This window comes from Miniopterus schreibersii (assembly GCF_964146895.1).
Source record: "Miniopterus schreibersii genome assembly, chromosome: 22".
NCBI lineage: Eukaryota > Metazoa > Chordata > Mammalia > Chiroptera > Miniopteridae > Miniopterus > Miniopterus schreibersii.
In genome coordinates, this window is record NC_138124.1 from 2220300 (window position 1) to 2477653 (window position 257354).

General features: G+C 48.3%; 3 protein-coding genes and 1 pseudogene across 16 annotated transcripts; 3 read left to right on the forward strand and 1 right to left on the reverse strand.

Annotated features, from left to right (window-relative positions):
• Positions 1–1718: 1718 nt before the first annotated feature.
• Positions 1719–137620, reverse strand: TJP1 (tight junction protein 1). Of its 11 annotated transcripts, none has more exons than XM_081124512.1 (29): positions 68739–68819; positions 52705–52786; positions 51992–52048; positions 42619–42743; positions 41831–41933; positions 40177–40453; positions 37432–37535; positions 36712–36880; positions 36040–36187; positions 31724–31863; positions 30415–30520; positions 28116–28266; positions 26359–26467; positions 25228–25447; positions 24769–24953; positions 24576–24671; positions 22663–22745; positions 21577–21787; positions 21187–21287; positions 17923–18273; positions 17143–17385; positions 15662–16528; positions 15437–15534; positions 13882–14109; positions 11051–11226; positions 8525–8990; positions 6863–7083; positions 5880–5963; positions 1719–3238 (listed from the first exon to the last, which is right to left on the reverse strand). In XM_081124512.1, exons 2-29 carry the CDS (start codon positions 52768–52770, stop codon positions 3144–3146), a joined length of 5280 nt encoding a protein of 1759 aa, XP_080980638.1. In that variant the 5' UTR covers positions 52771–52786; positions 68739–68819; the 3' UTR covers positions 1719–3143. The 11 variants fall into 11 exon arrangements, with proteins under 11 accessions (XP_080980638.1, XP_080980637.1, XP_080980633.1 ...); XM_081124511.1 differs by having other exon boundaries at positions 5859–5963; XM_081124507.1 differs by having other exon boundaries at positions 5820–5963.
• On the forward strand, positions 82468–113839 carry LOC308550587 (small ribosomal subunit protein eS4 pseudogene; annotated as a pseudogene). Its single transcript has 2 exons — positions 82468–82601; positions 113162–113839. The product of its transcript is annotated as a small ribosomal subunit protein eS4 pseudogene (transcript).
• A 34602-nt stretch (positions 137621–172222) lies between the features above and the next one.
• On the forward strand, positions 172223–196230 carry TARS3 (threonyl-tRNA synthetase 3). Of its 2 annotated transcripts, none has more exons than XM_081124356.1 (19): positions 172223–172561; positions 173238–173303; positions 174200–174390; positions 175437–175560; positions 175919–176040; positions 177692–177809; positions 179148–179212; positions 181062–181140; positions 182464–182610; positions 183801–183899; positions 186795–186961; positions 187498–187660; positions 187836–187973; positions 189768–189845; positions 189930–190030; positions 191722–191823; positions 193077–193149; positions 193829–193943; positions 195483–196230. In XM_081124356.1, the coding sequence occupies exons 1-19, from the start codon at positions 172313–172315 to the stop codon at positions 195629–195631; spliced, it is 2346 nt and encodes a 781-aa protein (XP_080980482.1). In that variant the 5' UTR covers positions 172223–172312; the 3' UTR covers positions 195632–196230. The 2 variants fall into 2 exon arrangements, 1 of the variants encoding a protein (XP_080980482.1); XR_013997906.1 differs by having other exon boundaries at positions 172231–172561; positions 191726–191823.
• Positions 196231–197534: 1304 nt separating this feature from the next.
• TM2D3 (TM2 domain containing 3) lies at positions 197535–206285 on the forward strand. 2 transcript variants are annotated; one of them, XM_081124521.1, is made up of 6 exons: positions 197535–197670; positions 198123–198215; positions 199759–199916; positions 203937–204111; positions 204480–204555; positions 205958–206285. In XM_081124521.1, exons 1-6 carry the CDS (start codon positions 197580–197582, stop codon positions 206121–206123), a joined length of 759 nt encoding a protein of 252 aa, XP_080980647.1. In that variant the 5' UTR covers positions 197535–197579; the 3' UTR covers positions 206124–206285. The 2 variants fall into 2 exon arrangements, with proteins under 2 accessions (XP_080980647.1, XP_080980648.1); XM_081124522.1 differs by lacking the exon at positions 198123–198215 and having other exon boundaries at positions 197553–197670.
• The last annotated feature ends 51069 nt before the right edge of the window (positions 206286–257354 follow it).

Genomic DNA, 257354 nt, shown 5'->3' on the forward strand with positions numbered 1-257354 from the left:
CATAAAAGCCAAATAAAATTACTCCACCTGGGGAGTACTAGGGAGTTCTCCTTAATACAAAATGAAGGTAGGAAATGGCTGGGGTCCCTCAGGGCCTGTGGAGGGGGTCTCCCGGGCACGGAGGATGCTCAGTGCTTCCTGCCACCGGAAGGCTGGCCCGTGAATCCCACTCTGTTCTCAGCAGTGCGACTTTGGTTGCTTTGCTCTCCAACACTTCATTTTTCACCTGGGTTCCAATGGGCTTCATCTGGGCCTCTAGCAGGAAGATAAAACTTTTCACCTAAAATCTGGTTCTAGATCTGAGTCCATCGCTCACCCTGGGGTGGTCTCGACTCTTTTTGGACAGGTGATCCCAGCAGGCCTCCAGCTTCAGAGGCCAGGAGGCTGGGTGGCCCCCTCCAAGGTACGACCTGGGGTTGCGGAGAAGCCCGATCTTCCTTGGATTCCACCAACACATGCCCACATGGTTTCAAGAGACTTCACGGCAGTCGGATGACAGGATTTGGCAGCCCCCAAAGAGCATCTGAAACTTTTTAAGGTCTTGCTTTTTGGAGAAAATCAGTCATCAACTTTTCAAAGGGGTCCTTAGTCACCCCGCAAAGTGCAAGAAGAAAAATTAAGAGAAACACTGCTGCATCCTTTATCATCCAATTGCGTGGGGAACTCCAGTTGCCCAGAGTGACTGGACCCCGAGGACTGCTGAGGGGCGAAGGAAGGTACTTTGGGAAACAGGCCGGTGGTTTCGTATAAAGTCGACATCTACTCACCATGGGAGCCAGCGACCCCACCCTGACGTGTTCATCAGGTGAAACAAAAAGTTATATTCACTCAAACACCTGCACGGGATGTTTACAGCAGCTTTTTTCATATTCTCCGAAACCTGGAGAAAACCCCCAAGTTCTTCGGCTGGGGAATGGGTGAGCTGTGACGTGGTCACAGTGGCAGTGAGCTAGCTACTAATGTCTGCGGCTTCATGAGTGAATTCCATGCTCTGTGCTACAGGAAGGCGGCCAGGCTCAAAGGCAGCTACTGTATGATGCCACCTCTCTGACACCTCGAAGGGGAAACGCTCGGGACAGGAAAGAGAGCTTGCCTGCCAGGGCCTGGGGAGGGCCGAGTGTGAAGGGGCGCAATGGACTTTGGGGGTTGAGGAAACTGTTCCACGTATTAGTTGTGGTAACAGTTGTAATAACACTGTGTGTGTCACAATTTGGAGAAATGTGCAGTAAAAGGAGTACTGTATGTAAATTACCTTAATTTAAAAAACACACAAAATATACTAAATCCACATAGATGCTGACCTTATAGCAACAGCTGGGATGTCAACAGCGGTGGTGCTAAATAAACACGGCAATCGTGAGGGAATAGTTACGGCCGCTAAAAAGGATTTTCTTTCCCCAAATGCAGCAGCACAGGAATAAGCCCATGTAATGTCCTGGGGCCAGGGCAAGATGGGAAACCCTGTATGAACCGGCTCCAGGCAACACAGACGCGCCAACACGCGCGGACTCACAGACGCCGCAGGAAGACGCTCTCCGGCCGCCTGCCTCTCCCGCTCCGTCGCGAGGCCTCGGTGACAGTGCTGCTGGCCCAGCAGGACGCGCTGGACACGGGACACACTCCGCATGCCCCGCAGGCCTCCTGTGGGCAGGACTTCAAAACAGGCTTACAAGGTTGCGCGAAACTAGAAACAGTGGGCAAACAGACCAAACCAGCACTTTATTTTAAAAAGTTTTATTCTGCAGATTTAGAAATTTGAGACTTTTTAATAACCGCAAAAGAAATCCAGTCACACCTAATGATTAACAGAATGTAGTGGTGTGTTATCCAAACGGAAGTCGTGCTGATGTGCCATAATAAATCGTCTATTAGTAAAAAAATACACTTTAGGGCACAGCATTGTATCACAAATTACAGTAGGGATATTTTGCAAGAATTTAATCAAACTAGAGAATTCTGAGTAACTGTATCTTTTAAATGCAGCGCTTAAAAATGTAACAACTCTGTGCATTCTTTTACTTTAAAAAAATGACCTTGTGTGTGTCATAAAAATGCCGCTTTATTGCTGCAGAGGTCGAAGTTCGAGGCTCAAGAGGTACAGGAGAGAATACAAAAGGCTGCCTTAAGAAACGTGGTTTTGTTTATGTATAAAAAAGGTAGAGTTTATAAAAGTTAATTTACAAACCAAGAACAAAAGTGGTATGCACGCGTTATGTACAAGCCTCCTTAAAACATCGGAATCTTCAAATGCGTAGCCCCCCCAAAAAAATCAAGACCACCGCTGCCCCTCGCCAAAAAAATAAAAATAAAAAAAATCCCAAATCACACCGTTATTTTCTTCTGGGTGATCTCATGCTTCTGAGCCCCCCAACCCCCCAATTTCCTCAACCTGGTTCATGATTCAGTATCCAGATGCGCACAAAAGCCGTAAAAACTTAGTCCTACACAGAGAGAACGCCCTAAGAGTTAAAAACAGGAGGGTAAGGCACTCCTGCTGGTTAGTATGTCTGGTGATATGGTTAATTTATAGGTCCAGAGGCCACGGCACCAGCCACCTGCTTTGGTGTCCTTCCCTAAGAAAGTGTTTTCACGTACAATCAGTAATTGTCCTCACTCGACCCCCCACCCCAAAGTGATAAACCCCCTGCTGTACATTTCTGTTAAGTCCACTACACTGGTTATATACTCCAGGTGCATTTTTAAATGTGTGCATATTACCTCATGCATAATAAAATAAAATAAAATGTGTGTGCCAGGCCAGGGCCACAATCGAGTGGGAGCAGTGTACTTTGGAAAGAACAGAACTCAAATGCACCCCTTTACCGGCTGGTATTTTAACGGAAATCAGTATGTGAAGTTAAGCAGTGACCGTGAAAAGTACAGGAATCATCGCGAAGCAAACGTCTTTGAACCTCTCGCCAACGCCAAGTTCTTCTGGCGCAAACACGCAGCTCGCAGCGCGTTTTCTGACCTCGGCTCAGGAGCGCGCTCCCTCATCTTCATCAGTTCAAACAGAACGCTTAATACTACCAGACTGGAGCATCGATTCTAAGGAAAGTATAATACTTGATAGAGTGGTTCCATTTAGATTTAGTTAAGTTTTACCCGGTTCACATTATTTAATCGAGTTCCTATTTTCAGAATTAAAAGTGGTCGATCAGGACAGAAACGCAGTTGGCTCCCACAAGGTAATTGGGATCTCCAGGAAGACACTTGTTTTGCCAGGTTTTAGGATCACCTGTGGAGGAAAAAGACGCCATGTCACCTATAGCTGCTGGCCCTCAGGCTCTGCAACCACAGGCCAACACACATACCTACGTTAGGGTACAATTTCCTTCTATTTCTTTATCAAACTGCACTTACCCCCAGCTCTAAGAGCTAGATGACTAAGTCGAGTTAGTGTGGCGATCACACGCTACGGTATAAAAATGCTGACTCGCTGTATTGTAACCAGGAACTATTATAACTAATATAACACTGTATACAACAACTACGCTTTAAAAACCCTCTACGTGCTACATTTCAATGAAGACCCACTGGAATCTAAGGACTCGACACGGTTTCAGGTTTCTCTTTCAGTATGTTTTCAAACAATGAATAAAAGGCGGGGACCACATGCCTGGGTCACTCCAGTTTGCCGGAGTCCACACAGTTATTGGCAGAGTCCTTCTTTCACTTTCGGAAGTCTGGATAATAATTCTACGGTCAGCCAGTTAAGCTGAGGGTGAGAATGCATTTCTCACACTCAACCACAGGCCAACAATGGAAGCCTGGGCGTCTGGGTGGGGCTCGGGCCCTGGAATGGCCCACAAGCTCGCGGCGATGTGGTACCTGCAGCAGAGCTAAGAGCCCTGGTGGGGGGCTCTGAATGTCTGGAAGGCTGGGATGGCCGCATGTCTCTGGTATCCAAAAGGATACTCGAAGCTGCTGACTTTTGCTTCCCAACAGCATCAGTTCTCAACCAGGAGCTGGGGGCGATGCCTGGAGATGATTCTACCTGTCACTACTGGCACCTAGTGGGTGGAGGCCAGGGAGGCGGCTACATCCCACACAATGCACAGGACAGGCCCAATTACAAAGAATTCTCTGGCCAAAATGTCAACAGTGCCACGGGTGAGAATCCTGCCTCTGGCAGGCTGCACACCACCGAGGCGAGATCTGAGTCACGATTGGCTCAGAGCTTTAGACCAGCATGTTGAGTGATTTCACTTCGCAAGCGCATACGGGCTTATGTGATACTGTAGATAACAAATTCCTTAGGCAATGTAGCTATAACAACCCTTTGGAAGTTAAAAAAACCCTTATCTTTAGGCCCAAGTTTTTTGTTGGGATTAAGTCAGTAGTTACCAAATCTACTCTTGACTTTCTAAACAGAACCTGACAGCAGCAAAGCCTTCTGAAGTCATGCAGGACTCCACACGAAAGGCCCACTTCTCTTCTAGGTGAACACACTCCGACGTGAAACAGCTCCTTCCTGCGTTAATCTCATAGAGTAACTTAAATTTTGTGGCCTAAAACACTGGAGTAACAAATGGAGGACTCACTTATGCTTCATTAAATATGTAGAAATAATCATTATAAACGAGTAACCACAACAGTCAGTCTAAGGACCCTGGTCCTAACTTGGGTTAGAGGACAAGCAGAACTCATCCTACAGCCTGACTTTCAGAATAAATGTTCTAAATGCTGTTTTCTTAATGTTAGTTCATTATAAACGTTATAAAACGTTTCTTTGTGGAAACGTTTCCCTGAGGGAATAGCTTTTATATCAAATGTGTTAAAATTAATTTATTAACTTTTCCCAGAGAAAGTTACTTGTGAAATACATATCTACATATAATTTTTTGTCTTGGGTAGTATTAAAATATTATCCAATAATCTTTACACTGTAAAACTCTGATTTCCTACCACTCCTCCCTGAAACTTCATAATGTCCACCAGATTTACCAAAAATTCAGCAGCAGAACTAGAAGTTCTTATTTTTCTACATCAGGGTCAAGTAAAGTGATCCAAAACTACAAAAAGTTCCAAATGGCAACTGACTAGTCACCGAGGAGGTGAGAAATGTGAAAATGCAAAGGAAGCTGTGCAGCTATGATCTTAAGAAAAAAAGCCACTTAAAAAGTGTGTGCAACAGAAGTTAGAATTTTACACTGGAAAACCATGGCCAAGCGCGGTCACAGCGGAAGGTCTTCTGTCTTTCAAGCTTCTCTGGTATATATACTTTGTAGACTGAAAAACTAAACAGTAACCAAAAATAGAAACGACACAAAGGAATCAAATCATTTCAGTAAGAAGGCGAAAATGCCCGTTATGTAGGACGGTATCAATTCTCTCATTGCATCTTGGACACATTTTTTTAAACTTATTGATTTTTTTAGAGAGGGAGGATGGGAGAGAGAGAGGGAGAGAGAGAGACACTGATCAGCTGTCCCACTCACTCAGACATCACTGGCTGATTCCTGTATGTGCCCTGACCAGGGATCCAGCCTGAAACCTTGGTGTATGGAGACGATGCTCTAACCAACGGAGCTACCCGGCCAGGGCTCACACCTTCATTTTGACAGATGCGATAATTTGGCTGACCACCCAGAAACAGTCAACCTTTGCCAATCATCAGCGTTTAAAAGGCAGAACCTCTCTACCCCTCCCCGGTCACTGGCAGCATCTGCAGCGCACGGGAGTTCGCCACCCTGGCGAGGCCGGCAGGGCCGCAGGACAGAGGCCGAGGTCCGCTGACGGCACGGGGAGCTCCACCGGCCCAGGGTTAATCAATGACAGTCCCCAAGCCCCCAAAGGACAGAGTGAAGACAGCGTACCCGACGAGGAGTCGGATGATTTTAGAGCAAAAGACCAACCGTCAGGAGTCATGGACGCACAGTGTGGCAGGCGCAGCTCCACGGGCTTCAGGAACTTGAGGCCATGGGGCCCGCACATCACTAACGGGCTCAGCAGGGTCTCTCCTGGAGGCGGGGGCGAGAGGTTAGCGGCTGGTGCATCTGCACCACGGCCCTCCTTCCCCGTCCAGTGCTGCCGGGCGAGCTCTCCCCAGCAGCACTGGCTGAGGAACACGCAGCTGAAGCCACACGTGCAGGTCTCATTGTTTCAGCAGTCACTGTATCCCAACGTGTCCCCAAATCATGCCGACACGTCACTAATACACTAATCTTTGAAATCCTGTGTATCTGACACTTCCAGCACATTTTAATTCAAAACAGTCACATCTGAAGGGCTAAACAGCCACAGAGCCGGGGGCCCTGCACGGATCACAGGTTCTCACAGTGTACGGTACATTCACACACACTTTCTGCATGTCACGGACATGTTGTGTTTTTAATGCCACAGACCTGGTTTAAGGGGTTCGCGCAGGGCCGACACGTTAGTGTGAGCAAAGAAACGCGTGCCCAGGGGGAGCCCCGCTCGAAGGCTCTAAGAGAAGCCGTAGCTCTGGCCCCCATGTCATCCTGGGTGATCCGGAAAGACAGGGAGAACAGCAGCACCCTGGCTCCTCAAGGGAGCCCCGAAATACGGACCGTGACGCTGGACAGCGGCACCCCACCCCCTGCTGAGTGTCTGCTAGAGGTGGGCCTGCGGCGGCGAGGCGGACCTGCCCCGAGAGGCTTGTGTCCCCCGGCAGGGGACAGGCACAGAGCAAAGCCTGACTGGGTGCCACCTAACCGGTCTCTAGACACAGACGGGACAAATGACTCAAGACAAGCGTGGAGGGGGCAGCTAAGGCTGCCCGGCAGGTGGGGGAGGGGCGCCCCAAGGCCTGCCGCCTGCCGCTCAGGCGGGACGTGCAGCACCCGGTGGAGGGCCCAGCGTGCCCCCCGGCGCCCCCGAGGCCCGCCCCGGCGCTCACCCTTCTCCTTGTCCAGCGGCGGCAGGATGCTGTTGTCCCTGCAGACCTTGAAGTAGATCTCCTGCTCCATGCCCTCGGGGATGGCGCCCTGCGGGATGATGATGCTGACGCCCGTCTCTATGGAGCTCAGCACCCCGCCGTTGCCGTTGAACACGCCGCGGGCCGTGGCCACCACGGTGTGGCCATCCTCACCGTCGCCCTCGTCCGGCACAGCTGTGGGGCTGAGTTTGGGAGCCGTCGTGAGTCGCCCCGGCGCCCGCGGGCACTCTCGCGACAGGCAACCCCTTAGCATCCCTAAGCTGTTCACCTTGGCAGGCAGGTCCTCGAGGAGAGACCTGACACGCACAGGGCCACCCCGGGGGGTCCTTCCTGGGGAAACCGGTTTCGCCTTTGAAGGGAACCAATCAAGTCGCCTCCGGTTCTGATTTCTGCAACAGGCATACCAGCCCGGGACCCGCCTCACCCGACTACAGGTCCCTGACACTAAGAAATGCGTTTTAACATCCACGAAAGGGGCGTTTTAAAACCGACAGCAGGTCACGGCTGAGCTGGCAGCACTGTTCTTCCTTCCCAGTGATACACGAGACGACGGCGCCTCTTACAACTGGCAGCACCTTGGGCCGCTGCGCTGTCGTCAGGGTTCCAGGGGTGCGCACTTTCCTGCCTGAGCACTCGAGTCGCCGCGCCCTGCTGCCAAAGGCAAGGCCTCCACAGTGCCACGAGGTGACAGAGACCAAGCTACCCCCGGACACAGCAGCTCACTAACAGCAGCAGGGGCAGGAGGGATACATAAGGCACAACGAGGGCTGCGGAGAGGGAGGCCGCCCAGGTCCGAAGTCAAGCTGAGCCAGGGCCCCAAGGGGAGCAGAAAGGTGGGTGGACGAGACAAAAGCAGGTGAAGGCCGGGCAGCTTCGTTCCTGCGTGACCAGGGCACCGGGTGGATGCCAACCCGAGCGAGCTTCTGTCCCCACCCCCTCCCGAGAAGGAGGCAGCTCGTGCCGGTGAGCAGCCGCGGGGCGTCCCGGCCTCGGGCCTGCTGCGAGCGCGTCTGCGCCGGGGGCCTGAGCGTGAGTGGACCTGGGGGCGAGGGGAGCTTCCGTGTGGCCAGCGTGGGGCTGGTCAGCACCATGGAATGACGACAGAGAAGAGAGTCCACCGCTGGGGCTCCTGGTGGGCCTGTCTCTCGTTTGCTCAGAGAGCTGACTCCCTAAAACTTTAAAAATAGCTGCTGTTTTGTAACCACCACGTGGAGCTCATTACACCGTTACTTCTTTTTAACATTACTGCTGAGCAGACAGTGGACAAGGAACACAGACGCCTATGTTTCCGAGGTCACGGGAGCCGCAGCTGTTAAGAGCATGGGCCGGGGTCAACGACCAGGCCTGAATCTAGGTTCCCGCCCCCGCTGTGTGACCTCGGCAAACTGCAATGTCACTCAACTTCATTTCTTAGAGAAACGGGGCTAATGACAAGGCCTGGTGGCCACATGACTGTTAGATTATTTCACCGAATCATCTTGGGTCCCTCGCAGGACCTTCTGCGTGATGGATTCATGGCAATGTTTTGGTCAACAATGTTGAGTTTAAGGTCTAAGTTAAAACTACCCGGTCAAGTCCTCACGCCAGACAACCACAGGGTCGAGAAGGGGGCACAGCTCTTACCTCACGGGGACAGCCTTAGGCACGGCGCTGACGCTGTTCACCTGGTACCTAGGCTTGTCTGCGTGGACGGAGAACGTCTCCACTCCGCTGTCGAACTCGGGAGGCTGTGCTTTCATGAGGGTTTTGGGAGACGTGGGGACCTTTGAAGACACGTCGGGCTTGTGCGCGGATTCGCTTGGCAGGAGGTTGTGACTGAATTTAGGGCTTTCAAACTTGCGCTCAAAGGGCCGCGCAGAACTGGTGTATGGTTTGGGGGTGAACCGATTGTAGGCTGGGGCGACTGTTTTTTGAGTCTGTTCGGTCCCGTTCACAGGAGCTTTATCTGTGAAACTTTTCTGGGCATAGAAGGTGGACTGAGCGGGATCCTCTCGGTTCATTGGTCTGAAAGTTGTTGGTTTATTTTGAGATGGAGGCGGCTCTGGTTTGGATACTAAAGAACTCTGAAAATCCAATGACACTGAATTACCTGATTAAAAAAAAAAAAGCACACAGACAACATTTAAAAAACGTTTTAAAAGGAGGTTTTACAGCCCCTCTCATGTCTCTCCCATCTTAACTAGTCCTAGTTCAGGGTCACCAGTCAGAGGCAGCTCTTAGACACTGGTGCTGTGTGACGCTGAGGGAGGTCACACGGACACATGGTGCTGTTAGTGTGTCCTGCTGCCTTGGAGTCAGGGCCATGCTGCTAAGCGCATGCCCCCAGCGGCTGGCGACTGAGTAACCCCTCTCCAACGTCCATAGCAAATACCAAACAGAATGACAAATTTAGCTAAGTTAAAAAAAAAATGCTAAAAACTCATTGTCAAGAGAAAAGGCACAGTTTGGGAAATGCTGTTACCAATGTGTAACTAGCTGATGAGTTAGGGCCTAAGACCCACAGGGAACACCTCCACCCCCGTAAGAAAGACGCAGCCTGACAGGAAGATGGGCGAAGCCCCCAGGAACCACGCAACAGACACAGCCTCACTGCGAGCGAGGAAAGTGCTAACTCCAAACAAACAAAAACATGAAATTCCATTTCACACCCATGAGGTTAGCAAAACGGATGCCTGGTATCTCCCAGGGTTGACAAGATGTGAAACTGCAGGAATCCCACATACCGCTGGTGGCAGTAAGACAGTGACAAGTGGACTCTATGAGATAACTAAGCAGAAAATGCCACCAACGCTCTTCAAACCCTTTCAGAAAGAGGGAAAGAGGGAGCACGTCCCAGCTCTCTATGAACCCAGCACAATCTCGATACCAAAAGCAGGCAGGGACGTTCCACGAAAAGGAAACTATAAACCCAAATGCCTTGTGAACGTCGTAGTATAATTTATTCCATTAACAGAATAAAGGAGAAAAATCTTACGAGCCCCTTAACACAGGCACCTGACCAAGTGATTTCAGCACATCAGGAACAGAAGGGACCGTCCTAAACGGAATCAAGGCAGCTACGAGAAACCACAACAAACCTACAGCTAGCACTGTGAGGGTGACACTAAATCTTGCCTCCCCAAGACGGGAGGTGCCAGACGTCTGCTCTCCTCGCTTCCACGCGATGTCTCAGTGGAAGGAAAAGAAATTAAAGGCACCCGAAACTGTCTGCACACATGACAGGTGGAAAGAAAGTCCCAACGTGAGGGTGCCTCCGCCTACAACCGCCCCTTGTCTGCTGAGACTCGGCCTGGCATCTGACCCCTGCGTAGGCAACAAAAGAACTGCTTGCAGTGGCCAAATGCCAACAGAAGGATCAATTGTGGTACATTCTGAGGGTAAAATACAGGTTTTTTTGAAAGGGCTAAATAAGAAAAGGGGTGTTGCGAGGTGGAGGGGACAGTTTCCATTTCAGGGAGTTTGATGAAAGGCAGAGATACAGAAGTAGTTTGAAGAGATAGCGGGGTCAAAACAAGGGGCTTTGAACGGCAGAACAGGCGACCTGCGTGCCTGAAGGCAGAGGGCAGGATTCTGTGGGAGGGGACAGACTGACGGAAGAGGCAGAGGGAAAGACGGAGGCAGCAGGCAGCAGGGAGAGGAGCTGGGCCACTGAGGGGCGGCACGGACAAGGGAGGTGAAGGGCGGGACGTGGGGAACAGCAGGGACACAGCCACTGCAATGACGGACGAGCTGTAGGTCGTCCACCTTGCTGAGACTTTGCTACAGGACGCACATGCAAGGGCAACGCGCTCAGGGACACGTATTAGGCGAAACCTGGCATCTTCCCGGAGTCATGTGTAAAGAGGGGATGTCACAATAACGTTTATAAACCGCCATCCAATCCGATCAGACACACCAGTAAACAAACATGACTTCCAGAAACTGAGCTACGTGAATAAAACGGAGTAAAAGATATTTAGGGAAAAGGCTTATCCAATATAAGTCACAGTCAAAAACAGGTGATGTACTTTTGGCAAAATCCTTAGTTTTCACTGTTTTTAGCTTAAAAGTCTTGTGTATTTCTTATGTGAAAAGCCACTTTGCTTAGGAGTGGGAGTGTAATTTCCTAAGTCTTGCTCTTACAGCGGTGCTGCCAGCTGAGCGGCCTACCTTCCCCGTGGGCTCCTTTGGCGTGGGCGTGGGCGTGGGCGTGGAGCGCGGAGCCCGGGCCGGGCGCAGGCTGCGCGTAGAGAGAGGGCGGCGGGGGCGGCGGGGGCGTGGGCTGCCCCGGGTCGTAGCGCTTCTCGAACGCTCTCTCCACAGCGTCAGTGTCCGCAGACTTGCCCCTGTGAAGAAACGAGACAGCGCCACCACCTGAAATGGACTCGCCCGGACAAACAAGCTCTCGTTCTCCAAGTAGCTCCAAGTTTAAAAAAACAAGCTAGAAACTTCACAATTTATTCTTATGAGTGCGGGCAGCTACTCTACCAAAATAGGCAAACCCAGCCATCCACCAGCACGAGAAAGGCAGAGACAGCCCAGATGCCTGAAGAATTTCAGGAACACCCAGAAGATGGCAACCAGAAGGCAGATGAAATTTTGGGTATATTTGTAATATTTCACTGTGTCGTTTACAATTGAGGGAGGTCTTGCAAATATTTTCAAAAATATTCACTGGCCCCAGTCTTCCTTAGATTCACGTCTAATTTCGTCTCTAAGGTGCAATGGCTGCTCCTGGCACGCCCAGAGCGCCACACAAGGTGTCGTCACCAACAGGGGTCAGCCGAGTTTTCTCGTGAAGAGCTGGGCAGTAAATGTTCTTCGGCTTTTTGGGCCATAAGGTCTCAAACACACTATTCAAACTCTGCCCAAAAGCAGCCAGAGACAGTAAGTAAATGAACGTGTGTAGCCGTGTTCCAGTAACACAAGGAACTGACATCTTTTACTTTAAAAAGTGTCCTTGATTTACCAGACCCATTTTTGTTAACAGCCAGAGTAGCAGATACTGCTTAGTTTTACGAGGCCCATTTAAGTCAAATTGTGCCGTGCATGCTTACTTTCTCAGATTGCCAATTGTTACAGGACACAAATGCACACAAAAAGAAACCTCTGAAATAGACCCATAATTGCCACGCTGCCATCTAAACCTGCGCAGAGCCAAGCACACCAGCTTTATGTGCACAAACACCAGACAGGTCGAGGGGACTTGCACAGAAGACTCGTTTTATCACGAGACTGAAGGCTGTGCCGTCAGCGAGCTTCCGCATTTAGACCGAGCACTTGAAGATGGCATTCAAATCTGCAAGTGCACATAATGCCAAGGACACGCGCGGGACACCTGTGCAACAGCCTCACGTCAACGCCGGTCTTACCACTTGACGCTCCTTTTCAAGCAGTCATAGCTAGTGTAAGAGCCAAGAAATCTAGGTGGTGGCCAAGCAAGCGCAATAGAAAAATGAAAGAAAACGGTCAATCTAACTAAGCAATTTGCAGCAAATGAAACTCAAATGTCATTTAAAACATCAATCAAAAGACACGCACCCACCATTTCTAATTTATTCCCTGGCGAAACTTCTTAGACCCAAATGTCTTAGTAAGAGGGTAAAGAGAATCTCTGTGAACTACACCCGCTGGACCCTCCTGACAGGAACTAATGTTTAACAACTTAAGTCGAAATGACCACGAAGGGCCTGCTCTCCTGCCTGAGTGGGGCCGCTGAGGCCCGGCGCTGAGCGCCTCCTCCCGCACCCGGGGCGCCGGGCACCGCCCTATGCCGGGCTGCGGAGCACGAGACACTAGCAGCAGGCCGTCGGCATGCAGAGCCCCAGTGCCCCACGCCTGCATCTCTTAGCAACTGCTTTCTCAGTGGATGAAGATTTAAATGGATGACAGCGGGAAAAGGTTTTAAATCTCCACTTTGAATGATGTCTTAGAAAACAAGTGGCTCATGATGGCTCTTTCATGTGTCCACTTGGCTCGGCTGAAGCAGTCACAGTTCAGTCAAACACTAATGCAGGGACCGCTATGAGGGAATTTTCAGACGTAACGCCTCTGAATCAGTTGAGTTTCATGTTGATTAAAGGGAATTATCTGGATGGGCTCTTTGAAGGGGAACGTGGGCTTCCTGAGCTCAGACTTCCATGCAGCTCTGATCTCATCTTCCGGCCCCAGGGACTTAGGACGTGCTCAGCCAGGTCCCACGAGTGGAAGCAGATTCGTTATAATAAACCCCATCTGCTCTTCACTCCGTGGGCTTGTGTTGCTGAAGCAAAAACCCACGTGCGCTTGTGTGGGTTTACCTCCCACTCTCCCCACCAAGTTCTCTGTCCCTCAGGGTTTGACCAGAGACAGAACCAGCAGGAGACAGGAACCCACACAGGCACATGTGCGTCTGTACCCCAACAAAATCCCCAAGAGACGAGTAAACAGAAGGGAGCAGCACAGAACAGGGACAAGACGACTGGGAGCCAAGTGACTCGGGGGTCAGTGCCAGCTCCGCCTATCATGCCACCCACTGAGCGTGGGTTCCTCAGGTACAATGGGACCAGGAATCTCTAAAGTACCCCCACCTCCAATCATGAAAAAAGACAAGCTCTTTCTCACCCTAAAAACTTCTCTCTATGACCTTCCCCCCGACAATGTTGCCCAACACATCCCTGTTTTTATACTTAAAACAAAACCAAAGAGGGGGGAAAGAACCAGCAGCAACTGTGCTGCACAGAAGGATTTAGAAACTCTTCTGACCCAGTTTATTCTCACCTTTGATTTTAACATCTGCTCCTAATGCAAAAACTCTCCATACCTGCTATCAGTTTAAGAAAAGGAAACACCTCCTAGTGCGAGAAAGTACGACGTGCTGACCCGCTGGAGCCCACAGAAAGCATGTCACACACTCAGCTACCTCCTTTAAGACAGGCTGAGCTTCAGATGACTCCGCTTTAGGCAATCGGGCCTCTACGCGTCACCTTATCCTCAAAGAAGCCTTAGGTGAAATGACTTACTTCGAAGCGTAACTAGACAGGCTCGGCTGATGCTGGGAGTGAACGGGCTTGGCCGGCTCTGGGAGGTGGCCGGCAGGGATGTGGGCAGGAGGCTTGTTCTCAAAACTCCTTCGGTCGAAGTAGGAGAGCTGTTTCCGGTAATATTCTTCATCTTCTTCAGGGTCATAATGATTTGACCGGACGATATCTTCAGGGGGCTTCGGCTGAGGTTTCTGAGGTTCTGGGATCCTGACAACAAACAGCAAACGGGACAGCTTTGTAGGAGTGGGTTGCACACGGAGAGTGGGGCACATGCATCCCTGAGCTGGACCCTCGCTGGCTGCGGTCACTCAGGACCTAGCTGAGCAGCCCGCAGTCAAGATGGACATTTTAACCCCCACGTCTTCACACGCCAGGCTCAAAAGGCAGCCCCCTTCCGGCCCGAGAGCTCTTGAATACGACCTTTTAAGCTTGACAGGTATTTGGTTGGAGGCCTCAGAGCAGGTTAAAAGCAGTTAATTGGAAAGAGGAAAGGAAATGGAACCAATGTAGTGGAAACTACTCCAAGTATATACACTAATGCCAGCGACGAGTAGTAACCGAGAAGACCTGACTTAATATAAGAGCCCTAAAGGACTTTTAAGGACTTTAATCCAGGGTCCAGAAATGACCCTCATACAAGGAAATAGCTCGGTCAAGCCTGAAGTTCCAGAGGGCACAGGAAGCAGAGGGGAGAGTGTATGTTATTAAGCAAATTCACACATCGTGGTTTACGCTCTGCTACGCACACTTTAGAAAGTTTGCATCAAAACCAACCAGCTTCACTAGGTTTTACGGCAACACGAGGGCGAAGCTTCACTTCTTACGAGTTTACTGCACGTAACAGCTCATCTGCCAGTGGCACTGGCTAAGGAGACACCGCAGTTTACATCTTCACGAAGAGCACTACATGTCATTACAGGAAATGGGTACGTTAGCTCCTCTTCAGCACAAGTGCGAATGTGAGCAAGTAAACACATCAGCCACCAGGAAGGCTGTGTTCACGTCCAGCCCGTCCCCGAGGAGCAGCACTGAGGCCACGGCTGCACGCCCAGCTGGCCGGGCGTCCCTCCCGGCTCCGCCAGTCCAGCAAATGCCACCCGCCAGCCTCGGCCCTCACTGCGCCGAGCTGCTCAGCGCGGCCAGCAGGCGGCACGTGCTCGTCGAACGGCTCAGTCACGTCAGCTGCTCCGCGCCTGTTCCCTACCCTCAGAGCTGGGAGTCTGCATGTCTGAAAGGACTCTGAAACTAAAACACATACTACAAGGAGTAGGACTTTAAAATTCTTAATCATTTACTAGAAACATGTATTTCCAAGACACTAGTTTCCTAAAGCTGTAACAAAGACCTGCTATAAAGACATAATCAACACCTTCACTTTCCTTTCCAGGGCCAGCGTTTTACTTAGAAACGCTGGCACTTTCATTCGAGGACCAACAGACCCTCCCCTTCCCTTCTCCCCCTCACACGCTGCAGGCTCGCTCACTACGGGGCCAGTGCCCGGCCAGCTCCCACGAACCCCAGCACGTCCACCCACCTGTACAGTGTCTTGTCGTGGTCACTGAATTGACTCTGAGGAGGAGCTTTGGGACCGACGACGGGAGCGCCTGAAGGTTTAGCTGCTACCTCTGGGGGCTGCAAACATAAGACAAACCCGCCCCAGGAACAGAGCATTACCAAGCAGGCTGCGCGGGTGGAGGGGCTGCGCGGCAGTCAGAACGTGCCTGCGTCCAGGGCAGGGCGGACACGGTTAGGTCTTTACCTTGAAGCCAGTGGTGTGGTTTTCCTCTTTTTTGCTCTCCAAGGACGCAGACCTTTTGTTCTCAAACATCTTCACCCTCGTGAGCACGGACTGCGGCTTCATGGCAGGGTCCTCCTCTTCCTCAGCTGGAGCTGGGGGCGGGGGCAGCGGCTTGGTGCTGGCGGGAGGGGGTTCCGGCTTGTGCTGAGCCGCAGGCACCTGCGGGGGGGCCGCCGCAGCACCGTGCAGAGGCTCGTAAGGGCCTGCTTTCGAGGGGAAGCCCTGCGATGGGACTTGCTCATAACCTCGTGGGTACTGGTCGTAATACTGCTTGGGCTCAGCTGCCTTCGGGCCTGAGGAGTAGGGCTGTGCCTCGGGCCTGTATCTACCATGCACGTCATATCCAGGAGCCGGCGGCTCTTCATGTCGCAGGGTGGAGGGCCTGGGTGGCTGGTCATAGCGGGCTCTGCTGTCATAGGACAGAGGGGCTGGCTCCTCGAACCGTGGGAAGTACCCTCGTTCTGAGGACTCTTCGGGATGCTGCCTGGAGTCCAGGTCTCGAGAGTGCTGATTATCAAAAGGAGGCCGAGGCTGGTAGGGCTGCTTGTCTTCGTAGTAGGACCAGTGCTCCTCGTAGGCAGGGACGCGCTCCTCGTAGCGCACGCGGTGGTCAAAGTTCCGAGAGAACTGGTCTGCGTAGCCCGAGGAGTCGTATCTGTACGCGGGCTGCTCCAGGTCTCTGCTGGCCTGTTTCTCTGCATACTGGGGGTGGTGCTCGAAGCTCAGATTAGGCTCCCTGTCTGGCCTCTGGCCTGGGTGACCCACAGCCGGCTGCTTCAGAACGTGGTTCTGCCTTGTGTCCTCGGGATAGGGGTCCTTTCTATACACCTGCACAACAAAGGCACGGGTAAGTAAGCACACAGGCTTGCTTCTAAGGCTAGGCTATTTAACAGACAAAACTCGATTTAATGTGTGAAAATGGTGTGTTCCACCATTCATGACCAGAGCAGAGAGAGATTAATGGAGAAAGCCAGTCTGAGTGAAAGCGCAAAATTTACAATGCAGGGGCTTTTACATTTTATTTTAGCATGTGCTGAATAAAAAGTGCGTTACAGAGAATTATTCAATTTAGTAAAAAATTAATGCACCGAAATGCTGATTCCCCTTGATTTGGACACTGAAAATAAAAATCATGAAGAAAATTCACAGACACCACAATTTATAAAACATAAAAATGTCTACTATGCAGTAAGAAATTCTGGAGAATATGGAAAACCCCCAAATAATAATAAAAATATTAAGCAAAAATCCCAACGCGAAGGCCTGTTTCCCAATGATCCGTATACACCGGAAGCCATGCAAACTGCAGAAGGGAAATGACTGGTGCTAACGGGCAGCGCTCTGGTGTGTGCCCAGTGACAAAGCGAGGAACACGGCAGGGAAGCCGGGCTGCTGTGTGCAGCGGGGCGGAGAGCAGGGCGTGGACGCTGCAGCGCAGGTACCTGTGGTGGGTCTACATGCGGCGGCAGTGAGGCTCCTTGGTCCCTTAGCAGCAGCGTGTGAGCTGCCTCGGCACTTGGTGCTCGTAAAGGGTCAGCTTGTGGTGCGTGAGAGGCGGGAGGGGCTGGGGCGGGCTCCTCCAGTCTGACATGAGTGAGCTTTACACTGTGATTAACGGCAGAGGTTGATGGTGCTGGGTTTGTTTCAGGCGAAAGGTAAGGGACTGGAGATGAGGCTTCTGCTTTCTGCGAAGTGTTTAAAATATTTTAAGTAGTGTTTCTGTTTACTGCTAATGTCCCACCTGTTTATCGTGGCTGGCAGACATTTTTAGGATGCTGAGTAACAAAACTATGACTTTTGACTACATTAAAAAAAAATGCTGTGTAAGACAAACACACACAGTGCAGAATTAAGTCCTTGATATTCTTGCCCGGCCAGCATGGCTCAGTGGTTGGGCATCGACCTAGGATCCAGGAGATCGAGGTTTGATTCCCGGTCAGGGCACAGGCCCGGGTTGCAGGCTCCTCGATCCCCAGCAGGGGGCATGCAGGAGGCAGCCGATCAATGACTCTCCTCATTGATATTTCTCTCTCTCCCCCCCTCCCTTCCTCTCTCTGAAATCAACTTAAAAAACAAAAAAAAAGGTCCTTGGTATTTTCAACTTGAAATTAAAAATTACTTCTTAATCTGGAGAAAGGACAGAGCACATTCTTTACCTCCACCACCACTCTCAAGTTCGATATGCACCCCTGACTACGACACGTTGAACGCTCGCCGCTTACCTGTTGAGAGGCTGTTTTAAATCCCGGGGAGTCTATTCTATGGACTGGCTGTGGCTGCGCTTGTGGTGTGTAAGGAGGAAAGGGTTGGCTCTCATGATGCATTCCAGAGGAGTCCTCTCTTACGGGCTCAGAGGACCGGGTAATGGCAGACTCTGGGGGAGTCCCAACCTCATCATTAAGAGTTTCATCTAGTTCTTGATCAGTGTAGGCCCCGCCTTCTGTATCTGTGTCTTCATAGTCAGAAGTGTGTCTACTGTCCGTGCTATACATTGAGTATTCGCTACCCGGGGCTGACAGGTAGGACAGCCGATCGTCATGCAAATCAAGGTCATCACTTGTAGCACCGTCCGCCTGGGTCAAATAAAAGTAAATTAAAAATTTTATTCAGTAGTTCCTTAAGAGATGGCCTTTATTTTACAAAGGAGATTGAAAAGGATAGTCTTCTTTGAAGAAATCATGCCTAGTTCTCGAAACTTCTGCTAAAGGAAGGCCAAGAAGATTGTACACGCACACATGCAGACACAGAGCATCCTGAGACCTGAGGGCTTGGATGAGTGAGTGTCGCTGGCCAAGAGGGACAAAGCTGGGCTCTAGGGTCCAGCCCCGAAGACAAGGAAGGCATCCTGGCACCACTCGAGTCCATAAAACCTACTTGGTCACTAGCGTGTCAGCCCCAGGCAAGGTGAAGAGGGAAGTGCTACCCAGCCACGCTCACAGAAGGACATGCGACAGGACACGCACGGAAGAACAGCGGGAAAATCAACGCCACGGTTCCAGCTGAGGAAGCACTTACGCCTTTATAAAGCACAATGGACAATCGTCACCTAGGCACTGGCTGCCTCACTAAGAATTTTCTGTCGTTTTTCAAAGATGTATCACCCAATGGATGGCGAGGGAGGAATCACGCTCTCCTCAGCTAGGAGTTAAGAGCCGAGCGCGTTTCTCGGCGTCTACACTATGTTCTGAGGTGGCCAGAAAGGAAGGAGAAGCATCTGCGGGAGAGGGAAGGAAGGCGCTGCGCCAACAGGCTGGCCCCCGGTACTCATCGGAAACTCGTAAACGGAACGGTCCCTAAAGCTCTTGCCTGGACATGGTGCCCAGTGAGCACGAGCTGAAGGATCTGGAGCCCACAACGCAGACAGTCTTTCTTCCTTCAGCGCGGACCGAAGGAGCAACGTAAGGCTGGAGCCACCGGAACGGGCCTCGGCGCAGCCCCCGCCCGGCTGAGCACCGCCCTCAGCGCTGCCTCCACGGGGAAGACCAGCGTGCCGGCCTCCTGGAGGCTCCGGGTCGCAGCGGAGCCCCGCTGGTCGGGACAGTGAGAATCCGTCACAGCAGCGTCCGTCCCACTGAGTCTCAGTGGCTTCTAAAGTCTGAGCTGCTGCAGAAGAGAAGCCTCCTTGCCGTCTGCCGGGACCTTGAAGAATGCAACCCAGTAGATGGCCAGGGAAATGCTAAGGCCCCGGGAAGAGCAACTTGGAGCTCACAACCCACCTAGTGCTTCACGGCAAGCGGCATGAAGTGCGGGAGTGAGCGAGACCCGCGGGCTGCTGTGGCAGACGACACACGCCTGCCTGTGAAGAGTTTCAGGACGGCCTCTCTCGGTTTAGTACGGAACATACTAGACTCTGATCTTGTACAAAGGATCTCGGCACAGCGGTTAGATCAAAGCAGCTCAGGAAAGTCAACGGGAAAGGAAGTGGTTTTAGGTTAAGAATCTCTTCAGGGGAAATACTCTTGAATGGAAGGGGTGGGAAAAATCACGCTTGATTTCAACTGTAACCAATTTTTGTGGTTTACGAAATGCATTAATCTATCCTGATAATAATTAATCTACTCTCCTCACATAAGAAGTTGGGGGAGTCAGACCTTTATTTTTAAATCCAAGCAAAGAAAGGAAACAATATCACAAGGAGAAATGATAGAAAAGGAAAACTTGAGGATTTAAAAAACCTCTCAGATAGGTAGACAGTATACTCTGCGCATTTACAAGCTAATCTCATTTCAAGAATCACCAGTGCGATTAGCAGTCTCCCTGACAAAGGGCGCTAACAGGCTGTGTTGTCAGAGGATTAGTAAGCAGAGGGCTGTGGTCCTTTGCATCAGAGGCCCCGAGGTGAGTAACAGCAGGTTGCTGCAAAGTGTTGCGGGTTATTTTCCACCCTGATTCACTGCTCAGGTGTGCCAGCTGATATGTGAGTTACTCAAAGTGCTGAGAGATCTCATGTAGGGCCCACCCCTAGAGTGCTGCTGCTGACAAGAGCGGGGGTGCAGATGCTCAGGTAGGTGGGGGCATGGACACTCCCTCTACATGTCGGCGTGTTAGCTGCTGTTCCTGCGAGGCTGCGGTGTTCTGGGCGGGGGCACGGTGCTCCTGAGCATGCAGCATGCAAACTGCCAGAGCCCCTGCACCCACAGCCAGATGGAGGGAGGGCAGCCATGCAGGGCAAACACAACACAACTCAGCCAACGAAGAAATGGAAACAGACATTCTCAATCTTCCTGAGCAACCAAAACGTATTCACACTGTACTGATCGGAAAGTAAAAGACGTTAAAATCAAGAGGTTCTTTCAACTGTACACTTTGAGAAAACTGAACTCTCCCAACAAAACAAACAGACCTTTCCTATTAAAGATTGCTCTAAACCTGGAAGTGAGAGCAGAAATCAGGTATTTTAAAGCTGGCCGTCTGCGTGTATAGAAAATTAAAATTTACAGCCAACAAGGACATGTTGCTTTGTCCAACATTTCATGGTGTGTTACAAGAATGCTAATGGGCGCTGAGCGGAAAAAGTCCCCAGGTAAGAATTTGGGGAAGCGCACTTTTAAGTCTTTAACGTGCTAGGGAGGTGGTGCCCTCTCCGCGGGTGGGTGGTTGACAGGGTGCCCACCCCCGGCTCTGAGTTTCATGGTCCGAGGACAGCATTTTGGGAACTCGTCCAGCCCACCCACTCCCCTCATTTTCACAGGAGGAAACTGAAGCCAGGCTCCAAGTCCTTCCTCAGTCAGGCGGGGCGGAGCCAGAACGCAACCCTGCTCCGTTAGTGGTCACTTAAGAATTCTCTGGAGGGAACGGCACACCACTGGGGTGGCAACTCAATAGCTGAGGACACTGCTGACAAGCCTGCTATCAAAAACCACCTGCACAATCCCCATAGACAAACAGTAAAAACGGAACCAATGAGAGAGCAAAGTAACTCAAAGGCATCTCTGACTAGCTATGTAGTGGAGTGAACAGGCTGAAAACAACAGGAAATGCCTTACCTTCCCCTCAGAGACCCACACCAGCTGGTTCTGCTGCTGCTGAATGGCTTCCTTCAGGGCACCATACCACCCGTCGTTCATTGAATTTAAGTTAATCGTAGCTGAAAGTAAAGGAGTGACACTGTTTTACAGCCAGGACACAGCCCAAAGTCAGATTTCACTGAGCCTGCTGGAGCTCACCCACCACTGCTGAGCCATCTGAAAGACGGCGTTTGAGGGCACCACCGGAAATCTCTATCTGGGCGCTGGGCATTTCCTGCCCGTCAAATGGGACCTGAGCTACAGCAGGAAGCCTCCCGTGCCAAGGTTAGGCGAGCTTCAGCATCGGAACCTGTTTGCCTACGTGCTCCTGCCCAGACACTGAAGCTGAAAGGCCTTGAAAACACTCACTTGTAAAAAGATGGTGGTTATTTTTACGAAGTTTGTGAGACCGCTCGTATAATTTCCTGGCACTCTTCCGAGACTCCGGACACAGCCTCATCCTCATTGTCTTCACACCCTGCTTGGAATCGGGGTTCAGGAATACCACAATGGGGTACCACTGGGCGTAATTCAGACGATCGACTGCATTTGGGGTCACATCTAATAAAGCATGCTTGTCCTGGAGACACGGAGGAAAGAATAAATAAGGGTACACGGCAGTTAGTAAAGAATCCCCACAGAAAAAGCCACAGCCTAGACTGTATCCCAGCGGCAACGGGCCTTCCGCTGCGCTCCGGGGTCTCAGGAGCACGGCAGAAAATCTGCCACCAGCAGTTACATCAATACAATTTCCAGCCCGACTTAAAAAACCAACAAACAACTTTTAACCAGCTCACTTATAAGACACCCCCGTACTTGCCAACTGACAGTACTACCCGTGTCCGGTTAGATCAGCGACTTTCAACCTTTCCCATCCCAAGGCACACAAACTAATTACTAAAATTCTGTGGCACACCAAAAAATATATTTTTTCCCCCTCAGTGGCCAAGAAGAAAAAAAAAGTATTAATTTGGATACCAGATGGCTATTGCTGTGTTGGCTGTCCTTTTTTTATGTGACAATCTAAGGGAAAAGAGGCCAATGTCCCCCAACTAAACAGTCAGGTATTGCATGTTTTAAAGATTCTTGCCGCTCACCAGTTAAAAATCACTGTCTTAGATTACATGTGTAACAATTAAATGTTCCTGACATGATCCTGTAGAGTAAAAACAGATTCCCTACCACAAATATTAAAGTGCAACTAGAACTGTACTAATGCAATGTGAACACAACATATTAATATATTTGAACAGTACATTTTACGGTAATAAAAAAACCATCTTTAGACACATGTAATGCTACTCCCCTGAACCTGGTAATTAACCCTTCAGGACGGTACAGCAATAATAATTGTAGAAAAACGACTTTCTACTTTCAAATGAAGCAGACCTCCTCCCACTCAGAAACACGACACTCACAGCCTGTAACACAACAGGTCAACGCTCCGTGACTCACCTGGTCTATTATCTGCTTTATTGTATGAAGGCGAATGATGCCGGAGCTGCGCTGGTCAGTCCCAGCATCTCGGGGTTCGCTCTCTACTCACGCAGTCAGGACAAAGACAGAGCATCAATTTCCATTGGTTAGATCGACTTTCCCAACCAGCGGGCAGCTGTGGGGCGTCCCGTGTGCCATGGCCTGTCTGGCAGCATCTCTGGCCTCCACCCCCCCTTGCTCCCACGGTGACAACAAAACCATCTCCAGACAGCCAGACGTCCCCAGCGGGGCAGAACTGCCCTGAGAGCCACTGGGGCGGATTGGCGCTTCCCAACGACGCTGGGGTTAGGAGGGGGCGAGGGAGGCACCTGCTCGGGTGTAAGGTTTAATGCCCCCCCCCCAAACCTCAGTAGTCAGGTAGTATTTGGATACAGTTCGTTCCAAAAATCAAAACTAATACTCTACACAATGAACATACCAAAATTTCAAAGGGAATCAGGAAATGGAACTTGAATGAAATTATTTAAGACTCACTTGGCCAAGAGAAATTGTCAAATACAGCAATTGAAAAAGCTAGATTTACAGTATCGAGCTTGCTTCCATTAAAGCCGAGAGAATGAAATGATACATTCTGCGTTTGGTATAAACAAAGTGTTTAAACTTAAAATAATGAGTTTTAATATGCATACTTTTCATGTTTCACAACAATTTTCAATCTATTTTCCTGTTCTAAAAAAAAATTAGCTGTTAGGAAAACACAAAAACATGTACATAGGAATGCTTGTTTTTCTTTGCTAAGGCTCCCATACGGCTTGGCCTGGGGCTACCTCTAACCCTTCCGTGCTGCCGACACAGGAGAAATGGTACCACTTGTGCCACACACTGAGCCAGACTGAGGTGGCCTCTCCTGGCCGCGGCCCCCCCAGCCACTGAGGGCTGAGGTCACACTTGGGCAGGTCCATAACCCACCGGCAACACTGTGACAACAGACTGGGTCCAAGTCCCGGGCTAGCCCTTCCACAGGTCACTCGGGAGCAGGGAGCAGGGGCCGTTCCCTTGTAACTGTGAGACAGCCTGTGCTTTCACACCGCCACCTGGCCCTCCCTCCTGGTGCCCGACCTGCCAACTGCAGCTTGGGTCGACGTCTAACCAAGACCCTCAGGGGTCCGATGTACATGAAGGTCCATGCGAAAAAGCACAGCAACGTTTGTGACTCTGGTGACAAGGTTTTTACATAGAATGCATACAACATAAGTTACCTGTGTTTTTACATATAACTTATGTAAGCCAAAGTGGTCGTAACTAAGTCTGTATATTTAAACCCCCGGAACAGCCACACTAAGTGAAACTGAAAGAATCTGCAGGCAGAATCTATTAAGCATCTAAAGCACTACACCACCCTCAATATTTATACTCTTGCTATAAATGTCTGCAATAATAACTGACAGCACGAACGATGCTCTCATTACCCTTTCTATATATTTGAGTATTTGTTAGCTTAATGACTGCGAGCACAGGGCTGGAACCCGGAAGGGCTGGGTTCAAAGCCCGAGTTTTGTGACTCACTGGCCGGGTGTCATCAGGAAAGGTCAGACTGGAGGCTGGGGGTGGTCCCGCCCATACCACCCTGAGGCTCGGGGTGCTCGACTTCCGCACCAATACTTCCCCATGGGGACTTCGCTGGGATTGAACAAGGCCGTCTGCTAGGCATTTTCTTATAAAGCCCAGAGCCGCATAAACAGCGACTCTTGTTGTTAAAGGCGACTCGGAGAACACGGACACAACCACTGAGGTTTCCCTCCAAGTTAAACACATCGAGTCAAGTACTTACAAAAGGTTTGACTTAAGTGAATGGACCAGACCATCCCTCAGGGGGGTAACTAGTGAAGGAAAACCTCGGCCTCATCCTAACCAGTATTGCGGCCACTTACTTGCAATCTGATAAATATCTGGCTCTTCTCTCGCCAGCTTTTCTCTGGCCACGTCAGCTATCGGTCCGAAGATGGTTACAGGCCTCAGGAATCCAGCTGGGGACAAAGTCAAGGGACAGTAGCACAGTTTACGCTTTTTGCTCAGGCGTGTGGACATTAAAGGGTAGAGGTCAGCCTGTGGGGGATGAACTACCTTCCCGAAGAACGACCCTTTCATAGGCCGGGAACTTCGTCTGGACCGGCTGAGCCGACAAGTCCTCCCTGCTTTTCCGGAGGTTCCTCTTGGAGCTGCGCAGGCCTCGGAACCGCCAGAAGTCCGCACGGTCCCCTCCTGCTGTCTTTGGAAGTGTGTACTGCACACTGGCCAACTGCTCAGCTCTGCCCGGGGGAAGACACAAGTCAAAGGAGGGTTTTTAAAACCACAGAATGAAAAAAGACCCACAGTGAATGAAACGCCCGAGGTCTGGATAGAGCCTCACATGCAGTTTACATCTTAACTGTGACACTAAAATCGAGGAGTTTGTACGAGTAAGGCAATGACAGGTACGGCGACAATGGAAACTAACTCTTTACGTGACCAACATTCCCAGTGGGACTGACACCTTCTGTCGTCGCTACTGAATCTGTCCTGAGACGCAGCCACCATTCGTACCTGTTCTTATTAGGGATGATGCCCCGTTCCACCTCCTTGTGACTCTTGCCGATTCGAATCGCCAGCCACGAGCCCAGCTTCCCGTTGTACAGGGTGTCCACGACACGGAACACCTCGCCTTTGTTGAAACTGAGGCCATAGGGAGACTCCTTCTCGTACTCAAAGTGGGTCCTAATGTAGAAAGAATCTCCTACGTCTGACTCCACGATGCGACGATAAACTAGAAAGAATGAAGACAAAAACGTCATGAGCAGCTAGTGGGATAAGACATCAGCCTGAAGAGAACACAGGACGGGAGGACGCTGTCGGTAACACGAACAACAAACCCAAGTGTCCAGCAGACGCTGAATCCTGACCGCGCGGCCCTGCAGGACAACTGCCTCACCTACGTCACCGTTACCTCAAGAAATGGGACCTCAGCACCTCTGCACTGCAGGCGAGGAAACTGACGCACAAACAGATCAAACAGCTTGTCCAAAGCCACACGAGCTTTCTATTTAAACCAGAGGTGGGGAACCTTTTTTCTGCCAGAGAGATCATTTGGTCTGGCCCTGCGCAGGAGGGACTCGAAATTCGATACATCTAAGAGCTTTTTTCATAGCTAATTTTTAAGCTCATAATTTTGTGTGGCCCACGAATGATGTTATAAATATCCAAATATTTAACCCCGAATGTCAATAGTGCCGAGCCTGAGGAACCCTGTTCTAGATGAAGAGTTTATCTGTTTAACCAGAGAAAATCGGGCATTTTTTAAATTGATGCTAACAAACATCAGAGAGTATTGCCTAGAAAACATCAGCACAAAATTCAGAAGCTGCCCATATGCACTTGTGTGTGGTCCTGACGGCGAATAAATACTGGGACTGCTCTGCCTGCACTGGGGTGGAGGGCACCCCACTTACATGAAACGGTCCTTCAGGGGGCTGCCTGGTCCCGTTACTGTGCTGTGCTAATGGGCACAGGGTCGGGCTGTGAGCCCCTGATGACTTAAACTAAGTCAACCCCCTGTGAGATTAACAAATTCAAACATCCCTTGACTTCTGAGTGACTTATTTAAAAACGAAAATTAAAATCCCTACGTTAGCCCTCAGATTTCTCGGGCCTGCTGTCCCCACCCTGACAGCCTCTCACCGTCCTTCTTTTTCTGGGCCAGAATGGTCACCTCCTCTCCTTTCGGGAGGTCGAGCAGGAAGAGCACGGCTTCCTCTCGTATGATGTTGGTGAAGTCAACGTTGTTTACCTGTAAAATGCATTTCACAAATTACTCTTGGCCGTACTTTAGGGTTACAAAAATATCTATCGTCACAGGAAACAAATATTCTCAGAGTTTGCCTAACTTAAAATATCACAGCTTATTTAAGAGGGAAAATTTTGCTTTACTTTGGAGAAAAGAATATACTGTAATTTAAAACAAGTAAATAAAGTGAGCGAAGGTGTAAATTCATTTAAAGAGTATCCACTGCAAAATCTCACCAATTGGTTTTAGATCAAAAGACTACATCTAATTTCAAATATTTATTATTGGAAAATCCCTGGTTTTACAATTTTAAATGTTAAGTTCTGTGAATGTGCGAAGATCCCTGCTTTACTAGACTTTGTGAAAGAAATGAGAAGGGAATGGGAAGAAAGAGCAACGGGGACGCGCTGTGGCGTCGCTGGAAGAGCACCTGCGCGACTGACGCAGGCTCAGCAGCTGCCCTAAGGACCAACGGGGACGCATCCAGATGTCAGCAGTTGCTGTGCGCTGGGTGACAGGCAGATGTTCTGCTTTTTGTCTTTTGGAAATTTCCCACATTAAAAAAAGAAATTCAACATGCACTACTTTTATGGTCCAAAACAAAAATAAACAAGAAACATTTTTAAAATGACGTGTGCCCAGATTCCCTCAAGTTTAGAGAAATCATTAAAAAAGGCAGGAAAAGAATTTAAGATTCGAGGAGGAGCAGAATGGCAGAGTTGTGGAATCCAAGGAAGAACGCTTTTCAAGAAGGGTAACTTAAGACTTCAAAGCACGGCGAGGAAATAAAGGGGCACCAGGTCCCTGGCTGCTCATGGAAGCTCAGGTTCTCAGTGGTTAAGGTGGAAGCCAGACTATTCAGCTCTGTGACAGCGACGGCCGAAGGGACGCAGGAGGGAAGGCACACGACAGGTGCAAAAGCAAAGGAGAGAAATGAGGCCTTCGGGGAGAGCTGAGGAGCCAGGAGAGGCGACCCCGGGCATGGGCAGGCGGGAGCCTGCAGGCAGGAAGGTGCCAGAATCGAGGAGGCAATGACCACGCCAGGGTGAGTAGAGCACACAGAAACCCACACTTGACAGATCGGAACTTCTGATTAAAGTGGCTCCTCTAACAGGAGTTTGGATATTTGAAAAAGAAGAGAAGAGACAGGTAAAGATGTGCCCATGTTACTGGCCACACTGTGGAAAAGACCATAAAAAGAAACAAGGAAGGAAGGCAGGCCAGCCATCTCCTTGTGCATGAGCCGTCACCCGGGGCGAGGCAGTCCCCGAGGGCCATGGGGACGGCTGGCAAGTTGTGGCTCGTGACAGAAGTCTTGGTAGCCGGAATGTTTAGTTGAACTAAAAGGTGCCTATCACAGGGATCTAGGACTCAGTCTGTCTTGTAGTTTTGTCACCACCAATGACTAAAATGAGACGAAAGCATCACCCATGGTGGTGACGCATCGGTCAGCAAGAGCAAGGGCAGGAATGGGAGGTGACGGGTGCAGCACACCCACGACCTGGTGGGGTCTGTCACCTGAATGCTTAGCTGGTTCGAGGGACGGTGATGTCGGTTACGCGCTACTTAGTTCAACAGGTTTGCCGAGCCGGGTGCCTTTCGCGAGGGTTCTAAGTGCTTCAAACCCCCAGGGGCTGGGGCGCTGACGTACCCTGAGAATTTGGTCACCCTCTTCCAGGCCTTCTTTGGCTGCAGGGCTATCTTCTAGAACGCCAGCTACAAATATTCCGACATCATTGCCACCAGCCAGCCGCAAGCCCACACTATCTCCTTTTCTGAATTTTACCAATTTCATGCTGGGCCTGTTGAAACAAATATCTCATTTGAAACAGTTAAGAGAGGCTTGAAAAGTTAGAGCAACATGCTACAATGAAAACCAAATTCAGAATGAAATAAAGGACCGTCATCTCTGAAATGCCCCACACCACTAATTTACGAATAAAATTTAGTGACAGAATAACAAATCAGATTTAACAGCATTTTCTTTTACTTTCTGATTAACAAAATAAGTTTTAAGATACCCAAATTTAATACGCAAGTACTGATTTACATACTAATTTCTAAGATTACTTTATAATGTAGTGTAGTTACATTATATAATTACTTTATAATGCAATTACTTTATAACACAATGTAAATAACGTTCCCGCCAGTCTCAGGGTCTTGATTCTATAGGTAGGGTGCATTGCATTCCCAGTGGCTAAAACACCCATTTTTTACTAACCCAATTCATACCACAGCACCTCTACTGAACAACTGAGAAGCACTGCTTTATACAGGTGGAAACGGAGCATAAACGACTACGAATTTCCCTAACACCAGGGAGCAGGCACCAGGCTCCACGGCCCATGGCCGGGCTCTGAAACTTGGTGGCTCGTGGACTCTCAGTGGCCACGAAGATCACGTACTCTGCAGCCCCCCTGCATTGAAACAGCCACCTTACAGGCATTCAGCATTCAGCCTCTGCCCCTTCCTCGCTAGAGAGGATGGGGGGAGTCCATGCACGCACAGCCTCCACAGCCCGTGTGATGTCACAACCTGTGGCGCTCCTCAAACCCCAGCCTGGAGGTGGCCTTAGGAGAACGCCGGCAGGAGCAGCGCGTAGTGCAAGCTCCCCGTGGGAATGAATCACACACCACACGCCCAACTACCAACTACCTGCCGGGTTTCCGTACCACACACTCCTCGCCAAGAAGCTCTTCTGCCTATTTTGACATGAGTGTAGAAAAAGTCCCTTTCCTCTTTATTCACCGAGCAACAATGAGCAACCTATCAGACACTAGAATCTAACTGAAAACACACAAATCGAATAAATAAATGAGTTGAGGAAAGGGAAGCTGTCCAGTCCCTTTAAACCGGCTTAGCCTTTAGAACTGACGAGGCCTTCACGGTCGGTTTCCTCGTCTGGACTCACGTTATCTAGACAAAAGCTAAGAGCCTCCTGGTCAGACGAGGTCACTCATTGCCCGCGTTGGTGGCTTGGCGATCACGAAGGGCTGAGTCCCCTGTGAGGTTACCTGACTTTTCCAGCAAGCCCAACAGCTCATCAACAAACTCATCTTCTGAACCAAGTGTGCAGGGAGCTCTCTGAAACATGGCCCCCAAGTCCTTACAACACCAGGCCCCGGGGAACCCTCTTGGAACACTGACCGACCCAGTGAGCCTCCAAGTAAACGTGGTGACTGTCGTCTGCCTTCATGAGTCAAATTTGCTGTTAAAAACCACTGTTCGAAGGCAGCTTCAGGCTCAGTCTCAGTGTCACAACATGTCCCTCTGACCACAGAGGCAACACAAAACTAATTTAATAATCAAGATGGTTTGAAATCTAGTTATAACTTTTAGATCTCGATCCCATTGCCTATAGAATATAAAGTAATAAAAGGTGTAGAATATCAAAAACTTAGAGATGCTAACTATCCTAGAGCGGGCTCTCCACCAGGAGTGACTCTGCTCCCAGGACACATCTGGCAGTGTCTGGAAACACTTTTGGTTGTCACAACTGGAGGGGGGCGGAGGGGTGTGTGCTGTCAGCTAGTGGCAGGGATGCTACTAAACAGGCCACCATGCAAACACGATAAACAGTAATCTGGCCAAAACGCCAACAACCCTGAAATGGAGGAATGCTAATTTTATTTATGTACTTATTTAACACTACGGAATTAGAAATCTTGTGGAAAATCTGATGGTTAAGCAGAAAACAATTTTTTAATTTTTTAATTCACAACCTAAAAACCAGGTAGGAGATAGTGGTGAAAAAAGTAAACATCCAGAAAGTTCCTTTGTTGTTTTCTAATTTGATTCTATCATATAAATAACTTGTAAAACCCCTAATCACAGGATTAATCGTATACACTATTTTAAAAAGTATATGCGATATGGTTTGCAACTGAACTCTCACTTGAATGCTCAGTAATGGATAGAGGAGACGACGCAAGTTTAAATCGCATTACCGGAGAATCCCCTCTTCGTGCGTTGAATTTGGCAGGACACCGTCAGACGGGCTGACAGGTAAATCCACATCTGGTTGTCCAACCTGAGCATACACAGGCTTTGGTTCTAAAAGAAAGAAAATTGAAACGGTGCAGAAATCACTTATTAAAAAGTGGAATAATAATGTAAGCAACCAGTGAAATAACCAAACAAGGAAGTTTGCCAAATATGTAAGTTCAGAGAACCTGATGTGGAAAATGTATAGTACGTGATCAAGTGTGGCGTAATTATGAACTGTAATGTCTTTATTTTTTTTCACTCTAGTAAATTAAATGGCAGAATAGTAAAAATTGCCAAATACACAAATGTTCTTTAGGAACGAACATACATTTTGAAATTCTGAACACTGAAATGCTCAGCATATTTTTTTTCTTTTTTAAAAATATGTTTTTATTGATTTCAGGGAGAGGGAGAGAGAGAGAAACATCAATGATGAGAGTCATTGATCGGCTGCCTCCTGCGCGCCCCCTGCTGGGGATCGAGCCCCTTTATTTTTAAATATCCATCATTCCCGCCCCTAAACAGGTAGAGCAAAAACAAGATCTTATAAAAAGGATTAACAGACATTAGAACCAAAAGCTCCAGGCCTTTCAAGCAAGCAGATCTCTAAACCTTGCTGATTCTTATGTCTGATCTCATACACAGCTCTACAAGGTACACTTAATACAGTGTTTATGAAAACACTTTCAATAAGCAAATAACTTTAACATTTTTTTTCTTAAGCCAATCTAACATTTCTTTTTATTATTTATTTATTACTTTTTTTTTTTTTTCCAGAGAAGGGAAGGGAGGAGGAGAGAGAGAGAAACATTGATGTGAGAGAGACACATTGATTGGTTGCCTCCAGCATGTGCCCCAATCGGGGCTGGGGATCGAGCCTGCAACATGGGCATGTGCCCTTGGCTGGAACTGAACCCGGGACCCTTCAGTTCAAAAGCTGATGCTCTAACCGCTGAACCAAACCGGCTAGGGCTCTGTTTCTTTTCAACAAGCGGTGCTGGAGAACCAACCTTCCTCACTGTGAGTAGCTGTTAACCATGACTAATTCCTATCTAAGAAAAAAATCCACGAATGCCTACTGATCGATGCCAACCTTCACCAATAAGAAAATGCTGAAAGTCAAATACAGAAACATCCAAACACAGGTAGTAATAGTTGTAATAGTAATGATGATGATGATGATGGCAGTCCCTTTTGTCTCCCTTAAATCGCCGTGAATCTTTAATCTGAGGGTAACATTTTCTGGACTTGGTGTCCCGCGAGGCTTACCTGGAAGAGCGGGGGCTTGTTTCTCATTTCTCTCAACTATCGCTTCTTCCACAGTCTTGGGTGTGTGGTCCTCTGCGTGCTTGACAGGGGTCGAGACGGTCCCAGGTTTAGAAACTCTCTCCTCCTCTCTGCTCCGGTGACTAGATGTTCATAAAATGGAAAATGAGCATGCAGACGGCTGTGAAAGCCATTCGTAAGAAATGATCGTTTTTAAAAAACAATGACAAGGGACTTGCTCCAACAGCTCTCAAAATACTATAAAAAACTAGTAATCAGAACTAGAGTGGCACTGCCAGAGCAACCGAGAGAGCAGTGTCACAAACCGAAGACGAAGGAGCGCAGCCACAGCGGCCGCGCCTCCTGCTGGCGAAGTCCCTCCCCTCCTCCCGACAGGGAAGACGAGGCACTTTCCAGGCTTCCATCTTCATGTTCCGTTGACTCTTCCCTGGGGTGTGCGCGAATGTCAACTTACATACACATTAAAGGAGCTGTACGTAAGTAGAAGTCTTTTAGAAAAAACTGGAATGTACAACTTTTAAATTATAGAAGTTCAAAAATGTCAGCCATTGTGTCCATAATGAAATCTCACATACACGTAGTCTGAGACTAAATAGGTACAATTAAACTTTACCCCCAAACTGGTCTAGGCGCCTCAGAATATAATGGCAGGAAATCCTCCCTGCATTCTTTGCTTTAAAAAATGCAACTGATGTATTACAAATACGAGCATTTTAAAGAGAATGAACTAAAGAACGACATAATTTTAACGGTCCTAAGATATTTCTGTTGCTCTGCAACAAGCAGACTAGTTGCTTTGAAAAGATCCAAAAACAAACATTTCAATTAATTTTCTTCTTTCCTATAACTTCAAAGAAACACTTTCTAAACTTAAAATGTGACTGACATTCATGATAACTGCCATCTCGATAACTAAGCATCAACTGTAATATTTTAATCTGAATGTCCTCTCCAGTGACAACCAAACTCTGGATCCATGCAGCGCACGAAACTGCTGCCACTTTCACCTTTGGCTAATTTTCACACCAGACTGTCTAACACCTTTCCCTCCGTAATACAATTATTATGACTTAAATGACATTTCAAGTGATGGGGCTCCCATCACTCTATTACATCCTTAATACGATTAGTATTTGAAAAATCGATGCTCTCTGTAGTGCATTTCTGTTATCTACCAAAAGATGGAGGCACCATTCAAGGACACGTGCAGACCCAGACTGTGCTGTCAACAGGGATGTGAAGAGAGCCACTACAGTTTAAAGTATTCCAGGAGTCACATTAAAACTGTTTCCACACAGGTCCAAGTCTGGGCCCGGAGTGGGCTCTGAAACAATTCTGAAAAAAACACCTCAAGCTAGGAGGAAAATCAGTCTAATCATTCGCTCTACACATATACTGTTTTTTAGCTTAAAAACAAAACTATTTTAACATTCTAGACCAGGGATTGGCAAAACTTTTCGGTATATGGCGCAGTGGGCCATGCCGCCTCTGTTGTAACCTTAATTATGCCAGTGCAGGATGGGTTGCAATGAAACTTTACTTGCAACGCTAGGCAGCAGGTTGTAGTTTGGGGCCCCCGTTCTATTCAACAGTGAGGGTCCGTTGCTCAGCTGATTATAATGAGAAACAAGCTCATGAATTTTTCTCAGAACTCTGCCCACATAACCCTCCCTCCCTAAGAGAAGAACACCACACAGGGGAACATCAGTGGGCCGTGACAAGGGGATGCTCTGTAGATTTCTGTCCCATGAAGGTTAAGTAGCAATTAACCTTACTCCAACCAGCAAGGTCAGAGACTCGAAAAGTCAAGAGTTTTAATCTGGCGCCAATCTCTTATCAACTACACGGCCGGGACACCGCGGCTTAAGGTCACTTCCTCCAGGAGGAAATCTCGGAGATGGTTAAATGCCAGCCCCTACGACAGGCCAGTGAAAGCCTAACTCAAGACACCAGTCCTCCGCGCCCTCCCCACAGCAGCAGCGACCGGTTCACTCCCTGCGACTGTCCTGCGGGCCGCTGCCTTTCAGCCGCGGGAAGGGAGGGCAGGGCCGCAGGGCCACTCTCAAGGCCGCGCGGGAGGCCACCGGCAGCCGGGACCCAGAGCAGTCCCCGCACAGGAGGGCGGTGTTCTCAGCGGGCAACCGCGCATCCTGAAGATACACAAAAACATTCAGGAATCGAGAAAGAGAGTTTTGGCAAGCCAGGCCTCTCTACACACTAAGCTCTGACTGTTCTCAGAGACCAAGTCATTTTTGTATCACTTGTTTCAAAAACAGAATTTAAATGACATTTACATAACAAGGTCAGTTCCACAAACAAGACTAAATAACTAAAAAAAAAGCCGGTATGAAGGTCCTACAGTGTTTGCACACTAGGATTTTACGGTTATAAAATATCCACCCTGTTCCTGAAAATGCAGGGCACCCTCTAACTTAAACCTGCAGGTGTTTGGGTTTTGACACTGACTCTAGGGGAGCAGTGAAACCTTTAAGCCACTGGCACTAGCTTACATCCTGCCTACAGACCAGTTACTGGATTTTTAGGAATTAAATTCTCAGCATGAAACTTGGGAATAGTACGAAGACGCGGTTTTCCTGTGGCTGGAGCACCATCTTTCCTTCAGGACGTGCCACACGTTCTCACCAGAAGTCCCCAGGTTAGAAGATGGCACCAGAAACTCAGACGGGAAAGGAGTCCTCGCCTGTACCTCGGGCGAACTGAGAACAGGGCCCGCGACTCAATATTTTTATTTAAAAATCTCATATAACTGGGTTACCCAAGAGAATACTCGAGATTCCCACGAACAGTAAAGAATCCTAATATATTATGAAAAAAGTTAACCTTTTTTAAAAACCTCTTCAACCTCTAAGTTGAAGTTACAGAAGCCAAGTGTTTAGGAATCGAAATGAAAAAATGCTGAGATCGAAAAGAACTTTCTAAGGTTTAGAATTTGCAAAAACAGTGGTGTCAAGTTTTTGATGAATATATATTTTTTTTTATTAAAAAGGAAAATTATGTCCCGATTGCTTGATGCCAGCGCGGCCCCTGGGTGAGAGCAATGTGTTAAGTGTGGGCTGCTCGCCATCCATCAACAGCATCGGCTCTATCGCTGTGCACGCGGCAGCAACCCCTCCCCGGCAACGTCTCTGCTGTCGGAGGACCGTTAGAATTAATGTATCATCCTGCAGCAGCTCGTAGGAATCAGTTATAAAATAAGCCAGTTTTGCATGTGACATAACTGCTTTTCAAGAAAATCATTACAACCTGAAAATTAATATAACTTATAAATCTAAAATTTGAAATTCAGAGAACATCGGCTTCACAAATACCTAAACACATGAGCTGCTGTGTCACTATGGTTTTCAACAACCTTAAAGAAAAGCTTTCTCCTGGCCGCGTCTCCTGTTTCCTCGTCCTCCCGGCCGCCTCACCCCTCAGAGTGCGCCCCGGGCCGGCTCTCGGCCCTCTCCCCACTGTCGCAGCAATGCTACGCTTCTACGGCCTGAGCTGTCACCTGATGCCCACAGGTCCCGCGTGACCGTCTCTCATCCCAAACTGTTCGGATCTGGACTCAAGTTTTCAAGCGTCTCCAGAGGATCTCCATGTGGATGGTAGTTAAACCACAGGTTAGCTGGCGGCCTACAAAGCCGGGGATGTCCAGGAATTTTACATAAAATGCTACATGCATGTGTACATGAGTGTTTTTCTGGGGATAAGGGTCGTCACATTCTTCAGATTCTCAAACATGCATGTGACCCCAAAGACAATGTAAACTCAAGTCAGGCACACCCTACCAGCACTGCAGACCCTCTGGCATAAACACCAGTGTATTTTTAAAAGGAAAACCAAAGTCCAGGTTATCTGTCTCGAGAAGGACTCCGACTATGGTTAACCTCCCCGAGCAGCAGGCTATGTACGCTCACTAGCACCTTCTAATGCAGGTCAGCAAACTGCGGCTGTGGGCCAACCAGTTTTATAAATAAGGTTTTATCGGAACACAGCTGTGCTTGTTTATTTACATATTGTCTATGTTACTTTTGGGCTACAAAGACAGAGCCGAGAAGTGACAGGAGACTGTATGGTTCACATGCCTAAAATATTTACTATTTGACCTTTTAAGGAAAAGTCTGACTGACCTCTGTTTTTCTAGATAAGAAATATCTAAACTGATAAAGAAAAATAGACATAATCTTGAATAATCAGAAGAAAACCTGTCTCCTAGTGTTCTCTGTAAGCGATGTTAGAAACAAGTACCCAGCACACATGCTACTTAATTCTGGACAGGAGAGGGTGCTTACCTGCCACTGCTGGGCTGCTGTGGCGAGTGTCTGGAATGATCAGATGGCTCCGACCGCTGGTCAGGAGATCGTGACCGGCTGTGGTAGGGCGCCCTGTCATGTGACGGACCAGAATGATCTGATGCCAGCGACTGAATTTCTGAGATGTCTGTTAAATGAAAGGGCACCATTTATTTTCCCATGAAATGAGTATAGTAAAAATCTGAGGTCCTCCAATGATAATGGAGATAAGCTACTAAATAAAATTTCATATAAATGGTTGATTTAAGCAGCAACTTCATCAGCCACTGATCAACAGTGGTGTGCTGTCCACGGAAAAAATACATCCAGTGACAACATGGATGGCCCTTGAGGGTATTATGCTGAGTGAAGAAGTCAGGCAAGGACAGACGCTGTATGATCTCAGCAAACCCCATTACCGTGGTCATCACTTCACAGTGTGTAAACCAATCATCACGCCGTACACCTTACACTTACACACTGATGTATGCTAACTACTTCTCAATAAAACTGGGAAAAATAAAATTAACTACATATACATATTTGTTAATTGTTAGATTTCGAAGGTGGCCGGCTTGTAGAAAATTATTGCACTCGAACACGTCCAATCTTCCTAGCGCTTTACGAAAGAAACTAGGCACTTGAAGGGAACCTGCACACAGCCGTCCTCACCGTCTCGCTCAGAGGCGTTAGCGGAGTGGATGCTGTCGGCGAGGTCGGGGACGTTCAGCAGGGTGGCCCGCTCATCGCGCTGGACTACCATCTTTAGCTTGCCTTTAGACCTCTCGATCAATGTCTTTGCATCTGTCAGTGACATATTTTCAGTCACGGTACCATTTATCTGCAACAGAAAAGAAACTGTAGGTTGAAAGTAAATGACACAAATACAAATGCCAACTTAAGTCTATAGTGAACAAAAATGTCTGCGCCACTCCCTGGCTTGTGGTAAAACCCAAACGTCCCTCACACTGCGCTATATTATCAAAGTCCTCCTCTTTCCTGAAGTAATGAAACCTTTACTACACGGTTACTGTCGGAAAACCCAACCTAGCATCCCCAAAGCCTGTCACTTTCTATTACTTATAAGCAAATTAACAGAATCAGCATTTCAACAACATCCAGAGCAGCTGTCAAAACCACTCATCAAATAAGGAGAGACATATCTCCCCACCAAGTAGCTACGAGCGAATGACAAATTCACAGGGACTAATTTTCTCCAATGGCTCTGTGCCTGAGAAAGCATCAGTGTTGACGCATAAAAACGGACAGTGGCAAACGATCCAGCCCCGCAAACACGGAATTTTAGTGCTGTTTGGGAAACTGTTTCAAATGTGCTCCCACTAGAGCCTGTCTTCTGTTCCCGTTCATCGAAATGGAAGATGAAGAGAGTACCTTTAACACAACATCGCCTTCTTGAATGTTGCCATCTCTTGCTGCCAAACTGTCCTGTGAAATCTCCTTTACAAATATATGGCTGGCCAGTCGAAGACCATATTCTGAAAGAACATATTTAAGTGTCTTTAGTGTAAAGTCCTAAACACTTCAAGAGTTTTAAAACATAATCAGTAACAAGAACTTATGCTTGGTCCCCCTGCAAAGACAGCGTTTCCCTTCATCACCACCAGGCCTGCCCTTCAGTGGAAAGCAGGGCGAGCGCGGGCTCCCCAAGGAGACGCCGCCCCGGGGAGGCCGTTCCTCTCTGACACGTTCTGCTGACACAGCAGCTCTCGGGAGCGGGGTGACTACAGCTCCGCACGGCGCACTGGCTGAGGTCTGAAAAGCCAGGAAAGGCTGACGGATTTAGTGAGGGCCTGTTACCAAGCATATCCTGGTTTTGTTTTCCCCGGGTCCTGGAGCAGAAGTGTTTCTTTCTGACCCCACACACCTGTGGCCCTCGAGAGAGACCCAGGAGCATTAATTAGCACAGGCTACTGGGTATTAGTGCACACGAAGGCTTACAGCCAGCCGGGGGGCTGGGGCTGGAGGAAAATGCACCCCTGTCCTTTCCACAGCCAACCCAGAGTCCAGGAGTGAGGCAAAAGAACTGTATCCGGGGCGAGGGACGCGGGCAGAGCTGAGGAAATTACCAGGAGAGTCCAGAGAGCTGCCCGGGTCTGCAAAGCTGTAGATTTTATTTTTTCTTTAACTAGAACAAGACTTTAACACAATGCCAGGAAAGGGACTGCTCCCAGCTCTGTCAGAGGGAGACAAGGCCTCGTAAGTCTTACTGCATTTAAACAAAACTAAACTAAACCAAGATGGGAAACAGAAAACTTTCTAATGTGAGATAAGTTAATCGAACTGCTATTTGAACTTCCGAAAGTTACATCAGTTACAGTTTAACTTAAGGCAAATATACAGAGTACTCCCAGGCAGGAAAAGCGTTGGGGTGAAAAAGGGACATGACTGTCTGGGGGGTGCAGGCCATCTACTGTGTGCTTTGGAAATGGCTGTCGTCCCATCACAGAAAAATACAGAAGAAATGGCCCATGTTCAAGGTTTAGGTTATAAATGACCAGCGCAGAGGTGACTCCAAAATACTCCTTACAGAGTAACTGATTCATTTACCCCACGCAGTTCCTTGGGTGAGCATGGAAGCAGGGACCAAACGCAACGTGAGAGGCAGTGGCTGGACTCTGGCGACTGACAGTCAGAGGGGACACGGCACCGCCGCGGCAATCACGAGCGCGACGGAGGGTTCAGAGGGGCCGGGCAGGGCTAACGGGCCCACGAGGGCCGTCCTGCGGGCACTGACGCTGAAACTGGGCTAACGCTCAAGTGGAAACACTCACACTGAACCTGAAGGGGGTGTGGATGTGTGTGTGTGTTTGGCGGGGGAGGCAGTAGAGACAGACGGTTAAACACAAATGCACCGAAACACACAAAGGGCAGACCTGACAGGTCTGCTGAAGTCACGCGGGCAGGGAGCTGGGGCTGACAAGTAACCGGGACGCCGCTCCGGGGGGCCTGCAGGCGCTACCTCGTGGGGCTGGATGCGTCCACTCAGGACGTGATGGTGCCCACCACACACACGGGGCAACCATGTGAGATAAATTCAGTAACCTGACTGTGGTGATCATTTCATCACGCACACAATACCCCAAACCATCAGGCTGGACACCGTGAATAAATACAACTTTATGTATTTTTATACCATGTCAATTACACCTCGATAAAGCTGGAAGAAGAGAGGATGGCAGCTTGGACGAGGGTGGGGCAGTGGAGAAAGGCAGAGGGGGCAGTTAGGAGTGGACTTCAGGGAGTCAGGATGGATTAACTGGGCACAGGGGAGTGAGGGGAAAGGAAACACTGGGGGTAACCACCGCGTCATCTGTGAGTGGCGTGAGAAATTGGGTAGATGGAATATATTCAGTGGAATACTTCCTAAGAAACATCAGAAACTGTAAGAGGGAGATGTGAGTTTCGTCTGAGATGGGCTGAGTCTGAGGGACCCACACAGACCTAAGTGGCCGTGCCCAACAGTCAGCTGGGACACGGGACACAGACGCACGGGCGGAGCAGCAAGTTGTGCCACCAGCAGCAGCTGACTAAGGCAGAGCGCCGCGGAGACGGCCTCCCGAGGTTCTGCTAAGTGGAAAATGATTCTAGCGAACGATCAGGCTAAGTGCTCCTCTGCACCTGAGCGGCATCCCCACAGTTGGTTCCTTTCTATCAAAGGTGATGCAGTGGGGGGCAGCTGGGCTTCAGCTTCACATTTTTTACAGAAGACCCGCAATTACAGAGAAATGCCCCTAAGGGCCCTTTCCCTCAACCTCTCCATTTGAAAAAACAGTCTGCCCCTCCCCATGGCTATGCTACTACTAATCCTAACCGCCAAGGAAAACGCTGAGCTTCAACCTGGTGGTGGGCACTTCTTGTTAGCACAATGTGTGTGGCTGTTCTGATCACAACAAGAAATCCAAAATCCAACCATGGACAAATCCAACCAAATGACTCAAGGAGGGGCAACAGGTCGTCTCTGAAGCCTGTCGCGGCAGGAGCTGGCCTACAGCAGAGGACACAGGAGCATGGATGCCAAGGCAGCAGAAGCGAAGACGGGGAGCTGGCGCGACCGCTCTCATTAAACTTGGTGTCGGACTTTCCACGCGAAAATGATAAGCCAGGTGGCAGGGATACCTTCATTTTTCCGGGATTTGACCAACGTGACTTTGGTGGGTTTGGCGGGCTGACTGGAGGCCACAGACCGCCTGTCGGATCGCGGGGACAGACTCCTCTCTCTGCTTGCGCTCCTGTCCCTCGCCCAGCTCTTCTCGCTCCGCCTGCCCGCCAGGGCCCCGCGGCTGCCCCTGTGGTCGTGCGTGTCCTCCTCGTAGCTGTCTTCCTCCTGCTCAGACGCCGGCGCGGGCTCGGGGCGGCTCACGGGCATCTGAACCTTCTTCTTTCTTCGAATGGTCTACAGACAAGAAAGGTCACGAAATAAGCTGGCTGCTTTCAGGTCCCAAGAGAAAGGAAAACTACGTTTTTCTGGTGCCGTAGTAATTAAATTAATTACCAGAAAGATATAATGAATGATTACAACAAATGACTAAGGAATGCATTTCCATAACAGATGGGTTCTCTGCTCTCCTGATAAAACAGGTCTGCTTAAGAACCAACTCTGGAATAGAGGGCCGAAGAAAGGCCTCGCTTTAATTCAGAGACACCTTCTAGGGGTAATAACCACAGGCTTAAAGGAAAATCACTAATTATTGGTGGTTTGAATAAAAAATAGGGAGCTATACTCCACCACCAAAAACATACTGTAGTTGCTACCAAACCACAGCAAGCCTGCACGCCCCAGCTGATTCCTCAACAACGTCGGCATCCATCAGGGCGGAGGCCCACGTGGCCCCGGGGCCCTCGAGGGATCAGCTAGTTCTGCTCCACACCGATGCCCAGCCTCGCGCGTCAGGGCCACTGCCGGCCCCGTCCCGCCTCCACACACACTGCTTTCGGTTCCCCTCTCTCCCCGATTCGGAATTTCCGGTCTACGTGTAAGGTTCTTCTTCGGTTTCTTTCCTCAATGACTCTGTAACTGGTTCAATTTTCCCTGTCCTGAAGCTGGGTATAATTTTAAATACGACTTTTACATTACTACATCCCTTCTGTACCACATCTGCTTAGTTTAACTGTGCTTGGAGGCCAGTGTTCTTTTCCCTTACTTAAAAACAAATTCTCACAGAAACACAAAACAGGAGATTCCACCGATATACTACAACAATACCATTAGATGCACCCTGAGCGACTCTACAGGACAATCTTACCCCTTTCTCTTCACACTCTCACAGTAAGTAGGAAAGGAGCTGATGGTGTGTGTTCAAGGGACAATGGAAAACCTGCCCATTAAACAAACCCTTTAACAAAACAGGGCTAAACAGGGTGGGGAAAGGAGGTTTATGCTTGTACTATTATTTATTACTGTATTGTTTTCCATACTGACAGCTATAAACCTGCTTTTGCCCCACCCTGTATATTTCAGACTATAAGCCAAGACTCAATGTCGCTTGTACCTAAAGAGAAGGAAACTTTAAGCCACAAATAGGTTAAATAACCATTCAACCCCCCCTCCTTTTGCAACTGAAAAAATCCTGCTATCTGAGCTTGAGAAAATAAGCACACCAGTGACGAGACAGCCTGCTCCCCGGGATCAGAAGACACATTCTTACAAAGACGACTAACTTCAGAACAACCGCACGGGTTTCCTTTTCGCAAAGAGGAAGGACACATGCAAACGCCAGAGCATATCAACAACAGAGCTGGCACTGTCCAAGAGGAAAGGCGAGAGACTTACAATTCGCGCCGTCTTCCCGCTCTTCCTCAGCTGCTGAACGGCGAAGGCATGTTCGACATTATCCATGGACACTCCATTAACCATCGCAACACGGTCATTTTCCCTAAGGACAAAAGTCATCAGAACGTCATGTTAGACAAAGACAGGGAAGTTTGTGAAGATATGTTCAAGATGAGGACTTCTAAAAAATATTGTCATTATGGCCTAATTAATCTGTCTGTCTTCAGGCCAATGATAAAATGTCAAACTTTATTTCAGATCTCCCGCACTGCACATTTAGCAAACAGCTAACCACAGAGCACCATTGTTTTAAACAATTAACACAATGTTTCCCAAAGGAGGGAACAGGGACCACAACACACAAAGTAATTTTGGTGGTACAAGTACAGGGCATAAATGATACTATGTCACAGAGCTGGGAAGTTATTCCCCCCTTTTAAAAAAATAAATACTCTGTCTTTCCAGCCTTCCTTTCATCTTTCTGAATCTACTCTTACTTTTTTGCTACTATATCTTTTGCCACTTTTTACCTTGATAATCTTACTCAGGATGAGAGGCTCCCAGAAGCTAGATTCCACCCAAAGCTGAGTACAAGTTTTCCGTCCACGGTCGTTCCTACAGCGACCTTCTATTTAAGGCTGGTATACTCACTTTCCCTTTATGACCGAGATAGGGACAAACGTTTACGCACTGAAGGAGCTTCCTGGGTGGCCACTGCATGAACAGTATGCCAGTGACCCAGGCTGGCGACGTGCTGTGCCACAGCCGCCCAGAGAAGACACACTTACTGCAGCTGCCCCTCGGCAGGTCCTCCCTTCAGCACGTCGGAAATGACGATGGAGGTTTCCCCGCTCTGAAAATGAGGGTTATCTCTCCCGCCGGATATTGCAATTCCAAATCCAAACCCAGGAGCCTAGGTATTAATCACAGTAAAATGTTACTAGTGAGCAAAATAACTCTTCATTACGTCACACTCAGCAAAGCAAAAACATTAAAATGCAAAAATCCCAATCTTCATTCCATCTGTGACCCACTCTCATTCGCTTGTATGGTTACACACAATGGCCTAGCCTGGTATGGGGCGCATGCTCTAATAAACTAAATGGCAGAAGAGAATAGGAAAAACTGCCGATCACATGAACGTTCTTTAAGAACTAAAATGCATTTTGAAATTCTGACACTGAAATTCTGAGTGTATTTCTGATTATCAGAAGGGTTCCTGAGGGCACTGGCAGCACCCCCATGCGATCATCACAAACATGGCAACGAATTCATAGAATGACAGGCTGAATTAGCACACGCACCAGCGCCACGTCATATAATAAAATATCTATGGCTGTGAAAGATCAAACGTCACTTCAATTATGCTACAATCTCTTTGGAAGTAGTATGCTATAATGTTCATGTTATATACGGTAGGAAAAATATATTAAATCTTATCAAACATTTTAAAACATATTTTAAATTTAAAAAATTAAAAAATTCAAAATATTTCCAAGTTATCAAAAAATTACCTAATCTCACAGAAATCCACACCGTCCTAGAAAGGAAATGAAGTATGCAGAGTAATCTAAAGAAATTCCGTTTTCCTGGGGCTCCAGAACCACACCAGAGCGGTGTCTTTCCACGTGTCTGTCTGCAGCGGCGCCCGCGCCCGCCATGGACTGGACATGCGTCATGCCCCTCACTTCCACCCCAAAACCTACTCAAGTGGCAAAGGCAAAAGAAAAGCCCCGTCGGTGTGGCTCGCGGCTGAGCACCGACCCAGGATCCGGGAGCTGGTGGTTTGCCTCTCATGGGGGCACAGGCCGGGTGCAGGCGCCTCGAACCCCAGCAGGGGGTGTGCAGGAGGCAGATCCATGCCCCTCATCACTGGTGCTTCTCTCTCCCTTCCTCTCTCCGAAATCAATAAAGACACTTTTTTTAAAAAAAGGAAAAGAAAAAACTCTGTCCTTAAAAGAGAATAAACAGCAGCAATCTCACTCCTATATCCAAGGAACATGAAAGCACACATCGGTACAAAGTTGTAATTACACCCCTGAGTTCACAGCAGCAGTGTTTCCAACAGCCAAAGGCAGAAACCACCCAAATGCCCACCGACCGACGAATGGACAAACACAACGTGGCGTATGAGTACAATGCAGTGTGATTTGCAATGAAAGAAACGACGCACTGATGCTCCGAAAGAGACGAGCCTTGAGGACCCCGGCTGGGGGAAGGAGCCGACCACGGGGACCCTCAGTGTAACTCAATCCCCGTGCAAGGTCCCACGAGGCCAACGCACAGACACAGCAGCGTGAAACCAGACCACGCCCCATGCACAAAAATTAACTCAAATGGACTGAAGACTTGATCGCAAGCTCTGAAACCATAAAACAGAGGAAAATGTGGGCACCAAGCTCCATGACACTGGTCTTCGAGGTGGGGACAAGCAACTGTGAGACTACTCCTGTGACCCCAACATCTACATGGGAGGAAAGCCATGGGCGTCTGACACTCCCAAGACCTGAGAACCCCAAAACAAGCAGCATTCGCTGGAAAGAATGGCGGGACAACTGTTGGCGCAGGCCAACAGCAGCTGAGCACAGGGGCCTGCAGTGGGGCCCGAGTCCCCTGGAGCAGGGAGACCCCTCAGAGTTGTCAACACTGGCTGCAGGCCCTCCGGGCCCAGGCTCCACAGGAGGTGCTGCTGGCGGGGAATCAAACTGAAGTGGGGCAGGAACAACAGAGACAAAGTAAAGAGAAGGTTCCAGATCGAAGTGTACAAAGGGCACAGAGATAGCAGGTGTCAGAAAGCAGCAGGTATGTTTTGCAGCTCACGCGTGTACGCGCGCGAGGAAACTAAGCCAATTTCTAAGAACTCAAAGAAGCTAGTTTCACATAAAAATAAACAAGGGTATCAGGAGCAAATCCCTTACAAAATTACCGCAGAGAGGAGCAGCAGAACCCCTTCCCTACAGAAAAGGAAAGCACGCCAGAAGGAGAACTCTAAGAGGGCCCCAACTGCTGCCTAATAAACAGACAAGGCAAACAAGATACAACGTATGGTGGGCCCCCGAAAAACTAAACCAAAAGAAGGGAAGAGGGAAAATAGTAAAAACTGTAATTAAAAAAACAGCTTTCCCAATGTTATTTTTTAAATTGAAACCACAGTGCTCAGAGGACACACAGCTCTGTAGACACCTGAGAGTTACCTGAGAATGTCAACTCATAGGGGCCAGCACCAAGCTATATTCAAGTAACACGATTAAATTAAAAAATAGAAGAGATTCTTCGACTTCCAGGAAAAAAGAGCTTATTACGTAGAGAAAAGAAACTTCGATGATATTTGCACAACAACATGTTATGCCAAAGATAATATAAAGATAGTCAAGGGAAACAGTGAGCCAAGGATTTCATGTCCAGTAAAACTGACCTTCAAGTTGAACAGGGAACAGATACACTAAGAAACATGCAAGAAGACAGGGCGACTGTCTTCACGATCCTCCCTGAGGAACCTAACAGAGGGTGACATTGTGACAAAGCCAGAGACACACAGAGAGGCCTGGTGACAGCTTTAAATATACACGTACTTATGGTAAGAAGATTAAGTAAGGATTAGGGTGGAAGAATCACATTACGTAGCAGCTGTGTGATATAGATACACTAAAATCATTTTTCAAATGAGAAGAGGAATGCGAACAGTGTGCATAAAGAAATTTTAATACTGTTTCTGGGAATCAGAATTGATAGTGGCAGAGTTAGTAGGGCTCCGGGCCAATCGTCAGCTCCATACTGGACTTACTGAAAGACCAAGGTGCTTGCTTTCCCGAGGAATTTTCAATAGAAATGCAAAATATTCTATTTTTTCTCATATATCTTTACCCTGCACATTTTTAGGCATGTCAAAAGACACTTGGTTTAGATATGCTCATGAGAACATGTCCACGATAACGTTTATCATTGAGGCGGTGGTTGGGGGTAAAGCAGCGCAGTATGACCTCATTTACTTGCATGTGCACCACAGTTATGGTTGTAGCTTTTGAATGGAGGAGAGAGCATCAAAGACTTTTCCTTTCTCTGTATTTTCTTTCTGAGACCATATGCAGCCCTGGGCAGCAATAACTTGTTTAAATCTTTGCCTGGTGGGGAAACTCAGCGTATGACAAACGAGACACGTGGCTACTGAGCACTGAGAATGTGGCCGGTCTTACCAGAAGAGTGCTGAGCTTGTAACACGTGCCTCGGTTTTGTAAGACGCTATGAAAAAAAAGGAAAGGACATCCATTTCTAAATATCGGTTACATGTTAAAAATGATATTTTGGACATGCTGAATTAAATAAGATCTACTATAAAGTGAATTTCATCCATATTTTCCATTTTCTAATGTGAAGACCAGAGGGCTTTAAACCACGTATGTGCTTTGCACTACCCTGCTGCTGGGCAAGGCTGCTACAGGGGCCTCCTAAGAGTGACTCTGCTGAAAACGGGGCCTCGTAAGCATCAAGCATTAAGGGGATATGAATTAAGGTTTCCCACCCTTAAGAAAATGATGATGCAGCAGGAGGCCGCGGGGTGGGCGACCACCCGAGGGACACCGTCGCCCGCCACGGAGGAGCCGTGGGGAGAGCAGGGTGCCCGCGGCAAGGAGTCCGCGCGTCTGTCTTCTCGGCAGCCCGGAGGCTAACGGAGCTGGGCGCACAGCGGAGCCCACGCTCACGCAGCCCTGAGGACCGAAGGGGGCGTCCAGCTTCTCACACTCTCGGAGGAAGGAAGTCTCCTCTGGGAACGCAGACGGACGCGGCAAGGCAGGGGCATCGTGTGTGACTCTCGACAGCTAACAGGAGAAGCCGCTGCGCTGTCACCTACACAGCATCTTGTCCTTCCAAAGGACAGAGCGAGCGCCACCTCACAGCGCCAGAGGGTACGGACCTGCTCCTGTTCGGCAACACCGGTATCTGTACTCAAGGCTCCCGCCACAGCAACAGTCGCCAATCACCTCCCTCCCTTACCACTATCACCAAAAGCCGCCTGGTCACCTAGGAGGGGCCTTCCCATTCCTCGGTCAATGTTTCTGAAAATGTGATGCCCGAGGCCATGGTCTCCACGCCGGGCGGGAGCCTTTTTAACATGCATGTTGGGGGGCCCATTCCCAACCAAGTGCATCAGAGTCTTGCGTAGGTGGGGATGGCCCCGCTGATTTCTCTTTGTAATAAAACTGAGGTCACTGCTCTACATGAGTGCGCAGAAACTACAGCCCGCAGGCCACGCCCACTAGGTGCCCAGTTTTGTAAATAAAGTTTTATTGGGACACAGCCACACTCATTTGATTACCTACTGTTTATGGCTGCTTTTGCACTACAGCTGCAGAGCTGAGTAGCAGCGAGAGACTCATGGCCGGAAATGCCTAAAATATTACCTGGCTCTTTACAGCCAAGTTGGCTGACGATGCTCTAGCTGAGCTGAATTTTGTTCTGGAGCAATTCCCACCACCAAAGGACTATGATACTTGAAAGTGCTGGTCCGCAGCCTCGGAGAACGAAGTCAAATGGTTATGGTTTGGTGCAAGTCTCTCGGCTCGCGTGGACAGGGTTGTTTTCAAAAACCTTCACAACGCAATTCCTGTGGGGATGGTTGCTGGGGCTTCATTCTGTCAGATACGCTCTTTGATGAGGCCCAGAGGCAACAGAGCTCTGTGATCCCAGCACAACAGTTAATGTGCTTAAAAACCAAAGGATTATGAATGGTCCACTCATCCCATCTCTATGCATCTTCTGATGACATTCTGCTGGGCTGGTACCCTTCTCGTGGCAAAAGGAAACTGGAGCACAGGAAGGAGCCAGCTACAGAAAACACTGCACCGTCTTCTCGACAGGAGTCCTCAGACTTGCCTGGGCTTTCTACCTACTGTGATGGGTAGGTATGGCACCTAACACATTCAGAAACTCAGTTTCTGTTTTCTCAACATTTGGGATCTTTTCCGACTTTACCTAACTAAGCTAATGATCTGTAGTAAATACACTAAGTATTTCCCCACCTGAATTCCTAACAAAGCAAGGCCGAAGAGTAGAAAGGAGAAACATATTTTAGCAAATGTGTCTTATTTTATTTAAAAACTAAGAGGGAAAAACAAATGTAATGTGATAATGCCAAGTTAGAGCTACATTCTCAAAAGAATCATCTGGCTTCTACCTTAAGAAATTATAAAAAGAACTATTTAAACCCAATGTAAGGAGAAGAAAGGAAATACAAAAATAAGAAAAGTCAATTAAAAAGGAAAAAAACAAGATATCAATGAAAACAGAAGCTGGTATTTTGAAAAGATCCATCAAAACTGTTAAACCTCTAGCCAGACAGACCAAGAAATAAGACACAAATTACCAATATCAAAAATAAAAAAAGGGCCTCACTACAGATCCTACAGCAATAAAAGAAGGGACCACTGTTAACAATTTTATGTTCATAAATTAGATGAAAGGGACAAATACTCAAAGATTTAAATGATCAAAACTACCAAAAAAGAAAAAAGTTAACGAAGAAGAAATACATCAGTGAGCAGCCCTATGGAACGTCGAACGAGCCGAGTCAGAGCTACAGGCCTTCCCACCAAGTTCCCACGAGGAAGCTGCAGGGCCAGGGGCGGCTGCGCTGACGACCCCTCCGAGCTCTCGCGGAAGCAGCATCGGCTGCACGGGACCCGCGGAGCGCGGAAGGAAGGGCACGTCCCCACTCCCGCCAGGCCAGCTTTCCCTGGTACCAAACCGGACAAAACTACCAAACAAAAAAGGACTGACCAATATTTTTTGTGAGCACCGAAACAAGTGTCTTCAGAAAGCACTAGCAACCCAATCCAATATATAAATAGATGACAGATCACAATCGAGCGGAGTTTATCTGGGGGACGCAGGCTGCTCAGCGTTCAAAAGGCAAGAAACTGATCACACCAAAGACTAAGAAGGCTCTTATCACAACCTCAATCGATACTTGCAACAGCAGCGGCAAAAACACTGGCAAAATTCAACATCTATTCACGATTTAAGAGAGAAAAAAGAGCCTGCCAGCAAAGTAAGTGTAACAGGGAACTTCCTGAATGTAGGAAGCGGCCCAACGGAAATACAAGGGAACGTCTTTAGCCTGATCAAGGGCATCATCCACACCCTCAGTTACTGCCACACTCAGGGGCGAAAGGCAAAGCTCTCATCTGAGTGAGGAACCGGGCAATGGCGCCCGCTCGCCATGGCTCTCGACAGCATCCTGGGCGTCCCAGCCCACGCAATGAGGCAAGAGAAAGAAAAAACCGCACACACATCAGAAAGGAAGAAATAAAACAGCCTCTACTCACAGACAGCATGACAGTCTACATAGGGAAATACCAAGAACTCTACAAAAATGGTCCTAGGACTAGTAAGTCTAGAAAATGGCAAGTTCACTGTTTTTAAAAAGCAATTTATTTCTACGCACATCAAAAATCGAAATTAAAAAAAAGCACCATCTAGACCAGCACCAGGAACCATGGACTATAACTAGAAATCTAACAAAATGTGCGCAGGACCCGCACACCAAAACAACAAAGCCAATGAAGGGGAAAAAAATAATGGCAAGAGTTTGATCACACTCATAGTCTGGAAGACTCAATACCGCTGAGATGCCAATTCGCCCCAAATTTATCTGTAGATTTAATGCAAACTCAATGAAAATCCCAGCGGATTTTTTTTTACAAACGTATTCTAAAATCTATACCAAAAGGCAAAGGAACTAGAATGACCAAAACAATTTTTCTTAAAGGGTAATCTGGAGGATTCATACTACCTGATTCCTACACTTAACGTAAAGCTACAGTAATCGAGGCAGAAGTAACTGGCAGAAAGGGAGACGCACAGATCAACAGACGAGACCAGGAAAGACCAACCATAAATGGTCACTGATTTTTGACAGAAGAAATTAAGAGGCAGAAAGAAATTAAACTTGTATCCTGAATATAGAAAGAACTCTCAAAACTCAGTAACAATCTCTGTGCACCAAGAGGCACAATCAACAGAATGAAAAAACAATTCATGGAGTAGGAAAAAATATTTGCAAGTCATATATCTGATAAGGGGTTAATATCCAGAAAAGATACAAGAATTCCTACAACTCAACAATTAAAAAATAAATAACCCCATTAAAAAATGGGCAAAGGACTTGAACAGAGGGTAAATTTTATGTTAGGTGTATTTTACCACAATTATAAGAAAACACTCAATAATAAAAAAAGAAACAACCCAATTAAAAATGGGCAAGAGATCTGAACACATTTTACCAAAGATGATACATGGATGTCGAGTAAGTTCATAAGCAGATGCCCAACATCACTAGTCTTTAGAGAATTGAAAACTAAAACCACAGTGACTACACACCTAACTTGTGTGGCTAAAACTAAGAAAACACAAAAACCGAAACAACCCCGATGCCATCAAGTGTTGGTGAAGACGCACAGCAGCTGCGGGACGCACAGGCCAGGCACACCGCAAATCCACTCCTCAGTATTCACCCAAGAGAAAGGAAAAGTCACGTTCGTCCAAAAGCCTGCACGCTGGAGCAGGTTTAGTCACAATCACCCCAAGCTGGAAACGAGCCAAATGTACCGGAACTGGAGAAGGAACACGTGAATCACTCCACGTTCGCACACTGCAATGCCCTGGGCACTAGAAAAAACTGACGACAAAATAGAACAGAGCCACTGAAACAAGCAGCGTCCCGGGGAATCGCACACGCGGGGCCGAGGGTAAGGCACCAGTCTGCAAGGGCTACATGTACACAGCTGAGCTCGCCGGCACGACATTCTGGAAAAGGCTAAATGTCTCCGGACGGGAACAGAAAACACCCCAGCGGTTGCCAAGTGCTGGGCGAGGGGCATGGCCGACCGTGAATGGGCACAAGAGCGCGTTTCAGGGCGAGGGAGCCGCCCTGTATTTTGATTGCAGAGGTGGCTACAGGACCACGTTTGTCAAACTCACAACTGTACAGTGAGCATGAACTTTACTGTATGTAAATCATACCAATGAGAACAATAAAGGTATTCAGAAAATGAATGTAATGGGATAAAGTAACACCAAATTATTCCATCACAACCAGCTAATTCAACAGTCAGAAGGTACGAAGTTACTGCATATGTTTAATCTGACTGAAATACTTTACCCATCAGTACAAACAGAGGCTGTACTTTAGCTTTACAAATTAACCGTTAAGGTTAGTATTATTTAATGATTTCTTTTATCATCATTTAGGGAGGCATTCAAAAGCCCACTCCATCTTATCTGAAATCACTGTTTCTGAATAATTAATTCACCCATTATCTAGTACGTGCAGATTCAAACATGCACGACAGGATCAGGGCAGAGTGCAGAATGTGCTTCCCCCTTTCCGTTTGCCCAGCGGTGGATCCGGCGGGCTGGTAGACGGAGTGCCAAGTACTGCACTGCGACGCGCTCTAACTTTTCTGTTCATTCTCTAAGGGGAGGGGAACAGTCAACTCTCTTCGAGGGAGCACAGGGGGACTCGTGGGAGAGGCTCACTTCGTGTCAGGCACAAACAGGTGCCGTTAGCCAATTTAAACGCGTGGAAACCACAGCTTTGGAAGGGGACTGGGCGGCTTGCCCCTTTCTAGAGGGAAAGGGGGAGACCAGGATTGGAGTGCAGGGCAGACAACGCTCTTCTCCCGCCTAGCTCACTGCTACTTGCTCTGTGCCCATCTGCAACTGCTTAAGCGATAGCTCAGGATCTACATGTTTCCAATCAACAAGTGTCTTTTAAGATTTTATTACCCACACGACCTGGTTTATTTTAAACCCCAAGCCTACAACACATGCATATGTACTCAGGTTGAAGCGGTTTCCAATTTATACAGTGTACAGTCTTTTTTTCTGATCACTCAAGAATTTGAAAATAAATAATCTAATTTCTCCAGTCGGGGATAAAAACAGCAAAAATACCAATAACCACCAGAAGGATATTTGAAAAAGCAATCATTTTCACTCTTGACCTTAATAAAGAATTTATTGCAATTCTAATTTTAACAAAGGAATATAGAAAAGTTTTTCCCCTTTCTTTGGGCTTCCTGACAGCTGGCTTTCCTCTATTGTTTTTGAAAGCTGCCAATATCCTGAGCTGCACACAGATTATTTACTGCAGCACAAACTCACCCTGTGAAGCGTCACTGTGTGCTGTTCCCATATCGCTGTTTCCTCCATCGCTGTGCTCTGGGAAAGCAAAAGAGAAGCAGTCATTTACCTTTTAAGAAAACGACTCCGATAAAGTGAACAAGAACATCGAGCTAACGACTTAGCACATTAAAATTCATACTGTTAATATCGAATACTCTGAAAAAGGGTGTCGTGATTAACCAAGGCTTTTTGGTTTGCTTTTGCCGTAGGAGACAGGAAACTACACACAGGAACTTCCTTTGTTTTTAACTTAATTGGACAGATGCCGTTCAATGTGCATTTCTTGCCAGCAGAGATCAGTATTCCAGCTAATTCTGCAACTTTATACGTCACATGAAATAGAAAATAAAAGTTGGAATAGCATTATTTTAAAATATCTACTGACACATAAGACATTTTAAAGCATTTCTTATGCTATGCAAACAAACGGGTAAGTCAAAGAGATACCTCTGAACCCAACGGTTATAAATATTCGCGTTACAGGAAATTAGATGGGGCCATTTGATAGGTTTGACCAATGGTTGCTTTACTATCACGGTTAAACACGACTGCTCCATCTATAGTTAAGGTTTTACTACAGAACTGTCTTCTCAGGCTTTTTCCTGAAGGAACAAATGGCTTTTCCCGTTTACCACTGTGCATGCACACCACCCAAGGCAGAAAAACTCCAAAAAAACCTCCGCACAAATCACCATAAAATGAGAGATCGCTGCAAGCTCCGATGAAATCCTACTCAAACCACTGTGTAGTTGGTTCATCTACTGTCAAGAAACTCTTACGAGAGGGAAACAAATTAGTATCCACAGGATGAGCACTAAAAAATTCAAAATAAATTCCTTATAAATTGGGTCAATGGCTCTTGGAAGCTTAAAGTAATTCAGTCTCTCTTACCACGTTATGGAATTAGGGTTCCTAAATGTAATACATCTACCTATATACAAATTTTTAAAGGCCTCTGCAGTTAACAAACGGGGAGGGGACTGCTGAGCACGGCATTCTCAGACCACCAACTGTTTCGAAGGCCTGTTTCACAAGTGAGATCTGTTTTTGTCACACCGCTGTCATTAGCATCACGAGAACACGCCCATCGAGGTGCCAGGGGCCCATTTCTCCCTTCCCACAGCAACTTCAATCAGAGACTAAGCTACTTTAGAAAATCAATCCCAACTGATGGACAAAGCGGATCCAGAGACAGAGCGTGGAGCAGACTGAGGGGTCTCAGAGGGAAGGTGGGGAGGGGGAGTGGGTGGGGAGGTTAACCAAAGAACTTATGTGTTTATGAGCATAACCCATGGGCACAGGCACTGGTGTGGGGAGGGCCTGGGGGTGGGACGGATGCGGGGCAGAGGGGATCAATGGGGGGAAAAAGGGGTCATCTGTAATATTCTCAACAATAAAGATAAAGAAACTTAAAAAAAGGAAAGAAAATGAGTCCCTATGGAGAAAGCCTGCAACTAAATTCAAAGCAACTAGATTAACTTTCCTGCAGATGAATGAGGGAGAGAAAGGTCGCTCTGTTCACTCCCGCAGGTAAGAGCTGCCAACGGCACCCGCGTTTTGTTCCAACCTCCCAATCAGCGCAGCCACCCCTCTCAATGCGACCTCTGCCGGGAACCAACCTGTGTTGCGCTTTAACTGACCAGGGCTTATTGTATTAAAAGAAGACTCCTCCATCGACGCGAAGCGACGACGACATGAGTAATTCTGCGCAGCGGTCCGAGTCCTGCTAAAATGCACGCGATCCGCACCCCTGCGCTGCCTGCCAGGCCGCCCGGCGGCTGCCGCCGGGACCGGGACCGGGACCGGGACCGGGACCTGCCGCGGCTCGGGCTCGGGCGCGCGGGCTCCTGCCCTTGGACCCCCGCTTCCAGGAGCGCGGCCCCAGTCCCTGTCCCGTCGGCGCAAACTGCAGGGGCAGCTAACAGGCAGACGCCTGGGGAGCCCGTCTCTGGCGGGCAAGGGCTCACCCTCTCCGGGTGGCTGTAGAGGCCCCTTTTCCATTTTGGGGAGTACTGACCCGTGGGGAGGCCGTCCCCGCCGGGCTACGGAGCAGCGCACACTGCTGGCCCCTCTGCGCAGCACGAGCAGGGGCCGAGGGGCCAGAATGGTGACACCCTCAGCGAAGGGCGTGGGCGCTTTTTTGGCTATTAGGTATTTCATCCTGTGGCTTTCCTTCCCCACTCCCAATCAGAATACAGTGCCAAAGTGTTTTAAACCACACTTACCAAATCCCATCAGAGACGGCAAATATTTTTAAGAAAACCAAATAATATTTTAAAAGATTATTTTGTTTTATTGTTAACTCTAAAAGGTACTTATTCTACTGTCACTAAGGGATGTATACATCAAGGTTAGTGTACAAGCGTCAAGGAGCGTAACGAGAGAGCTTTAAATGGTTTTGTTTGTACAGTATAAGGGGGGAAATACTGAAACAACTCTCAGCATCCCACTAAAAATGTATGTCTTCTTTGAAGGGGTTAGACAATACACATCTCCACTAACTCAATGGCTGCCCCCAAAAGGGTAACACAACACCTCACGTCTCTGTTAAAGCCAAGCACAGCCACGGTAGCTGATTTACCAGACGGGGCCATGCGCCGGAAGGCAGAGAGACTGAGAGAGCCAGAAGGGACAGTGGTCAGGCTCTTGACCATCACGCTAAACCAATTTAATCCAGAATATAAATGAGCTATTATGCCTTGCCAATCCTTATCACACAGAAAAAAATGTATTCCTGGTTTAAACAATGAACCATGTCATCTCTCTTCCCTCTCCAGCCTCTGGTCTCCTCAGCACAGTTCTGCCCACGGCTGTCTGGGCAGCCAGGCAGAGCCTGTGAAGAGCTCGGAAGGCACGGAGGGACGGACAGACGGTGGAGACCTCGATTTCTTACGCAAATACAGTAAAATATAAGAACAGGACTCACGGTTACCTGCTGTAAAATTTTCAACAAAAATAATCATAATAAACTGTTGAAGGGTAGAGGGGAAGGAGCTTCTTACAGCAAATCACTCAGAAGTGAGGCTAAAATTGCTGTGAAACATCTGTGCCAGTAAATGTATTACGCACTATTTTGTGAGCTACATAAAGATAAGGGGGGGTTTCTTTGGAAGAATCTAAGAAACAAGTAGCCTCTGGGGTGCAGAAATGAAAACGGGGGGTGCGAGCCTTCCTTTTTGCACTATGGGTCCTTTCGCAGTGCTTTACCAAGTTCACCTATTACCCGCTCAAATAAGTGACTTGTAAAACTTAGCACCCTTCCTGTAAACTTGCCTGTCGTTTCTCTTATTAAAAAAAAAAAAGCAGAATGCGTAACTGTGTAGCTTGGACAAAGCTCTGGTCACCTCTCGTCTCATTCCCAAAGCATCCAGGCTTGCGGGAAACCATGGGGAAAGCGGGCGTCCGGAATCGCTCCGCAGCATGGCCCCAGCACCACCCCCCCCAGGGGCTCTGAAAAATGCTGTCACACAAAAGTGACCTGGACCACAGACGGGCAGAGCAGAGCCCACACCTGCATTAGACAGGGGGCCTTCGTTGTCCTCACCTATGAAGTTAGGGAACTGGATGACCTGTTCTTAAGTAAGAAGTTCTTCCTGGCTCCAAAATGCTGTCAGACTGCGATTCCAACTGCAGCCCCATCAGAATTCCAAACAGGCCGCACAGTCAGCAACTCCCGCACTGCAACTCACAGCCCGCAGCCCGGGCCACTGGACTCCGAGGTCTCCGGACATGTCTAAGTCAGCACCGATGACCAGAACCCCAATTTCTGAGGCAGCGGAAAGCTGCATTTCAGAATCTCCCAAGAGCCTGTTTGGTTTCTTTGTTCTAAGCTCCAGCTGGCAAGGACACTACTCAGATCACCAACCCCCAGGGGCCTCCTGCCAAAGCTTCGGATCCCAATTCTGGGCAGTTTCACTCTCCTTTCGGGCTGACCACAAGAACTGAACACACAAACGAACCTGTGACTGGAAGAAGGCCAAGTAGAAACCCTTAATGTAACAGAATAAATAAAGCAAGTGCTCTCCAAATACAGAAACATCTTAACTCCTTAACATTACCTAGATACACAGGCAGCCAGTTAGAATTTACCATTCCTACAGCCATAATAATAATATTCATCCATCCATTCATTCATTCAACAAACATCAGATAAACTAAGTGCTGTGGAAGCAAAAATAGGTCCCTCCTCCTTTCTAGGGGCTCAAGGAGGTGGCTTATAACACTATGTAAATGGTGCGTAAGGGGTGTTACCATGGGGGGCAGGGAGGCTCTGCTGCAGCGGCGACCAGAGACCGAGCCCCCACCTGAAAGATAACCAGGAGAAAGGGGGCAAAGCTGTTTCGGGAAGAAGCGCACGCCAGCAGGGCTACTGATGCCGTACGCGGAGCTGGCTTTGACGTGGCTGAAAAGTACATTCGTGGACAAGGGAAGCTGTGCAGGCACCGTCACAACAGGCCCGTGGTGCTGCGGGCTGTCAACCCAACGGGAAAACACCAGGGCGTCTCAGGCAATCAAATGGCACAGTCAGGGCTCCCTGAAGGCGGCTGCGTGGGAACCAGCCAGCAAGTCAAAGTGAAAACCGGGGAGAACAAAGCTGGCTGTTAGGTTTCTGAACTAGGCAACTGAGTGACAAAGCAGGAAGCATCTTACAAGTTCCGTTTAAAACCCTTAATGTAAGGTGCCCGTGGAACCGGCAGCCCGGACACACAGCAGCTGGCAGCTGGGCACAGAGGTCGGAAGGTCCAGACCGAGACCTGGAGTAGGCAAGGATTCAGGAGTAACCAACAGGTAGCACTAAGCCCAAGAGAAAAGATCCAGTTACCGAAGGACCAGCTGACCTGTGGGCTACAGATATTTCAGGGGGGAAAAGGAAGAGCCAGTCTTGAGAAGGCGGAGCCAGCTGGGGTCCAGGAAAAGCGATGGGGCTACAAGACATCACGCACTGTCCGGAGAACACGCTGGAGCGCGGGATGAAAACGGCACCGTAAGAGTAACACTTTCATCCACAGCAGGCCCTCGAAGAACGCCGATTTGTTCAAAGTCGTTTTGTTATAATGCTGATGAGAAAAAACGTGTGTACGTTGGCGGGTTCTCCCCTGCCTGGCGCCTTCAGCTGCTGGGACAGGCTCTGGCAGCCATGGCCCTGAACTGGAATAAAAGAAAATAATTCTCTTATTTTTATTCATCTTTCTTAAATGCACGTAGAGCTCACATTTCTGAATTCTGTTCTCTAATAAAATAAGGCAGGATTCCTTGGAGAAGCGGTTGGTTCCAGGGCTGAGGAAGGGAAAGTACAAACCGAACCTGGAACCTAGTATCATCACATGGTGCCAGAAATTAAGGAACCGCTGATAAAATACGGGGTTTGGACACAGGAACCAACATGAAGGAGCTTCTAATGGCGAAAGCTGGAAAACTGGAGCAACAAGGTGGGGAATGACAGTGTTAGATTTTAACCCATAGACTAAAATACTCACGGGTTCACCGTGATAAAATCAAAACAATAAATGGGAAAGGGACAGCTCTTCCTGACGGAGAAGGGAAAAGGGAAACAATTACCCGTGAGGCAAATCCCACAAACTGCTGCAGGTAAGATCCACCAGCAGATGCTCACGTTAGTGGGTGGAAAGTTTGAGGAGTGACAGGATCAGCACAGCCTCAAATGCTTATCAATGACAGAGGAGAAATACCACCTGAAACAAATGACTGGGGTATAAATGTCATCGATAAGTCCCGTCGACAGCATGAACCCTATGATATGATGCACCAAGGACACAACAGGATTTTTACAGTTTTCTTGCCCCAAATGCATCACCTATTCCAATAACGCAAAAACATCAGGCACCCAACTGAGCCACATCCTACAAAATAACCAATCGTCACTCTTCAGAAGCACATAAGCAGGTCAGGAAATACAGAAGGAAGACCTGAGGATCTGTGACGAGTCAAAGACACCAGAGAGAAGTGACAATTTAATGCAACGTGGGATCCTGAAACAGAGAGCGGGGCACTGGCGCAGTTACTGTCAGGGACGAACGTTTTCCTCTGGCCCTCGAGGGTTCTACGGTTAGTCAGGGGAGTGAGAAGAGAGATATAAGGAAACGAACACTTCTGCAACTTCTCTCTCAGGCTATCATTTATCCAAAATTAGGGTTTTTTAAAAAATCCTTTCAGTTTAAATAATGAAGATGTATGAAAAATCGTGATGCTCCCACAGCTAAGCGCTCAATGAAAAACAGGCCAGATCTGCAGACTCAACAGGCCACGTTTCTTTACCATCAGCCTCCTTTCTTCCCCTTAAATCATACAACTATTTTAAACAAGTCACGCCACAGCTAAGTAAAAAGGTGACAAGCTGTGTGTCAGCTGCTACGCTTCACTCAGGCACTCTCCTCGGCTCAGGGATCTCCTCCTGGCGCCAAGACCCGGCACCTCGAGGCCGAAAACCTTACCACTGAGGCAGCAGCAGCCACAGGTCGGGTTCAGTGAGACAGGAGCAGACGCGCCAGTTTTCATTCAGGCCATTGCGGTATTACAACTTTCGACTTTCCCACGCACAACACAGAAGCAACATCATGTACTTCCACGTAAAACTGGGTTTCTAAAGCAACCTGATAAACCTAACGAACACCGCATTCATATCCAGAATGTACGAAGAATTCCCAGCCCAGCCAGCCAGCCTGACAGAAAAGATGGGCTAAGGGACGGGGGAGGCACACGTCACAGAGGACAGAAATGGCAATAAACATGTGGGAAACGTGCTCGAGTTCATTAGTGAACAGGGCACACAAATTAATAGGAGGGGACCAGAAATGAATTAACTCGAGGGGACTGGAAATCCATTCTTGATCCAGGAAGGACCCAAACCAAGAGGGCTGCTACCAAGGTCACGAGCAGGTTTCCCGGGCTGGCGGCTTCACGGCTCCCTTTCCTTGCAGAAAACAAAGTGCAGCTAGTCCTGGAGACGCACTGGCATCTGCTGGGAGTTTCTAGGCTGAACTTAAGCTGGTCTGTTCCGGGTAAGTGAGACCCAGTAAAAAAGGTGACTCCAGTCTGCGAGGGTGTCAGATGTTAATCAACCACCAGCAGACAAGCTGGTACAAGGGAAAGCGTGGGAGCTGTGAGCAGAGTTCTCACGTGGTTCCTGGGTTCAGGGCAAGGTTCCTGAGGAAAAGAATTGGACAGGTGCTAGGAGGAGGGACGGAGGTGGGGGAGCTTTCCAGGTAGAGAAATCGGCTCGTGCACGAGTCCTAGGGTAGGAACAAGCTTCTCTCGTTCATTCAAATATCTGAGTTTATGATGTGTCAGACGCTGGGTCAGACCATCAGTGTGACTTCTGCTCTCATGGGGCTCATAGTCCAGTGGGAGAACTGGGTGGCCAAAAAATGTCACGACTAAATACATCATCACAGGCTTACGTACATGCGAAAAAAGCACAACGGTGCCACGAGTGGGGCTCAAAGAGGAACCTGGGAGGAAGTGCAGGGCCTGGTAGGAACTGAGGAGGGGACAGCAGTCTGAGAGGGGAGGGCACGGAGGAGAAAGGGGCAGGTGAGGCTGGAGGGGTCGGCAGGGGCCAAGGCACCCAGCAGGAGCTTGGTGACCCTATTATGGATTTTGGTCTTTTACGCCTGAAGGAAATACGAGGCCTAGAAGTTTCAGAATGGGTGTGTGCGCTGGGGCGCAGGGAGACACTAATCAAACTTGGATTTTGAAAAGATCACTTTAGAAAAACCGACTGTAAGAGGGGAGAAGAGGCATGATATTACCTAGGAGGCTATTACAGGAATACAGAGAGATTATTAACCAACTGTAATCGGGGTGTGTGTGTGTGTGTGTGTGTGTGTGTGTGCTGGGGGAGGGGATGTAGGTGGTAAAAAGTACAGATGGAACAAGGGGAAAGATGTGAGATGCTCAGGGGGTAAAAACTGAGCAGAATTTGCTAACCAACCATTCACCATGCTGGATGGATATCCCAACTGAGCGGGTGCACTGGGTTTGGAATGGTCCTTAATCTCTCTTCCCAAATCCATCAGACTAAAGACTGCATCTCGTCTTCAATGCTACTGCAATTTTTAAAAAGTATCCAGGGAGCTTGAGGGTCCTTTCTGAAACCACAGCACGTCTTGCTGGGCTGGGACTCCTAACTTACAGGCTGACATCTGTCCAGTATCAAACAAATATATAAACACACACACAAATTAAATGTTTGTACAAGTGCACACACGCAAACATGATTCCTATATGCCTCTTCTCTGTACTATGATGGGCTTCACGTAAAACGTTTCTGAGCCCTTGCCGCGTTGCTCAGTGGTTAGAGCCTCAGCCCTCAGACTGAAGGGTCCCGGGTTTGATTCCCGCCGAGGGCACGTACCTCAGTTGCAGGCTCCATCCCAGCCCAGTCGGGGTGCCTACGGGAGGCAACCAATCTATGTCTCTCTCTCACAGAGATGTTCTCCCCCCTCCCCACTCTCTCTGAAAAGCAAAGGAAAAAAATATCCTCAGGTGAGGGTTAAAAAACCAACAAAACAAAACAAAACAAAGACTGTTTCTGAAAGATGCAGGTCACACAATAGCTTACGAGGTGCTGGGCACTGTGCCGAGCGAGTGCCCCGCCACCCTGGAGGGTGCTGTCACTATCACCCACGGCATTTCACAGATAACGCAGCTATTAAGGGGCAGACCCAAGACTCAGAGTCCAGAGCCTGAAGTCATAAAGTAATAAAGACCGAGGGTTACTCAATGACAACCTTCCCAGTCCTTTACCTGACTTCTCTGGGCGGGATCTGCTCGCTGACAGGTGCCTCTCCTGACACTCTCCCCTTGCTGGCCTTTCTCTGGGCCACGGCACTGAGGCCACATTCAAATTAAGACCTCCCAGGCATGAAGACAGCACTGAGAGATTCTCACAGGCTGAAAACTCTCCCTATAGTACATATAATCAGCTGGTTTTTATCCAAAAAATTCGAAGCAAATCAAGAAAAAAACCCCCAATAATCCCAAAGAAAAGCAGACAGAAGGCTTGAACAGGCCACAGACGTGAAAAGCTGCTCATCCACTCCAAGAAATTCAAACCACACCGAGGTTACGCTGGAGACCCACTGGAAGGGCGACGGTAAAGTGTCTGATACCAGGACGGGTGCAGGGCACCCGACACGCTTCCCTGAGGGTGAACAGTGCAGGTGGTGCCACCTCTTTGGAGAAGACGCCTCCTCCTAAAACTGGAGCTACATGAAACAATCCAGTAGCGAGGACACCCCTAAAGACATAAATATGAGCAGTGCTCACCAAGGGACACGGGCGGGTGTTCCAGGAAGCATCGTTCTTAACAGCTGAAATTAGGAGATAACCCAACATCCATCAACCATGGTGCAGTCACAACGAAGATGAATGAATTCATACGCAACAGCACATGAATCTTAAAAACAAGGCCAGAATAGTGGCTGCCTCAGGGAGGAAAGGTGTGACTCGGGTCACCATGTATGGGACTTATGGTCAGGACAGTGGCCACCTTACATTCAGCAGGGTAATGTCATCAGGAGAGGCAAGAGGTGGGGCGAGCTTCCGAGAAGCTGGCAATGTTCTAGTCTCTGACCTGGATGGTGTTTACACGGGGGCTCGCTTTATAATAACTCATTAATGTGCATCTGTTTTATATATTTTAAAATAAAAAGGTAGAAAATAATGAAATCAGCTGCCAACATTTAAGTCAAGGTAATTTACATAAATATCTGGGTTTACAACCTGCTTTAAAAAAACTGGCCGGTCTGGCCTGTCTTCCTCCAGCCAGCCGTCAGCTGGAGTTGAGCAACAGCTACTTCCTTCAGACCAGCCCGCGCTCTGACCGCCAAGCACTCTCTCCAGGCTTCCCTGATTCATGCCACTGATCTGGTCGGAGACTCACCCAACGCCATTCCACAGGCATCTCCCGGACACTCCTTTGGAACACAGGAACCTCTAAGCATACACACATATGGATTATGAAACGTATAAGCAGGTGTGCGATTAGCCAGAGTGAGTGACTTTAACCTTGGATTCCTCACCTATAAAACACAGATAATAGTAGGACCTAGCAGAGCTAAGATTAAATGTTACAGGGCCATTATTTATTTTTGACACTCATTTCTCATATTTATAAGTAGAGTGTAAACCCACTTGCCATGGTCGCTGCCTTCTGATTTTATAGGCACTGAAGCACCAAAACATAGGGTGGTGTATGTTTGTTTAAATATTCCAACACTTATTACTGTTAAAAACAGAAACAACCAGTAAGTAAGTCTTCCAGAGTTCCTTACATGACAGCAGAGGAACGATTTCCTACAATTATACTTTGAAAGGTAGACTTGTTTTTAGTTGTTTTTGTCCAAAGCATGTATTCTGCCTGATGGTGGCTTTTATGGGTTTGATCAGAGTCAAATAAATGAATACCTACAAAAATATACTTTATGATGATGGGTTTTAAGAGGGCATTCTAGTCGTAAAATGCCCTCCACACTAAAACTGGCCCTTTGAGTGAACACCAAAAGAGCGCACTGCCTTCCCGCAGCTGCTGGCTCCAGCGACTAGGGAACGTGCTTACCTGCTCCGGCCCTGCCGGAGGGACGCAATGTTCTCCTCCAGGAACCCACAAAAGTCTAATTCCAACTACTTTTTCCCAGCCAATCTGGCCGTAAGCCCTCATACAATGGATTACTAGGAATTTCAGCCACGAACACAATGAGAACTAATGAACTATAGTTGCCCACAGCATCAATCATCTAACACAATGCTGGGCGAAAGCCGCCACACACACCAGCAGCCACGGCCACAGGCGGCACTGCAGAGCTCGGGGAACGCGCAAGCAATGGCGAAGTCACAGAGGAAACTACAACACGGGGGCCGCAGAAAGCGGGGTGGCTGCAGTCCGTGGGGGCAGGCCGTGACCTGGAAACGGCACGCCAGGGGCTCCGGCACTCATCTCCGGCAGCACTCCCCTCGCTGCCGTCTGCCCACAGCACTGAGACCTCCACGAGCAGGGCCTATGCACACCGCCCCCTCTCTCTCCAGCACCTTCAGCGTGTCTGGTACATACCAGGTTTGCAATAAATATCTGCTGGGGAAAAATCCAAATTGTTCCGTATTTCACAGCTTGTTAGACCCTAAACAAACAGGAACAGCCAGCAAACTGTACCTTTTCCACATCAGTCTAGTCAAGGAGTTGTAAGTACGTAAGTGAATTCTAATTACTTTCTAGCTTTAACCGTTTTCTCCTAGTGAGATACTTTTACTAAATACATGGATGTATCTAGATTTAATTAAACTTTTTTTAAAAATTAACACAAAATGCAGAAAATCAACTGTTACAGCAAGCCCAGGCCTTAGATATAATTCCGCCACTTTCCCCAACCAAGAGAGCACCCGAATGCTGTGATGCTGTAAGGCGGCCACAACGGTGCTCGTGTTTATTTTTCAAGAGTAAGCAATGCATATTCCTGGGACCTTAAAAATGAATTATACATTTCACAGCTGATTATTACAGTATACAGCTGAAAACTATAAGCTTCTAAAGAACAGGGATCCAAAACAAAGTGTGCTCAATTCATGTTTGTTGAACTAACCAAAAAATCAGTCATTACCGATACCCTCCTGGATTTTACGATTATGTCCTAAATTAAGAGCGCTAGTCATAAATTTAGTTCAGCCATCGGAAATGGTACAAACCCCAAAGATTACTGGTGACAACTCCAAGAAAGGGAAAACTCTTAAGATAACCAGGAAAAACAATGAACTTTCACTCCCTGGAAATACACACTATTTTTAAAAAAGAAATTTCAGCAAATTAAAATATTTTTTTATTAAACCAGGACTATGCTAACCATGTCCCTAATACCCATATAAAGTAATGTCAGCTCCTGCTGTCACCTCCCTCTGGGCATGACAAACTAGAAGGACGGAGGTCATTCATCAGCCAGCTCACCTCCCAGCATCCTCCTAGTAAGTTAGTTGGTTCTGATATACTAAGTGAAATGTATAAACTCGAACTAATTAGAACTCATCTTTTGATGGGTCCCAAAGTTAAGGGCCATCTGAGACTGATATTTAACTCTCAATATACAACAGGCAGCGTTCTGTTGTTAAACCTCAAACAGTGTGTTTTAGGGTATGGATTTGGCAACAATGGGTTTCTGCTGTTGTAAGGCAGGGCCTCTTGGTATGGCTGGTCTTTCACAGTGAATTATTTCGTCCATTTTTATGATATAAAAGGAAATTCCCTCCCCAGGTACTCACCACACACTTCTCATTATTAAGAATTTATCTGTTTAAGAAGGAATGGAAATAAAGCACCTGGCTAACCCATAAAGGAGGAACCTGAAGCCACTCTTCTTGGCAATAAATAAATTAAGAAGCACTCTAGGTCAGAGACAGCAAAAGGCCTATTTTTATTGCTACCTTACACTGAAAATACTGTTCTGAGATACTTACGCCAACTTTAAATTAAACCTAAAACTCGGTACACTATCCCAATGCCTCTCTCTGCCTAAAAGATTAAAAGAAAACTAATAAGGAGTTTCAAGATTGTCTTTCAAAATTCAGAGATGCAAAAACAAAGCAAGTTCCAGTCAAATATTTCAGAAATAGCATATTAGACATAAATTATCTTTTAATCTTACTTAACATTTGATTAAAAAAAACAAAACCAAACCTCTAGCGATATAAAATAACTTGGCTCAATCTGCTACCTTGTGTCCAGCCACTATGTTCAGCCAGTACTCAATACTGAGTCCGGCAGGCCTAAGTACGCAGGTTTTTCAGTAGATGGAACTTTTATCATGTCAGGGTCACGTCCAGAAACTGAATTACATTTCCAAATTCTGCACCAAAATTCTTATTTTTAAAGCCGTTTTCCTTAGCAGCATGGTGATCTGACTGCCTTGCTTCTACTCAGTTTTATTCTTAGATCTGTACTGAGTTTACATTTGGTCCCTAAATAGAAAAAAGATTAAAGAGCCAGTAAAAGTCAGAGCCAGTGCATTGTTTCCAGGGCTGAAAAAATGAGGGAAACTACTGTAATCTTCTTCCGTCAAACCAAACAGGAAACAGGGCTACACACACTGTATTCCAGCCTCGAGGCCCGAGACTGGCTTCAGCCCCATCACTCGGTATTGTGACGGGGGTGACCCCCTCTATCGCCCACCGACAGCCGACCCTGGGCAGCATGTCGTGCTTGGATATGAAATAAAAGGCTGCAAGTTCCCAACATGAAAACATCAGTATTTGAGACTCACACGGGGGTGGGGTGGGGGGTGGATTCCTTCCTAACAACGTGGCACCATTCGTGCTACTCCAGGGCCTGGGAGGAGAGGCAGGCAGGGTGGGATCTGAGAAGCAGCTGCCCGGCAGGGCTGTCCCGCACCAACCTCGAGCTGCTGAACGCAGCCAGGTTCATCAGCCGGGCACACAAGTTACAGTTGAAGCGTGAAGGTCTAAAATGCCAAACGCTAACACGAAAGGGGAACAGCCTTCTGCCTTACAGGCTATCAAAATATTTCTGTTGAATGATGATTATCGTGTAAACTCAGCAGGTCCAGAGAAATTTACTACAGCAAAGCCCATTCGAGTTGGCAGACAGGATCAAGAGAGTTCTCAGAAGGCACAGGGGGTTTCTAGTTTACCTTTAAGGCAATGAAACAAGTACCCATCGATCAGGAATTAGCAAAATTAGGACTACATTGTAACGGCCACTTGGGACACAATTCCTGTCTATAAAGACTGTGAATTAGTTTTGTTCATTAATTTCGCTAATTTCTAACTTTCAAGTAAGTGTTCAGCTATTAAGAAAAGTCCACTGCATCTAAGTGGTGTAAATAATTTTCATACTAAACTACACTATAATTTTAGGGAGAACCACAGGGGAAAAGGTACTGTCCCTGAGACATGAGAACGTTTAAGCAGCAGAATCTAATAAGCATATGTATAGTGCAATTTTAAATTTCACTGCTTCCCCCAAAGTGACCCCGCCTGAAAATGCAGAAGCCACTGCAACTTCCTTGAGCCACCGTCTGTGATTCATCCAAGGGACACGTTCCTGATAATTATTCATACCCTCTTCTTGCATGATGAACAATTCTTCCACGAGACGGAGAACCACCCTCAAATTCCTGATTTCAGCTTCTGAGTAATTCTGTATCAGGTGCATTAGTAACTGTGTTCACAGACTCAGGTGTAGATCACACATATAAAAACCTTTTCTTTTATTACTTCTTTAGTATGCACAGAGAAGCCCTTTGCAACTCAGGTATGTATTTTTTTAAAGTATACACTTTCTTCTAGTAGTCTATGATTTTTTTTTCCTTTTGGCCCATGGCCTGAGGAAGAAAACTGAGGCTTCATGAATTTAGGTGTTACTTTTATCTGTGTTTCAATCCCCACCCATAAAGTGGGAACTACAGCATGTGCGCACTTCAGGGGGTTACCCTGAGAATTAAATCGGCTCACTCACGGTGAGCCCTGAGAACGATACCTGACGCACATTAAATGCCCATAACCGTGATCACTAAAAGCTCATAAACGCACAGATGTCTCTGGACTCTGGTCCCACCGTCTGTTCCTGAGCTGACAGGCTGCTTGAGACTGCTCTGGATTCATAACACATTAGGTTCCGATTAGGCCTTCTCCCAAAATTCCGAGACCACCCTTCATTTATTTGATCAGATACGCCTTCTCATCAATATATCGAGTTTTCTGTAAGACAACACTGGGATTCTCCTTGAAAGTGTACTATCTTTATACATCAACTCAGGGAAAACTGGTCTAGTCCACAACACTGCCTCTCCCCACTGAGAGGATACTGTCTCATCTCGTTTAGTCAGGTTTTATTTTATGACCTTCTTTAAAATTGAGGTAACTCACCAATAATTGTTATTTTAAATTCCTAGGTACAATGTTTTTGGAGAAAAAAAGTTACTAGTATTTGTCAGAATTTTAAGTGCACGTGCCCTTTGACCCAGAAATGACATTTTAAAGAATCTGACGTGTAGTAACACTTATAAGTACTCAACTGTAGAAACATAATGCTGCTTCCTACAGTAGCAAAATCCTGGGAACTAGTCAGGCAGTGATGAGCCACAGCATGTTCATGGGACAGAAAACTATTCGACCATTACAAAGTACACAGAACCAAAGGTTTTAGATTAGAGACAAGTTCAACAAACGATTATGCTAAAAATAAAAAAAGCAGGCTGCCAAATTAATGTAATTTCTTTTTTTTTAAACTGGGGGTGGGGGAAACAAAACTATCATCTGTAAGGTACTGAGTACAGAGCCTGTCTCTTAGTAAACACTTTTAATCACCTTAAAAAATTAAATGTGACATGAAAACAGATGGTTACTGTTTCAGTCCACCTATCTTTCACGGCCTGCCTTGCTCTATCTACATTTTGTGGTGGCTTCATAACACAGCAGTCAAAAAAATAAGCTTTCAACTCACATCTTACTCAAAAAATATTTAAGAATGCAAATGTCCCTACGATATTTAATTTGTTGACGCTTTGCATTATGGCATAAAACAATCTCAACACCATGATTCTGGATGCGAAGTATTACTCCTAAATCACCTTACTAAGGCAATCCCTTGAAAACTTATTTCTCTCCAGCCTTGAAGTAACCTTTCAAAGGTGTGTCGTCTTGGATATCAAGCGCCGGAGATCACACTTCAGGAACAAAGTGACATTCTCTGCAATTTGGAAACAAAGCCTTTCCTCCGGGGAAAGGAAGCCCCAAAGGAGGGACATACTGCGAGCTTATTTTAAAACCAAAGCAAAAAACTTGCCTCTGTTTAAGTCACTGGGTCAAGTTTCACCTTTAGATTGTTTTTCATCAACATAAAGTCAAAAGATACAAATTAAAACTTTCTTAGACACAGGACAGTCCCTGCAAACCGCAGCGGCTCTCAGGGCCCCATGATACCTGCTCCCAGAGACTAGAAACAAACATTCCCGGCAAAAATAAACACGCAAAACCACGATCTGCCCCAGCCCTCCCAGGCTGCTTGAGTAATAAATTCCGTTTTTGAAAGGGGGAGGTTTTCACTCTTCACGGCTCTGCGCTCCCGAGGAGCAGGTGCTACTTTATGACGGAAAAGACTAACACGCACAAAGGAGAGGATTTCACTGACTTTCGGAAACAAGGTTTCAAAGCCCCGGGAGGCGGCCTGGAAACGGGGAGGAGCGCGCGTCGCTCTGCGGCCCGCAGGGCGGTCCGTCTGCGTTTTTAGTTCATCTCGTCCCCTTGCAGGGGGCTTGGGGCTCCTTTTGAAAGTTTAATTCAAATTAAACTGTTAAAGTGTTAAGGGGAGTGGGTTTTCTGTGGTTTTTTTCCCGGTGCTGCCTTAAATAAATAACGTGGGTGGGGGAGCCCGGGCACCGCGCGTCCCGCCGCGCGTGACCTCAGACCGAAACCGCGCGGTTTCGCCCGCGCCCGCCCCTCCTCGAGCGCGCGGCGGCCGGCGGGGGGGACCCCGCACCCCGCGGCCCGCCCGACGCCGAGTTTCCCGGCGCGGGACCTGTTGCGCGTCCCCGCCCGAGCCGGAGCCCGAGCCGGGACCGGGACCGGGACCGACGCCCGGGGCGATGCACCTGCCCCCGGGCCCCGCGCGCCCCCGCCCCCGCCCGCCGGCGCCCCGGGAGGAGGGCGGGGCCCGCTCGCTCGCTGGGCCGCTCGGGACGCGCGGCGGCCGCGGGGCGCTCACCTTGGCGGCCGCGGCCCTGGCGGACATCTTGTCTCTCGCTCTCCGGCGCCGCGCGCGGCTCCTCGGACCCGGAACTCCGCGCCACCAGCCGCCGGCTCCTCACGCCGCAGCCCCGAGAAACATCTCCCGGGAGCGAGCGCGGCCGGGGCCGGGCCGGGGCCGGGGGCGGGGGCGGCCGGAGAGGCCCGGCCCACGGGGAGGGGACTCAACTCGGACAAAAGTCCGGGGAACGCCCGCCCCGCCCGGGGCTTCTCCGCGGGGCGCGCCCGGCCGGCGCCTCCCTCCGCGTGCGGCCACCCGCCCGGCCTCCCGGCCACGTCGGCCTCGCCCGCTCGCCCCTCGGCGGCCCCGGGGGCCCCGGCCGTCCGCGCAGCCCGCCCGCCGCCGCCTCGGAGGCCGCCTTCTGCGCGCAGCTCCGCCGCCGCGACTCGCGGGAAGGGACGCGGCGTCGCCGGGCTGAACCGGCGCCGGCAACTGCGGGCGGCCACGCAAACCTGCCGGCCCGGCCCGGCCCACTGAGCATGCCCAGCTGGGCGGGGGCGGGGCCTCGGCGGGGCGGGGGCGGGACCACGGCGGGATGGGCGGGGCCGGGCGGGGATGGGGGCGGGGCCTACGCGGGGTGGGGCGGGGCCACGGATGGAATGGGGGCGGGACCACGGCGGGGTGGGCGGGACCTCGGCGGGTGGGGGCGGGGCGAGCGGCCCGGGCCCGCTTCCTGCGGCAGGACGACCCCCGCCGCGGAAGGAAAAGGCCAGTTTCCGAAGCAGCGCGGGGCCGGGGCGTTTCCGCCGGCGCGCGCCTTCCTGTTTGTCGTCGTCCAGGGTCCGGCGGGCACGGCCCCCGAGGAGCAGGCCCCCGCGCGCTCGGTCCCCCGGCCCGCGCGTCCTCCCCGGCCCGCAGCAGGGCCCGGGCCGGGCTGCGCCCCGGCGGCGAGAGGCTTTCCCTGGGCCGCCGGCTCCCACGAGCTCCCTGCAAACCCGCGACCCACCAGCGCCGCAGCCGGGTCGCGGGCACCGGCCGGCAGCCGGAGCAACGCCCGGGAGACCTCGGGTCGCTCCCGTTAGGCCTCAGGACACATGCAAAGCCCCTCTCCCTCCGCCCCAGCTAGCCAGGTCTGAAATGTATCTATATTTTTTGCTTAAAAAATGCTGACACCCTTGGGGTGGTGCAGGGGTCCGGCTGCCCTGCAGCTCTGCACTCAGGTCCCCGGCTCAGCCTGGGCGGAGGCCTGCAGCCCCTCCGTGCAGTGCACCCCGCCGTTCCTCAGACTCCCCGCCACGATGAAATATAAAATACCGATAAAATATACAACACCGAGACACAGGCGAGAAACAGTAAACTGTAAAGCCCTTCACACAGGTCAGTCCTCAGCAACATCCCAGGAGAGCATCCTTGAAGTTCCCCAGGACACAGCCGCAGGGCGCACAAGGCGGGAAAACCGCACAGACCTCAAGCTGTCTGGGGCGGGGTTCTCTTTAGACTCCACGGGCATGGACAGATCAACTTGATCTTCACCGATAAATATCTGTATATCGCACGTAAATATCACATAACCGATAAATATCTGTATATCGCACGTAAATATCGGCGAAGATTTTCAGTGTAAAGGACCATTTTGCAACCGAAGCCCCCTGAACAAGAAAAATGCATCCTGCGGATCCGAGACTTATTCCCCCGCGGCTGCAGAGAAATGGTTAAAATGGCTTTTTTTTTAAAAAAAAAGTCACGTGCATTTTTTGTTTGTTTTTGGACAAAGTATTATTTATTCTTATCAGAATGTGAATAAAATTAGGAGCAAAAGCTATTTTTTTAAATAAATTTGGGAGGTTTTTTTTATTTTATACAACAGTTGTGGAAGGCCTTGCCCGTTATCAGAATAAGATGTACAGTTGGCACAACACGCCTACACCCAGGTATGTGTGTGTGTGTGTGTGTATATATATATATATATATATATATATATATATATATATATGTCTTTAATAGCACCTAACCAGGGGCCTTACCTACAAATGCACTGAAACCTTTCCCTTTTTCTCTTTGTCACTGTCCATCAAGTCTCCTGTATATAATTTAAAGGCTGGGTTACAATGACTTGTCAAAGATCTGATACATTTCGTTACCGTTTTAGTTTATTTTACTTTTGCCATGGTTTAAAAAAATCATAAAATCAAGCGAAAGATTCCACCTTGAGAGTGCTATGATTTAAAAATCACATTAGTAAAAACACTTCAATGAATCACAGCATCCTTTTGAACATTTTCAATGGTATTTATATCTAAATTAAACTGAAGAATGTATGTTTTATGTATCTCCTTTGCTCCAAAGAGACAGAGAAAGTTTGTATCCTTTGTAAAAACGCTGTTGTTAAAAACTAAAAATACCTCTGCATTCCTTTGGTTTATTTTGGGGGAGGTGCTTTCCTAAGAAGGGGTGAGCACAGTCTCAGCTGCCCCTTTAGCAATGAATTTATTCCCTGAACACCAAAAAAATTGTTCAAGTTACACCACAGCCTTATTGCTCGCACATGAAAGTGGCTATAGCGCCTCTGGACTTCTAGCGAGGGAGAAACCCAAGCAAACTTGAGATTCTCATTTAGAGTCTAAAAAGTTTAACCAGGAATCTCTTTCGATTGCACAATTTTATCTTATTTCTGATCATCTCATGCAAACTGAACAGGAAACGAAAAACCACAACACTTACAAAGACAACTTCCTGTGGGATTTTTGGTGTCTGCGGCTCAGAAAGAAAAAAACACCAAGTGTGCAAAATGTTTGCAAGTCTTCGATGGAATCACTTATTAAAACAGCCTGGACCGAATGAAGAATTATATGCACGGCCACATGTTATGTGTTAATGTTTTATATGCTATGTTTCCATTACAGAAAAATATCCTCAGAAAAGCGTGTTTCTGTTATTTCTGGTGTGAGCTCTGAGTTTATGCACAAAATGAAAAAGGGAAGTATAATAACATTGTGAGAGAATGTGAGACCATCGTGATTATGTCCCAGAGAGAATACATATACAAAATACTAGGATTAGGAGAATTTTATCAAAGCATTGTGACAACAACAAAAATAAGCAATCCTAATCTCACTCCTATGCCGTAACTCGGTGTAGTTGGAAATTTAAAATTCTATAAATTGATTCAGAGTTTTCCTCTGCCAGTAAAGTCATATAACATTAAATGAGGAAGATCTTTTTAAGGCACAGACATGCAGAGTATATTTCCAGATCAACTTCTGTCTGTGTATTTATTTACATATATACCAAAAAATGTATATACACTTTGAATAATTATTAATTCCAATGGGTTAAATCTGAAAAGAAAGAAACATGCATTGAGCTATCAGCTCTTAAGTGTGTATACATTTTGGGGGGACTTTTTTGGGGACACCCTGTATATGGGGGGGAGAGAGGGGAGGAGAAATGTGTATGTCTGATATATAGGAATATATGCATTTAAAAAAACAAATGATAGATTACATTTACTATTTTACAATTATTTTTTTCACATAATATTTTTGTCTTGGAGGTTACGTCAACCAGTGAAAATCGACGTCATCATTCAGAAATGACTGGCCAGTAGTATTGCATCATATGCATTCACTGTAGTTCATCTAAGGTGACTGATATTACGATGTTGCAATGAAAATACTTCTGTGTGCCTTTCTTGTGCAACTGTGCACGTATTTCTCTAGGAGAGACAGCCAAAAAGGAATATTTTGGATTGAGGTATGTACTTATTTAAAATAAAAAAATTTAACTAATACTGTCAACTTGCCCTCCAAGAATATCAGATTAACTTACCCTGCCGCCCCCACACATAAACACTTGATAATATTACTCTTTTATATTTTTGCCCATCTGGTAGACAAAAATGATATGCCACAGGGTACAGGTGGACTTTCACAGTTCTAATTATGTTCAAGAACTTTTTTTCCTAAGACTCATCTTTGTGAAAGGACTGCTGTGGGTATTTCTCAGCCTCAAACAGTAAGTGGAGATCAGAAGAAATCTATCAACTTCCATTTAGTTTGGAAACTGTTTTCCCTTCCCAGGTGACAGGCTGTACCAAACCCATGGGATGAGACAGAGAGAGAGAGAGGGAGGGAAAGAGAAATGGGGGGGGGGTGTGGCAGAGAGTCCTTAAAAGAAGCTGATTTTCTTTCTATGATGTTTGTGTTTGTGAAAAAAAAATTATAAAAATGGTCTTTTAAAGCAAAATATAGAAAAGTTAGTTGAACTCCATTTATAAAGTAATAAATACATTTTTCTATTTATGATAATTTTTAAACGGGGAAAAAAGATATACATTTATTTGCAAAAGAAGCATTGGAAAGAAAACTAAACAAATCACAGGAGTTACATTCAGAACGGGGGGAGGACACTGATAATATGAGACTTTTCTAGATTATTCTATGATACAGTTTTGACTTTGGAGACAGAAAAAGGCGTTACATGTTTTTTTTAAAAATAAAGGAAATCAAGGGAAAAGGCAATTTGTAAAACCTGAAAACAAAGCAAGAAAATACACAGTAAGTTGCTGACCTCACATACAGGGTAAAATTATTACCAGTGAGTCCTCCACAAAGTGCTGTGGCTAATCAGTCTTCCTATGAATGTATCCTAAGGAAAATAGCGCTGCAAAGAAATCTTAAATTTCATTCACTGGTCTGTTGGTAATATTACCATTATTACTTTGAAATCGTGATATATGTGTGTGCGCATTAAGTAATATAAACTGCTATAGATTCATTAGTTTTAACTAATATATAATTATTAGCTGTTATAGATAAGTGTCTTAACTAATATATTGATATTAGCATTAACATATAACAATTTATCATGTTAGCATTATTACATTATGTCTATAATAGTTTCAAAGTTACATAAAAATGTAACAATTTAAACTAATAATGCTAATATTACATGTTAGCACATATATACAGTGTATGCTAATAATGCTAATGTTATATGTTTTTACACTAGTAAAAGTTAATACACCAACACATACTAGTGTATGTTAACATTGCTAGGAACCAAGATTTTCCATTTAAGAGAAAAGAAAAAATGTGTAAAAATCAAAGCAGATAAAAGTTTACAATTCTAATTTGTTGAAAAATCAGTAGAAAGATGAAAACAAAACAAGGCACACAAAAAATTCCATACGGATATCTCTGTTTCCTAGCTCCTGCCAGTGAAAAGTGCTCGAAATAATGAAAACTGAACAGCAACCAGCACTTCCAGCTCCCATGTGGTTCCCGCCAGAAACGGAGCAAGAAGTACCCAGGCCTGTCCTGGGGTATCTGGCGCCAGAAAGCAAGGAATTCCTCCAAGATAACACATCAGAGGGAGGCAGAAGTCACCACGGAGTCCCACTGGCCCAAGATGAAACCATCTGAGCCTCAAAAAAAAAAAAAAAATGCAGTTGATTAAAACCCCCTGAACATCTAAAACGCATCAACTCGTAATAGTAACAAAAAAGACAGTTAAGAAAGGAGCCCCCCAAACAACTGAGGCCCGAGGGGCCCGCGCAGAACCCGGGGCCAGCTCCTCGCTCTGCGAGCTGCGGGTGGAAAGGAAAGGATATATTTTGTGTGAACTGCCTTGCAGGCAGGCAGGGATCAATCAACCCATTGATCACCAGCATCACTCAAAGACAAGCAGACGCTCAGACGATGCGTCCGGAAGCACACAGGTCTCTCTGCGAAGGGCGCTGTCCCCAAGGGGGACCGGGAATGGCACCAGCCTGCGGGGCTCACTTCTGTAAACACGCACAGGAGATGCCGGCGGGGGTGAGATGACCCCACAGAGTGTGGGGGGGTTCTAACTGTGGAAATGAGCCCAGTTTTCAAAACAATAAAAAACAAACACACAAGAGAGGAGCAAGTTGGGGCTGCTATGGGCTTTATGGGGCGGCTTCCTTTTCAGTTCTGTCCACTGTAAAAGGGCAGTTTTGAGACGACTGGAGAAGCTGAATTGTGGATTAGATGATATCGAGATGTGAGAATGGCACTGGGGCTACGTAAGGAAGGTAACTATTTCTACAAGATGCACATTGAAACAAACAGAGCTGGGACAGGAAGACACTTGTGATTGGCGTTAAAATACTTCTGCCAGGAGAAAAGCTAAAAAATAGAGGCAATGGATGTAGCCAAATATTGAAGGCTGGTGAATCCAGGGGATGGGTACATGGGAGAATTACTGTATTACTTTGCCTACTTTGGTGTACATTTGCAATTTTTATCATTTAAAAAAAATGAAAACAAATATTCCTGTTGGCAAGGTTAGGCAGATTGTAAGGAACTCAGAAACTCTTGCCATCCTGCTTGGATGTCCTGTTGCAATGCGACATTGCAGCTCTTCTTATCAAGAGATGGAGTCCTTTGCCCGGCTGGTGTGGGTCAGTGGATCGAATGTCATCCACGCACCAAGAGGTCACGGGTTCGATTCCCGGTCAGGGCACAGGCCCGGGTTGTGGGTTCGATCCCCAGCACAGGGTGTGCGGGAGGCAGCCGATCAATGACTCTCATCATTGATGTTTCTCTCTCTCCCTCTCCCTCCCTCTCTCTCAATAAAAACATATTTTTAATAAAAGAACTGGAGTTTTTTTTCTCTCCCATCTCTGGAATCTAAGCAGCAGCGTGACCTGTTTTGGTTAGAGGGCAAATACGACACAAATATGAAAAGTGCTTGGGCCTGGGCCTGCTCTCTCTTGCTGCCATGACCCCAGGGACCCCCTCGGGAAGGAGCCCGGATTAGCCTGCTGAGAGATCACGTGGAAAAGAAACGAAATGCCCTGGCCACAGGTCTGCCAATCCGCAGACACATGAGGAGGAAATTCTAGAGCATCCAGCCCTGGCCAAGCCACAGGCCAGCTGCACTAGCACGAGTGAGCCCAGGCAAGTGGAGCGAAAGGACCACTCAGCTGACCTGAGCCCGAGCTGCTGGCCTGCAAAATCACGAGTGCTTTTCTTTTGCAAAAAAAAAAAAAAAGTTTTTATTGATTTTTAGAGAGAGAGAAATAATGGTCAGCTGCCTCCTGCCCGCCTCCTCCTGAGGACTGGCCGGGAACTGAACTGGGGACCTCTCGGTGCACATGACGCTGCTCGACCAACCGAGCCACACCAGCCAGGGCTCAGGACTGCTTTTTAAGTCTGACAAGGGCAAACTGATACGGGAGCTAAGCCTGTAGGAGTACCATAGACACATGCAAAAGATTAGCTTCTCAGTGGCGTGGGGTACGGCCTGGACTCTGGGGGGCTCTGGATGGGAAAAGGTCCCTGTGGACACTGCTCTCAAGGGACTGGAAGCTGCGGTAGGCCGCGTCCTTTTGTAGGTACAGGAAGGGCTGTGAAGCCAAGTAGTTACTCCACTGATAGAGGCAGGCGTGGGGCACGGCCTCTGCAGACCTGTTTTAAATTCTTATTTCGGTTCTAAAAAGTTCTGGCGCTGCTCTGGCCAACTGTGACAGGTCCCTGGGCTGGCTGGCACATGGCCCTGCCTTTCTTCCCTGAAACCATCCTGCAACCCAGGGAGCCCGGGCACAGAGCACACGCCTCCTGTGGGAGTCAGGCTGAGCCCCCTCCCCTAAGGGCCACAGCTGGGGCTCCCCTAGCGCCCCCACGAGCACATCCGGGACACTTCCCAAGAGGGGAGATTGCGCCCTTGCCCTCTAAGGACAAATCGCATGTCCTGTTGACCTCACTGTTTACCTGCTAATGCCGGAGCCAGGCATCAGCTAGATTAATTAGGGTTTAGACTGCCACGGGGGGAACCTACACAGAAGTCCCTGCACTATGTTTGCTTTAGCCAAGGTATTTCTTTGTTGCTGTTAATCCTACCCAAGGATATTTTTTCCATTGAATTTTAGAGACAGTGGAGGGGGCAGTGGGGGGGGGGGGAGAAAGAGAGAGAGAGAAATATTGATGTGAGGATGGGGTGCCTCCTGCATGAGCCCTGATGGGGGCCGGGGATCAAACCTGCCACCCACGTACGTGCCCTTGGCTGGGATTCGAACCCAAGACCCTTCAGTGCACAGGCTGATGCTCTAACTACTGAGCCAAGGTATTTTTTTCACTAAAAGAAAATATTAGACTTTATATTATGCTGATCGATTTAGCTGAGCCCCACAGCTTTAAAAATAATCCTCCCAAGGACTGTGTAGCTCATTTTAGTCTCATTAGCGAAATACTGTAACCTGCCAAAGAAACGTTCAAGAGTTAAATGTTTCTCCATAACGGGGTATTTACTTGGACATATTTTAAAGTTAAATTGATACTCTAATTTTTGAGGCAAATGGCAATTTTCTGTAAGTTAGAGTTACTGTCTGCACAAATGCCACCCATATTTACATGCAAAGTGATCCCACGTCTCCATTTATCATTTTAAAAGAGCAGTACAATTCTTTGTAAACACATTTTTAAAACACAAGAATCTTGCAAGTAAACGGCCATATTTCATACTGTTTTGAATGAACAAACTCTTACCGAGCTAATGTTGCAAATGCCTTTTGGGCTACGGGTTTGAGATTCACCTTGTTGAACAAGGTTTCACAGCACAGAACGATCATTACGTATAGTATTCGGGGAGGACGGACTTTCAAGCTCAGAAAAACTGGCAGCTTCACCATTGGTGACACTCAACTTGAAGGGGACACGTGAAGACGGGTGACGGGGCTGGAGGATGGGGCGGCAGAACCCAGGACACCCGAGGGCCCCTCGCCTGCGGGAGCATTGTTAAAAAATTTTTTACTGATTGATTGATTTTATAGAGAGAGAGGGAGGAAGGGAGCAAGAGAGAAACATCGATTTGCTGCCCCACTTATTGATCATTCATTGGCTGACTCCTGCATGTGCTCTGACTGGGGTTGAACCTGCAACCTTGGCCTAGCAGGACGATGCTCTAACCACTGCACCACCCGGCCAGGGCCTGGGGGAGCACTTTTGATCTCCTGCCCCTGCCAGTACCTGCCTTCTCGTGGGGTTTTTTTGTGTTTTTTTTTTTGAAAGGGCAACAGAAAGAGCTGAGGAAAAGCCATCAGATTCATTAACACTCTCCCTAACACTAAAATAAATGTTCTCTTTGGTTAACAAATTGTGGACACAGATGGTAAAGGCTTCAAAGAGAACACGAGGAGACAGCGTGGGAAAGGTCTTCTGGGGTGAAGGGTTTCTCATGGGCGCAACAGAAGTGGGGACCCGTGGGGGGCTGGTGGGTGTGTATGGGGGGGCAGGTGGATTAATTATAAGGCCCTTTCTAGCCATAACCTTCAGGCCTCTAAATAGTCAAAAGCTGGAGGTCTTCTGCATCCCTGACACTCTGAGGCCAGTGTGGGATGTGGCTATTTGTAGATATTGCAGATTTGGGGAAGATGCATATTATAAAACTATATGCTTTGTCTCTGGGAAAAGGTCTAATTTAAATGTGATTAATCCTTCCATTAGGGAGTGCACATTACATGAAAATGAAGAGGTGTAGAAAAGCTGGGCGAGTGAAAACCACACAGAAACCCAGCTAAGGGTAAGTGCGTGTGAGGGCGAGTGTGCGTGTGGAAAGGGTGTGGCTTCCTGGCGATTGTGTGGAAACATTTCCACAAAGCCAGACCCATTTCTCTGATATCCTGAAGGCAGCAAGAAACCGGGGCCTAAAATAGAATAAAACGTGATATTCTTACACATATAATCAATGCAAGTCAAATTAAAAAAATGTGGGAAACACCCAAAAGTGTGCGAATCTAAATTCCTTTTTTAGATAAGAGAGAGTCTCTGGCTGGACTGGAGCATTTGCCAGCACAGCCCACTTTCCACTCGTTCATTCCTTTCCCATCTATTTAACACGGATTTACAGGATCTCTTATTCTGTGCCAGAGACAATTTCTTTTAAAAGATGTTTTAGGCTTTTTGGTGTGTTTCTTTTTGCTTGTGTTGATTTTGGAGAGAGAGAGAAACATTGACGCGAGAGAGAAGCACTGACACGCGGCCTCCTGCGAGCACCCGGCTGGGGACTGAACCTGTAACCCGGGCACGTGCCCTGAGCAGGAACTGAACCTGCGACCTTTCGGTGCCCAGGACGATGCCCACCCACTGAGCCACACCGGCCGGGCTCAGGTGTTTTTTTTTAACATCTTACTTCTTTACTCTCACTCCTGCTTGGTGAGGTCTGATGCCATGTCAGGGTTACAAGAATATACTGGGCGTGTGGCACCAGGAGCGGAATGTTCTGCTGCTGAGGGGAAAATACCACCCACGTGGGTCCTACCTCCCACTGCGGTGACAGGTGGAGTAAATAAACACAGGAGCAGGTCGGTGCTTTCCATCCCCACCCACCTCGGGGAACAGCTCCGGCGGGACTTAACCTCTGCTGCTTCCACTACTGTGAAGGGAAATTATTCATAAATGACCAGCTTTTGGAGAGTCAACCCAGGACACAGCAATAATAATATATAAGTAATTATACATGTGCTACTGCTTTAACGTAAAAAATAGGTATGTGCAGCCCAAACACATAGGTATGTGTTTGGCTCACATACCTATGGCCCGTGGATTAAAGGGTCCTGGGTGCGATTCCTGGTCAAGGGCATGTACCCCGGTTGCAGGCTCGGTCCTGGGCCCCAGTCGGGGCATGTGCGGGAGGTGCCTGATCCATGTGTCTCTCTCACATCAATGTTTCTCTCTCTCCCCCCCTCCCTTCCTCTCTCTGAAATCAATAAAAATATTTTTTAAAAATGTATTTTCTCACACATTGTTTACTTAGTCCTGTTACTACTGATGGCCACAATCAACTAGTTCTATTGTTGCTCTGCTGAAATAATAATTGTGTAACAGAAGGGGAAATAATACGGAATAACATATTTTTGGACACACCTTTTTTTTTTTTTTTTTTAAATCCTAACCCGAGGATATTTTTCCCATGGCTTTGCAGAGAGAGAGAGAAACATCAATGATGAGAGTCATTGATCGGCTGCCCCCTGCTGGGGATCAAGGAGCCCACAACCCGGGCCTGTGCCCTGACCGGGAATCGAACCCCGATCTCCTGGATCTTAGGCCGATGCTCAACCGCTGAGCCACACTGGCTGGGCCAACACTATTTTTTAATGTTTCTTTCTAGCTTCTGATAAAACTATTTATCTTTTAAAAAAAATGATTTATTGGACACTTACACGTGTAGGCTTTGTACTGTGTATTTTTAAGATATACAGATATAAGACTTCTTAAAAGAAAACTATAAATCCAACGGGGCTAATTAACTAGATATTACCGCTGTTTAACCACCGCACACACATAAAATAATGACAACACTGTTTCTCTCCGCTCCGTGGCACAGAAGAGTCTTCCTCTGTCTTTGCCTTTTGCAGTAACACTTCTCCGAACCGCCTGCAGCCACCCAGTCCCCCTTCCTTTCCTGATGTGGCGGCGGAACTGAATACAGTCACATGTAACATGCGCTCTGCTCCTCTGAAACCCACCTGACCCTGCTCCGATGCCATGTGGTGACATTAAGCTAAAGATCCCCTCTGAGCAGGGGTGCTTGTCATTCCATTCATTGGCCAGGGAAGGTGTCTGGACTTGGGGGAATTCATTTCCACCGCTCCAAAAATGTGCACCCGCTGGGTGTCCACACGCTTGTCCATTAATGGGTCCGTCTGCACCTACAGAGCAATCACCCAGGCTGTCCACGTCTAAAGCATCCACTGCTCTACACAAGTTTTTACCTTGAGACAATTATTGACTTAGGAGAAGTTGCAGAGAAATGGGCAGGCCGTCCCCTGGCCCCTCCATCCGGCCTCCCCGACGTTAGCTCCTTGCTCGACTCTAGGGCAATGTGGAAGCCAAGACACTGACCCTGGGGTGATCCAAAGGCTGCATTCGGATTTCACCCGTCACACGTGCATTTGTGAGTGTGTGCATGCGTGTGTGCATGTGTGTAGCTCTAGGCGACTTACCACAGTGTAGCCCTGGGCAACCCCCATGACCACCGCCACCAAGATACTCAACGAGGCTCCCTCATGTTCCCTCTTCACAGCCACACCCACCTTCTCCCTCCCTGACCCCTAACCCCCGGGCACTACTAATCCCCTTTCCATCTCTATAATTATATCACCTCACCAGTATGACACAGTTGCGATCCCACAGTGTGTAACCTTTTTGAACTGGCTTTCTCAACTCAGCACAACTTCCTTGAGGCTCATGCGAGTCGCTGCATGTGCCAGTGGCCCCTCCTCTTCGTGGCTCAGTAGTATTCCACTGCCTGGAGTCACCGCCACGTAACCATCACCCACTGGAAGAGTCTGAGTAGGTTCCAGCTGTTGGCTATCATGACTGAAAAACTGCTGTGAATATCTGTGTGCACATCCTGACGATAACTCCTCACTTCCCTGGGATAAATGCCCAAGAATTCAAGTGCTGAGTCCTATCGTAAAGTCATTTTTAGTCTGGGAAGGAGCTGCCAAGCTCTTTCCAGCAGAGCTGCACCATTTTACGTTCCTGCCAGCAACGTGCGAGCCATCCAGAGACTCTGCAGCCTTGTCAGCACTTGGTGTTATCGCCACGTCTCACTTTAGCCATTCTGATAGGTGTGTAGTGATATCTCAGTTTTTGTTTTAAATAATCCCTGACCGCAATCGAACCTGAGACCTTCAGTCCGCAGGCAGGCACTCTGAGCACTGGGCCAAGCAGGGCGATAGCTCACGGTTTTAACGTGCATTTCTCTTCTGTCCAATGATGTCGGACAGCTTTTCATGGGCTTATCTGCCACCTGTATGTCCTGTTCAGTCAAATGTCTGTCTTTTGTTCACTTGCTAATAGGACTTTTATTATGATTAATATTATTATTGAGCTTTGAGAGTTCTTTCTGTAGTCTAGATACAAGGACTTTGTTGGAAATGTGGTTTGGAAATATTTTTTCCCAATCTATAGCTTGTCTTTCCATTCTTTCAACAGGCTTTTTCCCAGAGAAAAGGCCGTTAATTTTAATGAGTTCCAATATATCGATTTTTCCTCCCATGCACTGCATTTCTGGTGTCAAGTCTAAAGGGAGAGCTCTTAGCCCAGTTCTCAGTCCTGGCGATTTTCTCTTATGTTCTTTTCTAGACGGTCTGTAGTTTTACATTTAAGTCTGTCTCTCATTTTAAGACATCGAGTAGACAAGGGAAACCTCTCTTTTGCAGGGAGAACAGTTTTGAAGCCAAGATGCGACTCGAGCTTGTGAGATCTGAGTTCTAGTTTGGTTGAGATAGTCCTGTTGAACGCGGCTGCCCTTTTCTGGTGACGTTTTAAAAACCTGAAGCAGTCATTTCAAAACAATGAGTCATTTTATCACCCTGTGAGCGTTTACCGCAGCCTGAATGCAATATTAGACGACTCAGATAAATCACCGCACACAGAGGCTTCTCACGGCCTCGGCAGAGATCATGAAACAGTTTTGAGGAAAGAGCACAGAAGGGTCCATACTTTTCTCCAAGCTCACCCTCAGTGTATTTCCAAATTGCGGAAGGACACTCCTTTTGTCCCACCCTTTGAAAATATGATTTCACAGCAGGCCAGCATTTTATCATTTCACAGCTGACAACAATGACGTCCCCTTGGAGGCACATGTGCTAAGGAGCCCACCTCCTTCCACTTCAGTAAATTCAAACATCTCATTGGTGTTGTGCGCATTTTGAAGAAACTAAAAACTGACCAGAAACTTGTATTATGAGAACCTCAATGTCGCAGGTAAACCAACCATGATCCCTTTCAAGGGCATCTTGTACGAGGTGCGCCTTTTTGAAACTTTCATGAAAATCTTCATTCAGATCAAGTTGACTGAGCCCCGGCTGGTGTGGCTCAGTTTGTTGGGCATCGCCCAGTGGACCGAAAGGTCGCCGGTTCGATTCCCGGTCTGGGCCCAGGCCCAGGTTGCAGGCTGGAACCCTGGGGTGGGGCATGCAGGAGGCAGCCGATCAAATCCATGTTTCTCTCTCTCCCTCTCGTTTCCTCTCCCTAAAAAAACTCTTTAAAATAAATAAATAAAATCAAGATGATTTGAAATGTCAATTCCTAATCAAAATACTGAATAGCTGGGCAGAACGTGTTTGCTGCCACGATCTATCTGAGGCATCGCTGAACACAGACAGCAGGTGGCTGATAAGATGGCACAGTCAGCTCTGTGTCATGGGGACAGCACATCTAACACCCAGATTTCCCCGTCTGCCCACAGGGCACTTCATCGCAGCCTCCGGCTCAGGAAATGCAACTTGACTGAGGTTCATAGAGCAGCAGGGGAACGAAACTGTGATGCATCCAGGTGGCAATGCCAAGGTCAGTCCAGGGAAGCTGGCTTCCCCTGGGTCTGGGTGTCTTTTTAGGGATGAAAAACCTCTTGATCCATTTAGAAATTCCATTTAGGCCTATCTCAGCCCAAAGCAGTGAGATTCGGTCTCCCTACGAGCTTCCCCACCGCCTTTTCCAGTTCTAACCTCTGATCTGTATGTTATGTATCATGCTCTATTTTGGTCATTGACCTCCCCGAATCAGTTGTATGCATCTTTTTAAAAAATATGTTTTTATTGATTTCAGAGAGAAACGGGGAGAGGGAGAGAGAGAGAGAAACATCAATGGTGAGTCATTGATCGGCTGCCTCCTGCGAGCCCCCTGCTGGGGATCCAGGAGCCCACAACCCGGGCCTGTGCCCTGAGCAGGACTCGAACCCCGACCTCCTGGGTCATGGGTCAACTCTCAACCACTGAGCAGCACCGGCCTGGCAGTTGTATGCATCTTGTACCTGTCATTTAAGTGTCCCAGCCAAATGGCCTTCTTTTCCAGGGAGGTCTGGGCCAGGCTGGCATTGCTATTCTAACAGTTTTCATTTCCATTATCTGAATTCTTAGAAAACATGATCAGAATCCTCACAATGTTAACATTTGAACTCTCTTGGTACAGAGCGCAATCAGGAACCACAGACCACGCCAAAGGTGGATTCTTCACGCTCATGGTGACAACGCCCTTAAGCACACACGGACATCACCTTGCTGGGAGTGACGCAATGACGGATGATACATTTTTGTTGCCTGTGAATCATACATGCCATCAGCGGTCGGGGTGAAAACAGCGACAGTGACTGCAGAGATAATGACCTGAGCAGGGCCCATTCCACGCTAACTCAACAAGGCTCTCAGTCCCTGATTGCAGAGGGTGGGGCGACCTTATGGGTTTTGTTCCTTCCCCCTCCCCCCAACCTTCAGGACCCATCCCCAGAAGCCAGGGCTTTTTGTGTCTCAGGGAGTGGCTTCCGGGGACACAGGCTTGTCAGTGCTCGAATCAGGACACTCCCAGGCAAAGGTCAGCGTGTCACCTTAGTGATCGACCGTCCCGGAGCACCTGCAGGATCGGATGGCCCCTCTCGCCGGCTCCGGCTGGACATTTCCCCGGCTGTGTTCACTGAAAAGGATCAGGGAGAGATGCTTCCGAAAGAGATAAACGGCCCTGTCTCCTCTCCCCCTTTCTCTGCCATGTCCCCACTTTGTTCTCAGCTCAGAAATTAAAAACTACGGCCCTGGCTGATGTGGCTCAGTGGTTAGAGCGCTGGCCTGGGAACCGAAGGGTCTCGGGTTCGATTCCCAGTCTAGCGCAGGTACTTGGGTTGCAGGTTCGATCCCCACCCCTGAGGGGATACAAAACAGGATTAACAAAGAAAGAAAACAGAAGAGCCCACAAAGGGGGAATGTGGCTGCCTAAGGTTGCTGAGAGGTGGGGCAAGCCGGGCAGGCTCCCCACTGGCCTGGAGGGCTGTATCTTTTTTTTTTTTAATCATCACTGGATGATATTCTGTCCATGATATTCTTTTCAGAGAGTGTGGGAGGGAGGGAGGGGGGGAGGGAGAGGGAGAGGGAGGGGGAGAGGGAGAGAGAGGGAGAGAGAGAGAAAGAAACATCGATGTGGCAGACACACCAACTGGTTGCCTTTTACATGCACCCCACATGGGGCTAAGCCTGCAACCGAGGTACGTGCCCTTGGCTGGAATTGAACCCAGGACCCTTCAGTCTGCGGGCTGACGCGCTAACCACTGAGCCAACCGGCCAGGGCTGGAGGGCTGGATCTTAACCTTGATGGTTGGGCGCTGAGCCCAGCATCCCCATGGGGTCTGAGGTTGAGTCTGGCTAGTTCAAGACAAAAAGCTGACCAAGCAGAAGGGTGGGATGGGGGATATTTCAGCCAAAATATTTAACCCACCGCAAATAATTTATACTTGTGTACAAACTATCTGCTGATGGGACAGGATCCTGAACTACTCATTAAAACGGGACCCACCCTCCGGGAGGTATACTTTGCAACACTTAGTTACCATTTAATTGGAGTTACGGTATAAGCAAAATATAAAATGGTTGCATTTCTGTGTATGCTGTAATTTTACTTTCTGGCTAATTCCAGCTTGCTCTGCGTGCAGTGAGTCTGACCGAGCGATGTTCTGTCCTGGGTGAGCTATGAGGTCCTGACCCGTCTCTCAACTTTCCAGCCACAAGTAGCAGGACCAGTGAAACCTCAAGATTTTTAAAAAGTCAAAACACAGCCCTTGTCCTTCACGGATTTTCAAGGCCTGTGAGCCAGTGGGAAAGCGGTATTTGTCACTGAGAAATACAATCGTGAGCATAATTTAAGATATGATTGAGCATCAAATTGGAATTTGTGGTCTCTTATAATATTTTTTGGTTTTGTTTTTTGTTAATCCTTCCGTGAGGATGTTTTTCCATTGCTTTTCAGAGAGAGTGGAGGGGGGTGGGGGAGAAAGAGAGAGAGAGAGAGAGAAACATCGATGCGAGAGAAACATCCGTCGGCTGCCCCTGCATGTGGCCTGACCTGGAATCGAACCAGCGACCTCTGGGTTCCCGGGTCGACGCTCAACCAACTGAGACACAGGGGCCGGGCTTCAACCAGTTTTTAATGTTTTCCTAAGGTCTTACAACGGAACATGAGCATTTCCACAGGTATTTATCGCCCGTCCTATATCTCACTAAAGTGACACTAGCTATAGGAATGTTAAACACACAGGGACAGAGGCAATATTGGTCGGGATGCGCCTCCTTTCTCTCCGTCTCCCCTGAACTTTAAACAGATCCTGGGATCTATCCACAGATGGATTTTCCAGCTAAGTCTAACTGGTCTTGCCTGAAATTCCAGAAGGACAGGAGCCCCAGAGACAGTAGAGGAAACCCAGAAACCGACTGGGACTCTGACGTATCTGTAAGGAGGTGACAATCCAGGCAGGTGACAAGCACACAAAGCTAAAGAGGGAAACTAAAATAAAGACAAAGCACTACATTTGCATGGTAGGCTTCAAGAAAAAAGTACAATAACTGAAGACATTTTTTTTTTTAAGAAAACCATACTACATTAGCACAGTTTCCTTTCTTTTTAGATACTTTTAAAATATTTTTTTATTGATTTCAGAGAGAGGAAGGGGGAGGGAGAGAGAGAGAAACATCAATGATGAGAGTCATTGATCAGCTGCCTCCTGCTCGCCCCCTGCTGGGGATCCAGGAGCCCGCAACCCGGGCCTGTGCCCTGACCGGGAATCGAACCCTGACCTCCTGGTTCATGGGTTGGACCCTCAACCCCTGAGCCACGCCGGCCGGGCCGAAGAGGACTTTTCATTGCTACAGGCAGCCGTGTGGAGCGTGGCCGAGCGCATTTAGGAGGCTTTTGGTCAATAAGAGTTTGTGCTCACATTTGCTGACTTGATCTCGGAGCCCCGATGGAATGAAACACAGGTCAGGTAAACCCGGATGAAAGGGGGCGAGGAGACACAGAGGGAGTAAGAAAACCAGTCCCTTCGCTCAGTCCCGATAAATGTTAAAAAGATAAATTGGAACCATGGCGATTTAAAGAGCCAGGTTCACGAACGTCAGGCCTAGAAAAAGGTATGAGGAGGGGAGAGCAGGGTTGGGGTCACAGAAGAGCATCCGAAAACATATAAATTCCTTACTCAAATAAATGCTTTTTGGAGAAATGAGTAAATATTTTTTAGGCCTTCCTGTGTGCAGAGCCACATGCTATGAAATGCTCCGTGTATTACAGTTGAGTGACACAGGTCTGAACAGCACGAGTCCATTTAAATGCAGATTTTCTCCAACACACAGACAGTGGTTCTCTGCAGCCCCGGATTTCACATCTGCAGCCTCAGTCAGCTGTGGATCAAAACCAGGATTTTCAACCCACCATTGGGAACCCACAAATGCATTGATCTACGCCGCTCCCTAGAAGTGACTTGAGCATCTGAAAATTTTGGTATCTGCAGGGTGTCCTGCGGATATCGAGGGACTGTAGTTAAGTCTGGGGAGAGTCAAAGTTTCCTGTGGATTTTCAACTGCGCAGGGGGCCAGCGAGCCGGCCCTCATGCTGTTCAATGGCCAACTCGACTTAAGGCAGTGACCTTATGGTTTCACACGGTTGGTAAACGGCAGGGATCCAGGAGCAGCTGAGCTGAGTGGCTCTGGCTCCAGGGCTCTCAGAAGTCGCAGTCAAGACGCTGGCCAGGGCTGCTCATCCGAAGGCTCGACAGGGCTGGCGGGTTCCCTAGGAAAGGGGCTCACTCGAGTGGCTGTCGCCCACAGGCCTCAGCTGCTCACCCTAAGGGCGGTTCCCCAGGGCCACCTGAGAGCCCTCAGGCCTTGAGAGACTCCGCTGCGATCTGTAAAATGTTACCCCTGAGGAAACTGGACAAGCTATAGGAGGGATCTCTCTGTACGGATTCTTACAATGAAAAGGCATTCTTAGTATGCAAAATTACAATAAAAATTTTAATTATAAATATACAGGGTGGGGCAAAAGTAGGTTTACAGTTGTGAGTATGCAAAACACAGTTTATTCTTTATTTTTATTGAATGTATTGGGGTGACAGTGGTTAATAAAATTATATAGGTTTCAGGTATAAATTCTATAGCACATCATCTGTATATTGTACTATATGTTCAACACCCAAAGTCAAGTCTCCTTCCGTCACCATTTGGCCCCCCCATACCCTCTTCTACCTGCCCCACCCCCGTTCCCTCTGGTTATCACCACACTGTGGCCTGTGCATAGTTAATTCCTGTATTGTTATTTACTAATTATTGTATTATTTTCCATAAGAACTGTAAACCTACTTTTGCCCCACCCTGTATATAAAGGTCAGATAAAGAGAAATATATACTTTAAAGGGGCTCTATTTTTTCCCCCCACCAGCTTCATATTTAACACAATGGCTGGGCCATAAAAGCTGAATCAGAGGAACCAATACCCCGTGGTGACTTATCCACATACCAAAACTAAAATAAACACCAGTACCTCCTAAAAAAATAAATAAATAAAAAATCAAAGCTCCATAAGATGTACTTTCACAAGAGGACTGAAGGCGCTTGTTTTCCAGATCATGAAAGCGATTTCCTCATATCAAAGCCCAAACCTTCTGGAAGCACAGCCTCTGAGAAAGACTTGCACAGTGTTACTCTGTGTGACGGGATCAGGAAACGACAGGGTGTTCTTTTCATGAGAGAGACACACAACTCAGCGAAGGAGCAACAGTGCACCTGCGCTTCCAGCAGATGGTCGCTGCGCCCTCACTACTTCACCACTAGGTCCCCTGAATCATGCATAAGGAATCTGATCTGTCCCAGGGCTCCGCTCCGTTTATAACACACGGGGAAATGGCAAGACCATTCTCCTGCTCCGCTGTCTGCAAAGCAAAGCAAACAATTGCTTGGAACCTATTGCCAAACTCTAAGTCCATGTGCAAAATATAATGTTCTTCATAGAGAGAAAATACAGAAATACAAAAGATTTGCCCAGCTGGCGTGGCTCAGTGGTTGAGCGTTGACCTAGGATCCAGGAGACCAGGGTTCGATTCCCGGTCAGGGCACAGGCCTGGGTTGTGGGCTCGATCAATGACTCTCTCATCATTGATGTTTCTGTCTCTCTCTCCCTCTCCCTTCCTCTCTCTGAAATCAATAAAAATGTTTATTTAAAAAAAAAGAGATACAAAAAATTTATATACAAGTATCAAAAAGGTATAAATGGGAAAGCACACTGGCAACTGTAGGTGGCTCCTGCAGAAGTATGAAGAGTGGCCCCCAACAAGGTATGTCCACATGCTAATCCCCAACGCCTGTGAATGGGACCTTATTTGGAAAAAGGGTCCTTCCAGATGTAAGTTCAGGATTCTGAGATGACAAGGGCATCCTAGATTATCCCAGCGGGCCCTAAATCCAATGACAAGTGTCCTTGAAAGAGTGAGGCAGAGGGAGGGCTGACAGGGACAGGACAGAAGGGTTGGAGAAGATATAGGCAAAGATTGGAGAGAGGAGGCCACTAGCCAAGGAATGCGGGGGCAGCCACCAAACCTGCAAGAGACAGGAATGGACTCTGCCCCTAGGTCCCCCAGAGCGAGGGCAGCCCTGCCAGAGGCTGGACTTCTGGCCTCCAAACCTGTGGGAATTTGTTACAGCAGCCACAGGAAACCGATACACTCCCTTTACACAGGAATACAACCCACACACCTGCCAATCAAAGCAAAGCATGAAAACCACTCTCCTCTAAATTCACGCTGAAACAGGTCTCAGGACACTAGCTATCCAGAATCGAGCTTATGTAACCACAAGCCCCCCGAAACTAATTTTGAAACCGGAACAAATAAGAAACAACCAAACAGAAAGATACCGAGCAGAGGGGAAAAACCAAAACTTTGAAGCAATTATTTTTTTTAAATATATCTTTCTTGATTTCAGAGAGAGGAAGGGAGAGAGGGAAAGAGAAACATCAATGGTTAGTGACTGATCGGCTGCCGCCCGCACGCCCCCTGCTGGGGATCGAGGAGCCTGCACCCCGGGCCTGTGCCCTGACTGGGAATCGAACTTCGACCTCCTGGATCCTAGTCGATGCTCAACCGCTGAGCCACACTGGCCGGGTGAAGCATTTAATTTTTAATTGTTTTCAAACGGAAATCACCAAAAAATCAAATAAGTAATTCCTTTCATTAATAATGAGGCTAACATGGATGAGTATGACTTAAACTGCTATCTTTACTAGATACCAGAAATACTAGTTTAAAATATAATAAACACTGCATTTACAAAAGTATGAAAATATGAAACCCAGTACCAAGGAATAATTTAAACCAACTATGCATGGACCTATATGCAAACAAAGAAACAAAACATATTTTATTCATTATTATCGATTAAATTTATTTATTCAAGAAGACGTGTATAAGTGGGCCATGCCTCGTTCACTGGGTAAAAGACTAAATACTATAAGATACAAGTTAGTTTTAGGTTTGTTGACAGGTTTGACAATACTTTTTTTCTGTTGTTTATTAATGTTTTCCCCCCATTTTCTATGCTTTCGAACTTATTAGATATTGAGGATATTAATCCCTTTTCTGTCTTATTTACTGCAAATATTTTCTCAGCTCATTTGTCTTTTCTAGTATTAAAATTTTCATATTGTAACATTCAGCAATTTTGAGGGGACTTATTCTATGGCATTTAAAAGGCCTTCTCTGCCCCCCCCCCCCCCACAGTATCTCCACCATTGCCTCCAGATCCGGTCACTTTTCTCTTCTGTGTTCTTATTTGTTGCTTAATTTTTAACATTTTCTTGAAACAGGCCAAGAAAGCCTGAATAAATCTAATTAAAATGGGAATTAATGAATTTAATATCGAATGTCAATATGAAAAAATTGAGAACTTTTTAAAAATTGTAAGTTCATGAACACTTCCAAGATGTTTCACTGTTCATAATCAGTCATCTTCTGGTGACTGCCAATGACAAAGATTTTATGTGTAAATAGTCTATATATAATGACAGTGTTTCAACAGTTATCTTTTTAATATTTTCTGCTCTCAGAGACTTTTGAAGCTTGAAATAAATTTAGAAGCTGGAAAGTCCAAGGGAAAAAGGAAGCAGAGGTTAAATGACTCACCCAAAGTCTTGGTGGGAAAGACAAGACTGGAAACCAGCATCCTTTGACTTCCGTGGTTTGTCACATTTTAAAAATTTTATTTATTTCAGAGAGAGGTAGTGACAGGGAGGGAGAGAGAGAGACAGAAACATCTATTTGCTGCTCCACTTATTTATGTACCGCGGTTGAGTCTTGCATGTGCCCTCACCGGGGACCGAACCCGCAACCGTTCGGGGTATGGGAACTCGCTCCAACCAACTAAGCCACTCCTGCTGGGCAAGATTTTTTTTTGTAATCGGTTGATTTTTTTTCTATAGGTTTTTTAAGATTTATTTTTCAATTATACTTGACATACGACATTATGTCAGTTTCAGGTGCACAACACAGTGATTAGACCTTCACAGGCCTTGGGAGGCCATCAGCGGGTGAGTCTAGCACCCACCTGGCACCATACCGAGCTATTACCATACCATCGACTGTACTCCCTGGGCTGTCCCTTCCGTCCCCGCGACAATTTTTATAACTGGCAATTTGGACTGTTAGATTTCTTTAAGATAAGAATGAAAAATGGTGTCATTTATCCAAAGCCCTACCATTAAGATCAGCTCTAACAACATATCCAAAAGGAATATCAGTTGCTACCATCACAATCTTGTTGATGGGTCTATGCGGACCATCTAAATTAGAAAGCGAACAGTTTTGTCCCTATGTTGAGAATGAAATGAACTTTATGGTTGATTTTAATTTTTACATTTACGCTCAACGAATTTATGTCTCAACAAGGGACTATCTTAGCGGGGCAAGATCAGTTACAAGCACTATTCCAGGGATATTCTGGCCACCAACCGAATGAAGCTTCAGGCACGTGTCTTGCAGGCAGACCGCTCCCTGCAGAGAGAGGTCTCAGGTCCCACCACTGAAGGAGGTCATGATCCTACACCCACATCCAAGTCCTAGCTCCGCGGCCAGCCCCAGATGTTACCATATCCTACGCTCTGACCTCAGGGCGGATGCTCCTTTCTCTCACTGTCCCTGGGAGTCCTGGTCACCTGCTTCAGTGCCATGTGCCCCCTTCCTTCCTGCCTCATGTCACCTGGCCTCTTTCATTCATTTAGCATAACGTTTTCAAGGCTCATCCATGTTGAAGCAGGTACTTCATTCCTTTCTAGGGCTGAAGAATATTCTACTGTATGGACGTACCACAACTTGTGTACCCATTCATCAGGTGATGGGCATTGGGGTTATTAAAAATAATGAAATAATGAAATAATGCTGCTCTGAACACTTACGTACAAGTTTTTATGTGGACATGCTTTCAATTTTCTTATGTATATACCCCTAGGCCTGAAATTGCTGGGTCATATGATAATCCCACGTTTAACATTTTAGGGAACTGCAAACTATTTTTACCCACAGCAGCTGTGCCATTTTACATTCAATGTCTCCATTTTCCAGTCAACACGTGTTACTGTTGCTCCTGAAAATCCCCATCCTAGTGGGTGTGGAGTGGTATCTCACTGTGGTTTTGATCTGCATTTCCCTGGTAACTAATGATGTGAAGCTCTTCTCACATGTCTACTGGCCACTGCAACGTCTCTGCAGAAGTGTCTATTCAAGTCCTTTGCTATTTTTAACGGGTTTCTTTTATCTGTTTACTTGTAAGAGCTCTTTATATATTGTGGATACTAGGCCCTTAGTAGACACATGATTAGTATTTTCTCCCACTTTGGGGGTGCTCTTTTCGCTTTATTAATGGCATTCTTTAAAGCACAAAAGCCTATCATTTATGAGGTTTGATTTATCTACTGTTTTCTTTTGTCATTTGTGCTTCTGGTGTCATATCTATGGAACTGTTGCTTATTCCAGGGTCATGAAGACTTACTCTTGTGTTTTCTTGGAAGCACTTTATAGTTTTCATTCTCAGGTTCGGCTCTACAATCCGCGTTGAGTTCATTGCTGGATGGGTGGAGCTGGAATCCGACTTCGTTCCTCTGCATGTGGAGACCAGTTGTCCCAGCACCATTTGTTGCACTGCAAGTAATTCTTATGTGCACAAGTTAAGAATCACTAAATTCTAGTCTAATACCTCCAACATTTTCATTTCATAGAGAAGAAATTTTAGCCTGGTCGGCGTGGCTCAGTGATTGAGCATCAACCTGTGAACCAGGAGGTTGCGGTTCGATTCCCAGTCAGGGCACAGGCCTGGGTTGCGGGCTCGATCCCCAGCAGGGGGCGTGCAGGAGGCAGCTGATCAATGACTCTCATCATTGATGTTTCTCTCTCTCTCCCTCTCCCTTCTTCTCTCTGAAATCAATAAAGACATATTAAACACAGAGACACAAAGAAACTCAGTCACTAACATTAAAAAAAAAGGGGGGGGAAAGAAATTTTAGGCCCAGAGGTAATAAGCTAAAATTACTCTGCCTTTGGAGTAAAGGAAGTCACTGAAAAAGAGAAAACTTGGGTCCTACTTTGTAAAATTTCTAAATCTAGTGAGGGCGGCAAATATTACAATACAGGCTCCCTTCTGTCCGGACCGTTACCCATAACCTCTCTTCAGCTGCAGTTACCACGGGCCCCAGGGCCAGGTTCGATTCCACAGGGCTCCCGTCCAAACAAGAGAGGCAGAAAGAGCAGAGGGAGGGACCTGGAATCTGACCCCCAAGGGTTTCGCGATCGTTTCTGTGGTTTTGGCACTGGGTCCTTGAGGTCCTGCCTGTCCTTATCACTCCCCCCACCTTTCTTATCAGTGAGCTACGCAAGCTGCTTTCTCGCCTACAAATCCTTCCTTCTTGGCACCTTCTCTCTTTGCCTTACTGGGTACCGAGCCGTAAACACCTGCACGCTGTTTATTGATCCTTTTAACTTTTTGTTTTATAAACACCTACATTTTGTTTGTAAATCTCTTTTCTAGAATAAAATACATATGTATTATAATAAGCAGACAGTAAGCTAAACTCAGGAGGCTTAAAATAACTGAATTTTCTCTTCTCCGGGGGGCCCTTCCAACTCTGTGGCGAGAAGGCGCAGGAAACTGAAGGCTCCTGCGAGCCAAGATCTTCAGAAATGGCTGGAGTTGGAGTCCGCATGTGAATTTAGCAGGATAAGCAATACGTAACAAGACCAGGAAGCTATTCATGGACAAGATTAAGTGGCTGTCTTTCCTGGTTCTGGCTTCGCAAATCAACACCAGCCCCTTGGCTAGGATTAGAGGGACTCGTTTAGCAGTTACTGATAGAAGCAAATGCCAAGGAGATAGGAAAGAGCATCCTTTTAAATATGTTTTTATCGAATTCAGAGAGAGGAGGGGAGAGGGAGAGAGAAACATCAATGATGAGAGAGAAATATCGATTGGCTGCCTCCTGCACGGCCCCTGCTGGGGATCGAATCCGCAACCCGGGCCTGTGCCCTGACCTAGAATCGAACCTCGATCTCCTGGATCCTGGGTCGATGCTCAACCGCTGAGCCACACCGGCTGGGCTGAAAGAGCATCCTTTTAAAGCCCGCGTGCACGGGGAATGAAGCAGGTGATTCCTACAAATCAGAGGGAAAATTCCGCAGGGGGTTCCATGGCATCTTGTTGAAAATTTTGGTCTGCCAGGCGCAAGGCGACCTCAAAACAGTTTTCCCAAAAGCGTGGTCTGCAGCTTCCTGCGACTTCAGAGCGACTTTTACCTGGGTGGAAAGTTGCGGTATCTATAAGAATTGGGGTGCCTTTTACAATATGATGTGTTCGAAAGAAGTGCATTTTTTATTTTAAAAATTATTTTAAGTTTTTTTTAATCCTTGAGGACATGCTTAGGAGAGAGAGAGACAGAGAGAGAGAGAGAGAGAGAGAGAGAAACATCAGTTGGTTGCCTTCTGGACCGAAGACCAAACCTGCAACCCAAGTAAGTGCCCTGACTGGGAATCGAACCGGCAACCTTTTGGTGCACATGACGACGCTCAGCCACCCAAGCCACTCTCGCTGGGCTGTAAAAATTATTTTAACATATATTTAGCAATAAATGAAGGAGTTACCGTGCATAAATATGAGAAACACATGAAATGGAGCCTAAGGAATACTCATGCGCGCGGGAGCCTCGGCAGCAAGGAGGGCTGGCAAAGGCGCACATGCCCAGCAAGGCCTCGTGCCAGGTCAGAGCTAGATGTCACCACCCATACCAAACAATAAATGCACCAGGCCCTGAAGAGTCTTAACAGCTGCTGGAAAACAACCTACGGAAAGAGGAGTGAATGTGGAAAAGATGAGTTAAAGCACAGCCGGGCGTGGCTCAGCGGTTGAGCATCGACCTAGGATCCAGGAGATCTGGGTTCGATTCCCGGTCAGGGCACAGGCCCGGGGTTCGGGCTCGATCCCCAGCAGGGGGTGTGCAGGAGGCAGCCGATCCATGACTCTCTCATCACTGATGTTTTTCTCTCTCTCCCTCTCCCTTCCTCGCTCTGAAATCCATAAAGATATATATTTTAAAAAGAGTTAGAAAGACAACTAGAAAACCTAAAGAGACAAAAGTAGAGTCTTGTTCAGATCAATCCCAACCACCAGGCGTGGGCTAGGAACTGGGGACACAAGGTATTTACTGGTCATCAGACAGGAATAAATTTCCAAATACCAACTGCAAAAAGCATCCTCCCACCCCTGGCACTTGGAAGAAAGGAAACACAGAACTGACATGCACTTGGATATAAATACAGCTTTAAGCTTTTTCTTTTTTCTTTCGGTGACCAGACACCTTCTCGCTTTCAAAAATAGCAGCATATTAATTCTCGGTTAAACCTTCTCTTGGAGATTCACATGCATGTCTGGCCTGACTTTACCCGCCGTGTCCCTGAGTCCTGCCTCCCACCCCCACGCTCCTGCTCCTTCTGGTGACACCCACCTGCATTTCAACACATTTCCCCTCATAAATTTAGCCTTCGCTTAAGTCATGAACTATATTTAGGGTCTGCCTTCACCTTTATCGAAATATAAAAAGGCTGGTGCCGTGGCTGTGTTTGATGCATGAAGAGAAAGTGTCCGTTGTGTGTCAACGCACCGCTTCTGTATTTGAACGTGGCTTTGACGGATGTGGGGAAGGTCACAAAGGCCACACTGGTCCGAAAACAAACGGGCGGCATTCCTCGTCTTATTATGTGAACTCCCCACGCTGTGTGTCCCGCGGAATGTGCGTGGGATCTTATTTACTACATTACAAAGCCATCCTTAGCTCTGTGTATTTTATGCAGGAAAAAAAACCCAAAACCAACAGGCTGCTTTTCTGTAAGTCAAATGTCACATCAGAAAGCAGGGCCCTGGAATGTCTGGAGAGCGAGCCCGTGCTTCTGACCTACTGACAGACAGGATGTGCCTTTCCCGACAGCAAGTGAACTGCAGGGGTGGGGTAGGTTCTGTGAAAATAAAGGAGCCTCGCCCTGGCCATTCCGGCTCAGTGGTGAGAGTGTCAGCCCGAGCACTAGGGGTCACGGGTTCGATTCCTGCTCAAGGGCATGGACCTGGGTTGCAGGTGTGTTCCCGGCGGGGTTGGGAGGCAACCAATCAACGAGTCTCTCTCACATCGATGTTTCTCTCCCTCCCTCCCTCCCTCCCTTCCATTCTCTCTAAAAATCAATGGGAAAAATATCACACCCCCCCCCCCAAAAGAAGCCTTCTGGCTGGAACTAGGTTGTCAGGGACCCATGGAAGGAGACGAGACGCTCCATGGTCCTTCTCCCGGGGCTGCCCTAGCCTGTGGCAGCCTGGGGGACAGGGGCTCCCCATGTGCACGGGGACCCACAGAGCCACCATCAGTGGCCCTGAGCCTCCTGGGAAAGGGGGCACCCTCAAACGCACTGCCACTCGGTTCCTCTTTCGTTCATGTGGGTGCTCAAAGGTGCCCGCGCTGCTTCTGTGACAGCCACTGAACTGGGCTCATGCCGTTTACATGGAACAGAAAAGATAAATTCTGTGCTGTGTGAAATGGAAAAAGTGAAGAGTCACTTCTGGCGCCTGGGACTCCCCTGGACACAGGCTGGTCCCTTCGGATGTGCTGTCTGTGGTCAACGTCAGAACTGAGTCGTTTCGCTGTAAAAGCAGATGGCAACGGACGAGCAAGACATGGGCTGGAGAGAGATGCATCGTCGAGGCGACAGCCATCACAAAAGGGGACAGGGGCGAAACTGGATGCCTCTCTGTCCCAATGTCAAAGCCGACACCCCTGGGAAAAGGTAACCTGCCTGACTCCCACATCCCCCACACGGCCCACGGCAGGGGGAAGTATTTCTTTCCCTTGCCACCACGTGGGAGTTCTGGTTACAGTTCTCTATTCTCTCTTTTTTTATTTTTTGTTAATCCTCACTTGAGGATATTTTTTCCATTGATTTTTTTAGAGAGAGTGGAAGGGAGGGGGAGAGAAAGAGAGAGAGAGAGAAACATTGATGTAAGACACACATGGATGAGTGGCCTTCTGCAAGAGCCCCAACCGGGGCTGGAGACTGAACCTGCCACCCAGGTACGTGGCCTTGACCGGGATTCAAACCTGCGACCCTTCGGTGCTGGGGCCGACCACTGAGCCACACCGGCCCGGGCTCCGCTCTCTGTCCACAGCTCCTTGGGTACATATATCCCCTCGAAACTTGCCTCAGTATGTAAAAAAAAAAAAGGTGTTTTAAAGACATTTTTAAGAGGAATTAGCAGAGGATTAGCACAATCACGCCTAAGGCCCTCTTTGTGATTTTCCAGGTATTAGGACTGACTGGGCGGCTGTAAGGCTGCTAATTCTGCCCAGGGGCTGTGCGGAGGCTCAGGGTGAGATGCAGAGCCAGCTGCTGGCGGGCTTCCTCCCTTTCCTGGCATCTGGCTTCGTGGAAAATCCCGTGAGCTCTAAGACTGGCCCCTGGGGGGGGCCTCAATCACAGGACAGGCCTAGCGGCTGGGTTGTCACTGACTCCGGCGAGGGCTCTCCGGTCAATCCCCCAGCCAAGCGCACAGCAACCCCCAATAAAGGCTTATGTTAAGCAAGGAAGTGAAGGGAAAAAACACATCGAGAGCATGGAACAGCTGATCGGACTGCTACTGGCATAAACTAGGTTCCCAATATTTGTTGAGAAAGTGAGCCCTCTAAGCAAAGCAGCCCCTTTAAAAAGTGGCTCTGAGGACACCGGAGAAAGATCCGGCTCCTGCTAACAAACTTTTTTTGCAACACTTTGGAAAGAACTTTTTACTAAAGGAGAAAAATTCTGGAAAAAAAAGAGTCCAAAGTAGAAACTAGCCCTAGCAGATAATAAAACCAATTCTGAAGCTTCAATATCAAAACAGTCTGGAATTGGAGAGAAATGCAAGGCAGGCCAGTGGATCACAACAGAGGATTTAAAATGCTTCAGGGAATTTAATTTACTGTAAAGGCATATGGTTAAGAGGTATATTACATGACTATAAAGGCAGCACTTCAAGAAAAGAGATTACTCAATAAATGTGTTTAATGCAATTAGGTAGGGCAGCCAGCTGGAAAAAAACAAAGCCAGACTCCTCTCATTCCTTATACCCAAATTAATTTCAAAGTTTCTAAATATAAAAGGATCCAAGTTTCTGAATGTAAAAATGAGGTGGTAAGAGAAAGAAAGCGTGGGTGAAGGGTGGCCACGGGAACCATCTCAGAGGCGGTGGGGACGGTCACTCCCCACGCAGGACGCGACACTCAAAATCAACAGTAAGGAGGGAAACACTTGCGACACGGACACAAAATGCCGACTTCCTCACTTTAGAAGGTGCTCATCGGAACAAATAACAAAAAATCAAACCAACTGAACGGGGAAGGCACACAGATGCTTCCCAGGGAGGGAAACGCAAACCTCAAAAGCACAACGAAAACCCGAAGGAGACGCTCAGCTTCACGCGGCCTCCCAGAGGTGAAGGCAAGGAAGAGAAGCTGTTAGTTGTCCCCACCGCAGGGCGAAAGCCAGGGGAGGGCCTGGGGTGACGCAGACACCGCGAGGGGAGGATGCGTGTGACGTGGCGTTTCTGGGGATCCGGGCCATGTTTATCAGAAATCAGAAAGCATGTATCTCAGGAATCTCTGGCCCACGAAGAATTTACCCTGTAAACACACTCCCACGACCCGAGCTTCCGCTCTGAGGTCACGGTCGCCGAAGGGGCAGGGCTCCCTCCAGGTCATCACTCAGGATGGGACCAGGCTTACCACCTCCCACTGGCACCGCTCGTGACACTCGCCCGTGGACCCCTCACTGTCACGTCACATGGGCCCCGTATAGACATCGCGTGATTATAAAGCTCCCCGCGTGGCACTGCAGACGCGGAGGCCTCCTCTCGGGGCTCAGGCACCCTTTCTTTCAAATTTATTTTTAATTCTAAGGCTCCAGCGTCTTGAAGGCAGAACAATGTCCTTCTACCTTTTCTACATAATACAGGGAGTCCCCCAAAAATGTACACACGCACTTTGAATAAAGTCAAGGTTTATTAAAATACATTTCACTTTCAAACCTGAGCTATCAGCTGTTAACGTGTGTATACTTTTGGGACGCCCTGTATTTACATAGCCCACAGCAGGCATGTAAAATACTGGGTGCGAATGAATGAACCTGTGAATGAATGAATGAATGAATGGTGTCCATGAGATTCGTCAGCTAACTGGAAGCAGCACTGGGCAGATCAGAGATGGAAACACAGATGAACGGTTCAGGAGAGAGAGAAAAACTTTACAAGGTTCCCCTAATACGTTTAACGTGTCCTGTGTGCAAGGGCGATTGTTACAGCAAGTGTGCAAAGGCCCTTACAACACATGAGTAACGTGACAGCGGATCTCGCAAGTGTATCCGGTGGGGTTAGATGAAGACTCCGAGGCTTGGGTGACCCACGTTCCTGGAAACAGCCGGGCTCCGTTTATTGTGCCCCTGGGAACGTCTCTGGAGTGAACCCAGAAAACGCTCCTGCTGCCGAGCCCTGTTTGCATGCAGCTGAACGGTGGCCCCAAAGGGGAAGCTCTGCCCCGCGGGTTTCACACAATGCGCCTCATCGATTCCCGTCAGGGGACCGGTCTGTCCCTCGCAGGGGTGCGCGCAAGACCCACGTCGCGATCCAGCCGCCCCTGGAACATCCTGCGGCGGGCCAGGGAGGGCGATCTGGAATCGAGGCAAACGCAGAGACAAGGAGAGGGGCGGACGGGGCAGCGCACGCACGGAGCGCGGGCAGGGGCTGATCCGCGCGCACCGAGCGGGAGCCAGGCCGGGCTGCGGGGCGCCTGCCCAAGGTCGCGGGGGTGGGCCCGGCGGGCTCTCCCCCGCCGCCGGGCCTCTCCGGCCACCTCCTCCGAGGTCCAGTCCAAGGGCCCGGCTCTGAATGCCGCACAGTGTTTCCAGCACACAAAGAGGCGCACAGATACTCCTCCGGGGCGGCCCGAACACTCATTTAGGGCTGGTAATTGAAGCCCGCCCGCCACTCAAGGCTCACTTATCCCACTTTTGGGTCGCTTCCCACACGGCTCGCAGAAAGTCTGCAAAACGGGTCAGAGAGAGATCCTTCAGATACAGCGGGGGTAATGGTGAGGCCAGAAGATCTTAAAGGGTGTGCAAAATATTATAAAAATGCGGGGATGTCTAGGGTTGGTTTTCCGGCCCTTGGAGCTGATCCCCAAAAATGACATCCACACACGCGTCCACTGTTCCCCCAGAGGGCAAGATCCCCCGTGCGGACCCCTCCCCTGGAACACGGTGGCTTCTGAGACTTAAGTCACAGGAAGCCTTGCAGCTGCCACCTCAGCCTCTTGGGAGGCCTGCTGTGGGACGGGCCACATGCCCTGGAGAGAGAGGGGTGACAGTCAGCTCCCAGTGGGCCCCGCCACCCCGTCCTGGACACACAGCCCAGACGAGCGCGGACATGCATCCAAGCCAAACACCCCGACTGCAACCCCATGAGGGACCCTCGCGGGGAGCCCCCACTTCAGAGAACAGAGACAAGAGACAAAGCACCGCGACGACCTACTCGACCACAGCTCACCAGGCTGCAGAGATATTAACGTCGATTTCTTGCTACAAGACACGAGCGGCGTAAACAACAACAAAATAAAGGTCCACAGGCAGCTGCTGAGCTCTCCTGTCCCCTCTTTGAATGGAAGGCCTTGGGGACGCTTTTACGTCTTCTGGGGGGTTTGGAAGGGGGCAGGTGGGGACACGCAGCGGCGCGCAGCTGGGCGGGCAGGCCAGGTGGGCAACAGCTGGGCAGGACGGGGAACGACGACGGCAGCGGGCTCCGGGAGGGGGCGGCCGCAGGGCTCGGCGACACTTAACTTTCCATTCGAAGTACGTTCAACTCCCATGGTTATTCCTCCTACAAACTCGAGAAAGCTCCGGGGGGGGAGGTACTTTCACTGTGAGCGCCCACGAGGAATTGCTTGTGCTCTCCTAGCTTACGCCACGTCTCTCACGCCTTCCTTTCTCGGGACTGAAAGCTTTTTCTTTCAGACTGAAGTCTTACTGGGTTTCTGTCGGACACGACTCTGAAGTGCCTTGAGCTCAGAGTCAAATGTAAAATATCAAAGATGAAAGCACAGATGGGAACAGAAAATAAAAAACAAACCAGGCACGATTCCAAGGGAGTCTAACAAAAACGCACTTGAGATACTGGAGAGGGTGGGTCCTTTGCAGAAGGGGGTCAAGCGTCCCGGCCTTCTCGCCCTTAACAGGCAGATGTGGGCACCAGTCTTTAGGACAAAGTCGTTTTTGAAGTTCAAAGCTGCATGTGAAAGGGGCCTGGCAGGTCGAACGGGGCAGAAAGCTGCAGGAGCGCGTGGTCCTCCCGCGAGCAGCCACCCCCAGAGCGCAGGGAGCTGGGGGGCTCCCAGAAGCTCTGGGCGTTTCTTTTGATGCCCAACTGGCAAAAGAACTGTCTTCTTTTTCTGTTTTGTACATTGTGTGTGTTTATTGATGTTAGGACGAGAGGAAGGGAGGGGGCAGAGGGAGAGAGAAACATGGATGTGAGATTGAGGCGCTGATCGGCTGCCTCCTGCAGGCCCCCCTCTGGGGATCGAGCCCGAAACCCGGGCATGTGCCCCGACCCGGAATCGAACCAACGACCTTTCGGTGCCCAGGACGATGCCCAGCCCACTGAGCCGCACCGGCCAGGGGCAGTTTCACGTTTTGAGGCCTGTGAAGCCCACTCCCTGCCGAGGCCCAGCTTTGTGGCCCTGAGGATCTCACGGGGGACGGGCCAAGGAGGTATTTCTCCCCAGATAAATCTACAGATCTTTCTGGGGTCACCAGGCCTCCAGGTTATCTTACATTTTGCTGAGAGCAGCAAGTGCATTCAAGGTCACACCAGGTACAGCATTAGACACAGCTCCGAACAACAGGCTCAAAGGTCTAAATTAAAACAAAATGAAGGGACAGAAAAGAAAACTTCTCTTCTCTTCCATCTCCTCCTCTCCCCCAAAGCGTCCTGCCCACGGGGAGCTTGGTGTTGAGACAAAGATGATATTCCATGGTCTCTTCAGGTTTCCCACTCACGGCCGTCACCACCGTCACACCTGATGGCAGGAATGGAGGTGTGGCCACAATCAAACCAGGGGGGTCTGTCCCGAGGCTGGGCGGAGCCTGCGCCAGGGCATCCTTTCTCTCTGAGACGTAGGGTGACCAGGTGACAGCAGAGAGCAGGTCAGGGATGGGGCCGCAGAGCCCCGCGAGGTCCCCCCTGTGCACTGTCGGAATGAATCAGGCACTCGGCTCATCAGGATTTGGTCCCCACAGCAGTGCGGGGAGCAGGGAGGAGGGCAAACCTCACAAACAGCCCATCGCAGTCACGGGACACGATCAGGCCTGGCACTGTCACCCATGGACAAGCCTGCAGCAGCCAGCAGAGACAATGCCCTGGGCTAAACAAGGAACCCGGCCTATTACAGAAAGAGGACAGCTCAGCGAATCACTGTCCATGTCCCTTCTGAGCTGATAAACCGGCCTGGAGAGCTGACAGGCCCTCAGAATCCACGGTAATGACGTTCTCTAAATCAAGTGAAAACTAGCAAAATCGGAGTTTTAAACAACGCTAGGATGTAACATTTTTATTTGTTTGCAAACTTGATCGTGAGTTTTTTTTTAAAATATGTTTTTACTGATTTCAGAGAGAGGAAGGGGGAGAGAGAGAGAAACATCAATGATTCGAGTCATTGATCGGCTGCCTCCCGCAGGCCCCCCACTGGGGATTGAGCTCAAAACCCGGGCCTGTGCCCTGACCGGGAATTGAACCCTGACCTCCTGGCCTCGTGGGTTGACACTCAACCACTGAGCAACACCAGCCGGGCTGATCGTGAGTTTTGAGACAAAAAGTCTAATTCCTTATTAAATAAGAAATGGCTTTAAACACAACCTAACACGTAACTGTATTAATGTTACAACCATGAACATACTGATGCTTCCAATGACATATTTATGCACAGATGTCATGTAAAAACCGTTCCGTGATTGATTCTGACCCGCATATACATAAAGAAGGTCCAGTCAGGTAAACGCCGAGTTCATGATTACAAGTAGCAAATAACACCAATTAAAACAGGTTTTAGAGGGTGTGAGACGTTCATGCTCTTCCTCGGTGGAAAACAGCACTGATTGCCTGTCTACGTGCTGCCAGGACTGTCGTGAGCAAAATTCCCAACTTGACTGCGAAGAGGTCTCTTACGTAAGGATTTCTGATTTAAATGCAGGCCCACTCCCCGTGTGCCCACACCTGTCAGTCACCTTGCAGATCCTCATCAGGAGCCCTAATTCCAAGCCTGGTGACTCGCGGGGACCTTCTGGCAAACCTTCCCCTCTGTCCCAGCAGGTGCGCAGCCCTGGGAGGCACTGTGACCACCTCCAGGGCAAGAGTAGGGCTGGCCTCTCTCTGGTCTGTACTTGCAACTGAGATCTGAGAGGGGTTGGTTTTGTTTTTTAAGAATAGTTTATTAATTTTTAGAGAGAGGGAGAGGGAGAGAGAGAGAAACATCGATGTGTGAGCACAACATCGATGGGCTGCCTCCTGCACGCCCCCTACTGGGGATGGAGCCCGCAACCCGGTCATGTGCCCTTGACCGGGAATCAAACCGGCGACCTTTCGGGGCACAGGACGGTGTCCAAACGCTGAGCCACGCCGGCCAGGGACTGGGAGGATTTTTAAGAGTGAGTCTGACCTGTTTTCATTGGCTCGATTTTGTTGTATCCCAGGACCTTTTTGCCACTGAACCTACAGCTGACTGTATGATCTTCAGCTTCTCTGAATCGTCTTTTCCACTCACTCCGTGAATTCCTAAAGCCAATCCCTGTGCAAGCCTCTGAGGCCAAACTCCTCCTGGAGGTGCTGTGTTCAAGTCCATAAATCCCCCCCCCAAAATGGTCTGGGTCTGGGTTCTCCCACTGGGAGGAAGGTGTCGCCCATCTTCCCTGTGGGCAGCATCTCCAGTGACCCACTGGTGTTACATCAGCCCAAACTCTACACCTTTGCTGTCTAATAAGGTAGCCACTGGCCACATGTGAATTAAAAAAATTTTTTTTATTGATTGATTTGAGGGGGGGAGAGCAACTGAGAGAGAAACACTGATTTTTTGTTCCAATTTGGGACGTATGTGCCCTGACCAGGGATCGAACCCACACCCTTGATGTGTCGGGATGATGCTCTAGCCAACTGGGCTACCCGGCCAGGGCCACAGGGGACTCCTTAAATTCCGTAATTCCTCACACACTTAAAGCCACATTTCAGATAAGCCATCGTCAAGGGGTGGTGAGTGGCAAGTACGTAACAGTGTAGAAAGTTCTACCGGGCAGCCCTGCTTTTCACGATCAAAGGAAGGTCTGCCGGATCCGCCGGTTAATACAGAAAACACACACCTGAGAACACAGCTGAGTAAAACCCGCCGGGACCGCGGTGGCCCTCCTTCCCCCTGAAGAGTCGGGGACAATGTAGGCCTTGGCCACACTGTCAATGCAAATCACAGGAACCAGCACACCTGTCCCGGAGCCTGAACTCATCCCCAGTCCTGTCCTGTGACAGGTCAGTACCACGCCCATTTCTCGAATGTTCTCACACGTTTCTGAGAACATGGTGAAGACCCAAGTAGCCAGAATGCTCCCAAAATGCAAGTATTTCTTCTCATTTAAACTGCACGTTAATTCAGTTTCTCCTCGCTTCTGGCCCAGCTTTCAGGTACTTTGCTGCCTTGGAACAACAGAAGCTTGCAGCCCCTCACATTTATTCACTCGGGATCTCATGTTCATTGCAATTCACTTTTTGAAAAATAATTTCATGTCACCCAATAACAGATGCAGACGAAGTAGCCAGGACATAAAATAAAGGGTTATTCCTTCAGCAGGCTCAAAACCACAGGCCTTCAATACGAAACGACCCTCACGCCCTCGTGACCAATATCAACATGGCTCCCTCATAACACGTGGGGATTTTCGAGGCAGTCATAACCTTCCCAAAAAGGCTTCTGGGACTTTCATTCTAGATCAACTCATTCAATGGGCTGCAGAAAACGGACCACAGAATGACCAGGAGGCTCATGATGTCATGTGCAGAAGAGGAAGCAGGACCCGAATGAAACTTGCAAGTAGGTTTACGTACAAAATACCCAAGGGACCTAGGGGGCTGCATCCGGCATGTGGGACAAGGTGAGGAGCAGCTGTGCCTACCTGTGTAACAGAGAAAGTCCCTCTCTAATTGCCCTTCCCAGGGTCGGAGTCCTGGGTCTGATCGGTGGAAGGCACCCTCAATAAACATAAAAAAAAAAAAAAAGCCCGGCCGGCATGGCTCAGGGGTTGAGCATCAATCTATGAACCAGGAGGTTGCGGTTCGATTCCCGGTCAGGACACAGGCCCGGGTTGCGGGCTCCTCGATCCCCAGCAGGGGGCGTGCGGGAGGCAGCCGATCAGTGACTCTCATCATTGATGTTTCTCCCCCCACCCCGTCTAAAAATCAATGGAAAAAGTATCCTCGAGTGAAGATTAAACAAAAAACCAAACTGCTGGATCGATCTGGCGGAGGATGTTTCTGGAGTAACTAGACACAGTTAAACAGGCCCGAGCCGGGAGCCGGGGCTGCCTGCGCCCGTGGCCCTGGCGGCGCCTCACTGCTCGGCAGTGCCTCCCGACTCCTGTCTTTGTCTTCCTGCGGCCCCCTCTTGATCCTCAGGAAGGAAGACAAAGATGCCGAAAGCATTTCAATTCTTTTAAATCGGTCGTTTGAAAGCGCTGAGCTCATTAATGAAACATAGTAAGCCTCCACTTGAGTTTCAGGACTCTTGTCCGTGCTCGGAAAGAACGCCTAAGGAAGGTCCTGTCCACGCCGCGTGGGACCGCTGCCGGGGCGCAGGCAGCTCGGAGCCCACTGGGAAGCTGTCTGTTCCCTCCAGCTGTGGCAAAGAGCTGCGATTTGGAATCTAATAAAGAGGCTTCTTCCAAGCTGCAGGCTTGCCTTGGGACTTGGAGCAGGGCCGGGCCGCCTCCTGCAGCCTGGGTCGGCTTGCGGGCAGGGGCTTGGCGACTGTGCAGAAAGCTCAGGGAATGCACGGAACGCAGAGGTTCTTCCGTGGTCTTTTTTTTGGGGGGGGAGGGGGTAAATCCTCACTGGAGGATTTTTTTCCATTGATTTTTAGAGAGAGTGGAAGGGCAGGAGGCAGGGAGGGAGAGAGAGAGAAACATGGATGTGAGAGAGACACATCAATTGGTTGCCTCCCGCACGCGCCCCGACCAGGGCTAGGAATCAAACCTGCGACCCTTCAGTGCTCAGGCCAACACTCCAACCACTGACCACTCAGGCCAGAGCCAATCTGCTTTTCTTTTCTACCTCGGGCCAGTCCATTTAAAGCAAGAAGCAGGGGGAGGAAAACAGGACTGACCTAGAATTGTCAGCCTTCGATTCTGCCATCTGAGAACATTTCGGGGGGGAAGCATTTCATACAAAACAGGAGAGCCGCTATTTCAATAGCGAGCGATTCGTTCAGTGGAATGAATTCAAATGACAAAAAGTGTATTTTAACGATTTTGGAAAATTATTTTTGCCTCGGACTAGCAAACATCGCATCGCGTGGCAGGATGGGTGGTTACAGCGGGTCCTCCATTATCCATGGGTTTCGCAGCCATGGACTCAACCAGTTGTGGATGGAAAATATTTGGGGGGAAAAGTATCGCAGAAAGGTCCAAAAAGCAAACCTTGAGTTTGCCACGTATCAAGCCCTGAGCTGAAGCCACAGGAATAAAGCGATGTGCAGCGTCTACACAAATAGGGGTATGTGCAAACACTGCGGCCAGTTCCTATAAGGGGCCTGGGCATCCATGGAGTTTGGTACCCGCAGGGGCCTGGAACCAGTGCCCCCAACACCAAGAAACAACTGGAGCTGAGAAACGGCACCTAGAGCTCAGAGTCAAAGACGACAGGGAAAGGAGGCTTGTGAGGAACAGAGAAAAGAGCTGTTTCAAGACATTTCCACAGGCGCAGATTCCACTAGGTAATTTTAGATCTGAAAACCCCTCATCAACTGTAATCCAGGCTGTGCCTGTTCCCTGAGCCAACAGAACCGCGCTGGGGGAGACGCCGACTTGAAACGACTGTGTGCGTAAATAAATGACAACGCCAGAGCGCAGGGACACCGCGTTATGCCAAGACACACTGCTCGCCACGGCCAGTGTGCTCAGTGGTTAGAGTGTTGGCCCTCGGACTGAGTGTTGGCCCTGGTCCTGGGTTCAATTCCGGCCAAGGGCGTGTAACTTGGTTGCCCCCTGGATCGGGTGCATGTAGGAAGCAACCGATCGATGTCTCTCTCTCACATCGGTGTTTCTCTCTCTCTCTCTCCCTCTTCCACTCTCTCTGAAAAGCAATGGAAAAAATATCCCTGGCTGAAGATTAAAAAAAAAAGGTTGTTCAATATGGGTTCTCTCCAATGTCTCTGCAGGGCTTAAAGCAAATCGTGCCACTGTCACTGTTCTTCATTACATTTTTATGGATGGGAAATTTTACTATTTTATCACTTTAAAATAGTTCGCTGTTCGCCCTGGCTGGTGCGGCTCAGATGGTCGGAGCGTCGTTCCATATACTGAAAGGCTGTGGGTTCCATGCCCGGTCGGGGCCATATAGCAGGCAACCAATGGATGTTTCTCTCTCATGTTGATGTTTCTCTCTCTCTAAAAAACAAAACAAAACAAAACAAAAAAACAACAACAGGGGAAAACAAAGATATCACAAATTGACCAGATTGTGCCAATGGGGTAGAAATTCAGATGGGGGGAAAAAAAGTCCCCCTCATCTAGTTCCATGTACTGAATTAAACTCCACATGTATTAGAGGGTTTAAGGCCAAAATAAAAACTTTAAGGTAGAAAAATAGACGGGATGTTTAAGACACTCCTGGAAAAGAAACGCCAAACTGGAAAAAGACATTTGTCGTTTAAAATGATCAAGATTACAGCGTCCCAATAAACAGAGCTGTAACATTTGTATTAGATTTGCTAGTAGCCTCTGGACTAGAACAAACTTCTGGGAAGACAATTTAGCAACATATGCAACTGCAGTCTTAAATCTACCCATAGCCATGACCCAGTAATTCCCCGTCTGGGAATGTAGCCTAAGGAAACAATCACACATAATAAATACTCTCTGGGTACAAGGGCTCATCATCACAGTGAAAAAAACTGGAGACAATCTAAAAACGCATTAAAGAAGAGTTAAATAAACTATGTGGTCTTCTAAAGTGATGCCTAGAGCCCTGGCTGGTGTGGTTCGGTGGTTAGAGCGTCCACCACGTGCAGGGAAGGGTCGCAGGTTCGATTCCCGGTCAAGGGCATGTACCTGGGTTGCAGGCTCCATCCCGGCCCGGTGGCGGGAGCGTGATCCGAGTAGAGTTGTGTTTGAGTCTGTTTTGATTTCCAGCCCACGTGCTCCTGACATCAGCGAGGCTGTTCTGATCTGAGGGTGGGTTTTACCTTGAGGAAGCTGGGCCAGGATGTTGTCACGACATCTGTTGCTGTTGATAAGCACTCGGCTGCTGACAGGCACCGCTGGGAACTTATCGATAACACATGGAAGGGCGGCTATGACACAGCGGACGTTTAAACTTCAAATAACGAGGGTGAGTGAGGACTTCCTGAGAGGGTTCGGTCTGGGCTCCTCCTTGCTGATCTAAATAGCTCTCTGAAGATGCTGGGACTCGTGCATCCTGCCATGCCAGGCTACTCTGGGTCGGCGGGGGTGTAAACCAGGCAGCAGGCTCAGGAAAAGAAGGGACATCTGCTCCTGCCTTAGGGGAGCCCACCCTACCTGCTGTCGCCGCACCACCACCCACGAGCAACTGTCCTAGCAGCGAAGGACCTACCTGGGCAGCTGATACTTTAGTTGGAAGGAATGACTCTACTGAGAACCAACCCACGGAAACGTACACCCCAACTAAATGCGAACCTTATTTCTCCATTTCCCCTTTGTCCGGAACAACAGTGGAATTAACCTATCACTGGTCTGGAGTATGTTTGTCTTCATCATTTTACTAAGAGATAGTGTCCTGTGTGCTACTGGCTTGTGAAATATGATTATAATAAATACGTCCCGCGTAGCTCGGTTGGTTAGAGCGTTGCCCTGATTTGCCAGGGTTGCAGGTTCAATCTCCAGGCAGGGCACATACAAGTAGCGACCAGTGAACAAATGCTTAAATGAGCAGAGAAAAATCAGTTTTCCTCTCTCTCACAAACCGGACGTTACTTTGAGAACAGACCTGTTCGACTAAGCTCTGAGCTCTCCCTACCTGCTGTGCTGTCGTCTTAACCTGCCCGTTACATTCCTGTTCGCAGCCGTTGTAACCTCCTCGATCTTTCCCAAGCTGCCTCCCTGTTCCTCAAAGTCCTTCATTTCTTCGTTGTTGGTTTTTTTTAAACCAAGCAACCAGTCTACCTATTCAGGAATCCTGGAATTCACCTAATAGGAGTGACCCCGAATTCCCTTGGTTGCATAAGAACGTTCCCTGGAATTCTCACCCACTGTGTTTTCCTCTCCTCTTGTCACTTACTGCTCTTTAAACAACTGAGAAAAATCGTGCTCTTGAAAACTAAAAATAAGGGGGGGGAGGGAGACCAACAGAAATTTGGAAGATAAAGTTGTGAAATTGTCTCATAAAGCAGACAGAAAATTATGAAGAGATGGGAAATAGGAGACAAAAAGAGTAAGAAATAAAACAATCAGTCCAAGGGGTCCATCGAGAGAAGCAGGAAACACCGCTGAACAATCTCCCACAACCTGGGAGACGTTTTCTCGTGTCTGGCTCCTCCCTGAATTTTCATGTGCCCATCGCAATGAATAAATACAACAAACAAACAGCCCCGACTCCATCGCCTATCAGAACACTAGGGGCGGAGATGAAGAGAGTACCCTAAACGTTTCCAAAGAGAAGGGAGGCACAAGGACATACAAAGAAAGGACTGAGCATTAGGTGCCACTGGACAATGTGACAGTGCTGGAAAGTAGAAGACAACTAAGTGAGGCCTGAAATTAGGAGAAACTAATTTCCAACCCAGAATACTATACCCAACGATACTATCAGGCGGCCGGTGGTATGTTCTCAGACATTCAACTGGCCTCCTGTGACACCACTACAGCTGCTGTTGATGGCCTACCCAGCAAGCACCCTCCTCCTGAATTGCTAACAAACCCCGATTTCAGTCCCGTATTAAACGGTCATCTGTTTGGAAAGTGAGCATCAGTCCCAGGAGGGTGAATCATCAGAACTCAGTTATGGTAATTATACTCCCCTTGCTATGGCCTTGTAAGTTGGTTAAGGGGTTTTGGAAAGAAAAAAAAAAAGGAGTTCCTGGCTTACCAGAGAAAATGGTTCACTTTTTGCTTCCAGATACTGTTGTCCGCATATGACACCTGAAAGACGGCGGTGAGCCTGGAGCTAGACCACGAGGCCAAACCCTCACACGGAGGCTCAGAGAGTTGAAAATGGACAGACCCTGAGTTTGAAAATATCACTACGCCTACCCTGTACCTTCCTATGACCTAGCTGATAGAAGAAATGTCCACTCTGTTTAAGTCACTTCTAGCTGGCTACTTCCTGTAGCAGAAAGCATCATGACCTGACACATGCCCTTTCTCAGACAGCGGATGGTCTCCATGGGCCTCACTGGAGCCAAGAAACAGGAGAGGTGGAGGAAACTTCTGGAACGACAGTGACAGCACACGGGATAAAAACAGCTGTGGAAGGGCCTAGAGAATGACGCATCGAGATTGGAGCCAGAAGGAGGTCCCCTGGGGATACCAAGAGACGCAAGGTTTGTGACTGCAAACAGTTGAAGAAGACATAGTAACAGACACAAAGAAAACTGAGCAAAAAAAAAAAAGAGGCAATTTTTAGGTCCAAGTAAAACAAAAATTTGCACAAGAAAGGATAGCGTAGTTATAATATACTACTTGGCTCAGCAGTAAAATAATATTTATATAGTCACACTATATACAGTCAGTTTTAAGAGGGAGAGGAGTAGGAGGGAGAGAGAGCACAGGGTGAGAGAGCTACCTACCTTCTCACGGTCGGTAACTGGGTGATAGTTAAGGTGGACGCATCAGGAGACATCAGAATACTATGCATGTTATTTAGCAATATGGAAATAATCCCCCAAAAAAGTTACGGCTGAAGATATTGAAATCCTGTAGTACTATTTAATCTATGAAACTATATGAATACATTACTGTAGCGTGACAAAGAATTGGTCTGGTCTTTGTATCAGGTTTCTGGTGCTGAGCTCCTAAAACCCTCAGTTTCCTGAGTGATGGGATTGTCTTTGTTATGCTAATGAGGCAACCCTGGGGTGGGCCCCCAGACAGCTCCAGGGTGGGGGCGGGTCTCCTGGAAGACTAACCCTGGGATTAGAGGGTTGGGGTTTTCGGCTGCCTGATCTGCACTGAGGGGAGGAAGAGGCACTATAGGTTGAGGCCAATCATGTGGCCAACAACTTTACTAATCATGTTTCTGTAGTGAAGCCCCAAAAAACACCCTGGAGCATGGATGAGCCAGGAGGGGGGTGCAACTGCTCCTTGAGGGGCACGGACGCTCTGTGCTCCATCCAGACCTCGCCCTCTGCATCTCTGCACCCTCCTGATTTATATCTTTTGTAATAAAACTGTTAACTGTTTCAGCACAATGCTTGCCTGGCTTCTATGCATTGTTCCAGCAAATTATCAAACCCGAGCGGATCCTGGGAAGCCCCTGATTTACGGCGACTTAATCACTGAAGGATTCCGTGACCCACGTCTGAAGGCCCACCTGAGGGTGGAGGACCTCAGTGCAGCAGGGTGACAGGTATTAACCTTTTAAAAGAAAGGGTTGGATAATTTTAAAATGATAGTTCAATGGGATCATCTGGAGAGAAGACATTCTGATGCTCTTCAGGCCAATTTATGGACAAACTGCTTTGGAGTCCAAAACCCGGTTATACTTCCCGGTGCCCACGACCTCAGCAGCTCTAGAGGGCAAGGCTGGTCTCCGGCCCTGCCAGGACCTGCTACTGTTCTTAGGACACTGCTCCCTGGCAAGCTCTGTTTGTACAAAGTTTTAAGAGAAGCTGAGCATCGCCCCCCACCCATCTCCAGGTCTCTGTGCATTGGTGCCAGACTCAGAACATGACCGTCAGGACCTGGGGAAGGTCTGGACTTCACATGGGACCCATCCACGGGCGACGCTGTAGCAGGGAGAAGTGGGAAATGAAGTCAGCTCTTTACTCTAAGTATCCTTTAAGTCCTCATCATTGATCTGGGTCACAGCAGTTTCTAGAATGTTCCAGATTCATGATCCACAAAGGGCTGGGATATCTGATCTGAAATCAGAAAACACTCTAAAAGGCGGCATGATATTTGTTTATTTGTACTAGTGAAAAAGCCACTGGAGAAAACGCCTTATCTGGAAAAACAATTTGAACTTCTACTTACCTCCCCAAATCTAAATTGATATCTAATACCCACTTTCCTCGAAAAACAATAGCAGGCAGGGAGACGGAGCCTTTTATGCTAAGGCGCGTTATAATGTCACAGAAACCCGAGAAGAAAGAAATACAGTACTTAATTTCTATGGACACTCACTTTCTCTTTAACATCAAAGCTGGCTCGTGTTTTTAAAGGCTGAACTGGAAAGTGACTTGACTGTGTTGACCCCACCCAAGTTCATTGCTACAATACCTGAGCCTTTGCCAAAGCGCTTGGCCTATTCCTAGGAAGTCCTGCCCACAGCCCTGCTTTGAACACTTTCATCCCTCCCTTAACCTTTCCACTTCTAAAATATTTTCTGATATCATGTTTACTTTCATATTTTCAATGCTGTTTATAAGAAAGAAACGTTTTTAATTAAGTCAAGCAATGGAGATTATCCTTACCACCTGCGTGAGGCGATTTTGTAATGTTTCATTAAAGTTGAAAATACCGCCCAGCCGGCGTGGCTCAGCAGTTGAGCATTGACCTATGAACCAGGAGATCACGGTTCGATTCCTGCTCAGGGCACAGGCCCGGGTTGCGGGCTCTATCCCCAGCAGGGGGCGTGCAGGAGGCAGTCAAATTGTGATTCTCTCTCATCGATGTGTGGCCCTAACAGGAGGTGAAGTAAAGATCTCCATGCACCGGTCCATCAAGATCGGTGGCAAGGTCCGAACAGATGTAACCTACCCTGCTGGTCTTACAATGTCATCAGCATTGACAAGACCGGACAGAACTTCCATCTGATCTCCAACACCAACAGTCACTTTGCTGTTCATCGTATTACACCCGATGGAGGCCAAGCACAAGCTGTGTGCAGTGAGGAAGATCTTTATGGGCACAAAGGGAACCCCTCATCTGGTGACCAATGATGCTAACACCATCCGCTACCCTGAGCCTCTCATCAAGGTGAACGACACCACTCGGGTTCGTTTGGAGATGGGCAAAATTACTGATTTCATCAAGTGTGACACTGGTAACCTATGTATGGTGACCTGAGGAGCCAACCTGGGAAGAATTGGCGTGATCACCAACAGAGAGAGACACCCGGTTCTTTTGACATAGATCGTGTGAGAGATGCCAACAGCACCAGCTTTGCCACCCGGCTCTCCAACATTTTTGTTATTGGCAAAGGCAACAAACCATGGATTTCCTTTCCCCGTGGAAAGGGTATTGGCCTCAGCATTGCTGGAGAGAGAGACAAGAGACTGGTGGCCAAACAGAGCACTGGGTGAAATGAGCTCTAGGTGATATGATTGGAAGACTTTGTACCTAGTTAAAGATAATATAGTAGGAGCCCTGGCTGGCGTGGCTCAGTTAGTTGAGTGTCGTCTTGTGCACTGAAAGGTTGCCGGTTTGATTCCTGGTCAGAGCACATGTTGGGGACGCGGGCTCGATGCCCGGTAGGGGGCGCGCAGGAGGCAGCCAATCAATGTTTCTCTCTCTCTCTCTTTCTCTCTCTAAAAATCAATAAACTAATTTTTTTTTAAGAAGGAAAAAAAGATAATACAGCATGAAAAAAAGATTGAGAATGATATAGAGTTAATGTTCAATGCACAGTGATGGGCGGAGCAGTAAGTCTTCAGAGAACAGGCGACAGTCAGGAGACACTTTATAAAGATTGCGCTTCTGGACTTGCCATTAATGAGTGCGTGAGAGAGAGACAAGGGGGATTTAAAGATGACACTGAAGATTCTAGTTGGTGACCTGGGAGGTGTGGGGAGGAGGGAAAGGAGACAAGAACAGAAGGGGGATCATTATATTAACAAAAAAATGATTTCACTTCAAAGCACTGAATACTTAACCTTTCCACCTGAGCCACTCTTAGCTGGAGACTCGCTTCCACTTTTATGAGAGCCAAAGTATTTCTGGCTAAAGGCAGAGATAAGATGAACTACAGAGGACCCTGCTTGCAAAGAAAAATAAAAAGCAGATGAGAAAACAATCTTCAAAGTCCTTCTCAGAGTGATGTCTCTCTCCACGCAGGCCTGCTTTCCATATTTTTCATGCATTAGGAACCCTCAGGGGGATGGTATCGGCCTCGGTCACATGAGGCAATGAATTTAACATAGATGAGTAAAAGAGGCTAAAGACGGCAACCCAGTCCTAGGCTCAGTGGGTTGGAGCACCGTCCTGTGCACCAAAAGGTTGCAGGTTCGATTCCTGGTCAGGGCATATACCCAGGTTGCAGGCATGATCCCTGGTCTGGGTGAGCATGGAAGGCAACCGATGGATGTTTCTCTCTGTCTTTCTTCTCCCCCTTCCTCTCTCTTAGCATGTCCTTGGGTGAGAATTTTTAAAAAATAATAAAAATGAACAACATACAAATGGATTGACACATGCACACACACGCACACGCTTCTGCTCTCACTAGTTGAGCTCTGTGAACAAAACAGCCTGAGCCACTTGCCCTTTGTCACTGGTACTTTTTATTAATGGATGAACGGGTGCAGAAAGAACTGTGCAGTGAATTCTTTGGAAGCACTGGATGAAGGGAAATTACTAAAAAAAGACACTGTCAGATTCAGTATGGAAGAGATGAACTGTGCAAAGAATGACGGGAAATTATTAAAAGTCACGAAGACTTCTCCCCAGATGACCCAGGTCTCTCCACTTTAAAGAAGCCCAACTGCAGGATGGCTGCCATTAATGGACGAACAAAGGTGTCGAACCAAGCAAACCCGTATTCAAAGACAAGGCCTGGGGTCTACTTCAAAAGATTGGTAATACTTTGGAACTATTTTTGAACCCTCTTTAACTGACAAAAAGATAAGACACTAAGACACTGAGGATTTGGCTCTTTAAAGGTTTTATTATTGTTGTTTTGTACTTTCTTTAAGAAATACCTCGTCCTTTCAGGACACAGAGCCGTGCCACCTCAGCTGTCAATGAAAGGACAGAGCCCTGGAGGGGCCTGGAGCTCACCAGGGCCTAGGTTTAGAAGGGGACCACACATTTCTAATTAATCCTCACCTGAGAATACATTTCCACTGATTTTAGGGAGAGAGAAAAACACTGAGGTGAGGCAGAAAATCGAGGTGTCTCCCGTATGCGCCCTGACCAGAGACTGAACCCGCAACCTAGGTATGTGCCCTGACCGGGAATCAAACCCCCAACCTTTTGGTGCACAAGTCAACGCACCAACCAGCCAACCAGCCACCCAGCCGGGGTGGGACCCCACGTTTTGATCACAGCTCCCCGCTGGTGGCTGTGCTGACATGGACAGTAAGATCAACTGAATATCTGGCTGAAACAAGCACTTGGATTTCCATTCATACATGAATGCATTAAAAAGATGAAAGTGTTATATATCCATAATTATATGATTACAACTATTAAAAATACCTGTACCAGCTTCTAATTAAAAGGGTGGATGGTACGTGCAGGTTATCTCCTTTCCCTCCTAAATCACTGTCAAATGAAAAAGAAAAAGGGTATCAAGCCACCAGAAAGAAAATTCAAGCAGAGGAGATGGCAGCACTTCTTGGCAGAGGGCAAGTGCGTATAGTACCAATGAGAAAGAGCAGCAGAGGGCATGCCACAGAGAAACCAACCTGCTCTGAGACTCAGAAAAGGTTCCAGGCTCAGGGACACAGGAACCAACCACAAAGGGCAGGGGACGGGTACTGGGCTGAAAACAGGGGAGTCAGTGAAAACCAATATATGGAACACTTGGCTCCCAAGATCCGCCTCCACCCCAGCCCTCCACCCTGCACACAGACTTTCAGTGAAAGAGCTGGTTTGCTCAGGGGATTCCAGTTTGCTTGCTACTGACATACTCATATATATAAACTGATAACTAAGGATTAGAAAACATTTCAGGAAAACGCTCCAACTTTAAAAACAGAAACAAAAACAAAAAAAGAGAGAAATGGGTCTTTAAAAATACATATAAAGTACATATATAAAATATATATATATATATAAAAAACATATATATTTTAATAATATATATGATTTTTCAGAAGAGTTGTAAAAAAACAGATCAAACACTGCAGAGAAAAGAATTGATAGGGATGATTCAACATCAAATTACCAGGATCCCCAGAGAGAAGAGAGGAAAGGTGTTTACCAAAGAAACGACACCAGATATTTTCTCAAAATTAGAAAATATTGGTTTCCACATTCAAAGAACTTCTAAGTGCCCGGCAAAGATGAACATATGAGGCACGTAGTTACAGTGACATTTCACCAGGAATAAAGAGATGTTAAAAGCTTTCAGGGGGAAAAAAAATCAGGTCACATAAAGGCTGAAGTAAAGGAACAGTATATTTCACAGGTCTCAATAGCAACACTCCTAGCTACAGCAGAACATGTTTTTGAACTTCAGAGAAAAAAACTTCTCAAGCTAGAATTTTATACCTATGCAAACTATCAACGAGGAAAGAGGCAAACAGGGTCTCCATCAAAGAGGGGCCAAAAAATCAGCTGGCCCAGACAGCACAGGGGCCAAGCAGGGCATGGAGGGCTTCTGACTCTCACTGCCTTCCTATGGCTCTATTTCTCACTTATTCATTCTTTCCCCAGCATTTACTCAGTGTCTACTGTGTGGGGGAAGAGAAGTCAAGCAGAGGGACTCCAGGCCCTCCCCATGTCACACAGCCTGGCTTCTTGGCTAGCAATCTCCAAGGACAAGGTATTCCACTTGCTCCCAACTGTCTCACCTCTTCTGGATCCCCTGCGAAACAACTGCCTGGACCCCAGTAGCAGGGCTAAGTGCCCCAGTCACCACATGGCTGGGGCCATGTCTGGCTGATCCCCTCTCCCCCCTCCCTAGTGGGGACCTTGCATAAGAGACCAGACCCCAGATAGAAAGGATGCAAGCTGTTAAATGCTAAAATGGTAAGTCCAGGCCCCAAACCGGTCTAGGTGGACATGCATCTTATCTGTCTTTAGCCCTTTAAGTATGTTTTTAGAAGCAAGAGAGAGGCTTCACATCCTCACCACCAGATGCAGAAACTGAGGCACTACCAGGTAAGGAACCGGCCGTGGGTCACAGATCCCATCAGTCACAGAGCCCAAACTGTCTGTCACTCAGGCATTTCAGGGACTGCTCAACACCAGATGCAAACATGTTTTTCCTGTTACTTTTAATTTCCCATACAAGTGAAAATAAGGCTTTATGTTTCAAGTGGTTCATGAGAACAAAGGATCTTCTCATTCAGCATTTAACAAAATCTAAGTCTAGTCCTCCTGGAACTTCTCCTTTAGCTGTCACTTTCTAGCTGTGGAAAGAGACAGGTACCAGAGCCAGGCTACATTTAGTTGGCCTCAGATTAGAAACAACTACAAACTAAAAGATGGAATGAAGTCAACCTGGAAGAAGAAAGATGTTTCAATGGCTGAGTTACCAGCATCGCTGCTACTTTGCTTCTGGAATATGCCACCTTAGCCTCCCATTCGCAGCATCACACTTTCCTTTCTTTACCTGCTTTCGGGTTGCAGAAAGTTCCGGAGAGCATGGGAATGTCTGCATCTGTTGGGGGGGGGGTGGAGTGTGCGAAGGTGCAGGATGGGAGGAGTGGCTGCTGCCTGCCAACATGTGGAGTCAGCAGCTCCAGCCTCGATGCTCCAGCTGAGGAAGGAAATGTAGGGGTGGCCCTGTCTCCACCGGGCTCTGGCTCAGCTCCCAGAGCTGACTCAGGCACTGATTCATCATGTGCAACCTGAGGTCAGACAACTTCTTAGCCAGATTTAAGACACCGTGCACTTCTGTAGTATTTAATCGCTTAAAAATACTCTCCCATTTAATCCTCAAAACTCCTGCATGAGAGAAGTACACTAGGGTTTGTAATTTACTTGAAATGAGTCAAAAATGCATAGATGGATGGATGGATGGATGGATGGATGGATGGATGGATGGATGGATGGATGGATGGGTGGGTGGATGGATGTGTGAGTGGAAGGGTGAATACATGGATAAATGGGTGGATGAGTGGATGGATGGACGGAAGGACGGACTGGTGGGTAAACAAAGATGTGATAAAACAAGCAAAGAAAAATTATCAAGGTAGAATCATGTATTGGAAATGAGTCTCCTAGCTTTGTTATATTTAAAAAATTTTTCATTCTAAGACATTGTGGGGCTCTCCCATCATCCTGGATGCGTTCAGCATCCCAGCTTCAAGCTTCCTGAACCCCAATACTTATGGGGCTCCCTCACCTCTCAGACCTTATCCTCATTTAGAATCCTGCTGCCGCCAATGAAGAAGTCGCTGTGGCTTCAGAGCACATTCCTTTCATTCCAGCTCACCGCCCTCACTGGTTTTCTCTCTCAGGAAGATGCTGAGGGCCTGAGTCCGCCTTCCAAGATAGCTCAGTTCACTCTCATTTTTATGGAGTACATCTTTCAACAGCTTAAATATTTTTATTATGAAATATTTTCAACAGTCTCAAAAGCAGAAAGAACTGTATAATTTCTTCCTCTCTCTCTCGTATACTCTGCAAACTGAAGCCAGCTCTAGAAGCATGACTGAACTCAGGTTCCAAGTTTTGGCCAAATTAACTCATAGGTAGAACTGTGTGCTTCCTGTCGCATTGAATCTAGAGGCCCACAGTGCTTGCCGGCCCCTCTTGCTAATCCCTCGGTGGACTGAGCTGGTGACAGCCTCAGCTCTGTATTAAAGTTCCCCTCAATCTTTAATCCAATGGTTTCACCCATTGAGAGTCCCCACCTCCATCTGTTATTTCATCAAGGCTGTAAAATGATGGCTTCCTAATTCCATTCTCCACAGCTATTAGCTGAAATTCTTCTATAAAGAACTTTCCCTTATGAGTTACAGTTATCTGTTTACCTGCACTATAGTTGATACCCAAAAGGCAGGATAAGCACATAATTCTTTCTTTTTAAAATTTTTTGTTGTTAACCCTCACCTGAGGATATTTTTCCATTGATTTTTTTCAGAGAGAGTGGAAGGGAGGGAGGGGAGGAAAGAGAGAGACAGAGAGAGAGAGAGAGAAACATCAATGCGAGAGAGACACATCGATTGGTTGCCTTGGGAACGCCGGCCAGGGCTTGTTTTGATTTTTATCTATACAGATATATATGCTATGAACCTTCCTAAGCACTGCTTCAACTGCATCCCACAGACTCTGACATGGCATGTTCTTAATAGCGTTATTGTCTCAGTATTCTGGAGTTTGGTCGCATTTTTCTTTGGGTCCAAGGATTGTTTCATACAGGTTTTAAATGTTCCCGATTAAGAGCCTTAAATAATAATAATAATAATAATAATAATAATAATAATAATAGTAGTAGTAATAAAAAGAATAGATAACCTTTAGTTGAGACTTACAACTTGGAGCAAATGGGCATTCCACTCTAAAAATGCCCACACTGTGCCCTAGCTGGTGTGGCTCAGTGGGTAGAGCGTAGGCCCTCGGAACGAAGGGTCCCAGTTTCGATTCCAGCCAAGGGCATGTACGTAGGTCGCAGGCTCGATCCCCCGCCCAGGTTGGGGCACACGCAGGAGGCAGCCAGCCGATGTGTCTCTCTCACATCGATGTTTCTCTCTCTCTCTGAAAAGCAATGGAAAAAGGGTCCTTGGGTGGGGAGTAAGAAAATACATATATATCTCCACATTGTAAGGAAGCTCTGTTTACACCTGAACTTGCTCTGCCTTGGTCCCTGTGTGTTGTCAGCCCCCTTCTGCTGCTGCTGCCAGCTGTACTCGGGAGATGTCACGCTTCTGGTGCTCCTGACCCCCAGCAAAGGCCATCCCGGCCTTCCCACGGCCGGCGGGAGGACCTTCAGGGAAGCATCCGACCTCTCGGGGCTTCCACAGCCTCGTCCGCTTCCCTCTAAGGTTTGCTTTAGGGCTCGATTCTATTCCGCAGCTACACTGTAAGTGATCATTACGTCTGTTTTCTGTTTAGAAGAAACCGGCACTCAAGTAAGACGCCACTCCTCACCTGTTCCTGAACTTAAAGCAGAGGAATGTACAGTCTTGTGAGCAATTTTTGCATTTCCCTCTTGACATCTATGTCAGTCCCGTTTCAGTGTGAGTGAGAGCTCTGGCCGGGTGGCTCAGCTGGTTGCAGCACCAGCCCGTGCACTGGAAGGCTACGGGTTCACCCCCGGCCAGGGCACATACCCGGGTGGCGGGTTTCACCCCATCGGGGAGCATGCAGGAGGCAGCTGATCGATATTTCTCTCTCACGTCGATGTTTCTCTCTCTCTCCCCCACCTTCCTCTCTCTCTAACATCAATAAAAAATAAAATAGAAAAAAAATTAGGAAAAATGAAGAGAGGAGTTGGGGAAACCAGAAAAAGAAACCATATAGAAATATGGGAAACTAATGCAAAGATCATCACGAGTTGCTGTCTATTAATTTGATATTTAGTAATTTTGGTTTATAAATGAACAGGTTAACCCTTAGACTACATATCAACATTACATCTGTAAAGGGCCGTGCTTTTTAAGTTTCTAAGAAAATCTCCAGTTAGCAGTTTGGAGGCTTCTATAATTAGTTGAAGTAAAAAGAAATAATTGGTGTGACGATGCACGGGTTCGCTGTGTGGGAAAACGTCTAATTGAGGGTTGTAAGTTTCTTGTATCTCAAGAAGAATAAATATTTTGAAGCGTAACAGTGAAGGTGGCATTTTTAAAATAAAGTAAATGGTTATTAAAAGCCACAAGAAGAGTAGTGGAAGGGAAATGGTAACAGGGCAATCGAGACAAAGATAATGGAATAATAAACAGGTTAACCGGAGAATAATGATAGTTCAGAGTAATAAAAAGATACCATTAAAATGTTAATCAAACTTAAAGCAGTGGAAGGAAATATGTACTAAAAAACTGAAATACTTGACTCTATAAAAATTCTAAACTTCGACTCATAAACTTCTAACTTTATATATTTAAAAAAGTGAATGGCAAAAAAACACCCCAAAACTGTTCAACCTGAAAAGTGCCACACAATGCCAAGATGCTAATGAATTATTTTTCAATCATCAAATGCCCACATATGTAGGAGACTATTCAGTGCAATGGAGACGTGGGGAGGTCATATTTTCCTGCACCACTTGCTGGTGAGTAAATTCCCTTTGCCCTTCAGGAAGGCAGGGTAGCAGCGCCATGTGTCAAAATGCAACTTGGCCATCCCCTTTCTGACACCACATCTACTTCTAGAAGTTTACCCATGGAAGACATTCCTACAAATGTTCAAAGACGGATCCAAACGCACGCCCACGGAAGCAGTGTTCAAAAGAGTGAAAACCAGGAAACATGAAAATATCCACTAACAATGAATGGGGTAAAAACTATTGCTACAATCATTAGAAGCATAAAGATGCTGGGAAAAGTCACATATAAAAAGAAACTTCAGCCCAGCCAGAGTGGCTCAGTGGTTGAGTGTCGACCTGTGAACCAGGAGGTTGCGGTTCGAGTCCCGGTCAGGGCACAGGCCCGGGGTGCAGGCTCCTCGATCCCCAGCAGGGGGCGTGCAGGAGGCAGCCGATCAATGACTCTCACCACTGATGTTTCTCTCTCTCCCCCTCTCCCTTCCTCTCTCTAAATCAATAAATACATATATTTTTAAAAAACACTTCATGCCGCTATAAATTCATGATCCCTGTTCCCAAATGGGCCACACACTCTTTCCCTGACCCCAGACTCGCACGCCTTCCTGCTGACGCAAACAAAGCTCTCCTATCGGCCCTACCGAGGAAATAAGTTGCAACTCGCGTCGCTGCCACATGGATGAACCTTGTGCTAACTAAGAAGCCGGTGGCAAAGGACCACACAGTGTACGATTCCCTTTATACGAAATGTCCAGAACTGGCAAATCTACAGAAACCAAAGTCAGTTACTGGGTTGCACAGGGCTGGGGGTGGGGTCGGAAGGGGGGATTAGGAGGTTATGGCTAAAGTGAGTGGGGTTTTGGGAGGGTAGTAAATATTCTAAAACTGACTGGGATGCTGCACAGCTCTGTAAGTGTACTACAAGCGACTGAACAGCGGGTTTTAAATTGGAGAATCACATGGCACATGGCTTCTATCTCAATAAAGGTATTAAAAATGCAAAAAGCTCTCCCATATGCTGAATATCATCGAATGCCCCTTTGCCCCCTTAAAGCTACACATGCTTCGTTCTAATTTGTGTGGGAGGCTCACCTTATGCAACAGGCCAACTCTACACTAATCTGTTACTCCACCTGCCTAGAAAGCCACATGACAAGGCACACCAACAGCTAACATAACAATTCCTATCCATTGATCCTGATGCTGGCTTCGTGAAATCTATCGTAAGGAGATATAAACTGAGAGATTTACATTCAAAGCCATAATTTTTTAATTGGGAAAAAAATGCAAGTACTCTAACATTTAACAAAGAATCAATAAACTATAATATGTCTGTATAAGGAATTGCAAAAATCCGTGAAAATGTCTTCAAAGAATATAGAATATCACGAAAATTGTTCATGATCTATGTGTTGAAAACGCAGAACACGAAGTATTATGTGCTGTGTGATCCTGTTATGGACATCACACATACCTACAACCATTGCTTTGTCCAAATACCATCCCCTGCCTTGAGCCACCGTGTCAGTGATGTGACCGCGCTGCCTCACCACGGGAACAGGAACTGATCTGGGGACGGCGTGGGCACTCAGTCCCTTCCCCAGAAATGTACAACCGAGACCACGAGATTCCACCTGGCTGCTCTCACGAAATGAGGAGCTCTAACCCCAGGCCCAGTTTGCAAGCTCTTGCAGCCTGAAGTTATCTAAGGAATGCTGCCTGGGTGCAGCCCCCCCACCCCAGCAGCTCTGGCTCCTAGCTGACACTCACTGCGCTGAAATTCCATCATTCTTAGCTTGGCTGGAATGCAGAGGCGGGAAGCCTCCCAGCACACCCCAGCTGTAAACAGCAAAGCTAATCCCTTGGGAACACTGCTGGCCCGTGTCGCCCTGTGCCAGCGGCTCCCTGGAGCATCTTGTGTAACCTGCTCCAACCACAGCACGTAATCTCAAAGCTGATTGGGCTATGCAAACAATTAAGAGTTCAGGCCGGTCGAAAATGTCTAATCACTTGTCTAAAGCATGATTCATAGGTGTGGCCGCTGGTCCGGGTCACCACTTACTGCTGCGTTTCCTGCAGGCTGAGAGAATCGAGGGCTCTCCAGCCCAGGGTGTGCCACTCGGGCCCTCCACATTCCAGGGCTGCACCCTGGTTTCCCTTTGGCTTCCTCCTGTCGTGGAACAGAAATGACTCCACGCTACAAACAGCCAGAAGGGCCGGATATTGGAAAGGGAATCTTCTCAAACTCAATATTCTCAGCCGACCCCCGAGCTGAGCACCCTAAGGACTGGCAAACCGGCCTCAGGCGCATGGTGGGGGAAAGAGGAGTGTGCCTAGGCTCTACTCCTGCCCCCTGGTTACTCGGCACCTCCAGCAACAGCGAGGGATGACAACACACTTACCTCACTGAAGGCGCTCATCAAATATCACTTCTGGTCACTCCTTTGTGTCACCCCCTTACTGTTAAAAAATGGCATCCAAAAACAAAAAATGCCAATTGGCTGCTGCAGACATAATAATTATAACCTCTAAGCCATGGCACTTACCAAGAGCCCAGGGAAGCATTCCTATACACACACACACTTCTTGTGTGTAATGTACTTGAAAATATCTGTAAGGCGGATCCATGAGCAGGTCAGTTTTAGTTGCATTCCCTTTAACTCTTCTGACAGGCAGAGCTACCTTTTTTATAGCTTTATTGAGGCATATTTCACAGGTCATAAAATTTACCCACTTCAAGGGTAAAGTTCAGTGGTTTATATTATCGACGGGCAGATCTTAAACAGCATAGAGAGAAAGAGAAAAAATAAATTCGGATTCTCTGTTCCCACCCCATCTCCCCCCCCCCCCCCCGTGTTTTCTTGGGGAACCCCATTTAATCCATGGCCACCTTCAGCCTCTCATCAGCGCCTCCTGGTGGCCCGGAGGCCTGGGAGGGAGCCATAAACCAGGGCAGCGGGCTTGGCTCACTGTGCCATGACCCCAGTTCCCCCTGTGAAACAAGCTCTAGGCACAGAACACACGATCTTATTGAAAACCAATGAAACAAAGACAAAACAGAGGTGAAAGAAATAAAACTATTTTTGTATACTTTTAAAGTACAGAGGGCAAGTTGAGAGTTTATAAGCCTAACCTGAGATTTAAAAAAAAAAAAATTAATCCTAACCTGGGGATATGTTTTTATTGATTTTAGTAAGAGAGAGAGGGAGACAGGGAGGGAGGGGGGAAGAGAGAGAGATCGGTTGCCTTCGGTATGTGCTCTGTCCAGTAATCGAACCCACAACTTTTCGGTGCACAGGATGAAGTTCCAACCAACTGAGCCTCTTGGCCAGGGCACAAAACCTGAGATTTTTTTTTTAAAAAAAGACTTTTGTTGTACAATTTTGTTCTTATTCCAACAAATAATCAAAATCCCACAAATAACCACATGGACTCATCAGATAGTAAAGAATTATGTGGAACAAGAATGAATTCATGTGTGTGATGGAAAGTGAAAGACCCAAAGAAATAAAAACCCTGGAAAAAGCAGGGTAAATACAAAGCATAGGAAAACGTGATAGAAATATACCCAAATACGTTATAAATCACAATAAATATAAATAAATGACATATGCTCATTTAATAGGAGACAAATTTATATTGTTAAAAAAAAAAACCAACCCACAAAATCCATGGAGACACATATGCCTACAGAGAGGTTAAGAACAAAAAGAGGAAAACATACATCTATATAAAGAATTTAGATTCTGCCCGGCTGGCATGGCTCAGTGGTTAAGCATCGACCTAGGATCCAGGAGATTGTGGTTCGATTCCCGGTCAGGGCACATGCCCGGGTTGTGGGGCTCCTTGATCCCCAGCAGGGGGCGTGCAGGAGGCAGCCGATCAATGACTCTCTCATCTTTGATGTTTCTCTCTCTCTCTCCCCCTCTCCCTTCCTCTCTCTAAAATCAATAAATATATATATATATATATATATATATATATATATATATATAAAAGAATTTAGATTCTAAGAATGGCAGACTAGGCCTCCCTCTGAACATAATTGGGGGGGGCATTTTCTTGAAGGCATCATGGAATCAAAACGATAGTGTAAAACTGCCAAGCCCAAGCCTGGGGGAATGGAGGTGAGCCGAGCACGTGGGGGCCACTTGTCCCTGGGCCTGTCCTCTGGTTCTGCAGAGAGTTGCTGAGCAGCACCGTCATTAGGACCTGGAGTCCAAGGCCCAGCCGAATCAGGGAGCCTGGTGAATCCTCCTTAATTTCAGTCGAGATCCTGAAATAAGAGGGGGTCATTCGCGTGATGACATCCATCCATCCGTCAGTAGGAGACTTAGGAAGGCTGGGTCTCGGGCTGTTGACTCGGGAGGTCACTCAGAGCAACAGAAGGTAAGAGTCGCTCTTGGAGGGAGAGGCTGCAGGAGGGAAGTAAACGTGAGGACGCATGTTGGGATGAGGGCCATACGGACATGCTGGCTGGAGGACTCTCGCGGAGGATCTTCGAGAAGAGTGTGACGTTGCTCAGCTGCCGACCCCTGCGCAGAAGCTGAGGAGGGTTACGGCAAAGGAAAGATAGTCAAGAGGGCTGCGGTGGGAACATCAGACCACAGGGACGCGAAGAAAACAGTTGGAAATAGAGACTGTGTGTGTGTGTGTGTGTGTGTGTGTGTGTGTTTATAGCAGAGAGTCAACAAATCAGGCAGGAAAGAGGCGGTGACTTATCAGTGGGAGGTTTTTCCCCCAAGATAACAGAAATCTGTTTAGCTCTAGGAAGGGAACCCAATACACAGGAAAGACTGAAGATGCTGGAAGAGGGCGGAAAAGGGGAACACAGAGGCCTGGAGGCGGTGGGAGAGGCTGGACTTGGGAAAGAAGAAGCCCAACTCCCAGTCTGACCGCACACAGGAGAGAAGAAAGCATGTTATGACAGGTATTCCAAGCTGTTATTGAGAGGAGGAACCTCAGGCTGGGGAAACTCGGGGATTTTAGTGCCACAATCTGGCACGGGATACAATTCTACCAACTCAAGAAGCATCACACTGGACTGTCTGAGAACTTACTAGATACACACACATACAAATCCCCCACAGGTCTTTGCTTCAACTCACCCAGGGCATGAGAACCAAGACCAGTGTTTGAGTCAAACTTCATAAAAACTGATGCTAAGGGGACTTTTTATTTTATTTTTAAAAATATATATTGATTTCAGAGACAGGGAGAGAGATGGAGAGAAAAACATCAATGATGAGAGAGTCACTAATCGGCTGCCTCCCGCACGCCCCCTGCTGGGGATCGAGCTCCAAACCTGGGCAAGTGCCCTGACTGGGAATCGAACCCTGACCTCCTGGTTCACAGAACGCTCAACCGCTGAGCCACGCAGGCCTTTTTGAAACGAGTTCACCACTGACACAAATGACTGACAAGCTCTTATTTCCTTAAAAGAAGGAACATACTGACTTATTTTAATATTTCATGTTGATAGAACGAGTGTCCACACTATTGTGAATGCTACGTGTCAGGCATGTCTCAGGCTATGCGGTTAATTGCGTAAGTGCTATTTTAAGATCCAGAATGAAAAGCTAAACAATTCAAGGTGAAATAACCCAACCCATGTTTTCCTAAACATCAGAGATTAAACGAGGAATGCGATGATTCACGGGACTTGTATTAAGTGTACCGAGGGTTGTCGCTGTGATCTTTCTGGCTCCTTCCACATGTCAGCCCCACGCCCCCCTCCTCGCCTGTCAAAAGTCAGCCCCGCCCTGAATGACGCCAAGTTCAAATACAACCATCAACCCAGAAAACTAGAGAAGCAAGACCTCTTACTGAGCTTCATCATTACTCCTTAAAAAGACATCTAAACTTTACGAGTAATAAAAAGTTGAAGAAGAACCTTTTAAGCATAAGCATAACTACCGCGTCCCACTCCCGTAGCTGGGCCGTCTAAAGTGGTTTCCAGCCTCAACGACAAGCATTTATTGGAAGCAAAAGCTCATTAGCTTTGCTGCAAACGGCGCATGAAGAGCGGATGGGCCTGGAGGAAGTCAGGCCTGCGAAGGTTTTCATTTGGCCCTGGCTTTACAAAAACGTCCAGCCGGTCCAGGGTCCAAAATAGCTGTGGCCTTCCTGCGCGCTCAGATCCATTAGTGAGCGGAGCGCGGAGGGCGTGGAGGAAGTGTCGGTGCCACGCCGGGGGGAGCTGACAATGACCGCTCTGGGGATTCTCTGGGAGTCACGGTCAGGGATGACATCACGAGGAAACTGCTAGACCCAGGCTCTTCCTCATGCGCGGGTGTTTCTTCCGCTGCTCACAGGGCCCTGTGCGCCTCGGCACGCACCCCAGCAACGCTGTGGCTCCCCTGGGCATCGTTACACCCAGCATTTAACCCTCGGGTTACCCTGAAACGCCTCCACGAACCAAACTGCCTCTTCCTTCAGAGGGTCCTTCTTCTCAAGCTTCTCCTTGAATTTTGTTCTATTTTAAATGCTTTCTGTTTGCATTCTGAACTTTTCACACTCCCCACCCTCTGTCCCAAAGATCAGCAGGGACTCTAAGCCCCTGTCCCTCTCAGCAATGATCGTCAGGCACCTTCCTTCCTTCCCTCCCTGCCTCTTTTCCATCCTTTTTGGTTAATTTCACCCAAGGATATTTTTTCCACTGATTTTCAGAGAGAGTGGAAGGGGGGGAGGAAGAAGGGGGGGAGAAAGAGAGAGAGAGAAACATCGACGTGAGAGAGTTACATTGATTGGTTGCCTCAGGATTGAACCTGCAACCCGGGTACGGGCCCTTGACTGGGAATCAAACCCAAGCCCCTTCGGTGTGAGGGGCGATGCTCTAACCACTGGGCAACACCAGCCAGGGGTGTCAGGCATTTTCTTAAAGTTCTGAGTCTCCTGGGAGGTGCCGGTGGCTTTACCGCGCCCTCCCGAGAAGCAATAATTGTGACCAGGAAGGGATGCTGGGGAGCTGCCTCACTGGTCACGGTCATTTCCAAATGACTTTGAAATTCCTGGCTTTGCTCATCCTGGAATGACCTTGACCCGCACCCCATTCCCGCAGTCCCCTCCCAACGCCGCGCCTGGTCTTGGTCACCACCACTCCGCTGGGACGCTGTGACCTCCCGCGCCCAGCACCAGGGCCAGCCTCCCAGCCCCTCCCGACCGCATTTCCTCGCTCATTGGTCAGGTCCCCATGAGCCATCCCTCCAATCGTCCTCTCCCCTTGAATGTCAAAGCCCTGCCTTTCACGGCACACTCCTTCAGATCCGGCCAGGCCAGCTCTCCACTGCCACCCGCGGGCCCTGGTGCCACCACGGTCCTGATTCTGCTGGTCCCGCCACCTCGCCTGGCAGTCCCTCCCCTCTCCGTGTCCTCAGCAGCAGCGCCACATCATCAACTCTCTGTACAATCCTCACCGCCTGCCTCTTCCTCAGCTGGCAGCCTCAATGCCCGCTTAGAACATGAAACTAATGCTCTGGCCGGTGTGGCCCAGTGGTCAGAGCGTCGGCCTGCATGCTGAAGGGTCCCGGGTTCGACTCCAGCCAAGGGCACATACCTGGGTTGCAGGCTCGATCCCTGACCCCGGTTGGGACTCATGCGGGAGGCAACCAGTCGATCTGTCTCTTTCACATTGATGTTTCTCTCTCTCTCCCTTCCACTCTCTCTGAAAAGCAATGGAAAAAATATCCTCTGGTGGGTGAGGATTTTAAAAAAAGCACAACAAAGCATGAAACTACTTCCAACCCCCAAATTTATCTCTAAATCAACTATTCATGTTCTCTTCTTGGGGTGGAGAGCATCGTTCCCCCCTCTCCTGAGCACCGCTTTAAGAGTCTGCCCCAAGTACAGCATTTGTGGAACTGTCCAATCAGTCAAAACCAAGGAAAAAAACCAGGCTAATATCAGGTAGCAAGTGATACATTGGAAAATCAAGTCTTCAGCAAAGACTTGGGGACACTAAGCTCACAGATATACGAATAGTTTCTATGGATAAATTCTTGACTTTCTCATTTTATATCATCCACACAAAGGAGTTAAAATTATGTTCAGAATGATCCAAAACCAATCTGAGAAAACACAGAACAAAAATAGCGGTAAATACACATATTGTCTCTTCTGAAATGAACACCAAGAAGAAATGGCATGCTGAGGCCAACGTGCTGGTTCTAGAGCAACTCATCCACGCATGTGCCACAGGGCAGTACTTCGCAGCTTCAAAAAGCAGTTCTTATTAGACAGCCGTCTACACATGACGTGCAAAGGCAGAAACAGGTACACAACCTCAGACAGACAACGCGGGCCCAGGCCAACGTATAAAACGACACGCTCAACACAATCATCGATGGAAGAGTACAAGAAGTGCGACACCCCAGCCCTCTAAGCCCTTTCCTGTGTGACACTCCTGGTGACTCTGCAGCTCCCGGCAAGCTGTGCCTTTGCCTTGGTCCAAAATATACTCAGATACGAGAAAGAACAAAGAAAAAGGCTGCTCCTTCCCTAGAAAGAAATTGAACTATCAGATGCTACATCTAATGCTATACTATAACAAAATTAGATGAATTAAAATATGACCCTTGCCCAGGTGGTGTGGCTCAGTTGGTTGAGCACCAAGAGGCTGCTGGTTCGATTCCCAGTCAGGGCACATGCTAGGGTCGCAGGCTCGGTCCCCAGTAGGGGGCGTGCAGGAGGCAGCTGACCCATGTTTCTCTCTTATTGATGTTTCTATCTCTCCTTCTCCCTTCCTCTCTAAAATCAATAAAAACATATTTAAAAAAAAATATATATATATATATATATATATATATGACCCTGCATCAAAACACGCCTCTCCAATCTTATACCTTGCTAATAGTTTCAAGGGGGAGAACAAACAGTTGAACCATTAAAATTAAATAGTCCATTTGGAACATCCTGTTGTGAACACAAAGCACGCAGTGTGTTTGTTTTACTTGATGTGGGAGCTAAAGGTTAAACAGGCTTTAAATCGCCAACAGTAGTAATAAGAATATATTGAATGATGTCATTTCCCCAAAATAAATTTTCATGCCAAAATAGCATAAAAATACCGGTGATTATGAGTTACGTACATAAAATGCAATAAGTCAAAGTATGCAGTTAGGTCAAAAGAAAAAAGTAAAATACTTTAAAAGCTAGTCTATGGCTCTAACCCCCTATTAGAATGGATCTTTCAAAATTCAACACATGACAGAGAGCGGAAAAGCCACGTTAATAAATGCTTACGGAGATGGCTCATGCTACATTAAAACGTGGCCACGAGTACCAAGGCGATCTGCAGGTATGGAGCTGGTTTTAAATAAAGAATTTCAACTAGGTTGCTTTGCAAAAAATCAGTAACAGAAGCCTGGCTTCTTTCTCACAGCACAGAAGCCCTCGGAAATAGAAGCACTTTCATTTTTCATCCCCAAGAATAAAGCCACGCCCGCTGAGGCCATTCTACCAGGAATCCACCAAATACCAAAGTTCTTGACACACACGTTGCCTTTTCCCTACTTTATTTATTTTTTTCCCCCCAATTACAGTTGACATTCAATATTATTCTGTATTAGTTTCAGGCTAGACGTTTATATACCAGGCTAGACATTTAGATCCCTCCAATAAGTCTAGCAGCACCTGGCACCACACATAGTTATTACAATATTACTGACTATATCCCCTGTTCTGTACTTTACATCCCCGCGACTGTTTTGTAACTGCCTGTCTGTACTTCTCAATCCCTTCCCCTTCCGTACCCATAAATCACCTCTGAACAAGCACAGGGTGGCTTGAAATTCCACTCTGCCTGAAACAGCATCTCTCCAGAGATTGTTTCCAGCAATTCAAACAAGCAAAATCACTTCAAATTGGAAAGGTTTTTCCCTTTTCATTTCCACATGAAAGTCCATGGATCATAAATTTAAGTAGTGATGCGAAGGGCAAGCAGCAGCAAGAAGGAAGTTTTTTAACTCAGAAGGACCCAACTGGACGCCCCGCCAGGCTGTCAGTGTCACTGGCTGGGAAGTCCTGCCCCCGTGTGGCCGCTGACTAGCTGTGTAGCTGGCCACCTGTTCTGGGCACAGGGAGAAGAGTCAGGTCTAAAATAATAATGTTAAATGGCGACCTCTGGTTGTTAAAAGATTCAGGATAAAGACTTCTAAGCATAAACAATATCTCTCCTAGGCTCAGTGTCCTAGACAACGTGAGCCTGCAGCCAGTAACTTCTGGAGAAGGGAAACCATTGCTGTATCGGCATGTGCCTTACTGTGTGCTTCCACGTGCCTTCAGCAAACAGGGATGTTCAAGTTCCAAGGCGACGCTGATGCCCTATTTAATGACAGCTTCCTTGTTCACCATGATATTTTGCTGGTAACGTTTCACTACCTACAACCTTTCGTTAATATTAAACTTGGACATAAAGGTCATGTGCGACTTTCTTCTATACTGGGGCAAAAGGGGCATCTTGACACTCTGGACCATTCTTCTCTGCCTGGTACCCACTCTCTGGTCTGGGACCCTCACTTCCCACCCCCAGCTGCCTGGGGTCTCTCCTGGGATGCTCTGGTCTCTATGCTTCCCACACTATGCACCTCCCAAGGTAGAGCCTTCGGCCACCAAACTGTACCCACTGGTGGCCACTTCCCAAGCCTGTACTGTCCCCTCAGTCTCAGGGGCAGGCTCTCAGCACCCTGAAGGTGAAAGCTAGCTGCAGTGATGACCTCTGGAAACAGGGCTGTTGTCCAAGGCCATCAATGACTCTCAGAGAAAGGCTTCAGAACAAACAGGCCACAAAGAAGACTCGGTCTGGTCCCGGCCGAGTGGCTCAGTTGGTTGGAGCATCGCCCTGTACACCAAAAGGCTGTGGGTTCAATCCCACTTGGGGTGCATATGGGAGGAGACCGATCAATGTTTCCCTCTCACATCAATGTTTCTCTCTCTCAAAAAAAATCAATCAATCAATAAACATATCCTCAGGTGAGGATTCAAAAAAAAAAAAGAAGAAGACTGGATCTTACAAAAAGCACCCCAATTGGGTTCTGAGGACTGAGCCTCCCTATAAGCTACAAAGTCATAACCGAAGAGATGTCAACCATCATATTTCATCTCCCATCTGCCATAGGAAAGAAAGCATAACGCATCGAGAAAACAGAAGTCTCCCTTCCCCGCTGGTTTATTTTCTCAGGCCCACCTGAGCCCGTCCGAGAGCTGGTGTCCTCACCATGGGTGGCCCTCACCCCTCCTCTCCACCAGTGGCACAGACAGTCCCCACCAAACATTTGCTGCTACAAGGTGTGGGCTCCCCTAAAAGAGAAAGTTCTCAACCTTCCATTCCCCATTCTGATGCTCAGCAGCCACAGAACCGCCCGATGAGTTCAAGTGCTTCCATTTGGACCAGCGGGAACCGAATGGTCTCTGTTCCAACAGCAACCACATTCCACGCCCTCCGCGTACTTGAAGTTCTCTGTGCGCGCACAGGCGCCGATACACGACAGCATTTATTACGTTTCCTGGAGATTATTCTGCTCAACAACAACGTGCCACTCAAACCATTCACCTCATGAGTGAAGAGTAATGAAATCATACAGGATTGTCTCCAAGAAGCTGCAGCAGCTTCAGAGAAAAAAGAATTCTGGCCCTGGCTGGTGTGGCTCAGCGGTTAGAGCGCCGGCCCACAGGCTGAAGGGTCCTGGGTTCGATTCCAGCCAAGGGCACGGACCTCAGTTGCAGGTTTGATCCCCAGCCCTGGTCAGGCTGCACCACGTGCGGGAGGCAACCAATCGATGTATCTCTCTCATCGATGTTTCTCTCTCTCTCTCTCTCTCTCTCTCTCTCTCTCTCTCTCCCCCTTCCACTCTCTGAAAAGCAATGGGGGAAAAATCCTCAAATTAAAAAAATCTAACAAAAAAACCGAATTCTTTCCATAAATTTACTACATTCAGCACACACGAAAACATTCTTTTTTCATTTCTATATTTGGAACTTCCTCCAGCCTGCCTGCCTGCCCCACTGCCGTTGGCCAATGTCACCAACCACCTCCAACTGTCGCCCCCACCCCCGCCCTGGCCCCGCTCATCACCATAAGCACAGCACCCGAGGGTGAGTTCCACTGTCCTGCGCCCTGATCATGGGTTGGGGGGCGGGAGCGGGGGGGGGGGGTAACTGTCAGAAATGTGATGGAACTGTCAGCTCTGTCGATTTGCAAGCGGTGATGGCTCTTTGTTCTGTGACTGCGAGAAAAACTGTACTATTCCCTTTAGGAAATAAGCTTTTTCTTCTCAAAGAGACTGAAAAATTTGCCGTATTATACACTAGTTTAAAAATTTGTCAAAATTGTAATGAACTGTATGGCTTCCTTTGACTGCGAAAGTAAATAGGAGACCTTAAAATAGAAAGACTAGCCTGGCTGCTGTGGCTCAATGGGTTGAGCGCCACCCCACCCACCAGGAGGTCACCGGTTCGATTCCCGGTCAGGGCACTTGCCTGGACCATGGGCTCCATCCCCAGTAGGGGGTGTGCTGGAGGCAGCCGATCAAGGACTCTCTCATCGATGTTTCCATCTCTCTCCCTCTCCCTTCCTCTCTCTCTCAAAAAAAAAAAAAAAATTTTTTTTAAAAACTTAAACTTAGTTTTTAATCTCTTTAGTTCACACTCCCAAATTCACAGATCAACAGAAGAACATTGATATGTTTTTACTTTGCCTAAGAAAAATACAATTATTATTGCTTTTGGAAACACAGAGCAAGTGGAACAAGAGGCCCACTTACTGTGGTTTGAAGGTCCCCATTTCTGGCCGCGAGGCCTCAGGTTCCAGCTGAGACTCTTGGCTTTTGGTCCCTGGCGTCAGAATGATGCTATTTCACTCCTGGGGAGAGCTGATTATTTCCCTTCTCTCTGTGGGAATTAAATGGGATGGGCCTTCTAGTTCATTCTGCAAACCCTATCATATAATTGACTGACATTCTAGTTTGCTGGGGTGGGGGACTGGAATCCATCCAATCTCCCCAGGTTCTTGAGACGGTGTCCCAGAGATACTCGGTAAAACTTTCTTAGGGAAAGCCTGGGTTTTAAAATTGGGCTTTCCATGCTTAAATTACAAGTCAACTGCATCTGAGAATCAAACCTGAACACCTTTTACCTCCCACGAAACCCTTTTCTAATCTATGTGTTTAAAAGAGTGTAGCACTTCCTTCTTTTAAAAAAAAGACAGAATTTTAAAAATAGAGGAAAAAATCCCTTTTTTAATCGACTTTTTTTTCTTTTTAGAGAGAGAAAGGGAGGAGAGGGAGATAGAAACACTGATGAGAGAAACATGGATTGGCTGCCTCCTGCACGCCCCCTACTGGGGAAAGAGCCCAAAGTCAGGAGTCAAACCATCGACCTCTTGGTTCATGAGGCAACACCCAACCACTGAGCCACACTGGCCAGGCAGGAAAAAATATCCTTTTTTAGTCCCATGCCAAAGATGCTCTATGCCCATGTGTATTCTGGATATTACAGTATTCATCGTCATAGCTTATGGTAGAAAGTGGGAGTAGCCAAGCTAGTAGGCTCTTTTTATTTTGTATTGTTTGGAAAATGAGTTTATTGGTTTCCTACAAATGGAACATGCTCATTGTAAAAATTGCTAGCCATCGAAAAATGTCCAAAGAGTATAATAAATATAAGTTGCTACCCCACCAGCCATGGCTGGGAAAACTCCAACTGCAAAAACCCCAAACTGCAGTAATTAGATTTCATCAATACATTCCCACTCCTGACAGGTAGATGAGATGTCAGTACACCAAGCCTGTGGCCTTTCAATGCGCTCCTCAAAAATACGTTTTTATTGATTTGAGAGAGAGAGGAAGGGAGAGGGAGAGGGAGATAGAAACATCGGTAACACCGATCAGCTGCCTCCTGCACGCCTCCTGCTGGGGATCAGGCTACAACTCAGGCCTGTGGCCTGACCGGGAATCGAACCGGTGACCTTTTGGTGCACAGGACGCCTCTCAACCACTGAGCCACACCGGCCAGGCATCAATGCACTCTTTAGAAAGCAGGACACCAGCGTCACAAACACAGCCCATGAAGCTGTGTGAATGACACCGGTACGTGGGACTCGTCCCTGGCCCCCACCATCCTCAAACCCCACCTTCACCTCTCTTTTAACCTCGATGTGGAGATGCCTTCCCTCCAGAGATGCTAAGACATTTCACTTTTGAGATAAAGTCGGACAGGACACATCCTCCCAAAAGAAAGAACTTAATTCTGCAGGTGACACCGCATCTGGGTAGCGCTGTTATTTCCTTGCCTGGGCTGCGGGTTTTCATGAAACTCCTTCATGCGACAAGACAGGGCATCAACTATCCACAATCTTTCAACAGTCATCACAATGAAAAGCCGGGTCTAGTCACCAGCTGTTCCAGCAGAAATGACATCTATTTCTTGGAATCTGAAGGCGACCTTCCACAAAGCAAAGCTTCCCCCCCGCCCCCCCCCCCCCCCGTCATATTTAAAGACATTTTAATCTCTTCCCCAACCACACTGATCCCGTTTGAGCAAGTAAACCTATTTTAGGACAGGCCGAATGAATTAATTATCCAATCACACTTCAGAAACGACAATGTCTGGCATCATGCGAAAGAACCCGATAAAACTTCAACTTCCCTTTTTATATTCCAACAGAACTTCAAATTTGTGTCTCGATTAGTTCGATGTCTCACTTTTGTAAAGCAACTCCCTTTATTTTAAACCATACTTATATTTTCTTCAGTCACTTTAATCGTTAGATCTACTGAATCGGAATTTACTGTTTTTTACTTTTCCCCCCCAGTTATTGCTTAAATGTCTTCAGGTAGGTTCCATATCATGTTCTTATGTCTTGTCTCATAAATTGCGGTTGAGCACACTTTTAAATGAAATAATTGAGTAAAACGATTTCACTAAAAATAATTAGCAAAATGTTAAAACATTATTAAAAAAAAATAAGAGTATCCACATTTACTAAACTTTTTTCATCAACTGCAGAAGTCATGTCCTCGAAATAAAGACAAGCTCTAGTGTCACACTGTTGCCACCTTTTGAAACGATTGTCAGTGGCACCTGCCTAATTCAGGTGTCAGAGCTCAAAGGGGAAAAATAAATACATCTGGTCTACCAGGCACCCTCCACATTCGCAAATGTGCCACTCACTGAACCCTGCAACCCACAACCATGGATAAAACCCTCCTACAGCACAGAAAATTCTAGTAGTCTCTACGGCACTGCGCTCTCATCGCCTAGGACAACACGATTCATAGGAAAAACAGTGGTTCCTCCGAAAACATGCGTGAATTTATCACATGTCCCCTGTGAAAACCTGTCCCTTAGCTTGGAAAAAAATTAAGACCACTAATGGCAATCACTCAGAATGGAAAGAAAACACCATCATTAAAAAACTTGGATCTGTCCTAATAACATTAAAGATTTTCTCGCACTCCCAGGAAGCTGGGTGTTTGAAGTTCATCAAACACTTCGGGCCTACTTACATTAACGTGTGGATCTGTCATTTTCTAAGATATTTATATTATATTCCATATTGCATCATATATTAGACATTACATCACATTATATTATTACAATACATTACATTACAAATTGACTCCGCCAAACTTAATTCAATTTTCGTAGCAGACTTCAGGAAACATCTTTATCTTGTCTTTGAATGAGAATCACCATTATAAACCATTTATTATGAACGAACCATATGGCTACCAGTTAAGAAAGTCTGCTGGTTGATAACCTGCTAAAACACCACAGATCAAGCCTGTTGCATTTTTATGAAAATTTAAAAAAAACACATGAAAATGTTCACGTTCTTTAAAAAATGAGCAAAATACGGAACCGCCTACTTACAGTGAGTTCGCAGAAATCGATGCTGTCGAGGCTTTTGCTTCTGTGGAGTCTCCCTTTAATTCGTCTCAAGGACGGTTTCCCTTGGCTGACACCAGAAGTAGCACCATTAGGGTTCTCGGAGGATGGCGTTACCCTGCAATAAGGGGAAACATTTAAAAATATATTTTTACTGATTTTAGGGAGAGGGGAGGGGACAGGGAGAGAAAGAGAAACATTGATGAGAGAGAAACATCATCGGCTGCCTCCTGCACGCCCCCTACTGGGGATCGAACCCGCAACCCGGGCATGTGCCCTGATCAGGAACTGAACCGGCGGCCTCTTGGTGCACGAGCCAGCGCTCAACCCCTGAGCCACATGGGCCGGGTGAAGGAGAAACGTTTTAAGCAGACAGGCTTACAGATGAACATGGTTCTCAATTATGTACTTGAAGGTAGCTTTAAAAATGTCACATTCTGCCGAGCAGGCGTGGCTCAGTGGTTGAGCGTCGACCTAGGATCCAGGAGATCTGGGTTCGATTCCCGGTCAGGGCACAGGCCCCAGGTGCAGGCTCCTTGATCCCCAGCAGGGGGCGTGCAGGAGGCAGCCGACCAATGACTCTCATCATTGGTGTTTCTCTCTCTCTCTCTCCCTTCCTCTCTCTGAAATCAATATACATTTAAAAATAATAAAATTAAAATGTCACATTCCCCTTTCAACCAGCAAGCTAAGACCCACAGTGGAACTGCATCCTACCAGCTACCTTTCTGAATATTCCTCAGCAGCCTTCTAATTTAGAAATCAGAGTCCAACAATCAGATTCACAAAAAAGTCAACTCTGCAACCATCAAAAAAGCAATTAAGGCTGCTCTTGAGGTTTCCTAGGTAACCAGGGGCATCTGCTTCCCTCGGGGGAGTCATTTAACAATCGCTCAGCTGGTGCCTGGCACACCCAGGGCAAGCCTGTCATCCCCGTGTACGACCACAGACACTGTCCAGGGTGCTTCTGGTAGGCATGGAAATAACTTTCAAAACTTAAGCATGACAGTCAACACTTAATTCAGAAAATACAGGTAAGAAACGGCAGGAATCTGGGCCATGTGCAGGAGGCACGCTGGGATACATGTTCGTATGACAAACACACGCTGGAAACTGCCACGTGCTTTCTCATTTCTGTGCCTCCGCTGGTGGCAGTCCTAGGACAAGGTGCCCTGGGAGCCGGGATGGAAAACTGCTCTGTGGATTATTGTCCCGTGTGGGTTATTGTCCTAGAGATGAGAAAGGGTATAAAGCACTGAGACTGAATTGTAACTGTGGTTTATGAGAATTTGTTTCCTTACTTTAAGGTCAGATCTCCCTTTTGTAATACATTCCATGTTCGTGTATTTACCAACTTCCATGGCCTACTCAAGTTTTCTATTTAAATTGCTGTCTGAAAGGAATATAAAAGATCTGGATTGATTTTTAGAGAGAGTGGAAGGGAGGGAGGGGCAGAGAGAGAGCAACACTGACGTGTGAGAGAAACATCAACCAGCTGCCGCCCGTAGGTGCCCCGATCGGGGCCCTAACCTGCAGCCAAGTACGTGCCCTGACCGGGAATTGAACCATCACCTTTCGGTGTATAGGACGACACTCCATCCATCCAACCGAGCTGCCTGGCCAGGGTTAAAGCTTTCTTTTTTTTTTTAAAATCCCTCTCTCCAACCTGATGTAACCAAACTCTGGGAATTACTCCCCAAGTACTTAGGAGCCTGGACCTTGATGACAGGGAAATAAAGTTAGGAACTGAAGTGTAAGCATCTTGGATATTTTCCCTTGAGCTCTGGGGAAAGAAATATTTAGCTTACAACCAAGTTTTTCCTTTCCTAATTCTTAATTCCATTTCATCATTCCTAGGGGGCAATCGGGGAGCAAACCTCTACCCCTTCTTCACTCTTGTCACTTCTATCCTGGGGCCCCGTTTTTACTTGCGGGTGGGGCTGATGTGCTTGAAACGCAGGATTTCAGGCCCCACCCTCTCATCTTGTTTATAACCCAGGAGCCTGGGCTCAGGACCATTTCTGACCATGGTTCACTTAGAACAAACACCTCCCAAGCTCATCTCCCTTGCCCATTTCTAACTTCAAGTGGAAAAAAATGCTCAAGAATCACAAAGAATTGGGCAAAAATAATCGAGATGGAGAAAACAGGGCTGTTATACAAGAACAAAACTACCAACAAAAGTAAGACTTAAGAAGCCTTCTGTAATGCATTAATTTTTAAATACCGGCAATGGACACTGTGACCACCTCGAGAGAACACTCATGAGTGGGAACAAAGCATCTTCCCCCAACTGAGGGGGATTCTGAGCAAGGGCGTGAGAACAGGAGCCTGGAGAGACTGCTCAGCACAGCAAAGCAGCAGCCTTTAGAATGATATTGAGGCTTTCAGGAGGATGCTTCAGCAAAATGGAGTAAAATGCTAATTTTTGTTCAGAAACCTTAAGAGCTCACTTAATAGGTTAGTATTAAATGGCCTTCAGTCGTACTTATAATAATGTGTGTAATTGCCCATAATGTGCTCATTAAAGAAACCAAGGAAGGACTTGGATACTAAAGCCACTTTCATCCCATCCCACGAGTGGGCCATGGACCACTGCTGGGAAAACAAGATTCTGTAAGACACTTGCTGGGCATTTTGTACCTGTCTCCAGCTCTCCGCTTCTAGATTGTCATGTTCCTGCTCAATTGTCTGGTCTTTTTAAAATATGCTTTTATTGATTTCAGAGAGAGGAAGGGGGAGAGAGAGAATCATCGATCGGCTGCCTCCTGCACGCCCCCTGCTGGGGATCAAGCCCGAAAACCAAGCATGTGCCCTGACCGGGAATCAAACTGAGATCTCCTGGTTCATGGGTCGATGCTCTAACACTGAGCCACGCAGGCCAGGGTTCAAATGTGTTTTTAACACTAACAATGGGCATAAAACCTGATGTGTGACTCTGGAAAAGCCAATGACCTCATTTGTAAACCTGGTGAAACAGAGCGCCTACCTCACAGGGGGCTATAGGATAAATGAGAAGATGCTTGCAAAACATTTATACAGGGCCGGGCAGGTAAGTTCAATGAATGGCAGCTCTTATTATTTTCAGAATCGATTACTGGATGACTACTTGAATGAATGATTGGATGCTGCACGGCCTACACTCATTACTGAATCCAATAACCAGGAGGGAGAGCTTTAGAAGCACGCTTTCCCCCTAAGATCAGTATAAACACTCCTAAAAGCGCTCGGTGCAATAATTGAGACTAATGACAACAATAAAATCATTATGAAAATTTTTTCACATTTCCATAAAACAGACAAGAGTAGCTATTATTGGGCCTTCATGCCCACTGAACAGCAGGGAGTTGAGCTGGCCTTGGTGTCTACAGGGGGTTGGAGGTGACCCTCCTCCCCACACTTCCTAACCCCAGGAACCAGTGAATGTGACCTTGCAGGTATAATTAACTTAAGGATCTCAAGATCAGATCATCCTGGATTACACAGGTGGGCCCTAAATCCAATGACAAGTGTCCTTATAAGAGACAGAAGAGAAGCCTGGCAGGTGTGGCTTGGTGTTTGAGCGTCAACCTATGAACCAGGAGGTCATGGTTCAATTCCCTGTCAGGGCACCTGCCCAGGTTGCGGGCTTGATCCCCAGCAGGGGTGTGTAGGAGGCAGCCGATCAATGACTCTCTCTCATCATTGATGTTTCTCTCTCTCTCTCCCTTCCTCTCTCTGCAATCAATAAAAACATATTTTTTCTAAAGAAAGAGAGACAAAAGAGACACAGACACAGAGATAAGGCCATGTGAAGATTCAGAGACTGGATTGATGCAGCCACAGAAGCTGGAAGAGGGAGGATCCTGGAGACCTTAGAGGGATCCTGACCCTGATGTCATCTGAAGTTCAGACTTCTGGCCTCCAGAACTAAGTGACAATGAACGTCTCGTGTATTATGGAAGCCCTAGGAAACACAGATTCTTTCCAGCTCTGGCAATTACAGGAGGCCTCAAAGGCAGGCAGCAGGTCAAGGTAACAGGACTTAGGTCCAGGTTCTTAAACGGTAATGCTCAGAAGCAAGCACTCCTACATCCTAAATTTCTTGGAGACGGAAGAGACAAGAAGAGGAGGTTCCTGCAGGCTCCACTGATGGGAGTCTGGCTGTTTGTCTGCTTTAGTTTCCATCTAGATTGGTCTGCAAACATAATACTCCTTAAAGGATTTGCAGAGCGACTCAGAAAGACAGAAAGAAACTGCACAAAGGGCAGCTGGCGAGCACAGGTGGCCAAGCTGGATGGAAGCACTGGATGGTTCAACCCTCCCCTTTGCTGACTGGCATAAGCTCTGCAAGCATGCAGTCTTCTCACACAGACTGCAATAATTTAGAGAGAAACACAGGCCAGGAGCAGATACATTTCCATAACCATCTGCATATAAATCTTCGTATAGGCCATGGCCAGTGAACAGCCCTCACATCTTGTAAATGGGCATAAGCTGGTGCATTCCAAGACCTGACAAGCATTGCTGATTTCTGCTATTAGCTCCCACCCGCCACTCTAGAGTCAGGACCCACAGCCTCATATCTTCTACTCAAATAATGGTGCCTTCCACTTCAAATGCACCACGTGCAGTTGCTACAACAGTGGAGAAATAAAATGTTATCTGGAAAAATTTTCCAAAGGATATAAGACATAGATTAACCAGGCAGCACAATATCTTCCAACTTTAAAAAAAAAAAGGGATTAGACACCTATGTTTAAAAGTCCCACCCATGCTAGTTTTAGTAAAGGAAGCTCCTCGCTTTGCAACTACAGAAACCAGACTCACAAGAGCAACTTCGCTTAAAGGGGAGTGGAAACTCAGAAATGCTCCTTTAAGATGATTTTGAACCCTGGCCCCAGTTCACCGCCTGCCTCAAATGCAAGTCTCTAGAGTGCACAAGTTGCTTGGAGTTTATTTCCTTGTGTTCTCTCTTCGCACACTCTGTACCGGGAATGTACTCAGCACGCCACTGACGAAAAAGATTAAACCTTGTTTCCCGACTTTCTGACCAATCGCTGCTAATAATCATACCTAACAGCTCCTCAAAATTTAGTCCCATTTCTTTTTTTTAAATTTAACATCAAGAAAAGAGACTCCCTGCCCTGGCCAGTGTGGCTCAGTTGGCTGGGGATCATCCTGTGCACCGGAAGGTCGCCGGTTCGATTCCCGGTCAGGGCACAGGCCGGGGTTGCGGGCTCGATCCCCAGCAGGGGGCGTGCGGGAGGCAGCCCATCCATCTCTGTCTCTCATCGATGTCTCTCTAAAAAAACAATTAAAAATCTTTAAGAAAAAAGAAAAAAAAAAGAGAAAAGAGATTTCCTTAACTTTCTTTCCCAGGCATGCATTCTGAAGAGTTCATTTATTCGGCTATCTTTTGAGAACCTAGTTGTAGACACTATTTGCAGGACACTTAGTAATGAGCTAAACAGAAAAAAGCCCTGCCCCCGTGCCACTTACATTCTAGTGGGGGCAGAGGCGGGATACATGAAAATCAGGTAAAATATGCGGTGTATCAGATATGACAAGTGCTCCGGCGCAGCACAGGGTGAGGGGTACACGGCTGGCGCTGACTCTTCCTCCCCGCGCCCCTGAACACTCTGAAAAGTCATTTCTCAAATGTTACTGCTTCCAGCTTCGCAACAGTAACATATTTTTCAGACATTTGCCTAGATTCTGTTCCGTGGACATCTCTTCACTCGATCCCTGCCAACTTTCAGCGGTCTAGTCTCCGACCGGCTGCCGCTTGCTGTCCTACATTTTTGCAGAATAAATTTCATTTTAAATAAATGGGGGTGGGGGGGCAGGAAGGAAGGCACCAGTATTTCCTGCAGGCCTATCGCTTCTTGCAGCCGGCCGGCGGCAGGCACCTCGTGTTCATTCCTCCAGCTGATCCGCCTGTGACCCCGCCGCGCAGATACAATCGGGCTCCTTTTACAGGGGAACAAACCGATACTCCAGTGACTCGCTTAAGGTCACGCAGCAAGCGGCGGAGCTGGAATCTCAACTCGGCAGCCCATAGGCTTTTGGTCTCACCTCCAAAATCCTCCACTATTGGGGCTCTCTCTCTCTTTTTTTTTAAATCTCTCTTTTTCGTGCTGCTCCATCTACAGCGCTTGGGTCGTTCCTTTTGTCTTATGTATCAGAAACCACGTTTCTCAAGGGCCCCAAAGCAGCCTCCCTGCCTCCTCTCTCCCCTTAAAATCAGAGTTTGCCGCACTGAGCAGCGTGAAGCCTCTATGAGCCACAATGACCCCCCAGTGGCACTGAGCCCCCAGACTCCTGGCGCCCCTTTTCTGTAAAGGCGGCTGCATCCCCGGCTGGCTCTTTGGCAGCCGCTTTACACCCGGCTCGCCGTCGACGAGGCGCCCAGGCAGCCCCTGGGGTTCCACGCGCCAAACGCGAGGCCGCGGGGAGAGGCCCGCGCGCGGGGCGGGGCGGGCCGGGCACTGTCCTCTAAGGGCACCGTCCCCGCGCCCCCCGGCAGCAGCTCCAGGTCGGAGGCCCCGGGGCCCTGCGGGGAGCGGAGCCCGCGGCCTGCGGCTCCCCCGCGCCCGGCTGCGGAGCGGCCCGGCCCCGGCGCGCACCAGCGGAGCGCACGCAGCCGGAGCGCACGGGCGCGCGGGCGGGGCGCGGGGACCTCGGCCTTGGCCGCCCCGCCCCCGGCCCCGCCGCTCGCCCTCCGCGTCGCCGGCCCGCCAGGGTCGCGGCGGAAAACGCTGCGGGGCGCGCGGGGCCCCGAGATGGCCGCGCCCCGCGCCCGCGCCCGCGCCGCGCCCCGCCCGCCGGGCCCGCGCTCACCACAGCCGCCGCTTGAGCGGCAGGAGGCTGCCGCGGTTGGAGGGGGTGACGCCGATGGCCATCTGCAGCACCGTCAGGTACTTCTGGTACTTCATCTTGTCCCCGCTCCGCTCGCGGGCCGCGCCCCGCCGCCGCCGCCGGCGCCGCAGACACAGGCGCTCCCAGCGCCGCATAGGTCAGCCCGGCCGCGCCGCCCGCGCCCGCTCCCGCCGCCGCCGCCGCTCCCGCCGCCGCCGCTCCCGGGGCGCACCTGCCGGGCCTGCGCGGCGCCGGCCCAGCGGCGCGGGGCGGACCCGCCGCCTCGCCCCGCCCCCGCCCCGCCCCCGCGGCCTCAGTTTCCCCCGGGAAGGAGGCGCACCGCCAGCCGGTCGTCCTCCCGGAGGGGCCCCGCCGCAGGCTCCTCTTGTGCATCTGTAACCGTCAGCCCGTGGTTTGTGTCAGCCTGCTCTCTGGCCCAAAGCGTTTGGAGATTTTATGTGTATATAAAAATGCATATATATATATAAAATGCGTGCATATATGGGTGTATGTGTATATAGGGTGTCCCCCCAAAATGTACACACACTTTGAATAATTATAAAGGCAGTGTTTATTAAAATAGGTTTCATTATCAAAATTGAGCTATCAGCTGTTAAAGTGTGTATTCTTTTTGGGGATACTATATACACACATATACACACATACATATAGACCCATACATACGCACATACACACATACATATATACACACACATACATACACGCACACACACATACATATATACACATATACACACATACATATACACATATATACACACATATACACACACATATACACACATGCACATGCATGCAGTCCTCAGGTGCACAGTAGTTTGGGACTGTGGAAATGACCATGAACCATGCAAAGCTATAATAATTAATGGGAGCCTGGCCGGCATGGCTCAGCGGTTGAGCATCGAGCTAGGATCCAGGAGATGGGGGTTCGAGTCCCGGTCAGGGCACATGCCTGGGTTTCGGGCTCAATCCCCAGCAGGGGGCGCGCAGGAGGCAGCCAGTCAATGACTCTCATCATTGATGTTTCTCTCTCTCCCTCTCCCTTCCTCTCTCTGAAATCAGTAAAATATATATTTTTAAAAATGTATCCAGGCATCCCAAACTCTTCACTGATGGTTATAAATGTATAGAGAAATGGAAAAAATAGTAAAACTGATCACCGAATACACTGTGATTTAAAACATTACACACAGTGAGAATTCAAGTGTCTTATTTCTTTGTAAGAAAAACGAGAGGCACTTGAACAGCAGCACAGGGAATACAGTCAGCAACACTGTAACAGCCGAGCCTGAGGCCCCGTAGGGACTGGAGCTATGGGGGCGGGATCGCCGGGTAAGTTAGATAAACGTCTAACCACCATACTGTACGCCTGAAGCCAGTGTAATATTGAATGTCAACTGTAATTGGGGGAAAAAGAGTCACTTGTTGAACAGTGTTTGTCTTCTCGCAGGATTGTTATAACAAATACGCAGACACAGCATCACTCCCGTGCCCTGGCAAAGCATCGTGTGTGCATCACTTTCAACATTTTAACCCCCGCCCACTCTTTCACTGTCGTGGAATATGTCAGAGGCCTGCAATGTGACGTCCCCTGGGACATCCTCACCATTTTTGTCGCAGCCACTTTCCTCCTTTTCAAGGGCCCATCCAGCAGGTTCCTCCGGCTGCGTACCCAGAGTCCCTGCAAAGGTGGCAATGGAAACATTCCCATGGTTATTTTCTGAGTTATTTTCTTATAACTCCAATTACCTTTTGCTTAAATTTCACTGTCATCTTTAGCATTTTCGTTTGTTTGTTTCTTGCTACACTTTTGTCTTTTATGGTCAGTTCCCTCTTTTGGATTCCCTTTTTTAAAAATATATGTTTTGATTGATTTGAGAGAGAGAGAGAAAGGGAGAGAGAGAGAGAAACATCAATGAGAGAGAAATGGACCAGCTGCCTCTTGCACCACCCCCCTCCCTACGGGGATCAAGTTGCAACCAGGGCATGTGCCCTGACCAGGAATCGAACTGGTGACGTTTCAGTGCATGGGATGACGCTCAACCCACTGAGCCACACCGGCCAGGGCAGTTGCCCATTTTTATACACTGCTTTGTGGGCTTCTTCCTGGGAGGAAAGGAGGCAACACCATTGTACGCTTTGCTGTCAGTGCCTAAACCAAATGACAGATGCTCAGGGACGAATCAGTGACAGGCTCTGAAAGAACCGCTGTGATTTGTCACTGATCACAACGCACGTGTTATTTACGTAGTGATTTGTGGATTAAAGAGCCAGCAATATGTTTACACTCTAAGCATTTACTTACAGTTACTATGCCACGATATTTGAACCATATTGTTGAGCAACAGGTATTATTTAACTAAACCATAGTAGCTGAACCTGTAGAGCGAAGGCTGCCTGTAGGCATGTACACAGCACCCCCCTTATACTCAGGGGGATGCATCCCAAGCCCCCCTGTGGATGCCTGAAACCCTGGATAGTTCTGAGCCTCTATATACTATGTTTTTTCCCTATACATAGATACCTAGGATAAAGTTCAATTTATAAATTAGGCAATTTCATGGACAGAAGATTCATCCTTACTGTAGACTGCAGCAACCTCAGACGGAAAAAGACGGGAAAGTCTGAGTGTCGGGTGACAGATGCTCAGCTCTCTTCTCCCCACCAGCTCCAGAGTGTTGGCAACCTCAGGCAAGAGCTTTGTATACCTTCCCATCGACATCAACACTTATGGTTAAATCCATATATTTATTTAGCATGACTATTTAAACACTGTTTGAGACTGACCCTAGTGTTGTGCCATGATTATATTTCCTTTCATATAAACTTTTTGTTTTACCTGGAGTTAATAATTGCCTTGTTTCCCCCCCCCCCCCCAACTTTTAAAATTTTACTAATATCCATGGATAAGTGCTCTTATGTCTGCAATAGCAATGTGAAGTGCTTGGCAACACAGTTTTCCATCAACTTGGACTAGGCCGAGAATCTATAAATTTCACTTTTAGCAGGACACGTCCTCCTGAACCCACCATCTTGCTGCTCCAATCTGTACAAATTTGCTCCCAGGGCTCATGCCCAGCTGTTGCCGCAGGTTTCTCTTCTTTTCTCTCCTACGTTTGGCCCCCTGTATTCTGCACCTCATAACTTCTTTCTTGGTTTACTTCTTGGATAATCTCTCCTAATAACTTCTCCAGAAAGGACACATAAGACCCAGTTATTCTGAGGCCTTGCATATGTGATCAAAGTCATGCTTTTACCATCACTTTGATGTATTGTTTCATTTCGGTCTGGAATCCTAGGTTGACCCTAATTTTTTTTTAATCCTCACTGGGATTAAGAGGATACGCTTTCATTGATTTTTAGAGAGAGAGGAAGGGAGAGAGAGAAACATTGATCTGTTGCCTCCCGAATGTGCCTCAACAGGGGATGGAACTTGTAACCTAGGTATGTGCCCTGATCCGGAATTGAACCCACAACCTTTTGGTGTATGAGAAGATGCTGCAACCAACTGAGCCACCCGGCCAGGGCAGCCGCCCCTAATTTAACTCAAATTGTAAGTCTTTGCTCTGTCGCCTTGTAGTTTCCAGTGCTACTACTGAGAAATCCAGTGCACCCTGGGCCCTGAGGGCATTGTTTGCTTGTTTGGTTTTCCCGCTCTTTGGAAGCTTTCTGTTCATTTCCACTGTTGAAACATTTTATAATGAAAACTGTCTCTGGCCCAGCCGGTGTGGCTCAGTGGTTGAGCATCGACCTATGAACCAGGAGATGGTGGTTTGATTCCTGGTCAGGGCACAGGCCGGGGGTGCAGGCTCCTCGATCCCCAGCAGGGGGCGCGCAGGAGGCAGCCGATCAATGACTCTCATCATTGATGTTTCTCTCTCTCTCCCTCTCCCTTCTTCTCCCTGAAGTCAATAAAAACATATTTTTAAAAAATAAAAATAAAACTGTCTCTGTGTTATCAGAACAGGAATTTGCCATAGTAGAAGCAGCCAGGGATTCCAGGGAGGGCTGGGTGTGCACTTGCCGACTCCCCGCATCGGTGGATTGGCTGAGGGGCCGGGCAACTCACTCTGGCTCTTGTTGGTTCCGATGTTAAACTGTTCAGCTGCCACTTAGTGGAAGTAAGAGCTGTCACATCGCTTTATGAGTTTCCTTCCTGTGAAATGCGATGGGGAATTTCTTCGACGGGAGTGGTCGCCGGCAAAACTCCTAAGGGTGCCCTTCTGCTTGGGCCTCTAGGGCTTCTTTCATTAGGCTGAATTATGTAGAAAACAGAAAGAATTTTCTATCATATTTCTCTCCCTTTTAAGGAAACAAACAATTTTCTTCTTTTCTTTCATAGGCTGCAATGGCTTTTGTTTTTTCACGTTTGCTTAGTTTAAAACCTGCAGGCCAGCTCTCCTAGGCTGACGTCTTTCCTCCGGTTGTCATCAAGTCCTTCTCACTTTGTGTCCCGTGTCACTGTTGTAGGTGGACGTGTCCTAGCTCCTTCGGCAGATAGTGACTTCTTGGAAACAAGATCCTTGTGTGATCCATTTCAGAGCTGCCTACAATGCCTGTCCCCATTTCTTACACATAGTAGGTGCTTAGTAAATGTTTGCCTTCTGAATGAACTGATCTCCCATTTATTATGTAATAAACATCCAGAGTCCTGGCCGGTGTGGCTCAGTGGGTAGAGCATCAGCCCGTTGCACTGAGGGGTCTAGGGTTCGATTCCCGGTGCAAGACGTACCTGGGTTGCAGGTTTGATCCCCAGCCCCGGTTGGGGCTTCTGCGGGAGGCAACCAATCGATTGCCTCTCTCTCTCCCCCTCCCTTCCATTTCTCTAAAAAATCAATGGAAAAAATATCCTCAGGTGAAGATCAACAAAAATAAAAATAAATAGATAGATAAACGTCCAGACCTTTTGGATATCTCAGTTAGAGATGATGTTGGTGTTAGTATCAAGAACCTGTTATAATGGTTTAAACAAATGACAACTTTTTTCCCCTCTCACGTATATAAAAGCCACGAGTCTGCCAGTCTGGGGTTGGTAAGCTGGTTCCACCAAGTCACGAGAGGCTCAGGCAGTTCTGAATCTCTGCTCTGCATTCTTCAGCGTCTTGCTGCCATCCTCAGGGTCACAGTACGGCTGCCAGAGCTCCAGCCAGCTTGCCCCCATTTTAGCAAAACATAAAGGGAGCACACAAGCTATTCTCTCACCCAAGTCAGTCCCCCTTAAAGACAGTTTCAGAAAACACCAACCAAAGACTTCTACTTAAATCTCATTGAATACCCCTTCATTGCAAGGGAGGGTGGGAAGCAAAATTTTTTGGCCTGACACACTGTCCCTCTGGACAACATCTGAGTTATGTTACTAAGGAAGGAGAGGAGAGAAGACATTGGGAAAACAGCTTGCCACGAATAACTTTAATCCTTCATCAGTGAGTATGATCGCCTTTTTTTTTTTTTTTTACAAGTGCTAATTGTTTCAGATTTTAAAATTTCTCTTCCAAGTCTATAGGTAAATGATTGAAACTGAGCCAGACTCTGGCTCACACATCCAGGGCTTTACCGTAACACAATCCGCTCGATACTCTCCCCTCATCGAATGAACCCGCCTGTTTTTCCTGTATCTCTAAGTAGGTGTGACACCATCTGGTGTTTTCTGCTTTGACCCAGAGCCACAGCTGGCATCATCTGACTAATCAAGAGGTGGGAAGGGACAGGGTCAGATATGAGTTACTGACACAAACCACTTGGTAACTAAAAATTCCTTGGTTATAACATTTTTTAAAAATATATGATTTTTTAAAAAATTGATTTTGGAAAGAGAGGACTGTAGGGGGAGAGAGAGAAGCCTCAGTGAGAGAGAGAAACATCCAGCAGCTGCCCCCGCACGCCCCCTACCTGGGATGGAGCCTGAAACCCAGGCATGTGCCCTGACCGGGAATCGAACCGGCGACCTCTCGGTGCCCAGGACAATGCTCAACCCACTGAGCCACACCGGCCAGGGCGGTTATAACATTTGCTCCCTGCACAATAAAATATCCACTGCAGGTCAGCCCGGCGGTTGTGGCTCAGTGGGTTGACTGACCCATGCACCACGAGGTCACTGGTTCGATCCCTGGTCAGGGCACAGGCCCTCCCCAGAGGCAGGGGGGCGTGCAGCAGGCAGCCAATCAATGATTCTCTCTCCCTCTCTTTTCCTTTGTCTCTAAAATCAATAAAAACATCAAATAAATAAATAAAAATAAAGATGTCCAGTCCAGAGCTGCTGGGGTCCTGAGCCCAAGCCATTGTTCTGAGCTTTTGACCTTGAACCACCAGTCGGTTTGACCTGCTTATTTTGTTCCCTTTAGTTGGATGAATAATTTATAATCTCTACAACTCAGTGTCCTCTTATGTGAGTTGTTTTTAAATATAACCCTTATGATGTGCTGTACGTACTCGGTTAATTTTTTTTTTTTTTAATGGTTTTTGAAAGGCTTAAAAGGATTTTCTCTGCAAAATTTAAAAGGCTCATCTGGTAGATTGACAAGAGTGCTTAATATACTTGGGAAGATTTTGTTTCTTACATTTGTAATCCTCCCTTGGTGTATTTGAGATGCTTGAGCAAGTCAATTATATTAAAACTATACTTTGAAATAGCCAAGGGAGCGCCCTGGCCGGGTACACAGTTGGTTAGGGCATCGTCCTGATACACAAGGTTGCGGGTCTCTCACAATCTTCTGTCACCTTCTTTTTTTCTTATACATATATTACGAATTGATCCCTTGAGGTTATATGCATTGCAAATGCTTTCCCCTAATTCACGCCAACTTTTCACTAATATTTAGTGTGCTTTTGATGATTAGAAGGTTTATATTTTCGTGTAGTTCAGTCCATTCCTTTTCCCCTGTATATTTGTACCTAGTTTCTGAAATATCAAGAACAATTTTGGCAATTTTTCAGCAGCTTTGCCTGATGACACAATATGCCTAAATTATGCAGCTCGAACTAGCTTTAAATATTGTAATTAAAACTGTACACTTCAGATAAGCCCTCCAGCCAGGGGGCTAGCGAAGTTTCGTTCCAGTTTAGTATTTATCAGTTCTTTAGCTGCTGAAGTCAGTGGCCAGAGTTGAGAACTGGGAGAGTCTCAGGTCTCTTTTCATGCTGTTTTTGCTCTTGATAGCAGACATTTATCTCAACTTTAGGTTTTATTATTTTCTTTATAGTCTTAATTCTGAAAAAGGCTGAAATAGGACCCAATCCCATGTGGAATGAAGCTTCAGGCTCTTAGCACCTTATCTCTTTAAGTGATTTCTACTTTGGCCGTCAGGATTATTAATTATCTTTAATCTGAACTGTTGCTTTTCCTTAGTGCCACCTAAAAGTAGTAGGAAAAAGGAAATTAGAGCCTCTGTTACCCATACCTGCCTCTGCCTTCTTGGGAAGGCAGCATAATTCACATAAGTGAGGTAAGAAATCTCCTCTGGCTTTTTCCTCCTAACACAGACTAGTGGGGGGGAGAGACCAGCTTAGCAGAACTTTCTAATATTCAGACAGGGTGCATTCTCCAAAGGGATGGAGAGAGATTGGGGGAGGGAGCCCAGGAGGGGGAGGGGAAGAGAGCTCCACAGTTCTGGGGGAAGGCGGGAGCCTGGGCGGTTAGATGGGGTCAAGGAGCTTTTGAAGAATGAAGATGGGCGATTCGAGGTGACCGCACTTGCTAGTCTGCTCGCTACGCACACGCCTGTGTAGACAGTGCTATTCAGGAAGGGAAATCTGCCTGGGTTTTCATTGATTTGAGAGAGAGGGAGAGAGAAGCACCGATTTGTTGTTCCACATACTCATGCATCATTGGTTGACTCTTGTATTGACTGGGGATCGAACCCACAACCTTGGTGTATCGGGTCAACACTCTAACCAACTGAGCTACCCGGCCGGGGCTACATAGTCGTCTTGACTCAAGGCTTGCTTAGCACCTCCCAACTTCTTCATTTGTCTATGCTAAATCCTGATTTCCAGAAACCTGTGTTGGTGTGTAAACCATTTACTTTCTAACATGAATCCTGCCCCGCATAGTATGTTTAAGAAGAGAGGAAAGTAAGTAACCGATTACCAAGAGGTTCAAAATATCCGATTATGCAGATAAGCAGGGTGACTGATGATGTACCTGTATTTTTGTTTTAAACTCATCTGAGGATATTTTTTCCATTGATTTTTAGAGCCAGTGGAAGGGAGGGAGAGAGAGAGGGGAACATGGATGTGAGGGAGACACATTGATTGGTTGCCTCTCACATGCGCCATGACCAGGGCCAGGGATTGAACCTGCAACCCAGGTACATGCCCTTGACTAGGCATCGAACCCGTGACCCTTGGGTGCCCAGGCCGGCGCTCTAACCACTGAGCAGCACTGGCCAGGGCTAGTGCATGTGCATTAAACATTTGCCTGGCTTACCCACACTCAGTTTGGTCCTGTGGAAATCCAGTGCTTGAAATGTATCTTGTCCTGACTTTTCATCTCTTATTTACTGTTTACCAAGGTCATTGTCTAAGTGGAGCAGCTTCTGTGGCTGGTGTTCAGTGGACGCTGCAAGGGGGAAGCAGGGCCCCCCAATTCTGAGAAAAGCTGACGGCAGAATTCACTGTTATGTTATAACTGATCAAAAAAATCACCCAAGTACAACAAACTGATGCTTTAAGTCCCAAAATGAAAGACAGGGAGCAGGCATGCCTGGATGGTTGAAGAATCATTTCTTGCCCGGCCGGTGTGGCTCAGTGGTTGAGAGTCAACCTATGAACCAGGAGGTCACAGTTCCATTCCGGTCAGGGCACAGGCCTGGGGTGCAGGCTCCTCGATCCCCAGCAGGGGGCATGCGGGGGGCAGCCGATCAGTGACTCTCATGATTGATGTTTCTCTCTGTCTCCCTCTCCCTTTCTCCCTCTATTAAAACTAAGAATCATCTCTTCCTGTGGCTGGTACTTATGTAAGAAGGTGCCTCCGACCCCAGATTAGGGTGAAGTTTTTACTAGTCGGGGAAGGCGGCTATAAAAAGATAAGACTAATGAGAAGCTATGACCAACACAAGGAGTGAGAACTTAATCACAGCTTTCTCCACCCACAAGGCGGGGTCACCAGCAGCCTTAATCGTGTCTTACATTATTAAGACGACAACCCCAAATTTTCCCGACAACAATTTTTTGGTGCCAATAGTTTGGTCTCTTGCCTCTAAGTAACTAGCTTCCTAATAGGGTCAGAAAGCCTTAAAATGTGTGTGTTTCGTGCACAAAAATATGTTTGAGGATAGATGAAAGGAGCAAAGTATTTATCTCACCACACAGTTAAGGACTTTAAAAATATGAACAGCCTCGTTGTGTGTTTTTTAAATTTGAATTTATGAAGAGTAGCACACATATAATTAGTGACTTTTCTGTTGGGATTATACGTGCTTAGGTTTTTTTTTTTCAGGCTTAGTCAAAAGGCTATATATAGGGAAAAATGATGTTTATATTTAAGAATTTAAAAAATAATGTAGACAGTGAATCAAAAATAGTCCTTTGCTTACATTTAGTCTGAAGATAGTTCTAGGTATTTCTCTACATTTACCTTCCATCTTTAGTGCAAAAATGGCATGAGATGATTTTCGAAATTAGATAAATCAGATGGATCCTGGTTGAACACAAAAAAAGAGAAAGCAAGAATTTCCTAAAAGCAAGAATTTCCTAAATATATGAAAGTGGATAGAAGATTGTTGGAATTGAGCCCTGGCCGGTGTGGCTGAGTGGTTAGAGCATCGGCCTGTGGACTGAAGGGTCGTGGGTTCAATTTCCGCCAAGGGCACGGACCTCGGTTGCAGGCTCGGTCCCCAGCCTGGTCGGGGCACATGTGGGAGGCAACCAATCGATGTCTCTCACATCAGTGTTTCTCTCTCTCTCCCCCTCTCCGCTCCCTCCCTTCCACTCTCTCTAAAAATCAATGGCAAAAATCTCCTTGGGCAAGAGTATTAACAACAAAACCAAAAAGCTGATTCTGAAACTCGGATGTGGGGATGGTCCTATGACAACGTGAACGGACTAAAGGCCTCTGAATTACACACCCTAAGACAGCCAACATGGTAAATTTTGTTGTATGTATTTATTAGAATTTCAAAACGAGCTTTCAGTGCTTCTCAGCCTTTTGGCTAAAATCAAGAGTAAAAATGAGTTAAAAAAAAAAAAAAATCCTGTAATTCATCTAAATGTGCCTGAAAAATCTCCTTTGCTAGTGACCTGCACTTTGGGGCTTAAACAAGGAAAGGACAAATGCGGGTTGAAATCGGGGTTTTCTTTACTGACGACCTGCAAAGCGTTTGCTAGCTCCTGGGCTAGTAGCAGTCGCAAGAAGTGACAGGCCCTTGGGCCCAGGCGCCCGCACCCAGGGCGTCTGCAAGGTCACGGGTCCAAGTTGCAGGCGGGCGTGGGCAGGGTCCAGGGCGCTGCTCAGTGTCCGGCACAGCCAGCTGCCCGGGAACCCGGCTGGCACAAGAGGCCTTTCATGCCGGGGCCTGCTGGCGCCCAGAGGCACAATCCCCCATTCATTTGTTCCCCTTGGGCGTCTGTGGGCTTGGGGCCTTCTGCCTTTGTGTTGCTGCAAATGACAGCAAGTAGGGGTGCGTGCATGGTATAGCAGGGTTTTCTTTCAGGGGGACACCACCAGGCAGCGGAGCCCCTGAGCAAACGATTCCAGCTTTTAGCCTAAAATGTAGGTCCGCCTGGCCCCACACAGGGCCCCAGGCCAGGCCCGGTCAGAGACTAGAGTAGACTGTCTCAGACTAATTAATAGGAATGATTAAGACACCTGCCCTGGCTGGTTTTCTCAGTGGTTAGAGCACCGGCCCATGCACCCAAGGGCTGCAGGTTCGATCCCTAGCCCCGGTCAGGGCTCGTGCAGACCACAACCAACCCATGTGTCTCTCTCACATCAATGTTTCTCTCTCTCCCCCCCTTCCTGCCTGCCTTCCACCCTCTCTAAAAATTAATGGAAAAAGTATCCCGGGTGAGGGATAACAAAAATTAAAAAATAATAAAATGAAAGAGGTTAGAATGAAACATGGCTTAAGGATAAAGTGCATTGGGTTTTATATTTGTAAAATATTGTTTTCATTACAACTGTTTTATAGGGTCCAAGGCCAAGCAACAAAGAAATATATAATCCAGTCGTTACAATGGATAAAGAGAACCATGATTAAGAACAGGTTTTCCAAATCATAAATTAGATATCAAGCATATAGTTTTTGTTAATTCTCCCCCTAGGATATTTCTTCCATTGATTTTTAGAGCGAGTGGAAAGGAGGGAGGAGGGGAGAGAGACACACACATCGATTGGTTGCCTCCCACACATGCCCTGACCCCCGGGGCTGGGGATCGAGCCTGCAACCCAGGTACGTGCCCTTGATTGGGAATCGAACCTCTGACCCTTCGGTGCGCAGGCCAGTGCTCTAACCACTGAGCCACACTGGCCAGGGCAGATTAATCATATTTTGGATATGGCCCGGATGTTTGCCGTACAACCGCGACGCCGGCTGTGACTCGCACGAGCATCTGTTTCGGCCTGTTATCTCCTGTCCTCTGTTCAACCTCCTGCAAGTAATGCCTGTTGACCCTCAAAAAGGAAGAGAGCTTGAACGTCAGGGCGTGTGACCTGGGTTCCAGGACACATTGTGACCTCCAGAGCCCTGAGTCAGCGATCGCATGGTTGAGGCTTCGTACTCCTGACAGCTGTTTACTCCTTTCAGTGTAATTTCAGAGAAAAATAGCCAGAAGGGATGTGCTGCCCCAGATCTATCAGAAAACATATTTAAGATATTCCATAGTTTTATAGTACAAACATCTAACAGCAAATAATCATATCATAAAAGGGTTGCCGTTTCAGTAAAGGTTTATCCGAAAGCAGGGAAACGGTGTTGAAAACACACAATTGGTACTTTGTAGAGACTTAATGAGATGCTGTGTGGGAACAGCAAGGCTGAGAGATGTTTCCAGCACAGATGCTCCTTGACTTACGATGGGGTGACATCCAGTAAACTATCATAAATTGAAAATATCAAAAGTCGAAAATGCATTGAAGACACCTAACCCACCAACCTCAGAGCTTAGCCTCGCCCACCATTATGGTTTTTAAAACCTGAGGCTGATGGCGTGGCTGGTGTGGCTCAGCGGTTGAGCGGCGACCCATGAATCAGGAGGTCACCGGTTGGATTCCCGGGCAGGGCACAGGCTGGGGTTGAGGGCTGGACCCCCAGCAGGGGGCATGCAGGAGGCAGCCGATCCATGTTTCTCTCTCATTGATGTGTCCATCGATCCCTCTCCCTTCCTCTCTCTAAAATCAATAAAAACATATATATATATTTTAAAAACACAGATACTGATGGCTCTCACACACATATGTACTCACATCTCTATTTTGAAATCTTACTTATGAATTTAGTTAAAACCTCCAGTGTAGACTTAAACAAAGTGTATTACAGGAAACACAAAATGGCCCAGCAAGGCTTAATTTAAAAAGGAAAGAACCCTTGATTGGGGAACTCCATTCATTAATAATTAAGAGTGAAAGCCTAATGCTCATCTTAATCAATTCTATGAAGCCATTTGAAAAATTCAATTACATTCCTGAAAAGACTTTCAAACACTAGTGTAGCAGAAAGAATGATTTATTATTTTAATAGATAGCGCCAGGATATGTTTAATGATGGGATGGGGAGTGGTTTGTCCTGGAACCCCCGACAAGGAAATAGTGATAGCACTTGGCATAAAAGCTAAACAGGCCTGGCCGGTGTGGCTCGGTGGTTGAGTGTTGGCCCCTGTACCAGGAGGTCACCAGTTAGATTCCCGGTCAGGGCACATGCGCAGGTTGTGGGCTCGATCCCCAGTAGGGGGTGTCCAGGGGGCAGCCGATCAGTGACTCTCTCATCATTGATGTTTCTATCTCTCTCTCCCTCTCCCTTCCTCTCTCTCTAAAAATCAATAAAAACATACATTTTTTAAAAAGTTGAGGGGGGGGGGAAGCCTGTGTGAGCAATAAGGTTCTCAGTCCCAAATTTAGTCACAGAGCTTCCCCTGAGTGTATGGAGGTGTCATTTGGACACATGCTGGGTGTGGCACACACCCTTTTGTTTTGACAGCAGCCCAGCCATGCCCCAATGGTGTGGTTGCATTTTATAAAATATGTTTTTATTGATTTTAGAGTGAGAGGAAGGGAGAGATAGAAACATTGATGAGAGAGAAACATCGATGGGCTGCATCTTGCACGCCCCCTACTGGAGATTGAGCCCACATGTGCCCTGAGTGGGAATTGAACCATTAACCTCTTGGTGCATGCGCTCAACCAGCCGAGCCACATAGGCCGGGTGGTGTGGTTGCATTTTGATTTTAATCCAAGGTTCATTTTTAGGTCCTAAAACACAGAACGGAATCCAGGAAGTGTGAATTTACTTGAACCAAAGTGAAAAAAGGTTTTCTCAGCCTCTGCAAAATGAATCTGTGTAATTCAAAACAGTTTTAATTATAACACACTAAATAAACACAACAAGCAGCAATTTGCTCAGAGTTGCAAGCTCTATTTTTATCTCCAGGCAAATAACAGAGTGGAAGAAAAAGTGACCGAGTTATGAGTGGATTATCAGATCCTGCATCAACAACTTTTGGCAGTGTTTTGTACTGTATGCTAAAGAAAATCATTTATCTGGAGATATAAGCATTAACAAATTGAGCAAAAAAATTAAGATTTTTTAGAAATTTTCTTCCCACAGGCAAAGAAAGGTTAAGCACATTACAGACACTGCTCTGTAAATTGTGACCTATACACACGATGGAATATTATGCAGCCTTAAAAAAGGGAGGGAACTCTGGCACATGCTACAACATGGATGATGATATGCTGAGTGAAAGAAGCCAGTCACAAAAGGACTCCCACTGTATGACTGGACTTATATGAGGTACTTAGAGTAGTCAAGGTCATAGAGACAGAAAGTAGGATGGCTGTTGTCAGGGGCTAGAAGAGGTGAGTGAGTATTTCATGGGTGCAGAGTCTCAGTTTTGCACAATGAAAACAATTCTGGACATAGATGGTGGTGAACGACACACTTAAACTTGGTTAAGATGGTAGACTTTGTTACGTGCGTTTTACCTGCAGTCTGCAATACATTTCTGCTCACCTTTTTGTTTCTGCTTTATGGTCTGACTTTCATATTTAGGTATCACATCCAATAGGACTTTGCCCTTTTCACACGGTGTGAGGTAGGGATTGAACTCCATGCTCTCTACTTACTTAGCCCCATTTCCCGATCGTTGCTGCCAGCACACCCATCTTTTCCCCGCTGGTCTGGAGTGCTGGCTCTCTCCTGTGCCGGCCTCTTGCGGTCTGATCCATCTCTGAGTTTCCTCTGCCAGACCAGAGTGTCTTATTGCTATGACTTGTAATATGACTTCATATGGAGGGAGTGCCCTACAACTCCTTGTTCTTCTTTTGCCAAATTGTCACAGCTATTCGTGGACCTTACTCATCTAGATGCATTTTATAATCCATTTTTTAGTTCCTTCAAATATATATAGAAAATCAGCAATCTCGCTAATGAAATCCTCTCCTTGAATTTTAAAATTATGTGTGTATGGGGCAAGCTCTGACATCTACTTTTTCTTTCTTAATCCTCACTTGAGGATATTTTTCCATTGCTTTTAAGAGAGAGTGGAAGGGAGGGAGGGAGGGAGAGAGAAACATCTGTGTGAGAGAGACAGATAGATCGGTTGCCTCCTGAAAGCACCCCGCATCCCAACCAGGGCTGGGGATGAACCTGCGACCCAGGTACAGGCCCTTGATCAAGAATCGAACCCACGACCCTCCGCTGCTCGGGACTGACGCTCTAACCACCAAGCCACCCCAGCCAGGATTGAGATCTACTTTTGAACGTAGGGATGAAACTCCAAGCATTAACAGAGATTTAAACGCCTTTCCATGGAGGTCTGATGGGTCTGTAAAGGCTCATTTCCAAAGTGCTTCGCCCTCGGAGGCTCCTAATGCAGGCAGTGTCGCCATGGTAACGGTTACTTTTAGTTAGTACTTTTTATAGATGAAAGTGTTACACCCTGGAGTCTCTTCTTGTAAATGAATAAATCTTAATGTAGATATGTAATAGCACCAGACAGAAGGCACCAGGAATGGACCATTTTCAGCATTTATATTTGATATGGACGTGTGTTGGTACCAGAAAAATGACAGTTTCATCAAAAGTTTTTATAAAATACAAGTGAACCCTTTTATCCATTGAAATGTATCAATAGTTAATAAACTCTGGCAGAAATGTATGTTTCTGCCAGGAGTTTGCACACATTGCTTTGTTTTCTATCTTGGGGCAAACCCCCCCCGTTATTGTGGGGAACCCAACGACTTGGAGAACACGTGTCTCATGACTGAATGGGGGAGATGCCACTGGGCAGCGTGGGTTGAAGGAGCACATGGCCTGGGTCTGGGTATGGGCCTTGACCTTTACTGGCTGGATAGCCTTGAACTTGAATTTCCTCCACCAGAAAATGGGGATTCTCACGTTTACTTTGATGAGTAAATGTATCATCAGTTAGTGGCATCTCTGATTAAAGATGTGACTAGACAATGATTTCAAGTAAAAATGGAAGACAAAAGGGGGCCCGGCTGGCATGGCTCAGTGGTTGAGTGTGAACCCATGAACCAGGAGATCACAGTTCGATTCCCGATCAGGGCACAGGCCCGAGTTTCAGGCTCGATCCCCAGTAGGGGGCATGCAGGAGGCAGCCGATCAGTGACTCTCTCATCACTGATGTTTCTATTTCTTCCTCTCTCGGAAACCAATAAAAACATATTTTTTAAAAAAAGACAAAAGGGGTGGAAACATATCCACTTCAATAGCACTGAGCGAAGTCAACAGTGAACCATCATAGTGGCCGCAAGGCACCAGGGAAGAGACCTGGTCAGCAAGCCAGCGGGTCTGGGGAGGGGTGCCATGGGGCTGGCGGCGGGATGGGTCAGTGAGGGGCAGCGGGATGGCGATCGGAGGCCCCACGTGTGGGCTGAGAGTGATATGGTGATAAGAGTTGCAGAAGAAAGATCTAGCAAAACTAAGAGGCACGGGAGACACCATGAGGGCCGTGTGTGTCCCTGGCTGCGCAGAAGGAGCCAAAACTTATCTGGAAAGCTTTGATCTTTTCTGAGAAATGACTGTGGAAAGCAACGGCGACGATCGTAACGGCACGTGGTCTGAAGAGTGGACACGTGTCCTTTTTTAAAAAAAAACAAAAAACTTTTCCAAACGCATTTACGAACATCCTCTCATTTGGCTCCTATAGAGCTTCGGTGAGAGAACAGGCAGCTGGCATGTCCTTGCGTAAAACGGGAAGAGGCCACTTCCAGCAAAGCAACAGCCGCAATCGAGGCGAACCAACTTCTGGGGCTTACTCTGTCTCCAAAACAAAGCACAACAAGACAAAATCCAAGCAGCTTCTTTTGCCTCTGTGGTTCGACATCATGGACAAGATCAGTTTCATTGTCAGTCAGTTCTCTGGGAATTGGGAGGAAACTGCTAAAAAATGTGACATTCCCGAAAGGCGTCTCCTGGAGTTCTCGAGGACACACCTGCCTGTCCAGATGGCAGAGGCGCTAATTGCACAATGAAATTAAGTACCCAGGTCCTCACGTGGTCACGACGCGATGCTTCCTGGTCTATGTTTCCAGCTTGCCCTCCTTCCTGAGGTCCCCCATGGCTCCCATGGCTGTGGCTTGTGGTTCCGGATGTCGTCCCTCCTGCTCACCATGCATACGCCTCACTCAGCTCACTGTCTCGGTTCCTGAGTGACTTCCATCCTGACTGTCCTGCTGTGGTCCGTGATATTCCTTCTCTTTCAGTCCCCTAGAGGGGTAGGCAGCTGCCCACGTGGCTCCCGATGACCCCCACCTCCTGGTCCCCATACCCTTGAGTAGCCCACTCCCCCTGTGGGTAAGGGCTGGACCCAATGGCTGGTGTGAATGAACACAACACAGCTCAGGTGATGGGATGTCACTTCTGAGATTAGGTGATCAAAGAGCGAGACTGTGTCTTTTACATACAGGCCCTCTCCTCTGACTCTTCTCTAGTTCGCTCTGATAAAGCAAACTGGAGACGCCTACGTGGCAAGAAACTGGGGGCGCCTCCAACCACCTGCCGGTGCAGAGTCAGGACCCTCACTTCTCACAGCTCATGAGGAACTGAAGCCTGCCCACGGCCACGTGGGTGAGTGTGGAGGGGATCCTGCCAAGTTTGGAGCTGGTTTTTCGTATCTTTCCAGGGGTGTGGGATGGGACTTGTGAGTGTGCCAGCTCTTCAGGGACAGATCCGAATGCACCAGCTCCAAGTGGAGTCTGGCAGCGGGCACAGCGATGACTCATGAAAGCAGTGGGAGTGGGATGTGGCGACGGAGAAGCAGCTCCAGCCCCGCTCGCAGTGATGAAGGATGCTGCTGACTTGGAGCCAGGCAAACAGAATAAAGGTTCTTTTTCTGGCTTCCAAGGAGCGCCAGAGACTGATGCCAGCCTGCTCGCCCAATCTTCCCCCCATTGTGAGCCCTCTGCTCCCACCGATGTCAAGTCCAGAATTCTTTCCTTTAAAAAATATTTATTTCCCTGGCCAGTGTGGCTCAGTTGGTTGAGAATCATTCCATGCACCAAAGGGTCACTGGTTCAATTTCTGGTCGGGGTGTGTAGGGGAGACAGATTGATGTTCCTCCCTCTCTCTCCCTCTCCCTCCCTCCCTCTCTCTCTCTCTCTCTCCCCCTTCCTGTCTCTGTAAAATCAATAAAATAAAATATTTATTGAATGGCTGAACCTCACAGACAATATGTAAAGAAAAGGAATCTGGACTCAGAAGAGTAAACATTGTGTTTCATTTAGATGACATTTTAGAACAGGCAACATTCACCTAAGGTGAAAACAAATCCTATTAGCTGCCCCTGAACTGGGTTACACAAGTGTATGCACTTGTCCAAACTGTACAGCCAGTTTTGTCATGATGTCATTTCCATGTCTGCCACTTTTACGTCCAGTAAAACCAAAATAGTTCACGACTGAGAGAGGGTCAGGGAGGGTCAGGGTAGAGTCACAGAAGCAGAAGCGGCAGGATGTTGGTCATTACTGAAGCCGGGTAACTGGTGCGCAGGGGCGCGTTCTGTTGACACTGTATATGTGACATGTCCCACAATATAAAATGGAAACGTGCTCACTGAGCGCACACGCTGTGCCGGACACCCAGCTAAATGGCCCCGAGCAGGTGGACACGGCTGCGGAGTAGAGAGAGAAATGAAGTCGACGTGGAACTGACTTACAGACATTGAAAAGAGCAAAGTGCGGGATAAATGGAAAGAAACGCTGAACTTTTAAAAATATCTTAAATTGTTATTCACACATAATAACCCTCTAGAGCTGGTTTCTAATTTGCCACAGATACGCATGTTCAGATGCTTAGCTGATGATACTGCTATCAGACCCATAGACAGAGGCTGCTCTGAAATATCTCGTTTCCTCCAATTTCTTTCTTCTTTTTAAATAAATGTTTTTATTGATTTCAGAGAGAGAGAGACGAGACAAGCATTGATGAGAGAGAAACATCTATCAGCTGCCTCCTGCACGCCCCCCACTGGGGATCAAGCCCGAAACCAGGGCATGTGCCCTGACCAGGAATTGAACCCGGGACCTCCTGGTGCGCGGAACGACACTCAGCCAGCCGGGCCGCACCAGCCAGGCCCTTCCTTGTATTCCTCCGAACCTGAGCAAATTCCACTCCTGGTTTAGCAGCACCGCTCAAAATGGGACCCACGAAGGTGAGGACCTTGTCCCAGCAGATAACTCAACCTCCTGACTCTGTCGATGAGAGTGTCCTGCGATGACAGCCTCATAAGAAGGTCGGCAGAACTAAGCTTTGTGCTAAGTGATGTGGTTGATTTATGTTCTGTTCAAGTTTGATTCTTGGACCAACAGCCAGTCCCGGGGCCAACACTAGGGCCACCTGGGGAGCATCCACATGGGCTGACTCAGCACCCCTGGGGGCAGGGCCCAGGCACTGGCATTTACGAAGCTCTTCGTGATTCTAGGGCACGGCCAGGGCGAGGGCCAGTGATTTATGACAGCGCCTGTCATTTCTCTTCCAGGAAGCCTTCTCCGGGCCGGCTCACGAACTTTCTCTTATCCAATGCTCTCAACGTCGCTGACTTTCAATCTGCCAGCTAGTGATGTGGGGCCTTGTGCTGATGACACAGTCCACGCTGGGTTTCTTTAATGGGCGGAGGGGGGATATGGGTTCTTGAGGGTAGGGACCATCTTTTAGTTTGAATTCCTCAAAACACTTAGCATTTTTATTTAGAAAACAATGGACTCTTTCCCTATTAAAAAATTGGCTGTATTCTTTAATTTAATATATATTACTTTAATTATAAATTCTTTTACATACATACATATATATATATATATATATATTCCATATATATATATATATATTCCATACATATATATATATATATTCCTATGGTCTGAAAGTTTGTGTCTCCCAAAATTCATGCTGAAATTCTAACCCCCAAGGTAACAGGAGAGGGAGAGAGAGAAACATCAATGATGAGAGTCATTGATCAGCTGCCTCCCGCCTGCCCCCTGCTGGGGATCGAGCCCAAAACCCAGACATGTGCCCTGACCGGGAATCGAACCTCGATCTCCTGGATCCTAGGTTGATGCTCAACCGCTGAGCCACACTGGCCAGGCGATAGTGTTCTTTTTGTATCTTTATTGTTGAGAGTATTACAAATGTCCCCTCTTCCCCCTTATTGTTACAACTATATTCTCTCTCTACTATTTTTCCTATCTGACCTCATGTAAATCATTCAAATGCTGGATGGCGGTGGGGGAAACATTTGTTTGAAGGGAGTTGCTGGGAGCTGAACTATCTCAGGCTTTGACGAACCACCATTCTTACCAACTGACCACCAACGAGAGAGGAGCTGCACCAGACTGACCTTCACGCATGAGGGGTGTACAGTTTTTTTCCCCAATGAAAAATGGAAAAATTTAGCTGCACAGAGTGAAGCTTGGCGTCAGACGCTCTCTGGAGGGAAAGCATTGTGTTCTCCTGGGTGACGGCCCAGTACTAATGTCCACCAGAGAAGCTGCCAGAAACTGCAACACTCTGATTAGACAGGGCATTGGCCAGGGCCTGGCCGCCTGAACCAGCCTTTCATCCACTTGCCCTATCTCCCCGGAACATTCCTTCCATGCAGGACTTAGCAATGGAAATAAACAAAAGTTTCGGCTGTCAACTGCATGGCTCACGCAGGATGGAGATGTTTGGGGTTTTGTTCATGCTTCTCTGTTGTCCTTTGGTTTCGTTGCTTAGTTGGCCATGAATGCCATCCTTCACATCCCTTCCCAATATTTAGCTTGAAGGTAATCGTGAAAGAAAGTAGCGAATCGATGGCACGTCCCAGAAGCCCACATTGTATTGGACCTAAGGGACTTCACGTGAGCAACTTTGTTCCGAATGAGACTGCAGTCGGGAGAGGAAGAGATGTGCTCATGGGAGCGGTGAGAGGGCACGAGGTGTGATTATTCCTTGAAGAAAAACAATCGCTGTCAATGCCACATTCAAAAACGTGAAATTTCATAACTACTTCACAGTATCATCTAGTGGCAATATAGCTCCATCCTTGTGTTAAATGAGGGTTGTGGTTTATCTTAGCCCGGGACAGGCCCATCCCGGTTGATTACACACGCTGCGACCATAAACGCATCACAATCTGTTTAGTAAAGTGAGTTAATATAGATACATAAGCATTAGGAGCTCATATGCCCTAATATTAAATTTTTAAATGTTCCTAGTTCTCAGATATGGATTTGTTTTTAAATACGTATTGATTTCAGAGGGAGGAAGGGAGAGGGGGAGAGAGACATCAATGACGAGAGTCACTGATCAACTGCCTCCTGCGTGCCCCCTGCTGGGGATCGAGCCAGAGAACCCGGCGTGTGCCCTGATCGGGAATTGAACTGTGACCTCCTGGTTCAAGGTCGATGCTCAACAGCTGAGTAACACTGGCTGGGCACCAGATATGGATTCTTGATCAATTGTGTTGTACAATATTGATCAAGTACTGTGCTTAGGTTTTTCAGAATAATTACACAATTTGTTTTGGGTTATACCATAGACTATTGAAGACGGCCTTGGTTTTTCTTACTCTGACCAAATGTAGTTTGTGCATTTCTTCCAGTAAATGCAACCTGAAAACCAACTACTTTGGACTTCCTAGGTGTTGTTAGAACACGGTTATCTTTATTTAATGAGCTTTATGGAGGGTGGGGAAAATAATTTTTTAATAATTTCTCCTATGATAACTAGAGGGCATAGTTGAGAGTGTTACAGTAATTTGGGGATTTTTATTTATTATTTATTTATTTTTCGTTAACCCTCACTCAAGGATATTTTTTCCATTGGTTTTTAGAGAGAGTGGAGGAGGGGTGGGGGGAGAGAGAGAGAGAGAAACATGGATGTGAGAGACACATCGATTGATTGCCTCCCGCATGTGCCCCGACCACGGCCAGGGTTGAAACTGCAACCCAAGTATGTGCTCTTGACCGGGAATGGAACCCATGACCCTTTGGTGTGCAGGCCAACGCTCTAACCACTGAGCAACACTGGCCAGGGCACAATATGTACTTTCTAAGTGAACAGACTCTGATAATGGGGCCCCAAGTACAGATTTATATTAATAAGCCTAATAAACGGTAAAATCAATTATAGATACTAATTAAATGCACTAAATGTAGGCCTGTACACTTTCCTACAATACTTACCAATGATCACAACTTAGATATTTATAAGCAAGCCATAAACAAATTAAAGGGAACGGCTGGTGTACATTTCTCATGCCTTTTAGAGGCAGGAAGGACATTAAATGGAGCAGGAACCATTCAGATGATTGTGTGAGACTATCTATTAGAGAGTCTGTCCCTGCAAGAAATGGCCACAAAGGGTTACCACAGTTCAAGTTTTATCCTAGCTCATAAGACCTGTAATCTGTGAGCCAAAACAACACATGAAGGCCACTCAGATTTGAGCCACTGCAGAATGTCCCTCAGAGTTGAGACTTTTACTCCAGAATTGCACAGTTATCTGAGACACTTTAAATGAGCCTGTTTGGGGCCCTGACAAAGAACAAAGACGAAGGACACTTCAACAGCATCAGCTGCCTGTGACAAAGGGCAGCTTCCAAGAACCATCTTTTTCACACCGTGGAACGAGCCAAGAAGTCACCCTGTGGCCTGGGCACCTCCTAGAAGATGCAGCATCAGAAAGCGATTTGTAAATGGCCAGAGGACACAGTGGACCAAGCACCACGAGGGGAGGAAGAAGGCAGGACAGAGAAGCCAGGACTTTCCAAAGGCTGCCAGCACAGAGATCATTTACATACTTGTTAAATAACTGAAGGCTTTGTTCCTGACCTTCAGGCTCAAGGGCCCCGCTAGGCTCGGGCAGAGCTCCAACTCTTGAGCTTTATCTCCTGCAGCGGACGCATCTCGGAAGATCCTACGTGTTTGTTCTGCATTATAACATAGACACGTGTCACAGTGCTGGCCAGAAGCTCACTCCATGCTGCTGCCTTTAAAAAAAAAAAAAAATCTTTCAGTGATCTAATTTATTTATTTTTAAAACTGTTTTTTATTGATTGTAGCAAGAGGAAGGGGGAGAGAGAGAGAGAAACATCTATGGGTTGCCTCCTGCACGCCCCCTACTGGGAATGGAGCCTACAATCCTCCCATGTGCCCTGACCGGGAATTGAACTGGTGACCTCCTAGTGCACGGAACGACTTGTGACCAACTGAGCCACACCGGCCCGGCTCCCTTTTTCTTTTTTTTTTTTCTTCTCTAAAGTATTGCTGGAGATTTGGCTACTCCAAATTGTAGATAAAAGGACCAAGATTAGTTGGTTCATATGGATCTAAACAAACATCCATTAGATCATTGAAAAACGGATCATTATGAGTTGTTCAAAACAAATAATTGTTTGGGCTAGGAATAGAGGGGCAGTTTTTAAAAGGTGTACGTTGGCATTTTTCAGGTTATGGGGGTTGAGGTAAGTACCCATAGAAGGAAAAGCAGAAACCAGAATTCCTTTCCAAGCACGCCCTCCCCCACCTTGGCTGTGGCTTTGTCTTTGGTCCCACTTGGGTTTGGGAGTCAGGGTCAAAGGCAGCTCTGCTGGCTTTTTGTTTTTGTTTTTATCGTTACCCAAGGATATTTTTTTCATTGATTTTCAGAGAGAATGGAAGGGATAGAAGGAGGGAGAGAGAAACATTGATGTGACAGAGATACATTGATTGGTTACCTCCCTCATGCACCCTGATCAGATTGAACCTGTAACCCAGGTATGTGCCCTTGACTGGGAACTGAACCCATGAAGCCTTGGTGCTCGGGCTGATGTTCTAACCACTGAGCAACACCGGCCAGGGTGAACCACTGGATATTTCTATTAAAATAAAAATCCATGCTGTGTCGAAGCTCATTATTACTATGGCTGAGCCGCCAGCTATTTTGATTAGATCTTCGTGAAGCTTAACACTTTTCAGAGCAGACTAGGTTCTTACCTTGGTAATACCGAGAACAGCAGGCGAGCAGGTTAAGGGCAGAGCTCCTCCAGGTGGGGGCAAAACGTGCAGAAAGCCTTGGGCCCCTTGGAGCAAAGCTTCAGAATAAAACCCTCCAGTCTCTTCCCACCGCAATCCCAGGACTCGGGCTCACGGTGCTCCCACAAAGAGAACACACCGCCGTATAGCAAGTGTGCGAGCCCCTGGCTCCCGGTGAGTTCCTTCAGGTGCTTCTCCATACAGGGCAGGGGCATTTCCAAGAGCCGCCTGCTCCCCCGCTCCTTCCTCTCTGTGCCACCGCCTCGCAGGAACAGCACCACGGCCTGTTCTCAGCCATGTCGCCTCGTGGGGAGCTGGTGAGGTCTCCCCTCTGGGCCTCAGTGGTCAGCATCTGCACCACATGGACATCTGGAGGCAGCCTCCCCTGCCTTCTGCAATTGCCACAGATCTGCAGGGAGAGGGAAAGCCTGGGATTAGACCCGAGGAGCTGACCATTGTAGCCTGAGAGGATTGTGCTGCACAAATTAGCCCCTTGGGGCTGTTAATTTTCAAAGATTAAAATGAGACTCAATTGGCAGCTTCCTGTTTGGTTCTTTTTTCTTTTTGTCAATCCTCACCTGGAATTTTTTTCATTGATTTTTGTGTGTTTTTGATAGAGAATGGGAGGGAGGGAGGTGGGGGGGGGGAGAGAGAAGCATCATTGTGAGACACATTGATTGGTTGCCTCCTGCAGGCCTGGGAGCCCTTGACCTGGAATCGAACCTGTGACCCTTTGGTGCTTGGGCCCACGCTCCAACCCCTGAGCCACACTGGCCGGGGCTAACAGTGTTTAAGTTTTATTAAACTGCCTACTGAGCGCTATTTCTTGGTGGAATTGTCCCTTTTAGAAATTTGAACACTGCGCGATCGCCTGGTTACATGATTCAACCGTGTAAGTGACCCTCTCCTCCGATCCGGCCCGGTGTCCACTTAATGAAGCCAGATTAGAAGAAAAGATTATCGCTGGCTCAGGCGGGGCCTCGATGGCGCGGATATAACACGATAGCTCCGAACCAGCCTCTGTGGGCCACCTGCCAGGGACCTCCCAGGCCCTGGAGCAGCCTCAGGACACTCCTGGCTGGCTCTGCCATCGCCGCTCTCCCCGGGTGCTCTCCGTCCTGTTCCCCGCCGTGTGCCCACGCGAGTGCCCGTGGCCTCGGGGGCCCTCTGCCACTCACACCATAGTGTCCCCTCTCTAAGGGTCACCGCGAGGCCACGCGCAGGCCGCAGCCATGAGTTCAGGAAGGCCCAACACTTCTTACTTTTTTCCAGTTAGGAGATTAACCAAAAGACCTGTGCTCATTGTAAGACTCTTGCCAGTTTGGTTTATAGGAACAATTAGATATTCGTCCACCGCCTTTGGGTGGAAGATTTATTGTTCAGAAACCAAACCTCCCCTGGGGTTGTCTGAGGATCCAGAGCCCGCACCCTAACCGCCTCCTGTGTCAGGGCCTCGGGCTTGGGGCCACCATGGCCCTGCCCTAATCGCCCCTCAGCCAGATGCCAGGCAAGTGGGGCAGCCCCTGTCCCCCAGAGTGCGGAATTCAACCCAGCGCATCCTAAGCCTGCCTACCCAGCCTGCCTGCTCCTCCCCACAGAGACTGATATCAAGGCTCTTACACATCTAAACGTTTCCCCCACCCTGCCTCCTGACCCCCGCGACGCTCCCGGGGTGCCCAGCCCCCCCCTTGGGAACCATGAGTAAACAGTCTTCCCAATGGCAGTGGTCTCCCGTTCTGTCGGCCCCGCCACACGTTAAGAACAATGAAGCTACGTTTTAGAGCCGTCCCCGGGGAGCCCACGCCCGGGGCCGGCGGGGACAACAGTGTGAAGCGCACTGACCGGGAGGACCGGCCAGGCCGCCCAGACCCCGCCCCGCGGTCACCGGGCCGGCCGCGAATTCTGAGGGAGACGGTGCCACCTGGTGGCGCTTTGCAGTATCACAGGCCGTTTTCTCCTTAAGAGTGAATATTTGTGAAGCGCTTAGACGCGTTTGCCACATTCTGATCCCTAAGAATGTGAGGAAAACCCCATCTTTGCTCCTCCTGCGGGGGTCGGTGCTCCTGGTCCTGAGAGACGGCGCAGGCGCGGGGCCTCTGCTCCGGCCGGAGGACGGGGACCGCCGCTCAGGTTTAAACGCCGTGGGGCTCTCCTTGCGGCCGGGCCAGCCGCGCCCGCACCCGGCCCGCGGGCCCGAGGGGGCTGCTCTCAGCGGCAGCCGCCACGAACCTCGGGGAAGCTGAGGGGAGGAGAGCGGGGCTCTCGGGCTCAGACAGGAGGCTTCGGGAACGGGCTGTCAGCCTTCCCGGTTGTGGGCGCTTTGCGGTCAAAACCCACGGACGGCGGCGACAAACGGACAGTCCTAAAAGTGCCCTGCGCTCACTCCGGCCCCTGGGCACGCTCGGCGCCGAGGCCACTGTGAGGTCCCTCACCCAGGGACGCGCCAAAACCCGGCGACGAGCCTCAGCTCCGCCCCTGCGTTCTACTTACCCGTCGCCCCGCCTCTCCGATCCCATAGCCCCGCCCCTACGTCGTACGTACACGCAGCCCTGCCTCTCAGTACCCATAGCCCCGCCCCTGCGTTACACGTAACCGTCGCCCCGCCTCTCCGTTCCCATAGGCCCGCCCTGGGGTGCACGTACCCGCAGCCCCGCCTCTACCTGTCGCTCCGCCTCTCCCTTTCCCAAGGCCCGCCCCTGCCGTGTACGTAACTGCAGCACCGCCTCTTCCGTTCCCATAGTCCCGCCCTTCAATGTACGTACCGAAGACACGCCCCTAAGTTGTAAATACCCGCAGCCCCGCCTCACCCTTTCCCATAGCCCCGCCCCTGCCGTGTACGTACCGCAGCCCCGCCTCTTCCGTTTCCATAGCCCCGCCTCTTCACGTCGTCCCGCCTCTCCCGTTCCCATAGCCCCGCCCTGCGGTGTACGTACCGCAGGCCCGCCTCTCCCGTTCAAATAACCACGCCCCTGCGGTGTACGTACCGGCTGCCCCGCCTCTCCCCGTCGCCCCGCCTCTCCCTTTCCCAAGGCCCGCCCCTGCCGTGTACGTAACTGAAGCCCCGCCTCTTCCGTTCCCATAGTCCCGCCCCTACGTTGTACCTACCCGCAGCCCCGCCTCTACTTGTCGCCCCGCCTCTCCCTTTCCCAAGGCCCGCCCCTGCCGTGTACGTAACTGCAGCCACGCCTCTTCCGTTCCCATAGCCCCGCCCCTACGTTGTACGTACCTGCAGCCCCGCCTCACCCTTTCCCATAGCCCCGCCCCTGCCGTGTACGTACCGCAGCCAAGCCTCTTCCGTTTCCATAGCCCCGCCGCTCCCCATCGCCCCGCCTCTCCGTCCTCATAGCCCCGCCCCTGCGTTGTACGTACCCGCATTTCCGCCTCTCCCGTTCCCATAACCCCGCCCCTGCGGTGTACGTACCCGCAGCCCCGCCTCTCCGTCCTCATTACCCCGCCCTGCGGTGTACGTACCCGCAGCCCCGCCTCTCCCCGCAGCCCCGCCTCTTCCGTTCCCATACGTACCCGCTGCCCCGCCTCTCCCGTCCCTATATCTCCGCCCCTGCGTTGTACGTACCCGCAGCCCCGCCTCTTCCGTTTCCATAGCCCCGCCTCTCCCCGTCGCCCCGCCTCTCCCGTTCCCATAGCCCCGCCCTTCCGTGTACGTACACGCAGCCCCGCCTCTCCCGTTACAATAGCCCCGCCCTTGCCGTGTACGTACCCGCAGCCCCGCCTCTCCCGCTCCCATAGCCCCGCCCTTGCCGTGTACGTACCCGCAGCCCCGCCTCTCCCGCTCCCATAGCCCCGCCCTTGCCGTGTACGTACCCGCAGCCCCGCCTCTCCCGTTCCCATAGCCCCGCCCTGCCGTGTACGTACCGCAGCTCCGCCTCTCCCGTTCCCATAGCCCCGCCCTGCCGTGTACGTACCGCAGCTCCGCCTCTCCCGTTCCCATAGCCCCGCCCTGCCGTGTACGTACCCGCAGCTCCGCCTCTCCTGTTCCCATAGCCCCGCCCTGCCGTGTACGTACCGCAGCTCCGCCTCTCCCGTTCCCATAGCCCCGCCCTGCCGTGTACGTACCCGCAGCCCCGCCTCTCCTGTTCCCATAGCCCCGCCCTGCCATTACGTACCGCAGCCCCGCCTCTCCGGTACCCATAGCCCCGCCCCCGTGGTGTACGTACCGCAGCCCCGCCTCCCCCGTCGCCCAGCGCGGGGCCGTGGTCCCGTCGCCTCTCCCTCTACCTACCGCCCCGCGCGGCGTCTCCTGCGGCGGGAGCGGGGGCCATGGCGGCGGAGGCGGTGGCTTCGCGCCTGGAGCGGCAGGAGGAGGACGTCCGCCGGCTGTGGGCGGAGGTCCAGCGCCTGAGGGCCGAGCAGCTGAGCGCGCCCGAGCGGTGCCCGGCGGAGGGGCCGAGCGTCACGCGGGCGGTGGCGCAGCTGCGGTCGGAGAACCGGGACCTGCGCCGCCACCTGCACCGCCTGCGGCTGAGCCTCGCCGCGGAGCCGAGCCGGCGGGCGGCGCGGGGCGCGCAGGTAGCGGGCGGCGGGACCCCGGGGGCCGCGGGGGGCGCCCCCTCGGCGCCGGGCGGCGTGCGCGCGACTCTGCGCGTTTCCCCCCGAAGGACAGGTGCCCCGTGGGGAGCGCGGGGCCGCTGCCTGCCCAGCCATCGCCAGGCCCCTCGGGGGCACTCGCTCAGCTCTCCCTTCAAACCGCTGCCACGCATTTTCTTTAGGGCCAGAAATAGCATTTTCCTTTGTTTGGAAAAAGCGCTGGAGTGTTTAGAGCCCTGTTCTGTACTTGGGCAGGTTGGGGTTTTGCCTTGAATACGGGATTTTACTATTTTAATGAAATTGAGCCTTTAAAGCCTCTGGGGGCAGCTGCACAACCGTTTCCAGCGACCTGTGTCTCAAGTTTAGGGGGAATCTTTTAAAATACAGTAAATGCATTGATATTTAAAATGCATTAAGTATATTAAAAGGTATTATTACCGTTCTTGGCAAGGAGATATGAAAAGGCACAGACAGGAAGGACCGACCCTCAGAAAACAGCTTGCCCATGGAGGGCTGTGCCCAGGGGAGCCCAGCCAAGAGCCTCGAAAGGGGGACCCTCGCTGCCTGCTGGCATGTCCCCCTCCCTCCGCGGGTTTCGGGTGTGTTGCTCTTTCTTGTCATGGGTATGAGTTGTTTACAGTTTACCTTTATTTCTCAGTCTCCTTCCAGTCAAATCGAAGAAAAAGACATTAAAAAGCAGGAGGAATGGGAGCCGGACAGTGAGGTAAGCCGTTACTATGGAAACAGCATAAAACACTGCCTGTCATTGAAATATGCTCATATAGTTAATTACCCAGGGTTTTCCAATTAAAGCATAATTACTAATTACATTACCATGTGGGACACAACTGTATATTTAAAACTTTCCAGTCCTTAGATTCAGGATGCCTTCTCTTAGAGATGAGCTAGCCTGGAGCTAGCTATGAACTGCACCTTAATTCAGGTAGTAGAGCTCTTTGTGTTAAGTAAACTGGCTACTTTGATTTTTTTATGTAAATTAGCATTGAGCATGGGCCTATGATCCCGGAGATCATGTTCGATTTCCCGTGGTCAGGGCACATGCCCAAGTTTCGGGGATGATTCCCAGTAGGGGGCGTGCAGGAGGCAGTCAATCAATGACTCTCATCATTGATGTTTCTCTCTTTCTTTTCCTCTCTCTGAAATCAATAAAGATATATTTTTAAAAAAATAAATAAATAAAAATAAAATAAAACAGTATCGAGTGTCACCCTTTGGTAGGAGCAAAGGAGAGATATGTGGCCTCAGAGGGCTCCCTCTCATTGAGTTCAAGCAAAAGCTGGAGTAACAACTAGAGAACAAAGGAAGATGGTATATAAGTGTGTTGAATTATATGCCTACGTGCATGTGTCTTAGGTGTGTGGAAAAGGGAGATGCCAGTGGGTGTAGTAGTTGGAGGCTCTGGGCTCTGAGCTGGACCTCGAGAGCTGGGAAGGAGATAAGAAAAGTCTCCTGGAGGTGACAGTGGGAAGTGGAGTGATAGGGACTGGTGCTGGCAATGACCTAGGGCTGCTGAGAAGGGGGCGGGACTTTTTTACAGCTGAGCAGTTAGAAAAAAGTGGGCTGTGTATGCTAACCGTAATGTATTCTCATGATTTTCAGGCGAAAAGTCAACCAGACTACGTAAAGGAAAGATTGAAGCTTTTTGAAATATTGAAGAAAGATCATCTATTTGCCATTTATGAAAAAAAGGGGACTCCAGGCAATGTAATCACAGTAAGAGTGGCTGATGGGAAAACAGTGGAAGGGGAAGCCTGGAAAACAACACCTTACCAAGTGGCCGCTGATATTAGGTAAAGCATAGTTTGGAGGAGAAATTCAGTATTGTGTTGTGCCAGAGCTTGTTGAAAATGTGGTGTTCTTAGGGACTGCGAAAATCTCTTTTTTCTTACTCATTGAATAAATTAAATGAAGTCAGTTAATTTTTTCCTTTTGGCTTCTAACGAGGCCATTTAAGTAAATAGTTAAATATCAGAACACAATCTCCTCTTCTCGAAATACCCAAACTTAAAGGTTCTAGTAAAAAGGTATAGTAGAGGGAAAGGTATAGTCCTCGACAGGCCACACACACACACACACACACACACACACACACGGAAAAGTAACACCTCAATAGAAAATAGGCCAAGGAATGGACAGTTCATAAAAGTAAGAACGACCAGTAAATATTTACTGAAGTTAATAATTGAGTAAGTCGAATTAAAACGATCTTCAACAGCACATCGGAAAAGATTTAAAAAACCTTTTAGGATATGTAGAAGCGTGCCCTCAGACAGTATGCGTCGGAAATCTTTCAAAGGCACGTGTCCTGTGACCTGGCAGTTTCACTTCCGAGGGCTCATTCCCAGAAAACAGCCCCAGAGGACACAAAGCTGCTGTGCCCAGGTGTCTGGCAGCAATGGAAGCTCACCTAACCGAGTGTGATGCTTCTAGACTCTTGGAAGTCTATCTGATCACATGACTGTCAAAAAGCAGGCTATAAAATTATCATGGCAATTATGTATTAAAAAAAGAGGTGTGTGTGTGTGTATGTGTGTGTGTGTGTGAAGGAGGGGTGGGTATAGAAAAAGACTGTGACCAAAATGGTATAAGTAGTTATCTCTGGGTGGGCAGATGTATATGTGATCTTAATTTTATTCTCTGTTCATTCTCAGGAGCACATATTACTCTTATACTTAAATGGTACAAAATAAAAGCTTTCTGTCCCATTTAGTTTGCATTCGTACTTTCTACCTGCTTAAAAAAAGAAACAACCCCTTGCAGTTATTTTAATCTTTTGTTTTAATGGATCGTGATAGCCTGTGATGAGGTTAACTGCCAAGTGACTTTTCTGTCCTAGCCGAGACCTGGCTGAAAGCACAGTAGTAGCCAAAGTCAATGGGGAGCTGTGGGACTTGGACCGTCCCCTGGAAGGGGATTCCGCTCTTGAGCTGCTGACGTTTGATACCGAGGAGGCTCAGGCTGTAAGTATTGAGCAAGCAAGGACCAGACTTTGGGTATTTAATTTGTAAACAACATGTGCAAAGTCACATGTTAAAGTCAAGAATGAGGAGTTGCGTGGCCGTCTAAGGTTTAAAATGTGTACATCGCCGTTTAATAAGTAAGCATTCAATACGTTTTTATGACACCAGCACCAAGCGAATGGCTCTGATGCAGTTGCAGGGAGGGCTCGGAAAATATTCTCTTCTGGGTGGCATCAGAGATTTTCTCCTCAAATTGACGTTGCCCTGTGTCCTGGTGTTTGTCCCCGTTAGCTCAGTTTACTAATACGTTTGTGTGATGTGAAGTGATAGCGAGCGGCTTGTGCCCTGTGCCCTGCAGGTGTACTGGCACTCCAGCGCTCACATCCTGGGGGAGGCCATGGAGCTCTACTACGGAGGCCACTTGTGTTACGGTCCGCCCATCGAAAATGGATTTTATTATGACATGTTCATCGAAGACAGGTAACACCACTGAGGATCCACTTCGGAGTGCCTGTGTTTTTGGCTCATTGTTTTATAATGGTTACATGTCAGTTTAGCGACTATGTGTTGCATAATGTGATTATAGATTGGTTCATTGTTTTTGCAAAAAAATTTTAACGGGTTTAGGTTTAAGGGTACCTTGTCACATTTTTTTCTTTATTTTCCTAGAAGGAAGTGATATACTATTTAATCTGGGACTTGATAGAGCATGGCACTAATTAACACCAGAATTTCAAGGTTAATTAATCCCTAGAGAACAGTTAGTTCAGTTTCTCTCCGTGATGACTGAGGGCACTGTCCACCTTGGTCAGACATCTCACACGGATGAATATCAGATGGGGTGGTTCACAGAGGCCTCACGTTCAGCAGCTCTGTGTGTGAAATCAGCAGTAGGGCCAGTCCCAGCCTGCCTCCGTCCCTGTATTCCTTACACATAGTTCTTAAGGACACTCCCAGCTGCCAAAACTGAAACCTGAGGGTCCTTTCAATCCCCACCCTGCTCTTCACCCCACCCCACCCCATCACCCAGTCTTCAATCCACTTCTGCCAGTTTTATTTCCGAACTAGTTCTCCCACCCACCTCTCCTCTCTCTTTCTGCCTTCATTTAGACCCGTAGCATCTCTTGCCTTTGCCTGTAACCTCCACACTGTTTAAATGATCCCTCTGACCAAGCATTTAGTCCTTTGTAGCTCCTGCTTATGGGCTCATCCAGTTTCATCTGTTACCACCAACCCAAGATTCAATCCACAAAATTTTGACTGCCTACTATGTGCTCTGTGCTTGGTTCTGGTGATTGAGCAGGGAACAGATCAATGTGTCCTTATGGAGCTGACTGTCAGTTGGGGGAGACAGACAGTAAACAAAGAGCCATCTGCTGTCAGTGGGGATGAGTGCTATGAAGGGAAACTCGCCAGGTATGGGGAGGTCCGTGCCAGGGCAGGCAGAGGGGTCAGGAAGTGGGACAGTGACACTGAAGGGGGGCCAGAATGAAGGGAGGGAGCGAGCTCTGAGGCTAATGGGGGGATATTTATGGACAGTTAGGGGGAGAACATTACAGGCTCTGTGAGGCAGCCAGTGTAGGAACATGTGTGGCTTGCTTGAGGAATGGCAAGGAAGCCAGTGTGGCTGGAGGGGGTGGGTGTAAACCAGGCAGCGACAACAGGGAAGTCAGTCGTTGCCTAGCAGAGGCCGCTCGCCCCTGTGAGCCCCTGACCCTGCGCGGCGCTCCCCAGAGCTGCCTCCCAACCTCGACTCCCCAGTCAGCGCCGAGGACCACTCATATTTGTACAAAATGTAACCCTGTGAAAGATCGAGAAGATAGCACAGAACAGGCTTCAGAGGAGCTCACAGTCTGACCAGGGAGTCTCCCAACAGGGCTTTCAGACCGCAGGCCGCGTCTCGGGGACTGACGGCAGATCACTCCATCCATTACTGCCTGTCCCCCTCTCTGGGAATAGGATCACCTGCTGCGGATGAATGTGTGACTTTCTGAAGTCCTGGTGCAACCAAACACCCATTTCCTCCATTGAGAAAGCGTGTCGATTGGTGGCAAAGGCCACAGGACCACGGTCCACGCAGGGAACGTTGTGCCTGAGGGGTCCGTGTTGACTGCCGCCTGGTCTTTTTCAGAGCAGTGTCCAGCACGGAGCTGTCGGCGCTGGAGAACATCTGCAAGGCGATCATGAAGGAGAAGCAGCCGTTTGAAAGATTGGAAGTCAGCAAGGACGTCCTCCTGGAAATGTTTAAGGTAGTTCCTGGGAGCTGTTGAGAAGAGAACTGGTGCTAGGAATGTTCAAAATAACTAACATAGACAACCTTTTTTTTTTTTTAACAAATAATTGGCAGTTGCTCACCACATTGTTCCAAACGGTTCTCACCAGTCACTCCATGTGATATTTTTCTACTGTTTGTTAAAATTTTTAATGCAGATATAGGTAGGTAAAGGGCCACATGAATAGTTTCTATATTTTACATTCCCACCAGCAATGCACAAGTCTTCCAGTTTCTCCACATACTCGCCAACACTTCTTTTCTAGGTTATGTGTTGTTTTTTTAATACTAGCCATCCTAATGGTGTGATACAGTATCTCCCTGTGGTTCTGCTTTGCATCTCTAATAACTAGTGATGTTGAGCATCTTTTTATGTGCTTGTTGACATTTACATATCCTGTGTGGAGAAATGTCTAGTCAAGCCCTTTTCGCATTTCAAAATGGGTGGTGGCTTTTTGTGGCCGCGTGGTAGTTCTTTATATATGCTGGATATTAATCCCGTTTCAAGGATTATTCTATTCCATTCTGTGGGTTGGGAACTAAAACCAATCACACCTTTGTAAAGAAAAATGTTTTGATTTGAACATATGACTATGAAACAGCTGAATCACGCAGATCTATTGTTTTTTTCTTTCCAATAACTACTTTCTCTAAGAAGTTATTTAATATAAAGGAACCTGGCACCATGATAATAGTAACGAAAGCAAAAAAGAAAGGAGTGTCTGTTAAGTGTTTAAATGGAACGATGTGATCCTTTAATATAAACTTTGTTTTTATACAAATCAATAATGTAGCTATTTCCTCAGGATTTTGTATATTTCATGTCGTTAAAGTTGGAATCTTCTAGAACAGTGCTGTCCAAAAAGAAATATAATGTGGTCCACAAATCTGACCCACATATGTAATCTTAAATTTCCTGGTAGCCCCCTTTTAAAAGTAAAAGAAAAGTGAAATTGATTTTTATAGCATTTTATTTAACTTAACATTATCAAAATACCACTTGAGGATGTAACCAACATAAAAAATAATGAGTGAGCTCTTTTACATTCATTTTCTCACGTTATGCCTCTGAGATCCAGTGTATTTTGCACTCAGAACATTTCTCATTTCACTTTAGTTGCAATTCGAGTGCTCAGTACCCACTTGGGCCCATGGCTCCTGTACCAGGCAGCACAGCTCTAGGCTGCGAGTTCGTATCCCCAGGATCTCAGCACCTAGAACATAGTAAACACCCATTCAATGCTTGTTGGAAAAAGTAAATTTTCCCCACTTGGACATTTTATGTAATAATACGTCAATTTGTTTTTCTCTGTAGTACAATAAATTTAAATGCCGCATTTTGAATGAGAAGGTTAACACTCCAACTACCACAGTTTACAGGTAGGTAACGTGCGTGAATTTTTAAACTGCACAGTGGCTCCCTTGAAGGCGTGAGCAGGAGGAGCAGATTGTCTCTGGGTGGCTGGCTGTCTGTAACTTTGCATCATGATATGCTCCTTTAGGTAGGGACTCTGAAATGTTATCTCCAAAGGGGAGTTACAGTTTCTCCTTTGTATTTATCGGAATGGTGCCGAAGCCCGCATTCTGTTTCCTGAATGTTCGCTGTGACACAGCATCTTTTCCGATGCGGGTGAGAGTGTCCGCCCAGGGCCTTACACTTTGGGGGCTCCTAGGGAAAGGGCTCCCTGTTCATTTTCCCACGCTCTTACTAAGGTGGCAGTGGGAGCCGTTGTGGGCCATCCCCTCTGGTTCTCTGCCTCTTGTTCTACACCCCACTGCCCAGAGTCCAAAAGCACCCACCTTCCTATGTTTGGAAATTCACGATGCAATAAAACAGAAAATAGTTGGAAGCAAAGGCCCAGTGATGGTAAGAAATGGCAAGTGAAAGCAGCACCACAGCTACTTAGTTCTGTTAAGCACTAGGCTCCGGCGCCCCTGTTCATTCATCCATTTTTTATGGGTCTGCTGTTCCCGTTTCTGTGTGTTCTAGCTCTCTGGCTGCTGCTGTGACCTGCATGGTCCCATAGTAGAGGATCCGGCATCTATATAGTTAATGATCATAAATATTCTCTGCCAGGGCACTTACTTTCCCTTGTCAGGTACTTATTGTCCTCTGGCTCTTGTTGTTAATGCTCACCTGAGGATGTTTTTTGCATTGATTTTTAGAGAGAGTGGAAGGGAGGGAGAGGGAGGGGGTGAAAGAGAGAGGGGGAGAGAGAGAGAAACATCTATGCAAAAGAGACACATCAATTGGTTGCCTCCCTCACATGCCCTGACCAGGGCTGGGGATCAGACCTGCAGCCCAGCTACGTGCCCTTGACTGGGAATCGAACCAGCAACCCTTTGGTGCTGCTGACGCTCTAACCGCTGAGCCACACCGGCCAGGGCCAGTCCTGCATGTTTTAATGGTGGTGTCATCTCATAAAAACTTTTGCCTGAGAGTTGCATTCTAAGTCAGTGCTCTGTTTTTAAAGACTGACAGTTAGGCTTTTTGTCATAAACCCAGAGGGCCTGAAAACAAACAAACAAGAAAACATTGAAGCTTGTTTCTTTATTTTTAATAGACTTTATTTCTTAGAGCAGTTTTAAGTTCATAGCCAAATTGCAACGATTTCAAGAGATTTCGCATCTGCCCCCACCCCACACATACACAGCCCCCCACTGCCAGCATCCCCCATCGGAGTGGTGCATTCGTTGCAGCTGATGAACCTGCGTTGACATGTTGTCACCCAGAGTCCAGGGTTTACACCAGGGCTCACTCTTGGGTTGTACATTTTGTGGGTTTGGTAAGGTCAATCCACCAAATTAATGCCCCTGTGTTTATTTCAGATGACTTTGGTTTTGAAAATTAGTGCCGAGCAAGGGAATGGATTTTTTTTTTTTGATTTTTTTTAGGGAATGGATTTTTGATTATACAACAGGAGGTTTTTAAGAGCCTTGGGGTGTCACAATTAAAATAGTGTCTCTGTATGCGATTTCTTTTTCCAGAAGATTCTATAGCTTTTGAATTTGAGCAAAAGGGGGAGAAGACTGGAGTCTGAAGCTGGATGAATTGCCTCTTTCCTTTACCCTAAATCAAAACTTAAGTTAAATTAATTTAAACTGCCCCTGAATTAAAAATTGCTCCAAGACATGCAGTTAAGTGAAGTCCTTCACTTAAAACATGAGAACATGGTTTATAATGACTAGTCCGAAGATAACAGGGCATGTCCTAAATATCTCATTACAGGTGTGGTCCACTAATTGACCTTTGTAAAGGCCCCCATGTAAGACACACTGGAAAAATCAAAACCATAAAAATTTTCAAGGTAAGAATTTATTACTTTTAACATAACAAACTTGCCCGGCTGGTGTGGCTCAGCAGTTGAGCATTGACCTAGAATCCAGGAGGTCGTGGTTTGATTCCCGGTCAGGGCACAGGCCTGGGTTGTGGGCTCGATCCCCAGCAGGGGGCGTGCGGGAGGCAGCCGATCAATGACTCTCATCATTGATGTTTCTCTCTCTCTCCCTCTCCCTTCCTCTCTCTGAAATTAATCAAGATATTTTAAAAATTGAGAAAAAAACATATGACAAACTTAAGGTAAACAAAATAGGAATTTAAATCATATCTTTCATAATCTGAGCGACATGCTATTTTTAAAAAACATTTCCTTATCTGACTTTTTTCATGGGCTTCTAAAAATAATATGTATATTTTTTGAATTTGGATATTTAGGACAGCATATGTAGCTTTTAATGATCATTTAACCTTACTCTAAGTGTTACAGTGCATTTCTTTCTCACATGCTGTTTTATGATACCAACGCTGGTGTTCTTTTTGTTGTTGTTGCTAACCCTCACCCGAGGATATATTTCCTGTTGATTTTTAGAGAGAGTGGAAGGGAGGGGGAGAGAGAGACATCGATTGGTTGCCTCCCGCATGCACCCCAACTGGGGCTGGAGAACAAACCTGCAACCCAGGTACGTGCCCTTGCCTGGGAATTGAACCCGTGACCCTTGGGTGCGCAGGCCGATGCTCTAACCACTGAGCCACACCGGCCAGGGCATACACTGGTTTTCTTGAATCACCCTAATGTGAGCACAAACATTTATGTGCATGTGGAATATGGACTGTAGGAAAAAAACAAAAAGGGGTCGTGGTGGTATAAGGAGAAAACGTTGCCCTGGGAATCGCGAGGCGTGAGACTGAGCTTGCAGTCCTGACCTTGGCTCTCTGGGCCTTGGCTTTCTCCCGGGTGGATGGGGGTTGATGACAGCACAGGCCTCACAGGCCTCAAGCATCAGCATTAGCCTGACGTCAGCGGGGGGTCGGCCAGGCGGAGCTTTATTTCCGGTGCCACCTTCCTCCGCTGCTCCCCTCTCCCTGATCGCAGCTGCTGGTTAGCCCTCCCTTCTTTCCACTGCTCTCACTTTTCTTTCCCGGAGCCCACAGCAGACTCTGCGTAATTTACTGGTGGGTTTGGACTGGGAGGGTTTAGTTAGAACCAACTTAGAGTCTTCCCAGCACTATCAAAAGTCGCCATAAAGTAAGGTGTATCGACGCTATATTAGGAAATTGTGTCTGTATTTAAAACTGACTTATTTATAACCAGATGTTCGGTCTGCTTACCAAGATGTGGTTTGATGTTTAGAATTCCTCAACATATTGGGAAGGCAATCCCGAAATGGAAACACTGCAGAGGGTCTATGGGATATCCTTTCCTGAGAACCAGATGATGAGAACCTGGGAGAAGGCCCAGGAGGAGGCCAAGAACCGAGACCACAGGAAGATCGGGAAGGTAGGCCGTGCACGCGAATCACTGCCGTCGAGGCACGGTCCTTTGGCGGCCTACGATTATGTCTCAGAGCTAAACGGCTTGAAAAATAATATCTTTTCTTCTGTGCTCTCTTTTGCCGGCACTCGGTTTGCTGTTGAGTTGTTTCATGCTAACACCCCAGTGTCTTCTAACCTCTTTCCTTCCTGTATCGTCCATTAGATTTTAAAAATTGCACCCTTCTCTCATTTTTATCATGACATAAAAATAACATTGTTTTAAAAACGTATGTTTACTTTGAGAATATACTGTGTATTTGGGAAGCAGAGCAGAAAGAATGAAATTTGAAAGCAGGTAGACATGGGTTTTATTTTATTTTTAAAGTATATTTTATTGATTTCAGAGAGAGGAAGGGAGAGGGAGAGGAAGAGAGAGACATCAATGATGAGAGAATCATTGATCGGCTGCCTCCTGCACGCCCCCTGCAGGGGATCAAGCCCGCAGCCCGGGCCTGTGCCCTGACCGGGACTCGAACCGGTGACCTCCTGGATCCTAGGTCGATGTTCAGCCGCTGAGCCACGCTGGCCGGGCGAGACCTGGGTTTTACTCTTGATTGTGCCACTTACGAGCTGTGTTCCATGCTGAGCCTGACATTCTCCTCTGGAACTCCATGTCCCCGACTCTTGCGGGCGGCCTGGAAGACTGATGAGAGGCCAGTGGCCACATGGACTAGGCTCTCAGTGCATGAGGACCGTGACGATGGTCACCATCACTCACCGCCTCGCCAGCAGTGAGGATTTCTGATCCTTTTGTAGTGTTTTCTCCCCATGACATCTATCCTCATAGATGCCAAGTAAGGGATCTGGGTGGAGGAGGGCAATGGGGGGGGCGGGGAAAGGGGGACATCTGTAATACTCTCAACAATAAAGATTAAAAAAGTCACATGTCCTCAGGTGAGGATTAAAATAAAAGTAGCAGTCAATAAAAGGTGAAATAAAAGGGAAGTTCAACACTTGGCAGCCATAAATACGAACTGTAATTTCCTATGTGCTCTTACATGTAGCTAGATCTGAGTATCGGGGGCCTTTGGAAGGTCAATGATTAGAAAATGAGAATGATGACTGAGTATATATTTTATTTCTGGCATATCGTGTGAACAGTAAATGTTAAGCAGCAACAGTGAAATTTGAAACCCAGTTACTGCTTCCTTCTAGGATCAAGAACTTTTCTTTTTTCACGACCTGAGTCCTGGAAGCTGCTTTTTCTGTCCCAGAGGCGCCTTCATTTATAACACGCTTATGGAGTTCATCCGCGTGAGTTAATTCCCAAACTATTGGACTCACTCAACTCTGTTGTGCATGTTACTGTTTCCTCTCATGGTAAAATGGTCCAGCATTTCCACTGATTCTGTTTTAGTCATATTAAGAATTTTGAACCTAACAGAAATACTGGATTGTGCCTTCTAATAAAAACACTGAGATAATTTGCATTTTACCCTAAATTAAATGCACCCTTGGATTTTATTAAATGCCTCGATTGTGCATGTAAGTTTCTGGAGCACGTTCAAAACGAAGATGAGATTAGGCCCCCTGTGGAGCTCTGTGAGAGAGGAAAGGAGGAGGGGTCGGATCCGCACAGGAGGCTACACTGTGAAGCCCCGAATCTCAGACTGGCCCATGGGCCCCTGGTGCCCCTTCCTTGTCTGGTGTGTGACTCCAGGTGATCTGGCAGCTCCAGGGCAGAGTGAAAGGACTGCTCCGTAAAATACTCACATAGAAGCTCATAGGCTAGAAAGTCTCTGACAGGGCCGAGTGCTGTGGATACGGTTGAGAGGTGATCCACGCGGACTGTAGGGCTGCATTCCCTTTCTTGTGCCCTTCTGTCGTTCTGATCATTAATGATCACCTGCAAGTTCCGTTTCCTCAGTGTCCTGAGTGCCTGCCACTCGTGCAGCCTCTGCTTCCTGTCAAGCCTGAAGCTCCTTGCGGCGTGTTTGAGGAGTCGGGCAGCCTCTCTGTCAGTTTTCAAGTTTGGTCTTGCTCCAGAACTGCGCCTGAGGCTTCCTTCTCTCGTCATCGTGGCTGTTCCCCGGCTCTTTCCTGTGCTCACCCTCTGCTCTCCCGATACCCTGGGTCCTCTTCCTGCTCATCCCTCTCATCTGGGGACGCCCTTCAAGAACTTCCGAGGAAAGAGTGCGTGGCACATGCTGGAAAATACCATTCTCGTTTTTCCCCTTCTCTTCTTGTGCTCTCTGTGCTCCTGGAAGCTCACCTCTGCGGACTCTCTTACCTGGGCGACGTGCCTTTCCTGGGGCTTGGCCAGTGTGGAGCTGTAGAAGGAGATGGGAGGGCAGGGAGGTGAGACTGCTGTCAGAGACTCCAGCAGGGGTGACGGCGATCATAACTGCCGTTTCCAATGTGCTCTCTTTGCTGGAAAGCCAGCACAGCCCCGGCACCTTGAACTCTCCAGGCTGGGGCAGAGTGCGCGGAGAGGAAACAGAAAGCCTCTAGGGTGGCCTTAAAGGGATCTCTTATGTCTTGTAGATGCAACACAGACATGGCTGACGGTCAGGCCCGAGGTCTGATCGTGTGAGGTGCAGAGGTGCATGTAGACACACAGCCCCGTGGTCTCTTATGCTGAGGTAAGGGCTGGTGGGAAGGGCTGGGCCCTGAGCCTTGGAATGGGAGTGTTTGGCAAGCACAGCTGAGGTGATAACTGAGCTCCCAGATACCCTTGTCTGAAGAAGCTGGCCTTTCCGCGCAAAATACGCACGCACGCACACACGCACGCTCCTTACAGGAGCATTTACTGCTCTTTTTCTTCGTTTTCTGTCATGTGGTCTTACCTCTTCCCATAGCTAGTGATTTGTTATTGATATGCTAGGTGTTGTGTATAAAACAGCTGCAGAGGCTCTAGGGTCAGAACTGCCGGATGCCGAGGACCCTGCTCTCTTCTGCCTGGGCTCCGGCTCTGCCCTGTCGGTCAGCTTTCCTTGCAGGAAACAGCCCACGTGTACCTCAGAGAAGCTTTCTCAGGGTACTCAGTACAGGTTTTCTGTGACATGGTGATCTCCCTGTGTCTTCGCGTCAGCTTTCCTCTACGTGTGTGTCTCTCTCTCTCCAGATGTCTTCTTTATAAGGACTCAGTCACATTGGATTAAGACCCACTCTAATGGTCTCCTCTCAACCTCATCACCTCGATAAAGACTGTTTTCAGATAAGGTCGCATTCTGAGTTTTTCCGGGGCTAGGACTCCAACATACCTTTTTTGGGGGGATACAACTCCACCCGTAATAGTGGGTGACCTAAATCTTCTTCCCGGAGGATCCACTTTCTTAGTGATCCCGTCTTTAGTGCGCTGCTAGGGTTCTGCACTAACCGTCGTTTGACATGGAAGTGCTCGAGGCTCCTCCCTGCATCCCAGATGTCCTCTTACAGCAGCTCAGTCTCTCCCAAGGATTGGGGTCAGTCATCCTGGCCAGAGGAGTAGGCCATTCTCTGCCCGTTCGTTCAGTAGCATAGGGAGCCCCACACAGGCCAGGGACAGTCTCAGCTCCCTTTGGAGGCGCGTCCGGATGTTTTGGTGAAAGGGTTCTTTCCCTGGGCACATTATTGAGAGATTCGAAAGCTTTAGAGATAAAGAAAAGATTCTAAAAGTTTCCCGAGAGAGAAAGCCACAGACATAGCACTAGGTAGCGGAATGGCAGTGAAATTTGCAGTGCAAACACTGAAAAACAGAAGGCAGAACCAGTGCCTTAAAAACGTGGGCCCTAGAAGTCTCTACCAGCTGAAGTGGGCTTGCTTCTGGGTCCTCCTGTTTGGTGTCAGCTTTCCCAGGTCTGCCAGGCATCCTTCCCCTGCTTTCCCGATTCCAAAGAAAGTATAACTGCCCTCCTCTCCTTTCTCTGATTTTGTACATGTATGCTTTTATAAATACTACACACACATATATAGTATTTCACTTGCTAGCTTTTAAAGAATTAAAGCATTATATGCTGTTGTATACTATAAAATAAACATACTTAATGTAAAAATTATACTGAGTGTACATTAATCTTGCACAATCCTGAAAGCACCCCACCTAAAACTGAGGGCGTTAATCACAGATTAATATAAGATAATCCCGAGTTTCAGCTGTTTGCTCACGGTGTTACTTTGCATGGCCGTGACCTGTCAGAGCGATTTGAACTTGAACGCGTTTCTCTCAAGGAGGAGTATCACCGCCGTAACTTCATGGAAGTGCTGTCCCCCAACGTGTACAACAGCAAACTCTGGGAAGCCTCAGGCCACTGGCAGCATTACAGCGAGAACATGTTTACCTTTGACGTCGAGAAAGACACTTTTGCCCTTAAACCCATGAATTGTCCAGGGCACTGGTGAGTAGTAAAAGTTGAGCAGCCCTGGTCGGTGTGGCTCAGTGGGTTGGGTGTCGTCCTTTGCGCCAGGGGGTTGCTGGTTTGATTCCCTGTCAGGGCACATGTCTGGGTTGCGGGCTCCATCCCTGGTAGGGGGCGTGCAGGAGGCAGCCGATCCATGTTACGCTCTCACATCGATGTTTTTCTCTCTTTCTCCCTCTTAATATCTCTCTAAAAATCAGTAAACTATTCTTTTTTTTTAAAAAAAAGGCAGCCTTTGAAATGAATTGTAAACGGTAAGTGGAAATTCCCTGGGCGAGTGGGAACAGAGCAGCATTGCGGGAGAGATGGTAGGCAGGGTTCTTAGGGCGCTGTAGTCACACAAATTCAAGGCTCAGTAACTCCTAGGAAAAGAACTTTTTTTAAAACTCGTGATCTAAGAACCAGAATAAACTGTTGACAAATCTTGAGGCTTAACTATAATTTGTTACTGTTTCGCTAACTACTTGGTCTTCTCTCTGCTGAGTAAAAGCTGTGTGCGATCACCTCTTTTCTAGCCTAATGTTTGCGCACCGTCCGCGATCATGGAGGGAAATGCCTGTCAGATTTGCCGATTTTGGAGTTCTGCACAGAAATGAGCTGTCGGGAACTCTGAGTGGCCTGACCCGAGTCAGACGCTTCCAGCAGGATGACGCTCACATCTTCTGCATGGTGGAGCAGGTGAGCAGCTGGGTTAACTGCAGGCCCGGGACGCGGGCTCCTCGACCCCAGCAGGGGGCGTGCAGGAGGCAGCCGGTCAGTGACTCTCTCGTCATTGATGTTTCTCTCTCCCTCTCTCTGAAATCAATAAGAAGCTATATTTAAAATATACATATTTCATTTGCTCTAATTTCAGATTGAAGACGAGATCGAGGGGTGTTTGCAGTTTTTGCAGTCTGTTTACTCCACACTTGGCTTCTCCTTTCAATTAAATTTGTCAACAAGGCCTGAAAACTTCTTAGGAGAGATTGAGTTATGGGACGAAGCTGAAAAGGTAGGAACAAAGTGCTTGCCCTTTGTCGTTGGGACTACGGAACACATCGAGTGCCCGGTCCCCTTGTGTGAAGGTGCTGCGCTTTGCAGTGGAATCTTAAATGGGAAGCTCTGGGAAAAATACGCCAATTGCAGAATGCAGTTACCTCATTTTCTTCCTAACAGTGATAACAGCAACACCGTACATTGGTTTCACACTTCAAAGTTTATATAAAGGTTCATTTACACTCCTTTCAGTGTCGGTCACCAATAGCCAGTGTCGTCATTTTTGAAGAAATCCTCTGGCTCCTCCTTCAGCTGCTCTGGTCTGTCCTCTGCCACTGGAACCGATGTAAATTCATCTGCTCCTTGGAGCTGCGTTAACCACGCTCCAGCTGCTCCTGTGTCCCCTGTTTCCAGAGCTGCAATGAGCCATAAGGTCCCTAAGAACATGGCAATCCTGGTCGGCACAGTTTTGAGCACATGGACTTGTCTTAGCCCAGCACATGCACAGTCCGACCTCCAGTGCTGTGGGGAGCCAGAGACCTGGCTTACTTGGGGAAGGTGGGCAGACAGCAGGGGAGACACATGCCCAGAGCCATCTTAGCCACCCTTGGCTACTCCTATCTGGCCTTCCTATCCCTGTGTCCTCAGTCCCAGTGACAAGCAGTGACCACTGCCTTATGCTCTTCCCCCAAGCCTGACCTCTGTGTGGCTTTTAATTCCCTGAGAGACCCCCGAATTTCTCCCATCACTTAGTTATCTGCTGTGGTGAACACATACCAGGGTCTTTTCTTTCAAACAGTAAAGGAGGGAGGTGGCCTTCCAGTCTGTGAAGTACATCCGTGGTGCTGGCCTTCTCAGTCATAGGTAGAAAGGACGCTGCTTGTGGGGGTTGGGCTCAGGAGGGAGCCTCCCGGGATCTCAGCCAGCACAGCCCCTGACCCACTCTGACCGAGACCCTGGGAGAGCCAGCTGGGACCCCAGACTCAGCTTTCTCGCTAACTCTGGCTTCAGCTCCAAGACACCACCACTGTTTGACTTCCCATCAGGCACTTTACCCCCAAATGTCAACCCCTTCATGGGCATCAGTGTCTCCTGTGATGACAGGAATCTGAGTGGCGTTTTGGCAGTATTCTGGCCAGGGACTCCGGAATGCCTACACGCTTCCCAGAGAAGCTGTGTTCACAGGTAATAGCCAGGAGACTCCAAGAACCCATTTATTCCCACTTCTGTGTGCCCCAGTCACCCAGGTGAGCGTCTTCACTGCACACGAATGAATGAGTGAATTCACGAGGCTTAGGCCCTCCTCCCACACCCGCATACAGCCCACCTACCTGTGCCGAGTGGAGGAAACGCCACGGAGAGGCGGCGGCGCCCTGGGTCCTGCCCCCCTAAACAGAGTGGAGGAGGGGCAACACCAACGCTTCCACGCCTCTTCATGTGTGGAGGGCCCACCTGCAGGAGCTGGTCTGGGAGCTCGCGCTAGGAGATGGGAGCTGAGAGATGGGGAAGGCAGAGAGGGGACCTGCAGTGGCGCGAGGGCCGAGGCGTCCCTCCTAGATGCTTACCTGGAGGTCACTGGACCAGTTTAGCAAATCGTCATCTTTCCCCACCAGATAAAATGTGTTCCCTGAAAGCAAGTGCCATCTTAATCCCCTTTATGTAGTCTTTGCTCAGTGGCTTATTGAGTGCAAAAGATGCTCAATAAATATCTGTTGAACTAAAATAGAACATAATTAAGATTTATAAGAACTTTTTAAGTCAGTGACCAAAAAAAGTAGAAACTTTAAATGTTCTTTTTTTTTTTAAAAAGCAACTGCAGAATAGCTTGATGAAATTTGGAAAACCGTGGAAGATGAACCCAGGAGATGGAGCATTTTATGGCCCTAAAGTAAGTAAACCATATGCTTCCAAAAGAGTACAGTTTAAAAGAAAAGCAGACACCGTATCTAAGCAGAGCTCATTTAATTTGCAGATTGATATCAAAATCAAGGATGCTCTTGGCAGATACCATCAATGTGCTACAATCCAGCTGGACTTCCAGCTCCCTATTAGATTTAATCTCACGTATGTGAGGTAAGTGATTAGATGTGCTAAGTAATGCAGTACTGACGTCCTAATTATTTGTCACCGTGGAGTGTTGAGAGTTCTTTATATATTCTAGATTAAAGGCCTTTGATTTATATATATATATATATATATATATATATGAATTTGAATCTAGAGATCAGTTTGGATAGGTTTTACTTAACTATATTGAGTCTTCCAACCCATGAACTTCTCTGATTTCTTTCATCAGTTTTCATAGATATTCAGCAAACAAGTCCTAGACATGCCTTGTTAGATTTATACCTAAGTATTTCATTTGGGGAAGACACTATAAATGGTATTAGATTCTTAATTTTGGCATCCATATGTTCATTGCTAGTATTGAGAAACATAATGATTTTGTGTGTTGATGTTGTATCCTGAGACTTTGCTGAACTAACTTATTAGTTCTAGGAGGGTTTTTTCTTCCTTGTAAAATGTTGGGGATTTTCTGTGTAGACAGTTACTCCATCTGCACATAGGGATTTTTTTTTTCCTGTCTCTCTGCCTTTTATTGCCTCCTCTTGCCCGTGGCTCTGGCTCGAGCTCCCAGTGCCGTGTCGAATGCACTGGGTGAGGTGGGCACGCTTGCCTTGTCCCCGGTCTTAGGCGGAAGGCGTACGGCTGCTTCACCTCTAAGTACCATGTTGGCTCTAGGGCTTCATAGATGCTGTTCATCAGGCTGAGGAAGGTCCCCTCTATTTCTGGCTTTCTGAGGGTTTTTAAGTCATTAATGGGTGTTGAATTCTTTTACCGCATCAATTGATACGACCCTGTGATAGTTCTTCTTTAGCCTGTTCGTGGTGGATCACGTTAAGATTACTGAGTCTCACGTTGCTGGAATAAATCCCCAGGCCATGCATTGTTTTGACATTAAACCCCCAAGAGTTTGTTGAGAACTTCTGCGTGTGTGTTCATGTGGGATGTTGGTTTGTCTTGCCTCGTGCTGTCTTTGACTGGGTTTAGTATCTGGGTAACGCTGGCCTCATAAAGTGACTTGGGAAGTGGTCCGCCCTTTTCTGTCTTCTCAAAGGGATTGGTGGATTGGTGTCGGAGCATCTCATACGCTATTTGGAATTCTCTGTAAGGAAGATTGGCCTCTTCATTTGTTTCTTTATCCGATTATTTATATCAGTATAGACTTGTGACTATTAATTTTATGCTTTGGGTTATAACAAAATAGAACATTTTAAAGTATATCTTGCCCAAATCGTGCCAGCCTTTGCCATGGGTAGTTCTTTTGTGTGGCTCCTGTGTCCCTTTGACATGCCCCATCCTTTCTCTTTATTTTAAAAAATATTTAGCACATCTTTCCTCGCTGGCTCTACAAGATGCTGCAGGCTTGTGTGTATTTTTCCCCGACCCAGCTTTCGAATCAGCCATTTTTTCCCATGAGAAATGGAATTTTTAGAACTGAAAACTACAATAAATACAACATTGGAGAGTGATCCATAGAAATCAAGATCTGGGTCCTGCTGAGACTTACCTTGTTTTTTCCTGGATAATGGATTTCATTTCTGTTTGACTTATAAACAGTACTATAATTAGAAGGAAACGTTATTTCTAATAAAGAGCACATTTTAGGCTTGAAGGTGTATGAGGAACTTGTTGTTTTACATAGTTTGGGAAAATAACTGAATCTTAAGGAAACACTTAAATGTGTAATCTTCATTTTTTAGTAAGGAAGGGGATGATAGCAAGCCTGTGATCATTCATCGGGCCATTTTGGGGTCAGTGGAGAGAGTGATAGCCATCCTGTCGGAGAACTACGGGGGGAAATGGTAAGTGATGCGGAAAGGAAAATGTGTCCATTCTTAGAAATCATGTCTAACAGATAAAATTAACACGAAAAAATGGCTGCTCCTGCCTTATAATTAGCAAGTAACCAAACAGCAAATAAAAAATTCTTGTTACATCTGCCAAATCAGAAAACAAAGGCAGAGTGACATGAAACTGTCTCATTTCCTTTTTGGGGAACCTGGTAGAATTATAGAGTTATCTTCTCACCATTTCAAGCCCTTCAAAGTTGCTGTCTGGAAACATACGGCCCATACTCCCAGGGTACCACCTCCTGCCACCCTGCCACCCCTTCAACCTGCATTATTTATGTCCTGGGTGCCCTGTGACCATTGACCTTGGAGGAAACGCCAATGCGCAAATCCAAAGGGAGTTGCTACCGTAGTGCAGCCCCCTTAGGGATGAAGTGGTGAAGGTAGATGCCCTCAAATGCAGACTCTGAGTGGACTGTCATGTAGTCGGTCCTCTGCCTGGAAGGAAAATGGCCCCGACTATGGAGTGACATTGATGTATGGGCTTTGGCTACAAGGTCAGAGACGTAAGAAACAATTAGATTGGAAACTAGATGACAAGTAGGTTTGGGGGAGAAGAATGTGGACGGTGGCTCAGTGGGTCGTGAGGGAGGTGGTGCCCACGCAGAGGCCCCCACCGCCAGGAGCTTTTCAGTGCTGACATCCAAGGGCCATTCTGTTACCATCTGCTGCTCGGCGGCTGATGAACAAAGTGGCCCCTAGAGGGCACCCAGGAGCTCAACAGCACGCCCCTCGCCCTGTCACCTGCTGGGCCTCTCCTGAGGACTCAGTCCGCCCTCAGGTGACACCATAACCCCAAGGGAGCAGCCAACTCTCTTGGGGCAGGTTGATGATGTGGGTCCCTGTCACCATGCAAGGGCCAATGACATGTCCCCAGTAGTAGCACAATAGTCCTGACCATGGAAGTAATTTAGCAAAGGAAGTAAGGCATTGGGCCGGCATTGTGGGGTTCACTAGTGTGGTTAAGGGGTGTTTAGCTTCTCCACCTGCCAACCCATTCTCCCCTCCCCTTCCTATCAAAATACCCAGTTTTTCCTCTTGTCCACTCTACTGCCTTTTAATTCTTAATATAATTTGGTTTGCTTGCACACCACTCTACAGAACCTGCTCTCTTGTAAAATCTTACTTTTAAAAAAATCTTTGGTTATTTTTTAATCATTTACTAAATGGTCATTCTGACAATACATATTTTTTCTATTTCCCAGGCCTTTCTGGCTGTCTCCTCGTCAGGTAATGGTCATCCCTGTGGGGCCAGCTTGTGACAAATACGCACTTCAGGTAAAATTGGGACATGAAAGTATATAATAACCTTGGCATCTAGTGTGTCAGGGTTTGATTTGAAATGGATTCATGCCTTAAAATACTGCATAACTAGCATATTCATTTACCAACCCATGTTTTCAGTCATTGGAAGTAACGCCTCAATTGTGCCTATGAACTGCTAATGTTTTTGAGAAATTGCTATTTTAAAGCATCTCACATTTAAGCTATTCTTTTCCATGTGGTTCGATTAGGGGAGAATACTTATATATCTATTGCTGTGTAACAAACTACCCCAAAACTTAGCAGCTTAGAACAACAAATCCTCATCATCTCACAGTTCCTGTGAGTCGGGATCTGGCAGCGGCTTGGCTGGGCGATCCTGGCCCAGGGCGCCTTGTGAGGCTGCAGGGACTGACAGCCGCCTCTTTAGAGGCCTCAGCTCCTCACTGCACTTCACAGAAGTGGCCTGAGTGTCCTCCCAGTGTGACAGCTGGTTTCCTCCAGAGGGAGTGATGCGGAAGACGTGGCAGCTGCAGGTTGTCTCAGGAGTGACGCCATCACTCCCACCCCTCTCTGTGGCCATGCAGACCTTCAGAGTGGAGGGAGCGACACAGAGCTGTGGGTCATCTCGGAGGCTGGATAATGTAATAATAGAGTGTGCATAATGTAATAAGAGTGTTTTATATTCTTGCAGGTCTCCAGTGCATTTTTTGAAGAAGGATTCATGGCCGACGTTGATTTAGATCATAGTTGTACACTAAATAAGAAAATCCGAAATGCACAGCTGGCTCAGTATAATTTTATTTTGGGTAATTTAAATTTGTATCTATTCTCCTAAATGCTTCTTTTTTTGCACTTTAATTCTAAAAGCCAAAATAAAGACTATGGTATAACTGCTCGATTATACCATATCAGTTTAACTGTTGAATTACTTATATGCAAAGGAGAGTGTGTGGTGTTCCTGGGAAGGTTTTTTGAAGAGTTATAAAGTTTCACATGAACCCTGTAGTCTAGTAATACCAGCAAGAATTAATATCTCAGATCAATGACGGAAAAAATTGTGAAAATGATCACATCAGTAGAATTAGATTCCTTACATTTCAGCATGTAACAGGCCTACAGTATTCTCCTTTGCTTTTCTGGTTTATTAGAAATCTTTAGGATTAAACTAAGGAGTGGAAAAAGTTCCAAATTTAAGATGATGAAAAGAAATTAAGTGAAATGAATGATTGAACAAACTGAAGTTTTGACTTTAAAAATGATTCAAAATCAAGAAAAATTGATATTGCTATACCTGTAGGCCTGATACTATCTCCTGAAAGTTGAAAGATTCTGTGGAAGGGAAAATAAATATGCATCGAGTTGTCCTGTCAGTTTGTCATCAAAAGTGTTTGACTCTGTAGTAGGCACGGTGATGTTTCAGTCAGGCTTCTTGTGGCGACAGAAATTTCATACAGCTTAGGTGAAGACAGAGTTTATTGGAACGTTCATTCACATGGAATGTAGAATTAAACAGCCAGACCGTTAGAAGGGTAACTGGATGGAGGAGCGCAACTCTTACCAGGACTGTTACTCCCCATTTCTGGTCCCTGTTTTGGTCTGGTTCTCTTATTTTTTTAAAATTTATCTTTACTGTTAAAAGTATTATAGCTGTCCCCCTTTTTTCCCCCATTGACCCCCTCTACCCTGCTCCCCACCCCTCCCCAGGCCTTCCCCACACTATTGTCTGTGTCAGTGGATTATGCATATATGCATGTAAATTCTTTGGTTAATCTCTTCCTGTCCCCACCCCTTCGCTCTGAAATTGGTCAGTCTGTTGCATGCTTCAGTGTCTCTGGGTCTATTTTGTTTGTCAGTTTATTTTGTTCATTAGATTCCACTTACGCTCTGATTCTTTATGCTTCTCTTGGAGAGCTGCACTGTTCCCCTTACTTGATGACAAATTTGTTCCTTCCAGATAGCGAGAAATATGGTGGCAGATTCCTGAATCATCTCCCAGTATGGGTCACTAGAGAGGACACATTTTTTTACCTGCATTCCAGAAAATTCTGGGTGGCTGGGTGGGCCACCCCTTGGTGTGCCAGGGTAGGGTGTCCGTAAGAGCTCCCTGCTCCCATTTGTACCCCAGGACCACAGTCGGTGTTCACTCAAGAGGACAGGAGAGATGGGATTGGAAGTCCTTCCTTCCCTCAAGAAAGTTTCTGTCAGATGCCCACCTACTGGTCATCAGGTGGCTTTGTAGTGATTAACACTGCAGAAAACTCAATTAGATGCATGTTGTGTGACTGCCCACTTGATAGTATTTAAATTCTTGATTTTAAAATGTTATTTCCCTCTCTGTTCTACAGTGGTTGGAGAAAAAGAAAAGGCAAACAACGCTGTAAACGTTCGAACGAGGGACAACAGAATCCATGGAGAGATTTCACTGACTTCCGCCATCGATAAATTGAAGAGTCTCAAGGAATCACGTACACTAAACGCTGAGGAAGAATTTTGAAGTCCTTCCTTGTAGTCCCTTCTATGCAGCCTTGTTTTGACCCCCCGAAGATGCATTTTTCTTAAGTAATGTTAGTACTTATGAGAATTTTGGACCCACTGATGGTTCCTCTGCTGGGAGCAGTGAGAGGAGACAATGAATGAATAGCTGATATGGACAAAGTTTAATTCACTGATGTGTCTGAGGACAATACGGGGACAGGCTTGGGAAATTTTTTATTTCCCAAATGTCTTGAGAGTCTAAATGGGCAAATGTTATTCATTGAAAAACGGAAATACTGGGAAATGAGGATTATGAGACGTTATTGCTGAGAGTTATGATTTTCAAAAGATAGGTTTCAAATAAAAGTCTGCAAAGCTTTTTGGAATATGGAAGAAAATCTTATTTTCTAATAACATTATGTTCTCATTTGTTTTACCTAAACAACGACCACAAGAGAAGAAGCTAATACTGAATATTGGGTTATTGACAACGGACTCAAATTCAGTACCATGGAATCTACTCCTGTTTGCACCACAGTTTAAGAGTTGCTGTTTTAAATCTTCTGACAATTAAGCCTTGTTCATCTTTTAAAAATATAAATTTCCAAATACAATTCATTACAGTGTTTCAGCTGTGGGTTTATCCACAATATCTGCTTCCCTAGAGTTAAATGACTTATCTGATGGGATGACAGTGCACTGATTTCTGTGCTCAAATGGATTTCTGATTTTAACTCACAAATTCCTTACTAGTTGGGACACAATTAAGTTGGCTTTATACCAATAAAGGATTTAGCTACCAGTCAAGAAGTATTTTTTAAGTGTTTATTGGGCTACGTACTGTGAAATTCAAACCAAGTTTAAGACATGCTCTCTCAACACCTTATCGTTTCATTTCCTGAACAGTTGGCAAACAAAACAGTATTTGATATGTATCAGCCCTTACAGTGCTCTGAGGTGTAAATTGTATCATTTTCAAGCTAGTATTTATTGAGGCCAAACACTACTTGATAATGTATTTTTTTTCAGTCTCCGGCCTGCGAGTGAGGGAGCGGGAGGTCAGGTGGGTGGGGAGAGCATGTCAACAGCCCGGGACGAAGGGTGCTGCTGGGGACGAAGGGTGCTGGGGAGGGGCGCGGGTCCCAGGAGGCGCAGGAAGACTGGGGCCTGGGGGGCATCGGGGAGGGGCCAGGCCCGGGGAGGGGCGCGGGTCCCAGGAGGCGCAGGAAGCCTGGGGTCTGGGGAGCATCGGGGAGGGGCCGGGCCCGGGGACAGGTGCGGGTCCCAGGAGGCGCAGGAAGCGTGGGGTCTGGGGGGCATCCGGGAGGGGCCGGGCCGTTGACCCTCGTCTTACACCCAGGGCTCCTGTCCCCGTGCCTGGGGCCTGCAGACAGCCGGCCGTGCCCAGTGTCCGGCCCGCCCGCCTTGGAGGGACCCCGGGAAGCCGCCGGGGCCCCGGAGGGGCTGCGAGCGGGACCGCGCAGGCTGCGGGGCGATGCTGGCCCGGCCCCGGCCCCGGCCCCAGGATCGCGGGGCCCCCGGCACACCTGGGGGCCGCAGTCGCTTCCCTGCCAGCTCGGGCCGCAGTTCCCTCGTCTGAAAACCAGCCTGACATTAAACGTAACGCCATCGAAACCCGCGCACATCCCTGGCGCACCGCGGTTTTCCCCTAAACGTACTGATCCGGCCACACACCGATGGCGGCCAACTCCCCCGTCTGCCCGCCTCTGCTCCAGCCGCGTCAGGGGCGCATGTCGGTCCCAGTGACCGTTCCCGGCCGCTGCCCGGTCCCAGGGCACAGGTGCCACCTGTCAGGGTCCCCGAGCCCCACGCGTCTGCGTCCAGGATTCCCCTGGAGCGAGGGGGGGCGGAAACGCGCCCGGCTCCGCCCCTTCCGGCGCGCACGCCGGAGCCCCGCCCCCGGAAGGACCCTAGCCCGCGGCCCGGAAGTGCGTCGCGCCGGCAAGATGGTGGCTGTGGCGGGCCCGCTGGGGTTGCTGCGCCGCCTCTGCCGTGGGCTGCTCTTCCTCTCCCAGTTCTATATCTTGTCGGGCGGTGGTGAGTGAAAGGCCGGGGGCCACACCGGGTCTGGCTGGGTGGCGGGGGGATCCCTCCGCGACCTACGGGAAGCGTCCTGGAGCGCGAAGGCCGACTGCGGGGCGGAGGGGGGGCGGGGCGCTGCGGCCCGAGCCCGGCGCGTCCCAGCCTCGGGTCCGGGGACGACCCCCCGCCCCCCGCGCACGGGGACCCCCGAGCCGCAGGTTCACCTGCAGAGCTCGGGAGCGAGGGCGCGCGGCCCGGCGGCGGGACTGTCCCCCTCACCTCGCTTTGTCCCCTAGTCGCCCGGGGATGCCCATGGGTGTCGGCGCCGCTAGCGGTTCCTTCTTCTCGCTTCCTGGGCAGTCGAGCTGTGAGGGTTTCACGCGCAGTCCCTGCGTGGCGTGGGCCCTGCCTGCTCACCGCACACCGGGGTCTTCCTGCCCCGGGATAACACGTTTCTCTGATTGTAGGGTCCTTAAATTTAGAGCATGCGCAGCCGCTGGCGCAGGCAATCAGGGATCCGGGCCCAACACGCACTTTCACAGTAGTTCCCAGGGCAGCAGGTACTAGACGTTTTCTCTTCTAGTAAATGTGTATGCTTCTATCTGCTGGGTTCTCCCTCTCGATTTTGGATAAAGCTCCTTTTAGTATATGAAATCACCCTTTTTTTTTTTTTTTTTTTAAATACTTCTTGTATTTTAGATTACATGAACTTAGGGCAGATAGACATTTTCTGTAGACAGGCTTGATATTTGCGTTCCTTTTGACAGCCCCACGGTCTCTTCATTTCCATCCCTTTATTTCTGTTGTTATTATTTTTTTTTTACTTCATCAAGACAACCCTCAACCAGCGCTGCTTTCCCTGCAGAACATTTCTTCCACTTCTTGACCCCCCCGATGTTGGTTAGGAAAGGCTGTTTGAAGTGGAAGGATCACAGAGGGACAGGTGGAGGCTTGGAGTCTAGGTCCCCTGGTGCTCCTGGGAGCTGGAACAAATTATTCACCCCCCTGGGCTTTGGTTTTCTTATCTTTAAGGTGGTGAGGTCCACCTGGCCTTCTAGTCATTCTGGCTTTGTGATGCTAAAGTGTCCGGCTTCCAGCCACAATAGTAATAGGAACAAAAGGCAAGAAAAAAAATGGTATTTTGTAGAATTGCCTACCTGCTACAGCGACTTAAAGTAAGATGAGTTTTAAATATTAGTGTGTTTTGCTAAATGGAACCTTTGTTTCTGTAGTTTCATTCCTTGAGAGGTATTTTGGGACCACTAGAAGACAGCAGCATACTTCAATTTAAAACAGAGATTATTTTATAGTGGTAGTGCAAGAATTGTTTTACCCTTTGCACCTTTTTGAAAGCTCAAAGAACAGAAAAGAAAAAGGCTTACTTGCAATTTTGATCCCCTCTTAACTGATAGAAATACATTGTACTCTGGGCTAGGTTGGCTGGGAAAAAACCTGCAACCCACTGAACAACTTGTGAACATGGAAAACTATTTTGAACTTTGGTAGTATAAAACTGTAAATGTTATTAGCAAATTATGGCTTATTGATGAGCGGTGTGGGGTAATGACAGCGAATATTTTCTAGAGTTGGTCCCCTTTTGTACTGATGTATTCAGTTAGAGGGTCACTGGCTTCATTTCCAAATCAGTGAGTGCTCGTAAAAAGAACAGTGGATTGGAAACTGAGATTCAGGTTCCGGTTCTGGTTCTGGTTCTGGTTCGCCACTCCCTCTGTGATCTTGCACAAACCCTCCCATCCCTGAGACTTAGTTTTTCATCTTGTTATATGGTAGATTTTTTTTGAGGCCCTAACTTATACCTAGTATTAGCAATACATCACATATACGTAAGCACCTTTGATTTTTGTGGTCATTTGGGGGACAGTAATGAAATACTTCTTTCTTAGCTGTTGAGCTGTCCACCAAGTCACACAGCTGTCTGGTGGCAGAGCCCTGCTTTAAATGCCGGTAGCTCTGACTCCAGCTCTGCTTTTTCCATTCCAGCCTAGTCTCTAATTGCTAATGATCATGCTCCGTAAACTTAGAAAATTGTGAGTTTTTTTATCAGTATTATAAGAGCATAAGCTTCTCTCTCACCTCTCGCAGAAAGTACCGATATCCCACCCTATGTGATGAAGTGTCCAAGCAATGGTCTGTGCAGCAAACTCCCTGCAGACTGTGTAGAATGCAAGACAAATTTCTCCTGTGTCTATGGGAAGCCTGTCACTTTTGACTGCACAGTCAAACCTTCTGTTACCTGTGTTGTAAGTACTGCAACTTACTCTAAATAAACTCACTGTAAACCTGGTGCTATCAGGAGAGTTTAGACCTGACTCGGGGGGAAATTCTGAAAGTGCTCTGCCTTTTTTATAAGTAATATTTTAGGATGAAAGTCAGTTTTATCCAAAGACGAGCTTCCATTTCCAAGTGAGGTTTGGTTACAGGGGTTCAGATGGTAATTTTTTGATATATGGATAAGTGATTATCAGGCTTCTTACAGAAAGTCATAAATAGAAAAAATTCAAGCGTACCAACTTGCCCATCAGAAATGACCCTGTTACAATCATCATACCTATGTCCCGTCTTTGATATTTTGAGGGCCAGGAAGGAGCATAGAAAGGCTTTTGTAGTTGGTGTTTCTTACAGTGCTCTAGGGATACCGGCTTCCGAGCTGCTTCACCTCGGCTCCTGTTTAAATCACAGACTCCTACAGGCAGCCCCAGACCTGCTGAATGAGAACAGGTCAGGGAGACCTAGGTATCAAGTGGACCAGGTAGTTACTGCACACTGCATTTAGGTAGTGAAAATGGGAAAACTTTGCTAAAGGGAACTTTTCCAGAATTCGCTTCTTCTGTTGTTTCCCTCAGCTTCTTTGATCTTTAGTTCCCAAACCTCGCTACTTAGTGAGATAGTTCTCCATTTCTTGATTCTGTCGGTGTTCCAAAAGCCAGCTGTTTTATTTAGTGGAAAAGAGCAGAGAAGAAAAATTAGGAAGGTAGAGAAATGACAAAGCGAAGGGAAGTTTCTGGTCCCCAGTAGTGTCCTCACCCCTGCCTGTGATGGGCCCCCAGTTGGGTTCTTTCTGTCTTCCTCTTCCAGGTGCTTCCATCTCATCTGCTCCCTGTTCTAGCCAGTAGTAGGGAGTCCTATCAAGTAGCAGGTCCCTGTCCTTAGATGTGGGATTTGAAGTCTGCCCCAGGAGAGTCTGGTGGTCCATTCCTCCTTCAGAAAGTAGGACAGTGAAATCCATGAATTGGCTGTCAAGAGCCGTAGGGTCTAGGACCACTGTAGCCAGGTCATCCGGGTTAAACCACATTTTCTCTCATTATTTGTTTAATGACAACCTGTAGGGTCCCTTCTTGGTAAATAAGGGAGCATTTCAGGAAGAAATAATCCACGACCATCATGCACATGTGCAAATACTCATTCTCTCGGACCTGCACTCAGACTCTCTTCCTCTCTCCCCTTTTAGTTTGAACTAAGATTAATGAAAGAGTATCAACTCTTTCAGTCCTTCTCTGTGCATATTACTAGGGACTCACAGTCTAAGGGATTCTCACCCAGATTACACTAGTCAAGGACATTATTTAATAAGGACCCTGCTAAGTGTGTAAATAGAAATAAATGTAAAAAAACCTGCAGCCTCTTCCTTATCAGGGGCTCCTGTTCCCATTATAATGGCAGCTGTCAGGCCAGTTGATGTGAGCTGGAAATTGCTCAACAGAGAGGTTGTTTGTGTTACTTGGAGAAGACACCTGTCTGCTAGTGTGCCTGCAGCGGGTATGATCCCTTCAGATGGTTCTGTGTTTTTAATAAGAACAGCTATTTCACAGAGGGAAAGGGAACAGATCTGTTTAATCTAGACGAGGTTTTGAAGGGGTCTGTACTTCTCTGTGTAAGTAGAAGGATTCAGTAAATGCTGGGGTGTCTGGGTAGCTATTTGTAAAAAGTGGAATCCTTGTCTTGCTCAAAATAAATTACAGACGGGTCAGATATTTAATGTGAATAAATTAAACCACAAAGTGCCAGAGAAAGCATGAGATATGTTTAGTTAAAATCTCAAGGAAGGAAATATTTTTCTAAGTGTAAAATAAAATTTAGAAGCCATCAAAGAAAGAATTGATGTATTTGACTACTAAAAATTAGAGATTTCTACATGACCTAAAAAAACCATAAAGACAGCCCTAGCCAGTGTGGCTAAGTGGTTAAAGTGTCAGCCTGTGGACTGAAGGGTCCCAGGTTCAGTTCTGGCCAAGGGCACAGACCTTTGTTGCAGACTCGATCCTCGGCCCCAGTTGGGGCACATGCGCGAGGCAACTAGTCGATGTGTCTCTCACATCGATGTTTCTCTCCCCCCACACTGTTTCTGAAAAGCAATGGAAAAAGTGTCCTCAGGTGAGGATTAAAAAAAGCACCCAGAAAGGCAAAAGATAAATGACAAACTAGGAAAAAGGATTTCTAAGACATTACAAATAATGCACTAATATCCATACTATGTAAAGATTTCCTAAGAGCCAATGAGGAAAAGATGACAGTCCTCTAGAAAAATGGTCTTAGGACAGGAGCAGATGGTTCCTAAAGAAGAAAGTACAAACGGACTTCCAACAGGTTTAATTCTTCTCATAACTGAAGAGATACACATAACTGTGGTTTTTACCTATTAGATTGGCAAAAAAAAAAGATAACTGATTTTTGTGAGGATGTAAGTGACACTCTTATGTCTTGTTAGTGGGTGGGCAGATTGGCCGTCCTCGCCTAGGCAGTTTGTCATACCTGTGAAGCTTACAGATGCATGTAGCCTTTGGCCCAGCAATTCCATACCCAGGACTGTATCTTCCAGGTACTGCACATGGATGCATGTAAATATGCCCAAGGGTGTTACACTCAGCTGCATTGTTCACCTAAGCAAGAGATCCAAAGCAAGCTTAAATGTTCAAGAGAGAACTGTTTAATTTATGGCTCACTGTGTAATGAGATAAATACATTGCCACTCTTAACAAAGAACTAGGCAGCTCTGGAGACGTTTATGGATAGCTGCAGAATTAAGCGAAAGTATCAGTGGGAAAGTTAGATTTTAGAAAAGAAATGTACCCGGGCATAGAATAGACTCCCTCGAAGGCCAGTGGATAAGAGTGGATAAGCAGGGCTCAGTGCTGGGGAGGGCTGGCTTCCTCCACTCTCCAGTCCTGTCTGGGAGTTTGTACATGTATTAACTAATTTAAAAAACAGTTGCTAAGAAAGGTGTGTTATAAACGCATCACTAGGAATATGCAGACATTTAAAACAGTATCGCCTAAATCAGGTGGTGTCTTTCAGTTTGGGATGCTGTCCAAAACAGCTTTGCATAGATGAAAAAAATTAACAAATATGATAACTTCCAGAGGTAATTGTATGATCATTAAAGATGGTTTTGAAAAATATGTATTACAATCTAATGTCAAGTGGGAGTAAGAAAGGATGCAAAATGCTTTCAGTATAATTCTGCTTCTGTAAATCTATACTAAAAAGGAAAAAAGTGAAAGAAGATTAAAAATGGGTCTCTGGAGAGCATACAGGGTTTTTTTCTTTCTTTCCCAGATCTGCAACTTACAAAGAGCATGTGCTGCTTTTATAAGCAGAAAACAAAATACTGATTTCTAAAAGCTAAATGAAAAAGTCTGGTCTCAAAGTTAAGGGCCACCGCTGAGCACGTGCTGAGTCTCTACCCTTGGTTCTTCTAAGTTGAGTGATTCTCTGGGGCTGCCTGTGGGTGGATCATGCCACGTGCCGTGTTGGCAGCGGCAGCAAAACCAGCCCTGGACTGTGGTGGGGATATGAGGGAGGATTTGAGACTGGTGGGTCTTGGCTTCTACTCCGAACTTGCAGCTCAGTGACCTTGAACAGATGTGCTTATCTGTCTTTCCAGCTATTCATGACGCTCCTGCTTTATAAAACAAATTTTCCTCTTTTTTGTACAAAAGTACACATGCTTATTATTACAGATTTAGCCTGGTAAAAATGATGACATAAACCTACCACCCTGAAATAACCTTACTGATTTTCATGTGAATTTCTCGAGATATTTTTTCTTAGGTTTATATTTTTGGGTGTATATTTTTATGATTATAGGATCATATCATGTACATTTGTTTTGCATACAATGGTTTGCTACCTATTTTCCTGCCACTTCCTGCAAGATCATAAAGTATTTTGCAATCTTTATGGCATTAGACTGTGTAGTTTTATTGACATATTAACAAGCTGCTGTATCATGATTGATGAGTTCTGTGTCCTTTGCTGCACAGGATCAGGACTTCAGAGCCCAAAAGCACTTTGTCATCAACATGACTTGCCGATTTTGCTGGCAGCTCCCAGAAACTGACTACGAGTGCTCCAATTCCACCAGCTGCATGACTGTGTCCTGCCCGCGGCAGCGCTACACCGCCAACTGCACGGTGCGGGACCACGTGCACTGCTTGGGTGAGTCGGAGATCAGCGACTTGGGAGCAAGCTATTTTGCTCTAAGCTTGCTTGTGGAATTTGAATCAGAAACTTGAGAAATAAATTTAAATTATTTCATCAGAAGCATTTCTTAGCACTTTGGAGTTATGCCAAGCCTCATTAATATACTCAGTGAGCTTAAAAAAAAAATCCACAAATTTTGCAATGTTTTTATCTTTTAAAAGGTAGTATTTGATAAAACCATTCACTGTGGTGAGCATTATTGTAAGGAGGGTCGACTTTTTAGATTTTTAATTACAAGGCCCTAGTTACAGTTAGTTTCTGTGTAGGAGTATTTTTATGCCCATGTTTCTAAGTAGAGAGCATTCTTTCTTTTTTTTTTAAAGGTAATCGAACATTTCCAAAAATGCTGTATTGCAATTGGACTGGAGGTTATAAGTGGTCTACTGCTCTGGCTCTCAGGTAAGCCTTGTTACCAATAAGCTAGAGGGGCCATTTGGATTTTGTTGGGATCCGTGGAATTTCCAGACATTGAGCTCAGACAGACTACTCCACTCAGATCCCACCACCTGCCAGACAGATGCAAAGAAATGTAGCTGTGGGACACATCCTTAGGTAGTCAGACCAACACCTTTAGGAATTGAATTGCAGAAAGTTAGCTTTTCTCCCAAGAAGCCTGCATAGGACTTACTGAGGCATGATTATAGATCATTAAACCAGTCAGGGTTCCCCATCCTGAATGTACCGTGAATCAGTGTATACTGTGTACTGTTTAAAGTAGGTAGATTTATGATGTGTATTTTTAATTTTTAATAACTGTCATCTTTATTATAAAAAAATACTACATGCTCAATACCGAACACTGGAAAAGTGAAAATGACCAAGAAAAACATTAAAAATCACCTATAATTCCACCATCTGGAAATGATTATAGACTTAGAATTTTTACATGCTTGTATTTATTAAACTTCTGAACAGTTTGAAAAAAAATTGTACCCATTCTTCCTGCCAGAGGGAAAACTGGTTAAACGATTCACTAACTACAAAGTTGTGCCACCTCCAGTTGAAGTTTTAGGGTTAGAGCCTGAAACCCTGTGGCCTTGCAGCATGGCACGGGGCAGGGGCGCGCAACCTCGCGTATAGATGAGCCAGGGCTGGCCGAGTGTTGGTTTTTTTGGAGCTGGGTCATGGGTACTGTTCTCTTTACTTTTTACTTTTATATGCTCTGAAATTTTCTGTCATAAAAACTTGAAAAGTCCAATTAGAAGTTATCCAAATAGTGTTAGATCTTAGCATTGGAAGGAACCTTAAAAGTCATTTATTCCTAACTCTAAATTCAGCCACACAGGTGAGTGACTGAAACAGACAGCCTGCCCCGGGGCAGCCAGATGGCAGTGGGCTGCCCCACGGTGCCAACTTCTGACTCCATGTTCGTGCTTCCTTCTCAGGGATGTGCCATTTTCAAGATTAAAATGCAAAGAGGTCCATTACTTTTCTTTAAAAGAGTAACCTTAGATTTAGGCCAGATAAAGACCATGTGTCTGCTTTGGACATTTTAACAGTCTTCTCGCCTGTGATTACAGCTGATCCTTGAACAACACGGGGGTAGGGATTCCAATCACCCACACAGCCGAAAATCTGGGTGTAACTTAAAAGCCCTCCGCATACGCTGATTCCCACCAAGGATGAAAGATCGAAAATACGTATTTGGCGTTGTGAAATGTGAAATGGTCTTTGTGATCTAACAGGGTTAGGATCATTTATTTGAGAGCCTTTCCCAGGTGTGACTTAGCGGGGCTGTGGAGCCTCACCTGACGGGGTGGTGGGGGGACGTCTGGTGGATCGAGTCCGTTTGGTGTTGCAGCATCACCCTCGGCGGGTTTGGAGCGGACCGCTTCTACCTGGGCCAGTGGAGAGAGGGCCTCGGCAAGCTCTTCAGCTTCGGGGGCCTGGGCATCTGGACGCTGATAGACGTCTTGTTGATTGGAGTTGGCTACGTGGGACCAGCAGATGGCTCTCTGTACATTTAGCTGTGGCTGTGTGCTTCAGAGAGGAGCGATGCTTGGAAAAAGTCCTTTGCCTGTAGGAACTGATGTGCTGCGAGTGTATTTGCTGCATTTGTATGTTTTTAATGTACAGCATCTGTACTTTGCCTGCCTTGATAAAGGTACAATAAAAAACACTGAACCATGCTTCTCTGGAATTTGGTTTCATTTGCTTGAAATATATTTTTTTCTGTGAAAAAACTTGGATTTAAACTGGAGGAACAAGCTGCAGTTATTGGAAATCAAATTAATTCCTGTGACTTTTCGTTTTATGTTGCTTAAGTCGAAGTGTATTGCTCGGATCTCGGCCTGAACGTGATCTGCCCAGAAAAGCTCTTCAGCTGTGATGCAGAAAATGGGAAAGTTTTACTCTTTAGCTGAATAAATTGTCTACACTCCAGTGCTCTGTGAGTTTTGCATTGTGTGCATGTATTTGTATGCGGGTGTTTAAACTAGAACTTTCATGTCTAGCTGCTGTGGTCCGAGTTTTATTAGTAATGTAAAATTGTAAGAGTACTGAAAAGTCAATAAAGTTACACCTTGCTTAAGAAACATTGTAGACCTGTGTTCTGTATTAACCGATAATCTTGAGTAATCCTAACAGCTGTTACCATTATGAGGTAAAATGTGTATTTTTCGGGACATTGCTCCATTCCAACAGGTAGACATTGGCCCTTAAACAGCATTGGGGTGAGGGGCGTGGATGCCGAGCAGTCAATCTGCACGTAGGTTAAGTCAGCCTTGCAAATATGGGATTCCCAACTGTGGGTTGAAAACACAGTTGTCCCTTGAACAACACGACTTTGAGCTGCGTGGGTCCACCTGAAATCTGCATAGAAGTGGACCCGCACAGTTCGGGTCTTTGTTCAAGGGTCAGCTGTATTCACAGTTGGCTGGTTGTTGACATACCGTGCAGTGTTCATTGTGTTTTAGCATAAGGAGTGTTTTTGAGTCTACAGTTCCTTTATTGGAAAGAAAAACCAGTATAAATCCCAAATGGATTTTACAAAGGTTTCTTTTAAAACATTACAACTCTTAGCATTTCTCTTTCAAATTGGGTTTCTCTTAATAGCCAGAAGATTTAACCAGCCTGTCAGATCTAGAAGCTATGAAATAGTTTTGGAAAATATCTCCATAAATTCCATGCAACAAAATGTATTTTCTTCATGAGATGATTAATCGCAGTTTACCTGGAAGGGGATGTGAATCCCTCTGGTGATGCCTCGCCCTTGAAGGTCCGCTCAGGTGTTTTTGGTGTAGCTGAGTGGCAGCTCCAGCTCTGGCCACTGGGTGGCGTGTCCCCTTCACATTTGCTTGCACATTGTGTTTCCAGAACCTGTCCATCCGAACATGATCTTTCCTCGGAACATGAGCGTGGGCACAACATGCCAGCACTTCTGGCTGGGAGTAGCCTAGTTTGCATGGACCTTTCTTCTCTGGGGAAAACACACTTTCTTACCCATCGTGGGTACATGACACTTGGTGGAGCCGGTATGTCTTTAGATGAAGACCTGTTCCTGCAAGGAACCTGCAAGGAAACAGCCCCTTTGCTAACTTTAATAAAATGTTTTCTGGAATATCTTCCATAGTTAGCTCTGTGCAGAAGAGACTCTCTAGCATTTCCCTGTTGAGCTACCACATGAGGAGGAGCCAGGGAAGCTGTGGGAACTGCTGGCCGTGCACAGACTCTGAGGAAGTAGGTAGCAGACAGTTGACCATGGCTTGGAAGGTGAAAGCTGAAAGATTCTGGATCCGTGAAAGGAGATGAACGCATGGATTTGCTTCCAAATCCTAAAAGCCTTTTACAAGGGATACAAGTCTTTGGAACCTAAGGGATGTGAGCAGATGAGGGATGCTTCCTTTCAAGGATTTGATGGCGTTGTGGCTGCTGAGATGGGACTAGCAGGAAAAGGAAGATTTCCAAATACAGTTCAAACAAACTTAGGAATGATGAACTCCTACATGGGTCCCTAAAAGAAATTTAGAACTACCCTTTAAAGGCACCAGAAAGAGAGTATATGATCTCTCCAGCAAATTCCATGGGCCTCTGCTGGCAGCCAAATGTCCTGTTTGGGTCTGACCTTTACGCTTTGTTCCTGTGAGCTGGTGGCTTTGCCGAGGGGCGGTTAGGTGGGGGACCTTTTCAGCATATCAGTCCCCAACCTCTATTGACGGAAATCAGGAAATTCAGAATTTATCACTGCAACAAGCCATATGTCATTACTTCATCGTAAGAATCTCTGCCTTGCTTTGTCTGCTGTCCCACTTGCCCCAATAATTCCTCCCGGGCAGGTGCTGTGTTATTTATTTCTGGCTTCCTGGTGTCCCCAGCATGATGTCTTACACACAGTGGCTCATATATTTGCAGAGTGAGTCAGTGCCATGGGTGTCGGAAAGATTGAAGCACTCGAGTGGAATTCTAGAAACTGGCAGTTGAGGTGGCTGCAGGGAGATAATACAAAGAAATTGGCTTCAAGTAAATATTGGCCATAGCACTGTGTTAATGGGATTCCCGCAAATTGCTGTGGAACAGCTCTGGTTAATGGTGCTTCTAGAAAGATTTTTAAAAGCTCTCATGCTTGAAGATTTAAAAATGCCTTCTCTGTGCCTTACAACTTGATTTTCCTATACGTTTTTAGATACTTTGTGCCAGAATTGCATTTATTTTGGGTACATCATCAGCTAAGGATCTTAGGAATGATCTGAATTCATCCCATAGCAATGAGTGCAGAACAAGCTGTGTCTGAGGCAGCTTTTCCAGTAGCAGGAGAGCTGAGGATGAAGGATCGCTTCACTCCTGCTCTGAAGCTTCCCCTCCGCCCACCCCGTATCTGATGAAAGCACCTTTGATAGAGTGAAGTGTCACGGGAATGGTAGAGGGTGTGTATGTTAATTATAACCCAGGCAAATTTGGTGTCAACTCTCAGATTCGAAGTATTGGAATTGACTTCTATAAACACACTTTATGCAAACTGAGGAAGCTTTGATTGAGACTCGAGGACATGATTAACTAAGGCTCCATGAGAGCAAGATCTGGTTCTCTTCAAGAGCCCTCCCTGGCACATAGTGAGCATCTGTTTAATGAATGAATGAGGGGGACTCTCCAGGCCTAAGCTAAACACCTGAAAGTATTGCCAAGAATTTTTTCGGTAGAATGGTAGAGTATGGCTGGATCACAACGTCTTTTCAAATACTTATTGACATGAACCCAATGTAGTAAAAACTGGCAGCTCCTTCCCACAAAAAACAAAACCAGCAACAAATAAAGAAAAAGACAAATGTCAAAAGCATCCAAAAATAGTAAGAGAAGGAAAATATTGCTCAGGTGTGCAAGACTACTACTGCAACATGGTCCTGGTGAATCAGAAAACCCAGGCACTCTCACTTGCAAGAGAAACACAGTATAACTGGGAGGGAGGGGATATGCTCATCTTTTCCCTGTTTTTGCAGGGGAAGTGAAAAGGCTTAGGGGAGAGACCCATGAGAGAGGCCAGTGGACAGCGCACTGATTCTCTGATGGATGGGGTGGGTGTCACACTGAACCAGAAAAAGGATCCAGAGCCCAAGATGACCCCCATGGGTTATGAGATCCACCTCCTAATCGGGAAGGAAACGGAGGCATCAAGAAAAATCTCCGAAAAGAGACCAGATATTCTAGAAAAGATATTCTAGAAAAGTCTCAGCTGAGTTGTTCCCTGCCTCACTTTGGCTATGAGGCTACTGAACACTAAATAGAACACAAAATACAAAGTTCAAACTTCTCAGAGGAAAAATAGAGGAAATTATTCACTTAATATCACAAAGTTGCCCACATTACAACAAGAAGACAAAAAATGACAATTCCTGCCCACTAGACTGACAGACAATAGCAGGTATCATTGAGGAGGTGGAGAAATGGGAACCATCATACACTGGTGGCAGGAATGTAAAGTGATTACAGCCACTTTGGAAAACTTTAAGAACTTAAAATTTTTAAAGTTACCATGTTACTCAGCAATTCTAGATATATAATAAAAATAAAAATATATACATATAAAAGCTTGTTCATAGCATTGTTCATAATAGTCAAAAAGTGGAAACAACCCAAACGTCCATCAACTGGTGAATAATGCATAAAAAAAGTATATCCATACAATGGAATGTTATTTGGTCATAAAAAGGAATGAAGTACCAACATGCTACAACGTGGATAAACCTCAGAAACACTGTGCTAAGTGAAAAAAGTCAGTTACATATTAAGCTGGAAAACTTTATGGTATATAAATTATCACAGTAAGGCAGTTTTTTAAAAAACAAATGACAGAGCAACTGCATATATATGTTATAACAGGGAAAACAAATGAACACAGAAGAAAGGGAGGAAGAAACACAGTCTGTGAAATTAGCTGAAGAGCCCATCGGGAAGAAAACGTAACCCAAGAAACAGAAGAAAAATCCCTATAAATTGTGCTATAGAACACAAGTGTATCCCTTCAGTGAATAAATACTGATCCCCTAATATGTGCCATGCACCTTTCTAGGCACTGGAGATAGAGCAGTAAACAAGTTCTTTATCTCATGTGTACAACACTGTAATGACGAGAGATTAATTCCATTGGCCCCCTTCAGTCATGGAGACGACATTGATTTATCGTCACTGGAATAGACACATATTGTGCCCTGTGGGTGGGAGGATTTGGTGCCCTTCCCTCAGTGTGTCAGGCCTTTGCTTTGTAGGAGGGATGGACCCAGGGCAGTGGTAGGGCTTTGTGTCCTCCGACAGCAGCTGGGGTCTTCCTGCGCATGCACAGGCCTGTCCCTCCCCAGTTTTCCCAGCTGGTCCTGATACTTCTTTTCAGAGCACTCAGAGATCTTGCGAGTACAAACTCCCTAAGTCTGGATTCTCAGCTATTCCAGACTTGCATCCTGGCCCACACTTGACTGCTAGTGATCTGCTAAAACCTAAGGTGATGCCTTCGTACCTCTTGGTGGCCATGTGTTTCTCCTGTCTTCTCCAAAGGGCAAATAGGTTGTGTGCTGTGTTTCTCCTCGGAGCACCTGCTCTTTTGGAATTCAGCTCACTTGGTTGCCTTACAACCTCACGTCTCTGACAGACTCAAGAAAAATGATAACTTTTATAGATTATCCAGGTTTTCTCATTGTTCTGTGCAGCTCTCTACATTCTCCATGGAAGCAGGAATTAGGTGTTTTAAATCACAAGTACTCACTCACTTTCATTTGCCTGCAGTCATCCATCAGGGACATGACATGACCTTGTTTTTCAAATGGCTTTAGAAGAGTTTTTCAACCATACTTAAAAGTTAAAAAGCTGTGAATTATCGGCTTTTCTTCTTTTGTAACGTAGTAGCCAAGGTCATTAATGAATATCACAGTTAAAGGTTTTGCCTTTGAGAAAAGTTGAACAATCACCACATAATTAGAAGGTCAAGATTCTTCTCTTTCCTTTGGAAGTTCTTGAATTATCTTTTAAATATGTATGAACTCTCTCTAACCAATTAGAAGAGCACCTTTTGTGGATCGTTAAGAGATCAGAGTCTGATTTCTTTTTCTATTGTGTTAGGTCTGCAATGTGGACATGACAGAACATTTTTGTGATTACTTAATGTTCCAACTTCGACGGCTGTGTAACGGATCACCCCAAAGCTTAGTCGCATAAAACAGTCACTTATTCCCACAGATACTGTGGATCAGTACTTTGGACATGGCACAGCAGAATGGTTTGTCTCTGTTTTATGCCTGTGGCCACAGCTGGAAAACTCAGAGGATGGGGGCCAGAATCACCTGGAGGCTCAGTCTTTACATACCTGGCGGTTCCTCTCCCCACGTGGGCCTCTCCATGTGGTCTCTGTGCAGGTCTGGTTGGGCTTCCTTACAGCATGGCGGTTGGCTACCTGGGAGCTGGATGGTCTATTCTTACCTGGCTCCAGAAGTCACGCAGCCTCACTTCTACCACAACCTACTGATCGAATCAGTTACAAAGGCCCACTCAAGTTCAAGGGGAATGGACATGAACTCCGTCTCTCATTGGGGGAGTAGGAAGATCGAAGAAGAGCATATGAAACTAGAAATATCGCAGTGACCATTTTTAGAAAATACATCCTACTACAATCAATCTCCAAAGTCTTTTAAGAGATGGAGAAGAGGGAACAGAGAGAGAAAAGAATAGAAGAGGGAGCTGACTAGTCTCCCTTGGAGCCCCTTCAGGGTACCTCAGAACTTTAGTTCCTGTGTCTTTAAGGCTAGGATGGGACAATTTTCAATTACTTGGTTTGCAATATTGACAGGTGTCCCTGTTAAAAGAGTTTCTACTTTGTGTTTTTCATGATTCGTTAGCCCTGTGTCCCTTTTAGGGTCATGCTAATTGGCTTTTCTCATCCCAGGCTTTGCATCTCCTGGACCCACCACACATGGGCTGGTTGAAGGAGGTTGGAAAAGCCCAGAGTATATATGCTGAGCACAAGTCTGAATTTGTCTCTGAACTTCCTTTCTGACCTGGGATTTGGGAAATCTTCTAGGGAGACGATTTTAGAATTTGAATCAACTTTGGAGGTCTCATGTCAAGAGAAGAGCAGAAACCATTGGGTATTCGGGATTTCTTTGTCTGTGTTCAGATGCCCATCACAATAATCCTGTCCATGTCAGAAGTTCCCCAAAGGGGCCATCATGACTTCAGGATGTCCTTGGTGAACTAACGTTACATGAGTTAGACGTGTACTGTGGAAACATGGAGTAAGCAGGCATTTGGCTGAGATGATCCCCCGAGAACTGTGGTGTTTGGTAGAACAGTGTGGCGACAATCCCGTGTCTCCAGAACCTGGTCCAGAGCCAGCAGTCATCAACTGTGGGGCCGAGGGCCCTGCTATTCTCAGCTTGTCTGTGTCTTGAGTGTTACTCATCTATAAGAAAACATTTATAGGGAGAAGGCAGGCGTAGCCCTTGGAGCTGGCTTGAGGAGGGACATGTTGGATCTACATCTGCGCTCTCCCTGTACCAGCCTCCTACAGACAACACTCAACTCACTGAAGGGCTGAGTGTAATCTTTGGAGCTCAGACTCATACTTACCTTATCATTGCAGGCATGGTGGCCTCAAACAGCTGGTGACTCAAGGGGTCTCAGATGTGCATGCGATCACCAAGTCGGGCCTGGTCTGCAGGACTGAGAGTCTCAGCTGGCTCATGCTAGAGTCACTCCACTTACTGCAGCCACCTACCTGAGACTGCTGGGGACACACCAGTCATCTGAAAGGTAAGCTCCTTTAGCTGACTGCAGGAAGAACTTTATTTCTGAGGCAGCTGAGCCCTCTGCGGTTCTGCCTACACGGGGTTGCTGTAACTTTGCACGAAACGCATGGAATTTTTGGTCGTGGACGTACAGGTCTTGATGCCCCAGTGCACCCCTGTTGCTCTGGGAACAGCCACAGCCTTGGCTCCTTTGGGCAAAGCCAGCCTCAGCCACGCTGCCCCCTCGGAGGAACAGGTAGCCCTCTTCTGAGCTGCTGCTGGTGGCCGCGCCATCTCCTCTCGTCCCCCAGCCCTAGGTATCGGTGCTGCTCCCTGCAGCTCCATATCCCGGTTACCTGGGAGTTTGCTCTTATTTTCTACACCTTCCAGCTACCTGTGATCACCTCCTTTGGTTGGATGCCCCAAGTGTGGTTTTGGGGTGTTGGATTTTTGGCCCGGACCCCAAGAAGCAACCCCTTAAGAAAGAGCACCTGTCCTTTCTGCCTGTCCCTCTGTCTTCCTTCCTCTGGCTGGGACAGAAGTGCAGCGGCCTCAGTGACAAAACCACACACTGAGTACACAGAGAAGAAAGGTGGGAGGGCCATGAGGACACAATGGAGTGCCCACCACAGCTCTGCCCTCACGCCGAGGGCTGTTCCTAGGGGCCAAATGCCACTCCCACTGTCCTGCCCCTGCGTCTACTGGAAGAGGGGACTGCTGATGTCCCAGGTGCATAAGAAAAGCCATCCTTTGAGGAAGGAAATAACTCTGCTAATTTTTAATGTAACAGTCATTTTATAAGTAGATGATTAAACCAGATTTAAAAGTCATTGCTGGCCCTGGCCGGTGTGGCTCAGTTGGTTTGGCGTCATCCCGTGCACCGAAACGTTGCCAGTTGAATTCCAGGTCAGGGCACGTGTCTGGGTTGTGGGCTTGATCCCGCGTAGGGGCCGTGCAGGAGGCAACCTATTGATGTTTCACTCTCACATCGATGTTTCTCTCTCTCTCTCCTCCTCTCCCTTCTTTCTCTGAAAATCAATTTTTCAAAAAAAAATTTGCTGGTTTGTGACACTCAGGTGGGAGGCTACGGGTTACAGACAGGTCAGTGGGCCAGTCGTTACTCTGTCCCTGATGTGACAGATATGCTGGGACAGTTAGGCTTGACAAGGAGGCAGGCAGCAAAGTGGTGAAAAGCTTAGTCTCCAGGCTCTCAGTGTGATCTTTAACCGCTCAAGGTCTCAGTTTCCTCATTTGTGAAATGGGAGTTTTATTAGTTGCTACCTCATTGGGTTGCTGTGGACGCCAAATGAAACAGTCAATGTAAAACAGCACAATATGTGCTCTCCACATGTATTTATAATCCACTCTAATCTGTAAACAAAAATGACAAGCTTTTGAGTTTTTACTCTTGTCAGTAGCAGTGACTTGTGACTGTTCTCAGCAGCTTGTGGTGCCCTTAGGGTGACAGTCACCCACGAGTTTGGGCCTCAGCTCTGCCACTCCTGTCCCTCAGTTGAATCGTAGCCCCTAAAGGGGAAGCAGGGGCTGAACCCAGGGCCAGCCCAGGAGACTTGCAGAAACAGAATGATGCACGGTGCTGGGAACACCGCCTACCTGCTGCAGGTGGCAGGCAGAGGCTGCCTGGTGGGCAAGGGTCCGAGCACAGGGGGACGAGTAGTTGCGCCCTCGAGTCCTTCATGGAATATGTCCAACCAGTAACTCTAAGAGGCGGGAGATCAGAGCTCAGAGATCGGCCCCACAACATAGACCTGCTGCCCAGAGTGCTCTGGGTCCTGGCTCCCAACTCCCTGGGGCTCTAAGATGGGTGAGTGGTCCTGTTTCCCTGAAGCCCAACTCCACCCCTCTCTCCCCTTCTGCAGACTCTTAACTCCATTGGCTGGCAATGCCATCGATTATGTGTTAGCGCAGCCAAAGCGTTTCAATGGATAATGCTGATGTTAACCGTGGCCATTTTGCTGTAATTGATCCCCATGGGCCTTTGTAAATTGCTGTGGGTATGAGGCTAGAAGATGCAGGACCTGGAGCTGTTTTCTGTAGGGTCCCAACGGTCACACTCACTGCTGGAGCCCTCCCGATGGCAGCGCATACAGTGGCCCATCTTCCACGGGGAGGCCAGGAGTTACCAAGGGAAAATTAAATGGTGTTTGGAATGCTGTGGCTAAGGTTGAAATTGTTCCTGATAAAATGTTAATTTGTAAGTTTGAGTGATTACAGTTATCTGGAAAATTAGATTTCGTCGTCTCCTGCCAGGGCTGAATTAATGAGATGTCACTTCTGTGAGCTCACTCTTTTATCAAGATCTCCTTTATGATGTCTAATCTGAGCTTGATAGACATGCAGCGCCCAGAGCCATTTATCCTGCAATTAACATGTTTGTCTGTTTCTACAAATCGCATCCTCTCTGGTGCAGGATAAGAGACCACCTACTGCTTCACCCTGAGACCCCAAGTCATCACCATAACACACTCACACACACACAAATACACTCACACCTGCTCACACACTCATACACTCAGTTACACATACACACTCACACCTGCTCCCTCACACTCACACAGTCACACACACACACACAGAACTTTCAGTCAGTAACTGCTCTCATCAGCCAAACACCCCAGAAAAACTATGGCACCAGCCCTCCCCATGCTGAGCAGGAGAGCCTAGACTCGCAGCCTTGCCAGCTAGCAAAGCTCTCCAGCACCCCTGCTGGGATGGTGCCCGAGAAGGCTGGTTAGGGACTGGGACAAGCGATAGGAATTCTTCCTGACAATTCCAGATGGAGATGGGACCCCGATGCAAGTGTGCATGAGTTGTTTGGTGTATGCGCCAAACAGGTGCAGAAAACCTTTAAAAGTAAAATTCCAAGTACTGAGGATGGGCACTGGCCTGGCATCGTATCCTGGTTCTGTCTCAAGCCAGCTGGGCAACCGAGAGCTTAGTAGTTGGTTTCTTTGAGCAGCAAGTAACAGAATATAATACCGTCGCAGGCAATACTCGAATTTCTGTCCAGTCTATCAGGGTGGTTGGAAGTTGCATGGTGGACCGGTGCCTCTAAATCGGCCTTTCTGAGATATTCTGGTCTGAGCTGGGTGCAGCAGCTCAAGGCAGCACCGCCCATTACCATGTGTCCAAAGTCAGAGAAGAGGGGACCCCAGAAAGGAACTTTTCCCTGCCACGCCCGTCTCTAACGGGGGAGGAGAATGGTCCCCCAGCTTGCTAGCGGACTTCTCTCTACCTCATTGCTGGAACTGATCACATGACCTCCTCTACCACCAATCGCTGGTGGAGGGTCTCGTGATTGATTCCTTGTTGCTGGCCGCATTGCCCCCGAGAAATAACTGGAGTTCTGTGAGCAGGAGAGAATGGAAAAGAGCTGTTGGCTGGGTGAGCAACAGGTTGGCCATACTGGGAAGTTGGCTTCTGCCCCATGGATGCTCTGAGCCTTCTGGGCCAAGAATCCAGGCTGCTCCTGGTCCTCTCTCTGCGACCTTGGAGGGGCTCTCCACGGGGACGGGTGTTATGGGCAGCCCTAACCATGCTTGGCCCCTTTTTCATCCAGTGAAAGGAGAATGGTCGCCTCAAAAATAATGGGGCATTCTCTCAAGACGTGTGGCCCAGAGACCTGCCACACCGCCTACGTCTCTAAGAGAGAGAAACAGAAGTCCTCTGGCTTCCTCAGAACTTTCTGTGACAGTGACGGGCCAGCCACAGTGGTGTATGGACCCCGTAATGGATGAGCCTCAGTGAGATGAGCAGAAATGAGGAGGCGATGAGCCAATTGTGGGCAAGTACACCTTAGTTCTCTGTCCCCAGCAAGGTCCCTGATACATTCTTCATCCATTCCCCGGGGGACTGGAAAGTGGCCAGACTCCCCCCGGTTGCGTGTGGTTAAATATAAGTGCCCGTTAAGCTTCCCCTGCAATCCGGGGGACCATATCTGGTTGGCTGTCTTGGTCAGCTTGAGGATATTGGTTTGGAAAAGGGTCATAAATTTTCTTTTCAATTTTGTTTCTGTGGCTTTTATACGGTAATGTGCCCCTGCAGACTCTCCGCGCCTGACGGTCAGGTTGAGGGGAGAGATGGGTGGCAGGGAAGAGTCCTCCACTCAGGAGGGGTTTCAGCCGCAGAAAGAGTTCCCCTCTCTCTTTGTGGGTGTCAGGCTAATTTGGGGCTTAAATTAGCGTATGGTGTATATTGAGGTGCACGTGTTTTGTCTGGCCAGCTCCTGAAGACGCTACCTTTCCTTCCTTTGCTCGGTTGGGGGTGAGAGGCGGGCAGAGGGCATCGGTGTGGCTGCTGTGGGTTGTGGCTGGGAGCCCAGAGGCCCGTGGGCTTCCTCAGCAAAGGCACTGTGCTCGGAGCCAGAGGCTGGCCTCCCCTCCCCCAGCTCCTGAAGGTGCCAGAGGAGGCAGCTGTGTTCTCCGTGGGAGGACCAGTCCCGAAGCCACACCTCTAGCCCGGATGATGTGTGCACCCCTAACCCCTCTATTACCTCCTGTGTGTCAACCAGCACGGTGGTTTCTTTGATTGCACATGAGCCCTGACTCTCACGGGGGCCTGGGAAAGACCATGCGGAAGTCATCAGACTTGAGGGAGCCCTGTGCCTGTGTGTGACAGAGAAGGGGAGCAGGTTTGGGGCGTCGTATGTAATGCTGATGGGGAGGGGTGCATGGTGCAGGCTCTCTAAGTGGGCAGCTCTAGGGAGGCACCTGGACAGCAGCGTTCTGGGCGCAGCTCCAGGATGTGTGGACCCTTCCTCCTGCCCCTTGAACTTGGGGAAGACAGCAGCCCTCCCCAAGGAGGCAGTCTCGCATGGGGAGCCTGGGGGGACCTCAGACTTGTTTAGAACAAAGAGTGGAAAGAGACTCTAGAGAAAGGGTTGAGGAGAGAAGGGAGGTGGTTTGGTAAAGAGCAAGGCTTGTCCAAGCCAGAGAGGAGGGTTTGTGGATGGGCGCTGAGCGCTGGGTTCGGGGCACCCCGACGGTTCAGCTAGAGGCTGGGACAGGGGAATGAGGGCAGGTGGCACCATCTGCCCCTGGGATGACCCTCACCCTTCTCTCCTCATTGCTGGATTACAGATCAGCTGTGGGGCTGGGAAGAAGCCCAGCCACCCATAATTTGAATAAAGAAGCCCTCAGCTAAATGGAAAAGCAAACGGTTTCACTTGCTGTGCTTCTGTGATTCATTATAGATTATTAAATTAGCCCATCTTTTTCCATTTGTTGTGAATTATTTTTTCCTGATGAATTTCCACTAGCTGATTTTTTTTTTTTAAAAGTCTTCAGCAGGGTGACACGTGGCAGAGAGAAATGGTACTGCTCCCCGGCCATCTCTCTTTACTCCATCTGCTGCTGCTCTGGCAGAGGTGTGGGGGGTGGAGACCCCGTCAGGGACCAGGAGAGCTGGGGCGCAGCTGGGGGGCTTCTCTGCCTCTGTGGGGGGTGATGGGCTGTGTGAGGAGGGCCCAGAGGGAGGAAGACCAGACTGCCCCTTGTTCTAACCAACCTTTGTCATCCCCCTCACTTGGTTGATTCTTGCTTAGGACATCCTTCCCGATCCCAAAATTATAAAAATATCCTTCTGTATTTTCCTCTGATACTTTAGTGGGTTTGATTTTTACATTTAGGTCTTTGATCTCCCTGCAATATACTTCCGGGTGTGGTGTGTCTTCGAAGTTGGGACCTAAGTTACTTTTTTCTCCCAAACTTCCGAACACTGTGTATTGATCCATCTTTCTCAGTTATTATTCAATATTGGAACCCTATGAATGTCATTAACTTCCATTCACACATAACGTCATGAACTTATTATATCTGTTGTGATGAACCTGCAAGGGGAAGAGACACATTCATCTTGGTGCATTTCTGAAATTTAAAAGTTGACACCCAGCCTAATAAAAATCAAGATGATAATATCAGGAAATTTCCTCAACCTAGAAAAACAAGCGCAGCGCCATTGGCTCATCGGCTATAATAAATGTCCCGCACGAATGCTAGGTTAAAAATAGGGGACATTGGTGAGGGGCGAGGCGGTTATGGGAACCTTCTGTACTTTGCACTCAATTTTTTTCTGTAACCCTAAAACTGCTCAAAAACAAAAAGATAAAAAATAAGCAGATAGGCCATGCCAAACGTGCTAGTTACTGGTGAAACTGTAAGTATTGCCGTTAGAATCAGAGCAGACATCTAAATGATGTAGCTATCTTGTCCGTATTTTTGTCACCGTTTGTCCTAGCCGCTGGAGTCCCATTTCTGGATTCCTTACTCTGGGGAATGAGAACATTATGCCTCCCCTTGCTCAGACGGAGCGGACAGCACACCTCCGCCCTTATCCCGTCCAACCGATAAAGCTTGTCTGTGGCTTCGTTTGTAGATTGTTGCTTAAAGGTGAAAGTCACCAGGCGAGCGACGCTCCCAGGTGACGCAGTTTTGACCTTGCGCGTTGTATCCCTGCTGAGCCCGGTCACCTGCTGGAATGACGCTCCCTCCTCGTGGGGCTGTTGTCAGTGTCTCCAGGTCACTAAAAGGAAGTTTCCCGTGGGCTGTGTTTCACACTGCCCATCGCTGAAAATCATGATACATGTTAGGTTTGGTTCATATTTGGATCGTATCTTATGTTCAGTTTGCCTTTTTTTGGAGAAGAAACATACACACATTCGGCAAACACCTCCAGTGTCCAGCGTCCTGTAATTCTGGATTCTCGAATCCCGCCGGAATCTTCTTCTAGCTTGGGTCAGGTGAGTCATATGTAGGTTGTGACTGGACCTCCTACTGCTTTTCAGGGAGTACCTTGATGGCTCTCTGTCCTACACGCTCCGTCTTTGTCACAGCTTCAGGGGTCTGGAGCATGCTGTACCCCTTGGAGCCCATTTTGCACAGGTCCTGCCCCCCAGTCTGTTCCAGTGCAGAGCTTGCTGCTCAGATAGTCCTGGGACTTCTTCTGGCCAAAATTCTGGGTTTGGAGCCACTGTTCCTAGAATCCCTTTTTCTTGGTTCCTTCTCTTATTTCGCTGGAGGATTCTCTTTGGTTACTTCCTAAGGAAAAAAAAAATGCATGAGGGGTTAGCTTTCTGAAATCCCAGGAATCCAACAATCTCTTTGCTGTGTCCTCACAAGTGATGGTCACTTAGGTGGACTTTCAGGTTGGAGCCGCCATCCTTGCGTGTCAGCGGCTCTGGTGCAGAGCATTCGAGCATCCTGCAGGCTCTCAGCCCTTGACAGCCTCTGTCTGTTTCCACCCTGGATGCTTTACGGGATCCTCTCTTGATCCTGGCTACTCTGAAAATCCATCACCTGTGTTTAGATATAGATCTTTGTATCACTCAGGATGCGTTCAGCTGCTGTAGAACTCCCAACACATGGCACCGTCAAAGATAAGGAGATTTATTGGCTCAGTAATAAATAGTCCCATAGGGGGGCAGTTCCAGAGTTGGCCCAGCCTTGCCATCAGCGCCCCACCTTCTCTCTGTCTTCTCTCTCTGCTGACCTCACGTGTCACCCAGCTCCCAAGGGCTGCTTGACTCCAAGTTCCCATTCCTGCCCTGCTGTGCTCAGAGAAGGAGAGGGAACCATCTTGTCTTTGTGTCTTATTTTAAGAACTAAGAAATCCATCACAGACTCACACCTGAGTGGCTTTTCCTTTATCTCATCGACTAGAATGGGGTTATGTGGCTCGCTTATGCCTGTGACTAGAATTGCCACATTTGAATGAGACCAATACAGTGCCAGTCGCTGGGGCTGGGGCTGGGGCTTCACATAGGAACATGAAAACTTAAAATAATTAGGAGTTCTGTTATAAGGACGAAAGAGGGAGGAATAGCTGTTGAATAGCAGGCCCTTTGATATTTTTAAATTTTTATTTCATGCTTTCAAATAAGAGAATTTAAAATTCTTACACCAATCATTGCACAACTGTGCAAAGCAACTAAACATGCTTATGAGAATTTCTCTCTAGTTTTTCATCTTTAAACAATGGTGTGACCAATGTAACACGGTTTTCTTGCGGCGGGAGGGTATATAGACAGACAGACAGGCAGGCAGGTAGATGACAGAACCAGAACCAACTCATTAGTAAGCGTATCACAATTTGTTCAACCCATCCTCTGCCCTCTTAACAGGAAAAGGGTGTGACAGTGGCCCAAGGGGAAGTTTTCTGCTTTCAAATTATGCAGAAAATGAATTTCTGCTTCATGCCCACAAGTTGCAGTAGTCTCCAATCAGTGCTCTACATCTCATTCCTAGTTTTTATCTCATGTTCTAAAAGCTTGACCGTGGGTGGTTTGGGGTGGGGGGTGCTGAAAATTGAGCTCGACTCCCCTGTGGTTCACCTGTGCCCCCTCATGCCCTTGCAAGGAAAAAGGCCCCGTTGTACACACAACCCGAAAGGTGGGGCACATTTTCCAGCTTTTTCAGTTGTTCTTGATGGGAGGTTTGGAGACAAGCTACTCCAGCGCTGTTGGAAGTACAAATTGGTTTGCATATTTTTAAGGCTGGTGAAAATATTTCCAAAGGCCCCCTAGAAAGATGGCAGCAATCTTTGCCCTTAGTCATGGACGAGAAAGCCTGTTTCTCCACATGCCACTTACACCGGGAGTCACCATCTAGACCAGCGACACCTTATCTTTGTATCTTTGCAACGTGCTCCCTTTAGAATGGCACAGAGTTTTAAATTTATCTTTCTTTGACCCCAGTGAGGTGGAGCCTGATTTCTTATGCTTATTGGCCACTTGTATGTACTTAACAATGTCTTTAGCCCGGCCGGGTGTGGCTCAGCGGTTGAGCATCGACCTAGGATCCAGGCGATCGGGGTTCGATGCTTGGTCAGGGCACATGCCCGGGTTGCGGGCTCAATCCCCGGTCGGGGGCGTGCAGGAGGCAGCCGATCAATGACTCTCATCATTGCTGTTTCTATCTCTTTCTTTCCCTCTCCTTTCCTCTCTCTGAAATCAGTAAAGATATATATATATATTTTTTTTAAAAAAGAGTGTTTTTAGAGTAAACCCTCACTTGGGCCATATACAGTGAACACTGGCGAACAGATCTGATGATGGAAACTGGGAAGCCGTTGATGAGTTTATGGGCAGCAGTCCTCTGTCACAAGTTCACCCACTGACTTGGTCTGTGAAAACATTTTCAAGCCGTGAGTGTTCACTTCTTTTTTTAAAAGTATGTTTTTATTTATTTTTGAGAGAGAGAGAGAGAGAGAGAGAAACATCAATGGGAGAGCAAAACATTGATCAGCTGCCTCCTGCACGCCCCCTACTGGGGGCTGAGTCCCCAGCCCAGGCCTGTGCCCTGACCGGGAATCGAATTGGCGACCTTTCAGTGCACAGGACGACCCAGCCAGGGTAGTGCTCGCTTCTTATTAAGGACTCCATGCCTTAGGACGTGATGGCAGGCACTTCATATTTAAGCCTCTCGCACCCAGTGGAAATTCTGCCCACAAAGACTGGGTCCTGCCGGGAGGCAGTGCCGGGTTCCCGAGGGCCGAGGACTCTGTGGTGAACGCAGTGGGTTAAGAAACAAGGTCAGTACTCAGGTGTCCTGTAGGAAGAGAAACAGGTCGGGCTCAGAGTGGGCAGGCAGCTCTCATCTCCGCCGTTCCTCCTGTTTCAGTGACTGTCAGCACAGTGGGCAGCGGAGAGCCCTGCTTTTGCAAGACTGCTTGGACCCTGGCCGCATCTTTGCCAAGCATCCCACTTGGGGTAAACTGCCTCAGAAGCCCCCCCTTCTCCCAGTCCATCTCCTGCAAAGGGTGGTATCCAGGCAGCATCTTCGCTGCAGGGTGGAGTTCACGTCTGGGCTTATTTTAGGTCTTCGCTTTCTAAATAATTTCCTTGCCTGTGCCAAAGCAGCTGGTGTACTTGGGTGTTTAATTAGTAATTTTAAAAATAAGGGGGTGTGAGAGGAGAGAAAGAAACCTTCATGTCTTCCTCAGTCCCACAGCTATTGTCTTCAGGGTCCCTTGTGGTCCTAGAGATGGCAGCCTTGGGAACACATCTGGGTACCCACAATGGGAGGCTCAAGGAGGGATTCTCACAGGTCACAACCCCAGGAACCCCATACGTTTATCCAGTAAATGTGTAATTGGGGACTGGAGTCTCTGTGGACAAGAACTTGCAGTCCAGCTTCCCACTGGTTCTAAATGGGCTTTTATAGCCGACACCGGGTCCAGGGCTCTTTTCAAAGGCTGTCCACAGCGATTAATGGCTTCGAGCAAACACCCAAACCTCAGATCCTGACCGAGGGCCAAATGCGCCCCTGCTCGGGAGGCTCTAACAGCGGTCTTAGTTAAGCTGCTCTAAACAGGGAATATTTGACACCTATAAATAACTGCCTTCGGGGGGAGGGACAGGTGAGCCACAGGAAGAGATTTTTTTTTTTAGGAAGAGGAACAGTAAACTTATTATGCCTCAAGAAATTTCCAAGGATGTCCCATATATTCCTCGCAGGAAATACCCTGTAATTTTCCTTGCCCCCTGCCAATTTTCCGTACTCTTTCTTTTAATAAAGGAGGCTTGCAGGGATCCCGCATATGTGCTCGTCTCTGTAACATTTTTTCCATATTGTTATTTGGAGACTGGCTTTCCCTGCTGACTCCTTTCCACCAACCATATGGTTTCTTGAAACTGGCCGTGCACACAGCCTCCAGGGGGCACCTAGAGCAGCACAGACCCCGTGGGCTGAAGTCACCCAGACAGGCGAGGGTGGGGGAGGCAGAGGGCTTCAGACCCTCAGAGTCTCCCATTACCGTGCTAGACGTGGAGAATGTCCTGTGTCACCCACTGTCAGCCTGCACGAGGGCCATCAGAGCACAGGCGCTGGGGAGGTGGCATGGGTAGGGGAGCAGTAAAGCAACCGTTCGTGTTAACTGAGAGCTTCAGTGGAAACCCTCTGGCCTCAGGTGCTATTGTGCAAACCTCTAAAGTGAACCTCACCCGATTTTCCAGGGAAGTGAACGTGACTGTGAGCTTTTTCCAGGACCAAGTGTTTCCGGGCTCCAGGTCACGGCTAGAAGCCTCCGTCCTTTGAACACTGAACTCTGCTGGCCCAGTGCTAAGGGCTCCAGGGGACAGTCCACCCGGGGCCACCTGGAAATAGAGAGGCTCCTTGTCATGACCTGTAGACCTTCCTCTTTTCTGAGCAAAATAGGAACAGAAGCGCTGAGCTCTAGGAGCGAGAGTCTTGGGTGGTGTGTGGACGTGAGTGAGCCCCTCCTCTGCTGGTGCGTCACTCTCCTCCCGTGCCCGTGCCCCAGCCGTCTCGCCTGTCTGAGGACAGCGATAGCTCTGACCTCACTGTGAGGACTCACTAACGGTTCAGAAAAGGGCCCAGTCCACGTGGCAGGTGCTCAGTGGGTGTTAGCTGTTGCTAGTATTTTCCTTTCCAGATAAGAACGCAGCACGCGGTGCTCGATCTGGCACATACACCAGAGGAGGGAACTGAGGAGGGAGTGAGGGTTGGGGGCAGGCCCAGCAGGAGGGGCCAGGAGGGGCGGGGAAGGTGCCCACATAAAGGGGGCCTGAGGGTGTGCAGAGAGGACAGTGATGGGAGGAAGGGGCCAGATGAACCAGAACTTGGCCGCTGGCCTCAGCCCACCCTTCCCTGGCCCTACATATGCGCCATGCCTGACCGTCCCCGGGCACTGTGTGCTCTGGGTGGGGTTTCACATCCTGTCCAGAGGCCTGATAACCCCTGCGAAGACTCTCAGACCCCTCAGTGCTGCCTCCTGTAGGATTTAACCACATGTGGCACTGAGCCCTTGAGGGACTTTGTGGCCGTGTGTCATTTGTCCACCCATCATTAGCACCCACCCCGGGGCCTGAGTCACTCACTTGCCCACCCTTCCCTGAAACAGGGTGGTGTGAGCCCTGCCAGGCAGCGGGCACAGAGCCGGGCTGCCAGACAGTGGCGCCGGCCAGCAGGGCCCCATCCTTGCCAAGCTGCCATCCTTGGGGAGACAGACGGCAGCAGACACGTAGACTAGATAATTTGAGAGTGTGGGCAGAGCCACAGGAATGATAAACAGGACAGTAAACAGGAGGGACAGCAGGGTGAAGGGGCATGTTGGCCTGAGCATCATTATTTCACGGCCAGGGATGTGCCGAACTCAGTGTATTTGTGTCGAGGTCTGTTTGTCTTATCACCTGGCGATTGCATTCCTAAAGCTCCAAATGCAGGCGTTTGTATGAATATTTTAATACTGTTCTCAGACACAGCATCTGAGGCGAAGCCCCTTAATTAACTTGGTTTTTGGGAAGGTGTTTGGAGAGAAGTGTAGCCAGGAATGTGCTCTTGGCCCAGGAGGGGCCCCTCCCGCCGCCTCCACGCGCACGGGCGTGCACGGTCCCCTCCAGTGAAGGCTGACAGCCATCCAGCAAGCGCAGGTGCACAGGCCACTCCTGCTGGAGCCGGAGCCCGAGCCGGAGCCGAGGCCGCCCAGCGTCCCCTCTGGGCGCCCCTGCCCCCGACTCGGCTGTGGGCCTGCCCCAGAGCTGGCCTGGCACAGACGCCCGAATACACGCCACAGGCCTGTTCCCATTTGAGAAATTCACCTGCGTTGTTTAGTTTTATTTGCGTCACGTGGATAATGCCAGCTTATTGTAGAAATGACGGGAAAACAGTAAACAAATAGCAAGAATGAACTGTTTCACACACTCACAACTGTGGGCCCACTTCTGCCCCGCCCTGTGTGTTACACTGTGTGTTGCTGTTCCCTTTTCACACGTGCCCCACTGCGCCTTTCTGCCGCCTCTTGGCGGGTGGCATTTCCACTGCCCGTGTCATGTTCAGGACGCCTAAGTTGAAATGTGCTTTGTAAGGAAGTAGCGTCAGCTTGCTGTACAGACTTTCACGGTCTGAGAGCTCTTCTGATTCCAGGAGGGGTCCTCTTACTTGTCCACAATCATCCAAGAAGATGAGTGGGCCTTGGCCAGTGTGGTTCAGTGGTTAGAGCATCGGCAGGAGCACTGTCGGGATGCGTGTGGGAGGCAACCAACTGATGTGTCTCTCTCACATCAATGTTTCGCATGCTCTCTCTCTCTCTCTCCCCCTCCTTTCCTCCCTTTCACTCTCTCTAAAAATTAATGGAAAAAATATCCTCAAGTGAGGATTAACACACACAAAAAGCTGTTGAATGGCGGGCTAGGAGAGGACTGAAGAGGGAATAGGGGAGGCTGGCAGGAGGCAGAGAGGACCATCATTCAGGTTTTGCCGGGAGGGAGGTGCGGGTGTGTGGGGTCATATCCCCACGTTGAGTTTACAAATAAGGACACCAGAGGCCACTGGTGTTCAAACACAGGATGTAGACTCTCTGTCTGCAAGTGGTGTTTTCTAAGGAAAATGAAATTCCAAAAATATTTGCACAGACTTAGAAAAAAACGAGTTTCTCTTTGCAGCTCCCGTTTTTAGCTACATTCCTCATTCGTGTTCGAGTCTGAACTCCTTTTTTAAAAGTTTAACTAGGAACGGACGCTGTCCACTGCAGCCGAGGCCAAGATTGGAGAAAACGTTGTATAAGTGGAAAGAAGATGCTAATTGAGGACAGAAAGGACAGATTCCCATCCTGACCCGGCCCTGGCGGGTTTGCAGGAAGGAAGCAGCGGGCAGTGCCTTCTAGAAGCACGGCTTCTAGTTACCTTCCGGAGCTGGGGATAAGAGCACAGAAGACGCCTTGTGAGGCCAGGGACTGGAACAGCTGACTTGCTAGGTGGCCTTGGGCCTTTGCCTGCCCTCTGAGCCATTGTCCCATCAGGAGTGATTGCAGTCGCCAGCAGGGCCACGGTGCTGCCGGACAGGACCCACCATCCCTTCCCCCACCTCTGCCACAAGGATCCGTCACTACATCCCTGGCCTTGCGGGAGACGCACAGTGTGGGCACACCTGCTGCCCTATCCTTGCTCAGCACAGGAGAAGCTGGCTCAGGAGCCCACAAAGGCACCTCTCTCGGCCCAGTTACAGGACAGCTCCCGGGAGGGGCCTGGGACAGCACAGAGCTGGACGGAACCTGCCTGCTGGGCCTGGACCCTCCACTCCCCAGTCCAGGCCCACAGACTCCTCTTCCCTGTGGCTGGAGACATGCTGTCCATCCTTGGAGCAGAGGCCAGTGCCCCCTCTTGGCCCCGATCCCCCAGGACAGCCCTCCAGCAGGCCTCCCTCGCCAGCCCGTGATTTTTAACTCTCTCCTGGATCATGTTCTCGTGCCTTAAAGACCAACTTCAAAGAATCCCTTTGCCTCACTTTCTCTCCGGGTACTGCCCCCTCTCTTTCTTTTTCCAGAAAACTCCTTGAGGAGTTGTCTACACCCACTATTCTTCCATTCTCTCTAGAAGAGCAAGGGGCGCTGTCCTCCATGCATGTGGCCCACCACTCAGTCCTGTCACCCTGCGCTCTCAACGGCATCAGGCCCAGTTCATCCTTGGTTCCCCAGGCCCTTTGTTCCCAGCCCTCGCCCAATCCCTGCTCTGCCTCCATGGCTGGGCCCCCTCTTCTCCCCAGGACATCCTGAGCTCCTTCCCTCTGTAATCAGCACCCCTCTTTTGCTGAACCCATTGGCCTCCCAGCCTTGAATGCCATGACCCCTTGCCCCTCCCACCCCCGGCCTCTGCAGCACCCACAGGGCCACTCAGATCTCCAGCATGAACTCAAAGCAACTCCAACCTGGCGTCTCCAGAACTGACCCTTGGTGCCCTGCTCCTCCTCAGTCGCCATCACAGAGGCCACATGCTTGAGTCCTCGTGAATCCCCTTCTTTCGTTCTTAGTTCCTCCCAAGTGCACTCACCGTGGGACCTCTGGCCCCACCATCATTGCCACTCGACTGGTCCCTGTTTTCACTGCCTCATGCCTGGATTATGGCATCCCGCGTACCCCTCAGCACACAGAGACCCTGTCACAAACAGATGGATGTGTCCCTTTGCTACCAAGTCCCTCACGGCTCCCTGGCTCCCAGAGACAGAGCCGCAGCCCCTACAGTGGTGAGAGACCGAAAGGACCCAGCTCTGCTCTCCAGGGACGTCATCTCCCTGGCGCTGCTCCCCACTTGGCTACCCCTCCAACTTCAGTGGCCTCCTGGCACTTCCCCACCACAGGGCCTTGCTGTCCCTTCAGGGCTCTGGACCTCATTTCCTTCCCGATTCTCAGATTCCAGCATGGGGCGAGCCCCCCAACCAGCTGCCGCCAGCCCATTTAATTGCAGTCTCCCAGGGGGCCCTTCCACCCTCTTTCCTGTTTCATTTTCCTGTCCATCACGTCTCTGTGCGTGTGTGTTTTATTTAAGTGTCCTGTTTATGTCTGCCTCCCCCGTTAGAGTGTAACAAAATGTCCCCTCCGTGAAAACAGGGCGTCGTGTCTGGGTTGCTCACTGCTTGCTCCGGCGTCCTCAGGGCCCAGGTCGGAGCCGCCACAGCAAGGCTGAGCCAGGGAACACACAGCTCAGAAGGGCTGCCCCCCTGCGGTGTCGCCGGCCCTCTCCCTGCCGGGTGATCGCGTTTCAGGGGCTCCGTCTGGACGACGTGGAAACACACACTCAGGGAGCATCCACAGAAGAGTAAAGGTGCCGCGTGTGCGGAGCTCCTGAGTCACACGCAAAGCCGTCCACAGTGAGGCCACAAGGTGGGCCAGTCAGCATCCGGGAGAGCTGACGGAGGGAGGGATGGCCCCCAAGCATGTGCACATGTTCCCCTCAGAGGCACTGCCTTCAAAGAGGCCCTTGGGGAAGCCGGGGTGGCCCTCAGGGTTGTGTAAGGCTGACCCTGTCCACGATCAGACGGGAAGTGGAGGGTGCAACAGAGCCCAGCGGGGACAGGCTGGGACTTCAGTTCTTCTGACACTGGCTGTGTGCGCCGGCAAGTCACTTAACCTCTCTGCACCTCAATTTTCTCATCTGTAAAATGGTTTGTCTCCTAGGACTGTTGTGAGTATATATAGATATAAATGGATATATAAGATCCATACTTGTATATACATAGCTGTAGACATATGCTGTGCTGTAGACACATATTTCTATCTGTATCAATATTTATATATCTATCTACATCTATAGTTGAGAACAGTTCCTGGCACACAGTAAATGCCATAGAAGTATTGGCTATTAATATTGTACAAGCTTATAAAATCATGCCAGAAAACTAATTAACAATAGATTCCTTCATCTTTCATTCTAAATAGCTCACAGATGCATATAGGTAATTTTTTTAAAATATAGGACAAAATGAACTTTTCATAAATGACTATACATTGTCACAGTTGTTTCATTTTTAAAGAATGTTTCAGTCAAGTCCCCCCCCTTTTTTTTTACTAGTGATTGTGAAACGTGGTTTACCTTTAAGTGACTTTGGTCTGGTGGCTCGAGACTGTTGGGAAAGTGTGTTCTCAGGAGAAGACAGAGCCTGGGACGGGCAGTGGGGAGGCCCAGTTCATGAGGCTCTAGAATGATTGAGTGCCGAAGGGGGGGTCCCCGAGGCGCCCATCCACTGCCCCCGACGTTTGCTTGAGTTCCCTGTGGGCTGGAATCCTTGGCTGAGGGAGACAAGGACAGACAGCAGGCTTCTGGGTCCAGGCAGGAGGGAGGACAAGCTGGAGCTGCCTTCACCCCCTCCCCAGCATCAACTCATATAGATAAACCATAAAGACCCCAATAGTGTGTTACACATGGACACACAAATACAAGGACACACAGGAGATGTGTTGCGGGCGTGAACGGAAGGAAGAGGCAGTGAGCCCAGTGCCAGTAGCCAGTGGCCCTCAGCTCCCCCGGAGATGCGCGGGGCCGAGGGTGGGGCTCCCACCACTCCGTCCAAACTTCAGTTCCCATGAACGCTGCTGGGGGTGACTGCTGCTGGGGTCCCCTGCTCTGCCTGGAGCCAGACACCAGCTGTGCCCATGCTCGTCCCAGCCTTGCCCGCCCAGCCACAGGGCTCCCGCACCCAGGACCACGGACAGCGCAGCTTCCTCCCGCAGGCCCGGGTGCTCTGCCGGCTGCCGCTCAGTGAGGAAGCGTGATGGACCTACAGAAGGGGACCTCTCTCGACCTGGAAAGTGACCAGCTTTTCCCTTTGGGACCCCTGAACCTGGCGGGATAAACCTCACTCCAGACTCAGCAGCACAGAGTCGCCACCTTCTCAGTTTCTCAAGGACTGAGCTTGGTTCTGATTTTCAACCTTCGTTCTGCCCGGTGATGGGGCTTCGCCTCAGCCAGTGCAGGGCTCACGCTGTGGGGCTGACCCAAGCCTTCTCCGTGTTGCTTCTTCCTCTGGCCTGGTTCTCTGTGGTGCCAGGCTCAGCTGGGGACAGGGTTGCCCTGTGGTAAACACTCAACTCAGCCCGAAGGCTGCTGCTCCTGGGGGCCGTGCAGCCTGGCCTCTGGCTCTGACTCGGCCTTCAGAAAAGGAAAGTGGGAAAGCCGTTTGCGTGCGGGAGTTTGCTGTAGACCTGTCAGGCTTGCAGTCTCATTTCCAACCCACTGTGACAGACAGGGTGCCACCCACCCTCACGAGCATGCTTCCAAGTTGTTTTATTAAAGATGTCTTTATTGAATTTTAGAGAGGGAGAGAGAGGTAGAAATATGGATCTGTTGCTTCCCACATGCCCCCTCCTGGGGATCAAGCCCTCAACCCGGGCATGTGCCCTGACCGAGAATCAAACTGGCGACCTCTCGGTGCACGGGACAACGCTCAGCCAACTGACCCATACCGGCGAGGGCATGCTGCCAAGCTTTGGTTGATGTGTGCAGTTTTTGAAACAACTGAGTAGTCAGGATGCCCAAGGGGGAGGGTGTGAGGAGGTGCAGGGAAGAGGGAGGAGCTGGGCCTTACACCTGGCAGTCCTGGTGGCCTGGAACAAGAACAGCGCCCGGACAGGAGGGGTCCTACCCTGAGAGTAGCGTAGGCGGAACTGTGACTACTGATCAGGGCTCCTGGTGGCAGAACAACTCTGGGTAATCACTGAGCGAGGCGTTTATTAAAAGGAGAAGTAGCTGGAGAATCGCTTTGGGGAAATGGTCAGGAACCCAGAGGTGCTGAGTGGCCATGACCTCAGTGCACGTCCCACCCCAGGACTTGTGATTGGCATGTGGTTGGTGCTGAGCGCTCTGCTGCTCCCTGGGGCCCAGGCACTGACGTGGTTGCCCAGCCACCTGGTGATGGAAGGTGGCATCCCTGACACCTGTCAGGCGTCTGTCTGCTGAGCCCTGCTTCTTGTCCCAGGGGTCAGGGAGAGCTCAGTTCTGGCCTTTTAGGTCCTTGTACAGGGAAGCAAGGTCTTACCTCCCACGAGGATGGCTGATTCCCCCAGAGTGAGGCCATTCAGATGCTGGATGCATATAAAATAAAAGCTGTCCACAAGAATGACCGAGCGACTGCTCAGTGTCCATGGATGTTTCTGGACCCTGTGGCCTCGCTTTTGCTGGGCTAGAAGAATTGCTGGCTGTTGTAGTGTCGTGTTGTTTTCTTGTTATTACCTGCAAGTGTTCTTTCAGATTTCTTGTTTTCAGAGCTATGCTTTGCACACAGAGAAGGTTCTTCAAATACTTTAGACAGCCTTGTGCTGTTTGTTCTCAGAATATAAAGAGATATTTATGTCATGAACCCCAGAGCTAAATATCCACCCAAACACTGCTCTAATGAACTAGAAATTATTTTAACAGAGATTAATGTGCCAGGCCTACTTGTGGTAGTGAGTCCTCATAGCGGGACCCTGTTGGGCATGTTGTCCGTTCTAATGAGTGGCCAGGTGTGCAAACAGCTTTGGGAGCGTGGTCTGGGAGTCAGGGTCAGCTGTGGTTTGGGCAGGATGAATATTGACATGCCAGGAGGTGCCCAGGGCTTCAGGTCTGCGGTTGGGCAACTTCACAGTCACTGTCTTGGGTGGTGAGACAGGGAGTGTGCTTCTCAGAGTCACATCGGCCTCCCCACGGCACCCTGGAGACCAACTCCGAGGTCAAGGCGGCAGCACTCCTGGTCTCGAACTAGACATGCATGTCCGGTTGAACTTGACAGTGACTCTTGTGTCAGGCGGGGCTCCGTGAAACCTGTGCAGAGGGTGCTGGGGATCATTGAGTGGTGGAAAAGAGGCACTGGGAACAAGGTGAGGTAAGAGGGTTACCCTTCACTCCAGCCTGATTTATGCAGACTGGGTAATGGTGGTCAGGTTCCCCAGGGCCTGGCACACAGCAGGTGGGAGCTGTCATGGAAAAGACTCCTATCCCAGAGTCCCTGAAAACAGGCAAGCGTGCCACCTCTGGGAACAGTTTGTCCTGGTGTCCCTGCAGGCCCCAGTGTGACCTGGAGGACCTTCAGACAAGCTTGTGACTCTCCCCACCTGCCTGGGCTGTCAGGAGTCCTCCTGGGACAGTGGAGGGACCACAGGACAGCCCAGCCAGGGGCTGCAGGATGCAGCTGCCCAGCGAGGGCCTGGCTGACTAGCCAGGAGCCACCTCCCAGGCCCAGCTGCAGGGCTGGGTTTCCTGCAAACCACGATGCTGGAGCAGGGCTGCCAACCCTGTGACCCGTGTTTACAGTTTGCACCGACCCCAGGGACGGCTGTGGGCCTCCCCACCCCGTGGCCTCGAGGTCTCGAGCTGCTGTGATCTAGAAACACCAGCAGCTGCGAGTCCCCTAACGGTTCCCCCAGCTCTGAGCAGTCCGCGCTGTTTGCTTGCTAATCTCTCCTGTAAACAGTTGTTTCCCAGTGTTAAATATTAACAAAGCGCTGCCTCCACAGCCGCTCACAGGGCTCTGCTTTAAATATTTAAGTCATTACCATTCTGTCCCTAAGCGACCACTCGCACTGCTCCATGACGCCTCCTGCTCCCGGTTACTGACTGTGTGGTGAGCAATGGCAACATTTCCACCCCCTCCTCTCGCTTCCTCCATACTCACTTTCTCTCTCCCCCCTTCTCTCATCGTCTCTCTGGCACACATTTCACAGACAGAAGATTCACTCCTACTGTAGATCTCAGCATCCTCAGCGCAAGATTTTTCTTCATTTATTAAGTCGGGAATTCTCACTTTTTCACTTAAAGGAAACACTTTCTGGCTTGGCTTCTCTTTGGCATATTCGAATTGGCGGCAGCACCACTACTCTTACAGTTTGGGACCATTATTAAGAAAAATAAGGGTGACTTGAACACAAGCCCTGTGGCACCAGAAGAGTGGATTTGATAACCTATTAAGTGACCAATGGGCAGGCAGGGTCTGTAGCATGCTGGGCAAAGGGATGATTAACATCCTGGTCAGGCTGGAGTGAGGTGGCACAGGATACCATCATTCTTCTCAGAACCTCAAACAATGTAAAGCTTAATGCGTTGTTTATTTCTCCAATTTTCCATTTAATATTTTCAGACTGTGGTTGACCGCGGGTAACAGAAACCATGGAAAGCGAAACCGCGGATAAGGGGGGCCCCTGTGTGGCACAGTGCACAAGCCTGTGTGGGAGTCGTGGGCCCTCAGCACCTCGCCGTCCTCATTTCTAAGTGGAGACAAGCACAGTACCTGCCTCATAGTGGTGTAAGGCGTTTCCTCAGACCCCGTCGGTGACCCTGTCAGGGACACAATATGCCAGTACCCTGTGTGAAAGCCACAGTGTGCTGCAGGCTCTCACCTGGGGAGAGCGGGGAAGCATCCATTACGCACACAGGGTCAGCCTTCCGGGCAGGCCAGCCGGAGACAGGGTCAGTAGCTGTCAAAAGATTTGCAAAAACAGTTTGCAAGCCGAAAAGCAAATGGTGGGTCTGCGGGGAGGAGAAAGGCCAAGCCCGCAGCTCAGAACGTTGTCAGAGGTTGGCTTTCTGGGGTCGGGGCAACCCCGCCCTGAACCCCAGAGGGACATGGGCTGCGAGCTGGCAGGCTCGGAGGGGTGAGAGGAGTGTGACAGTGGCAGGACTGATTGGAAACCTGTTTAGGATCAGTCGGCCTCCCGGGCCCCGGGAAGGCACAGAGCAATGACAGCCTCAGGCCCCAAACAGACTCTTTCTGAGAGAAATCGAACCAGCTTGTGCTCTAAAGCTGCGCTTCTCAAAATGCGTTTCTCCACCAGCGGCCCCGGCAGTAGCCAGGGGATTTATTAGAAATGCAGATTCTCAGGCCCACCCAGACTGCTGAACCAGAAACTCTTGGCATTCAAGGTGCCCCAGGAGCCTCTGAGGCAGAGAGGGGAAGTGGGATTAGGGCCAACAAGTGAAATTCCCTTTTTTGATTAGTGCACAATCAGTAGGAATTGTTTAAAGATGCCAATAGAAGTAAAGATATGAGCATATCACCAAGAGTGTGCTGGTAAATAAGCAGATTGCTTTTAAGAATGGAAACAATGACTGGCTGGTGTGGCTCAGTTGGTTGAGCTTCGCCCCCTGCACCAGGAGGTCACGGGTTCGATTCCTGGTCAGGGCACATGGCCGGGTTGCAGGTTCGATCCCCAGTCGGGAGCGCGCAGGAGGCAGCCGATTGATGGTTATCTCTCATTGATGTTTCTCTCTCCCTCTCCCTTCCTCTCTCTGAAATCAATAAAAACATTTAAACAAAAAAGAATGGAAACAAGACCAGGAGCTGTAGAGCTGTGTCACAGCCATCATTTGGTAGAGTCCCCAGAGGGGCTGGTTGTCCCCTCACCTCTAGATAGTTTTTCCCCGTTGTCGTTTGCCTCCGAAGGTATTTCCGCCGGTTTCTATGTTTCCTTGAGCTGTGGGAGCTTGCTAGGGATTCTCCTGGGCCTGTTTTTCTCCCAGTAACTACCACAAGGCTGTGTGGATCTTCACAGATTAAATGCCGTTTGTTTAACTTTTCAGATTCACACTTTGGGCCAAAGTCACGTTTGGCCCTGTTGCTCAGGGCAGGAGAGTGAGGCTGGGTACAGCTTTGGGTGCCCACAGAGGGGCGAGCTGGCTGTCACTCAGGCCCGTGGCGGCTCTGCTGGGCCATGGCCAATATGTGCATTCAGGGTGCCCCCGGCAGCCAGTCTCAGGTCTGCAGACACCAGCAGGCTAGGACAGCCAGCCATTGCCTAGGACTCCCCTCTCTGGTGGCCAGTGGCTGTGTGACCCAGGGCACATTTCTCCACCTTCCAAGTGTCCAGCCTGGTGGGGGTTAATGGTCCCACGTCCTGCACAGGGACCTAGTAGGCAGTGGCTACCTCACCACTCCTTCCTTGGGGTGTCTCTAAGGGCCACCTCGGTCGTCAAGGACCACATTCACCCCCAGTGGGGAGCTGGCTGCTGGGCTCCCCCTCTGCCTGCCTCCAGGTCCTGCTCACCAGGGCTTGCCAGCGCCTGTTCTGTCCTCTGATGTCTGTGTTCCAGCCCGTCCACCAGCATCCCCAGCATGTCGCTCAGTGTGCACACTTACTCTGCACAAACTTTGCTGTTGGTTTTTCTTGCCTGGCTTCAATTCCTGACCCTGCTCTGACTCCAGGTACTGGCCTGATCCTCCCAGCCCTGTGTCCGCCCATTTTTGCTTTAATAGACGCCATTAAGTGACCCACAGTAGTCCTGCTATAAACAAGGGGCTGGACAAGATGTCAACAGGTAGGACACCTTTGTTCTTAGCAAGCACTTACCATGCACCAGATACTGGGCCAGGTGGCTTACATACGTTAACTCACTTATTCCTCATAGCAACCCAATTTTATCTCCTTTCTATAGATGAGGCTGTTGAGGAACAGAGAGGTTAAGTGACTTGCCCAAGGTCAGACAGCAGGAAAAAGCAAAGAAGGAATTTGAATTCAGGCTCCAGAGTCTAGCCTCTTAACTCCTATACTCTATTTCCTCTCCTGTGTGTCGTCGGTGAACTTGACATACAGTAAAGACAAATGCCATTAGGTTGCTCTGATGCCCAACATCCAGAGGAGGGTCAGACACCCTCAGAGTCTCTGCTGAGGCCTGGATATTTAACTGGTATTATCCATGTTCATTTCCTGGGGCTGCTATAACAAAGGACCACAGACTGGGTGGCTTAGAACAGCAGAAATGTGTCATCTCACAGTCCCGGAGGCCAGAAGTGCAAAATCAAGGTGTCAGTAGGGCCATGCTTCTAGTAGCTTCTTCTAGCACTTCAATCTCCGCCTCCTTTGTCACCTGGCATTCTCCCTGTGCGTGTCCGTCTCATATTTTTTCTGTTGATTTTTAGAGGGTGTGGGCGGGAGGGGGAGACAGAGGAAGAGAGAAACATCGATGCGAGTGAGACACATCAATTGGTTGCCTCCTGCACGCGGCAAACGGGGCCGGGGATCGACCCTGTGACCTTGACCGGGAATCAAACCTGAGACCCTGCAGTGCGTGGGCCAGGGCTCAACGTATCTTTTGCAGGGACTCAACTGAATACACAGTACAAATATCTCTGCGCTGTGCTGTTCTTTGTGTGTGAAAACAGACAATTTGCAGAGTGGGCAGCAGTGTGCCGCCTCCAGCATATAACCCCAAAACGGGGTTAGAAAAACCCCAGTTTCCTCCCAAACTTTTTGTTTGTGACACAAACTAGCACAGTCCGCCTGGGGCATTGCTCCGGGGAGGGTGGAACAGACAGACTCAGCCCCGACTTTCCTGGCCGGCAAGGGGGGGGGCACTCACCGGTTTTGCTGGAACAGAGAGGGTCAGCATCTCCTGTGACCTGCCCAAGGTCACACAGCAAGTCCTGGACCTCGGGCTCCTGTTTTCTTCACTGACCGGTCCACACTGGAGGGTGATGGCCCATAGTAAGAGCTTCCAGGCGCATCTCACAGGGTGATGGTGGCATCGAAGCCACTCTTGTTGGCCGCCCAGGTGCCTGGCTGAGCCTAGTGTCCCCTCCCCCACCCAGTCCCTTCCACAAGGGTCTGCTTTCTCTCGAGGGCTCTGCCCTTCCCCGCCACAGTGCCTCCACCTGATCCTGGGGGACATCACTCCTTGTCATGTGCGGGTCCTGCGTCCTCAATTCAAATACGTTGGCAGAAAGTTGCACCTAGTGTATTCGAATTAATTGTGGAATTTCAGTCCCCATTGGGAATATATGTGGAATAGGCCCAGAGAGAGGTTCCCTGCAGGGGGCCGGGGCATGGTGACTATAAGGGACACGGGGGGGGGGGGGGGGCGCTGCTAATGTTCTGCTCTCCATCTGGGTGCTGTTTATAGGGTTGGACTGAGTTTGTAAAAGGTCATCAAACTGCACATCTGGGGTGTATACTCTTCCAGAAACACGTAACATGTGAGGGAAAGATGTTCGTGGGCGCAATGGGTGAAGGGGGTTGAAATGTACACACTTGCGGCAAATGAAGTCGCGGGGATGGAAGGCACAGCATGGTGACCACGGTTGTCATCCTGTAGCGTGTGTCTGAAAGTTGCCGAGAGGGTCCATCTTAAAAGTCCTCATTCAAGAAAACGAGGGTTTGTAACTATGGCGATGGGTATTAAGTAGGCTTTTGGGGGTGATCATTTGCAGTGTATCCAAATAGTGGCTCAATACGCTGTGCACCTGGGACTCACATGGCACATGTTAGTTATATCTCAGTTTTAAAAAGTGCTTTGTTTAAATAAAGGGAGCACCCAGATTAGCACTGGGCTTGGTGAACAGAGAGGCACGATCTTATCCATCCCTTTGTCCATCTGGAGCGCCTTCCACGGAGCCCCTGGTCCCAGCCCCTCTCTGAAGGGTGTCTGTCCCATGGCCCAGCCAGGTTCCCGTGGCGGCCGCTCGCGGGACCCATGGGGCCCAGATGCCTGGGCCACTGTCCTCGCCTTTCTCCCCCCAGCTGCCTTTGGGGACTGTCGAGGATCCCAGTTCTGCCTGTTTACTGCTGTGGAATTTCCACTTGGACGGTTGTGGGGGGGGTTGTGGGGCCCGGGCTGGGGGACACGGGGGTCACCAAGCACGGCAATGTTTCTGTCCACAGTTCTGCAGCTTTTATATGAAGAGAATAAAAACCAAAGTTACTGCCACCATCAAGGTCGAGACCCTTGGCTCCTCCCAGACCCTGTGGGAGCTGGAGCCTGGCCCCGTCCCAGGAAGGATAAGCTTAATATTAATGATGATAAGATTTTGCACTTGGTGTAGTAAAAATATTTTGAATTCAGAGGCAAGGATCTGCATGTTTGCTTGGCGCTGTTTATCCGGAAATGCTTCTGCTTGTTGATTACGTTAGGCCTTTGTATACAGAGACTGTTTTCCTCTCGCGCAGGGCCGGATTTCTGGCTGGAGACTGGGCCCGGGGCTGGCCGGGAGGCTGCGCTCCGCTCGGGCTGAACCGTGTTTCCAAGGCCTCTGCAGGAGGGGGGCAGGCGGCTGCAGGTGCGGAGCGGGGGCGCGCTCTCCCTGACAGATTTGCGCCCTGGAAATTACATCCTGCAGTTGTGAGACAGGAAATTGAGCAGCACCAAGCCCGGAGACTGCGACATTTCAGTGCTACCCATCTTCGCATCTGCGGAGCTTCACAATGCTCAGGGAGTGAGGGTTTTTTATAATTGGAGGGTGGATCTGAAGCATTACTTAGTTCCAGCCAAACATAATACGCGAGAGCAGGTGAGAACCTGGGAGATGCCAGGAGAGCAGCAGTATTCCCTCCTAGATGGTGGGGCGGGGAGCGGAGGGGGGACTTTTTTATGCAGCGTGGTAGCTGTCTTTCTCCAGGAACTGTGCAGAGTTTTCTCCAAGAGCTTTCCTCTCCTGATGTGTGATCCATCGCCTGTGAGGGCTCCGGCATCAATAAAACATCAGCACTGGATGGTGGGGCAGAGTGGTACCCATCCGGGCAGCAGGCCCGTCGGGTGGGCACTCAGCATCTGCTGCAGCACAGGGCCTCGGTCATGCAGCATTCACCGGAAGGGACCACCCGAGGACCACCACGCTCAGGCTTTAACTCAGTTTAGTTCCAGGATGCAGCCTCGGGTTGCTTACTGGGTCCATACTGCAGGCATTCAGTATTCTGCTTGGAGCCACAAATCTTGCTGCAGCAAATTTGGCGTCACTCAGATCCCTCCGCAGTGACCATGCCCCCTCCAACCCCCACATCAGTGGACAGGAAGTTCGAGCAGCTCCGACACAGGGCACCACCCGGCTCAGAACTTGAAAGGTTCGACGACTCCCACTTAGACATTCCTCTAAGTTAAGGCAAAACCAATTATGTGCTTATCCTGCAGAAGCTTAAGAGCTCATCCAACTCGGGGAAAACAGACTTCTGGTTTAAGATGGTGGATTTTGCAATGGGTTTTTTTTCTTCCTTCCAAATCCCAATAAAGAGGTACAAAAGGAAAACAAAATCTCCCAAAACAGGACAGGGGGTAGGAGGAGGGCTTATAGGCAAACAAGACACTAAGACGGATACATAGAGATCCAGAGCAGAGGGCACAGGTGACAGAGGGGACAGAGTCAGGTGAGGTCTCAGAGGACATCAGCGATGGGTCACACAGGGGCCACCTCCCAAAAGAACACGGAGGGGGAAGCGGGACATTAAACGGGATGTTTAACGAAAGGTCTCTTAACAGAACTGCTGTGCCCATCAGTCTCTTGCCTGAACCCGTCCCACTTCACAGGGAGAGACCACAATCAGATATTTACCTCCCAGCACATTGACACACAAACAAGCCAGAAAGCTCTTCCGAACCCATCTGACCAAGGAGATCCAAGTTCGGGCCTCCCTCTGAAAGGGAAGCACACTGGCCAGGCTCACCCAGCAGGCGAGGAAAGCCTGCAGCGGGAACCACACGGACCATATTTAAGTACTGAAAGGGGAAATAATTGTCAAACTGGAACTTTATACCTGGTAAAAATATACTTGGAAGACAAAGGCTAAAGGATGAGTTGTTTGGACATACCAAAGCAGAAAGAGTTTATCACCAGCAGACACACAGTACAAGAATTCTTAAAAGAAGTTGTAGAAAAGGGGGAAAGAGGGCACTAGATTTAAACCTGGATCTGCACAAAGGAATGGTATGGATGTGAATACAGGCGGCTTCTTTCCTGTTCTTAAAAAACCTTCATTTTCGCCCTGGCTGGTTTTGCTCAGTGGTTAGAGCGGCGGCCCGTGGACTGAAGGGTCCTGGGTTCGATTCTGGCCAAGGACACGTACCTCGGATGCAGGCTTGGTCCCTGGCCCTCATTGGGGTGCGTGCGGGAGGCAACCAGTCGAAGTGTCTCTCTCACGTCAATGTTCCTCTCCCTTCCCCTCTGTGCGAAAAGCAATGGAAAAAATATCCTTAGGTTAGGATTCAAAACAAAACAAAACAAAAAAACTAATTTTCAAATACAAAAATAGTGACTGTAGAGGGTAAAGTTTATAACATGTAACATGTAGAACAGTAGCATAAAGCCCAGGAGAGGAGGAATGGAAATATACTGTTGTAAAGCTCTTAGACTGTACATAAAACGGATATTACTTTAAGTTAGACTGTGATAAGTTGAAGATATATGTATACGACAAACCCTAAAACAACCACTAAAATAAGAAAGCAAAGAGTTATAGCAAATAAGCCCACAAAGGAGATAAAATTAATTTATAAAAATAACCTCTCTTTCCTGATCACTGTAATACAACATTGCATGACTAGGTTATGAAGACTGTGACTCGTCTTGTTAACAGACTCGCCCCTCACTGGCTTTGATGAAGCAAGTTGCCGTATTGGAGAGGAGCTAACAGGGTCTCCAGCCAGCAGGCAACAGAGAACCGGGACCCTCAGTCCAGCAACCTCAAGGAAGCAAATTCTTCCAGCAGGCGCGTGAGCGAGCGTGGAAGGGGATCCTTCCTCAGTGAGCCTTCAGACGCAAGCTCCGGTCTGCTGTCCAAACCCTTGACCGCACTCAGCGAAACGGTGCTTGGGTTCCTGCCCCACAGGCCTTCGGAGACAACAGATGTGTGTTGCTGTAAACCAGTGTGTTTGGGGGTCACTGGTCATGCAGTCATAGCTTATGAACACTGGCAGGTCCCTACCAAGTTAAACACATCTCCCGCGTGAAGCAGCCATTCTACTCTTAGAAAAGTAAGTCTTGGACGTGAATGTTCACGGCAGCTTTATTTGTAATAGCCCCAAACCGCAAACAACTCAAATGTCTATCCACAGCTAACTGGATAAACAGATTGTGGTGTGAGCACGACACAGCGGAATGCATGCAGCGATCCGAAAGGATGAACTGTCGATACATGGAACGTGGGGGAGCCTTGGAGGCATTATGCCAAGTGAAAGAAGCCGACAGAAAGAGTGTATTCTGTGTGATTCCATTTGTAGAAAGTCCTAGAAAATGTAAACCAGTCTACAGAGACAGGAAGCAAATCAGTGGCCATCTGATGAGGGAACAGAAAGAGAGGGTGGGAGGGATATAAAAAAGCATAAGAAATGTTGGGGGGCGGTGGATGGATATGCTTATTATATTGATTGTGATGGTGGCGTCATGGGTATATTCATATACCAGAATATCAAATTGTACGCTTTACATGTGGACAATTACATATTCATTATACTTCAGTAAGACTGATAATATTGCTATGGAAAGGAAAACTTAGAAAACAAAATTAATTTTGCAACTTGCAAAAGCAGAAATGAAAACTTTAGTAGACGTCTAGGGAGAAAGTTGAGGAAATGTCCCAATAATTGGAACAGTTCCACCAAAGGAATGGAAAAGAGAAGCTAAAAAGTGAGAAAATTAGACTAGACAGCAGAAGAGCTTAAATAAGAGCACTTACAAAGCCAGAGGAGAAAGGAAATGCAGGGGAGCAATTAACCTGAGAAACGATTCAGGAAAATTTCCTGGACGCGAAGGACTTCGATTTCTCCACTGAGAGGCTCAGCAAGTGCCGGCACAATGGGCAAAAACAAAGCCTCACAAAACACACCGGGGAGAGTTTCAAAACCCTGGGGACCAAGGCAGGTACTAAAGCCCCCAGAGAGAAAGAACAGGTCACGGAAAGGCCTAGTGTTCTGTCCACGTCAGACTTGCCGGCAGCAGTGCCGAAGGCCCCGGATGATGGAGCAGGGCCTGCAGAAGTCTGTCGAAACTGCACCTTCGGGTTCAGCGCCCGCAGCCGGCCTCCCAGCGCTGTGAGGAGACAGGAGAGGCTATCAGACCTTCTCGGACATGCTGTGTCTCAAAAAATTCTTAATTGCTCACGTTTTCTTTCTCAGGAAAGAGTGTGGGGATGCGTTTATGATAGATACATAAAAATAAAATAAAACAGCCCTGGCTGGGTAGCTCAGTTGGTTAGAGAATCGTCCTCCTATGCCAAGGTTGCAGGTTCAATCCCTGGCCAGGGCACATCCAAGAGGCAACCAACGGCCTAGTGGGTCCGGCTTTGTGATTCGAGTGTCGGCCCGCAGACCGAAGGGTCCCGGGTTTGATTCCTGCCAAGGGCACGTATCTCGGTTGCAGGCTCGATCCCCGGGCCCTGGTTGGGGCATGTGCAGGAGGCAACCAACTGATGTAGCTCTCTCCCTTCCTCTCTCTAAGATTAGTCAATAAAAAATACAAAAAAGAAAACTAACAAATGGAAAAAAACCACATCGACTCCAGCGAAAACACACAATTGTGTGAGAAAGGAAAGTAATCTGCTACATGGCCACAGTCTCAAATAACATTAACATAGTCATAATAGTATAAATGCTAAATATTGGTTTGTCCAAAAATTATGATACCAGTCTTTTAGAAGCCTGGGAAGGGAAATAAATATATTTAAGGGTGTGGGGAGTGGAGTAAGAGAGCTAAAACCTTATTGTCCACTGCCTGAAGTAAATATATTTAAAACAACAACAAAAAAAATCAATAAATAGGAATTTAAGCATGCTACTTAGAAATATAGAGGCAAATACCAGAAGACTAAAAGCACTGAAAGCAGTGACTCCTAGGAAGTGGGAAGGAGGCTGCTAACTTCATTTTAAGACTATTTAATTTTTTCAACCATGTAAATGTACAACTTTGATCAAAATTTAAAAAATAAAGGCACAATAGAAGAAAGCTTCCCAGAACCAAAGAAAACTAGTTATGTCCAGAGTAAAAGACCAAGTTCCAAGTAGGACAAAGAATAAAAGGCTCGTGTGTTGATAGAGACTCAAGATATTTCAGACCATCCACATATAGAGCTTCCAGGAGAAATGAAAATGTTCCCCTTAAAAGAGCAAAAATAATACTGGCCTCAGACAGCTTATTAGGAACATTGGGTGCCAGAAGGAAAAAACCTGGGAAATGTCATTTAAAACCCAACATTCTGTACCCAAAAAACTACTATGCACGTGAGCAAAATGAAGTTTCACGCTTATAAATATTCAGAAAATTTATCTCCAAAGCACTTTTTCTGTTACCGTGGGATATATCCCAGCAAAAGGCTTCAAGAAATAGTATGATTAAGAGGTTTGGTGATTATGAAGATCTTGCAAAGGCACGTTTCTTTTATTAACACAGAAAAAGTAATGCAATTAAAAATCCCAAGGAAAACAAAAAGCTAGGTCAGAAACTCACGTCTGTGTCAAAATATGAAGGAAATGAAAATGTGACATGAACCTATCTAGGGACTCTTCATGTGGCTTGTAGTTAATGACACTGGACCCACTGAGAAGGAGATAAAATCCTAACACACTGATTGACTTTGCAGGATCGCTGTTTGCAAAGTCATAGTAAATAAACTGTGCTTACTGGTTTTTAAAATCTACCCGTGGACAGAATATGAAAGAAGTGTGCATATAAAATTACCAACCCTGACAATGTAAAAGGTATCAAGGTATAGTTTACAGAAATTGATGTGTTGTCTGGAAATTGTAGATCAAGAGACGAGATTTAGGTGTGAGATCGAAGGTTCCGAAGGTAACCCACAGAAAAACTAAAAATAACTGTCAGAACTTAGGGGAGGGTGCAGTGTGAGTTGGCTAAAGCTTTGCATTTCACAGCGAGGAGCCCATAGGCCCTGCCCAAGTTCAGGATCAAGACAGAAACATGATGATGCCATTTAGGGTCCGGCTGTGACCACCAGAGGAGAGAGATGCAGAAATGGTCAGAGGCGGTGGCTTCTGGGCCTGTGGTGGGCAAGGGGACGGAGCGGGCGACTTCTTTTCATTGCCTGCCTTCCCCCGTGCATCCTCCGAACAGCATCGGAAATGCTTTAAATAAGTCAGCTGCACTGAACTGCGACGACATCCAGGTCCTGAGAACTGGATGTGAAAACATGTTGATGGGGAAAATTCGCAGACCACCGGGGCACAAGGGTATTCAGCATCTGTCCTGCGCTTGTCATCGGCTCCAGGATGGTGGCCTTGCCAGCGGTGCGGGTGAGTCAGCAGCGAGGGGCCCTTCCTCACTGGTATTTCCGACCCCGATATTCAGGATAAGCTTCCAGTAGGCGTGAGGTATTGTTTGGCTCGCGTGTGTGCCTGGGGATTACTAGAAAAACAGCGAGTTATGAATCAAAACAGCCAAGTTATTTTTGCACAGTGTGATTCAGACGCCCTAAAAAAGGCTTAAGTGTCAGTGAAAGTCCATTATTAGGACCTTTAGTGACAAAGCCGGCTGCCAGTGGGGACCCTCCATTCCGACGGAATTCTACAGTGACCTCTGGCCACAGCGGGAGGCCCAGGTGCTGGTCTTATGAGAGAGTCACATAAGGAGACCCAGTTTAGCTCTGGGGACTTGGAGACCCTTTTTGGTTCCTGTCCACATCCAGTCACCTCTGGGTCCCCACAGACAGACCCCCTGCTGAGCTGGTCAGTTGACTTTCCACCTGGCAGGTGCAAACGGGTCCCTGTCCTCCAGGTTCTCTCTCCCCTCTAGTTGTGGGAGGAGGTCCCCATTCTGCATGATTTCTTACGTGCCCAGCAAAACCTTCCAGGGACCACGTCTGACAGCCCAGGTCATGGGCATGGTGTCCCATGGGCTCTGAAAGAGTAGGTGTGTGGGCACAGGCCCTGGAGCGATCTAAATCCTTGTGTTCACACCTGCCACCCTAATCGCCAGGTTGCCCAAGGATGCCGTAGGCGGCCTGGGGACCTGCATGTTTTAGCATCAGTGAATGCTCTGACCTTTATTTTTTATTATTTTTTTAATCCTCACTCGAGGGTAATTTTTCCATTGCTTTTTAGAGAGAGTGGAAGGGAAGGAGGGGGAGGGAGAGAGAGACACACACAGACATCGATGTGAGAGAGACATCAATTGGTTGCCTCCTACACGTGCCCTGACCGGGGCTGGGATCGAACCTGCAGCCCAGGTACATGCCCTTGACCAGGAATCGAACCCGTGGCCCTTTTGTGCGCGGGCTGATGGACAGTCTAACTATTGAGCCACACTGGCCAGGCTCTGACCTTTAAATCAAGTCTGGTGGCCAGGGTGATGGCAGAACCCTGCAGATCACTTGCATATTTCACATGGAAAAGATTCTCACCTGGCCAGAAATTCAGGTCATCTCACCAACTCCTTCAGGCTGTTTTCAGTTTCATCGTCTTCTCCACTGACACTTGGAATTTCACTGTGATTGCATTTTTCTTAGTTTTAATGAGCACTTGGTTAGCTGTCCCTCTGGGGCTGTGGGTTACACCCTTCGCCCAGCATCTGTGGGAAAAGCTCCAAGGGAAGCACATTTGCATGGAGGTCAAGGTGCTCGGCCGCGTCCTTCAAAATGAGAGGCCGCACCACCTCCAGGCACAGCACGCCGGGGACATAAGAGCAGAATCGTGCCTGTGTGACAGTCACTGGGGCCAAGATGGGCTGTTCATGCTCCATCTAACAGGTGCCCCGTCACCCGCTGACATGGCACATCCGGACTGCTCCTCGGACGCTGGGAATGATCCACCTGGCACAGCGTGGCCCACAGCCCCGGGTCTGTCGGCAGGGGGGTCCCTTGCCAGATGGAGCTGAGGAGGGAAGAATGTCACTGCAGACATGCTCGGCTGGTGGCAAAAGTTTGTGATATGGCCCAGCCAGCGTGGCTCAGCGGTTGAGCATTAACCTGTGATCCAGGAGATCGCCAGTTTAATTCCCGGTCAGGGCAAGGCCTGGATTGCAGGCTGGATCCCCGGAAGGGGGGGTGCGTACAGGAGGCAGCCGATCAGTGACTCTCTCATCATGGATGTTTCTCTCTCTCCCTCTCCCTTCCTCTCTCTGACATCAATAACGATGTATTTAAAAAAAAAAAAAAGTTTGTGATATTTCTATAGCTCTTTGCCTTTTAACGTGCTCATTTGGGGACAGCCTGTTACCCGCTTCTCTGCCTCGATCCATGATTTTTCTCTGGGCCAAAGCACAAAATAACACAGAAGAGGAAGAATTCTGGATCCAGAGGTGGCAGGAACAGCCAGCTCTCTGTTAACTCGACAAAGTGTAGATTGGTCCAAACCTGTGTATGGCAGATGTGGTTGAGCAATTAGGAGGCAGTTAGATAAAATACTCTATCGCTGTGTCCATTCACGGTGACTCAGACAGCCCTGGGACTGCTCACGACCTTGTCGCGATGGTCTGAGCATTGCTACTATTCTACAGGCCCCAGAAGGGCTCGTTAACACACAGCTAACAGCCCTGCACCCAGCCCTTTCCCCCTTTACCTGCACAAGGTGGTACTCGGAGCTGGAAGGCAGTGCTGATGTTTTCTCTGCTGTGCTGGGCTCCCCTTTGCAAAGGGCAGCGTGTGTCCCCAAGGCCTCCTGCCTGGTGTCTGAGCTGCCCCACGAATTGATTCGCTTCCCTCATGCCGAGTGTATCTCGCCGTGGGCGCCGCAGAGCAGAAAACACCTTTCTGTCCTTACCTGTGCCGTGCACACAACACTGGCAAAGTTCACGTGCATCTACTTCTCACAGGGGGGGAGGGCTACCGATGGGAATTCACTTTGGGTTACATATAAGGGGCATATGTCTTGCTGACCATCAGAAAAACATTGGTGGGGGCGGCCCCTGCCATTTCTTTTTAAAATATTAGCAATCCATTGACCTCCCCAATTCCAGCTCGAGCATTTGACCCATCTAGGGTTTCCAGATTTAGCAAATCAAGATACAGGACAGCCCTGGCCGGGTTGGCTCAGTGGTTAGAGCATCAGCCTGTGGACTGAAGGGCACTGGGTTCAATTCCGGCCAAGGGCACATAGCTCAGTTGCAGGCTCAATCCCTGGCCCTGGTCAGGGTGCGTGCGGGAGACAATCAGTCGATGTCTCTCTCTCTCTCTCTCTCGCATCGATGTTTCTCTCTCTCTTTCCCACTCTCTCTGGAAAGCAATGGAAAATATTTCCTTGGGTGAAGATTAAAAATAATAATAATTATAGTAATAATAATAGTAAAATACAAGACAGCCAGGGAAGTGTGAATTGCAGAAAAGTAACCAATCATGTTACTAGTGTTTTTCTCATGTCAGAAAGGACATGTGTCAGAAGGGACATGTGTGCCGAGATGTGATGAGAGCTGGTGCAAGCGTGCGTGCGTGGGTGGGGGGTGAGCCCCGAGACGTGGAGTGGGGTAGCACCCTCGGACCGCGGGCACATGACTCGGGACCCTGCCCAAGGCCTGGCACAGGGGGAGCACGGCGACTGACAAGCCTCACCCCCTGCCGGGAGAGCGGCGCATCATTCAAGCCCGCGGAGCCAGCTCCCTGCACGTCTCAGACTTGCCTCTTTGTCGACAGTAATAAATTGTCTTACCACCAGTGAGGGCCTAACATGCTCCTCTCTAACTGCACCATCATTTCTGTCTTTAAGAGAATATTCATATTTGATGGTGGAGCTCACGGCATCCAAATGCTGCCCCAGAGAGACTTTGTCTCTTCCTTTTTTTTAAAGAAGGCATAATTCGATTTCCAAGTGCCACTGGCTCGACTTTAAACAGACACTGGGGCCAGAAAGATGCTTCTAGACCCTCCACAGACAGAGTGACTTGTCCTTAGGCAGGGAGGCATCAAAGGGTGGAAGCAGGACACTTTTGAGAGTTTGATTCCCGCCCCATCAGAAAGTGCTCTGAAGAGCCCTGGCCAGTTTGGCTCAGTGGTTAGAGCATCGGCCTGCGGACTGAAGGGTCCTGAGTTCGATTCTGGCCAAGGGCACGTACCTCAGTTGCAGGCTCAATCCCTAGCCCCAGTCGGACCACATGCAGGAGGCAACCAATCCATGTGTCTCTCTCACATCAATGTCTCTCTCTCTCTCTCTCCTTTCCACTCTCTCTGAAAAGCAATGGAAAAAATATCCTCAGGTGAGCATTAAAAAAAAAAAATTAAAGTGTTCTGAACTATTAAACCAAAACCGTAGCCTGGGGCTTCTTTTTACAATTATTAATGATCCATTGCCCTCCCCAATTCCAGCTTGAGTATTTGACCCCCTTCTGGGGTTTCCAGATTTAGCAAATAAAAATACAGGACATGCCCTGGCCGGGTAGCTCAGTTGGTTAGAGCGTCGACCCGATACGCCGAGGTTGTAGGTTCCATCCCTGGTCAGGGCACATATAAGAAGCAACCAATGAATGCATAGATGGGTGGAACAACAAATCCCTGTCTCTCTTTCTCTACCGCTTCCTCTCTCTCTAAAAAAAATCAATCAATTTTTTTTAAAGACACAAAATACAGAACAGCCAGGTAAGTTTGAGTTTCAGATAAATAACCAATCATGTTATTAGTATAAGTATATCCTAACTATTGTGTGGGATATACTTATACTGAATTTTTGCCCCATTATTTATCAGAAATTCACATTTAACTGGGCTTCTAGTATTTATCTGGCAACCCTACCAACTAACCCTTCAACCATCTATGAAGACATTTGCCCCTTGCCTCACAGACAATGAAATGTGGCTCCTTGCTGCTTCCGGAAGAAGGGAATAAGGGAATTGCTGCGTCCTCTAGGGGGCGACAGTGAGGCCTGCTGATCCCCCAGAGAGCAGTGCCGAGGAGCATAGACAGCTATGGTCACTGATGACCAGCAACTCCCCCAGGCCTGACCCCTGTTACTTCTGACCGGCGTGAATAGACCAGCCAGAGAGTCCTACCTCCCCTCACCTCAAGGCCTGTCCTGCCTTGTCATCCAAGGATCTCCCTCACTGTTGGGCAGGAAGAGCCGGGGACCTGCGGGCATTTCTCAGCTTCCTCCCTCTGCCTTTTGTCTTCACGGACGACCCAGTCGGCCCCTACTAGGACCTTCATTCCACCTCAAGGGGGCCAGAGGCCTTAGGCAAGGCCCTTCCTCCCTCTGCGCCTTGTCTCTTTCATCTGTAAAACAGGAGAAACGAGAACCTCTACACGGCATAGTTTGTTTTCTTTATTTTATTTAAGTATAACTGGGATACAGTCTTATATTAGTTATATTGGTTTCAGGTGTACAATATAGTGATTTGACATTTTTATACCTTACCGTGTGTTCACCCCACTAATTCTAGTCATCATCTGTCACAGCACAAACTTACCACAATGACACACGTGTACATGAAAGCCATACAGAGGCCTCAGTCAACGTGTGATTTTCTTTCTCAGCCCCTTCCTCCCTCCCTCCCCCCTCCCTCCCCTCATTCCCTCCTCCTTATCAGGCACATATCTAGGCCTGGAATGTGGAGGGTCTCTTTTAGTGGAGATGCAGGCTGACCCCAAGGGCCAGAGGCACAGAGGCACTTCTAGCACCATCTGTATCTCTAAGTAACAATCAGATATCGCTAAACCCCTGGCCTCATAATAATAGCCTTTGCATAATACTAAGCGCAGGGCACAAGTCAGAGCACTTATTTACACGACTCATGTAAAACGAGCACCAATATTATTCTCGTTTTATGCTTAGTTGGGAAAACCGAGGCCCAGAGAGGTTAACTGACTTGCCTGAGATCACACAGCTAGGAAGTGGCAGAGCTGGAATGAGAACGCAGCTGGTCAGTTCAAGACTCTGTGCTCTGACCACGGGCTTATGCTGACTCTCCTATCTCTGCCTGAACATCCCACTCCTTTTGGACCATTTCCTGCTGCCCCAGGGCCCGAGCATCGCTTCCCATCGCTTCCCCTCGGGGCTCTGCTGTGTTCTGCGGCAAGTTGTCCCTGAGCTTCTGCCCGAGAGGCGCAGCTCCTTTGCCGTGAGTGAGACGGTTCCCCGGGGGAGGACTGTAGTAGGTTTTCTTCCTAACGACGCTGACCCCCCGCGCCCCGTGTGCTCAGGAGGGAGCACAATGCTTTATCCGGCCGTTTTCTAATGAAAGATCAATTTTACAGGATGGGGGGAGAAAGGGCTCGGAAGAGAAAAGCCAAAGAATAAGGGACCTGGCCCCAGCGCACGCGAAGAGAGCCAGACACAAAATCGTTTGAGCCGCAGAAATGTTCCGTTACCAAATTTTCAACCTTTTACAAATGACGGTATTGAATGGCAGAAATTGCCAGCCTCGCTGGAGTTCCGACCGTGGGGGGAACTGGACCCGATGGCAGCAGCCCTGAGGCTCCCACGTGGCAGAGCCTACAAAGGGCTGAGGAATTCTGGGTCCCGTTCTCAGAGGGAAAAGAGTGGGGGGCTTGTGGGGGCCCCAGGTCTCGCAGCCCTTTCTCTGCTGCTGGTGAATTTGGGTGGAGAGCAAACGGCAGGGATGGTTTTGGCTGCAGGGACTGTCATTTCAGATTTGGGAGCGTTCAGACTGTGAATACTGAGGACTATATAAAAAGCATCGAGTGGATTTTTGGAAGCCCTAAATCCACCACGTAGATCCAGGCGCGATCATGGGAACCGTTTAGGTTTCAGGGACGTCTCAGTGTAACTGGCTCAGCACGGCGCCCCACCGCCCAAGCTCAGCTGTCGCCACAACCCCTGCCAGCACCCGCCAAACCACGGACACTCGCGGCCGTCTCGGGGAGGTCTGCTGGCAGCCTGCTAGCTGCAGGCACCACCCTTGTCCTGTCTGGGTGAATCACTCACGCTCCTCAAGATGCTGCATCTGAAGTCTCATCCAGGGCAGGGGAAACTGAGGCACGGGGCAGTAAGTGACAGCCGGCAGGGGCTGGGCTGGATTCCACGCAGCCCAGAGCCCACACCCCTCACACGGCCCCACCTGCCTCGGAGCCCGGTCTGCAGAGGCCCAAGCGGAGGCGATCCTGCAAGGGACTCGAATGCCTTACTGTCCGGCTTCTTGGGACCTTAGGGTCACCAGCCTTCTCTCATCTACTGGGCTCTTGTTTCATGTGATGCAGTGACTGTCATTAAGCCCTTTTGGCCCCAGCTCAGCATAAACTGAGACCCAGGCCTTACTCCCTTGGCCCTGGGTCTGCTCCCGGCTGCAGGAAACCTACAATCAGGTCTGTTCTTGACTCTTTTAGGAAAACCCTTGTCCCCTAATACTGAGGGAAGGATAACCTAGAAAGGGTGATATTTGGGATTATAGCTGCCCCCACATTTATTTAAAAAAACAACTAAGGCTCTGATGGATTTTTTAAAAATGTCTTTATTGACAGAGAGGGAGAGAGAGAGAGAGAAACATTGATGAGAGAGAGACGTGGGAAGGCCCTCCCCTGTACACCCCCTACTGGGGATCCAGCCGGAAACCCAGACATGTGCCCCATTGGGAATCAAACCACCTCTTGGTTCATGGGTCAACACTCGACCACTGAGACACACCGGCTGGGCCTCTAATGGATTTTTTTTTTAACTGATTGGGTTCCCTTCATAGTCCCGCCTGCCCACATCAACTAGCCAATCCCTGCCCCAAGGTTGTGGAAGATTCTAGATCAGAAGCTCTAGCTTGTTGAAACGGGGAGGGCAAGACCACCGGGTCTGAGGCTTTGTCTTACCAGTGAGGGAAGGGGGCCCAGGGAGCCCCCTGAGAGCAGCGGGTGAGACCCCAGCCCTAGGTGGCCACTGTGCTGGGCGGGAGAGACCCCATGAAGCACAGGGTAGTAAGGCCAGGGTAGTGGTTCTGCCCGGGGCGGAGAGAGAGGGCTGAGGTGTGGAAGGGGCTTGGGAATAAGGAAGGCTTCACGGAGGAGGCGGCCTGGGGCGTGGTCCCGCAGGATGAGCTGAGCGTGCGGGAGAAGAGCGGAGGAAGGCAAGGCGGGGAGGACAGGGGAAGGCCGAGCTGCCCGGGCAGGAATGGCCAGTCCACCCGGGAGCAGCACGTGGCCCCAGGGCGGGCAGGACGAGCAGGAAAGACGGCCCGGCTTGCTGGGGACCGCGACGGCTGTGCCCGAGCTTGGTCTCCGCCCTGTTGGCGGCAAAGACTCGGGGTGGTGCAAGTGGGTTCACAGAGTCCTCGGGAACAAGACTCAGGACGGGGTGAGGGCCAGTGGGCTGGAGTCAGGCAGACCATGTGGGGAGCTGCTCGGCTGGGACGGAGCCATGGTGATGGGGAGGGGACGCAGGGTCGGAGGGAGCCGGTGTAGGTCACCTGGGGTGTGACGCCAGAGACTGATACTGAGTAAAGGACTGAGGATGTGGAGCCAAGGTGTGGCCTCCCGAAGACAGAGGAAGGTGGCAGGTACAGGTTTGAGGGCCACTGAGGCCAGGCTGGTTGGAACAGCGGGCGTTCCCCTCCTCTGCCTCCCACTCCTCTTGGGATCAAGTCCAAACTCCTGCCAAGACTGATGAAGCTGCCACAGCCGGGCCTCTGCCTGTCCCTCCTGCCCCCTCCCATGCCACCCTCCTGTCACTGTTAGTGCCCCTGCCCCTGTGCCTCTCCTGCAGCTCTTCCACCACACACCTTCCTCCTGCCTCAGGGCCTTTGCACATGCCAGTCCCCCTGCTGGGCACTCTGTCAGGAGCCAGGTGACACCTGGGTAACCCGTCTAGAGATGGGGAGGCTGTGCTAGGCTCCGGTTGTTCCTACACCTCCCATCTCAGCTCCTCAGTCGCCTGTGTCACCAACTCCCTCCTCTGTAAACACTGGGTGTGCTTTCTGTTTTCCCACCGAGACCTGAATCGGTACTTCCTGACTATTTCCTTAGGGTCAGCCTGAGAGTCGCTTCCTCCAGGAAGCCTGACCCCCCCGCTCCCCACTCTTTGGAGAGACCTGACTGTATAGTGGGGTGGGGGTAGATCACTGGGATGCTCGGGGCCTTGTAAGGACTTGGGGTTTTGCTGTGCGGAGGCTGGGAGCTGTGGGAGAATCCTGAGCTGTTTTCACATGAGGATGCTCTGTGTTGACTCAAGAGGGCAAGGACAGCGCTGGCCAGAGTTGCTCAGTGGTTAGAGCCTGTGCACCGGAGGGTTGTGAGTTCGATCCCCAGCCAGGGGCACATACCTGGGTTGCAGGTTTGATCCCTGGCCCCGGTCAGGGCACATGCAGGAGGCAACAATTGATGTGTGTCTCTCACATGGATGTTTCTCTCTCTCTCCCTGCCCATCCCTCCCACTCACTCTAAAAATCTATAGAAAAAATATCCTCACTTCTCAGGGTTCGTAGGACAACTAGGACACCAGGACAGTGTGCGTGCATGCCTGTGCATGTGTGTGTGTGTGTGTGTGTGTGTGTGTGTGTGTGTGTGTGTGTCCTGGAGGCCGAGGGGGCCTGCTTCAAGGACAGGGCTTCTCAGGCGTGTCAGATGCCTCCGGAGGGGCTCCTAAGACAAGGACTGACCACTGGATTTAGCACCTCAGGGCTGCTGGTGACGGTGACGAGAGCCATGGGGTGAGTAGTCGTAGGTGGTCTGATTGAAGTGGGATTGAGAGAGAGCGGGAGAGAAATTGAAAGTGCTTGGAGACATGAAAGTTTTTGAGGTTTTGTTTGGCTGTAAGGGGAAGAAGAGACATGGGAGAGGGGCTGGCGAGAGAGTTTTTTCCAGCTGCTTGGAACCGTGTTTGTAAGGGCACAGAGATGCTCCGGCAGTGGGCAGGGACTCTCCTGAGTGACTGAGGTGGGGTGGGGACCAGCGCAGGGCCGGGAGGGTGGGCCCGGGTAGGGGCTGGGCACCCCCACCTACAGCGTCCCACCTCATTCGAGCCCCATCTCAGATGCCTCCCCCCGCAGAAGCACTTTCCAGAACATTATCCATTTCTACACGCGCCGGTTTCCAAAGCAATTCTTAGAAAGGACCATTTTCTGGCTCTTCTCTCCGCCTTGTGACTGCAACGCTCCCGGACCCTGCCTCCCATGTCCCTCCATCTGCCTTGACTGTGAGGGAGCCGGGTTCCTAATTCACTGTCACTCGGGAAGAGACTTAGGCAATGAGCCTGAGCCTCGCCCTGGACTCTGTGGTGTCTGCCCTGGGGAGTAAGACCCGCAGCCTGCTGTGGGACTTGGGAAAGTGCAGTGTGACCTTGGGGTGTGGGTGGGGGTCCGAGTCACAGCTGCCTAAGGCTGACTGTGTTAACTTATAGACATTCAAAACGTTTGAGCCTCCCTCCTGCTCCCCTCCTCCCTCCCTCCTTTCAATAAATATTCATTCGCAGTCTGCCCTGCGCCTGGCAGAATCTCCCTGAAGGGATGCAGACCCTCCGAGGGCCCCCCTGGAGCTGCCTCTTGCTAACAGAACTCCAGTTTTGCAGAATCTGGGGCAGCAATGTGCTCAGGGAACGTTTCCCCGGGAGAAAAGCCAAGACTGATAGAAACCTACCTGGGTCACCGCATCGATGTGGTCAGTGATGACTTAGCAGAGGGCTGGGCCTGTGACCCAGTTCTGGTCAGTGGAGGCTTCCTCACAGGCTATTTAAGGTGCTCCAATCTGTGGCAGGTATCTAGGCACATGAGGAAAAGGCCAGGCAAAGTATAAAAAGCTATCTTGAGCCCTCGTATCACTGAATTAAGAACCCTGGACCCGCCTATCACCAAATTTCTGTTTGTGAAATAATGGCCTCTGTTACTGTTTGTGTTCCTTCGAGTTGGGGACTCTAGTACTTGTAACCAAAGGTATCCTAACTGCCGCCGCAGGGAGGAAATAGACAGTTGTGATTTCCTATCTCATGGGGCCCTGGGCCTCCTGGCAGCCAAGGCAAAAAGGGAAACTGGCTGAATCGCTAAGCTCTCACTCTTAGTTGGCAAGGGCATCTCAGGGAGTTTCGGCTTTTTTGCTCTGAAATTCCTTGTTTGACACTAAGTTTCCACGTGGGAGTCTGTGAAAGGAACACTGAGATACATAATTGCTAGATCCAGGATAACTGTTCAGCAGGAGAAGCAGTTTTCACAAGGCTCTTTCTTAAGACAATGAGGATCCAGATAGAAAGGGAGAGTCTAATCAGAGAGGCAAAGAGTGGGTGGACGTGGAGAGGGCTTTGAGCTGCTCCATGCCCTCCCCACCCCAGATGGCCAGACATCCCCCAGAAAGGGGTAGGGCCCATATGAATCAGAGCCCACAAGGAGGAGGCAAGATGCACGGGCATTAATACAAAGTGGAAGGCAGGGCCCAGAGGGGAGCCACTGTGGGTGGGATTGAGGGTGAAAGAAAAAGAGAGAAAAGCCTGAAAGGCAGAGACATGAAGCCAGTGGGGGACCCCTGGTGTGTAGAACCCCTGGCCCGGGGAAAGGTTTCTCTGGAACTGGTGGAGGGCCCTCCCTCATCTCAGGTCCCCTGCCGAAGGATGCACATGGATTTGCATTAAAAACATCGCACTCTCTGTTCCTTTGCTGTAGGGTGGTAATAGGTGCGACGAGGAAAAAGGTCGGATGCATTTGAGGGAGTGAAACGGGCATCTTTGCTGCAATATGTCTTGAAGGCATGAACACCATATGGCATCGAATCTCAGGGACACCCCTCATTGGAGGCTGCGTCAGTATTTTATGTATATTACTGAGAAGGAAAAATGTCCAATTTGGGAAGCTCACGGGGGACCCCTCCACAAAGCTGCACCAGTGACGGGCTCTGCCGTCAGTGGAGGAAGCTGTGAGAAATAAATCGCCACACAGAGGGACAGCGGGGAACCCTCGGTCTCTACCTTGCCCAGGTGGGGGGGGGTAGACTACCCTGTGCTGGGTATTTGAACCATAAACGGGTGCTCAGTCTGAGATCGCACTCCCAGTGGCTCCTGAGCGATCTCAGGAGCTGGCCCCCAGATCACTGGCAGAAACACACACCCTCCCTGGAATTCAATTTCTGTCCAGACCAGTGATTTCAGGGATGTTAAAATGTGAAAAAAGCCCAGCCGGTGTGGCTCGGTGGTTGAGTGGCTCGGTGGCCAAGAGGTCGCCAGTTTGATTCCCAGTCAGGGCACTCGGGCTTGATCCCCAGTAGGGTTGGGCAGGAAGCAGCAGATCGATGACGATCCTCTCGCATAGATGTTTCTCTCTCTCTCTCCTTCCCCCTTCCTCTCTCTCTAAAATCAATGAAAAAAATACATACTAAAAAATGTGAAAAAATGTGTAAGGAGCAGAATGTGCAGCCTCGCCCATGCCTCCCGCTGGAGGGCTCCCCGGGTCCCGAGGCAGCAGAGGTCACATTGTCACCACTGTCGGGCACTCACTCTGTGCCAGGTGCTGTGCTGTTCAGGGGGCCTCTCCTGCAGCAGCTCCTGCACGGGGACAGCCCTGTCACTGCCCTTTCCAGCAGAGGGCCTGGGAGCAACTAGCCTGAGGTTGCTCAGGGGCAGTGGTGAAGCTGGGCTAGCGCCTGCTCTCCCCGCATCCCAGAGGTGGTGCCGGCAGACATCCTGTGAGGGATACGCCCCTGAACCTAGCACGTCTCCCCAAATGCAACCTTTCAGTGAAGTGTCTAAGTGGAGGCAATTTCTGGATCAAGTTCTGTCTCAACACACCCCGAGGGGCTGTGCGAAGTCCTCTGCTGTCCAGCGGACCTGGCAGTACTGGGCATCCCTTGGCCGCAGCTGCACGATCCTGTACTTGCTTGTAAAGGGACCAGCTCCGGGCACGAGAACACGCAATTCAGTAGCATCTTCCCAGTGCGTGATCCGGAAAGACGCTGGTATAGATATCACGGATCTGTATTAGCGTTTTCTACAACTTCTGACGTGCGAGCAGGCTCCTGTCACCTTTCTGGTCCACGTCCTGAGCATCCCCAGGCCTCCTGACCTCCCCCACCCCCAGGGCCACCTGGAGAGCCAGAGCTGAGGGAATATAAGTCCCCTCCCTGCAGGAAGATGGGCCAGGTCTTACTACAGGTCCTCTCACAATGCAAAGGGCTGGTCCTTGTGTGACTGGGCCCATCCTGTCACCGTGTAAATCAGTAGGAACCCCGGAGGTGATT

Coding starts and splice junctions, on each gene's coding strand:
- TARS3 (XM_081124356.1), top strand. CDS start 172,313: ATGGCGGCGGAGGCGGTGGCTTCGCGCCTGGAGCGGCAGGAGGAGGAC. Junction 182,611..183,800: donor ACCACAGGAAGATCGGGAAG/GTAGGCCGTGCA, acceptor GCTTCCTTCTAG/GATCAAGAACTTTTCTTTTT. Junction 190,031..191,721: donor TTTAATCTCACGTATGTGAG/GTAAGTGATTAG, acceptor TTCATTTTTTAG/TAAGGAAGGGGATGATAGCA.
- TJP1 (XM_081124507.1), bottom strand. CDS start 52,770: ATGAACCAACTACACAGTGGTTTGAGTAGGATTTCATCGGAGCTTGCA. Junction 41,934..42,618: donor CCTGCCGAGGGGCAGCTGCA/GTAAGTGTGTCT, acceptor TTTTGTCCTTAG/GGAAAATGACCGTGTTGCGA. Junction 11,227..13,881: donor CTGTCTAGTTACGCTTCGAA/GTAAGTCATTTC, acceptor GTTTCTTCACAG/GGGCAAGTCTGCGGACACTG.
- TM2D3 (XM_081124521.1), top strand. CDS start 197,580: ATGGTGGCTGTGGCGGGCCCGCTGGGGTTGCTGCGCCGCCTCTGCCGT. Junction 198,216..199,758: donor AGTAGTTCCCAGGGCAGCAG/GTACTAGACGTT, acceptor CACCTCTCGCAG/AAAGTACCGATATCCCACCC. Junction 204,112..204,479: donor GGACCACGTGCACTGCTTGG/GTGAGTCGGAGA, acceptor TTTTTTTTAAAG/GTAATCGAACATTTCCAAAA.